The sequence below is a fragment of the Diceros bicornis genome, chromosome 11, assembly GCF_020826845.1.
Source record: "Diceros bicornis minor isolate mBicDic1 chromosome 11, mDicBic1.mat.cur, whole genome shotgun sequence".
Classification (NCBI taxonomy): domain Eukaryota; kingdom Metazoa; phylum Chordata; class Mammalia; order Perissodactyla; family Rhinocerotidae; genus Diceros; species Diceros bicornis.
The window spans coordinates 70,938,717-71,198,769 of NC_080750.1; the positions used below are offsets into that span (position 1 = coordinate 70,938,717).

The following is a 260,053-nucleotide window of genomic DNA, read 5'->3' on the forward strand; positions in this document are numbered from 1 at the left end:
CACCCCCATGGGTGATTAATTTTGGCTCCCCGAGCTAGAGGCTATATGGAGTTTTGGAGAGGGAAGCCGGGCTGGAGAAGCAAGATTGGGGGCGGAGCTGCTGGATGGGAAGGCTTTCTTCCTGCTTCCGCTCACCTGCACACAGGTAGACAACAAACAGGGAAAGCGGTTGGCTTGTAGTGGTCAGACTTACCCGGCTAGCCAGCAGGAAACAAGAAGATTGAGTGACTGAGTTCAAAACGTAGACAGGCCACTGTGCTTCTTGGAATGAATTTCTGGACTACAGTTTACCTTTTTGTGAGTCTTAAAGTTTTGATAGCCCCTAATTTTGAAAGCTAAGAATGACAGCCTCATTACTCAGTTGACGGGGCTTATGTATCCCTCCCACTGGCTTGAACCCTGTTATCTCCCCATTTTGGATATTATGTGAGGGGCTAGCCCTGGGTGGGATTGTGGAGAAGGAAAGGGAGGGGTATCATGACAGTGCACTGGGCTGGGAATTGAAGACATGGACTCGTTTCCAAGTCTGCCATCACCCCGACTTCTCCCCGTCAGAGCCCTCATCCGTGAAAAGGGAGAGGCTTCCATGGCCCTTAGGGCACTCACCTCCTGTGGGTCTCTAATTCGTGCTTCCGGAGCTCTCAGCGGCCCCCTGGTTCTGTGAGTCTCCCCTGCCTTCACTCCTCGAGAAGGTGATTGGTTTTCCCATCCCCCACCCCCCAAACTGTGCTTGACCTCTTATCTCCCCCAGCTGCCCAGGACTGGAGGACTCACAGTCCCACCTGCCCCTTCCCTCTCCTCTGCTGCGAAGTAAAGGGCTCTGGCCAGTCTGACCAGCTGACCCTGGGAGTACACGAAGGGGCAAGGCTGGGGAGATCCTCAGTGGATTCGGGAAACAAAGCCCGCACCCCCTTGTGGAGCCCCAAAGAATGACTTCAGGGAGAGGAACCATCGGCCAGGCCAGGCGAGAGGGCCTGTCAGTGAAGACGCCGCCCTGAGGTGTGGCACTGTCCTGCTCTCTGTCTGTGCTTTTAGCACTCATCTCCCCTTCTCCCGCTAAGACCTGGAGGAGTAACGGGCTCGGATAAGCAAAGGAGCCTGCGCCGTGATACCCACACCAACTATTGTCATGAGGGATTGTTTTCAACTTAAAGTCACCTTTAATAAGACCATAGTACATCAAGACCAGGTGCGTTTAAGAGTTTGGAATCCCGAGTTGGACTGTCCAAGTTCAAATCAAAGGCGTTCCACGGGCAGGTTCTGGGTACGCCGTGTGTTTCCTTCTGTGGTTGTTACAGTTTTTACACGAGGTGATAGATGGGACATTACAATGTTACATACACCCAAGTTATGAAACATAAGGACCCGAACAACTGTGAACCCCTTGCTCAACTTAATAATTATAACACGGCCAACACATGGCACGCCTGAAGCACCTTGTGTGTGACTCCCTCTCCCTCTCCGACCTCTCCACAGTGGGGCCCCTATGCTGCCCTTTGTGTTTGTCATTTCCTGGATGATTTCAAGTGCTTTATATCATATTGTGTGGGCATCACTAAATGATATACTGTCTAGGCTTGCTTGTTTTTAAGCTCTGAGAAATGGTATGATACTGTAAGCACATCATCTTGTTGGACCTGCTTTTCTCGGCTTTGCATTGCTAAGGTACAGCCACACTGATACATGTAGCGGTGGTTCCTGCGTCTTCACTGCAGGGTAACTTACTGGGCTACGGCATATTATTCTGCTGTCCAGCTCTTTACTCTTATGAAAACTGCTTCTTTGAATATTCTCGTGCTTGTCTTCAAGTGCACATGAGTAAATGCCTAGAACTGGCATTGCTGAGTTACAGGGCGTGTGCATGTTGGACTGGACAAGATCACACCTCAGGTTTTCCCAAGTGGCTCTAACACCAGCAGTGTAGATGAGTTCCAGTTGCTCCCATTCTCATCTCCACTTCGTGTTTCAGACTTACACTTTGGCCTCTCTGTTGGATGCATAATGGAATCTTGGTGGTAGTATTCTCTGTTTCTCTGGTTTCTCACAAGGCTGAGTGGGAATCTTCATGCTTTGGTACATTTGTCTTTCTTCTTCTGTGAGGTGCCCATTCATGGCCTATGCCCATTTTTTGGACACAGTCATTTTCTTATCACCAGTGATTTGTACAAGTTATTTATAATTCCAGAACTAATATTTTTCAGTTAATGAAAAAATATTATATATTTTGTATATTAATATATATTTTAAAAGTTATATATTTTCATATAGAAAAAATATTTCTAGCTTTTTCAGTTAAGAAAGGGAAGGGAAGGAGACAGTGGAGCAGAGCCCCCCCCACTAATAGGTGGAAAGGCCAGGAGACCGGGGCAGAAGTTCCAAAACAGGCATTGCATCATGCCCAGGGCCTCCCTTGGCCTGCAGGATGGAAACAGAGATGACGGCTCCAAGCCAGTAGCCTCTGAGTTTTCCTGCAGGTGGGTTTAGGTGGAATGCTCAGAGGACAGAGCTGGAGATCACTGGGAACAATGGACAGCTACTCTCTTCTAGTTCTGCTGCAGGAATGCCTGGGCAGGGCCCAAGGCTTAGCCTCTCCAGCGACAGACAACACCACTTACGGACTGGAGCCTTTGAGATCCCAGCGGGGAAGGCTGGGGTTGGGGGAGTGGGGGAGTGGACAGAGGGGCCAGCTGCGCCTGAGGGTAAATGGCCCAGGTATCAGGCTGCCCGGGCTGAGCAGCGTGGCGGCAGTCCGAGCTCAGCTGATCCGGCTCGGGGCCAAGCTTAGGCCCTAGACTCCTCCGGAGAACCGGGCAGATTCCTGGAAGAGCACGCCAGCCAGCGGAGCGGGCCTACTGCTCTTTCTGCAACCCCTGGAGAGCAAAGTTGTTTCAGGTGCAGGTAGGCGGGAGAAGGAGCCCGGTCGGTATCTACCTTCTGTCCCCTCCCCGCCCCCACCAAACTCGGCAGGAGGGGCCCGCGCCAGCCGCAGCGGGGAATTCCTGGCAGGGACGTGGGGGTTTATTCAAATGAATCTGGTGGGCAAAAGACAGCTCTCAAAACCAGCATACTTGGAACAATCTCGAGGGGCCGGCCCTGGCGGGGAGCACGTCTCAAGGCTCCATGGAAGCTGGAAGAGTGAAGGGTGGGGTGGGGTGGGGCGGGAGTGGTCTGCGGTAGCTCTGCCAGACTAGCCCGGAGCTCCTTTTCTTTCGGTCAACAATAAAATTCAGCATAGATTCATAGATTTGAAAATAATTGTCACCACAACCAAAGTTAAAGAGCCGGTTCACTTTTACCAGTGGTTAAATCAACTCCAGTCAACATTTATTGAACTAGTTAGGGCAGGCACTGGGCCAGGCCCTGACAACTGACTTTTACAATAAGAAATAAGACTGTAAGGGAAAAATATAATCTGACAAGCGGACCTTTTATATGTACTGCTGTAGAATTCTGGAAAACATATAAATCTCAGAGGAAAATTAGCAGGTGATTTAACATCAGAAAAGGTGTAAGCAAATTCTTTTGCTTTAATCTCTACAAACATAACTTATCACATGAAGGAAGGAACCATGTAGAGCAATTGAGTGTTTTCTTTTCATTGGCTATGGCTAAAAGGGAAAGTTAAATATAGGAGATTTGAGCAAATTAAAAAATATTGTTTTGGGGTCATAGCTATGGGGTGAGGTGCACCTAATGTAATCGAGTCGAAGCGCAAAGCTGTGATTTGAGACTTCTAAAGTATTAGGGATGTCACACAAAACTGTTAGAAGATTAGATTCCTTGGAATTTAGAGCTCTAGTTTTAAATATCCACAGAATTTGTTTTTTAAAAAAACTTGGTATTGGATATTCATTCAAACTTTCACTTTGAAGATAGCTAGGATAACAATCAAAATTGTCCTGATTAAACGAACTGACCCTCCTGTTTTTTCAGAATTATTAAGGAATTTGACGATTAAATGAATTCTTATTTCTCTTCACACTGGTAAGATAAATACACAGTTTTTTCAGTTTGTCCTTGTAAATGATCTTTTTTTTTTTTTCTCTTCCCCAAAGCTCCAGTAGATAGTTGTATGTCATAGCTGCACATCCTTCTAGTTGCTGTATGTGGGACACGAGAAGCGGTGTGTCGGTGCGCGCCCGGGATCCGAACCCGGGCCGCCAGTAGCGCAGCGCGCACACTTAACCGCTAAGCCACCGGGCCAGCCCAAGTCCTTGTAAATGTTCTAATGTAACAATTCAGCACTTAAAATCTGAAGGATTTTAATTTACTAGTAAATTTTTTTAGCAAATAAAAATAGCAAAGAACATGCAAATATAATTCATTAAAAGAGAAATAAATATGTAAACAAATATTTTTTAAAAGGCTTAACCTCACTTAGGTATTTTTAAAAAGTGAAAATTAGATCAATTTTTAATCTATCAAATAAGTAAGGATTTTTTAAAATGATAATACTCAACTCCCTCTGCTTGGTGGAAGTATAAATTAGTAAAACATTTGTGGAAAATTATCAGATGATGTATGTGAGGACCCACTCAGAGCCCCAGAGTTGGTATAACGATTATTTTAAGTTGAAGACATTTGAGATTCAACAGATGCAAAAAGAAGCCTTCTCAAAGGCTTCAGATAGAAGCTTCCCTTAGCTGACTAAAAGCAGCAATTTCTGGGAAATAAGTCTGCCATAAATTCTTTCTTCAGGGTGGATCTATTCCCAGAATAGATCAAATAAAACCTACCTCAGATCCCTTCTCTGGGGGATTTGTAAGGCCCTGAAGGAGACGGAAAGTCAACTCATACCTGTATACACAAACATCATCACAAACTTTCTTATCTCTTGTTTGTTCTGAAAATCCATTCGTCTTTCCTAAAGAAACCTATTAATCCTTCCCATAGAAGCCTTTTTCTCCTCCCTCCTTTTCCCCTACTAAGTTAGGTATATAAGCCTTTAACTTTAATCATTTAATGAGCCAGCTGCTTCATTTGTTGGCTCTCATGTGTATCTGAATAAACCTTTTTCCCCTGTTAATCCGTCTTTTGTCAGTTTAATTCACAGGCCCCAGTCACTAAAACTAAGAAGGTAGAGAAAAAGGGTTTTTTTTTTCCTCTCCATATATATTAAGAGGCTCAAAAGAATACATATACTTTGATCCAAGAAAATTCTAAGAACAAAATCTAAGGAAATAATCAGAAGTCAGGAAAAGGAAAGGTAGTAATAGTGGGGAAAAAATGAAGAAAAAAATAAACAAAGTGTCTTAGCCCATTTGGGCTGCTATAACAGAATACCATAAACTGGATGGCCTACAAACAACAGAAAAATATTTCTCACAGTTCTGGAGGCTGGGAAGTCCGAGATCAGCGTGCCAGCATATTCATTGTCTGGTGAGAGCCCGCTTCCTGGTTTATAGATAGCCATCGGCTCACTGTGTCCTCACTTAGTGAAAGGGGGAAGGGAGCTCTCCAGGGTCTCTTTTATAAGGGCACTAATCCCATTCATGGGGGCCCCACCCTTACGACCTAATCACCTCCCAAAGGCACCCCCCTCCCGATACCATCACACTGGGGGTTAGGTTTCAACATATGAGCTTGGGTGAAGACAAACAGTCTACAGCACTGAGTGCCATACAACAGAGGCCGTTTTAAATAAGCGGTGGCGTGTCCATAAGACGCAATGTGTGTGGCACACAGGATACATGATTGTTTATCAGTATGATCTCAATTTATAAAGAAAAATTCATACATGAGAAAAAAGATGGTAAAAAATCACAAAATGTAAAGTGGTTATTTCTAAATGTTGAAATTAAGGGTCTTAAAATTTTCTTTTTGTATATTTTAATATTTTCCAGATTTTAAAAATAGTAATACCTTTCAATGAGGAATGGAGGGATGAGAAGCACAAAAGGTAATTATTTACCAAAATAATAAACAAATCAATTAATTTGGGAGGAAGAAAGGAAGGAAACAAGGAAAGAAATGTTTTGCCAGGTCTTTTCTTTCAACTGTAAAATGTCACTAAAGCAATAAATTTGAGTGGATTTTTTTCTTAAGGTACAAACAGTATTTTAATTGTTTTATTGCATCTCAGAGGTCAGTGATAAAAGGAAATGCAATGTAACTCAAGTTGAAATGCAAAGTTGCAACTAGATATGTTAACCAATTGGTGCATGAAAGACAGTAATAAAGATATACATACACATATATGTATATATCCGGACAATATGTAAAGGATATAAGAAGTTAGGCAGGGAATTACTTATTGTAAATAGCTTTTAAACATGCTTTTCAAAGATAAGAAAACATAACAGGAAGTTAAGTAAAAGATATCCTCCATGGTTTCAACATCAGAGCAGTGATTATTTTCAGTTCTTCTATTTCCATGTTATACACTTTTTATTCATTTTTTGCTTTTTTTATTTATCAATCTTAAAAGATATCACATTTTTCTTTTCTTTCTTCTACGATTATGTTGTATGGTATCCATTATATTTTTAAACTTTTCATTGTAAATATTTGCAAACATACAAAAAAATTGAAAAAAAAATAGTGCAATGAACACATCTTCCCATTACCTAGACTTAACCATTGTTAATATTTTTCAGATATGCTTTTTTTTGGCCAAAACTTTTCAAAATAACTTGTAGACGTCATGACACTTTACTCCTAAATACTTTAACATGCATTTCCTCAAAAAGAACATTCTCCTGCATAACCACAAAACCATCATCACACTTGAGTAAATTAACAAAAATTCTCTAATGTCATCTACTACCCAGTTGATATTCCTATTTCCTGAATTGTCCCTAAATATCTTTTATAGCTATTTTCTTATTTATATGTTTTTAACAGTTGCCTAGTATTACTGTCAATGGATATACCCTGATGGAATTCACTGCTTCTCCTAGAGTTTACCTGCAATTATCAAATCATTTCTTTCTTTGCAAATTTATTCTTTCAACAAGGGTTTCTCAAGCACCCACTATGTTCCAGCAAAATGCAGGGTGCTGGAATTAGGGAGGTGAAAGTCATTTTCCTGCCTGTGTGTTGCTGGTGGTCAGTGGACAAGGCGCCTTTTTGCCTCCATTGGAACATTTCTAAATTAGCAGTAAGGGGGAAACTGAGTCACGTAGTGGGAGCTTGCATCTTGCTGTGTATATTATCATCAAAAAGTGTTCTTCTGATTATGCCATAGCAACATCAACAATGCTTCTGTCATGTACCCCAAACGAAAATGACAATATCCCCTCTGTTGGGATTGCTCTCTTTTTCTTCCCCACTATTTTTCTTTTTGGTATTTCATTGGGTATAAAATGATATTGCCTTTTCTTTCTTCCTTGATGAAGCATTTTCTTTCTTCCTTGATGAAGCAAAGTGGATTTTTCTTCCCAAATCCCTCAATGCCTCTATTTGGCTCTGCTTCCCTGGTCCTTTCCTTTGGTCCTTTTGTCCTGGCTTCCCCACCTCTGCAGCATTCCTGCCCCTGGAGAGAGGAGGCTTCACACAAGTTCTTACTGCCCCGTGTGCTGAGAGACAGTTGCTCACAGACTGGGACACCCGCTGGGCTGTCTGCAGCCCTTCCTGTCTCAATCTCAGCCTGTGGACAGTGTCTTAAGCTTCCACACCCTCCACCCAGGAGTCCCCTGGGGGTGGGGGGGCAGCCAGGCCTTTTCCTGCTGCAAGGGATGGGAAGAGACCAGAGACAAGAGGAAGGAAAGGAGCCACTCAGCCGGAAGGACACGTTTGAATTCAATCCTTCTCCAGCTGGTTCCACCTTTTTCTCCTAACCCACCATCTGCTAGACTCACAGAGCATCCACAGACCCTGTGTGATGGACGAGCTTTGCCTTACCCTACCTCTGCTTCTTCTCAGGGCTGTGTCCCTGCCTAGAATGCTTACCCACTCTCTCCTCCATCCTCGGTTTTCCCACCCCTCAAGGCCAAACTCAAGTTTTTAAATTTCCTCTCACTTCTGCACATAGCTCACACACCCTTGTCCAGCTCTCCTCAGCTGCCACCGCCGCCTGCTCTCTTCACCCCTCCCCCTCCTCACTCAGGCCCGCACTAGTTCTCCCAGCAGAGTCGCCTCCCCACTTCCCCAGGCGCTCTGGCTGACTCTGGCAGGAGTCATGTGATTGCTTTGGCGTGCATGACAAACTGCATCTTGGGGGGGAGCCCTCTACTAACGAGATTACAAGGGATGGGAGCAGAAACCCCACTGTCTCCTTCACAGTACAAAGTCAGGGCTCTTTTCCAGCCGTTCTGAGGGGCTGCCTCATCAGCATCTCCCAGCTGACTAGAGGAGTCCCTCTCAGCGTCCATGCTGCCCTTCTAAGGTAGAAAGAGTGTGGGGCCCACGGACAGGCCGGTTGAGAGCAGCATCCTAGGTGAGGGGCTGATCTGAGTGTGAAGGAGGCATGCAGCTCTGCTTCGAAATTTTGGAATGGGGTGTATCAGTGGGACCACTGTTTGGAGACGTGGGCTTGACTCTCAGGAGAGACGAGGCGCCAGAGATGTAGCTTTTGGGGTCAGCAGTATGGGGCAGAGGTTTAGACCCTGGAATCAGACCTCTACTTCTAGGGAGACAATAAGAGGCTTGAGGGAGAAAATGGTGATCCAGGAGGTAGCCCCACTGAAGAGGGGCAAATGGGGTGCTTAGTAGGTGAATCACTTCTGCTGTCGTTTCATCCACGGGCCTTCAACGTGGAGGGCACTCAGGGTGGCACCTGTCTGTGCACCTGGGCCATCTGACTGGGTCAGATGGCTCCCAGAAGCCCTTCCTCGCCCCCTGCTGGTCATGTGACAATTATTAACGCAGGAAAGAGAATTCCGGAGAGGGGCTCCATGGCCAGTTACAACCCTACTAACCACAGTTCACAGGCTGGGGCTCTTCCTCTCCTGGCCTGGCGGATTCTAGGCCTGCAGGGAACCTAAATTTCTCCCTGACCAGTGCTGCAGTGACTAAGGTATTTTCTTTTAGCAGGGCCTCAGGGGGAGGCAAATCAGAATTGTGAAAGGGGAAGGTGGCTGGGCCCACACTAGTTACAGGCAGACTGTCCAAGCCTGGAGCCCTCCGTAGCTTGACACCCTGGTGAGATCCATGGGCCACTGGAGTCTCGGCTCCCAAGCTGTGGACACCTGCTTGTCTGGTTTGCTCACCCGTGACGCTAAAAATCACAACGTGCAAGCAGGCCACCCTGCACCCCACAACTTGCCTCTGCCTTGTGACTGTGCTTAATATAGGTCAAATGAAAACAGCTCCCAAAATAGACCTTCTCTGAGAAGCAGCTGAGCCTGTGAAATGCTCCACAGAAAGGGAAAAGGTGTGGGTGACGCGGGAGCGTAGTTCTCCTCAGGTGTTATGTAACCTGGGCTTGAAAATCGGGGCCAGATTACTGCCGAGAAAAAGCGAATCTGCCCCTGTCCCCGCCTCCCCCTCCCAACGGTACATCAGCAAACTGGAAACAAGCTGGTTCTGCCCAGGGCGTCAAGGTCACCCCTCAAAGCATCCCTCTGGGGAGCTGGTCATGCATACCAAAGCGATCACATGACTCCCCCCGGAGCTGGCTGGGAGCCCCAGCGTGCGGAGGGGACTCCCCTGGGAGCGCTGGTGCACGGGGTGGGTTTCCTCTGACCCGGGTGGTAGGGTGTGGGAGGATGGAGATGTGGTGGGCTGCGGCGCTGAGGAGCGCAGGACAAGTCTGCCCGCCGAGGAGGCTGCCTCTGCTGTCCGTTCAGGGGGAGTGGAGCACAGGGAGAGGAGAAAACCTGCCGTGGGCCCTCCTCCTGCAGACGCAGCCCCTTCCCCCCTGTCTCCCGGGAGCCACCCCATGGCGGCCTCTTCCTCTGCCGTTTCCATCTCTGCCTCAGCCGGGAGGAGGGCTTTCTATAATGAAAGAGAGTTGCCTCCGCCAGTATGCATTTTTCCATTCACTCAGTGATGATTTAGCAAGGGCTGCCGATGAAGGGGGCGGTGGAGGATCAAGACTGCCCTGAAGAGACTTGAGAAGAGACAGGAAGTTGAAAAGCAGCTAGCCAGCCAGGGGAAGGAAGTGAGGGGTGTCGAGGAAGTACCTGACAGAGCAAACAAAATGTGTGCAAAGGCCCCGGACAAAGGGGAGAGCATGTCTCCATGAGAAAGCACAACTGCCGCAGAGTGACTGGATGACTGATTCAGAAAGGCACGAGAGATGAGGCTGACAGGGTAAAGGGATGCCAATCGGGAAGGGCCTGTGAGGAAGTGTGGCCTTCATCCTGACAGACTGGGGGGCTGCTAATGCAGGGGGCTCTCTGACACGGGAGCATGGTAGAAAAGCAGATTGTTGGGCCTCACCTCAGATGGAAACTCTGGAGGAGAGTCCTGCAGTCTGCATTTTAACAAGCCCTCCACGCGATTCGGATTCATGCTCAAGTCAGAACAGCTGAGTGAGAGGAGTGGCGGTTGCTTTGTGGAAGTGGAGACAGTGAGCAGCTGTGAAGGAAAGGAGAGAGTTGGGGTGATGGTTAGTGGGGGTGTGGGGTGATAGAGTGTCTTCAATCAGTTCCCTGGGAAACAGAGGCTGAGCCAGAGGTGTGCAGGCAGGAAGTTTACTGGGGAGAGTGGGGCAGTGTGACCCCGCGGAGGGAGAAATTGGGCTGTGAGGCAGGCAGGCATAAGCTTCTGCAGAGCTCCTGGGAGCTGTGGAGCTGGGATGGCCCTTCAGAGCTGTCCCACGTCAAGGCAAGGGGGTTGGGCCTTTACCCCACGTATCAATCATGCCTTTTTACTGTCTGTATTGTCTGATGTTTGACATCTGGAGCCCTGCTGATCCTAGAGAGACTGCCCCTCCCAGGGCTAGCTAATTCCTAGAGATAGAAAACAGCTCTGCTGTGAGAGTGACTTTCATCTGCAAACCAATCAGTCCAGAGCCCAGACCCCCACCTGCCTCCTTTGCTTGGCTCTTACACTCATGGCCACTATCCCCCTGCTCTAATCACCTGGTGTCTGGCACCAGACAACTAGGGACAGCCCCTATGCCCCGGAGCCTGTGAAACTATTCAAACCAGCCAATCCTAAAGCTGCTTACACTGCCTTCCTTTCCCATAGAAACCATAATAATGGTTCTCACCCACGTTTTCTCCTCTTCCTCTGCCCCCTGACTGACCCTGCTGCTTCCCCGTCTGGCCCTGCGTGGCTTGCTGTGTCTCCTGTTTCTAGGGAGCTGTGAGTATAAACTTCTTCCCTCATGACAGTCATTTCCATGTCTGTGTGTCTCACTACTCAAGCAACATAACTCAAGCAACCCCTGTAAATATTTTGACTTTTATTCATCCAGGCTTTTTACTTCATCTTCTTAAGGCCATAACTTCTATGTGATTTTTGGAATTCTTCTTTTCTTTTTATGACACTAATTCTATTAAATTTGAGAAATACGTAAAAGCAAAATCTATTTAAAAATCAACCATAATGTAATATCACACCCCAGGTATGCCACTATATAATGTTCATGTAAAAATGAGCATGAGATTATAGATATTGCTTTGGAACCTGCTCGTTTTGTGTAACTCTGTGCTGTTCTATGGATATCTCTGTGCCCCTTGGATCCACTCTATCTTTTTCTGTCCTGCTGTCTGTCCCGAGGCTGACTGTGGAGCAGCCTTGCCCTCTGGCTTCCAGAAGGGTCTGGTGAGAGGAAGCCCTGCATGAGATAAGAGGATGGAGGATAGTGAGGACAGAATATTTATCTCAGGCATCCTGCCTGTGGGGTGGGGTCGACTTGGGCTGCCTCTGGTCCCCTGTTAAAGGTCACTGCTCCTCTCTAGACAGCCTTCTCTGCAGGTTTCTTCTTCCAGGCTCCTTTAATAGCTTTCTCCCCCAGGGCTAAGACTGCGATGGGTCAAGGGAGGTGCCTAGGCTACAAAAATTTAAGAATGCACTCACTCTCACTTGCACAACCCTGAGGGTGAATGTGTCCTCAAATTTGCATCCTAGGTACCTCACTTATCTCACCCTAGTCCCCACCCTGCCCTCCCTGCATCCCTTAAGGCCTAGTGACATTTTGCTGTTACTAGCCCCAGATTATTTCACTGTCCCCTATGTTTCCTCCTACACCCCACCCTCACCTTTGTAAGTAGCCCCTTTATTAATCCCTCCTCAATTTATCCCAGTTTGACGGTGCCATCAAGTTCCTCTTGGGACCCTGACTACCATAATTGTGTACGTCTTTCTATGGCACTCAGTATATTTTACATTATTTTTAATAGTGTATTTTCTACATTTTAGTGGTGGTTTCCCTTGTATAAAATACTATCATTTTAAAAAATCTAATTCCCTTTTGTTAAACTTATATGGTTCCCAAATTATTACTATTATGAATAATACTGCAAATATGTGGGCATTTCCTTAAGGTAAATTCCTAGTAGAATTTCTGGGTTAAACTGTGTAAACATTCTTAAGGCTTTTAATATGCATTATGTATCAAAATGTACCTAGTTTCAATTTGTGTTCTTTGATTGCAAGTGAGCTGGAGTATTGTTTTAGTCATATTTTCATTTCTTCTTTTTGAATTGTTTGTGACCTTTGCTCATTTGTCAGTGGAATGATACTTTTTTTATATTGATTTATAATGGCTCTTTAAATATTAAGAATATTAATCTTTTGTCATCTGTTGTAAATATTATTTCTTAGTTTGTTGCTTGACTTTTATCTTGTTTATTGGCATTTAATAATTTTATGCTTGTTTCTGGGCATTCAAAAATTTCCAATTTTTGTCTCTTAAGAGACATCTATTTTTTGTTTTTTGTTTCTTTCTTTGCTTTTAATCTTAGTAAGGCCTTTCCCTCCCCAATATCATATAAATATTTTATATTATTTTTCTCATTCTTCAATAGTTTTGTATTTTACATTTAACTGTTTGAACTGTCTAGAATTAATTTTTATCTGAATAGTCAATTGTCCTAATCTCTGTACTTCCCTAATTTAAATCCCAATTTTATCATATATTAAATATTTACTATACTTGGATTTGTTCCTAAACTTTCAATTCTGTTTCACTGAGCTGTTTATTCTTGTGACAGAACCATAATGTTTTAACTATTGTAGCTTTATAGGAAAAATTAGATAGGACATGCGCTTCTCCCCTTTACAACCTGTTAGCTTTTTTTTGAAAATTTTTTGACTGTTCTGCTACATTGATTCTTCCAAATGAAGTATAGACTTATTTTGTAAACTTGCACTAAAAACTCAAGAATTTTTATTGGAATTACTTTATACCTATAAATTCATTTAAAGATAATTGATATTTTTAAAATATTAAACTATCCCTACTAGATATATAGGTATTTCTCCATTGATTCAATTTTTTTAATCAAGACTTCTTTAATATTAAATTTTTATAGTTTTCTCTATATATGTCTATGATTTAATGTAGATCTTATTTATTTCATTTAGAAAGAGCTTCCCATTTTATTTTTATTTTTTGTGTGTGTGTGAGGAAGATCAGCCCTGAGCTAACATCCGATGCCAATCCCCCTCTTTTTTTGCTGAGGAAGACTGGCCCTGGGCTAACATCCATGCCCATCTTCCTCTACTTTATAATGGGACGCCGCCACGGCATGGCTTGACAAGCGGTGCATCGGTGTGTGCCTGGGATCTGAACCTGTGAACCCCGGGCCGCTGAAGCAGAGCACGCACACTTAACCACTACGCCACTGGGCTGGCCCTGAGCTTCCCATTTTAAGTTGACTTAGATGTGGCTTCTTGTTGATTTTTAACTTTTTAAAAATGTATTTATTTAAATTGTGGTAAAATATCTATATGATAAAATTTACCTTTTTTTTTGCTGAGTAAGAGTCACCCTGAGCTAACATCTGTCGTCAATCTTCCTCTTTTTTTGCTTGAGGAAAATTAGTCCTGAGCTAACATCTGTGCCAGTCTTCCTCTATTTTGTATGTGGGTTGCTGCCACAGCATGGCTGACAAGTGGTGGATTCCAAACCAGTGAATCCAGGCCACCGAAGTGGAGCGCACAGAACTTTAACCCCCTCGGCCATGGGGCTGGCCTCCTAAAATTTACCATTTTAACTGTTTTTTAAATGTATAGTTCTGTGGCATTAAGTACATTCTCATTGTTGTGCAACCATCACCACCATCCATCTCCAGAACATTTTTCATCTTGCAAAACTGAAACTCTATATCTATTAAACACTAATTCCCCATTCTCCCCTCCCCTCAGCCCTTGTCAAACACCATCCTACTCTCTGTCTCAGTGAATTTGACTACATACTCTAAGTACCTTGTATGAGTGGAATCATACAGTATTTGTTCTTTTGTGATTGGCTTATTTCACTTAGCCTGTGTCAAATTTCACTAAGTTTCACGTAGCCGTCTTCAAAGGTCATCCATGTTGTAGCAGGTGTCAGAATTTCCTTCCTTTTTTAAGGCTGAGTAATAGTCTATCATATTATATATATATATATTCGTGTGTGTGTGTGAGGAAGATCAGCCCTGAGCTAACATCCATGCCAATCCTCCTCTTTTTGCTGAGGAAGACCGGCTCTGCGCCAACATCCACTGCTAATCCTCCTCCTTTTTCTCCCCCCAAAGCCCCAGTAGATAGTTGTTTGTCACAGCTGCACATCCTCCTGGTTGCTATATGTGGGACGCGGCCTCAGCATGGCCGGAGAAGCAGTGCGTCGGTGTGCGCCCGGGATCCGAACCCTGGCCTCCAGTAGCAGAGCGCGCGCACTTAACCGCTAAGCCACGGGACCGGCCCTATCATATTATATATTGTAATATATATATCATATTTTCTCCATCCATTCCTCTGTTGATGAACATTTGGGTTGCTTCCACCTTTTGGCTATTGTGAATAGTGCTGCTATGAACATGGGTGTACAAACATCTCTTTAACGTCCTGCTTTCAATTCTTTTGGGTATATACCCAGAAGTGGAATTGTTGGATCATATGGTAATTCTATTTTTAATTTTTTTAAGAACGCTCATACTGTTTTCCATAGGGGTTGCACCATTTTACCTTCCCACAAGCAGTGCTATAGGGTTCCAATTTCTCCACATCCTCACCAACACTTGTTATTTGCTGGGGGGTTTTTTGATAGAAGCCATTTTAATGGGTGTGAGGTGGTATCTCATTGTAGTTTTGATTTGCGTTTCTCTAATGAACTAGTGATGTTGGGTGTCTTTTCATGTGTTTATTGGCCATTTATGTATCTTCTTTGGAGAAATGTTTATTCAAGTACTTTGCTCATTTTTGAATTGGGTTGTTTGTTTTTTGTTGCTGTTGAGTTTTAGGAGTACTTATATTTTCTGGGTATTATCCTTTATCAGGTATGTGATTTGCAAATATTTTCTCCCACTCTGTGAGTTGTCGTTTTATTCTGTTGATAGTGTCCTTTGATGCACAAAAGTTTTTAATTTCCAGAAAGTCCAATTTGTCTATTTTTTCTTTAGTTGCCTGTGTCTTTGGTGTCATATCTAAGAAATCATTCTCAAATCCAGTGTCATAAAGAATTGTCCCTATGTTTTCTTCAAAGAGTTTTATAGTTTAGCTCTTACTTTTAGGTCTTTGATCTATTTTTAGTTACTTTTTGTGTATAGTGTTAGGTAAGAGTCCAACTATTCTTTTGCCTTTGGATATCCAGTTCTCTCAACACCATTTGTTGAAAAGACTGTCCTTTCCCTATTCAATGGTCTTAGTACCCTTGTTGAAAATAATTTGACCATATGTGCAAGGGTTTATTCATGTGCTCTCTATTCTATTCTATTGGTCTATATATCTGTCTTTATACCAATACCATACTGTTTTGATTACTGCAGCTGTATAGTAACTTTTGAAATCAGGAAGTGTGAGTCCTCCACCTTTGTTCTTCTTTTTCAAGATTGTTTTGGCTATTCAGGGTACCTTGATATTCCAAGTGAATCTTAGGATGGATTTTTCTGTTTTTGCAAAAATCATCATTGGGGTTTTGATAGAGATTGCATTGAATCTGTAGACTACTTTGGGCAGTGTTGACATCTTAGCAATATAAAGTCTTCCAATCCATGAACAAGGTATATCTTTCCATAAAGATATGTTTTTAATATTAAGAATAGACATTAGAGGGGCCGGCCCGGTGGCGCCAGCGGTTAAGTGCGCGCGCTCCACTGCGGCGGCCCACCCTGGGCCGCCGGTTCCGATCCCGGGTGCGCACCGACACACCACTTGTCAAGCCGTGCTGTGGAGGCGTCCCATATAAAGTGGAGGAAGATGGGCATGGATGTTAGCCCAGGCCCAGTCTTCCTCAACAGAAAGAGGAAGATTGGCAGATGTTAGCTCGGGGCCGATCTTCCTCACACACACAAAAAAAGAATAGACATTAGAAATTATCAAATGGTTTTTTTGGAATTGAGATAATCATTTTTAAAGGGATAATTACATGAATATATTTACTAATATTTAATCACCGCTACATTCCCGGGATAAAGCCAACTTGGTCACGGTCAACTATCTTTTGTCACATTGCTAGATTTGACTTGCTAGGATAGTTAGGATTTTTGCTTTTCTATTTGTGAGAAATGTTGGTAATTACTCTCTTTTGGACTTTGTTAGGTTTTGCTATCACACTTGTGCTTTGTAAAATGTATTGTGAAACTTCCTATATGTTTCTCTAATGGTGGACTTTTTTTTAAAGTGCCTCTCATTCTATATTACCACCTACTTCTCCTTTCTCACTTTTTGTAATAAACTTTTTTTTTATATTATTGAGGTATGACATATGTAGAGAAGAGTGAATAAATGGCACCAATCCCAAGTGTACAGCTCAATGAATTTCTACATTTGTAGATACTGGTACCACCAGCACCCAGAACAAGATGTAAATATTTCTAGCAGTCGAGAAGGTTCCTTCCCAGTCAATATCCAGCCCCCACCTGGAGTTAGCCACTGTCCTGAATTCTATCAATGGTGAACTTTTTTACATCATGAGAAATAACTCACCCATTAAGTTTTTGTAGCAAGTATGAATTTCACACAAGTTCAGAGATAAAGATATGTAGCTGTCTTCATTTCTCCAAAATGGATACTTAGGTCAAGACAGCCCATTTCTGCTGATGAGAGAAAATTTACTTATAAATTTTAGCCACTTTTGTATTAAAACATGTCAATTCAGAGTATAAACTGAAATCAATTCAGTATTCTCCCCTCCTTCCTTTCTTTTCCCCATGGTGATCTGAATTCTAGGAGGCTTACTCATCTTTAGAGCGTGAGGTGAGTTACTTGGTCCCCGTGCCACCTCCTGTCTTTGGTTCCTGTTGCCATGTGCTGGCATCTGCTGCAGACGTGCCCAGCCCAGTTCTAGCATCTGGTTGGCAGCAGGCCCATGAATACTGCACATCCTTGTCCCGATGACAGGACTCTCCAAGATTGTCTACCTGTCTACTCACTACTTCTATGGACCTGTAGAGCTTGGCTGCTTTCCCTCAGCTGCCCAGGGTGTAGGGAGCAAGTAAGGCTGCCATTCACCTAGATAATCCACTCAGCCGTTTTGATTTTACTACCCTTGTTCCATGTCCTCCAAGGCTTGCTGGGCCATGGAAAGCCAGCCTATGGGCCTCTCTGCTCTGGGACTCCTTTAAAACCACCCAAGGTTTCTCTCACCCTGTCCCTCGGTTTCAACCAGGAGAGAGCAGGTGCTGAGCGCTCTTCAGAGACTCTTTGTTTGATGTCACTCAATATCACCTTCAAATCTCCTTTCTTCCTGCCAGTTAGTTGCTCTCATTCATTTTGGGGTGAGAAAACTGTCCTTTTGTGATCAGAAGGTCTATGTCTTCATTGGTTTCATCTGTGACTGTTGATTTGTAAAGTCAAGGTTTTTTTAATACAAAATAAAATAAAAATAACTTCTTTGTCAAAAATCTGGCTCTTGAAAATCAAGCAGTTTTTGGTGGTCTCGCTCTGTCTCTCCAATAAAGTAAAACCTGCTTTGACACTCAAAGCTGAGTGGTGACTTTCTCGCTCCACTCTCCTGCCCTAGCCTGAAAGCAGTGAATGCCTTGGAGTGAAGGATGGACGATGAGCTGGTGGGCGAGTAGGAGAAGCCAGGAGTTACTTTTAATGAAACAATGCATCAGTTAATGTTAAATAAAATATCTTGCTATTTTAGAAATCATTTTCTCACAAAATTGCCTGGGTCTAGTACCTGTCCAAAAGGCAATTCTTTGATAACATTTTTAGTTTTATCATTGTTATTTGTCTGTGTTTTTTACTTTTTGTAAATTTGAACACTTTATATGTTCTGAAAAGCTATCAGTTTTATCACTGTTTTCAAATTGATTAGCATAGTGTTATACATGTTACTCATAATTTTAAAAATACCTTTGTATCTGTAATTATATCCCTTTCCTTACGCTACTGGTCATTTCTCTCCTGGACCTGCATCTGTCAGGTTCAGCTGCAGAAAATGAAGTCCTTCTAACTGGGGTAAGCAGAAAGGAAATCATGTCACCACTGTAATTAACTTACCAAATTGTTGGGAAGACTGAAGAAACAGACTTAAGGTTGCGCTCTCAAAGACAACTTTCAAAGACACATGTGGAATTAGGGAGTTCCTACCATGTACCCCCTTTCCCCCCCACCCCACCCTTTAGCACTTTGTAAAAATCATCTCAATGATGTCTCACAAAACCCTGTGAAGCAGGACAAAAACAAAGACCCTTGAGTCCTTGGTCTCCATGGTCACAAACAGGCCAAAAGGCAGGGGCCAGGACCTGACATTGCTTTCCAGGTGCGAGGTAACCGCGGGTCAAAGCAGAGTTGGGATGGACCACTAGCTCTTGGTGGTCATTGCAGACAAGTTCCTAAGACCTGAAGAGTTCAGGGTCAGCGGTAGCTAACAACATGAGCCAGAATTCTGGACTGAATCTGATCCTGAGATTGCTTTCTTGCTAAGAGAATCCTTAATTTAATTCTGCTCTAGAAAAATGAAAAATGGTCCCAAGATGTGGTTGGATGAGGCTGTGCCTGGGGTGGGGGATGAAGGGAAATTTTGCTATGGCAGGATACAAACAGGGCCGAGACCAAGGAAGTATGTATTAGTGGCCCTGCCACCTCCCCTAAGGAGTTCAAGGGGGGTGAACAATGGATTCCCAAACCGGGAAGCCCAGCAGGGTCCCAATCATCTTCCTGTGGAAGCCTGAGGACTGCTGCTGTGGCTTGGACCCTGAGGCTATCCAAGCCACGCGCATGTTTACCAGGCCCCACTAGCTGCTGGATAGTGTAGCCACCAGGTTTGTGTGATGATGGCCTCCCCCACTCTGGGGCCTATCCAGAAATGCATCCATAGCCTCAGAGCACTTATGTATTTCAAACTTGTAGCCTCTTGGATAAAAAAATTCCATGGTATAGAGTCAAGCTTCCTTGCTTTGACTTTTAAAATGAGCTGCTTCAAGCTTCAAGCTCTCTCACTCCACACTGTGTCTCAGTTTACCAGCATTTTAAGGAAGCGAACAAGTTCATGTTTACCTTCTCATACCCTCCTCCTCCCAGCCTTCACTTATCTAGGTTGCAGAAGACTAACTTCTTTAGCTTATCTTCATATTTAAAGTTCTTTCCAGGTCCTTATCGTACTTCATACATTATATTTCCAGGTGCCCCTTTTTCTAGGCCTTTGGAGCATCCTCATGTCTTTGATGATGGGCTGACACCCACACAACACCCCTGCTGGGAACAGTGTGGCTTCTTTGTGCCTGCGGGCAGTGGACAAAAAGAAAGAGCAGTGAGTGTACTTGCTCAGCTGAGCAGCCCAGGAGGGCTGGCCCTGACTGTCAGAGGTAGTCAGACGTATGAAGCCTAATGCAAGGATGAGTTTAAAAAACAACCCACAGCAAAACTTAAGCAGAAACAGGCTATTTGCATACTCTCAAAGTATTTCCTCCCAAATATTTAGTAATTACAAAAAGAAAAATAGTGAGTTTACAGTAGAGACTCCTGGCAGACACCACCTTAACCAGGCAATCAAGGTCAATATCACCGGTAATAGATCGACATCATACACCCCTTGATCTGACGCACTGCGAAGGTGGGTCACCTCTGAGGTATCCTTGCCAAGAATGCATGACCTCAATCCAATCATGAGAAAGCCCTCTCCAAAGTATCTGACTCGTATGTTTCAAAAATGTCAAAGTCATGAAAGACAAGGAAAAACTGAGTGTCTTAGTCTGTTCAGGCTGCTATAACAGGAGACCACAGACTGAGTGGCTTACAAACAACAGACATTAATTTCTCACAGTTCTGGAGGCTGGAAGTCCAAGATCAAGGTGCTGGCAGATTGGATGTCTGGTGAGAGCCGCTTCCTGGTTAATAATCAGCTCCTTCTTGCTGTGTCCTCACATGGTTGAAGGAGTGAGGGAGCTCTCTGGAGTCTCTTTTATAAAGGCACTAATCCCATTCATGAGGGCTCTGGCCTCATGACTTAATCACCTCCCAAAGGCCCTACCTCCTAATACACTGGGGATTAGGTTTCAACATATGACTTTTGGGAGGGAAACAGATATTCAGTCTATAGCACTGAGGAGCTGTAACAGACTGGTGCTAAGGAGACACGACAACTAAATACAATGTGGGATTCTGGACTGGATCCTGGAACAGAAAAGAGCATTAGTGGGGGCTGGCCCAGTGACATAGTGGTTAAGTTCGTGGGCTCTGCTTCAGTGGCCCGGGGTTCATGGGTTTGGAACCCCGGGCGCAGACCTACATACCACTTGTCAAGCCATGCTGTGGCAGCGACCCACATACAAAATAGAGGAAGACTGGCATAGATGTTAGCTCAGTGACAGTTTTCCTCAAGCAAAAAGAGGAGGATTGGCAACAGATGTTAGCTCAGGGCTACTCTTCCTCATGAAAAAAAAAAAAAAAGGGCATTAGTGGAAAAACTCATGAAATCCAAGTAAAATCTGTAGTTTAATTAATAGTATAGTACTAAGGCTAATTTCCTAGTTTTGATAATTGTTCTATGGTCATACAAGATATTAGTTGACATTAGGTGAAGCTGGGTGCGAGGTATACAGGATATTCTCTGTACTATTTTTGTAACTTCTCTGTAAGTATAAAATTAACTCAAAAAAAAACCTCCACAAACTCACAATGGTGGGTTGAGGGGCTGACCAAAGGTGAGCCCCAGCAGGATCCCAGATCCTTTCCCTGATGTTAGCCCCCATTTGGGAGTGCACCCTCGACAGCGATTAGAGTTTGAGCCCTTCATCAGCCTTGAGGAGGAAGCTCCAGGAGGTGGCATCCCTCCTTATCCTCAGTACCTGGCACAGAGTGGGCACCCAAACATTTGTTGAATGAATGAGATCCTGGTGTCCACAATGGAAGCAGAATTGGCCTCCACTATGAGAATCTTCAGAGATGCTGCAATTGTTAATGTTTGCAGGTTAGTCTGGTGTCTTGAGGAATCTGGGCATGGAGACTGAGCGGGATACAGTTGGTTTGGGGTGAATCTCCAGGCTACGCCATCTCTCTGGGCTCCTTTGAATGGATTGAGGTGCTCGTGCTCGTCTGAAAGAAATCGGAGCAACAGCAGAAGTACAGCCCCTGAGAAATTTGTACTCTCAGTCTCTTCCTGTGGTTTCCCTTCCTTTCTGCTAGCTTAATGGTCTTTTTCTAGTTTTATTTGTAGGAGCTCTGTATGAATTCTGGATGTGAGACTTTATTGGCTATGTGCATTGCAGTATTTTATATCTGGAGTCTCTTGATGAGAAAAAGATATTTTGTTTTAAATATAGTCAAATCTGTCAATCTTTTTTCATATAGTTTGTGTCTTTTCTGTCATATTTCCTTCCCTACCTTAAGTCATAAAGAAACTCTCCTGTATTTTCTTCTAAAGGTTTAAAAATTACTATTTTAATATTTCAATTTTTAATCCACCTGGAATTTGTTCTGTGTAAATTATGGTGTCATAATCTAATTTTACTTTTACATGTGGAAATTCAGTTGTCCTAGCACCATCTATTGGATAGTCTGTCCTTTCTCCATTGACTTTAAATGTCCCTTTTGTCATGTAAGGAAGTTTATATAAGCAAACAAAGATTGCTGTGTGTCTGCCATAGGGCACGCGCTTCCGGCTTTTCTGAGATTCTGCCCCTTTCATTGACTTGAGCTATTTTACAACTCCATAAATTGTAGATAACTATGTAGGTAACTAAAAATAATGCAGAGTAATGCTTGTCTACAGACACGTAAAAAAATTTTGTGTGGTGGAAGTTCAGTTGACTTCCCTCTCTCGCTCTGGAAGAAGCCAGTTTTGCCGCCACTTGTACATTTATTGCAATATTCCTGATCTATCAATGTGTCTATTCTTTAGATTGCCCTTTGAACTGGTTCTAAGATCTTACCAGTTCTCTCCTTAATAATGCGTTAAATAAAAATTTTAACGTCTTCACTTTATATCTGCATGAAAGTGATGATTTTACCTTTTTTGAAAATTATCCTTTAGCAGTCACATATTAAGGACATATAACTATAAGAAAACCAAAGGGAAACAATTATTAGGTAGCAATTATGCACTTAGATAAGCTCTTCCCATCTGAGCAGGTACAACAGGATCCAATTCACAAGGTGTAGACCCTTTTTTCAGGAGCAAAGTCCTGAGCACAGAGGCATGCATATGCATATGGCAGTGCTCAGGCTGGCCAGGGAGAAGAAAACAGAATACAAATTCTGATATGTATCATCAGTATTACAAGGAAACTTTCCAACATTGTGATGATGGTATAACCAACACTGAGATGATGGTATAACCAACACTGAGCATCTGGAATGAAGGCTCCTGACCCCACAGAGTAAAAGACATGAGCTTTCCAGAAGCTCCCATCTGTCCATTCATTCCTGAACAAATATTTACTGAGGGCCTACAAAGTGCAGCACTCAGTGCTGAAACACAATAAATAAAGAAGTAAAAGTCTCTCTGGTCTGGTTGAAACTAATTTCCTACCTCCAAAGGTGGAACTAACCCCACGGGCCCTACACAGAGAGATATGGTATGATAAGACATCAGGAAACGATGTGATGGCGAGATGCAATATGTTCACTAGATATGAGCACGTCAAAAAGCGAGTTGTAATGCTGCCTCCTGTCTTAGCCCGGATGAGAGCGAGGAGTTCCAGTTCTCCCCGTTGCAGGCAGGGGCACATAGTCACTGCTGGCAGAGAGAGGCTGGCATCCTTCCAGGCCACCCCATGCTCTCAAGGCAGTCATCTGTGAGGGCTCCAGTGGGTGTGGCAACTAGCTGTCCTGCAGAGAAGAACTTCCTTCAGGGGTCCCCTGGGGGAAGCCGTGGTGTCACCTGTTTATAATTCAAGGCCTGTAGGCTCTACTAATTTAGTAGACAATCTGGTGACCAAAGGAAGACAGCCTCATTAACAAGTGGCATTTTCCTGGGAAGCCGAAGCCCCTCAAAAGGAGGTTTTCCCAAGGGCCCCTGCCAGTACAAAGCCATAGTAGCTGCTATCAAGGAATATGCAACCTACTTGAGAAGGTGTCATAGGTCTGGAGGACCACTTGAGGAAAGCTTGAAGAAGGAAATGGGCATGAGGTGGGCTTGAAGAGAGGTCAGATTTGGAAGCAGGGTAAAAGAAGGTGGAGGGCATTCCCAAAGCAGGGGAGAGTGGAGTCCCTGGAACAGAGAGGGGAGTAAGCCAGAGGAGTCCCAGAGGCAGGGAAGTGGGGGAGCCTGACTGTCGGGGAATGTCATTTCTCCAGCTTGAGAATAGGTCCTGGGAAGAGGCTCCCCACAGTGGTGCTCTGTCCTGAGACAAAGCCGTCAGCATTGGGCCCCATGTGAGAGCACTCCTTCCCTGGCCAACAAGACATCCCCCTAAAGCCATTCATTTCAGAAGCTCTTCCCTCTCACACCTATCCAAAAATACCCAGGCTATATGTGCACGTGGGCTGGGCCCAGGCCGGCCTTTCAGGAAGGTCCCTTTCCTCCCAGCAGACTGCTTTCCTCTCCCTCAGGATCAACAAGGGAGGTCCCTGACCTGGAGGGGATCTTGAAAATGGGACACAGGGCTTGGCAGAGGGAGGTTAGGCAATGAAGTCGAACTCAGCCATATTCACAATGCTGCCTAGGGTCATCTGATAAACATCCAGAAACACCAAATCCCAGTCCTCAGAGTTGGAGAGGATGGGTCAGGAGCATGTGGAGGGAAAGAGCAGAGGCCTAGAGTCTGCATGGCTGGCTTCAAATCCAGCCCACCATTTACTAGCTGTGTGTCTTGGGCAAGGTCTCATACTCTCTGTGCCTCAGTTTCCTTGTCTGAAAAATGGGGATATCACTCCATATCTCATGAAGTATCTGTGAGGATAAAAACGGGTAACACATATAGGGAATATAGAAGAGCAGATGGCAAAGGCTCAGTTGAGATAATATCAGTTAATCCAGTGAGTTCTTGAATATTTACTGGCAGAATCATTCCCACCATCTCTGCCAGCTCCCCCCCCCCAAATATATTTGTAATCTCCTAAGCAGAGTCCTAATGTAGAAAGCAGAGCAATACTCATGGTGGGAGATTCCCCACCCCACCCCCCAAAAAAAGTTCCTGAAGCATCTCCAGAGAGCACAGGTTGAAAACCAGCACTCCAAATCCACCCTTGCCCCAAGAGTGGAATTGCTTCTGCAATGGCCCTGGCAGGGCACGTGGGACCTGTGTTTGAACATTTTGCTGATGGGTCCCTGCAGTTCCCCAGGTGGCCCAGCGGGGGTCCAGTCATCCCATCACTGGGACCTGGCCTTATGCTGGGCAGAACCCTGACACTGGGTGGCTCCATCCATCTCTCCTCCAGAGCCATGGAGGTTGAGGCTTCCCCCAACCCTTCTGCCTGCAACCACCTGGGGAAGCTTTGGGAAATAATTACACCCATAGATGCCACATATAAAATAAGACAATCCACCTGAGTTCCCAAAAGTATCCAACTTGATCTTAGCTAGTACTTTCCTGACAAAGCCCCCTCCCCAGGTAGGCATCCTAGACAAGACCCAGGAGAAGAGGAAAGTAAGAAGGCCCAGGAAGGCTGCCCTCATTTTTCCTCTGAGGTCTCAAACAACTTTCCTGGTGAAGAGCAAGAACCTGGCCTCACCCCACCTGCTGTTTCTTCCTTGGCTGATGTCCGCTTTGAAATGCGGGCCAGGCCTGTGGCGCTCCCAATGAGCACTTGCTGTCAGTTTTTCAGCCTTAATGACTTGGCTGCCTTCACTCCTCCCCCAGCAGCGCTATAGCACTCAGCCCTCAAACCAGACACTGCTCGTAAGGCATGGATGGGGCAGGGGCTTGTTGGAGAGGCGCTTTGGAGGCCCCAGCCCCGCGCGCTGGGCCAGGGGCAGGTGTGAGTGCAGGGTGGCTGATCTAAGGAGACTTTGCAGGGAAACAACTGGATGTCAGAACTCGGGGCTCAGGCAGGCTGGAAGGATTGGATGCATGAGTGATAGTCCCCCCCAAAGAGAAAAAGGATGAGTTCAGAGTAAGAAGCCTCTGAGACTCATTGCAAATCCCCCTCCGTTGTGAATTCTTCCTCAATTCTCTTCTCATTTCCTTCCAGTGCCCCTGGTATTTGGTCTATTTTATGATAGCCCTTATCACAGGCTGCCTGGTTTCACTGTGGGTTCAGTAAATACTCGTCTTTCTCATTAACCTGTGGAGGCAAACATTGTGTTGTATTTATCCTGGAGGAAATCCCCAGGGCTTAGAATACTTCGTTGCCCATGGTTGGACCCAGTGGATGTCTAAATTGAATTGGCAGAGACTCTAGTCACCTTTCCCCGAAGGGACCAGCTAAAGGTGTCTCCAGACGCAGTTTAGACCACTTTTTTTTTCTAACTGCACGTTGATATATTGGCACAGGTTGATGCATCCTTAGGGGTATGCAGTAAGTGGCCTGGTGAGGACCCCAGTCATGTCTGTCAACTGAATGAATTAATGAACAGAATGAGACATGGAAAAAAGTGTCAAAGAGGGAGGATCCAAAATATCCTGAGACCATTGCAGTTTGAGTGAACTGTGAGTCAGAGACAGACTTGTTGCAATAAAGGGATGTTTGTGTCAACAGGCCTTTGGACTGAAGCTAGGAAATGTAGTGGCCCAGGATATCCTGGGGTACTAAGAACACAGGCTTTGGATTCAGGCAGATTTGGATTGGGACCTGGTTCTTCCATTTACTAACTGTGTGACACCAAGCTGCAACCATAAAATGGGGATAATAGTGCCCAGTCATAGGGCTATGGGGAGGATTAAACAAGATAGTGCTGGTTACACACTCACACGCTTCTTAGCATGTGGTCAGTGCTCAGTCAATGGAAGCTATCACTGTCATCAGAATAGGCATGGTGGTCCAAGGCATCCAAGTGGAGCAGGGCACCCAGAGGCAGACAGCAGAGGAGGAAAAGACTGTCCATTTCCAGTCTTTCCTTTCTGCAGAGAGGCTCAGGAGTTAGCACAGGCATCCGAACTCTGTTACAACAGCTGCCTGTTACACCATCTGTTTGCCCTGCAGCTTCCTCTTGAGGATCTCCTGGGACATGGATCCAAGAAAGTTCCAAAGCCTCAATTTAGTATAGCAAGATATGGGGCTGATACTGGCAAAGCCGGGCAGATCTCATGGCCCTTCTGTAGACCTACAGCCCAAGGACTTCCTTATGTGGATTGTCTAGAAGAGACACTCTTACTGGACTGTCACCCGCTGGCATCTCATGAGCTGCCATCTTGCAGTTTTGATGGAACTTGTCTCTTTTTGTTCTCATCAGATTTAGGATGTTTCCTGGTTGAAGGGAGAAAAACTAGAAACAAATATACTACAAGTCAAGCAGGGTACTCCCTCTTCCCTCCTGATCTGCATGACAGCCCCATGATACATGTATTATTAGTCCCACTCTAAAGATGAGGAAGTGGGCCTAGACAGAGTAAGAAGCTTGACCAAGGTCGTAGGTCCACGATTCAGACCCAAAGCGCATGCTCTTCCTCTGAATGAGGAACCCTCTCTGCCTGGCTCTGCAGTCCATTCTTTCTTCCCATGGGCTCCTCAGGCCAGGAATGTTGGTGCTAGCATGAAGGGTCTCCACCATGACCTTATTAATCTCACAGAAGCCCAAACCGAGAATAGTTGGTAGGGCTTGTTGGAGAGACGATAAGTGCATTAGTCATCTCTCACTTAAGGAAGAATCAACCTCCCAACATGCCTTGGTTTCCCCACCTGTAGAATATTCTCTTACCTTCTGTCCAGCTCTTAGAGAGGTAAGGCTGAGTGACAAAGACAAAGGGGATATCCCATGCTGCCCCTGAGATTCTCTGATCCAGCCTAAGACAGGCATGCTGTCCCCACCCCCATCCCACTTGGTCACCTGTGCTCAGTGCTCCAGCAATTCCATTCTGCTCTAGTTCACCGACCCCCGGGGCCCTTATATGCCTCAGTGCCTTTGCACATGGGATACACTTCTCCTGTTCCTCTCTCAGAGCCTTCCCTGATCCTCACTCCTGTAAGATAATCATAACCTCTGTCTCGATTGTACTCGTGAGATTTTAATTTATCAAGGTGACCAAGTGATGACACAGGCAGGTCAACGTCATTGCAAGAAGAATTTACTACTTACAATTTCCAAGAGGAAGGGGCAGACCATGCCCCTTGATCAGGAGGCAGAAAGAATGAGGGGAATGCATGGCCCAGGGCCTTGACTGTGTTTTCCACGGGAAGGAAGGAGTAAGGCAGGTTAACAGCTGAACAAGTTTAGGATTGGGTAGTTGGAATAATGTCGGCAGCTCTGGGCTATAGGGATGCTCTCTAATTGTCTGGTACCTAGCCCTGGGGAGATTTAGAGCAGGGGAAATATTGGCTTTTTGGGTGAGACTTAGATCAAGGAGGTGGTTGGGGGTATAAACTTGAGATTGGTTGGCTTGTATATGAAAGATGTGTTTGAAGGCGAGTTGCTCACTATCTCTGGGAATTAGCCAGCCCTGGGAGGGGCAGTCTCTCCCCAGCCAGCAAGGATCCCAAGATGTCAAACCATCATAAAATGCATAAAAGGAAACACATGATTAATACATCCTCCTCTTTACCCCAGGGATGCTTCTCTGGCTGACCTCAGCCACCATTCACAATGCTTTTGTTGCTGTGTGTATTGATGGCTGTCTTCCTTGCTCAGCTGCGAGCTCACCAAGGGCAGGGTCTGCATCTCGTCCATCTTCGTGCCTTCGACATCTGGCAAGTGCCTGCCGCCAATCGATGTTTAATACAGTTATTCTCAGGCCTGGCTGCTCATTAGAATCCCATGAGAAGCACTTAAAAAATACTGATGTCTAGGCCTTACCCTTAGAGATTCTGACTTACTCATGTGGCGTGTATGAATTTCCACTGACTCCTTGAAATTCCTGGGAGGAATCTTCCAGAAGGAAACCAAGGGTGTGGTCCCAGATGTGGTCATTTAAAACACAGCAGGAAACTCGGGTCCTGAAAGCCAGGGACTTGCCCTGGGTCTGCCCGTTTGGGGACAACTGAGTCTAGGCAGACCTGGCAGACCCTGAGCTTGAACCAGCGTTGTTCTTCTGCATCCACGTGAGGCTCGGGGCCACATTCGCTGAGGAAGGGGCTCTTGCTCCACCCCGAGTCAGGTTCCCACTCCTGCCTCTCTCCTGTCGGTATCTGTGTGCCTCTTGCTCTATGTGGTCAAATGCTGTTCATCTCTCTCTGGGACCCTGGTCTCAATGGTTTCTCTCCCTGCCCCTCTGCAGCTTTGTCTGTGGGCATCTCTGGTGCCTCTTCTGCCTGCCTCACAGTGTATGCTGAAAGGTAGGAGAGACAGGAAAAGATTTGTCTCTGTGGTTTCTGTTCTTTTCTTTGGAATCCTTGGAAGGAGGAATGCCAGAAAGCCCACTCATTCTTCTTCTGCTCTTTTCTCCCACCCTACATATTAGCTCCTCCCTGGAACTATTCTGGAACTTTCCCCAACTGCCTCCCCAACGACCAACTGCTGCCTCCTTTCCTGCACTCTGGGAACCTCCCCCAACACTTTCACACTCTCAACACCGGCAGACCCTGATTACCTTAAGGGCCCAAACCGTGGGGCATCCTGCAAGGAGCTTGCTCCCCACCCTCTCCAGCCCAGAAACCTGCCAAGATTTCTCACCTCTCCGAAGCCACCACCCAAAGGCAACCACACTGCTCTTGGTAAGTAAGCTCCTACCCGTTGGTGTGAGACAGGGACTTTCCAGAAGGACAAACCAGAAAGAGACAGAGAGACAGAGAGAATGGGCACGCCTCAGGGATGGGAACTATGGCCTGGAGAATTTAAGGGAATTAGTGTTTAGGTGGGCTTTTCTGATTTCTTCACTCTAGTGTGATTTAAGGCTGTTATTCGTGGCATTTCTATGTGCTTGTCTCTGAGCATCAAACATTTCTCTAAGCTTCCCAGAAAGGGCACTTTGGCACATCTCTCACTACTAGAGTTCTGGCCTGGGGTTAGCGTTGCTGATTCCATTTCAGACGGGCCTTACTTCTAACACACAGGAAGTCTCTTTCCTTTGTGGGGTCCTGATTTCCTTTTCCATAGGAAGAAAAATCCCTATTTCCTCCCATCCTTAGACACGTGGGGAGAACCAGAGATTGGATCTGTGCGCGAAAGGAGGGGACGAGGTAAATACGCAGCTCTGGCAGCCTCCAAGTTCAATTCTTACCTCCACAAGGACAAACAAAATATTCAACCTTCTGACGATGACATAGCAGCAAATGAACCTGAAAAATGCCACCATTTCATAGTGCACCTGGGACTTTTCATTCTGTGGACAAAGTGATTCATTCATACATACAATATATGGCTGAAGAAATGGGCTTATTAGGTCAACGGTTGGTTGCTGAGACCAACAAGCAGGGGCTCCCAGAAAGGAGAATTTGTGTCCCTGGAGTGAAGAGGCCTAGGCCCCCAGCTTCTGGCTGGAGGTTTAACAGAGCCCTGGGATAAAAGGAGTGGGTGGGAAAGGGGCCAGGGCTGGCTCACCTCCCACACGCTCTCCTGGTCTCCTCGTTTTGGGGAAATGTATCCACTAGAGAGTGAGGCTCTGGCGCTTTCTCTGCTACCACCCCACACCCCGCCCCCATCACCACCACCAATTCCTGTATCTCCTGCTTGAGAAGTTAAAGGTCTACAGTTCAAAATATGATAGAAGGGAAGCAAGCATTTCTTAAAATAACAAAACTAGTTACATTTTGATACTTTTACATTCCAAGACAATTTCCAAATTGGTCATCTGATGTCAAAGGTGCATAAAGAGCAACAAATAGTATTAATAACTAAAAGATGGCCCAAGTGCATTTTGGGAGACTTTGGGGTTCTTTCTTGTTCTTTAAATATGAAGGATAACAGAAGGTCAGAATAGTCTGTGTACAACATATTGTTTTTAAATGTGTATGCTTGTTTGTTTAAGTATTGATTAAGCATCTACTATGATCAAAGTACTATGGAGAATGCAGAGACCATTGGGGCCCTCACAGGTGGAATATGCCCACAGAAATCTAGAACAGAAGGAGGGTTTCAGTGAACGCTGTCGAGGAGGAACAGACACTGCTCCGAAGCTCAAGTGAGACGCAAATTACATTAATCATGGTGGAGGTCTGATCTTTAGGAAGTCTATCTCCACCTCTCCCTCCCTTATTTCCTCCCTTCTTTAAGTGGTAATGGAGCAGCTGCTGTGTCCCAGACACTGTGCTAGGTGCCAGACACAGCAATTCACAGGACACAGTCCTTTCCCCATAAAGGTAACAGTCTAGTGGCAGATAAACACAAGTAAATGGCAAATAAACATGGCCTGATACATACTATCATGGTGGAAGTATTGCGGATACTGTTATGTAGATATGAGAGGATATCCAAGAAGGTTCCCTGAAGGAAGTAATGTTAAATTAGACCTGAAGGATGAGCAAAATTTAGCCACATGGGTCATGGAGCAGGAGAGGATGGCACTCCTTGCAGAGAGAACAGCTTGTGCAAAGGCCCTAGGGCGGGAGAGAGCATAGTCGACCAGGAGGATGGAGAGTAGTCTCCATAGGCTGATCAAGCTGTCTATGCAGTGAGCATGGATAAGGCCAGTGTTTCCAATGTGGGCTCCATAGAACATTAGTTCCTTGGATTTGTGTGTGTGTTAAAATATACATAACATAAAATTTACCATTTTAACTATTTTTAACTGTACAACTCAGTGGTATTAATTACACTCACAATATTGTGCAACTATCACCACTATGTATTTCCAAAACACTTACTACCCCAATAGAACATCTGTAAGCATTAAGCAATAACTCCCCATTCCCCCATTTCCCAGCCCCTGGAAACCACCATTCTGCTTTCTATGAATTTTTTTTCCCCTATAAAAGTCAATTTATTTTCCCTCCCTCTGTTTTGTATTTTCCCTTTTTGTCAGTAATGAGCAATTAACTGATTGGTAATCTGCTTGATTAAATAACATTAACAAGTCCGTAACACACCACATTTCAGAGTATAAAGCAAGAGGTTGAAAAATATTCCCTAACCCAAAGCAAATTAGGCAGCCCTCAAAATTTCACATTTTCCCCCTGGTTCGCTTACATAATTTAAAATATATATACAGAATGGCCTTAAATACTTTCTATGAATTTGACGACTCTACATACTTCATGTAAGTGGAGTGTCATGGTATTTGTCTTTTTGTGACTGGCTTATTTCGCTTAGCAAAATGTCTTCAGGGGTCATGTAGCAGGTGTCAGAAGTTCCTTCCTTTTTATGGCTGAATAATATTCCATTGTATCTATATACCACACTTTGTTTTTCCATTCGTCTGTTGATGGACACATGGATTGTTTTCACTTTTTGGCTTCAGTGAACACTGGCGTACAAGTATCTGTTCCAGTCCCTGCTTTCAATTCCCATGAGTGTGGATCTGGGAGCAGAATTGCTGGATCATATGATAATTCTATGTTTAGCTTTTTGAGGAACCACAAAACTATTTTTCACAGTGGCTGCACTGTTTTACATTCCCACCAGCAATATATGAGGCTTCCAATTTCTCCACATGCTCCGCAACACTTCTTATTTTCTCTGTGTGTGTGTGTTTAATAATAGCTATCCTAGTGGGTGTGAAGTGGTATCTCATTGTGGTTTTGATTTGCATTTCCCTAATGACTAATGTTGTTGAGCATTTTCTCATGTGTTATTGGCTTTGTATATCTTCTTTGGAGAAATGTCTATTCAAATATTGTGTACAATTTTTAAGTGGATTGTTTTGTTGTTGTTTAACTTTTAGGAGTTCTTTATATATTCTGGATATTAATTATTATCAGATATATTATTTACAAATATTTTCTCCCATTCTGCAGTTGTCTTTTCACTGTCTTGATATTATGCTTGGATGCAAAAAGTTTTTAATTTTGATGAAGTCCAACTTATCTATTTTTATTTTGTTGTCTGTGTTTTTGGTGTCGTATCCAAGAAGTCATTGCCAAAGCCTCTATTATGATGCTTTTCCCTTATGTTTTCTTCTAAGAGTTTTATAGTTTTAGCTTATACAGTTAGGTCTTTGATCCATTTTGAGTTAATTTTTGTATATATTGTGAGGTAAGTGTCCTACTTCATTCTTTTGCATGTGGCTGTCCTGTTGTCCCAGCTCCATTTATTGAGAAGACTGCCCTTTCCCCATACAAATGTCTTGGCACTTTTGTTGAAAATAATTTGACTATGTATGCAAGGGTTTGTTCCTGGGCTCTCTATTCTGTTCCATTTGTCTACATGTCTGTCTTTAAGCCAGGACCACACTGTTTTGATTACCACAGCTTTATAGTAATTTTTGAAATCAAGAACTGTAACCCCTCCAACTTTATTCTCCTTTTCAAGATTGTTTTGGTTATTTCAGGTCCCTTGAGATTTCATATGAATTTTAGGATGGATTTTTCTATTTCTTTGAAAAACGTCATTTGATAAGGATTGCATTGAATCTGTAAATAGCTTTGGGTAGTAATGACATCTTAACAACATTGCCTTCCAATCCATGAACACAGGGTTTCTTTTATTTATTCATGTCTTCTTTAATTTCTTTCAGCAACATTTTGTAGTTTTGTAAGTCTATCTTCTCCTTGGTTCAGTTAATTCCTAAGTATTTTATTCTTTTTGATGATATTGTAAATGGAATTGTTTTTCTAATTCCTGTTCAGATTGTTCATTGTTAATGTATACAAAGGCAACTGATTTTCCTGTGTTGAGTTTGTATCTTGCAACTTTGCTGAACACTTGTTAGCTCTGTTTGTTTGTTTGTTTGCTTGTTTGAATCATTAGGGTTTTCTACACATAAGATCATGTCATATGCAAAGATATTTTTACTTCTTCTTTTCCAATTTGCATTTTATTTCTTTTTCTTGCCTAATTGCTCTGGCTAGAACTTCCAGTACTATGTTAAATAGGAGTTGTGAAAGTGGGCATCCTTGTTTTCATGAGCTGAATTGTGTCCCCCCGCCAAACTCATATATTGAAGCTCTAACCCCCAGGACCTCAGAATGTGACTGTAGTTAGAGATGGAGCCTTTAAATAGCTGATTAAATTCAAACGAGGCCATTAGGATAGGCCCTAATCCAATCTGACTGGTGTCATAAGAAGAGGAAATTTGGATACACAGAGAGCCATCAGACATGCACATGCACAGATGGAAGGCCACATGAGGACACAGCAAGAAGGCGGTCATCTGCAAGCCAAGGAGAGAGGCCTCAGGAGAAACCAACCTTACTGACATCTTCATCTTGGACTTTTAGCCCCTGGAACTGAGAAAATAAATTTCTGTTATTTAAGCTATCCAGTCTGTGGTATTTTGCTATGGAAGCCCTAGCAAACTAGTATACTTGTCTTGTTCCTGATCTTTGGGGAAAATTTTTCAGTCTTTCACCATTGAGTATGATGTTAGCTGTGGGTATTCATATATGGCCTTTACTATGTTGAGGACGTTTCCTTCTCTTCCTAGTTTGTTAACTGTTTTTATCAAAAAAGTGTGTTGAATTTTGTCAGATGCTTTTTCTGCATCAACTGAGATGATCATGTGGACTTTTTTCTTTCATTCTGTTAATGTGGTGTATTACACTGATTGACGTTTGTATGTTGAGCCATTCCCACATTTCAGGAATAAATCTCATTTGGTCATGTTGTAAAATCCTTTTAATAGACTGTTAAATGCGGTCTGCTAAAATTCTTACATCAATATTCATAAAAGATATTGATCTGTAGTTTTCCTTTCTTGTGGTGTCTTTGGTTTTAGTATCAGGGTATTGTTGGCTTCATAAAAGGACTTAGAAAGTGTTCCCTCCACTTTAATTCTTTGGGAGAGTTTTTAGTAACACATTTTAATTTCCTTGTCATTTCCTTTTGTTGTATATTCTGTGGATATATTTTGTGGTTACCATTGGAATTGTATATAACATCCTAAAGTTGTAGCAATCTAATTTGAATTGACACCAATTTAACTTCAATTGCACAAAAAAGCTCTACTCTTGTACATCTTCCCTACTTTATATTATCGATGCCACAAATTACATTTTTATATCTCTGTACCCACTAACATAGGTTTACAATTACTTTTGTGCATTTGTCTTTTAAATCCTACATTTAAAAAAGTGGAGTTACAAACCAAAATTACAATAATACTGGCTTTTATGTTTGCCCACGTATTTACCCCACTTGAGATCTTCATACCTTTATTCAGCATCGAGTTACTGCCTGTTGTCCTTTAATTTCATCCTGAAAGACTCATTGGCATTTCTTGCAGAGAAGCTCTAGTGGTAATAAATTCCTTCAGTTTTATTTATCTGAGAATTTCTTAATTTCTGCCTAATTTTTTTTCAATTCACCCATTGCTCCCACCCCACCACCCACCACCTCTGGCAACCACCAATCTATTCTCCTGTGTCTATCAGCTTGGTTTTTTCCTTTAGTTTCCACATATAAGAGAGATCATATGGTATTTGTCTTTCTCTGTCTGACTTATTTCACTTAGCATAATGCCCTTGAGGCCCATACACGCAGTAGCAAATGACAAGATTTCATTCTTTTATATGGCTGAATAATATTTATATATATAAATATTACAATAATATAATATAATTTATATATTATATATAATATTAAGTATATAGTTATATATTTATATTTTATTATTATATTAATATTATATGATTAATATATAATCAATATATTATAATATAATAATATAGTGATTTATTATAATAATATAATATAATATATATATAAGTATAAATACCACATATATATATGTAAATATACCACATATATGTAAAAAATATATATATAAATATACCACAATTTCTTTCTTCATTCATCCATCAGTGGACTCTTAGGTTGTTTCCATATCTTGTCTATTGCAAATAATGCTGCAATGAACATGTAGGTGCACATACCTTTTCAAGTTAGTGTTTCTGTTTTGTTCAGATAAATACCCAGAAGTGGAATTGCTGGATCATATGGTAGCTCTATTTTTAATTTTTTGAGAAACTTCCATACTGTTTTTCATAGTGGCTGCACGAATTTATATTCCCACCAACAGTGCACAAGGGTTCCCTTTTCTCCACATCCTTGCCAACACTTGATATTTCCCCTTCATTTTTTGAAGGACAATTTTGCCAGGTATAGAATTCTCAGTTGACAGTTTTTTCTTCAAATATTTTAAATATATCCTAATGCCTTCTGGCCTCCAAGTTTTCTGCTGAAAAATCAGTTGATAATCTTATTGAGGATCCCTTGTACATGACAAATGCCTTCTCTCTTGCTGCTTTCAAGAGAGAAGGCATTTCTGTATTTGTATTTGTCTTTGTCTTTCAATAGTTTGATTATGTGTCTTGATATGGATCTCTTTTACTTTATCCTACCTAGAGTTTCTTGAGCTTCTTGTATTTGTAATTGTACTTCATAAAATCTGGGAAACTTGGGGCCATTATTTCTTCAAATAATCTCTCTATCTCTTTGTTCTCTTTTCTCCTGCAACTTTCATAATGCATATATTGGTCTACTTGATGTTGTCTCACAGGTCTCTTAGGCTCTGTTCAGTTTCCTCCATTCTTTTTTGCTTTCTGCTCCTCAGACTCAATCATTTTAATTTTCCTATATTAAAATTCACTGATTCTTTTTTATCACTGCTCAAATATGCTGTTGAATCCCTCTAGTAAATTTTTATTTTCAGTTATTTTATTTTTCAGCTCCAGAATTTCTGTTTTGTTCCTTTTTATAATTTCTATATCTTTGCTGATATTCTCATTCTGTTCATGTACTGCTTTCCTGATTTCCTTTAGTTCTTTGTCCATGTATTCCTTTAGCTCTTTGAGCATATTTAAGACAGTTATTTTAAAGTCTTTGTCTAAGTAGTCTGATGTCTGACTGGCTTATGTCAATTTATTTTATGTTTATGTCAATTTATTCTATTCTTTTGAATGGGCTATGTTTTCCTGTTCCTTAGGATTTTTGTTGTTGTTGTTGAAAATTGGGCATTTGAATAAAAACAACCACCTCTCCCAGTCTTTGCAGACTGGCTGTGTGCCAGGGAAGTCTTTCACTGATTAGCTGGGCATGCTCTGAGCCTAGGGAGCAGCCTAAGGTGAAAGCTTAAGGTCATTTCAGGTCTTTTCCAAGCATGTGTCTTGCCTGGATCTGAGTGAGGTTTTCTCAATTCCCCCATATATGCAGCTTCTTTTTTTTTTTTTTTTTTTTTTTTTTGTGAGGAGATCAGCCCTGAGCTAACATCTGCCAATCCTCCTCTTTTTTTGCTGAGGAAGACGGCCCTGGGCTAACATCTGTGCCCATCTTCCTCCACTTTATATGGGACGCCGCCACAGCATGGCTTGCCAAGCAGTGCGTCGGTGCGCGCCCGGGATCCGAACCAGCCAACCCCGGGCCGCCGCAGCGGAGCGCGCGCACTTAACCACTTGCGCCACCGGGCCGGCCCCTATGCAGCTTCTTTTGAATGTCTTAATTTCCCAAAGAGTTTCACCCTAGCTTCTCCTTGAGCCTTAGATTGTCTAACATATGTAACCATCCATAATCTTTTGCCCCAGATGCCTATGGGTCTGTAGTCCCCTGCAGCTTTCATGAGCAGTCTCCATCCCTTATCACGCTTGAGATCCAAGTTAGGCAAAACAGAGGCCGGTTCTTTAGGCAGTTCAAAGACAGGTTAGAACATTGCAAATAAGGTCTGCTCTACTCCCTATGGTTCAAGGGAGGAGACTGGTAACTGGACTGCAGTCTCCTCCAAACCAAGACTGAACTGTGCTGGGAAGGGAGTGGAGCAAGGGCAAGTGAAAATGCTGTCAAATTTCCTATCGTTGAGAAGGTAGCTTTGTCCTGAATGAGCATGTGCTTGGTTACCCTCAACCTTTGACTGTTTTCCAGAGCTCCTATAAGGTTAGCTCAGCCAGTTTTTGTTTCTTTTTGCTTTTGAAGTTTCCATGGTGGATTGAGAGCTTGGAGCTTCCCAGACATTTTGCTGATGTCACCTGGATTGTTTTTTTTAAACAGCTTTATTGAGATGCATTTCACATATTATACAATTCACCAAATTGTATGTGTAAACTTACACCAAATTTAAATGTGTAAAATTCAATGGTTTGTGATATATTTATAGATATGTTCAACCATCACCACAGTCAATTTTAGAACATTTCTATCACCTCCAAAAGAAACTCCATACCCTTTAGCTATCATCCCAATCCCTCCCATTCACCCACCAACCCCCTGGCCCTAAGCAACCACTAATCTTCTTTCTGTCCCTATATATTTGCCTGTTCTGGACATTTACTATAAATGGAATCATGCAATATGTGGTCTTTGTGACTGGCTTATTTCACTTAGTACAATGTTTTCCTTCACCCCACCCCCACCCTAAGGCACAGGGTACCAAGAAGATAACGGAAGTGGGGAGCAGCAAGGGTACACAGTGGAGGAGGCAGACCTTTGGACTCATTCAAAATTGGAGTTGACCCAACAGCCACAATGTGAGGATAAGGAGGAAGGAATTGAAGATGTTGGAAGCAAATGGTGGAAGCAAAGATTCACAGGACCTAGGCACCAGAGTGAAAGAAGACAGAATAGGTCATGAAAAAGGAGAGAGGTCAAGGGATTGGAGTTCAGAATGAGAAGAAAGAGTAGATACAGTGGGAGTAACAAAATAAGAGACTAGGAAGGAAAAGAATTGTTATCAAAATGGCTGCTTAAATTTAAGACTTTAGGCATGGAATGATTGTCAGCGATGACAGAGCCCAAGAAGTTACTATTGGAAAAGATTCTGGATGGAAGGGAGGAGAAGGTGTTGGAAGAGGTGTCCCCATGGATATGGATGTCACCCAGGGTTGATAGCAAAACTTGGAGCAGGGAAAAAGTCCCCATGCCAAGTAGCAATGTCTTCAGTGAGCAAGGAGTGCTAGGAAGGCAGGTGACACCAATTAGCACTGATTCAGCTGGAGTAAGCCTCAAGAAGTGTAGATTTTGACAAGAGGGCAGAGGAGTCATGATCTAGAAGCAACAGTTGGAAGTAGGGTGCCCAATCAACCTTACCTCCCAACCCTGAGATATGTGGGGGGCGGGGGGTGGGAGACTTAAAAAGACTGCAGGAGAAGCAGCTTCTCAAGGGGACAGGGAGATTCTGGTTATGGCAAGAAGTGGAGGGACCTACTTGATTATAAAGTTAAGAATGAAGGGGTTTCAGTGGGAAAAGCAAAGTCTTATCAGCAAATGTTGGATAGCTATATTCAAAAGAATGAAATTGAACCTTTATGTAATATCACATACAAAAATTAACTCACAATGGATCAAAGATCTAAATGTAAGAGCTAAGACTGCAAAACTCTTAGAAGAAAACATAGGGGAAAAGCTTCATGACGTTGGATTTGGCAATGATTTTTTGGACATGACACCAAAATCACAGACAACAAAAGAAAAAAACAGATAAGTTGGACTTCATCAAAATTAAAAAATTTTGTGCATCAAAGTACACTATTAAGAAAATAAAAAGATAACCCACACAATGGGAGAAAATATTTACAAATCAAATATCTGATAAGAGTCTACAATTCTGACACCAATTCCGATGTGTGTTTTTTCCCCACACCAAGCAATTCTCCAGTGCCAGCTGGGTATCCTACAATTCAATTCAGTTCTGACACTATCTGCCTGGAGATAGCATCAGATCCCACAGGTTAAGGGCTCAGTCCTACAAGACTGCCCCACTCTCCACTTCAGACACCAATTCTAAGCCTAGGTTATCATCTAGGCTTCTGTCCAACTGCTGTTGATCAGAGGTTTCAACGACCCCCTGCATGGGTTTGATTAATTTGTTAGAGTGGCTCACAGAACTCAGAGAAACGTTACTTACTAGATTGTCAGTTTATTACAAAAGACTATAACTCAGGAACGGCCAGATGGAAATGATGCCTAGAGCAAGGCATGTGGGAAGGGGCTTAGAGTTTCTGTGCTCTCTGAGCACACCACTCTCCCCAAATCTTCATGTGTTCGCCAACCTGGAAGCTCTTGGAACCCATCTTTTTGAGTTTTTATGGAGGCTTCACTACGTAGGCATGATTGATTAAATCATTGGCCACTGGCAATTGATAGAACCTGCAGCCCCTCTCCCTCTAAAGGTGTGGGGGGAGGACTGAAAATTCCAACCCTCCAATCACATGGTTGGTTCCCTTAGCAACCAGCCCCCCTCCCTAGTGTTTTCCAAAAGTCACCTCATTCACATAAACTTAGGTGTGGTTGAAGGGGTTTGTTATGAATATCAAGACACATTTATTGCTCTTTCATTTAGGAAATTCCAAGGGTTTTAGGAGCTCGGTGCCAGAAACAAGACAAAGACCAAATATATATATTTCTTAATTAAATCACAATATAACAGTGTCTAATATCGAGAATACACAAAGAACTGTTATAACTGAACAATAAAAATACAATCTAATTTTAAAATGGTCAAAGGATTTGAATAGACATTTCTCTAAAGTTAGAAGATATACAATAGCCAAAAACTTCATGAAAACAGGTTCTACATCATTAGTCATTAGGGAAATGCAAGTCAAAACCACAATGAGATACCATTTTATCTCCCTAGGATGGCCATAATAAAAAAGACAATAACAAGTGCTGGCGAGGATGTGGAGAAATTGGAGCCCTCATTGCTGGTAGGAATGTGAAATGAAACAGCCGCTTTGGAAAACAGACTGGCATTTCCTCAAATGTTACACATGGGATTACTATACAATTACCCAACAATTCTACTCCTGGGCATATACTGAAGAGAATTGAAAATACACGTTCACACAAAAACTTGTACACAAGTGTATATAACAGCTTTATTCATAACGGCCAAAAAGTGGAAATAACCCAAATATTCATCAACTGATGAATGGGTAAACAAAATGTGGTTTATCCATACAATGGAATATTATTCAGCCACAAGAAGAATGAAGCCTGCACTACAAGATTTGCTAAAAAAAAAAAAAAAAAAAACTACAAGGCTGCAGAAAAAATTGATATTAGTGGGAAACTTGCCTCTATCAGAAAGATCGCACGGCACTATAAATGGCAAATAAGTGGATAAATATACAAGCTATGTTTTTTTTCTACTTAAGTTTTGTGAAATACATTTGGCAAAAAAAAAGGAAAGAAGTACTGATACATGCTACAATGTGGATGAACTTTGAAAACATTATGCTAAGTGAAAGAAGCCAGGCACAAAAGGCCACAGACAGTACGATTCCATTTATATGAAATGTTCAGAATCGGCAAATCCGTGGAAACAGAAAGTAGATTAGTGGTTCCCAGGGCCTGGGGGAGGAAGGAGTGAAGAATAACTGCTAATGAGTTCTTTGGAGCCTATTTTGGGTGATGAAGATGCTCCGGAATTAGACAGTGATGATGGTGACACAATCTTGAGTGACTTTTGTACTAAAAACACTGAATTGTACACATTAAAACGGTAAATTTTACGGTATTGAATTATAACTCAATTAATTTTTTAAATGCAGAATGAAAGAAAGAGAATGAGGGGGGACTTATTCCCTGCAGTTCAGAGATTCCAGAGGGCATAGGTGGAAAGGATTAGGAGGGAGGAAAAGCGAGAGAGTCTGTGTCTGGATGGAGGAAGGAGGTGACACCTGGGCAGTGAAGGGCCGGGTGGTGTCAGGCATAGGAGGCCTGGAGGGATGGGGGTCAAGAGTTCCAGGAGCACTGGTCCAGCAGGTCCCAGAGGGTGGAGGGGCCGAGGCATCTCAGGAAGCCAACAGGCTTGGCTTGATTGATGGTGTTGGGAGGTAGTCCCAGCCCAGGTGACTGAAGGAAGAGAAGGGGGCTTCAGGGGCGGGCACTGAGAGATCTAGAGATGGGAGCTTCCAGGAGTGAGACAACTGAGCAAAACAGGGTGGCGATGGGGATGGGGAGCTTTTCCCCCTGGCTTGAACGTGGGTCCCAGATCTTGAACATCGAGTATGAAGCAAAATCCTACAAATCCCCAAGAGAAAGAGCAGGTTCGAAAATTCCAAGCACCTCTGCATTCTGTCGGATCTCTCTGTACCAAAACAAGCCAGAGAAGGTTAGATAAATAAGCAAAAGGGATCCAGGGCCTGGGGCCAGCCTGAGTGGTTAGTTTCCTACTGATGTTTACAGAGTTAGGAGCTGGTAAGTGAAGATAAGGACTATCAGAAATAGAAGTGCTAAGTTTGTTGGGCATTCAAACAAGCATTCATTAAGCATCTAGACACACCAGGGGCTGCACTTGGAATGCTAGACGCAGACTCGGTGCTGCCTCCAAGAAGCTTGTAGGCTGGGGGGAGGGCAGGCCGAGTGGGGACTATAAACAAAGCACTAAGTAAATAACTGCAGAAGTATTCATTACAAACATGCAGGAACAGGGAGGAAAGGAGTAAAGTGCTCTGACTGTGTATAACAGGGATCTGATGGAGCCTGGGGGTCAGAGCAAGTTTCTCTGAGGAAATGACACTTCAGCTATCCAGCAAGGTGGTGGGCCCTGGGGCAGGAAGGAGCCTGAAGGACTAGCTGGAGCTAACAGCTAACAGCGGGAGTGGTGGAGAATAGAGAGACTGGGCTAGAGAGGCAGGAAGAACCAGATGTGGGGGTGGGTGGGGCATTCCGGGCTTTATTCCAAGAACAAAGGGAATAGAGGGGAAGCAAGTGGGGGCAGAGGAGAGCCACAAGAGAGGACAGTAGAGCAGAGTGGTTAACAGCATGGAGCCGGACAGCCTGGGTTCAAATCTCAGGTCTGCCACTTACTTGTGACCAAGGTCCAGGTTAGCTAACCTCCCTGTGCCTCAGTCTCCCCCTCTGTAAAATGGGATAATAATGGTGCCTATTTCAGGGGATCGTCACGCGAATTCAATGATAAAAGCCTGGTGCAAACTGAGTAAGGAGGAATTGCTGACATGAGCGGGCTGAACAGGAGCAAGCCTGGACTCTCCCCCACCTCCAGACAGCCATTCATTGTGGGTGCTAAGGGCTGTTGGCACCCAGGAAAGTTCTGGCTTCTCTAGTGGCTGCCACTTTGAAGACAAGAGTCTCTTGGCCTTGGATGACCATTCTGGCAGCATTGTCCTCTGGCTCTGGCTGTCCCATGAGCTCCACGAAGACAGGGACCATGCTCACCCTATACCCCAGGGCTGGCTCAGGGCTGGCACACATGGGGGGTGCTCCATACCCTTTGGAAAAATGGATTTTGAATGAATGAACGCATGAACAGGTGGATCTGTGGAAGGATACTCACACTCTCCATGAATTAGTGAGCACTCCTTCTGTGCAGGCACCTACTAAGTGCCTCACATAACTCATTCCGTTTCCCTCTCACCACCGTCTTGTGAGGAGGCTGCTAGGAGACACTTTCCATAGGAGATATCTCGGGAGTGTGTTCTCTGTGGGGGACCCTGGTCATACTTCACGGAGACCAATTATTGAGAAATGCATTTAATTGGTAGCCCAAAAGAAGGGCTTTTTCCTGGAAGTTGGGATCCTGGAAGCAGGAATTCAACTGGAAAGCAAGCTATGCTGACTGTCGTTTCTCTAAAGATCTAGCCACAGACCCTCTATAGCAAGGGTCTCAGATCTCATCTTCCTGAGCAAGGCACAGGGCGATGGGTCGCTTCACCTGTTTTTGGAGGGAGAAGTGGTGCATCCTAGCAAGGCAGAGTGCCGCCCCCCCCCCCCCCCCCCCCCCGCAGCCTGGTGGAGCTCAGAGCAGCCTCCGACACACACCATTTCAGAGAGCACAGAGAGCGGATCAAGTGGAAAGGCTGTGGGAGACCTGCCTTTGGTCTTCCCCTGCCGCTTGGCTTCCAGCCAGAGTCCCACACACACCCTCCTGCAGGCCTGTTCCCCCAGGGAATGCTTGTGCTCTGAGTCCCTGCTGCAGGCTCACTGCAGCTCAGCCCCAGGCCACCCCTCCTTCCGGCACGGCACAGCGCTGGTGCCAGCTACCCCTGCCCCCAGCTACCCCTGCCCCGGCAGCTCTGCCAGCCGGCTCCTCCAGAGACTAGTATTTTGGGAGAGTGCTGAGTTCAGCACTGCTGCGAGGTGCAGTCCGCAGCATCCTTCTGTCCTCAGCCGGCCCTCCAGAGCGGCCCTGGGGGCCCGGGTGGCCCTCCCTACGTGCAGCAGTCCCTCCTACACGAGTCTCTATGTCCAACCACACCCACCACCCACCGGACAGCCCCGAGGCTGTCATGGCAGGTGGCGGAGGAACTGTGGGTGGGAGAAGCAGAGTTGTCCAAGGGGCATGGCCAGCCAAACCCCTACTTCTAGAAAAACAACTAAGGTCAGGCTCTCACAAGCACCCCCAGAACCTGCCCCCAGCCTAAAGCCTGGGGTCATCAGCTTCCCAGGCCTCAAAGCCAAAGGAGCAGGCTGGCCCTCAGCCAGCTGACCTCAGGGGGAGGGAGCGTGGGGGTGCAGGGCACACAGCAGTGCCGAGAGGTTACATAAGCACCTCTGTTTGCAGCCTGCTCTTTGCCCTGGCAACCAGGACTAGAGTGACAGCAAAGCCCTGCTCTGACGGAGGAGGGGCCTCAGCCAGGACTGCAAATCGAGTCCAGCTTGGAGTAGGCCCAGGTCCTCCCAAGGTGCTTGTGTCCGGGTGGCAGATTAGCTGCCGGAGCCCAGGCAGCTGCCCGCCCTTCTCTCTCTGCTTATCGGAGGTCTCTGTCCCACCAGGTGGGCCCCTGGGGTGGGGTGTGAGGGATGGAAAGTGTACCCCAGCAGAGGGCCCGTCAGCTCTGAAGGTTCCTTCTGTTCCAGGTGCCCATGGGCTGGAAAATGAGCCTGGCCATGGCAGCCCTGCTTCTGGGTCTTACGATGGTGGTGACAGAAGACGAGGAGGAAAACGACCCGTGCGTCTACGAGGCCCTGTCTGACAATGATGCTGTCCTCTGCAAGTAAGGCTGGCAGGACCCCACACAGCAACCGGGTGGGTGGAAACCAGAGAAGAGGTCTCAGGGAGGGGTGTTTCCAGAACCAAGGAGCACTGTCTCCTAAGGCAGCCTTTGTGGACAGGCAGAAAAGAAGGCAGCTCTGGAGACCACCTTGATGGAGGACGGCATTGGGGGAAGGACTTTGAGACGGGCTCCTGCCTTCCATAGGCAGTTCTCCCAAGATCAGGAGGCTCCCCCGGGGCCTCCAAACTTGAGGGCCCTGTGGTGCTGGCCTCACCCTCCCTGCTGGGACCCCAAGAGAGACCATCCCTCCCTACAGCCCGGAATGCTCCCTTCCCCCCAACAAAGTGGCCGTTGTAAAGAAATGTGGCAGTTGACAGAGGGAGTGTGATTGGACCCTCCGTGGGTGAGAGGTGCTGGTTTGCTTTTGGGTAATGAGGCCCCGGAAGTGTCGGGACAGGCAGGCCTTTTAGGGAGTGAGGTCACTGGACGTTGTCCAGAGCAGAAGCTGGGTTCGGAGGCTGGCCTCTTCCCTCCTCAGGGCACGAGCTTCTCCCCCTCTGCATCGAGGTCCAACCCCCTCCTCATGACTGTTGGTTAGAAAGGCCAGTCCTAATTGTCCTGGCCTCGTGGGTCATCCTGAGAGCTGCCCAGGCCACTTTGCTGCCAACCCCCTCTGCCAGTCTGGTGACCAAGGTGGCCGCATCCCGCTGAAGCCATCGGAAGTGAGGGGAGGAAGAACTCGCACGTCTTACTCCGTCTTCTTGCGTATATTTGAGTGCTACAGACACTACTTTCAGAAAGATAAATAAACGCTTTCCCTTAAAAAGTTAGGTAGTTGAATCCAAAAAATAAAATAAAATAAGTTTTGCTTCTATCACTACGTTTTTAAAACTCTAGCGAACAGTTCTGAGTGAGGTTTGTGTGGGCGCAGGAGGGAACGCGGCTGCGTCTCTCATGTGGGCGCCCGTCCTCCAGGTGCTCTGCTGAGTGGAACCTTCCGGGCTCAGGACGGCTTTTTACTCTGGTGGTAGAAGGTCAAGCCCCACGAGCTGAGAGGTCAGCTGGGCCAGGGCAAGGCAGGGGCAGGCCACGAGAAGGGCCCCTTATGGGGGCCCTCTGCGCTTCCCATGTTCACTGTGGGACACACAGAAAATGATCCTCTGTGTATGGTCACTGGAGGTGACCTGGGCCCAGCTGCCCTTGGCTCTGCCCTGCGGAGGTCCACATGCTGGCGCCCTGGTGGCCTGTCTCCGTGGCACACGTGGGAGCTCTGGGCACCTGTTACATGCTTTAGACTCCTGGACTTATTCCATTGTTATCAGGAACCCACCAAACAGGTCTTCTCATCCCCATCTTGCAGCTACCCACGGTGCTTACACAGCTGACAAGAGGCAGAGGGGCATTCAACCCCCCTTGTCTGGCGCTACACTCACGCTCTTCCCCCACCCACCTCCAGCTGCCGACCCTCCTCCAGGGCCTGGAGCTTCTCAAACTCCGGTAAAGGGGGGCTGTGTTAGTCCATTCTGGCTGCTATCACAAAATACCATAGACAGGGGGCTTACAAACCATAGACATTTATCTCTCACAGCTCTGGAGGTTGGGAAGTCCAAGATCAAGGTGCCGCCAGATTCTGTGGCTGGTGAGAACCTGCCATAGAACCTTCCTGGTTCATAGATGGCTGTCTTCTCGCCGTGTCCTCACACAGTGGAAGGGGTGAGAGAGCTCTCTGGGGACTCTTTTAAGCACAGTAATCCCAGTCATGAGGGCTCCACCCTCATGACCTAGGCACCTCCCAGTGGCCCCACCTCCTAATCCCAGCACACTGGGGCTAGGATTTCAACATATGACTTTTGGGGGACACAAACATTTAGTCCATTGCAGGAGCCATTCTCAGGACTCCATAGATTACACCTAGACCCCCCAGTTTGAGAAGCATGGACTTACAACACTAGGGTTGTATGCTAGGACAATGTCTTTTGATTGTAAACCATCATTGCAAAAGGGAAGCTTTGTCTTTATTACTGCTGAAGATTTTTGTTTGTAAAAGACCATCACTGAATGAGAACACCTCATGGACATATCAGACCCCCAAGGAGAGATCAGTACCCCCTGCACTGGGTCCCTCCCCAGGATCCCTGCTCAGCTCAGGCTTCTGACCTTGCCAAGAGAACCCCCAGAGAAGCCACTCCTCTCATGGGCATTTAAAGTCTAATAGAGAATTCTTGTAGTTAGGACTCAATGCCTAAAAATGTTAATCCATAAAGGAGAAATTTTATGTACAGTGACAAGCAGTGGGAAATATTGTTGAGAGAAAAGCTCTTCCAGAATAATACCTCACCTACTCCTGAGAGAAGCCAGACTAGACTGACAACAGCACTGAGAGTCAGAACCCCTGGCTCAAGATCAGAATCAAGAGAACCACAGTCGTCCAACCTGAAGCCAAGGAGTGAATCCACTCAGCAACCCTCTCCCTGCTGCCCTGCACAAGGGCCCTGGTGGCCTCTCCTGGTGACCAGGAGCTGCGCCCCCAAGCCCTGTCCTTTGTGCTGACAAGCTCATCCTCCAGCGAGGGCCTCCTTGTCTCAAGGCAGAGGCTGACTTTCTTTAACTCACCCCTTTCTTCCTAGTTTTGCCCCAGGTGCTGCATAGAACAAGTCTAGTTTCTCTTCCTCTTGATGGTTGTTCAAATGTTTGAAGACAGATGTCACCCCCCCACACACACACACCTTCGCTTGAAGCTCTTTCTAATCTGGGCATCCACCTCCATCCTTCATGGCTCCTCGGGGGCCTTGGTTCTGGGCCTCTGGGCCTCACCTTCAGGAAGGGTTGGTTGGAGACAGACCTGTTGCTCTTTCTAAGCATGGCGCCCCACACTTTCACACTGAGAACCACACAATAGAGGGTGGGGGTGCCCCCCGAGTCTCCTCATACCTCTGTGAAGGCAGCCTCATCTCCATGGGCCCTTTTGTCACCCTCTCTTTCAGGCAGCTGGAATTCTGAGCCCTTTCCACAGGTACAGCTGGGGAGCTATTTTTCTCTGATCCAATTCTTACAATGCTGAAGGGACTTAAGTGAGCATCTAGTCAAATGGCAGCCTGGAGAAACCAAGTGACTCACCCGGGAAGCCGTGTGGCACGGGGAAAGAGCAGACGGCCTCTGTAGCAGTCCTCTGCTGCTGCACAGCAAATCGCCCTGAAACTGAGCAGCTGCACACACTTGTCTTGCAGTCTGTCTCGGCATGGCTCAGCTGGGCGTCTCGGGCTCAGGGTCTCTCAGGAAGTCGCAGTCAACCTATTGGCTGGGGCTGCTGTCTCATCTGGAGTATGGACTGGTCTGGGGAGGGCTGCCCGGCTTCTGAGCTTACTCATGTGGCTGTTGGCAGGCCTTAGTCCCTTGCCTCATGGCCTCACCGTGGGGCCGTTCACAGCACAGCAGCTGGTGTCCCCAGAGTAAGGATCCGAGAGGGAGAGCGTGTGAGAGGGCCTCAAGCAGAAGCCAGTCTTCCTATAACCTAATCTTGGAAGTGACCTCCATCACCTTGGCCAGATTCTCTCTGTTAGAAGTGAGCCACTCAATACAGGAGACAGGGATCACTGGGCATCTCAGACACTGCCTACCACACCACATCCCTCTTCTCCGCTCAGTTCACCAACTGTGAGACCCTGGGCTGCTTCCTTGACTTTCTCTGGGCCTCAGTTTACTCACCTGGGAGAGGAGAATAATGATAACAGCTGCTTCGAGGAATTGTGGTATGAAAGAAATAGTATGCATGTGATGCACCTGATCTGTTGGGGGGCCCGGTAAATGCCATCCCCCCTGTCCATTACGCAATGTTAGATCACGGCCACGCTGGGACCAGAGCCTCTGCTCCTTTCTCCTGTCTCTCTCGGGTGCCCCTTGTCCTGTCATGAAGTCCAGGAAATGCCCAAAATCTCGGGATGGAGATTAGAATGTGTCCTGTGTGAGGTACACCTGAACAGGAAAGGCAGTCAGGAAGATGACACAATTCAGTTTTCTGAACTTGAATGCAAGTTTTAAAATGTGTTCTGACTAAATTTAATTTCTTTTTTTTTAATTCATTTTATTTTTTTAATTTTTTTTTTGAGGAAGATTGGCAACAGATGCCAATCTTTTTTTCTTTTTTCTACTCAAAGCCCCAATAGATAGTAGTATATCCTAGTTGTAGGTCCTTCTAGTTCTTCTCTGTGGGACACCGCATCAGCATGGCCTGATGAGTGGTGAGTAGGTCTGCTCCAGGGATCCAAACCGGCAAACCCCAGGCTGCTGAAGTTGAACGCACAAACTTAACCACCATGCTACCCAGCTGGCCCTTAAATTTAATTTCTGATTCACTTCATCTTGGGCTTGTCCAGATCTTCATTTGGGCCGATTTGATTGTCTGAATTGTTAGTTATCAGCTTTGCATCATACGCGAATCTAATAAATTTGCCTGCCATGTCCTTTTCTAAGCCTTTGACAAAACTGCTCAACAGGACGGAGGCCCACGCGTGCCCTTGGCACCTCCGCTATGTGGAGCAACATGTGGGCTTCCAACGCTAGGCTGGCAGTGCCCTGTGGGTGTGACGGGGGTTGGGGCATGGACCTGATTGCGGTCCCCTGACATGTACCCTGCCAGGGCCTTCTCTGTGGCTTTAGGCCCACTCTCCAAATGGCAGCTGGGTGATTTTGCTTAACTGTTTTAACATTTGCAGCCATTCTGCTGGGATAAAAAGAGGAGACCTATTCATTCCCCCCGGGAAGGCCCCCTGGCCCTCAGTTTCCCTCCTCTATGCCCCTCGCTCTTTCCCCGTTCTGTGCTGTGTGCTGAATCTCCATCTCTCTGCCAGTGGAGGGTCCCCTCTCTCGGCCTCATCCGACTAGCTGTAGCGGCAGGGGGTTGTGGCAGAAACAAACCGAACAGTCCTTAAAACGCTGCTGTGAAGAGAAATGAAAACCTATCCTCCAAAACTTCTTCACTAGTTATTAAAACCATGCCATCCAAAAGGAATTACTGTAAACCTGCGAAGAGTTCAGAGAAACAAGCCAGCTGGTGGGTCAGCTCCTGGCTTCGGGGAACTGCCCTGCCTCAGTTGGCCCGAATCCTGGCACTGGGGCTGCAGGCCTGCGGAGGCGTCCTGTGTCTGCGGGTGTCGCAGGCTCCAGCTGCCTCTGCCCAAGGCGGGACCTCAGGAGCCGTGGGAAGGGAATGTGGGGCTCCCACCAGGAAGCTGTCCTTGCCCCCCTCCCGGGTCCCAACCCTGAGAGCTCCCTTCCAGATCTGCTCCCTCTAATTACGTTCTCATGGGGTCCCCTTCAGACAGCCCTGCAGCAGGGAACCGCAGGCAGCTCTGGGTGACCCCTGGCAGCGTATGGAGCTGCTCACCCACACTGGGATTTTTGGAAAGGCTGAGGACCCTCTCCTTGCTCAGTGAGCCATCCTACCCAAATGAACCCTACAGAGACCTTGGATCTTGGTGATAAAAAATGACAGATGGGCAGGGAGGAAGGGCAGGTAAAAATAAAAAGAAAGAAAAAGTTGGCACAAAGATTATTTTATATGTCTGTTAGAAAGCCTGGCTTACATCCCTGAGTTTCACATCCAGACGAGCCCTGAAGGCTGACCCTGGTGAAGTTGTAGGACCAGCCCGATTCTCAGAACACCCGTGTGCAGGCTCTTCTCAAAAAGTGGATAAACGGATGCATCCTACAGTTTAGTGACCAGACGTTTCATGCCCTGAGAGAGATTTGCATTTTGAAAGCACAATGAACGGTAGTTGGAGAGCCTACAGTATGGGCAGTACTTAACCCAAAGAAGTGGATTATTTAACTTCTGGTGGGATTTTCAGGCATGGAGAGGATCTCAGTTGTTTAGGGGAGAGAGAAGTCTGTGCCCACTATGCTAACTTGCTAAACCTTTCTTTCCATAGTAAGAACATTCCTGAAAAGCAGTGTGTTAATATTATTCTTATAAACCCAATCCTACTTGAAAGACACTGACCAGACCTGCCGAAGTATGTGTAATCCTTCTCAGAAGTAAATACAGACAATAGTCAAGGCTTTCTGACACTGACGACATGCCAGGCTCTGCAGTGAACATGGATCACTTACTTTCTTCCTCACACCAACCCTATAAGTAGATACTATCAGTGTCCGCATTTTTCAGGTGAAGAAACTGAGGCACCAAGAGGTCAAGTAACTCTTAGGTCACACAACTAGTCAGTGGCAGCTCTAGCACTCAATCCCACTGGACTTAACATGCCCGACAGTGAACCCCAGGCTCCCCCAAAATCCTGACATGGGCTGACCACTTCCCTCTCTCTGCAGGGGCCTTGAGGTTTTCTACCCAGAGTTGGGGAATGTTGGCTGCATGTTTGTTCCTGTCTGCAACAACTATAGACAGAAGATCACCTCCTGGACCGAGCCCATCGTCAAGTTCCCTGGGGCCATGGAGGTGAGTGAGCAGGGCCCGCCTGCTGGGGGCGAGTTGTGGGCTGAGGTTACTCAGCTAGGGGTCTTAAAGCTGCGTGCAGAGCAGTCTGGGTTGGGTCTGGTGATACCAGATGGCTGTTGCCATGAGCATGTACCCTCCTTAGAACAGCCGCATGGCCTTGGAGGAGGTTGGGCTGGGTGGGAGAGCTGCAGATGGGAGCTTTGGCCAGGCTCAAGGGCCTCTCTGCCGGGCCTTTCCCTGCCCCTGCACCCCTGAGGCCCAGAGCCTGCCTCCTCAGTCTACGTGGAGACCACCTGGTGTGTGCTTCAGAGTCGGCAGAGAAAAGGGGAAGAGAAGGCGTTGTGGGGAACCCTTTCTCCGGTACAGGGTGGCTGGGCTTGCACAATGACCTTCTGAGTGGGGCAGAGCTCGTTTGTAATGGGCAGCGCTTGTCACGTAGGTTAAACAAGTAGAGGTCAGTGTGTCTCGGCTCTTGGTCATCGCGATATGAAACCCACTCAAAAGTTCGCCCAAAGTTGTCTAAAATACAAGATTGAAGCATAAGAATTGGAAATAACTATTCCTTTTACTGAGGAATGATTAGTACCAAATTGTTCTGGAAGTTTCCCTTGGTCTGAGGATGTAGTAAGCCTGGGGAAGGGCCGTGGAAGTGGGAAGTGGGGCTGCTGCTGCTGCTGCCCGCAGTGGCCAGGCCACGTCCTGGGGGAGCTGCTCCAGTGTTCTGGTCACTGTTTCTTTCTTCCTTGACTCCTGGGCCATACTGAGCCCCCTAAGCATCGGGGGTGGAGGGCGATCCTCGCTTTCTGCTGTGTTTTAGTAGTAGTGGCCAGTGTCAGCCTACACACGAGGATGGTGATGTGTCCAGGACTCAGGTCACTAATGGGTGGAGACGGAAGGGTCGTGGTCAGGATGTGACCACATGCACATGGAAACCAGCCTTCTGGTCTCCTCTGTGCATTGTGACAGGGAGAGGCCACAGTGGGCTCTTCCCCTCTGTCGTTCCTGCCTAGGGGCTGTCACTACTGCCACTGGTCAGGCCTGAGGGCTATCGGCACAGGCACAGCAAGATACTGAGTTCAGAGGTGGGGGATTGCACAGGTTTCTCTTCTCTTTCTTTCTTGCACTGTTTTTCACTATCAGGAAACAAATAGACTGCGATGTGTCTCACAATTTGTGAGACTGAGGACATGGAACTTTGAGAGGCTATGGTTTCTGCAACCGTGGCAAATGTCCTTTCCTCCGGGAGGCCGAGAAAGCAAGTAATGAGGAGACCTTCTGGGTCTCCTCTCCCTCAACCCTCCCAAGCCTCATGCACGTGCACGCGCATGCAAGCACACACGTCAGCCCTTCTCTCTGGAGACCCTTGGCCCAGGTCACACGCGTGGACAGGTGGGAGGAGCAGAGAAAGTGTGGGTCACTGTGATTCTAACTCTTGGGACAGGAGGTGGAGGGCCGCAGAAGCAGGGCAGGAACGCAGTCCGTAGGGAAGAGTACATGCCACCCCATGGGACGAGACTCTTGACTTCACCATTAATTCACTCGTCCTTGGGTTTGTCACATATGGAGTGAGGAGGTTGGACCAGATGCTCTCACAGCCCAGTGACTGTCCCAAGACGGATTCTCAACCAAGGGCTCCGTCCCACGTGAAATTGTAGCACATGTCCACTAGATGGCAGTGTAGACTTCTGTGAGTACCTGGTGTCCTTGGAGGGGACAAGTTAGAAGGAAGTTTGACAAGTCTTTGCATTTGATTCAGTTTAGTTGATAATGATTGTCCTGGGGTATGGACACGTAACGCAGAACAGATATCACCCCCTCCGGACCCTGAAATCTCCCATCCTGTCTGAGCCGAGAGGTGGGGTGGGGAGAAAACCTGGAGACTCATGAAGGACACAGAGCTGTGGCCAAGAAAGCCAAGGAGGGTAGAGATTTTGCAAAGTAAGATTTGGTCACAGTGGTGGAAAGAAAGAAAGAAAAAGTAGTATTCTGCTACTATAGAACTAGTTTATGGAAATTTGACCTCTGAGAAGGCAGATTCAGTTACAATTATCAAAAGCCACCATTCATCGGGTGATACCCACTTAACGCTTGACTTTATGCTCAGTAGTATTCATGTGTCATTTTATTTAATGCTCTCATCAAGTCCCCAAGTTAAGTATTTCTTTAGTCAAAACTGTTGTGGAAGTGACAAGAGGCAACTCAAACTGACTCGTGCTGAAAAAGAGGGAAGGCATTATTGGTTCACAAACTGAAAACTGCAGGAGTATCTTCAGGCATGGCTGGATCCAGGTGCTCACACAATGTCACCCAGAATCTAGCTATCTGCCCCTTTTCTCTACCTTTTTCAATGCTGATTTTTATGTGTAAATAGACCCCTTTGGGTGACAAAGAGACCCCATCAGCTTCAGATTTATGTTTTACTAGTTTATCAATCCCAGTGGGAATAGATTGACCCTTTCCAACCATTAAAAGTCCCAAGATTTGTCCTGCTTGGATCACATGCCCATCCCTGAACCAAACAGTGGCCCTGGGCAGCCCCACTTAATCTACAAGAGCAGAAAGCAGCAGAGGGTGGTTCCCCTAAAGGAGACTCAAGGTGCTGGTTACCAGAGGGGGAAAGAATGTTGGGTAGGAAAAGCAGGAGAAGGTCCTCTGGAAGGAAGTAATCGGACCAAGCGCAGGGCTGCAAAGTGGCGGGGCCAGGGTTTAAACCCCGGTCGGTCAACTCCAAAGGTTTGACCCCTGGACCACTGGCAAGGGCTCTCCGGGGGACCTGGGGTGCTGGCACGGCTTGGGAGGCCTTGCTGAGGGCAGGCTCTCCGAGGACACGAAGCACAGTGGGTGCTCAGGCAGGTGGTTGCGAAGAGGTGAAGACAGGCTGGGGTGGTGAGAAATGAGGGGGTGGCCAGAGCTTCCCTTGAGGGCTAAGAGGAACAAACCACTGTAGAGAGCAGCTGGTGAAGGCGGAGGGGAAGGGGTGCTCTCTGGAACAGGGTCCCTCAGAAGTGGGCAGGGAGCTGAATCCTGGTGACAGAGAAGAGGATGGAGGCATTTCCTCTGGGCCCAGGGCCTGACGGAAAAGGGCAAGAGGTTGGTAACTGGCTCTGTGGGGACAGCGCCTTGCTTCAAAAGCAATTAGAGGGATGCCACCAAAGCAGCATTGCCAGTGGACATACCCAGGGAAGCCCCCCACACAAGCCCCACGGCCCTGGAAGGAGGGGGCAGTGGGCGTGGGGCAGTGCCTCCTGCCCACCAGAGGTCTTCCTGCCTGCATGTCTGTGCTGAGGCCACTTCCCCCTATTCGGACCCTGCACTCCGGGACACCCTGCTCCCACCAAAACGTTTCCTCCTCCAAGAAGCCTTCCCTGACTGCCTCCCTCTGGGCCCCACCCCCATCCTTGGCTGATCTCTTCTTTCTCTGAGATTTTAAAATATCCCCTACCCTCCAAACCAGGCATTTATTTCCTTCTGTCTTGTATTGTGGTTGCTTATTCATATCTCTCACAGCTTCAACCAATTTCTAAGCTCTGGGAGAGCAAGGCCGCGTGTTGTGTTTCTCTGAACCACCCATAGCCCCTAGCAACATTGCAGACCCTATGTTGGCTGTCTGGGCGACTGGGTGGATGAATGAATGAATGAATGAATGGCAGGTGGAAGGACGCCCCTGGAGTGTGAGCTATGAGATGGGTGAGCCCAGCGGTTTGCCCTTTAAGCTGCTGAGTGTCTTGGGTCATCTGAAGGAAAGGTGCGGAGCTTAGTGGGCCCCAGGCCAGCACTAGTCTCTCCTCCACCCAGGCTGGTGGGTGTGAGCTGGAGGGGGGCAGGGGGAAGCAGAGAGATCAAGAGAAAGCCAGGTGGGCTCCCGGAAGGCAAAGTAGTGCAGGAGAATATGGGCGGTCCCTGTGCCAGCAGCCCGGAGAGCTGGGAGAGGCATAAGCTTTCTCCCCTGCCGCTTTGACAAACACAAAGAGGCAAACGTCTTAAAATGCATCCCTGCTCAAACCAACGAAAGCTGCAAGGCCCCCCAGAAGCCTCTTGACTGTGGCTCCTCCTTCACCTTCAATTTAGCCAACCGGGATCCTTTCGAAGTGGAGAGATTGCCTTTAAATGGGGAATGTGCATTGCACCAGAGGGAAGGATCAAGACTGCAGCATTCTGTCCTGCTGGCCCTCGACTTTCCCGTCAGGCTCAGCTCCTGCCCTGTTTCTCCTCCCTAGAAAGCAGGGGACCTGAGTGTTCTCCTACCAGGCTGGGTAGGCATGTCCCCATGCCACCCCGGGCCTACAGCACCTGTGTTGCTGCCTTCTGGGGCCGCCTCCTTGCCCTCATCAGCCCAAGGGTGGAGACACAAGTTTCGACACAAATTTTATAGAGGCCGGGAGATCTGGGGACAACACGTGAGGTCGAGTCACAGACTCTCCTCGCTGATCGAGACCTAGGAGCTCACCAGCCCAACTCCCATCCTTTTCTCCACACACAGCACAGAAGAATGAGGGCGCTGTGGCCACAAAATGATTAGCCGAGACAGGACACAGGGCTCCAGACCCCAGGGTAATTCTGGCTGGAGCAGCCCCTGGTGGGTGGGGCAGACTCGCTCACTGGGGAAAGACGGGGTGAGAGGCAGGCACTCCCTGCCCAGGGGAGCAAGTGTGCATGCGGGCGGCCAAGCGCAGGCCCACCTGCTCCGGGACGGCAGCCAGCACACGATTTGGTGTTAGGGATGCCAAGTGATTCACTTAACAAATATTTATTGAACACACAGTCACCATGTCAGTGCTGGAAATTCAAAGATAAAAGGTGCCATCACAGAGCTCCCACTCTAGGTGGGGAGACAGACAGGTGGACGGCAAAGGTGGAGACGCAGGGTGTCAGTGGTGCTCTAAGGCCTCCAGGAGGAGGTGACCCTCAGCTGAACTGCGGAAGGTGAATAGGCAGGGCATAGATGGGGGAGCCAGGATGGGCTCAGGAGGGGGCATGGCCACATGGGGAGGGGCCACAGAAGCTTTGTGGGCACTGGTGTGGAGTCTGGATTTTATCTTTTTGTTTGTTTTTGTTTTGTGTTGTTTTGTTGTTTTGTTTTGATTTTTGAGGAAGATTGGCCCTGCCCTAACGTCTGTTGCCAATCTTCCTCTTTTTCTTTTTTCTCCCCAAGGCCCCAGTACATAGTTGTATGTCATAGTTGTAGAGCTGTAGCTCTTCTATGTGGGCTGCCACCTCAACATGGCTTGGTGAGCGGTGAGTAGGTCCACGCCCAGAATCTGAACCGGGGACCCCAGAGCCACTGAAGCGGAGCGCGTGAACTTAACCGCTGTGCCACCTGGCGGGCCCCTGGATTTTATTTTGAAGCCAGGCTGGGGTGTGTGGGCACCATTTGATTTTCAGGCTGGTGAACATGATCAGATTTGCAGTTCGGGAAGGTCACTCAGGCAGCGCTGGTGGAAGAATGGTGAGGTGGAAGGCAGGAGGGCACCGTGCTGGAGCAGCAGAGGTGAGGGCATGAACGACAGGCATGGGCCTGAAAGACATAAAGGAGGCTGACTCCACAGGGCTTGGTGACTGTGGAGGGGCAGGGACGGCAGGGGAGGGGAGAGTCGGTGAGACCCTGGGTCTCTGTGATGGGCAGGTGGGTGGGAGAGTAAAACTGAGCATGTAATTTATCTGCCAAAACAAGATGATTTTGAGAGCAAAGGGGGTGCTCTTAATAATTATCAGGCCGGCAGGTGGGATTGGGCACTGTCCCTAATAATGGTGCTTTCACCAAGTAAGGGACACAGAGAAGTACTAGATCTGCAGGGACGACAGACAGGGGCAGCAGCTTCTGCAGACACGGAATTTGAGGACCCTGCGTGCACCCAGAGGCAGCCGCCCAGTAAGCAGGTCTAGGGCCTGATGCTGAGAAGAGAAGGCAGGGCTGGAGGCCCAGATTTGGGTCCTCAGCATCTGGGGGTGGGGACGGGGATCTTCGAGGTGACAGAGCTCACTTGGGGTGAGGACATCGAGTGGTCAACAGCAGCCAGCCTGCAGAGGTCAGGTCAGACAGGCAATGGAGTGGCTGCTGCGGGGCCAGGCTGGGGAAGAGCCGTCGGATTTGGGAGATTGCCCGGCACTGCTCTTGAGGGACGGAGAGAAAAGTCAGGACAGTGGGCTGTGGGCAGAAGGTAAAGTCAAGACACAGTAAGGAGTCTACTGGTGGGATCCACCGATGCGCCAGTGATGGTTTAGGGAAGAATTAATGACATGCGACCGTCACCCAGTGCCTGGCACATGATGTGACGGAGCTTAATAAATGGTATCACTTGTTATCATGATAAGAGATTGGTTTGTAGTCTGAAGAGTACAAGGCACAGACGATGGGTTTGGGCTTCGGGAGGCCCTGGGAGGCCCGTGTGTGACTGAGGCCCAGAGGCAGGAGTCAGTGAGGTTGTAACAGAGAGGCGGCCAGGTGGAGCGGGTGAGGAGAGTGCCCAGCGCCCGGACGAGTCCGCGTGCGTGGAGGAGAACCTGCTCACATGTCATTTTATCCTTTGTCCCTGAGCAAAGTCGCTAAAATCACTGGACTGTGTTCCACCCCAGCCCAGGCCACTCAGCCAGCTCTTATGGGGGCGCCTCTGGCCACACCGGGACCGGTAGAAGAGAAGCGGTGCTCGTCACCAAGCGGACAGCAACACTTGCAGTCCGATTTTCAGGTTGCAAACAAACTTCCCATGCAGGCTTTCACAGGATCCTTCTAGCAACGTTGGGAGATGGGCAGAGTAGGGATGACCCCCACAACTGCAGGCGAGGGACATGGCCCAAGGTCACACTTGCCAAAGCTGGGGGGTGGAAGAAGCAGCCGCAGACAGCCAGCTTCCTGCCTGCCGGCCCCCGCTCTGTCCCCTGTGCAGTTCCGTCTCTCGAACCCACCCAGATTCCTGGAACACAGCCCCTGAGGTCCGTGCAGACTCGAGCTACCACGCACTCACCCATTCATGAGTCCACTCCCTAGAGCAATCCTGACGGAGCTGTCCCCTCTGCCCCTCTCTGGACACTGTTGCAGGAGCCAAGGGCACAAACAGAAACCCCACAACCCCAGGCATCTCCTAATGGTAAGAATGTTCATTGTTGTCATTGTTAAAAGAATGAACTGGGAGGTGCTTCTCTTGCTCCTGGGCAGCTTCATTAGGAAGCTTCTCAGCCTTGATCTTCACTCCCAGTCCTCTTGATCCCCTCACCCTTCCTGTCATTATACTGACTGCTCTGGTCAGACCTGAGCCGGACCCTTGGGAACTGGTTATTAAGGCGCCTGCTCCCAGTCCACAGCGATGCTCCCAAAGCACAGGCCAACACGGGGTCTGCTCCATAATTGAGCATCTGATGTCGGCTGAAAGCCTCCAGTCAAGTGCTGGGGAAACAGGTTCCAGATGTGTTTCAGATCAAATAATGTTTCTTTGAAAAAACCGTGTGGGCTGCTCCACTGAGGGGGCATATGGGGCCTGAAAGGAGAGTGCAGTGGGTTTGCATCCTGGTTGGAAAAAGAAAGGTCATTCACAAGCGTCTGAGTGGGGCTCTGCGCGGGTTTGGGATCTGTTCACAGCGGCCTGTTGGGAGTATGAGCAGAGGCTTCCTGGATTTTAAAATAGCTGCCCAGCCTTTGTCGGAGCCAGTTAGAGGAACGAACACATGCCTTTTGTGTGCTGCAGTGACTTGTTGCTGCTCTCACTGGAGAGAGAAGGGGGGACCTACAGAGGCGTTCAGAGAAAGGTTTTACATGAGTAATAATGTCCCTGGTTATTTGTTAACACTTGCAGACTTGGGGGTGGAGGGGAGGAGAGGGGGAGGTGGGAGACCTGCTGCTGGGACAAGGGGCCCACTGCAGTCTGACAGCCCTCCCGGTGGGCACAGGCCAAGAACAGTGTGGGGTAGCTGCTGGGGGGCCGGTGGGGGCCATTGCCATGCCGTCGAACTTTGAGGGCATCTCTCTCTCTACCAGTGCACCCCGGGTGCCCGACAGTGCGTGGTTCTATCTTAGAGCCCGTCTGGCCCTAACCACGGCAACGTGGGGCAGGCGGGCAGTGGGGGGAATGGTGTCTGTGTTTACAGATGCGGAAACAGCAGCTCAAGGGAGATTATGTATCTATTTAGCTTTTAATACACTTTATTTTTCAGAGCAGTTTTAGGTTCACAGCAAAACTGAGCAGAAGTACACAGATTTCTCTATCCCGCTTCCCACCCCCAACAAGCCTCCCTCACTACCAGCATCCCCACGGAGCTGTGCCTGTGCTACAAGTGACGAGCCTGCATTGACACGTCATAATCACCCAGAGTCCGTAGTTTACATGAGGGTTCCCTCGTGGCTCACCCGCTCTAGGGGTCTGGACAGATGTGTGGTGACACGTGTCCATCATTACGCAATCATACAGAGTGGTTGCCCTGCCCTGAACATCCTCCGTGCTCCTCTACTCACCTTTCCCTCCCTGCTAACCCCTGGCAACCACTGATCTTTTTATTGTCTGTATAGTTTTGCCTTTTCCGGAATGTGCTATGTTGGAATCACACAGTTTGTAGCCTTTGTAGATTAATAGAGAGCCTGGACTACTGGCTGGGCCTCCGCCTCCAGTTCCAGCCTCTTCCTCACTGTACAAGGGTCTGGTAACGCTGTCCGTCTTTGCCCAAGCCAGTAGCCAGTTGTCCTTGGCTTAGCTTCCCTTCTGGGAATTGTATTTCCCTTAACTGGACGTTTCTCCCAAGATTTTGGAGGGGACAGGATCCACCTCCTCCTGCCCCTGGTGTCGGCTTCGGTATTCTCACCATTGGTTTTCTTGTCTGTCTCTCCAACTAGACGTAGACTCCCTGAGGGCAGAGACCTTTGTGTACTTGGGAGAGGGCAGGAAAGCACGCAGTTCCTTGCAGTGAGACTCACGCTCGATATGGAGCTAAGTGCGGGGTGGGGTTGTCCCTTGGTAACAGGACTGTAAGGGTTGCAGTTTTCAAAGCACCTTCCGTGTCAGGACAGCCCTTATCTCAGATCAGTCCTGAGAGGTGGGCCAGGCTGGTGCCCACACTGGGGAAGCCGAGGCCAGGGTCCCCAGGGGAAGGCAGATGCTGGCCTCAGAGCCAGCGCCTGTCTGCTTGTTGCCCCGCACCTCCTGTGAGTCTCCTCACACCTTGTGGACACGAGTTTGCTCCAACACACAGATGTGTGAAGTGGAGTGATGAGACCAGAGCTCAGATGCCCTGGCTCCTGTGCCGTGCTCTTTCCTGTGCCCCTCCATCCCTGTGGTCCCCAAGCGTTTAGTACATGGTGCCGTTTACTGGCTGTTTCCACGTGGCCAGACTCTGTGCTGAGTGCTCTAGTAACATCGTCCCACTTCAGCCTTACAGCGGCCACCTAGTGGGTATGACCACCTTCATTTTACAGATCAGGAAACTGAGGCAAAGAAAGACTCCAGAGCTCATGAGCAACAGAGCCAGGATTTGAACCCAGGTCTGTGTGGGCGCTAGAGGGCAACCTGCAGGGTACCCCAAATGGCCTGAACTGTTTCCCAACTGCCCCCTCAGCCACTGAGCTCCAGTCCCAGGGTAGAAGCCAGCCCCTAACCCAACATGGGGAAAGAGAGGTTAGTGGAGTTCCCCTTGCTCCGTCCCTTCCCTTTACAAATGGGCCCGGCAATATCAAGCGACTTAGCAAAGGGAGAGATGGGCAGGGTGGGGCATGCAGGAGTATGCACAAATCAGAGACCCTCGATTTCTTCCCCATCCGCAGTCTGCACCACTAACCCTAGGTAGAGTCAGTGTAAGGCATCCAACGTTCTAATTCCCAGGCCTGAGTTCTTCCCGTCGCATGGGGAAAGCACAGGGCCTGTGCCGGTGGCTCAGAACCCTGCAGCATAGAGGAGCAGACCTTCTCCAGGCCAAGGCAGACAGGCCCCTATGGGCCGGGAAGGGAGGAGGGCCAGGCTCTGCTTAGCGCTAGGCGTAGATCCCCTCCTGCTGTTTCCTGGGGCTGCAATTGCAAGAGTTGACACCAGGGGGAGATAGGCGACCGTCATCCTGCCTCAGGCAACGAGAGCCGGCATGGTAGCCCGGCAAGCTGGCGCAGGAAGGCATTGCCTGGGGCCTTTGGACAGTGGAGACCTATCCAATAAGGAAGAAACGGAGGTCCCTGACTCAGGTCAAGCGTGCACACCTCTGCACCCCTCATCCCATCTCTCCCTTTGCAAATTGGTTGTGGAAATGCCCTTCTATTCAAATACAAGTATCCCTGGACTGGAATTCCTTAAACCAGGGGCCACTAACAGGAAAAGCCCTCAAGGGCCAGGCTTCTAATTAGGTGGGTGAAACAGCCAGTCGGAAGAGAAGAAGTGCGGAGGCAGGCCTGCTTGCACTGAGAATACCCCTCACATCCCACCTGGCATTAAATAGATTTTTAGAAGTTGGCCTGGTGGCATAGTGGTTAAGTTCGATGTGCTCTGCTTCGGTTGTCTGGGCTTCGCCGGTTCAGATCCCGGGCGCAGACATACACACCGACTGGAGAGGATGTTAGCTCAGGGACAATATTCCTCATCAAAAAAAAAAAAAAAAAGATTTTTAAAATTGGGCTAGTGGTCCTCTGTTCATCCCCAGTTTCCCCCGACCTGCAGACTTCCTGCATATTATTAGTCTAGTGGGAATGGGAATTGCTGGTCTCAGAGCCACCTCCATCGGTGTAGAGCGTGTGGACCCTCAGGGGTTAGCATGAGAAGTGCTGGGGCCCTGGCTTCACACAGACTTTGTCTTACATCCCAGTCTGCTGGTTGTAACTCTGTGACCTTGGGCAAGTTACTTCTTTGAAGATTCCTTTTCCTCACCTTAAAATGGGTATAATATCCATTTCCAGGTAAGATCCAGTGGTCAATTCTCAATCCTAATCTTTCTTGACCCATCAGCAGCATCTGACCCAGCTGGTCACTTCCTCCTCCTACATACATTTTTTCACCTGGCTTCCGGGACCCCCACTCTCTGGATTGGCCTTCGCCCTTTCTGGTTCTTCACTTCTAGTCTCCTTTACTGGTTGCTCCTCCTCTCCCCAGCCTCTTCATGTAGGATATCCCAGGCCTCGGTGTTTGGTCTTCTCATCTTTATCTACACTGTCTCCCTTGGTGGTCCCATCAGTGTGGTGACTTTAAATGTCATCTATATGATGTCCCACTCGTGTGGCCACTGGGGTATCTGATAGATCCTTCAAAGGCAGCAAGTCCAACCCCGAGTGGCCCGTCTCCACAATCTCCCAAACCTGCTGCATCTGCTGTCTTTCCCCAGCTTGGCGAAGAGCAGCTCCAGCCTTCCACTGTGTTGGCTGAACACCCTGGAGTCAGCAGTAGCTGCTGTTTCTCTCCCACCGCCTGTCCAGTCCACCAGGAAACCCTCTTGGCTTTGCTTTCAAAATATGTGCAGAAGCTGACCGCTTCTCCTCTCCTCCACTGCTAGCACCCTGGCAGGGCCACCGTCTCTCTACCTGGACTATTGCAATAGCCTCCTAACTGGTCTCCTAACTGGTCCCAGAAGCCAGGTGAAAAAATGTATGTAGGAGGAGGAAGTGCCCAGCTGGGTCAGATGCTGCTGATGGGTCAAGAAAGATTAGGATTGAGAATCCTTGTCCCAAACACCCAGCAAATTCCCAACACAGCAGCTGGAGTGAGCCTTCAGATCTGCAGGTCAGATCAGTTCACTCTTCTGCTCAAGATCCACCAGAGTAAGAGCCAAAGTGCTCGTGATGGCTTATAAGACCCCATGTAACCTGGCCCATGTCACCTCTCTGACCTCAACTCCTACCATTCTGTGCCTTGCTCACCCGGCTTCCTGCCCTCCTTTCTGTTTCCTGGCCGCACCAGGCATGCTCCAGGGCCTTGGCAAGAGCGGGTCCCTCTCCCTGGGTCACTCCCCCCTCATTTCTCCATGGCTCACATCCTCACCTCCTTCAAATCTCTGCTTAAATGTCGTCTTCTCAAGGTGGCCAGCCTTGGAGCTCCTGAGCCCCCTTATCCCTCTGTACTTCTTTCCATTTTATTTATTACCTTCTAACCTACATATAATTTCATTTATTGTGTTTGTTTGTTTTGTCTATTCCCACCCCCACCCCACAGCTGGGATATAAGCTCCCTGAGGGCAGGAATCTTTGGTTTATTCGCTGGTGTATCCCAAGCACTAGAACAGTCTCTGCAACATAGTAGGGGTATTTGTGAATGAAGATTATTGGATGAAGGTTACAAGAGATCACGTACATGTGGCATCAGTGCCAACACAGGAGGCATTCAGTAAATGATGATGATGGTGATGGTCCACACCCAGGTGAGCTGTGCAGCCTGCAACGTGACGGCCGAGGCAAGGCAACGGCTAGAGGATATGGGATTCCAGATAGAAGGGGGGTAGATAAAGGGTGTGTGTGTGTGTGTGTTAGAGATTTAAGAGAAAATGACGGCGAGGGGGAGATGGAAAGGAAATATTTTATCCCCGGTTGGAGAGGACTAGATCTACAAGGCTGGACAGGGGACCCTGCAGATGGCAGACACTCAGTAAACCTGAGGAATGAACAAACTGACCCTTCGTCTTGTCAGTGCATGCAGAGCTGACTTCAGAAACTGAGCAAGCAGCTTCAGCAAATGGTTTTGGGGGCTGGACTGAAGTCAGGACGATGGAAGGCAGTAATCTCCTGAGGCTGGGCAGACGGGGCAGTCTGCAGCGGTGTCTTCCTGGATGATGGCCGAGGTAACCACCCCCTGCTCAGGATCACACCATCCCACCTGGAACTCCCTGACTCTCGGGCCCCCTGGAGGTTGGATTGAAGAGAAGACCCACATCTCTGGGGAGCTAATGTCCCAGTTATCTCTTCCCCTATTCCCTCTTCATGAAAACCTATATTCGGTGACATGCGATGCCAGCAAAACTGCCTCCAGCTCTTCATCTTGCAAATAGATTGATGGTTAATTTCAGGTTTGGGATCCAATCCCTTGATTTCTAATGTGCTAAGTCAGAAGCTGCTCACCAGCTCTCCATATATCTGGTGCTCTCCATCCTCCACCTCACCTATCTCAAATGGGAAACAAAGCCACGTGAGATGTACTTTTTTCAGTCTGTAATCGTGGAACAGCAATTTCCTCCTCCTTGTTCATTTCTTCCATTCACTAGCAAAAACCCAGTGCTTGCCAGGCTGAGATCTCTTGAAAGGCAGGAGCAGCAGACAGGTCAATTCCTGCATCTCCCTGGCAACCATCTCTGACCTGGCCCCGTGGACTTGAGCCTCAGGACCATTAGAAAAATGAATGCAGAACCCCATCTGTACATGAAATCCAGGCGGTTTAGAGCAGTCAACGTAAACCCAAAACCACAGCCATAAAATAACTAGAAAAGAAGCATACAGGTAAATATTTATCTGATCTCAGGGTGGAGAAGGCATAAAAACCAAGGGACAAAGTCATGAAGGAAAAGAAGGATAGATGTGAGTTACAACAATATTTGAAACGTCTGCACTTTAAAAAAAAATGCCATAAACAGAATAAAAATCCAATGACAAACTGAGAGAACATATGTGCCAGAAATATGGCAAAGGAGTATTATCTTTATGCATAAAGAGCTCTTATAAATCAATAAGGAAAAGAGGAATTCTCCATAGAAAAAGAGCAAAGGATGTTAGTAGGTGATTCTAGGAAGAAGAAAGTTTATTAAAAATGTGGGAGGAAAGCTTCAATTCAAAGAAATGTAATTTTTAAAAATGGTAAGGACTTCATTTAAAACCAACCAAATTTGTAGTTTGGGTTTTTTGGGTTTCTTTAAAGGAGAGTATACATTACACGTAGAAGTACAAATTGCTCCAAGCTTTCCAGAGGGTAATTTGATAATGTGGATTAAAATCGTTAGCATGTTCCTTGTGTTTGAACACTAATTTTAGTTCTACGGACTTATTCTAATCTGATTACTTAAGCAGAGACAGACACACAAATTTATGTAAAAGGATGTTCATTATAGTGTTATTTAAAATAGCGAAAGGAAAAAAAGAAAACCACCTAAATGTTCAACAATAGATTGGTTAAATAGACTATGTTCTATCCAGATGAAAAAGTATGGTGTAGCCATTAAAAATCATGTTCTCAAAGAACATTTAAGGCTATTGGAAAGTCTTACAATATATTTTTAAGTGAAAGAAACCAAATGATAAAACAGTAATTTCGCTATAGTCCCAATTTTCAAAAATTATATCTTTTTATGCATGCAAAAAAAAAAAAACTAGACAAATGGAGAATACATCAAAATGTTAACATTGGATGGCCTCAAATGGTGGGATTAAGGGTGATTTTAATTTTCTCCCTTACACTTCTCTGTAATTTCCATATGTTCTCCAGTGAACATGTATTACTTTAATAATAAGGAAAAATGCTATTTGGGGAGAAAAAACCTGAATGCGAAGAGGAAAAGGCTTCAGCTACCCAAATGGTCTGAGTGCTGTTGCTGTGGAAACTTAACTTTGAATTGCCCAACTTTTTGTGAATGACTTCCCTGCTCTGCGGGGTTAGTGCTGGGGCTGGATTCGGCATCATCCGGGCGTGGGCTTGTGTCCAGGGGGGTGGTAAATCTGAGGGGCCCTGCCCCAAGCAAAGGTCCACAAGAAGGGCCCTGGGTTTCACCCTGGCTCCCTCTCCCCTTCCAGGCTGGAGTGGCCTGGCGTCCCGTGGGGGATGCTGGGGCAAAAGCTGCCCTGTGTGCAGATCAATGGGGAGCTAAGAGGAAGCCCACTGCTTCTCTGAATAGGGCTCCCTCAGTGCCTCTGCAGAGTACTCAATGGATCGCACTAATCAGCCTTGCCCCATTCTCAGCCTGGCATCTAAAGACGGGGTCCCAGCAGTGGTGTGGGGAGATAGGACAAGCGGCTTTACTTTTATTTTTGTGTCAATGATAAAGATGGGGATGCCACTGAGTCCCATGGACAGTTCCCTTAAGTGGGGCATTTAAATGAAGTCTCAATCCCAGCTTGAGCCTTGACCATTTGCTCTGTCTCACCTTCCTTCTCTTTGCCACCCAGAGAGCAATCCCTGCTTTGAAGGGGGGTCATGGATGAAGCACTAGCCCCGAGAACTTTCTGGAAGCTGGGAGGCTGGGTACCCTGAGTGCAAAGGCACTTTCATATGCCTATTCTGGGAACACGAATCTCTTACTGCCATTTGTGAATCCTGCTCTGAGCTCTAGGGTGTGGAGAACTGGTTGATTTATAGATGGAGGCAGCCACAAGTTGGAATTTTAAAAAGCAATGTGTCCTTTGAGCAGGAGCCCGGGCTGGGGGCTTTGCAGGCTGTCGCTTTGTCCCGGGGACCAGATGGAACTTGTTTTTCTGTTCACTTGGGGGTTTAACCCTTCATGCACTCCCTTCCCTACAGCCCCATTCAGGAATCACTTGCCTTTGGGGCGAGGAGTCAGCCATGAGAAAGAATCCACACATTTGAGCCTCAACGACATTTATTGGAAATGCCTCATCTTTTCAATCCTCTGCCTTTGCCGGATTATGTTGTTTTATTTAACACACACTGACATGTGCCAGGCACTGTTCTAAGTGCTTTAGAAATATAAACCCATTTACTCTTCACAATCATTATTATCCCCATTTTACAGATGACTAAACTGAGGCACAGATAGGGTAAGCAACATGCCCAAGGTCACACAGCTGCTGAGTGATGAAGCCAGGATTAGAAGCCCAGCTGTCTGGTTTAATCAGAATCACGGCTGCCTCTCAGATAGCAGGTCAATGAATCCCGCTCTTAACAGTTCCGAGCTCCTGAGTGATTCTTCCCACTTAAGCTATGAGAGCGTAACTCACCGTCCACCTGAGATGGAATTAAGTCCTAGGCGTGTGTGCCTGAAATATCACTGCCATCCGGGGTCTGTCTCACCTGATACAGTGTTTCCATCAGGCCCATCAAGCTGTGAAACTCTTATTTATAAGATCCATGCAATGTCACAAGAAAGATTCAAGGTCCAGGGCCCACGCCCACTCCACCCACAGCACGTGGGACCCCAGGGCCACCCGGTGGAATCTGGGGTCCCTGAGTCTGGAACTTCTGTTCTACTGGAAAAGCTTTGTGTCACATACTGCTTCCCTCCAGCAGGGGTTCTGGGGTCTGCCTTTTAGCAAGCTCTCTTGCCTATTTACGAGCAGAACCCACAGGTCTCTTTGAACCTTTGTGAAATAACGCTTCCCAGGCAGAAGGAGCTATTCCTGACCCTAGGGAAGTCAGCACGGTTCTTTGTCCCCTTTCTACAGAGGCAGGAGCTAGACAGAGACCGCAGCTTGACACTCACCAGGACCTGGGGCTGGCAACAGTGCAGCGGCTGGAGTCAGTGTCCAGGGCACCCAGGCTGTGTGGTGAGGGGCTGTAGCCTGGGAGAGGCTAATAAGGCACCAGACCCTAAATGAGGCAGAATGGGTTTTGTCACATCCTCATCAGGGGGGTCACACGTGCACACGGAAACACTCTGCCTAATGCCATGGGGTCATAGGGCACCCGGGGAACTTGGGGTAGTCTATTAAGGAAATGACATGGGGCTTGGAGTCAGGAAGTAGGTTTTTTTTTTTTTTTTTTTTTTTTGGTGAGGAATATCAGCCCTGAACTAACATCTGCCAATCCTCCTCTTTTTGCTGAGGAAGACTGGTCCTGGGCTAACCTCCGTGCCCATCTTCCTCTACTTTATATAGGATGCCGCCACAGCATGGCTTGCCAAGCGGTGCCTCGGTGCGCGCCCGGGATCCAAATCGGCGAACGCCGGGCCACCGCAGCAGAGCGCGCAAACTTAGCCTCTTGCGCCACTGGGCCGGCCCCAGGAAGCAGGTTTTTAATAAAAATGGCAGCACAATAATACCACACAAGAGTGAGCTGTTCTTTCTAAGCTGTCTTCTGGATAATTGAACCTTGCTCATTTATGTACTCAAACTTCTTATTTTAATCATGTTATGTATGTGTTGTATTAAATCTATTTAATCTAAAACAGATTACATACGACCTTCCCTTCTTAAACAGTCTAATGAACATAATTTAGCCTCTGTTAAATGCCTGCATGTCATCATTGTGAACCTCTGTCACAGGATGGTGCCATTGCTACATATGAACACTTCTCCCCCTGGCGACAGGAGTTTCTGAGTTGGGTTCTCACGGGGTCTGTCAGTGCGCTCCTATGGCTAAAGGCCGTGCCCCTATGGGCAGATCTGGCCTAGCCCTGAAGGGAGTAACCCCTGGTCATCAGTCATCTGGGGCTGGGAATGAGAACTTTGGAGGCTGCCTCAGTTGCTCTATGGTGTTTTCTCCCACAACACATCTGACACCAAATGTGCGGGTTTTTTCCACACCAACAACCGGTTCTGCAACGCTTGGTTTGCCAACGTGGGTCTTACAATTCAATTCATTTCTCACGCTAACCACCCAAACTTAGTATCAGACTCCATAGGCTAAGGGCTCAGTCCTACAAGACCATCCCCCACTTCAGACGCCAGTCACAAGTATTGGGTGCCCAGGGTACACACACCTCTCTCCAACTCTCCAAAAAGTCAGGGGTCCCCACTACACCCCTCTTTCAGGTTCAGTAATTTGCTAGGATAGCTCATAGAACTCAGGAAAACAGTTTACTTACTATTCCCAGTTTATTATAAAGGATACAACTCAAGGAACAGCCAAATGGAAGAGATGCACAGGGCAAGGTACAAGGGTGCTGCACAGAGCTTCCACGCCCTCCCCGGGGCACCACCTTCCCAGCACCTCGATGTGTTCACCAACCCAGGAGCTCTCCAAACCCCATCTCTAAGGGGTTTTTAGGGAGTTTCTATTACATGGGCACGGTTGATTACATCATTGGCCACTGGTGGTTAGCTCAATCTCCAGCCTCTCTCCCCTTCGTGGAGGTCTGGTGGTGGGAATGAGAGTTCCAACCCTCTAATCATGCCGTGGTCTTTCTGGGACCAGTCCCCATCCCGAAGCTATCTAGAGGCCCCTAGCCACCAATCAACTCATTAGCATACAAAAGACCCTCATCACTATGGAGATTCCCAGGTTTAGGAGCTGTGTGCCAGGAACCGAGGACAACACCAAATATATATCTGTTATTGTGCCACGGTTGTGTTGGACAGTATAGAGAGTGGGTGGGTGGTATTGCAGTGACTTCGGCTATGTGAAGGCAGGCTGGACCAGGAGGGGCAACATCCCTCTCCAGGGGTAACAAGCTGCAGATTAACAGGACACACTCCCTACAAGGACATAGGTAGCTCCAAGAGGGCAGAGAGTTGGTCAACTTTACAACAGAAAGCCCTGGGCCTAGGACTGTGCTGGCACATGGCAGGTGCCTGATCAATATTTACTGATTATGTACATGTTAAGCAAATGGCTATTTTACACCAGATCATCTGGTTTCACATTATTCTCTTCATCAGCTTCCCTTGTGCTGTCTCTGAGTGTTCACTGAATTCAAGATGTGCCTCTCATTTCACAGTGGTACTGAGAACAAGAACCTGGGTTCTGTGTCTGTGCTCTGCTCTCGCTGCAAACGTGGAGCCGTGCCTAGGCAGGGGCTCAGAAGGAGGAGAATGGATCTCAGGGACCAGGAGTCAGAGCTGCTCGAGATCCAGCTGTCCCACCCCCCCCCCCCAACGTGGAGATGCTTTTTCTGGAGCCAGGTCTACCTTGGGAAATACGTTTTATTTTATTTTCATAAGGAAGGCAGAATTTTTTTCAACCACTCACAAGTGATATCTGTAGGAATCAAAGAAATTGGTAGGGTTATTTGCTTCTACACAAAACCACCCAACACTGCTAAAATTATTTTAAAAATTTATTTTCCTTCTGTCATCTGTCATTTCTTGCTACTGTCAAAGATGGTTAGGATCCTTATGTCCTTTCTAATCTGTGGCAGGATGGGAAAGCTGATCACCAATATATCAGAATTCTTTCTAAACTAAGAGTCAATAGGCTCAAAATGTGGAGTGAGTCCAGTGCCCAAGTCTTAGCCTTCGAGCCCCGGGACGTATAGAAGACGGCTCTGTGTGCATTCTCGAAGGTGGGGCCAGGAAAGCGGCACGAGAACGTCCGAGCGTGGGCCGCAGAGGTCTGGACAGACAGATTTCAATTCAGATTCCCGGGCTGTATCTAAGGGGCTTAGCTGGTCTCTCAAGCTCTGAGCCTCGCTTCCTTCATCTGGAAAGTGGATAATAATGTCTACTTTGAGAGGATGAAAGGAGAACATGTGCTTGAAGGAACCCATGTCAGTGCAGAGAGCTTTTCCACAGGAGGTGCTCACTGCACATCACTTCCCATCCTCCCTCCACCCTTTCAGACGCCCAGCTGTGCCCTGGACAGTAGGGGTGCAGGAGTGGCCTCCGGATAAGTCGTTTTTACCGCATCTTACATTTAGAGAGCCTGTTATGTGTTTCACATTCATTATCCTTGTCTCACAACGGTCCCGTGGGGTTGGTGCTTTCCGTGTCACGGTCCGCACTTTGCAGATGAGAAAGCTGAGGCAATGAGAAGTTAAGGATCCTGCCCAGGGTCACAGGCAGGTGGTGATAGAGACTAGACCAGAAGCCAGGTCTCCCGACCGTCTTTTCATGTTCTCTCTGCACCACGTTCCTTCTGTTGTCACTCGCCTGACAACCATAGGTGAGAAGGTTAATAACCTCTTCACGTTCTTGATTTCCTTTTGGGCAACCCAAGCTAATAAGACCTTCCTGGCCAGGCCATAGCTGTCCCAGGGTTGTTAGGTGGCTCAAGAGACACGAGACCCATGAAAGCTCTCTGAAAAATTAAGAGCAGTGCACACGTGAATTCTGCCATTTTTCTGCAATATTTTAATCCCTTTCTAATAACACTGAGATGCCTGACACCTGTGCTCCCTCTGTCCCCCTCCTGGCTAGGGAGAAAGCAACCAGAACCAGAGCTGCTTTTCTGAGAGGAAAGGCGCCACTAGCCGAGGTGCCGCTCGGCAGACACCCAAGTCACGCGTGAGTGGCAGGTGCCAGGAGCTCAGCATCAGGCCCTAAGCAGCAGGGCACACCCAGAGAGCCTTCCAGAATACAAAGTTAACAAACGTAATTTTTTACCACCTGCAAAAGCGAGTTCCTCGTCATGCTCAGGTATTTCAGAATGAATGATTTTGAAGGCCCAGCTATGTGGTCATGTAAGTACTTCAGGCCCCTCAGACAGAGAAATGGGCTCCCTGCTCTCTCTGCCATTCCATGGCCACGGCTCCCCAGAAAAGAGTGGCACTTGCCCGAAGGGCTTTGGGATGGGGAAGGGCAAGGGAGGGGTAACGATGGCGAATGGCCCACAGCCCTCGGCTCCCCAGGTCTGTGTCCAGCTTGCTTAGGGTAGCCTTTCCCCTCCAGAGAGCAGGGCTGGATAAGAGTTGACTCATGTGTCAGGCGCTGTCCTCGGTTCTTTACGAATCGCCATCCTTTAATCTTGCCGACAATGCTATGCAGTAGGTGCTATCATTATCCCCATTGTGCAGATGAGGAAATGGGTGCAGCTTGCCCCGTGAGCGAGCTTCGGAGCTGGCCTTCAAACCCAGGTGACGTGGCTCTGGAGGCTGTGCATTAACCACACGCTACCCTGCTTGTCTGGGACAGGAATGTCATCACCCGGCCACATGTCCTTGGAAACACCTGCAGCAGGACTAGCAGAGGGAGGCTTGGCTTCAGCTTCCCTGTCTAGTCTAGTTTCTGTGGGGAGGCCCGGCCCTCTCTGCCTTCCGAGCTCCTCCCCTCCAGGGGTAAGGGAGCCTCCTCAGGGCTCAGCCCCTCAAAATTCACCCCTTTCCCACCACACAGGGCTCTCCCGCCTGCCCTGCCCCTCGTCCTGGCTGGTGTATTTCAATCACAAATTTTCTCTTACGAGCAATGTCTCATATACCTCAGACCTTCAAGGAAGAGTAACTCCAAAGGAGAAAGGTGGCAAAGAGGAACTAACAGACATCCCAGGGGCCCACTCCAGCTTCCTCCTGGGAAGGCAGAGCATGAGGGGAGAACACCTAATTCTCCTGGGCAAGAACATCGATGGTTGTCTTTCAAAACTTCCCCTAGACCAGAGGTTAGAGCACTTTGGTTGAGATCCTTCACATTAGATTGAGCTGTGTGATGACTGGGGGGATAGAGTCACCATGTTCCGAGATGGTGTCTGTCTGCTTAGGCTGCTGTTAACAGATACCATAGACTGGGTGGCTTCAACAACAGACATTTATTCTCACAGTTCTGGAGGCTGAGAAGTCCAAGATCAAGGTGCCAGGTGATTCAGTTTCTGGTGAGGACTCTCTTCTTGTCTTCTTTTAGAGACAGCTGCCTTCTTGCTGTGTCCTCACAGCAAGCAAGCTCTCTGATGTCTCTTCTTATAAGGGCACTAATCCCATCCTGGGGGCCCCACCGTCATGACCTCGTCTAACCGTGATTACCTCCCAAAGGCCCCACTCCAAATACTATCACATTGGGGGTCAGGGCTTCAACATACGAATTTTGAGTGGACACGTTTAGTCCATAGCATAGCAAATGAGAAGGACTGAAGGCAGAGTAAGTTTTGGGGATGGGAGCAAGGATCTGGACATGCTGGGTTTGAGGTATTATCAGGCAGCCAGGGAGAGATGTTAGAGAGTTTTCTATATAAGAGTTTGATGTTCAAAGGAGAGGTCCAGGCTGGAGATAGAAATAGATTTGAAACTTGCTTCTTCAAACCAAGTTTTCTCAACTATAAAATGAGATTAATAATACCCATCTCATAGGGTTGTTGTAAGATTTGAATAAGAAAAACAAAATACTTGGTGATATTTTTATGCATACTAAAACAAGAGAGCTAATTCTTGAGAGTTAAATGGCAGAGACCAGCCTGGCTAAAATCATGACATAGAGAGTTTGTCTTTGGTACCTCGACCCTCCACATTCATGTCCTTTCCCACATCTCTTTTCCCCCGAGACGTGACAGCAAACTCTTTCTTCTCCACCACCACCCCCATCTACGTCTGTCCTTCTGAAATACGTCACGTCATAGTGTCGTAATTGATAGCAGCTGAAAACGTTATCTGCCCCAAGGCACTTGGCATGCTAAGAGACTGAACAGTCTTAAATTAAACGAAGAAGGAGAAGGAAAAGGGAAAGAGAAGAAGGAGGAGATGGAGGAAAAAAAGGGCCATATTTTTTTCAGTTAGCAGAAAAAAATATAGAATTTACTCAATTATAAGTTTTTTCCCATACTTTTCTTAAGTCTTTCTTGAATCATTTCCTTTCCGTATCAATATCTACATTAAGCTTTAGTATATTTATTCAGTATATATATAAATATATATTTTTTGGTATATTTAGTATATTTGGATATTTGATTTAGCTATATGTATTTATATCTATATCTCTCTCTATATATAGATCTATATATATATATACACACATATATATGTACCTCATCTATATAAATACCATCATGTACTATGCATCAATATAAATTTAGAACTTTTGTGCTAAAGAAAAGAGACCCTAATTGTGGAGTTTTAGGCATCAGATATCAGGTGGTGAGACGGTTGATGCATGTGACACCTCTGAAATTCTGCCCCATCATAAATTGTCACCTCCTAACCTCTGTGTAATGCTGGTTCTACCAATGAGCAAATTAGGTTGGGAGAGTCTTAATAATTGCTGAGCCTCAGCTTGAACAATCATAGAGAGCTCAAGCACAGGCGGGGAGAATGAGAAATGAAACAGGTGATGTGGTTCTCTAGGTATCCAGAACTGGAAAAATCTTACTAGACAAAATGTCAGGAAAGTCAGTGTAGGAATGCACCTGAGTCAGCCCAAGAAACCCAGGGGGAGGAACGGAAGGAAACTGATCATTTGGATGATGAAGGGAGATCAAGGGAGACTCAGCTGAGACTGAGGGTACTCTCAGCAAGCAGGACAGAACCTTGGTAATATCCCCACTGAACAGTGCAGCCATCAGGTAAATAAGCCATTAGGGTGAGAATTGATAGGTAAGCAGAGGCAAAATTCCTGATTATGAATGGGCGTTAGCCCTGACCTATGCCTTTCTTTAGTTCAGACTTTCATCATACCACACTTAGGCTCTGACAATCATTTTCTAAATTCAACTCCCTGTCTCTTCTCCCAGGTTAGTACATCTTCCTCCTCTGGGCTCCCATATCACCCTATATTCTAAGGGCATTTATCTCAGTCTATGTCAGGATGTGGTGTTTTAGAAACATGTCTCATCTCCTCAACTACATTACTAGCAGCTTTAAGACAACTTGCCTACACCACACATCAGACCTGCCCCAGGGCAGAGGGAGCCCTAGATAGGCAGTAATTGGGAGCTCAGGAAGACAGGCTCGCATGAAGAAATCTGCCCATGAGAGGCAGGGCCCATGCCACTAGGCTGGGGTCAGGGGTAGGTCTCATACCCTAGGAGGCAATCTCACAAAAAAGGCAGAACCTCCATCAAGGAAAACGAGACAGGTTACTGAAATGGGAACTTAGGATGAGCTTATCAGCAAATTGGACATAGCAGATGAAAGAATTGGTGAACTTGAAGACAGATCGATAGAAATTATCTAAACACCACAAAGAGAAAAAAGAAGGGTAAGGGGCAGAACAGAGCATCAAAGAATTGTGGGACAACAGACAATGGTCTAACATACGTATAGTTGCGTCCCAGAAAGAGAAGAAAGACAACAGGGCAGAAGAAAGGTTTGAAGAGATATTGGCCAAGAATTTTTCAAAAGTAATGAAAGGCAACAAACCACAAATCCAAGAAGCTGTAATCAGGATTTTTTTAAAAACCACCTAGAAATATCATGGTCAAACTGCTGGGAACCAAACAGAAAGAGAAACTCTGAAAATAACCAAAAGAAAGAAAATATTCTGGTATCCCTCACCAAAGTATTTCTAAATACTGATGAAGGAAATATGCTCTCAGGGACAGAGATAGGGAGTCCATGAGGGGCTGAATATGTTAACTACTCCAATATTTCTATAGCTCTCTAGGTATTTAGACTCTTTCCTTTATATTACGGCAAGGAATATCTGCCATCTCCACTTCACTTAGTATAGGATGCCAGTGAGTTCTGACGTCATCAGATAACCCACTGAGCAAACAGAACCACACCCAGACGATCTAGCTAGCACTTTGGATCTAGAATTCATATTGATCAATCTGGCCCAATCTAAAGTTATCATCTTTCCATTCTGATCCAGCACCTTACTATATAGTCCCACATGTATTTCTCATATCTCTGCCAATAAATAGAAGAAAATGAATGGCAATTATTTTTTACAGAAGTCTACTGTTTCAGGATCAGACTTTGTATTTGTCTCCGTATTGCGTGCTGAAATCTGACTCTAGAATAGGTTGGGAGCAACAAAGGGTGGTAAGTGTGGGCATTAAGGAGAACAGATATTCTCTTGCAAGGCAAGTTCAGCCTTATTAGGGAGAAGGGGCAGCTTCTGCTGGAAAGGGAGGCTCAGTGGTGTCTGAGGTTCAGCCATCCAAACCATGCATCCCACAGGGTCCCAATCTTTCCCAGTCAATGATCTCTCCCATAAGAGACCTGATGAGACTGTGAACTTAACTTAGAGTTTAATTCAGCACACTGCAGAGTCAGATTCCATTTCTGATTTCAGTTTTGTTGGCCCTGAAGCTATAGGCTACTTGAAGGTACCCCAGAGCTCACTGATGTAGCATTCTGTTTTGTTTTGTTTTGTTGAGCTGCTTTCAGGATAATCAAAAATATTCCCTGGTCTTCTGATCATGCCTGGAGCCAAGAATTTAAACTCCAAGCTTGTAACTTTTTTTCTTTAATCTTTCCACTTTAGGAAGAAGAAGACATCTTCCTCCACTGTCTTTGTAGCCGTCATACCTAACATAATCAACTATCATGCAACTCTGCCAGGCAACGTCTTATCCTTAACAGGCACTTCATTCTAGGCAAGCACACTTGATAAGTGAGAATCTCTTGCTAGTGCACATCATGGGCTACCAATGTCACATTTCTATGGTAACCCGCTCCTCCATCTCCATCACTGATTTTGAGCAATTTGGTATGGTGTGCTCTGGTGTAGTTTTCTTCATGTTTCTTTTGCCTAGCATTTCTTTTGTTGGGCTTTTTGGATCTGTGGGTTTATCGTTTTCATCAAATTTGGAAATTTTTCAAGCATTATTTCTTCTAATATTTTTTCTGCCCCCCCCTTCAGGGACTCGACTTACATCTATATATTTAGCTACTTGAAGATGTCCCACAGCTCACTGATGTGCCATTCTGGATTTTTCCCCAAGTCTTTCTTTTCTCTGTGTTTCATTTTGGATAGTTTCTATTGCTGTCTTCAAGTTCACTGATATGCTATTCTGTGTGGCTAATCTGTTAAATCCATGCAGTGTATTTTTCATCTCAGACATTGCATTTTTTAGCTCTTCAAATTCAATTTGGATTTTTAAAAAATATATTCCATCTCTCTTGGGATATTTAAGCATCCCTATCTTCTTGAACATTTGGAATGTAGCTACAATAACTTTTAATATCTTTGTCTACTACTTCTATCCTCTGTGTCATTTCTAGATCTGTTTCTGTTAATTGATTTTTGTCCCCATTATGGTTTCTATTTTTCTGCTTCTTTGCATACCTGGTCATTATTTTTAGGTGCCAGACATTGTGAATTTTTACGTTGGTGGGTGTGATATATTTTTATATTCCTGTAAATATTCTTGAGCTTTGTTCTGAGATGTAGTTAGTTTCATTGAAAACAGTCTGATCCTTTTAAACTTTTAAACTTTGTAGGATGGGCCAGAGGAGCCTTTTTCTAGGGCCTCACCTTGTTGTGTGAGGGCATCTCATTGGTGAAGTCTAATTTGCATTCAGAACCCTAACTACAAGGGAATCTGGGAAATGTAGTTTTTAGCATCCAACTTCTACAGTTCAGGATGGAACACTTGCAGGAGGTTGAAGAGGATGCTGCATGACAAACACTGTGTGGTAAAAAAAGAGCATGATTCAGGAATGGAATGAATGTGGGAAGTTGGACCAAAATGCAGAGAACCATGATTTATCAGGAGAAAGCCGGATTCTTTTTTCACCTTGTGTCCTGTTAATGGTCTCCTCGTATGGAGTTTATAATCTGACACATGCTCATTGTGGTGATGAAGAAGTCCCCAGGCTAGAGACAATGGGATCTTGACGTGAGGAGGTGTCCCAGAGACGGAGGAGGGCTATGGACCTTCACCGTGAAGTAGTCCCCAAGTCCTCAGCTGGTGACAGCACAAGCAGGGACCACCGTGTACAGTCACATCCGTCAGCAAAAGGAATTAGGCTGACAGCTTTATTGATAATTTCCTGGTTTCATCTCTGAGCAGTGACATTGGGAGTCAGCAGCCCGATGTACGTACCAAGCTTGACTGATTAGGGATTGGAAAGGACAGAAAGCAGACCCTGAGGCAGAACGAACACGCAGCAGGCATGTTCCTGCTGATATGCTCAGCTGTATAGAGCAAAGCCCCGTGTTATATGGGGTTCATTAGTAGTCTGGAGACCCTGGAGACACTTTGGGGAGGCCACAACCCCCTATGTTATTTGCAAATTTACTTCCACAAAGTGTTTTCTGGAGGCCATACTTTTTTTTTTTTCATTCTCTTTGGGGCTCTCTGACTTTAAAATGTTAAGAATCTCTGAAGTGATTGCCTTTTAAAATTATTGTTATTTTTTTTTTTTTTGGGCCTTTGCAAAGCAAATTGTTTCAGTGGTTTTTGAAACTATGTCACAATAGTGTATTAATGTCACAATGATATATTATCATGCCCATTTTCAAGCTATGAAAACTGAAGCCCAAGAAATTTGAATTTGTTCTAATTCCAAATTAAATTGGCACTTGAGCCATCAGTTAGCCTAGAATCTTCTGGGTTCCTCAGCCTTCACTTAACCCATTGAAGTGAAGCTATCTGCCAGCGTATCATCTCTAATTTGATCACCCACTGCCTATCAAGACCAATTTTAGAAGCAGAACACAGACTTCCTATCCCAGTTTTGCTTACTGTAAGTCAGGGAAAACAAAAGGATCACCTTTATTTGCCAAGGACATATAAAGCAAGGGAAGACTAGAATGAGTAGCCTGAGTCGAGGAAGACTTCTTGGAAGAGATGAGCCTTTAAGCCACTTGATGTTTACTTGGTACTGTCATGAAGAAAGGGCAGAAGGTTCGAGGTGAAGGCATGGAGCAGAGCTCAGAGGCTGAAGAGAGAAGGAAACTAACATTTCTTGAGCACACACTCTATACCTGAATCCCATCTAATCATCACAGTCCTAGGAGGCTGAGATATTACTGTCTCCAGTTTATCTATCAGGAAACTGAGGCTCAGAGAGGTCAGTAGCTTGTCCAAGGTAACACATTTGTGAAGCATGATAAAAACAAACAAAAACCTTCCTGAATGGAGAAAAAAATGTATACAAAACTTCATAAATTTAATCCAGAAAATGTAGACCCTGTTTACATGTACCTATTTTATTTTTGTTAATGTTCCTGCCACTCTTTGGCAAAATGTTACCTCCTAAATTTTGGAGTTTTAGATTGGTGTTTTGTTGCTATAGTCATAGTGATAGTAAAGATAATATGAAAAAAATCTGCATTAAAACATAACCTAGAACGCTTACCTTGCACTGTGTACAAAAGTTAACTCAAAATGGATCAAAGACCTAAGCATAAGAGCTAAAACTATAAAACTCTTAGAAGAAAACATAGGGGAAAAGCTTAATATCATTGGATTTGGTGATGATTTCTTGGATAAGACACCGAAAGCACAGGCAACAAAAGAAAAAATATATAAATTGGACTATATCAAAAACTGAAACATTAATATGTCAAAGGACACAGCCAACAGAGTAAAAAGGCAACCTACAGAATGAGAAAATAGTTGCAAATCATATAACTGATAAGAGGTTAATATCCAGAATATATAAAGAACTCCTACAACTCGATAACAACAATAAAAAACACTCAATTTAAAAAATGGAATTAGGATGGCTACTATTTAAAAAAAAAACAGAAAATAACAAGTGTTAGCAAGGATGTGGAGAAATTGGAACACTTGTGCATTGTTGATGGGAATGTAAAATGGTACAGCTGCTATAGAAAACAGTATAGTGGTTCCTCAAAAATTAAAAAATAGAATTGCTAACATGATCCACCAATTTCACTTCTGGGCATATATCCAAAATAACGGTAAGCAGTATATCAAAGAGATATTTGTACACTCAGCTTGGTAGCAGCATTATTCACAACAACCAAAAGATAGAAACAACCCAAGTGTCCACTGACAACTGAATGGATAAACAAAATGTGCTATATCCATACAATGGAATACTACTGTTCAGCCCTAAAAACGAAAGCAATTCTGACACACACTGCAACATGAATGAACCTTGAGGACATTATGCTGAGTGAAATAAGCCAGTCACAAAAAGACAAATACTGTATGATTCAACTTATAAGAGTTATCTAGAGTAGTCAAATTCATAGAGATAGAAAGCAGAATAGTGGTTGCCAGGAGCTAGGTGATGAGAGACAGGGAGTTGTTGTTTAACGGGTATGGAGTTTCAGTTTTGCAAAATGGAAGGAGTTCTGGAGATTGGTTGCACAGTAATGTGAATGTACTAACAATACTAAACTGTACACTTAAAATGGATAAGATGGTAAATTTTATGTTATATATATTTTACCACAATTAAAAAAAAAACCTATACATGTCATTTAAAAGTAATTCAGAAAAGACATTATTTAGAAAATTATTTCAAATATTTTACCATTAAATAGGCTGATTACTAAATTTTCATTTCTTATAAGTTGGCGTCGTTAAGCATGATTCTTTGTCCCTCCACTTTCTCCTTTCTTGGTTTCTTAAGATATGAAAGAAGCTAGGATATATGGTGGAAAGAAGGTGAATAAGGGTCAAAATATCTAATTATAATCCCTGCTTTGCCCCTCCTCTGCTGTGCCCCCTCCTAACTGGACTTCACTAAAGGCCTGAGACTGCTCTCTAAATAATTCCAGCAATTGCTTCCATAACCCTGAATTCTACACAAGGAACACCCCAGGGTGTGCTAGACGTAAACCATGCCTCACCATACTGTCATCCCCAAACCCAGACTCCTTGTTCCCCAAACAGCTTTACCCTCTGGCTGGTAAGTGATTCGTGCCAGACCAAGAGGCCAAAATGAGCATTTCCTGCGTTTGTCCCCTGGGTTTCACTGGAGGGAGGTGAGGTGTGAGAGAAAGCAGGTGGGGTATCTTGGAAAGCAGGAGGAGCCAGGCTCCATCCCTGCCACCCAGCCTCTGCCCTGCCTTCTTCTTTTTTTTTTTTTTTTGTGAGGAAGATCAGCCCTGAGCTAACATCCATGCTGATCCTCCTTTTGCTGAGGAAGACCGGCTCTGAGCTAACATCTATCACCAATCCTCCTCCTCTGTTTTCCTCAAAGCCCCAGTAGATAGTCGTATGTCATAGTTGCACATCCTTCTAGTTGCTGTATGTGGGATGTGGCCTCAGCATGGCCGGAGAAGCGGCACATCGGTGCGCGCCCGGGATCCGAACCCGGGCTGCCAGTAGTGGAGTGCACGCACTTAACCGCTAAGCCACAGGGCCGGCCCCTGCCCTGCCTTCTTTCTACTGTATGATCTATATAATTTGCCTCATAAGTATTGTCTGCTTCATAAGTATTCATTCATTCATTTGGCAAGTGCACACTGAATAAATACAAAAGGGAGCTGGCCCTTTTAAAACATCTTGTGCCCAGCTCTTTATATGTATTATCCCATTTAATAAGTTGGGTAGGTTTTGAAGAAAGAGCCTCATTCCCATCCCCAGTGAGGAAGCTGAGGCTCAAGGCAGGAAAGTGCCTTGCCTAAGATGAAGTGTGCTTGTCAGTCAGTGGTGGAGTCAGGATTCAAACCCACGCTATCCAGGTCCAAATTCTGCTCTTTCCGTTACACTGCACTGCTTCCTGTTATCTGCCGGGCAGCCTCCAAACGTGGCGGTCTCAAGGCATTCACTGTCCAGTGGATGAGGCACTGTGAGGTGGCGAGTGGAACCACAAAGGTGTGCCCATAGTGTCCGGAAGCAGAGAGGAAGGAAGCGGGGAACTGGAAAGATAGAGCTAATGATACCTTCCCTGTGTGAAGATCAGGAAATGGACCGGATTACTTCTTGGGCCTCTTTTCCAGCTCTGAGATTTGTGACTTTTTGTCTTGAGGATGCTCATGGTCTAGAGAATTGCTACCCAAAGGATGGCCCGTGGGCTCACAGCATTGGCATCCCCTGGCAGCTTGTTAGAAGTGCACGGTCTCAGACCTCATTCAGACCAACTGAATTGGCATCTACATCTTAGCAAAATTCCCAGACTCTACAGCACTCGTTGCTGCAGCTTCTCTGCTGGATGTTCTCTCACCCTTCACCCTTCAGCCCCTAGATGTTCTAGAGCACGATTGCTGCTGGGTCCCCAAGCCGGGAGGCTACATCTTCTCCATCCTCATTTACTTCTAGGGCCTTGCATCTCCCCGCCTGTTGAGGGTAGTGTGTCTCCTCACTCCTCCTGAGGAGCATGAGGTCTTCCAGGCAACATCTGGTAGGGCTCAGCAGCTTGCTCAGGGACCTCAATCTTGCTTGGCTCAACCAAAAATAAATTGGAAAAGAAAATTGAACATTGCATCAATTTGGAGCAAGTTTATAAATTCTGCAGCTAAGCAATACCAATAGAAAATGATAGATGGCTGCGGAGCAGGGTGTCCCTGCAGTGATGTATAGTCACATTAGCTGAAATACCGTATTACATGATTCTGCTTTATTACCAGTGTTGGTGGCAGACAGAAAAACAGATTACACTTGAGTTCAAATCGATAGGAACTTTATTTACTGGCCTTTTAAAAACATATTTCTGCACTTTATAAAAACATACGGTAGATGCTATTGATAGAGCTTGTCTGCTTGTTAAAAAGCAATTTGCCCAAAACGAGGCTTTTAAACTGTAATTTACGGCATTACGTTTTACCTCCCTTTTTCAGGGTTCTGTTTGCCTGGCTGTGCTTTGACGACTTCCTTAGACTTCTCTTGCTTTTAATTTTCTCTCCTACTTATCATCTCCCTAAACTCTGAGCTCCCCACGGTCTTAGAGCAGGAAAGAGAAAGGAATGGCATCTTCTCTCAATAGCAGCTAGGGTCTCTCCCCAAAGCCGGCCCTCCTATCCTCAGCCCCTTCTGTTGTTCTGGTTTTTGAGGGAGCTCCTGTGGGTTCAGATGGCCTAGCTCTCCCTCCTGCTGTTTCTCACTCCCATGGACCCTCCTTTGCTCTCCCTCCTCCCTCTGAGAAAGGCACTTCTCTCCCCCAAGCCCTGATTTCAATCATCCTGTGTGATAGGAATATTATCCCCACTTTATAGCTGTGCAAACTCAGGCTCAAAGAAGTCAAACTCAGATCTTCTGGCTCTAAGTCAAATCGAGTTGTTTTTGAGGCTAGATGTCCTTGGCAGGAAGCAGGTGCTATGGGAATGCAGAAGAAGGTTAACACATAAGTTGGGCTATCCAAGATCCTGCCGGGGAGACAAAACAAAGGTACTTGTCAATAAACCATGGGAGGCAGTTATCAATTGCCTAGTGACTGATGCTCATGGGAGCTTAAGGAAGAGCAGGACAGGTGGGCAGAAGACAGGGAAGGCTTCTGGAGGAGTGAGGACTTGAGCTTGACCATGGGGGATGGCTGGAGTTGGCCCAGGTCAGCCAGAAGAGGCGGGAGACGAGAGCATCCGGCAGCTGAACCAGGTGAAGGAACATGTGCAACCAAAGCTGAGCCCAGCACATTCCCGACCAGGAAAAGAGTAGGCCTGGCTGTGTGCTGGAGAGAAATGAGAAATTAGCCAGATGGGCACGAAGGGCATGGCGGTGGAGGACCCCGACACCAGGCAGAGAGTTGAGAGTAGGAACAGCAAAAGGGAGGCATCGTATGTTCCTAGGCACAGGAATAGCATGGAAATAATGGTTTAGGAAGATTTATTCCAAAGTGATGTGTGAGATCCTGGTTGGAAACATGGGGACTCAGAGAAAGTGCCTGCAGCTGTGCCAGTGGTCCAGCGCAAACCAGCATGGCCCTGCTGAGAAGGGCTCCAGGTGGGCCGGCTGGGGTGGGCAGACCTGGCGGCTGCCTCATTCCAAGCCCCAGCCTCAGAGCAGGGGCCAAAATCGCTGGTTCTCCTGCAGCTCATCCTTTTAGAAAATGTACTGCGTGGGAAAGACAACTGAACGTAAAGGAGAAGAAAGCGATTAAACTGAGAGCACTAACTCCCTTTTTATTGTTGTCGTTGTTATTATGAAATTTTTTGTTACCAGTCATATGAGGACCATCGTGAAAAGTCAGTCTCCCGCTCAGTTCTCCGCCTCTGAAGCGACCACTGTTACCAATCTTTGTGTGTGCGCCCATCCTCTAGAAATATTTTAGAGATTTTTCTTTTAAGAAAATAAAATATAAAGTGTTATAGTCAGAGAACAATATAAAACTTCATTTGGTAAAGTATTATAAAAATATATTAGGAGTTTCCTTAGGGCCCAGCAACTTGGGAGAATTACAAAGAAATATAAGCCACACGGAGTAAAATAAGGAAAGACAAGTCACAGTTAGACTAACAATCCCCCCAGCTTTACTCCCCCCGACTTGAGCAGCACCCCTTTGCGGGTGGTCCCTGGCCCTGGCCTTCCACCAGGGGTGGTCCCTGGCCCCCTCTACCTCCCCACAGACCCCACCACAGCTGACAGCACTGCTAACTCTGCCCCTGCCTGAGGAGCTCCCCGCTCTGCTCCAGTGTGCCCAGTGCTGTGCTGTGGCCCCGAGGACCCTCCGGAGGCTCTCAGCCAGGTGGCCCCATCTCAGATTGCTGTCACTGTTCGCGTTGCTGCTGGGTGAGGAATGAGGGATTTGGATGACTGGTCCAGAGTGGTCAGCGCCCCTGCCCAGCCACTGCTCTGGGGCAGGCAGGCTGTGTGGGGGCTGCAGCCTCGCTGAGGACTGCCACGTGGCAGGGCCCTGCATAGCTCAGAATAGAAAGGGGTCGCACCTCTCCCTGCCCCCGTGTCCTGGCCTTGACCTGAGACCCCAGACTTCAGAGGTGCTGAATGCCTTGTACACATGATTCCATTGAACCCTTACTCCATTGAACTCCATGAAATTCCATTGAACTCCATGAAGTAGGCATTGTTTCCAGCCACGTTTTAAAGATGAGAAAGTCTAGACTCAGGAGATTTAAGAAACCCTTAAGGTCCTCCAGCTGCCAACAGATAGAGTGATCGGATGCTGTGAAACTGAGGGCCGGATTCAAATAGCTATGGGCGGCATTAAGTGGACTTCTGATGGCCAGCCTGGGTTTAGAAGTTGTCTTTTGCCTATTCCAGAAATGTAGCAACTTGCAGGCAGAGAAGGGGAAGATGTGGCCACATCATTAATCAGGAACCTCTAATGGTTCCCAAGCAGCTGAGCACCGTGTCGAAGCTCACGGTCATGGCTGCTTCTAATCACGTCTCTCTTGTCTATCTGTGAAGTGCCAAAGCAGACAGTGCTGCCACCTAACTGAGAGTTAATCTGCAGCAGAGTCAGGATTTATCTAGTAAGGGGTTTGTTATTGAAGAAATGATTGATAAATGAGTGAGTGAGTAAATCGAAAAATGAATATAAGTTCCCTCCTTAACCTGTAAATTCATGTTTAGTATGCTTAACGATCACAGAAGAGAAGCGAGCCTGACTTCTAAGAAGGGATAGATAAATCAACTGTTTATGCAGTGTGTGACTAGAAAGTAGTGAGACAGATTCTTGGAGTGACCCATAAGCTGGCACAAAAGGCGACTCCCAAACACAGGGGTTCCCACACTCATGCATCTTGGTGATGTGCCTGGGACACGGGGCTGGCTTCCCCAGAGGACCCCAGGGAAGACCACTAAGGAGTATTCACTGGGATGCATGAGTCCTGACTTCATTCAGAAAATCACCGGTGACCTTTGCCAGAGCAGCTTCAATAGCAGCAATACTGCAGAAGCCAGAGGATGGAGATAATGCCTGTGGGCTATCTTTCGTGTCCTTCTAAGCTGGGCATCTTCAGAGTACTTTTTTTCTTTACCCTAGGACTCATTCAGCTCCTTTGCTTCAGCAAAAAGGCAAGTGTCAGCCTCCTGGAAGAAAAGAGCGGGATTGCAGTTGTGTCATGTGCCTGGGGCTGGGGAGGTGAACAAACGGGGGCTGGCAACCAGCGTAACAGCTTCGCGCTCGTCTTGCGGAAAAGACCAGTGCCGGCCTGGTTTTTGTGTTTGCTCTCTGAGGAAAAGGGAGGATGCTGGAGTTAGCCAGACCTGGGTTTGAATTCTGGTTTAGCCCTGTACTGTCTGTACGACCTTGAGCAGTTCACCTAAACTCACTAAACCCCAGTTTCCTCATCTGTAAAAGGGAAAAATAAGAGAAATTGCTGCACAGGATTGTTGGAAAGACGAAATGAGATGATTTGTGTAAAGTACTCAGCATTCATAGGCTCTCAATAAATAAGGGCAATCGTATTGACCAGACCAAGCAAGGATGATGCACACCTCCCAGAGCCATGGAGTATCTATTTTCGCTATTATCTCAGTCTCCACTCGTATTGCCAAATGCACCCCCACGTGCACAGAGAGATAATAGCCCATTCTCACTCCCGAGAAGTGAACACTTTGTTGGCGAGAGTACAGTAAACTCTGTGTTAGATGTAATCTGATAATTACCTGAAAGTTAATGCCATTGTGACTCAGGACAGAGATGCACCGCAGAGTGGGGCTTTCTGGAAGAGGTAAGCCTGGCCACACCTTGAAGGGTGCATTGGACTTGCAGGAGCAGAGAGAAAAGGGGAAGGCTTTTCAGGCAGGGCAGGGGGAATAGGACAAGCCAAGACACAGAGGCAAAAATTCATATTGGACAGTGCAGGAAAATCAAAGAGAGGACATTGGGAGAGTGTGGAGATGGTGTGGAATTGAGCTGGTCATGTGAAGGCTGGCGACAAGTGAGAAACATGCTCAGAGGAGAGAAAAAGGAAGTCAGAAAGCACCCGAGGCTTTGGCGGATGTCCAAGTCAAGGGGACAGATGCTGACCTCGGGATGGACGCTGACCTTCTCCCTTCTCCCTCTGCTGGCATTCTCGACAGTTGTGAACTGAGCGAATCTCAGGGATTGGCTCTTCCTTGATTGGCCTCCCTCCCGGAGCCTCAGTCATGTTGTATACTTGCTTCCCCCCATAGCCAGTGCACCCGCATCCCACTGGGATCAGAGGACGCATGTCCTGACATTGTAACAGGCTCCGCCGAGAAGGAAATGCTGTCATCCGTGGTAGTGACAGCAGGCTCTAGGCCCTGCCAGGTAGTTTTACCGACTTCCTAGTCCTCCTTGTCTTGTTAATTGGGAGAGCCTACCTCACAGATCTGGGCAATGCATCTCAGGGAGCAGCTCTTCAACCTTCATAACTGCTTCTAACTAGGTGGGAGAACCAGGGGCATTTCGTACACGTTTTGAGATCTGTGTGTGCGCCCTCTCTGCAGTGTGGGAGCAAGAGGAACCGCCAGCAAAGGGAAACAGTGGGACATTTTCCACATGTCTCTTCAATTGCCTCCAAGCTTGCTAACTCCTCAGCATTTGAACCAAGACATGTCTACTCAATCTCCTTCCCCCGCTCCCTCCTCAGAATCAGGGAAGTGTGTCCAGCTGTCAGGGAGCATTTGCCCTTCAATGTAAATATTTGTGAACACCAGACCTGAAAACTGGTGAAATCAGCTAATGTGGAGTTTTCCCCCTTTTTGTATTTCCCGTAAAAGGTATACAGTAATCAAAGTTTAAGCCGCCCGAGATGAAATAATTGCTTAACAATCATATACGAGGAAATGATTCAACAAATGACAACGAGGCCCCGTGATACACAGCACAGATGCATTCAGTGTACCATATTATAATGTGCTAATACAAGATTGACAGCACAATAATAGGAGTGAGCAGCAATTCAGCCTATAATTCCAATCCAAATGTGTGGCTGTCCACAGAACTCACATCCTAGCAGGCTGCAAAATTAGAGGCAACAGCGTGCAAGGTTCAGGACGACTCATTAGCAGGTTGGCAGAGTGTTTCAGGAGCAAATTTGTCTGTCGAAGGAACTAATTTTGTGCCATCTTCAACTCAACTTTTTTTTTTAAGTGTGCAGATTCAATCTCCCCTGGAGAGGAATGCAGGGTTGGGAGTTTGAGATCTGAACGTAGCCCTTGGAGCACGGTGAAGTCGCTGGTCAGCTTTTGAGCAGCCAGTGTTGGGCGAGTGATCTAGGTGTGTTAAGGGGTGTCCTGGAGAGCAGACAGTGGTGACTCTTTAGACCAGTCTCAATGCAAAAGGGTGAAGGGACTCCCCGCTGGCTCTTAGCGGCTGTTCCCACATCAGAAAGGGTTTGGATCAAGGGTATAATTAAGGGTGTGATAAGGATCCTACCAGATCCTGAATTTCTGAACCTCTAAATAAGCATCACAATCCCTCCTTTGTACAGACACCTCCATTGTTTTAAGGGTGCCTGGGATTTGTCTGAATCAGGTGTGGTGAGACACACAGACATGGAAATGACTGTCATGAGGAAGAAGTTTATACTCACAGATCCCTAGAAGTAGGAGGCATGGTGGACCATGCAGGGCCACATGGGGAAGCACCAGGGTCATTCAGGGGGCAGAGGAGGGGGGAAAACATGGGCAGGAGCCTTCATTGTGGTTTCCAAGGAAAGGACGGGTGAGGCAGGGCAAGCAGGTTTAGGACTGGCTGGTTTGAATAATTTCAGTGGGCCCTCAGGCAGAGGGGCTGTCCCCCGTCATCTGGTACCTGGCCCTGAGGTGATTAGGGCAGGGGGATAGTGGCTGAAGTGTGGGAGCCATAAAGGAGGTGGTTGGGGGTAAGGACTCCAGACTGGTTGGTTAGTACATGAAAGGCATGCTCGGCTAGCAGGAATCAGGTAGCCTGGGAGGGGCCATCCCCCCAGGGTCAGTGAGACCCCAAGGAGTCAAAGCATTGGAATACAGAATGAAAAGACATGATTAACACACTTTCATAGCCCCCACCACCAGCTGCCTTCCCTTTCCTGAAGGTTTGAGGCCTCCCCCTGTCCCTTGCCCCAGACCCCTGGTGAAAACAGGGCATGGTGACATCACCATCTGCACGTGACAGAGAGCCACGTGTATTGTATTCCCCAACACCACTGCAATCCTACAGCTGGGGGTCAGGAAGGGAAGGCTTCCACCACCCTTCGACTGGGGGAGCCATTGCCAAGCTTCTCCCCATCTCTCCTCACTCAGGGGCCCCCTGGGTGTAGACAACACTGGCCACCTCACCGGAGTCATCTGAGAGTGTGACTCAGAAATCCCACGCCTCTCAATCCCACCATTAACAGGTTACTATGGGGAGAAGCAACAGGAAAGCTAAGGAGATGGTGGGGGGGAGGGGTCTCTAACCCTCGCATAAACCAGTGATGGCCACAACACCAGAGAAGCTGCCTAAGTCTCCTCAGCCCTCCTCATTCATTCATCCTGTGGAGCTGAGACTCTCCCAGTGATGATGATGATGATGACGATGACGACAGGAATTCAGCACCTGCAGGGTGGCCAGGCCTCTGCATGTATTACTTTGTTGAATTCTTACAACCCTAGGATGGAGTGGTCACTCTCAGCAGCATTTTACAGCTAGGGAAACTGAGGCTTAGAGAGTTAAGTCACTTGCTGGCAGTCACACAAGCAGTGAGTGACAGAGCCAGGGCTCAAGCTCTGAGCTTCATTCCTACTCTACTCTGCTGCCTCCCTCTGTCATGGGCAGGACCATCCAAAAAGGATTTGATGGAGCATGTCCCAAGCAGCAACTGATATTAATTTCAGGAGGGGTAACTCCAAAGATGGAGAATGAACCCCAAAGGAAAGGTGTTGCCCAATGGGGAGCATTCTGCTTGGAACTTAAGGGCTTTCACTTATTCCTTCTTTCAACAAATATTTTGATGCTTGGCATGGCTCCAGGCACTGAGGATGCACACCCGTGAATGAGACGGTCAGGGCTCCTGCACTCAGGGAGCCTCAGGCTGGTGGAGGAAGGAGCACAGATGAGAGAAAGTGAATGAAAAATACAATAGCTGTAGAGAGCACTAGTCTGACAGGCTCTGGCCCTTTCTCCAGCTCTGCGTCCCTGACGGCTCAAGGAACTACCAACTGGGTCCCAACAGGTCAACAGAAAACCACTCTTAGTACTGAAAACAGAGGGGATTTAATGCAGGGCACTGGTTATGCAGATGATAAGAGGTTGAAGAAGCCAAAGGGAGGATGGGAGGCAACCCAAAAAGTAGCAACAGCAGGAAGCCACTACCACCCCCAGGCTGGAGGGACAGAGGGAGGATCTGGAGCTACCAGAGTAAGGGGCTGGGGTATCCCCGGGTATGCTGGAGCCCCGTGGAGCCTCAGAGACACAGACAAGGCTGGAGACACTGTCCAGGTCCAAGAAGGAGGGGTCGATATGTCCTAGCTTCTCCCCCATCTTGCCCTCTAATCTCCTGCCAGTGCTTCTCAATGACCCAATCCAGACTAAATCCAAATGATATGGGAAGTCTAGACACTCAGCCTGCAGGGGTCAATCCGCACGCCCCCCAACCCCATACAAAGCAGAGCAGGAAGGGCAAGGCGTGGACCTGAGTGAGAGAGCAAGCGGGCCCAGGCCTCACACCTCCCCTTCCCTGTGGGAATCCGTCATGGTCTCAGGGCCTATGTAATTTCTTGGTGGGGCAGGGGAACCTCTTGCTTTGAACAGAGTCTGGGGCTGGAGCTCCTGCCCACGGGAGTTCTATTGGGCCCATTCCCTCTCTCACCGTCTACCTTGGGCACCCCACACCCCATCTCTGCACGGCCCACTGGAGACTGCAGAATGGGGAGACAGACCTCTTCCAGTCCCCAGTCTCTCTGAGACACGACAAGAAGGGAGGAAGGGCAAGTGGGGAGAGCCCCCTGGCCCTGAGTGTGAAAAGCAGAGGTAGGGACAAGGGCCTAGGCCATCCTGAGATGTCTCCTAGAGCTGGCAGGCACCTGCTGTGTGGCAGGCACCGAGAGTGCTCTTAAAGGGCCTCAGTATCAGGAACAAACAAATAACACAGAAACTCTCGTGACAGAGAAGTCAGCCCAAGTGTAAAGCAGAATACAGCAGCCTTAGGAGCGGTTTGACAGTTTTTCCCTTTAAACTGCAGGGTGGCCATCCATAGCCCCTATCAGCACGCTCCTTCCAGAATAATAACACCTCACATTTGTGTAGCCATGTAAGTTCACACGTCACTCGACCCTCACAAAACCCTGCAGATTAGATGGGCAGGGACAGTAAACGAAGTGACCAAGGTCACTCTGGCGCTCACTGACAGGCGGAGCCAGACTTAGGGCTTCTCTCTCCTCAGCTGAGTCTTCCCTGAGGCCCGCAGGCCCATGCTCCTTCTCTGTCATCTCCTCCCCATTATCTGCTGTCTTCTGGGCGCAGGCCCCGGAGTCCTGAGGGAGGACCGCAGCCACGTTGCCAGCTGGCCACAGTCTCCCCCTCAGCCTCCCCTTCTCAGGCCCAAGTTTGGGTCCAGCTATTCTGATCTGCAGCCAAACTCAAGCGCATACAGCAATCTGAACAATATTTTCAGCTGCAGGAACAAAAAAATGGTGTTTAGCACCCCCTTTTGTACAAAGGCAACATGCCCCTCTGTGTGACACAGAATTTTATCATATTTTATGATAAGACAAACATACCAGAAAATATTTTCTTCTGTGGGGGAGGATGACGAGATTTTGGTAATTAAAACTTCCATCGATCAATGCTTAGATCTCAGAGATAATTGCATTGCTGCTGCAGATGTGTTGAATCATACAGTTCTGTTTTCAAGCAGGTGTGTACCCTAAGGCCGGGAATCACGGCTCCCCTGGCGTGAAGTACCCCTGTGCTGCGTTCCCTGTCCTCCTCAAACCGCGTGAGGCAGCAGCAGAACACGTGGGTGGTAGTCCTGGGCCTGCCCCAAATTAGCTGTGTGGGATTGAGTACATGGCTTAACCTCTCTAGACCTCAGTTTTCTCTTCTGTAAACTGAAGAGTTGGAACTCGATAATCTCAAGGTTCTTTCCACCTCTTTCCCTGCTGCCTGGAGCATCTCTCCCCACTGGGTTTTAACCTCATCTCTGCTGCTAACTGATTCATGTGTTCATGACACACTTATTGAGTGCTTTGGATGTGCCAGGCCCAGTGCTAGGCTTAAAAGTAGAAGGATGCCTCAGGCCCGGTCCTGCCTCTGCGGAGCTCCCAGTCTGGTTGGCTGCACAGCCCAGAGCAGACACATCACAGGAAAATGCGTTGAGCACCTTCCCAGAGCTCCACACTCTCGTTGTGGGCCTGCCTGCTTTGTGGCACCAGCAACTGTAGTCAAGTCACGATGGAACACTAGCTGTAGTCAAGCATTCCCCATGGGGAAGGGCCCGTCCTCTCTTTCTGCCCCAACAGATGGAGTCCCCAGAGGAGATTTGGGAACAAGAACCATAGCTTGTAGCTCTTGCTCTCACCCATTGTTGTCTGATAAGAAACCAGACCAACATCATTCTAAATGCCCCTTACAGCCTCTAGGTTCCACCCATGTGGCTTGACTGTGATGACTACAGTTAAAGACAGAATACTTTGAAAAGAAGCATATTTTTCCCTCGGCTTCCAGCACAGCCTGGAGTTCAGTTTGCTGCTCTGGTCCATGAGCTCTGAGCCTCCTCTGATGAAGCTGGGGATGCACCCTGTTAGCTCCTGCTCCACTTGGGGCTGGCTGAGAGTGAAGAGCCCCTGTGAGCAGCCCAGAAAAGGGAGGCGGGAGACCCTCTTCCTGGCTGGCTCCGACTCCACGAGCGCCAAGCGCTCTCCCATCTACTCTGCGATCAGAATTGAGCAAGCAGACAACTTAGAGCCTCCGCGGCTGGCAGTGATCTCACTAATTTGACGTGTCAGGTAAACTGACGAGCAGAAATGTGCAAAAGTGCGACCCAGAGACGGGAGCCTTCTGTGGCTCCCCCCAGTTCTGCCACCTCTCAGAGCCCTCTCTCTGAACATCCACGACCCTCCAGTCTCTCCCAGTTTCCATATGGATTTGACCTGCTGTATGGGTTTTAAATAGAGGCCCCCAAATCCCATCTTACTACTGTATTCTCTAATGTAGTCCATTCCAGGGTCTTGGTCCCTTCCTCCCTCACCACCCTCACCCCCACCTCACCCCTCCCAGGAGCTGCTTGTGCAGTCAGCCTCCTGTACCTGTGACGGGTTAGCCTGCACTCAGCCTGCAGTAGCTCTGGAGACTTCAAGAGTTTACTTCCTCAGCCAGGTCTTGTTTGGAGGGTAGTGTGGGAGGAGATGGGGGGCTGGGGACAAAGGTCAAGCATGAACCTCTTTGATTGTACTGCCTTCTTCCTGCCTCCCAGATACTACTGAGATGGTGACCGAGCCCGTGCATGTGTGCAATGGATGAATGGATGGATGGATGGATGGATGGATGGATGGATGGATGGATGGATGAAGATCCCCCTCTGTAGAGGCGTGGGGAAGCTGTCCTCTCACCCTGTATCTTTCTGCCTCTCCCCCACTCCATGCATCCTACACTGCAGGTGTCTCTGAGACAATGTTTATGTAAGCAGCTCATGTTCTGTGGGGCAACGTCAAGAAGCTGTTGTCAATTTGAGGGAAGCCCCCAGCTGCTCGGATGTGCGGTCGTCCCCGCAGGTTTCATAACAGGACTGGGAGGCGGGGTGGGTGGGCTCCCTGGACCTAAGTGCACTGGGCTGGCCGGGGAGCCTCCCTGCTGCTGCCCCGAAGTACGTCTGCAGGCTGTCAGCCTCTGGGCTTCCCGGGCACCAGGTGTGGAGCCTGCGCCCTCTCCTCTGTTCCCAGTCTGGCTTCCTGGCAGTTTGGCCATGGGGGCTGGCCATGCGCAGGAATGCAGGACCTGGATTGTGTTGGTCATTTAAGTAGGGGCAAAGAAACTTGACCTCTTGAGGGCACGGTTGTCCCCAGGACAACCAACTCACCCAGCAGGCTCAGATGAGCTCCGTGTGGTCCCTCAGGTTTTGATTCTCAGTCAGGAAAAGTAGCTCTTGTATCGTATGCTCGTTATACACTAGCAGTCCCTTTATTCTAAGGTCCCCATACATCCAAGGACAGGGAGGGTGTGAATAATGTTTTTGAGCTGCCAAAACAGTTGAAAGTGCCTCAGAACCCTTACCCCTGAGGCTGAGGGGCTCAGTGTAAGGATTCCCACTCAGCACAGAGGTGTCACAGAGCCTTGTCCCTGCTCAGCTGTTTTCTGTTAGGAGAGCCCGGATTGGGGAGAAAAAAAAATCCAAAATACGACGTCCATTTGACATAAGGGCAGAATTGAGATAGCTAATGTTAATGGAGGGCTCCTTGGTTCCAGACACATGCTATGTAACTTACCTGTAGGTCCTCACAAGGACTGTGTGAAGGAGGTACTATTTCTTTTTTTTTTATAATTTTATTTATTTATATTTTTATCCCCAAAGCCCCAGTAGATAGTTGTATGTCATAGCTGCACATCCTTCTAGTTGCTGTATGTGGGACGCGGCCTCAGCATGGCCGGAGAAGCGGTGCGTCGGTGCGCGCCTGGGATCCGAACCCGGGCCGCCAGCAGCGGAGCGCACGCACTTAATCGCTAAGCCATGGGGCCGGCCCCGAGGAGGTACTATTTCTATCCCCATTAAAGATAAGCGAGGTTAAGTAACTGGCCCAGGTCACAGGGGCTGAAGGAGAAGATCCGTCAAAACTCAGCCTTCGTTTCTACTCTTAACATCACAGAAATTTGCTTATATTTTCTTGAGGACCAAACCAGGTATTGGCTTTGCTCCGCGAAAGTTGATGTCCCACCCAAGAAGTAGCTTTGTTTAAATAGTGGAGGAAACAACTCCTAGCTCATTCATTAACTTCTAATTTGTACACTTCAAGTGCTACTTAGTTACACAACCCCAGCACTGTAAACACACTGCCGTCAGTGAAGTGTGCGTGTGGATTGCCCCAGGGCTGTGAGCTGAGGGAGAGCTGGGACGTGTCACCACTGTATGGATACTTTCATCACTGGATAGTGACCTCCTTCCTGAGTTTCTGGTTTTTCAAGTGGTCCCAAGTAATCTCATGCAGATCCTTCCCTGGACTGGGGCCCAAAGACAAACCCTGAGAAGCTGAAGAACGAGCTAGATACTGTGCTCTGGGTAATTCGTTAATTCAATGCTTCTGCAAACACCAGCTGAACTTCACCATGGACACTGTGTACCTGTGATGCAGAAAGTCATAAAACAGAGTCTATGCCCTAGAGGAACTTGGCAGAAAGAGGCAGTAGACGCATTACTATAGGATGTACAGGATGTATAAGGAGCTGCATGATACTAAAAGAAGTGGCTACAGAAGAAGAGGACATTTGAGCTGAATCTTGAAAGCCAAGAAGACCAAGTCTAGAAAGGTCGGAAAGCACGTTCCAGGTGGAGGGAAGGCTAAACACAATGACAAGAAGATCTGGAGAGCCCAGGGTGTATTTTGAAGCACAGCTTGAGACAGTGAGAATGGGATGGGGGGGTGGTGGTGGTGAGCAGAATAGGTGGGCTGGGGCTGGCCTTCAAGGGCCTTGGGGCTTTGGGGCTGGAACTGGATCACCTAGCCCCTAATCATTGCCAGCTTCAGCCCTCTCAGACAGCAGGGGAGCAAGTCCAGACTGACTGTGAGTGGCTTCAGGTACTGGGTGACAGTCAAGAAAGTGCCGAAGTGTGTAAGCAATTTCCTCTTAAAAAAAATTGGCTCACATTTAGGATTATTACTAAAATAATACCCTATATGATTTCCTGACTAGGAAGAGAAAAGGGTGGAGTCAGCTTTTGTGGGCAGGGAACTGTGCTTAATAGCCAGGGCCCTCCCTCAGGGCTCAGGTGAGTTTGAGAATCATCTGGCACACAAGTCTCGCTGGTAAAAAGGCTGCACACAGCTGGCTCCGTGGGATAAATTCATTATTTCACTAACAAGGTTGACTTCCAAGGTGGTGAAGGGAAAGATTTAGAGGTTGTGGGTAATCTGAATGGGGAAGCAGCCACAGACCCCACCTAGAAAACAAAATGGGAGGTAGACCACCAAAACTTCCATTTCTTAGAGCCCTGATGAACAGCGAAAATTACTTGCCCCTGGGAAAAAAAAATAATAAATTCTACATTATCATTTCAATGGCACCTCACATAAATACCAAAGAATCAGAAAAGCTGGTGCCTCGTGTTGCTCCCAGAATCTCAGAAATGGTATCTTTCAGTTATCGGATTTTATTTCCTTGCAGCATTACATTTTATACATATTTATTCATGCAGAACAGAAGCGCAGCGTTATTGAGGCTGCCATGGGAGTGGAAGAAAAGCTGTTATACATAAGAATGCACTGCATTTACATTGTCGCACTTTGCAACAATTGAACTATACGCAACTGTTTTTTTTTTTAATAATAAAAAAACTCTGGCTTGCATTTAATGTGCTGATTTTTTTTCTTTCTTACTCGTAAATTTTCATGTCACAGAAAGGTGAAAGGGGGAGGGGTCAAGATCCTTGAAGACGCAGAGGGTTGGGGAGGCAAGAGGCAGCCTTCATGGGAAGAGGTAGGGGATCCAGAGCAAGTTTATAACTATTTCTTTTTTTTAACAGATGCAGTTAACTGAACTGCAAAAACATTCATCTTCTGATTTAATAACTCATTCTCCCTGCGTGGAGTTGGGGTATTATAGTGCTGGATATTGCTTTTCAGGCTTTTGAGTGTCAATGATGAATCCCCATCTTCTAATAAAATACATTTTCATAGTAATTGAAATAATTTCTTGCCTCTTCATTTTCTCAAGTACTTAAAAAGGGGCTTCTGGCTTCTTTTCCTTTCCTGTCCTGACCTTATTTTCTTTTAATTGAAATTCCTTCAGCTCCTGAGATGCACAGCATCCATGCTTCTGGCATCTGTGTTCTGGTGGCCTGTATGCTTCCCCCACAGTCGCAGCCACAAGATAGGCTCCAAACTCACAGAGCTGGTTAGGAGGACTGAGACATCAAGATCCGGAATTCTTGGCTGGGTTTGGCTTTTCACCTCCATTTGCTTAGCAAGCTGAGCTGTCCCCAGGGAGGGGGACAAATGTGGTAATCAGGCAGCTGGGGGGAGCCCAGAGAGGAGCAGGGAAGGGCCCCCACCCTACAATCCTGGAGCTCACACATCAGGCAGACCCATAAGCCTCCCCTAACACCCCCAAGTTCTCAAGATCTGAGACTGCCCCACCCCACTCCACATGCCCCCCTCAGTCTGCAGGTGACCTCATCCCTGGGAATTAAAATGAACATCAATGTGTTAAGGACAGCATTACTTTCTCAAGAATAAAATTTGGGAGGGGGTAATGTGGGCAATGATGGTGTTGCACTAAGTGTAATATATTTAATCTGCAGCTCTGTTAGCAGGGTTACTTTAAATGCTATATTGGTGAACTTAAATGGGAAAATGTAAAGTTGTCTCCTAAGTCATCTTTTCTTTTCATCCTTTCCTCTGTGGCTGACGATGAAGAGAAAGAAGGAAAATATAACTAAGATTGTAATGGGTTTAAGAAGAACAACGGAGGCACGGCCTCTCTGGGAGCTTACCAGCTTTGGAAGATTTTCCCGCCCTTTCTCTTTATAGCCACCCAGGGAAGGATGGTTTCGGTGAAACCCTGCTCAGTTTCAGCCGTAATTTAACTTTGCCTACAGGAATTCTCCCCTTTCTGTGTCTAATTGTTCCTAATCTAGTAGAAAGAACTTGGAAGTCAGGAATCAGGATTGGAAATCAGTCTTGGCCAGGAAATCGAAGCAGCTGTTGAGTGAAAGCTCAGGGAGACGGAAGCTTTGGAGGTGCTGTCTTCCTCCACAGTAAGGGAAATAATACTTTTCTGCTTCTTTGTTTTCCAAGGCATTTTAAAAAAGACTTTTGACTTCTTTCCTTTTCCCCTGTCCTAAAGGAAATCTCACACATGGCCCTGGCATGTCCCAGGCAGCAGGTTTTTTGTGTGGACATACGTTTTCAACTCCTTTGGGTAAATACCAAGGAGCACAATTGATGGATTGTATGGTAGGGGTATGTTTAGTTCTATAAGAAACTGCCAAACTGTCTTCCAGAGTGGCTGTGCCATTTTGCATTCTCACCAGCAATGAATGAGAGTTCCTGTTGCTCCACATCCTCACCTGCATTTGATATTGTCAGTGTTCTAGATTTTGGCCATTCTAATAGGTGCGTGGTGGTATCTCGTTGTTTAATTTGCAATTCTGTAATGATATATGATGTTGAGCATCTTTTCATATGCTTATTTGCCATGTGTATATCTTCTTTGGTGAGGTGTCTCTTCAGGTCTTTTGCCCATCTTTAACTGGGTTGTTTGTTTTCTTATGGTTGACTTTTAAGAGTGCTCTGTATATTTTGAATACCAGTCCTTTATCAGATATGCCTTTTGCAAAGATTTTTTCCTGGTCTGTGACTTGTCTTCTCATTCTCTTGACTCCATTCAATTTAGTTCCCTCTTCCTGTATGTCCAGCAGACCCACAGCTCCTTATCTCCCTGCAAGAGCTGCGAAGAAGCCAGACTAGCTGTGAAGGGGCATGGCTTCCTGGGGCACTGTGTGGGCCTGTACCACCATTCACTTCAAACCAACACAAGTTTATTCATGCCTTAAACACTTCCATCGGGCCAGGCACTCTTGGAAGTCCCGGGGCTGCATCAGTGAACAGAACAGGCAGAGCTCTGAGTCCTGTGGAGCTCACCTCTGGGAGGGAAGCCTTGTAGGAAAAAATAAACATAGAGACACACACTGAAAAATGTACATAAGCATATTATGTAGCTTTCTAGAAGTAAGTCCAGTGTGAAAAAATTGAGCAGAACAAGGGAGCTTGGAGGTGCTGGCATGGGGGAGGTTTGCCATCTAGAAAGGGTGGTAGGGTGGGCTTCATGGAGAAAGGGACATTTAAGCAAAGAAGATGCCAGAGGGAAGAGAGATCAGGCAGAGGGACCAGCCAGTGCGAAGGCCACGAGGCAGGGATGTGCCTGGTGTGCCTGAGGAGCTGCAAGGAGGCCAACGTGGCTGGAGTGGAGTAGAGGGGCAATCAGGAGAGGACTTCCTGATGATTCAATGTGGGGGTGAGAGGAAAGAGAATCATAGATGACACCAAGATTTTTGACCTGAACCACTGGAAGGATTCAATGAACTGAGATGGGGAAGAGCAGGTTTCCAGGTGGGGGGTGGGGGGCAGCAGTTGGGAGTTCCGTATTGTGCTGTTGGACATCTTGGTGGAGACATCAGGTAGGCTGTTGGGTAGATGGATTTGGAATTCAGGGGAGTTTGTGTATAAGACTCTGGGCTGAGTGCTGTGGGGATAGAAAGAAGAATACAACCCAATTCCCTCACCCCCTCTGTCCAGGAAGCACTGGGCAGTTGGAGGAGCACAGGAGGGCAATGTAGAAAACAGACGCTCCCACTGAAAGGCAGCTCCTTCGGGCCTCCCGTGAGGCTGAAGGCAGCTGAAGGAATGCAACCCCCAACACCGTGACTGCTCCCTTCGAGGAAGTGGTGCTTTCCCTTCTCCAGCAGCAGGAAATCAGACTTCAGATGTTTGACGGTTATCACAGGGCTCCTGACAGTCCCATTCACCAACACGGCAGGGATCAGAAGAGAAGGAAGCCTGGGCGAGAGGGGGCCCACAGGTTGCAGGGACAGTCGCTTTAGCTCCCCGCACTCCCTTGGCTCTGCCCCCAGCCACCTGTCAAGCAGCCAGATCAACCTGGGACCAGGCCAGGCTGGGCTGGGCCCTGCTGTCTCTGGTCTGTGCACACACAGAGCTAGCTGTTTGAGGAGAGGAGAGCTATGACTATGGGCTCACCACATATTAGACCAATATTAAGCCAAATCCCTAATATCGGTAACCCGGGTTCCAGGGTTAACATGCCAGCTGTGGCCCTCACCCTGAAATACAGTCAACTGCCCAAGCAAGAGCCTTGTTTTCACATTAAACATCCCTGATTCTCTCTTCTTCAAGTGGCAGATGGTGAATTTCATGCAATGACGTGAGCAAAGGCCCCTCTATTTCCAGCCTGGAACTTGGAATCTGCGGAGAAGCTGCATCTCTGCATCCTGTGCACTGAAGCTGCAGCTCCCGGGGTGGGGTCCAGAGGGTCGGGGTGTGTCTGAGAGGGCTGGGCTGGGAGGGGAAGAGCGGTGAACTGGCCTTTGTCCCAGGTTTTCCAGCAGGGAAAGGGGAACCAGAGCACTTTGGGAAGCCCTGGCTGGATGTGGAGGACAAGACCTGCCATCCACAACCTGAAAATCTAGTGCTTTAATAAGCGCAGGCTGATATTAGAACTGGTGTGCCCAGGGACCTCAGAGAGATGGGCAGCATGGCGCAAGTGGAGGGTTATTGATGGAATGTCTTGGCAGGCTCGGATCTGAGCGAGAGTAAAACTGAGTTATGAAACGGGACCAGATTAATGAAAATGTGCATGGAAGAGCCCATCCTCGATGATTTCCACTCAGCACCGTGGCACCTTCTGACCCAAATATGTTGACAGAACCCCATGTCCTATACCCAGCCTTTTTACCTCCAGAGACAGAAAAAGATTTACAACACAATAATAACCTTCAGGAATCCCAGCCCACTCCTGGACTGCTCTCATAGATCCCCCAGGGAATTAACCCCTCAGGGAAGGCTTTAGGATAATCTTAGGGGTTTGGAATTCTCTATTTGAGGGGCTTCCCGCGAAAGGCGAAATGCGCAATTGAGGCCTTATCTTACTCTTTTCTCTCCTCACTCCCATCACACAGACAGACTTCCCTACAGTGTCTTCAACTGGCCTCTGTTCTCCTGCCATGCCTTTGCACCCCTGGGGTACACAGTTCTCTCCCCTGAGAGCCCTTTCCAGCCTTCCCACTTGACTAACTCCTCTTCTTCCATTAAGGCAAACTCCAGCATCACCACCCTTTGGAAGCTTTGCATTCAAGCTGTACTTTAATAACATTTTTTGCTTTTTTCTTATTATAAAATTCATGTTCAGTGCAGAAAATATGGAGCTTATTAAAAAATGAAGAAAACAAAAATCACCCATCATTTTGACATATATTCTTCTGGTTTTTTTCAGTGTGTTTGTATGTATTCTAATTGGGAGCAACTGTATAAACTGTTTTGTGATCTGTTCCCTCCCCCCACTTAAGGCTATATAGTTAAGCGAAAAAAGGGGGCCGTTTAAAGTAGAGGTTATGTGTGGGTGGGCTCTGGAGTCAGGCCGTCTGGGTTCAAATCCTGGCAGCACCACTACAGTCCTGAGACCCCAGAAAGTTACTGTATCTGTGTCAGTGTTTAGAATAGTGCGGTTTACACCGAATTTTAATCTATAATTTTGTTTTCTCTCTTTCTCACTCAACTGTGAGTTCTTTGAGGTCAGAGTGACTCTTGTTCATCTCTCTGTCCTCAGCATCTTGCTCGTATATAATGAACATCCCCAAAATGTTAAATGCGTTAAAGACTCTAAGGATTAAGGCCTAGACCCAGGAAGCAGAGAAAAGTTCCTCAAATATAGGACCAGAGATTTGCGTTCGTGGGCTTACTTCTTACCTGTCTTAGTATTAGCTAAAGCGGGACAATAAGTTTTCTGAGGCTCCCATCTCATCATTTGTCAAATGGAAACGCCGGGGTGATTGTGAGACAAGCAAGCCGATTTCGTGGACCTGCTCAGCAAACCGTAAAACTTTGCAGTGAGGTTATTATTTTCTAATTTCACGTGGCTCCTCTCCGGCTCCGATGGGAACAGGCCTGGAGCCGATGCCTTCAGCTCGGGAGAGAAACGAGCCGGAGGACGGCTGTGCGCGGCGGCGGCTCAGGGCTCCGCGGCCCCGGCCACCACCGCAGGCGCCGGGCCCAGCCTGGGGCGCTCGTCCCGAGTCGGAGGTGGCGGTCTTGGGGCGCGGAGCCAGGAGAGCAGGGGGGCGCCGGCCGCCGCGCAGGGTGCCCCCCCCACCCCGGTCCTGGGCCGGGTCCGAGCCGAGGGGGCCTCTCGGGGCGCCGCCGCCGCTCGTGCCCTATTAGGAGCCGCCCTGCTCCTTCACCGGGGCCCATCCTTCCGCCCCCAGATCCGGTGGGGGAATCCTGTCCCCTTTCCTCCAGGATCCGGGCGGGGAGGTGGGGAGGTAGCTAGAACTGAGTCTTCCTTTGCCTCCTACTCTCCGGCAGAACCTGCTTGGTTTCTGAGCAGGATGGGGCGGGGGCGGGGGCGGGGGCGGGGGGCCGCGTGCGCCCGGGCGGAGGGAATTCCTTCCCCGGCGGGCGGCGGCGGCGGCGGCACCGCAGCAGCGCCTTCCCTTTTTTTAGCTCTTCCCGGAGGCTCCTTCCCCGCGCGGCCGGGGGGTGGCGGCGCGCGGCACCTCGCGGCGGGGGACACCGTCGCCCCGCCCCGCCCGGCCGCGGAGGATGGGAGGGCGGGAGGCGAGGGTCCCGCCGCCGCCCGTGGGTGGGCAGCCGGGAGACTCGCTGGAGGGAGACCCGGGGTGATTCCCATCCGCCCGCAGCTCTTCCAGGGCTGCCCTGAGCAGGGAGTTGTTTTGTCATTTTGAAAAAACACCTTCCCCCGCCCCCCAGGCTGTTTCAGAAATGGCATTGAGTCAGACCTGAGTCACAGGAGAACGTGGGCCCCCTGCCCCCTCCCCCTGCGGTTCTTCCTCGTCCCGCCCCCAGTCCCGCTCTCTCCGGCACCCCGCAGCGGGGCCCACCCCCGGCGACGCGGCCTCAGACTCCGCGGGGGCCCCTGCTTGCCTCCTCTCTCCCTGTGATACCCGCCGCGCCACCCCACCCCCCTGTTGCTGCGAAGACAGCTCATCAGGGACAGCAATCCCGTCCTCAGACCGTAAAAAGGCCACAGTCTGTCCCCTGCCTCCGGGTACAGGCCACCTGCCCCTGACCTTCCGAAACAGATGGTGCGTGCTGGGGGTCAGGTAGAGCGGCGCTCCGCGGTGGCCGCAGTGTCTCCCGTGGTAGTTTACCGTAGTGCATACTACCCGCTAGGACCCGGTCAGCTTCTCCCACCTCTGGCTACCTGTTTTCTCCCCCTTCCACCCTTTCCTGAGCTCTCTGCCGAGAAGGTGCTACACGACTCTATTTTTAGTCCTAACAAGCTGCCTGCCAGAGCCGCTTCCATCTGCACCGCTCAGAGCCCTTTACAAATGCTAATGAAAGGAAGCTGCTGCCTCCAGAGTAACTAAGATTCTTCTTGCTGGCGCCTCCCCGTCCCCCAAGCTCCCTCAGTGGGGAAACTGAGTCATGGAATCAGGGTATGGAGATGTGATCAACCCGGGGTCAGAACCCCAGATTTCCTATGGCCCATTGGTGGTTCTGCCTTTGCCGGTGCCTTTCGACTCCTCTTACTTCACTGTTTGTGCCAGGTCCTGGATTAAGCTCAGAGGCCAGACAGTGACCTGTCTGGACCTCAGTGATCTGAGGTCCAGTGGGAAAGGTGAGCGTAGAAACCCATGATTACAATACAATCAGGTGGCCCCACAGAGCCTTTCCTGCGGAGAACAGTATATGAGCCCAGAAGCCTCACCCAGCCTGGCAGGGAGGGAGGGAGAGTGTTAGTGCTGTTAGTGTCCTATTTTATAATCAGGTGAGACTTCCTGGAGGAGATGACACCTGAGCTAAGTCTATAATTGAGAACTGGAGTTAATCAAGCGAAAGGCAGGTGGCGTTCTGTGGATACAGGATGGAGAAAGAAGCAGTGTGGAGTTGCCGTGTGCCAAGGTGGGAGGTGAGGCTGGAGAGGATCTCGGTGTAAGCGGGGAAAGGACCTGGTTAGACTGGAGCCTGGAATACATCACTCTGGTAGCTGAGAGGAGGGTGAGTTTGATGGGATAAGAGTGGAAGCCAGGAGACCCATTAGAGAGGATAAAGGCTTCCACCAGGCGCTGGGGAGAGGACCGGGTGCGTTTGAGAAACGATTGAGAGTTACTTAACTGGACATCCAGGGTGACACAATCTTTTTTTCCTGTGCCCACTGTTAGGCTGGCAGGGTAGACATCTCCCTGCACTTCAGCCAGACTTCTTCACCCAGGTGGTTCTCTTCCCTTTTGAGCTGGAGCCTGGAACTCCAGGAGGGCAGGACCTACCCTCTGTCTCTGCCATGACAACTGGCAGCCATGCACAGTCTGTGTTTCCAAATGCTGGTTGAGTGAATGGTGCTGCCATCAGATAAATGAAGAGGGGTGGGAAATACTCTCAGCAACTGCAGGTAGAAAAGGCCGTAGGCATGCAGGACCCTAACCACTGCTCATCATCATCAAAGCTAAAGCCCCCACGCACACCTCTACAGAAAGCCAACCCTCCCTCCGTGGATTTCACCGTGAATCAGAAAATGCTGCCAGCTGCAATGAATGCAGCTTCAGAAGCTGTAGAAAACCTCCTTACCAGTTTCAGGGCCCTGCTTTCCAACCAAAAAATCGTGGAGCTGTGCTTGGAACACCTGAAATGTGTTTCTATTGGAGCAGGTCGTGCAGAAGATGGGCATGTGTAATGGCCCTTGGGATGCACAGAGAGGAGAGTGGCACGGAGGGACTCTCCCACGTTCAGCAGTTTTGTATGTTGGAGTGGCAGGAATCCGAGGAGGTAGGCCTTTGCTTTCAAATTCTCCACATTGTCTGTGTTGTGCTGGGAGATTCCCACTGCTACCTTGCACTGCCAGTGGCTTCCTCTGGTCGCCTTCCCGATGTTCAATCCCAGCAGGTCTGCCGTGGCAGTGAAAGGTCAGCATGCTAGTTAGAAGGGTGGGCTCCAGTCTCAGCTCAGATTCCATCTCCGCCACGCTATGAGCTGTGTGACCTTAGCAAAGTTAAGTGACTCATTCAGCCTCGTGAAACATCAGTTTCCTCATCTGTAGATTGGGTGTATATTAGAGTTATTGTGAAGTTTGAATGAGTTAATGCCTGTTTAAGCACTTAGAACAGTGTTTGGTACATGGTAAGCCCTCAATAAATATTAATTAATATCGCCAGAGTCCTTTGTCCTATATTTGTTATAGCTGTACTTCCAGCTCCTCTACCAGCTGATCAACAGACACTAATGTTTTGGGATCCCGTGATTTGGGGATCCCGTGAAGTCTTTCCTCTGTCCCTTCCTTTATTTTAAGCCCTGGATACTTAGGAAGAGAACCATTGACACTGCAGTCGCTGAATCACTCTTCTGGGGACAAGAAAATATACTTTGTCAAGAAAAGACCCATTTTTGATTGAAGATGAGATACTCATATAGAGAATTGACTAGGATATAGAATCATAGAATGTTGGAGCTGCAAGACATCTTAGAGGTACTAATTCAAGCTGGCATTTTTCGGAGACCCAGAGAGATTGCATTACCCGTGTATCTAGTGGAAGACGGAGGGCAGGAACCCAGGTCTCCTACCCCCGGTTTCTCCTGATCTGATTGTCACTGCTCGGCTGCTCTGGGCTCTTCTCTGGCCCCACACCATCAGGCCATCTGAGTCCTTTTGGTCTTTGCTTTCCCCTCTCCCATCTCTACTTCTGGTCAAGCTCCTCTTGCCTAGTCCAAAACCATGCTAGTGGTCTGTCTCTGTATCAGTCGGGGTTCAACCAGAGAGACAGACACAGTAGGAGATACATAGTAGGGGATTTATTGCAAGGAACTGGCTTATGAGATTGCAGGGGCCAGCCAGGCAAGCCCACAGACTGTCAGGAAGGGCAGGCTGGAAACTCTTGAGCAGGCCTGACGCTGCAGTCCACGGGCGGAACTTCTTCCAGGAAAATTCAGCTGAGTGCCTCAGGCCCACTCAGATTATCGCCCGTAATCTCCTTTACTTAAAGTCAACTGATTGTGCACATTAATTGCAATTACAAAGTACCTTCAGAGAAACACCAATGTTTGATTGAATAACTGGATTCTGTAGCCCAGCCAAGTTGAAACATAGAACTGACCACCACAAGCCCCTGGTCATCTCACTGCGCCTCCTCCTGCCAGCCTGTTTGACACACTCCTAGCAAAGGAATCTTCCAAAAGTTCCGCCTTGCCCTCCTTTTCAAAGTTTTCCACGGCGGTCCATGCGTTACAAAAGAAAGCCGAGCTTGCCAACTGTCCATTCTAGTCAAACCAGTCTCCTTGTTCTCTGAACAAGAACCATCTCTATAGCTTTCCCTCATCCTGTCGCTTCCCACTGCCCAAGCCCCACCCCTCCCTTCAAGGCCACTCTGTGAAGTTCCTGCCGCAAAGCTCCCCCACCGCTGCCCCTCATGACCACTGCAGCGCCCTTGGTTCCATCCCTCCCTCCTGCGCCCCAGGCATTCATTCTCTGCATCCCTCACTTGCTGCTTAGCCAAACAAGCAAGAGAGATTAATTCAGGCTTGGTGGGGAGCGGGGACAGAATCGCTGTTAATGCTCCTCCATCCCCCAAACCAGCCAGTTTGCTGGTCAAACCCTAACAAATTGCTCTTAAGATCTTCTTACTAAAGTAGAAGATTGGGTCTAGGTTATTATAAATGGCAACTGAAACAACTTTCTCTCCGTTTCTTTTCATTGCCCCTGCCCACCACCTCCACCCCACACCTTTCTGTCAAGAGAAGTTCCTAGTTCTTGATATCTCTTTTTTTGTGTGTGTGTGAGGAAGATTAGCCCTGAGCTAACATCCATGCCAATCCTCCTGTTTTTGCTGAGGAAGACTGGCCCTGGGCTAACATCTGTGCCCATCTTCCTCCACTTTATATGGGATGCCACCACAGCATGGCCTGACAAGTGGTGCATCGGTGTGCGCCCGGGATCCAAACCCCGGGCCGCCAGCAGCAGAGCTCGCACACTTAACCACTACACCACGGAGCCAGTCCCCTTGATATCTCTTTTTAATCAAGTTGACATCACTTGGACCTAAGGAAATTCAGAATCCAGAGGGGATGCAAGACACTGAAGGAGCCAAAACAGAAGACAGATCCCTGACATCAGAGAGGCCCCCTTCTAATGTTTCAAAGAGATTCTCCAGTGAGTTCTGTTAAATGTAATCTACATCAAATCTTGCCAAAGCAGGATGTCCATATCAGAACAGCATAGTATGAAGGGTTTGTCTGCCAGGGTTTGCAGGCAAATTTCTGGCAACTCTTGCATCACTTAATTTCCTTTAGGATATGGGCCTCTGTGTGCCTCAGTTTCATCATTTGTAAAATGTGGATAATAATAGCTATTTATTTATCCTAGATAAAACCTATCTTGTGGGTTTGTTGTGAGGATTCATTTAGTCTATGGAAAGCACTTAGAAAGCCTGGAACATGGAAAGACCCCAGTACATCTTAGCTACTACTGTTCTTAGCTATTACAGGGCAAATCGAGCCTCCAAGTCTCTCTCTGCACATGCGGACACTGGGAGGCTAAGGTGAGATACCTTTATAAAGTCCCCCCTCCACCACCAGGGGCTGGGAATATCACCTGTGGCACCTGGATCAGGAAACAGCTCTGGCAATGAGGTGGGCACTGCCTTGTAGCTTGTTGTGTCACTAGTCAGTCACTTAGAAGTCAAGAAGCCCTGCATTCTAAGGGGTGCAAATTTAACTCTATTTGAACAAATATTTATTGATCATTTCTTATGTTCAATATATTGTGCTGGGTACTGGGGATGCTGAGATAAGATGTGGCCAGGTCCTCGGGCGCTTACCAGGGAGACGACTAATATGGAAACCTTCAAGTAGACCTCAAGGCAGCATGGTGTGTCGCCAACGTGAGGGCTGTGATGGAGTCATTCCTGAGCAATGTGCCAGCGAGCTGGGATGGGAGGGAGAATGAGGGAGAGGCTGTGGCTACTCATCCTTGTGTCCCTGCCTAGCACAGTGCCTGGTACAGAACAGATGCTCAAAAGATCTTTGTGAATGACCAGCTATAACTGAGGGTCTTGAGGAAAGCTTCATGAAGTGGATACCCTGGGTTTTAAGCTTTGAAGACAGAGTCAGATTTGGAGAGGTCAAAAAAAAGGTGGGAATGGATAAACAAAATGTGGTCTATCCACACAATGGGATATTATTTAGCCTTAAAAAGGAAGGAAACTCTAACCCATGCTACAACATGAATGAACCTTGAGGACATTACGCCAGTCACAAAACGGCAAATACTGTATGATTCCACTTACAACAGGCACCTAGAGTAGTCAAATTCTTAGAGACAGAAAGTAGAATGGTGGTTGCCAGGGCCTTGGGGGGAATGGGGAGTTGTTTAATGGGTACAGAGTTCCAGTTTTGCAAGATGAAAAACATTCTGGAGACTGGTTGCACATCAATGTGAACATTACTGAACTGTACACTTAAAAATGGTTAAGATGGGGGCCGGCTCCGTGGCTTAGCGGTTGGATGTGCATGCTCTGCCGCTGGCAGCCCAGGTTCGGATCCCGGGCGCGCACCGACACACCACTTCTCCGGCCATGCTGAGGCCGCGTCCCACATACAGCAACTAGAAGGATGTGCAGCTATGACATACAACTATCTACTGGGGCTTTGGGGAAAAAAAGGAGGAGGATTGGCAATAGATGTTAGCTCAGAGCCGGTCTTCCTCAGCAAAAAGAGGAGGATTGGCATGGATGTTAGCTCAGGGCTGATCTTCCTCACAAAAATAAATAAATAAATAAAAATGGTGAAGATGGTAATTTTACATTATGAGTATTCCAGCACAATTTTTAAAAAAAAGAAAAGATGGGGAAGGAAGCTGCAAGAACAAAGGTGTTAGGGAAGGGAAAGAGGCAGAGTGTAGGATGTGTCCAAGGAAGGGACGATTGACTGGTAGGGTCAGAACTTAAAGTACAGGGAGGGAGGGACATAGTAGGAGATGAGGCCAGATGGAGGCCAAATGGGCCTTGAACGCCGTGCCAAGGAGTGTGGAGTTTAAAATTTGGGCTTTGATTTCATGTATAGCTAAGGTGGGTCTTCTAATATTCTCTTCATCCTTGGCTCTATAGAATCGTCATAGGCACTCTGCGAGCCAGCGTGCCAAGCTGTTATCCCAGTTCTACGCCAGCCCAACCTCTTCTGCTAAGCAGACCCCCAGGTTCACCTCACCTGAGCCAGAGATAGCCCATTGCAGCCAGGTGCCCCTGGGTGCTTCCTTTGCTGCCTTTGGTTTGACCTGACCCTCCCTGGAGTGTTCAAGCTCCAGCTGCACTCATGGAAACTAAGGAGATCCCAGCCTGATTAGCCCGACTTCTTTGCAGCTGAATATTCGTAAGCAACCTCAGTGCTGCAAGCTCCGCTCTTGGCAAATGACCGGCTCTGCATCAGAAGCTACTTGAATTCCCACCCCCCAGTCCCCCGTTCCGCCCCCGCCCCATCTTCCTCCCCGGGTGCAGGCTCCATGGGGGAGTGCCGTGGCCAATGATAGGGTTCCCTGGTAAGGGCTGCCTTATTTTGCTTCATAGGCTGGGCTCCTCTCCGTCTAAGACAAAAGGCTTACTTGTTGAAAGTAGAAATGAGTTGGTCTATGACATTTTGGAGTTCAGTTTGTTTTATTTTTTAAGTGTATGGGTGTCATGCAATGCTGACTTCTGGATGGAGCTGTGAACCAGGTGGCCACAAGACAGACCTCTCAATGTAGCTCTGTTATTTATTTAACATGAGATTTTTAAGCTTCAGTTATCTTCTCTAAGTCTCAGTTTTATCATCTCTAAAATGAGTGTAATAATCCCTTTCTTGCTTTCTAAGGATATCGAGAAGATGAGTGGAGTAGAGATGATAGCATCCTTTGAAATCTGAATAACAGGATGAATACGTAATGCTATGCATTCTCCAGGAATGTTGGAACTAACCATTCATCAGTGAGGGGATCTGTTGTACACCCCTTATCTCTACGTTTACCAAAATGAAAACAGAAGGAGAAAATTCTTGTTCTGGGTTGAGGAGAAGCCTTAACCTGAGTGGCCCTTCATTAAAGCCAGGCTAGCTCCCTTCTTGGGCCACAGTGCTGAAGCCCCTTGAACTCCTTTGATGCCCGTCTGTTTTGCTGCCAAACATCTGGGAAAGGAACTTGATAAGAAGAAATGAGGAAATCTGAACAATTCCTTTCACCATTTCCACACCCACACCATCCCACTTTGACTAGCTGTTTCTATTGTTTCAGCTGAAACTACACCTTTTCACTGGGACATGGAGAGGACGCCTCCTTAGTTATAATAGCACCAAGAACAAAATGCCTCAACCCTGGTCACCTCCAACAATTCTACCACATGGCCCCACATTCTAGAAAATAGTGGAGAAGATGTTTGGGATAACAACAAAAAGTTTGCCCCATCCTTGGTCCATTAAACATGGCCTATGCACCATGCACCATGGGGCAGCTAAAAGTCAGGCCATGGACAACCCCGATTTCAGGTATTTCTCGCAGACAGCTCTCCTCTTGCACCTCCATCACTTCCTGTTCATCTCCATGGCTCTCTGTTCCCTGACTCAATATGTTGCCTTAAACATGTACAAAATGAGACAGGTTGAGAGAGAAGCTCATTAGAAATACTTCAGTATTTGATATTGGTTACTAGCTTTCAGTTTGGTAACCCACTACCCCTCCCTCTTTGGTTCTGGACTCTGCATCCCACTGGAATCAACTCTATAAGCTCCCCCAACTTAGGATTCTCCTGTGGCTTTGGATAAAAGATTTATCACGTCAGTCTTGGGCTCAAGGACCCTACCAACCAGGCCAGCTCCTGGCCCATCATCTGGGCTTCTAATTCTGGTTCTGCTATTTATTTGCTATGAAATCTTGCTCACTGCATGGAAGCCAAGATACGCTGAGCATCTACTCATGGCCCTGACCATGAGTGTTTCTGCCATAAGTGATCAGGAGCAAGAGGCAGAGAAAAGGGTGTGGCCTTTGATATGCAATGGGAGTTTCATGTGGTATCGAGGCTATAAATTGGGAATTCCTTCTGACCGAATCAGGGCATTAAACCAAACAGTGTGCGTGTGTGTGTGCATATACCACTTAGGGTACTTTATTTTTTTTTTTTCTTTTTTTATTTATTTATTTTTTTCCCCCAAGCCCCAGTAGATAGTTGTATGTCATAGATGCACATTCTTCTAGTTGCTATACGTGGGACACGGCCTCAGCATGGCCGGAGAAGCAGTGTGTCGGTGCGCGCCCAGGATCCGAACCCGGGCCACCAGCAGCAGAGCGTACGCACTTAACCACTAAGCCACGGGGCCGGCCCAGGGTACTTTAAAAGTAGCCCAAATGTTCACTATAAAATTTTGGCCTATGCAGATTTTCTAAAAAGGAAGAAAGGAAGGAGGGAAGTAAGGGAGGAAGGGAGGGAAGAAGGAAGGAAGGAATTCAACACCCTTACTCCCACGCTAAAAGATGACTAGTAGTAATAATATCTTGGTATAAATTCCTCTAAACTTTTATATCTATAAATTGTATCTTTATATACTGGTTTATAATTTAATTTTTTCACATCATTGTACATCTAATCATGCCATCAAATACTCCCTATCATTTTTGATGGCTGAATGGTATGCCATGGGATTATGACTCTACCAGACTTCGTTTCCCCAATTCCCCTTTGTTGGATATTGGGTTATTTCTGGGGCTTTTTTTCCTTCACTATTATAAATAATCTGGCGTCAGGAAAACTTATACCTAAATCTTTGACTATCTTTTTAATTTCTTAGGATAAAATCCTAGAAGAAGAATTATTGGGTCAAATTATTGTGCCCACCCCCCCCCACCTCAAGGGGCTTTTTTCTGAAGTAGAGAGATTGTACATTTTTGCATGGTCTAATCTATCACTATTTTTCCTTTCTGATTTCTATTTTGATACCATTATTAGGAAGGCCTTCCCCACTCACTAGAGCATTCTTCCTCCTTTAATTTAACTCTGAATTCTAGGAACATAATACTTCCAGCTGTTTTGTCTCCAGAACCCTGGACTTCACCACCTCTAAAAGACCCACGGGGGAAAAGGGGGTAGAATACAGGAAATGAAGATCTGAGCACAGACTCCACATCTGACAGGCTCTCTGAGGGCTGGGAAAGGACTTTACATCTATTCCGGTCTCCTGGTGACAGGCTGACGAGTCCAGACTCTGCTTGAATATCCCTAGTTGTCTCACCTGGGAATTTGACCTCTTTTTCAAGTCTTTAGAACAGTTCCCTGGGTTCAGAATAATGTCAGCATCCTCCTATGTGTCCCTCTCCCAGGAGCTCTCAGTGCCGCCAAACCATGCAGCCTGTGCTCAACCTGTCCACTCTGTGCAGGGGCAGAGGTCACCCCCAGCAATTACAGGGGGAGAGAGAGGGGAAGGGTTGATATCCCCACCTTGATGAGGGCGGGGCTCCACCATCAGCAACGGGGACACTGACTGCAAGGCTATGTGCCGTTCACGCCCAGGCCATGACACCTCTGCCAGCATTGGAAAATGCCTTTCTTTCCCGGGTGTGTGTGTGTGCAAGCACACGTGTACATGCTAACTCACACAAGCTTGCCCACACACATTGTAACCTTGCTCTTCTGCTACTTAATTCTAAGTGGGAAGAACTGTCCCTAATTTTGAAGGGGGGAGGGAGAGGGAAGCAAATAAAACCTTCAGTAGAAATAGTAAGAAAAAGATGTGCATTGAGCATGTGCAGAATAATTTTTCTTCTGCATGCTTTATTAAAGAATTATATGACATAATTACACCTTATAATGTCTTTACACGTATTTATGATAATTACGTCAATGCACATTTGATGTTCTATAATTACAGTAAATACACAACAATCCTGACAAACCGCTTGATCAAGAATTCAGACTCCCTACATGAAGATGGGAGAAAATACATTAACTCTTCTGCTTCCTGATGGCCTCGCACCTGATTATTCCCCCCAGCTTTTCCAGCCAGTTTCGGAGGTTCTTTTTGTCCCCGAGTGTCATCAAGGCACAACTACATTTACGTCTACCAGGGATGTTTCTGACACTCGTCCCTAGAGCAACTCCACTTGTGTTTATCATAGTTTGCCCTACAACACCATTGTGTATGCTGATTGTGTAGGAGGAGTGGGTGCCAGGCCCTGAAAGAGCCCCAGAGGCAGGTAGGTAGTAAACATGTGTTTGGCAAGTCCCCAGTGAAGAGAACTGTCCTGGGAGATGTGGGGAAATGCAAAGACAGTCGCCCATCAGGATCCATGTCCTGTGGAAACCGGAGCCTCGTGGGCAGAAACAGCAGTGAGGATGAATTCCACAGAAGCCGTCCTAACCCTTACCCAATAGGCGACTGTTGATCTCTGAGCCACTCTGTAACAGTCCATTCCCGCAGGGCAGGCCCACGTCTGATTCTCTAGCACCTGGAGTCATGCACCAGGATTTTCATGGTGAGGCTCTGAAAACACCTGTCTGTGTATGGCACTGATGCACTGATTATGTTGGATGGATAATTTTCTTCTCTTACTTAAATATCGTCTCTGGATTCTGGTGTTGGGGAATTTTTTTCTTGCTAACCGGGACCCGTGGCCAGTTTATCAAAAACAATTAGTAATTGGCACAATTGTTGTCTCAACCAAGAAGCGTCTGCTGTGATCTGTTCATCTGTGGGTCCCAATCCCTCCTAAATCTGGAGGAAGTGTTTCTTTACCTTTACCTGACGAGATAAGAGCCATCCAGATAAGAACCATCCACAAATTCAGACCATCATTCATTTAGCCCAGAGAAAGAGCACCAGCCTCCTGGAGGCAATAGAAGAAGCCGAGTCCAGGATTTGGACTCCAAATCCCCAAACACACGTAACAACGGCTCACCCTACTGGGTTTCCTCCAGTGGCAGGCATTTACTGTGAGGCAAGTCATAGAGTTGAAAGAACACAGGGCTAGAGGAGGGCAACCCCCTCTGGGGAGAAAGATACCTTCCCACCTACTTCAGGGGCCTTGAACTAATAGATGTTAAGGAGTGTGAAAAGATAAAAGCTTTAAATAAATGTAAGGAATTTGCAGGAAACTCTTTCAGGTACCCAGCGTTGACCTCCTCTAGTATGGAAGCAGGAATAACACTTCCATTTGCATCCACGGATTTCATCTACCTCTGTCACCTGGAGAAACTAATTATCAATGGAACAGGTGGTCTTGAAGGGAAATTTCACTGATCCCCACAGGTGGAAGAAAGAAATCTGTTACGCTGGTTCAGACCAGTGTGGGAGAGGACTGAAATGAGGACTAATGATTCAAAAAAGTGGCAAACTTATTGACTAATATAATTCTTAGTCATGAAGTCTCCATGTTCTGTACATACTGAAATCAAAGCAATTACAGATTTAAATGAAGCTGGAATCCTTAGTGCAGAAAATGCTTGTTTTAGCCCAAGATAGGGACTAAGGTGAGTGACCCGTGACTCCGCCAGTAATGACAGCAGCTCGCAGCCTGCCAGCATCTCGGGATGGTAATTACTGCGGGCTGAGAGAGGGATCTCACTGCGCTAATGATGCCCTGCTCCTTTTTTTGAAGCCGCACTCCACTTTTGACGTAGCACCAGGATTGCAAAGGGATGCAGCACAGTAGAAATGAACACATTAACAAGTGCATCTTAGCGTTTTGCATTTTTCAAAAATGTTGCCATCATCTTTTAGTCTTCTTTCTTTTTTAATTGTTAATTGCTTAAGACCTGGTAAATTTAGGCAGATGCCTCATCCATGCATTTAAACATGTGAGCAAGTGAAATGGAAACAGATGTAGCATTTTCTTTATTATTTTTTTCCTTCTCAGTGAGGACTTTGCATGGCCAGGAACCATAATTCGTATTTTCTTCACACTCACAAAAGACTCTGCTGGAACCAACTTTGTGTTGGGAAACAGATTTTTCTAGGCTCTTTCTCGTTGGGCGTTGTTGTGGTGTGTTTTTAACTGCTGTTCATTTACCAACTACTAGAAAAGGTGGGCTTAGAGGGAAAGTAGACCAAGGCTTGCTCCTTTTCACGTGGGTTTGGGAAAGAAATTGGGAGGTTTGTGCTCCTCTGAAGGTCTTTGAAGGTGAGAAGGAGCAGGAACCCACAAGATTCATTCATGTAATCAGAGCAAGGCCATTTCACAAAAGCAATTTCTTGTATCCAAACAACAGGTAGGGAGGAAAAAAGAAAGAAAGAAACTCAGCTCTTCTACTTTCCATGGGTTGATGCTTTGGAGGTGGAGGGCAGGAGTTTGAAATTAAATATTCGGAAGAGAAATCAGCAAGAGACAAAATCTCCAGCACGAGATGTCCATTAAGTCTCAGTGATGGAATTGCCAATAGAGTCTGTTTCAGCACCGCCCCCGCTTCCCTCGCCTCGTCCCCCACAGCATTTGGAAGTTCAATAACTTCCCCAGGGGGATTGTGCTCTCTTCTCTTCAGATCTGTATAGTCCTTGGCTGCTGAGCTACCAACTACAGTCCCTAGGGATTGAAAATTAATTTCTTTCTCTGCCCCACGCGGCTGATCCCAGCTGGCCCCTGGCTCAGCCTGGAGCCAGGGTCAGATGCGAGAGACCACCACATGCCTGGAGTAAATGACCAGGGCCGTGGGCCCGGAAGGCTTCTAACAATGCGGAAATGGCATTTTCCACTTAACTCAATTGCAGCGCACCTGGCTGTCTCTGGGCATCAGGATTCAATTATCGGGGCCAAGGCATGTTCTCCCTCCCCCCCCCCCGGTCCTCACCTGTGCTTTCTGGAAGCTGTGTAGTGTCCTCTTTTTCTGGTAGCTATGGGTGATGGGATTCCAACAAGCAAGCAAGAGAGAGAATTTTTCTGCTCATTGTCAGCCTCAGAACTAACTCTGATGTGCAGTGGCTGGCGCTGCGGAAGAGCACTGGAGTGTTCTGGCTGTGTGGCTTCGGCAAGTCACTTAACCTTCCTGAGCGTCAGTTTCCTCCTCTGTACTATCATTAAGTCATACCAGATGATCTCGTCTCAGCATCTGGTTCTAAATTCCCAAGGAGTACATTTCACTTGGGGTCCCAAAGCACTTCCTTGACAGGAGTGTGTTCATTCTCAAAAATTAATTCAAAGAAACTGTAATACAAAGTCATGAATAAGGAGCATTTGGTGAACTGGTGCAGCTAGAACTCAAGCCAGATGTTGGGGCTTCCAGCCCAGGGTCTTCTGCATCCCCTTCTTCAGGAAGCCCAGTGGTCTCCATAGAGCTCTGCATGTTAGAACTTACTAGAGCCACCTTGCAGGCCAGACATGGCTGGGAGGGAGGAAATGGAGACTGTCACCTAGGGCATTCTTCTGGCATTGTCCCCAGGAGTTGCCTTCCCAGGTCCCCAGCCTTTCACTCTTCAGCTGGTGAAGCTGTCAATGGAAACAGGATCCAACTGTTGCTGATTCAATGAGGTTTGCCCAAATGCTGTTTCCTAAGAACTGTTGGATGCCCAAGATGCCTTCTGAGTCTGTTTTCTTTCTCCAACAAGCCCTTTCTTTTCCTGGAAGTGGGACATGGCATGAAGCCGGTGGAATCTGAACCCAAGTCTATTCCAACTCCTTTCTAAACTTGGATCCCACTGCAATGAGAGGATTTGAGAACCCAGCAGAGGCCCCTTTCTCCTACCCCTTCTCAAGGGTCCTGGGAAGCTGTGGCTGCTAGTGAGCCCTGAATGCATGCAGTAACCTCCGTGCTTATGAGCTAGGCATCCTTCCATACCTCAGTGTATCATGTCGTCATCAAACCACATTGGGAGGAAGGTATTAGCACCTGCATTATGCAAATGAAGAACTAAGACTAGAAGGAGTGAATGGCAGACTCCGTATTCAGACCTAGTCCCATAGCCCTTGTTCTTTTTAACATCACACACACACACACACACACACACTAGAGGAAGATATGCTCCTTTTTTAGACCAAGGAGAACCCCTCCTACATGGCACAGCTTTGAGTCACTTTGTTAGAAAGGCAGCCCCAAGCCCCAGTCCAAATCATAGCTTTTGCTTTGCCATTGCTTATCTTACTGGCTATTTGAACACAACTTTCTTCTCTGGCTGCATAGTTCTCCCAGTGGACTGGCTCCCTCCAGTGAGGAGGCCCTGGCTTTGCTCCTTTCTTCATATGCTTCCGTCTCTTCACACTGCTGGGCCGTCTCCTTTGTCTTTTTATTCTAATTCAAAATGCTAGCCAACGTGAACTAGCCCCATCATTCATTGATGTGTACAGTCACCATCATTTTCTATAGCTCCCATCCACCCCGACCCTAAACAGGGCAGGCTTTGGAGTAAGAAGAGCAATAACCCCAGCTTTGTCACTCACCAGCCCATGTCCTTGCGCCCACCACTTATCCTTTCTGAGCTACAGATCTCTTTACCTTAAACAAGGGAAAATAATAATACCTTTTTCTCTCACAGGGTTTCTGAGGGATCCAATGAGTCAATATATGTGGATATATTTGAATTATAAAGCACCAAGTCAGACAAGTCCCTCTGTGCCCACTCCCCCACTGTGCCCACTCCCCCACTATGCCCACCCTAATGCACTCTATTTCTTTCCATCCAGCATCTATCAAATGGCCACATATGGCATCTCCTTCTCAGAATATGCTGAGGTCCTCTCTCCCAGCCCCACCCACAAACTAGTTGCATTCCACAGCAACTGAAGACAGACTAAAGCCACAGACACATGAACAGCTCAGCTTGGCTCCATGTGAAAGAAATCAGAAATTGGGTTTTGACATCTTTTTTTTTTTTTTACATAAAAAGTAGACGTGAAGAGTGAAGGATTGTAGTAACACCCCAGGCCAAGTAACACATTCAAGACAGCATGGCAGATGACACACAGAATGTCAGAGAGCGTGACAGCAGCACTAGGGACACGAATAGCATAATGCCACACATCAGCGTTGCCAGCACAGCCAGTATAACTTGGCAGTGGGCATGGAAATGCTGTCTGGGTCAGAAGATGCCAAGAAGAGCTGGTGTGTCATCATTAGCACAAGCAGCACTCAGATTCAACCAAGGCTGCTAATACCAACTTGTACATCTCCCACCCATGTTGCTGCTCTCGCACTGACCTCAGGCTAATAGCTTTTCTCTCCCCTGCCCGTACAGTGGGGTTTCCACCATCACCTCTACACTGTCAAGCTCCTTGAGAGCAAGCACCATGTCTTCAATGGCTTTGGTCTCCACCAGGACAGCAATAAGTCTTGCAGATAGGAGGCACTTAATATCTATTAACCAATCAATAGCCAGTATGTATTTTTACTCAATGCCTCAACTTCTCCACTTGTAAAACAGGAGAATAATTCCAATCCTCTTCTAAAGGATGGATAAGCAACTGTGATATCCATGGAGAATGTTGAAGCCATCTATTAGAACCGCCTTGTGTTCATCTTCATTTCTGATCATGACCTTACCCATCCATTCCTGCTTGAAGCCAGCATGGTCCCAAGCACTGACTGGGAATTAAGATACTAGTGCTTTCCAGCTCTCTGCTGGTGGACTGTATCAGGGTGAAAGGGAGGGAGAGATCTCTGACTCTCTGGAGTGACATGGCCAGAGCTTCTAAGAAGAGATCAGTGATGAGACAGTACACTTCTGTCTTTAATGAATAGTTTTTCAAAGGGAAACTATTCCACTCCCTCACAGTCCCGCCATTTTGCCAAACCCCTTGTTTCTTGGTGACACTCATCTTTTCTTCCCTAAAAACACAGCCAAGGAAAGGAAATTTCTCCTTCCTTCTACCTGTCATTGCTACTACCACAAACCTAGTGTCCGCACCTTTGGAACCCCATCTCCTTCTTTCCACTTGCCTATTTTCCTCTGGCTACCAGGCATTCGAGATTGATCTATTTCTCATGGCTCCAAGTGGAATTTGACTGTGTGCATGGAAACAGCCAGGCAGAGCTGACAGCACTGTCAGACAGTGAGCACAGCTCTTGACATACGTTCATGGGTGTGAGTGCACACGCACACACACGCACCACTTTCTCTGAGCCCCCACAGGATTCCCTCTCCATCCCCACTTTGGCTGGTCCCACCTGCTCATCCTGCCCTGGTCCAGCCCCCTCCCCCATCACGCCACCCACCCACCCATGTTCCACTCCAGGCATGCAGACAGCCCTCCTCGCCTTCCCACTCCTCACAAATCCAGGACCGGGAGCCGGCAGAGCTCACTCTGTTGGATAATGAGTTGAGAACTCACAGCCCCTCGTCTCTCTCTGGCTGGTGACTGACACAAATGGAATTCATCTTTAATCATCTGTTAACTCGTTGTCTATTATAGCTCTTTAATAGCACCATAGATATTCTTAATGAAGCATGATTTAAGGTATTTACAGCACAGGGACCGACAGACATCACTCACAGTGTGCAGGTAATGAGGCATAAAACGGCTTTTGAATACCCCCCAAAAGAGAAAGCAACGGGGAGAGAGAGAGAGAGAAAGAGCTTTAGCACTGGGGCAAAGAAGAAAAATTAAAATCCTTGTGTTGTAAGGTTTGTTTTAACGTGTTTAGGCATATAAAGTCATTTTAGCTCTTTCGAGGCGTTTGGCTCACAGAGTTCGGCAGTTACCCCTGCTGAGAGTGGAAGGCTCAGGTCTCGAGTTCCCATCTCAGACCCCGGCATCTCTCCAGCGCCTTTCAGGGCTCTAGGGGTGGGGCTGAGCGGGGCTGCTCGGGGCCGGAGTGTTCCTCCACATGGAATGCAGGCCATCCTCTGGTTTCCTCCACTTACCCAGTGTTTCCTGACAGTGTTCTGGGGGCATCACTGTGTTAGAAGGAACAGCGGTGGGATGGGTGGTGGCCATTCCCATGGGGAAGGAGATGGGGGCTGGCGTCGCCTTCCCACCCCGCTGACATGCTGCCTGGGGCTGGTACCTCTGCTCTTGCACTTACTTAAAAGTGAAACCCAAGGGAAGCCGAGGCCTAGGCTACCACCTCATCCAACCCTTCCTTTCACCAGTGAGGAGACCTAAAGTTATCTAGCTAGTTCGTGGCCAAACCAGAACTAAAACTGGTGTCTCCTCTCCCTCAGGGATGGATGCTCCTCTTACTGCACAGCAGCACTGTTGTTCCTGCCAGACAGACTCCATAAAACCTTTACAATAACGAGGATTTAAAGGGACCAGAGAGGTGGGGGTGGGGTGGGGGGCTCTTTCCCAAGGATAGGCTTTAAAGACAGAGATCTCCAAAGCAAAAGAGACCCTTAAAGGGTGGTGTGCCAGGGCATGGCAGGATAGAAACTACAAGATCTGGTTTCCCTAGCATGGGCCTTGGAGCAGACTTCCCAACATCCCCCCTTCCTTTCTCTCTACCTCAGCAGGATGGGCCCAACCCACCTTCCCTGGAGTCAAGGAATGTTGGAAAGAAAACTCCATGACTTAAGGGATGTGAACAGAGATGAGCACCACTCACAGGGGTGGAAGCAGTGTCACTTGTGTCTGGAGGCCCGATACACTAAGAATCCCTTCTGTAGGTTGCCTCCGCTACTTTCCGTCGTCGCCCGCACACGCTGTCTGTACTCAGCCTGAGCCTAAGGCCAGGGCTGAGCAAACACTCTGTCTTCCGTGTCCTTTGCAGTAAATCTCCTTTCTGCAACTGACCGGTGTGGTCGATACCGGCGGGGAACAGGAGCCCCAGGCCCTGTGTGTTTCCCTCTCAGGAAGGAGTGCAGTTGGGATGCTCTGGAATTGGTGCCACGCCTCTTAGCTGGCTTTGCTGGGTGTAGACCTAGGCTCTCTGCCACTCCAGCCTTCTCCCCTCCAAGAGAAAGAGGGCTGTGAGAATCACAGCGAGGTGACTTTGGTTACCTCTGGTTCAGCAGCCAAATGAGAAGCTGGGCCTGGGGTGGGGTGGGGAACAGGATGAGATTTCTCAGGAGGCCATAAGGATGCCCATGCCGGCTTGATGAAGGTTACCAGATTCTCTCTCAATCCACGGTTCAGCGTTTTTAAAAGCAGTAGCCCCTAACTAGCAAGAGCCCCATTGCACCTTTTCCACTCTGGAGAAGGCGGCACAGAGAGGAGAAGGGACTGGCTCTGGTCACGTGGGATCAGGACTCAGTCCCAGCGCTTCCCAGGCTATTGCCCCTCCTGCTAAACCAATCTGCATCCTGAGAATGCTGCCTCTTCCCGCACCTCTGAGGGGCCAGTGACTATGGGAGGGTGACATTCTGAGGACACAGAGAGGAGAAGGGGGTCCCCAGTGTCCATCCAAGTGTAGAGGACATGTAGGAGAAGGGCATGAGCTAACTCAAAGGGCATTCCTCCTAGAGTTTCTACCACTTTTCGACATGCTCCATCCAATCCCAGCCTCCGCCGTCCAAGCAAGAATAGAAGAGCAGGGAGCCTGTACGTCCCAGGCCTTGTTGACCATGTCATTCATTCACGTCATTGATTCATACATTCATTCCACACATGGCCAGACATTGTGCCAAGTCCTGAGGATAACTGAGCAGCTTGCCCAGAGGAGCCATGGTCTGGTCAGAAGACAGATTCCTAAAGAAATGACGTCTGGGATGGGGTGGGGGGAGGGAGAGGTGCCTTAAGTGGCATGAGGGAAGAAGAAACCTGGTGGAATAACCATGATATTCAGGGTGGATTCTCAACCTTAAGGATGGCAAAGCTTTTCCCCCAGTAGGCCACAGAGCTGGATAAGAAGGGACCAGCCTTCTAATACCCGTAGACTTGTAGAAAGGCGGGATTGGAGGAGGCCCAACAGCTTCCCCTTCAACATCCCCACCATGCGATGGCAAACTTGCTCTTCCCCCCGACCCCACTCCCACTCCCAAGTAGCCTATTCCATGTCTGCTCAACACGACTCCTAGAAAGTTCTCCTTCAGGTCGAGTTGAAATCCGTCCCTCTGTCCCTTTTACCAAGGAGCCTGCTTCTCCCCTTCAAGAAAAAGAAGGCTTGTGTGGGGAATTCATGAGGCCCAGTCCGGGAGTGGAATTCCCTCTGCACTGCTCCTCACTCCTGGATGCTGGTCATTTTGGCTCCTCGTCTCACCCGCATATGACTCTGACTTCCACTGCCCCTCTGGCTACTGAGCCCTGGTTCAAAGTGCTGAGGACAGAATAGGGTTGGCCCAGCCCAGCGCTTCTTGTGCAAGAGCATACACTGGCTGGTTTATGGATTGCCTGCCCAGGTCAGGTGCCCACCACGGTCCAGCCAACTAAAGAGCAAGAGCTGAGAGCAGAGAGGGCCTCAGGATCAGGCTACAGACACAGCAGCCTCCTGTGAGTGGGTTAGGGGCACACCTCTAAAACCCCTCGTCCAGAAAGGACTACTCTCTCTGAACACCCCGGAGCCAGCGTTATCCCCATCAGAGCTAATTTTCTAAATAGAAAAGAAAAGACAAAGTAGAATACAGTTAAGTGGAAAGGGAGAAAAAAGCATGTGAAACTTTATTGGGATACTTGAAATTTTCTGACAAGATAAAGCCTTGTGATTTGAGATTTCCTTGTGGCATGGCCTCGTCATAATTTATAGTAACTTCCTTTTCTCTCAGCTGAACAATGCCAGTTTATAACTGTGGAGAATTTCTGGGGCCTCATCTTGGTTTTTCTTCTGTAATTATTTCGGGGACAATATGAGCAATAAAGTTAATGGTTTCTGTAGGGTTTTTTGTCCCCCAATCACGTCAGTAAGGACGCTGCCAGGAATCAGCAACTTTGTGCTTTCTAAGGAGGATTTAAGATAACTTGTTCTGAACGTGGAGAAGCCGAGGCCCCCAAGAGTGAAGTAATTGTTAGAAATGTCACTTCAACATGGCAGTGGGAGAGATGAGACGAGTGGAGAGGCACAGCCGGGCCCAGGGCTCCTATGAGTGTCTTTTTTTTTCCTTTCATAATATCATCCTCACCCTTGATTCAGAATTCAGGCTCTTTAAGCTTCCCAGAGAACTCAGGAGTGGCCCTTGTCATAAGCTAAAGTCATTACTTAAAAATGTTTCTGAAAAACACATGTGTCCAGGGGGTGAGGCCATGAAAAAGAGAAGGCTGCCGTTCAACCCCAAAACATCCACTTGAGACCAAACCCATTAAGGCCTATTTTTTTCTCTTTTCTAGGTGATTCTGTTCATGGATTAGCCATACAGCAGGTCATTGAGCAACACCAGGTGTGCCCCAGGTTCACCTGGGCTGATTTCTCTTGTTTTATTTCCTGCCATTAAGAAATGTTTTTAGCAAAGCATGTGTGTGACACTCAGATGGAGCAACTAGTTGCCTAGGAAACCGTCCGTTCTACACATGTTCCTCTTCCTGATATCACTTGGATCTAGCTGCCTCAATTGGCCTTCTCAGTTGGCTTTCCTTTGACAACCCCTTCCACCCCATTATTATGCCAGCTAAGTAGCCCCTAACCAGGACCAGCTACATGGTTTGTGGGGCCCAGTGCAAAATGAAAATGCAGGACCCCTAGTTGAAAGAGACTTTCAAGATGGCAACAGCAGAGCATTAAAGCAAGCGCTGCCCTTCTAATGCTGCATTGCTGCAGGCCCATGAAGCCAGCCCTGCTTCCACCAGCAGGAGGAATGGCCTGCACACAAATCCTATGGCGCTGTAGGGCTATTGGGATCCTGGCCTGGGGGCAGGGACGTGCTCCTTCCACTTTATCAGAATAGCTTTCCAAAGCTCCACATGCGCCAACCTCAGGTTTTTGAGGCTCTCCCTGTTGACCACCGAAAGGCAGGGCTCATATCATTGTAGGAACCAGGAATTACTTTTTGTAAACCATAATCACTCTGCTCAGAATGCATGCATACTATTTCTTACATCCTTCAGCCTAAAAGAGCATCAGAATTGGCACCCTGGGAGCAGACAAACCCTAGTCTGTCCAGTTGTGACTGCTGCCTCTGGCCACCACCCCCAGAGAATTTTAATGGCCTCACCTCTCCTCTCTGCTATCAGGCCTTCAGGATCTCCTCCTAAAAGTCACAATCTACCCAAGAAGCCATTGTCAATCTATAGCCCACAGGTTTCTCCAAATCTTTTAAAGAGCGATTTGTATTTTCCACCTGTCTCACATCTTGGGTAATTAGCGGATTAGTTTTCCACCCACTGTGTACGTTAGCATTTCCTTTTATCTGTACAAACTGCTTCCTTTTCAAGTGTCAAGAGTTCCCTCTAGTTCTGCTTTCCAGGATTTGAGGACGAAGACTGTGTTTGAACATTTGTACTCTTGGTTATTTGAACTACTTTGGGCATTCCTTAATCTGCTTCTGTCCTCATCTGGCCTCTTCCTTTTCCTCTCCCATTCCTTGTGTTTGACGATTTTAGTGCCCCCTTTACGTAGCACTCAAAACTGAAGATGGCTCTCCACTCAAGCATGTGATGGTTCTATGCAAATGCAGTGCACTAATTTATGCACACTTTCTTCCAGTTAAGCCTTACTTGTGTTTTGTTGTCCTTCCGGGTCACAGCAGCCCCTTGGACTGGTGTCTGTAGGGAATAGCCTGTAGCAACTTGGACATCCTTTTCTGAGTTGTGCTCCCAGAAGTACCCAGGATTCTTTCTGCCAGCACATGGCCTGGCAAGGGCCTGCCCGGAGCTCCACGCCCCAGATGTCTGCTCTCACACAGCCTCTCAGCTCAGCCAGGATTTCTCCCCTCCCCGGCCGGTGGCATTTCCACCTGCCAAAGGATTCCCCAGATCATCTGATTACCTGGAGGCTTCATTGCTTCCTTCTTCTCCTGTACAGTTTACATAAAGGTGTAGAATAAAAGGCCTAGAATTGAGCCCCAGAAGAATTTAATCTAGAAGCAAACGGAGAAAGAGATCCATTTGTTGCTGTCTGCGCTGTTCCCTATTGATGAGAGAATGTTTGGCACCAAAGGTTCTTAATTTTGAAAGTAATCTCGTCAAAAGCTTTTGAAAACTACATACAACTTCCCTTCCCACTAATTTATTTACCCCCTCAAAGAACTGTAACAGATTAAGGAGGCATGATTGCACTTTCCTCTCTCACAAAGGGCACAGAACAGAGCGCGTAAGAGCCCCAGCTTCCAAATCATACAGAACGGGCCTTGATTTTTGCCTTTGCCACTTACTAATAATGTGCCCTTGGGCAAGTTACTCAATTTCCCCCAGCCTGTTTTCTCATCTTTAAGATGGGAATGATAGTGCTGACCTCATATGTTGGTTGTGGAATTAAATGAGGCAAGGGATGTGAAATAGTTGGCATATAATGTAATTTGTTGTTATATGCTGTTGAGTGGATTCCTACTCCTGGGGACCCCTGTAGAGCAGAGCAGAACCCTGCCTGGTCTTTTTGCACCATCCTCCCATCTTCTGCGCTGTGTCAAACAACGCTCCACTGCTATTCATAGGGTTTTCATGGTCATTTTTTTCAGAAGTGGGTGGCCAGGTCCTTCTCCCTAGTCTGTCTTAGTCTGGAAGCTCCACTGAAACCTGTCCACCGTGGGTGATCCTGCTGGTATTTGAAATACTGGTGGCACAGCTTTCAACATCACAGCAACAGGCAGCCACCTCAGTATAACTGACAGATGGGTGGTGTGGTTGCCCAACCAGGAAACAAACCCAGGCCTCCCTGGTGAGAGCTCCAAATCATAACCACTAAACCACCAGGGCTGTATAGTATAATATAATAAGGCTCGATTAATGAGAGCTATTATTTGTTTGATAATCTCGTATTACTGATTACCTCTTTTTGAACATCCAGGTTTCACTTTTTATGGAAAGGCATTTACTTGGTGGTAAACTGCTTGGCTATTAGTACCATTAGTTATACATTTTATTGATGCATTCAGCATGCACATTTATTGTACATCTTATGTATATAGAGGACCCTAAAAGCCAGCCGCCAGTCCCAGGCCTGGAAGAGCTCACAAGGCAGGGGTGGAAGCAAACACACCAAAAACTAATATCATGTAACTAGTCTTTAACACAGACATTCTCTCAAGGAACTGATTCCCATTCTTTCCAGTCAAGTCTTTGGCCAAAGGAGAAAATGTGAATTTTCCCAGGATAACTCTGAAAATTTGTCAACGGGTAGGAATAGCTCAAAACCCTTCCCTTCCAATTTCTTTTTACTCTATTATATTAAAAGAACCAGGTTCTTTTGGGACCCCCAGCCAACTGTGCCACATTTTCATCCACACCTGTGTATTTTGAAAATTCTTAGATAAAAGTCCCCAGTCTCTGTGATTCACTGAATCTAGGTTAAAGTAGATCTAGAACATCCTAATCAGTCTTGAAGTTAGTTTGAAGTGGGAAAATATTCGATGCCTGAAAAATGCTTTGCACTGTGATCATCATCAGACGACAGTCCCTCTGACTCTCTACCTGAGCCTTTCCAGAATTTTTTTTAATCATTTTATGTGTTTGGAGCATAGTATAGAGTCCACACACAAAAAAATTTTTCCCCAAAAATGTCTTAGTTGCAGCTTATCAGTCACATTCTGTGGGTTTCTTTCAAATGAAAATACTTTCTTGAAATTAGATGAAGACTTAGAAATCACATGGCCGTATTCCCTTAATTTGTTTCCTTCTTTCCTCATCAGATTCACTCCCAAAACAGCTCAGCAGTGCCTTACTCCTGGACCAGGGAATGGGGGTCTGGCAAGGGGGTAAGACCACCATTTTCAGCCTCATAGGATGAGATGTGACACTCGGTGTTGGGCCCTCACGTGGATAAGCTGGGTAGTGGGAGAGAAGGCCCCAGAACAAAGACCCATCAGGTTGTTGTACTCATCGTTATGCCTTGTTTAGCACCCCATGAAAAGACGGAAACCGCACACACTACACTTATAACTCGGAGAGCTTCAAATCCATAAGTATTTGTTTTGTGCTCTTAAAAGTTACTGTGTTTCACACACCAAGTCTTAATCATCCTTTATCATTCTCTTAACCCTCCACCAGAAGAAGTCTTAGTATTTTGTAATAACCCATTCCTTCTGCTAAAGGCCCTTTAGGACAGGAGGGATTCTGTATGTGGAGAAACAGGGAGAACCAGTCATGTAGCTCAAACCTCCACCTGCCCACCAACATTCTCGATTCCCTAGCATTTCCTCCAGGCCTGGACGCCACCCAGCTGCCTCCAGCAGGATACACCCTGCCAGCTAACCACCTCTGTCTCTGCCTAAGGGCCCAGCTCTCCCCAGCACCTCCTCCTTGGGCAGTGCAACCAAGGAGCTGCCTGCCTCAACTGAGGCCGACTCCCCTGGTGACCACACCACCTCCAAAAGGCTGAGCCACCAGCCCAGCCACTCACCCCCACCTGGCTGCACTGGGTCACCCTGAACAAGTGGAAAAACGCCACCTTTGCAGGCCGGAATCCGAAAGAAATTGGAAACCTGCTGTTAGCTCCATTCCCACTCTCTTCTCATGTTTGCTGTTATTTTTTAACACTTTTTTTTTTCTCATAAAAGCACTATCCTCTTCCCCAGAGCTTGCCTGTAGCGAAGGCATGGTCTGTACAACTGCAATTATTTCAGAGAACAGATGGAGTGAGGAGCAGAAAGTCTGTTAATAGTAATAGAAATGCTACATGTTAACCTGGGCAGCACATGATGACAGTCCCATGACTACCCGTTCTGTTCCCACCAGCTGGGCCCCAAAGTAGGAATGAGATATTCACCAACACAGCCGTCAGCCACTAGCCACCTAAAGTTAGAACTCAAATTTCTTCACACTGGGGGCCTTGGCGACTGCGGCGGCTTGGGCCGGGAGCAGAGGAGGCCGGGCCACAGCCATAGCAGAATTGCCCCAGCTCTGGTTCAACTGCCAAGGCTTCCTGGGTCAGCTGGGGCGCAGTCTGGCTTTTGGCAAACGCTGAACTTGCTGGCCCTAGCTGGGAGCCGGCACCTTCCGTGGGGCTCACAGCAGGAGGCGCTAGGTCTGCTGAGCTGCTTTACGCTTCTTGGGAGGCAGTGGAGGAGCGAGAGGCCTGGCTCGCGGCTTCAGATCCCCCTGGCCGAGGCCTAGAGAGATGAAGGCAGAGGCTCCACAGCGAGAGACGCAGTGTCGGGCCAGCAATACAATGAGCTTGTCCAGCTCTGGGACCAGAAATCTCTTTCCCCTTCTAGAACATGAGAAAAAAGATCTTATCCTGACAGAGGAAATGGGTAAATTTATTTCAATAAATATTTCTTAAGCACCTACTGTGTGCAAGAAAATATGCTAGGCACCTCAGGAACAACAAAGAAATAATGGTCCCTACCTTCAAAAAACTCAATCTAAGAGGGAACGAGAGAAGCCCATGTATAAGCGGATACATAGCAGCCTGTGATAAATGCCCCAGCGAAGGTGCAAACAAAACACTATTGGGGTTCAGAGAGTAAGGACATCTCACTTGCCTCTAGGGTCTCAGAAGGCATCTTCATAGAGGAAGTGGGAAACATTTGAGATGTGTCCTGAAGAATAGGAAGGATTTTCTGACGGGCAGAGAGACCAGTACAAATAAAGGCACAAAAGTAGAGAAGCAAGAACCACGTCGGAGACCAGGAACATTCCCAGTTGCGTGGGCACACGGGGGGCCATGGTAGGACCAGCCGGCAGGCGGACAAAGAGTCAGCTATAGAAGGCCTCAAATGCCAGGTTCCAAAGTTTATATTTAAGTTATAAACCTGTGGCGAGCTATTTCTTAGACAGATTATTGGGTAGTTGTGTGCTTGTAAGAGCCAATTCTGCGCTTCTCTTTCCAGCTCCGCATCCTGTGACCTCACGTTGGTAGCTTGGATGGACCATGGTGTGAACAGTTACCCATGGAAATGAACAATCACTGCAAAGCAGGGCTTGTTTTTGTTTGGTTTTTCATTTTTTGTTTGTTTGTTTTCCAGAGGACTGGTTTACCAAGACACCACTAGATTACTCTAGTAGAACCAGCCCCAGACGAGTAGGAAGGGAAGTGGAGAGGTAAGAAGGCCAGTTAGAAGACAGTCAAGGGGCCGGCCCTGTGGCTTAGCGGTTAAGTGCGCACGCTCTGCTGCTGGCGGCCCGTGTTCGGATCCCGGGCGCGCACCGATGCACCGCTTCTCCGGCCATGCTGAGGCGGCGTCCCACATACAGCAGCTAGACGGATGTGCAGCTATAACATACGACTATCTACTGGGGCTTTGGGGAAAAAAAGGAGGAGGATTAGCAATAGATATTAGCTCAGAGCCGGTCTTTCTCAGCAAAAAGAAGAGGATTAGCATGGATGTTAGCTCAGGGCTGATCTTCCTCACAAAAAAGAAAATAAAAAAATAAAAAAAAAGAAGACAGTTGAAATACTAGAGGCGAGAGCTGGTTCAGACCTCACCCACGGGTGTTCAGAGAGAATGAGGAAAATGAGAAGAATTCCAGAGAGACCCTAAGCTTGGAAATCAAAAAGCATTGGGCATGGTTGGAGAGCGAAGAGTCAAAGATGACTCACATTTTGAATTTGGTAGCTGACAAAATAGTAGTGTCATTCATAGAAATAGGGGAGTCAGAGGAGGATGGAGAGTGGGGAAGACGTGCATGTAGCTTTGGAGATGGAGGTATTTGTCCGATAACTAATTAGATTAGAGAAATGACCCACACACCATGTTGCTTACGAGCTCTTCTCTTCCTCTCCCTTCCTTCAGTTTCCTCTGCCCACTCCTTCCCTCCAGTACGGATAATATCGCAGTTCATCACTCACATGCAGTGATTTCTGCTGCCTGCTTGGCTGTCCACAAGGCTTCGAAATTTAAATAAGTCCCTCTGCTTTATCAAGACAGAAAAGTTGCAGTGGACCTGAGGGACAGAGTGCAGGCTGTGGGGAGGGAGTAGAGTACAGTGAACTCATCAGGATTTGAACTCACCCCTCGGCCGTCCGCGCCCCATTGGCACGCAGCCAGAACCCTGTGAGCCAGGCGAGAGTGTTCCTTCCCTAGCCATCTTGAGCAGGCAGGTGCTATGGAGGGACCACCATCCCCAGAGGACTGGGCAGCACAGTGGCAGAAGGCACTTGATTCAGAGATGCTGGGACATGTTGCCAACAAGTACATCTTTGTAGTATGTATGTTTTAAATTACACAAGTGTCCAGAGACCTAGGTGTGGAGGCATTTGCAACGTGTAAACAAATACTGTATTGTTGTGAATAAGAGTCAACCCCAAATCTGTCCCTCTGTCTCTGGCCCTGTGCCTGCCCTCCTGTTCAGGAAGAAGAGGGTGGAACTGGGTGACAAGGGACATGGTTTTAAATCTCAGGGAAGCCGTTCACTTGTTCACAATGACAGGCATTTATTGATCAATTAACATGTGCTGGGAACTATTCTGAGCCACTAATTAACTCAATGTGGGTAACAATCTAAGAGAAATGCACTGTGATTATTATTATCTCTATTTTATAGATAATGGACCTGAGGCCCAGAGAGTTTTAGCAACTTGCCCACGGCTGCACGGCAGCCGAGTAGGATTCACATCACTAGAGTATATTGCCTCGGACAGATCCTCTAATCCTTCTGAGCCTCAATTTGTCCATCTATGGATTCAGCACAATAGTCTCTACTTAGAGGATTTTCCCTGCAGTGGCCCCTTGCTCCCAAGAATGTGACTCTGGCCACGCCAAATTATGGCCTTTACTGACTCGGACCTGTGTCACCTGCAACCCAACATTCAGCCTTTGCCAAATCACCCTTTATTCTTCCTCGTGGACTACCCGCTTCTATAAAGACGTACCTCCCCACCCCCACACCTTCTGCACAGAAACGTTGGTCCCTCCCCTGTGGTCCCACAGCCCTTTGCGATTGTCTCTATCCCAGCGTGTCACATTGTACTGTTATTGTCTGCCTCCCTCATTTGCTTGTGAACCATTCAAGGGCATCTTTGTACAGATGGACATAGGCTGTAGCCCCAGGGAGCTGAACTAGTTGAATAAATGGGGACCTTCAACCTGAACAAAGGTGGTTGTGAGGCTGTGGTAACTGCCCTCGAATGTCCAGGGTGGGCCAGGTACAAAAAGGACTTGTTCTACACAGTTCCAGAAGAAAGAACAGGACAAAATGTGAGTTTTAAGGGGCAGTTTTTGGTTCCGTGAGATGTAGTTCTTTCTAGCAATCTGAGCTGTACTTGAATGAATCACATCCCCAGGGAGCGAGGGACACTCACCGCTGGGAGCGCCACGGGGACACTGGACGGTTGCTGGCTAGGTTTGCTGTAAAGGACACTCGGCCCCCATCTCTTCCAATTTTCTGGGTTCTGTATTCTGTCCCATTCCCAGGTAAACTTAGTCCCCCTGGGGACAGGAAAAGAGAGCGTTAGAGGGAAGCAAGGCCTGCGTGTGTGGTATATGTGCTGTCTCTGCATGCACGAGTGTTCCAGGCTGGACTAGAGAGGCAGAGGGAGGAGCTCAGGCCACTGGAGACAGGCCATTGGAGGAAGTCTCCTGGCCATCAAGGTAACTGCTACTCCAGAGACCAGTGGGAACAAACACCAAGGCCATTTGTTCACAATAACAAACTTGACCTGTGGATATTGCTTCACAGTCTTAAAAATACTTTCACACTTTTAACTCATCTTAACAGGGTTAGAATAACCCTGTTGTGTGAGACACATATTATCGCCATTTTGCAGATCATTAACCACACCTTGGTAACAGTAAATAACTTACCCCCAAACACACAGCCTATACGTGGAGCAATGGACTAGAATCCAGGTCTTCTATCATTTACTTGGGTAATCTTTTCACAACATCGGGATGCCTTTCTGAAGATCAGCCTCTGACACTCAACTTGCCAAAACTAGCACAGGAAACGATGTGTGGTAGGAATGTGTTTGGATATGAGGAAGAAAAATCCCTACCACAGGAACTTAGGGCGTTGATTTGTTTTATACAACAAGTCTAGGAGCTGGCAATCCCAGGCAGATTCAGCAGCTCAAGGACCCAGGTTCTTTCCATATTTCTGCTTCACCATCCTTAGCACAAAGGCCTTCAACGTCATGCTTGTCCCCTCTTGGTCATAGGATGGCTGCTACACAGCCAACATCACATCTACGTTCCAAGCAGGAAGAAGGGGAATGAGTAAAGGGACAAAAGACAACAAGGGTTTTCTCCTAGTGAGCCTTTGCCTTTTATTCAGGAAGAAAACCCTTCCCAGGGACTTTCTCCTACATCTTCTTGACCAGAACGTGGCCTCCCCTTGATGTAGGAGAGGCTGGGAAATCTAGTATTGTAGCTTTCTGGCCTCTATAGCAGAGGAAGATGAGGAAGAAGGATAGCTGATCCCCAGTGACCACACAACACCTTTTCCCAAATGTGTCAAATTGTGACATGAGCCCCAGCTCCTGGGTTGAGGTACCTCTGTCCACAAAGCCCAGGAGGTGTCTTCGTCAGCAGCTGTGGAGAGAAAGGCTGTCCTTCTGGATGTCAGCCTGAAATGTGAGTCGGTCCTCGGGGATGAAAGGCTTTAGGCTTAAGGGGCAACACCCGGACTGTATCCTGGCGGGACCATCAGCCCTGGTGAGGAACAGCTGTTACACTCAACCTCCCCCAGGAAGAAGGCTCTTAACTAGATTTCCCATACAGAACTTTGTGGGGGAGGTTCAAACACAACCAACCCACTATAGGCTAAATTTGTATTCCAACCAACATCATAATGAACAGTGGGAACGGAGGGTGACTTGTGTTTGTGACTTCAGCTTCTCGATTTGGTGCTCGAGCACCTTAATCTTCAGGGCTCTAGGCACAAGGGACCCCAGGTCAGGGGAAGCCTGTCCCCTTTATGTAGAGAGTGCACTAAGCAAAAGAGAAAAAACTTGGATTTTGGTCACTGGTGGATTTGGTCAGGGACTTTGGGGAACCAGACTTTAGGATGGTAGTTCTTGCCCCTAACTCTACATTAGTGTCACCTGCGAAACCGCCAAATCCACACCCATGCCTAGGCCCCACTCCAGACCCCTTAAGTCAAGGGAGCTTTGAGGAGCTCCCCTGGTGATTCTAATATTCAGGCAGGGGGAGAACTACTGCCTTGGAGAAGATGGCTCTCCACTCCACCATGAAACTCAACCTTATCAGGTCAGCTCAATCTCCCATTTAAGGACAAGTGAGTGCTGTAGGCAACAAGCCACATCCATAATCACATGAGAAAATGAGAGAAATGCAGTGCTAGACACTCCCCAGGTTCCTGTGGTCTCCAAATGGGCTTGATGGATATCTGAGTCACAAGGAGTCAAGGGCCCTGTTTTAAAATGGGCCTGGGATTTGTTTTAAATGGGTGTGGTAAGACACACAGACAGAAATGATAGTCATGCTTACAGATCCTTAGAAACAGCAGTCATGGCACACCACCCCGGGGCACACAGCGAAGCACCAGGGTCTGGCAGAAGGCAAAGGGAGTGAGGAGAATGTGTGGGTGAGAATCTTACGTGATTTTCATTGGGAAAAAAATGGGCAAGAGAGGATAAGCAGGGTAGACAGGTTTAGGATTGGCTACTTTGAATAATTGCGGTGGGCCCTGGGGCATAGGGGCTGCTCCTAGTTGTCTGGTACCTGGCCCTAGGGTAATCAGGTCAGAGGGATAGTGGCCCAGCCCAATGAAGGAGGTGGTGTGGGGTATGGGCTCTGGATTGGTAGGCTTGCATTTGAAGAGCGTGCTTTCAGGTGAGTGTTTACCTTCTCTAGGAATTGGCTAGCCCTGGGAGGGTCAGTCTTCCCAGGGTCAATGAGGCCCCAGATGTCAAAGCATCAGAAAATAAAAGACGTAATTAATATAGGCCTCACCTTCTCAGTACTTCTAGGATGGGGGACTATCTACTGAAATCCTTTTGTATTCTGTCCAAAGAATGCTTTTCATTCCTCCTCTCTGGGAAAGGCACACAGAATCCTCAAATGGCAAGGTGGAGGGAGAAGGCCTCGGAGACTTTTGAGTGCACCTCCATGTCAGGGGAGCCCCTCTGCCCAGGCATCTCTGCCTTACAGAGGGGTGGCACACTGGTCTGCCTCTGGGAACGACCACTCTTGTGCCATGCTGACCCATCCCTCACATGAATCAGCCTAATAGATCCCACTGTCCATCACTGTGCGCATTTAGGTCCACTCTTCACCCCACCACCTGCAGGAATTCTCTCTCTAAGACCAGTCTCTGACCATGTCACCCCTACACCCCCATTTACAAACCTCCCAGGCATATACAACATTGTCCGTCTCCCCCATCAATGTTGCTGGCCTCCTCCACTGCCCCCTCCAGTTCCCCACCCCTCAGCCTTGGGAACTCTGTGCTCCTGACACAAAACAACTTGCTGCTCCCTTTTGTATCTCTGTGGCTTTGCACATGCTGTTTCCTTTGCTTGGCATGGCCTTCCCTCCTGGGCAAACTTCCATTCATCAGGACCCAGCTCAGAGACAACATCCTCTGTGAGGCCTTATTTCATCAGCCCAGGCAGAGTTAATCAGCTCCTCAGGTTTGCTCCTGCAGCACCCGCAGTATGCCTGAGAGCACAGAGAGCACTTGGATTATTTGCGTGTACCTCCAGCTCCCTGTTAGACCTCTCTCTCCTCCATGGCAGAGGCCATGTCTCTCTCATCTTTTACCCTCAGCCCCTCTCATGGTGCTTAGTATATGATAAGGGCTCAGTCAATGCTTGTTGAATGAATGAATGAATGAATGAACAAGTGAACCATCTGGGGCAGGTGCAATGTTTCTTTCATTTATTCATTAAAAATATTTATTGAGTGTCTACTGTGCTCTATAGGGGATATAATGGCGAGCAGACACCATCCCTGCTTTCGAGGAGGTTATAGCCTTGTGGGAGACACAGACATTAATTAAAAACTATGCCTTCAGGAAAAAAAGAAATATGCCAATGAACGTATAATTGATTGTAAACTGAGGTGAGTGTCTGAGGGAGAGAAATGTGAGAATGTTTAACAAAGGAACTTAACCTAGAACAGGGGTCAGGGGACACCTGAAACTGACCCCTGAAGTGAGTTCTGAAGTATGAATAGGAGTTTACTAGATGGGGGAGTGGAGGGTGGGGGGTGGGAGTGAGGAAGCATTCCAGACACAAAGAAAACATATGCAAAAGCCGTGAGGTGGAAGGGAGCAGGGCAACCTCTAGAAACGGCAAGGCCCCTGCGAGTGGAGTGAGTGCAAGGGGCCAGTGCACAAGATGATAAGGAGAGGTAGGCAGGGGCCAGATTATTCAAGGCCTCATAGAGCACATTCAGGACCATGGAAAGCCAGTGAAGGATTTTAAGCAGCAGGATAACACGATCTTATTTGTGTTTTGAAAAAATATTCTGGATCAGGCTGGGAGTCAATTGATTAGGGGGTCAAAGCAGACATGAAGAAACCAGTTAGGAAGCTGTTACAGTACACAAGAAAAAGATGATGGCAGCTTGGGCTGACATGGTGGTAGTGAAGATGAGGGGAAACCAGTGGATTTGAGAGATGTTTGGGAGGCAGAATTGACAAGACTTGGTGGGTATTGGAAGTGGAGAGCAAAAGGGATGATCATAAAAAAGATGACTCCTGAGTTTCTGGTTTGCAATACCAGATGGAGGGTGCCTTCATTCATGGAAATAGGAAACTCGGGAAGACCAGGCAATGTTGTTGGGATGATTAGCATGAAGGGAAACAGCCAAGGGGAGACGTGAAGTGGGTTGTTAGGCATGGGAGCTCAGAGTGTTATGGGTTAAAGAAATAAATGTGGCTCTGGGTTGATACTCCTGAGGAGATTAGAGTGATAAAGGAGAGCCTAGGATCCAGCCCTGAGGAAAACGAACCTTGAGAAAGACTAATGGCATGGAATCACAGAAATCAAAGGAAGAAGGCATTTTAATAAAAAAACAGTGGCCCACCTTAGCAAGTGCAGCTGAGAGAGATGCCAACTATGATGAGGATTGGAAAGTGTCCATTGGATTTGGTGACATGGAGGTAGTGACACTAGCAAGGGCTATAGCAGAAGTGATGAGGGCAGAGCAGGCTAAAGAGTAAGTGGAAAGTGAAGAAAGGGAGATGTGGAGTTTGCCTGTGAAGCGAGCAGGAGGTGAGGGTGGAGGATAGCTGAGGAGGCTATGGAGCCAAGGAAGGCATTTTTTTTTTAAAGATGACATAGACTTGATCATTTTTTAATGAAGAGGAGGAATAGGAGAATGGAATATTGGGGAGAGAGAAAGTATTCAGGAAAGAGATGGAGGGCAGAGGGTCCAAAGGTGGAGGAAATTATCTCATCCCTCTTGGGGGCTTAGGCCATTCAACTTTTCTAATATAACAGGAAGGGAGAAGAAGAGGTTGAGTGTAGATACACTTAAGGTTTGCAGGTTTTGGGGCAGACCTTGAAGAACTTGCCATACGATGACTTCAGATTTCTCTGAGAAGTTATCGCCGAGAAAGTTATCTGCCAAGGGATGGTTAGGGGGAGTTGGGGAGGCTGGAGGTTTAAGAACATCAGAGAGGGTTTGAAATTTTGGAAAGCCATTATCAAGAGTGGGAGATTAAATTGACTTGAGGAATGCAGAGCAGTATTGAGGGCTCATAATGATGCTGGTGATCAAAAGCTATGGCGAAACCAACCTGCCATGTGATATGACTTCTCCCGGAGTGCTCACTGCTCAGTTCACACACCGAAGTAAAAGAAAGTTGGGTTTACCCAGCTTTGGGGTTTTTGAAGGAAATATGTTTAGATGATAGACTGACAAAAGAATTCAGGTTCGGCAATTTGGGACACAAGTGAAGAAAGGAGGGAGCTGATGGGCTGGGAGAAAGAACAGTTACCAATGGTCTGGAGGTCAAAGATTCGTCCTGGTAGGCATAGTTGAAGAAGCAAGCTGGACAGAGAAGAGGTTGTGGCCAGATTTTTGAAGGTGGAGCAGTTTGGGGAGATGACAGTTTCAGGGTGTGACTGTGGGAGTTGATGGTTGAGATAGAGAAAGAGAAGATTGCCTGAGCTGTGAAGATGCAGGAACCAGAGAGGCTATGGCACTGGATGGGTGTTCCACATATTTGCTGAAGTCACCAAGATGACAGCAGGACTTAGGAAAGAGAGGAAGGCTGCCAATGAGCAAGTGCCAATGTCTTTGATGAATGAGCAGGAGCAACCAGAGGGCCATAGGTGATAGCAACCAGGACAGAAAGAGGATGTATGGTTGAATGGCCTAAGCCACAAAGAAGGACATGGCAGCAGGAAGCAATGACTCCTCCCGGGCTCCTGACCCTGGGGTTTATGGGACATGAGAGAACACATACCAGCACTTGAGAGGAAGGGGCTCAAGGGGAAGAGGCTCTTCCGGGGGAGAGCCAGGCAAGGAAGTGGACCGAACAATTTATGGAGAGATAGAGGATGGAGGGGAGATGGCTTGTTATCCACTGGCATTTCCAGAGGACAGAGTGGAAGTGTTTGGAGGTGGATAAGGAATAGAGGACTGGCTCAGAGGCAAAGAAGAAAAAAGCATTTAGGGCATAATGGTGTGGTAGAGGACCAATGGCAGGGAAGGAGGTGGGGGGGCTTTGACCGAAGAAAACCACGATGGGAGACAGGGGAGACTGGGGCTCAACAGTCTCTCTGAAGGTGGCTAGTGGGGCAGTGGACAGAAGCCTTGGCTCCCTGGGCCTGGGGAGTCAGTGTCAGTGGGTGCTCTCTGCTCACCTGGGTTGCAGTGGCTATCCCTGAAGTTGACATTTCCCTACCAGAATAATCAGTGCCATGGTGAGCGACAGTAAGTAGACAACCTCATGCACAGATGGTAGTGGAGGGCAGAAGCCAGAGAGTCAAGGATGAGGTAAATCCAGCCCTGATGACTGTTCAGAGTAGTGTTCCAAGCCAAGAGCCCCTTCCTCCACCTTCTTCCTTTCCATTCTCCCCACTGCTCCCATTTTCCCTAACTCCTAGTTGAGACACACCTGTTAAAATTCCTCCTGGAATAATAAGAAGATAGATTAAAAAGGGGCAAAAGATTCACACAGACATTTCACCAAGATCTACAAATAGTCAATAAGGACATGAAAAGATGCTCAACGTCACTAGTCGTTAGGGAAATGTAAATTAAAAACACAATGAGATGCCACTTTCCACCTGCTAGAGTGGCTACAATCAAAAAGACAGACAATAACAAGTGATGGTAAGGATGTGGAGAAATTGGAACCTTCACACTCTGATGGGATTGCAAAATGGTGCAACAACTTTGGAAAAACAGTTTGGCAGTTTCTTAATATGTTAAACATAAATTTACCATGTGACCCAGCTATTCCACTCTAGCTGTCTTCCCAAGAGAACTGAAAATGTATGTCCGCACAAAGACTTGTAGCAAATGTTCATAGCAGCATGATTCATAATAGCAAAAAGTAGAAACAGCCCAAATGTTCATCAACTGGATAAACAAAATCCATACAAATATCCATATGATGGAATACTATTTGGCAATTAAAAGAGATGAAGTCCTGATACATGCTACAACATGGTTGAACTCAAAAACATTATGCTGAATGACAGAAGCTAGGCACAAAAGACCACATATTATGTGATTCTGTTTATATGAAATCTTCAGGGAAGGCAAAAAGGAGAGTGTAGAGACAGAAAGCAGATTGGTGTTTGCCTAGAGCTGGGGAAGGGAACAGGGACAGATTGCAAATGGGCACAAGGTTTCTTTTCAGGGTAATGAAAATGTCCTAAATGTAGATTATGGTGATGGTTGCACAGCTCTGTTAATTTACTAAAAATCATTGAAATATATGCTTAAAAGGGGTGAAATATGTGGTATGGAAATTATACTTCAATATAACTGTTTAAAAAAATTCATCCAGAAAATTCCAGATCTAATTCTACTTCTGTGTTGTCATCATCATCTCAAAGCACTGGGGTTTGTAACGTGGCTTCCTTGCCTGGCTCCCACCCTGTGCTACGAGCCAAGAGCCCTGATCTGGCAGCTGCCCTGCACCTGGCTGCCGGCCAGACATGGAGCGAGGACTCCCCGAGCTCTCCCTGCCCCAAAGGAACAAGGCCATCCCTCTTTACCACTCGGCATCAGGGAGAGACACTGGAGACTGACATCTCCAAGGTAACACCATGTGATTACTATACATTTCAATTTATTTCATAATTTTGGTTTATTTTTAGCAGATGATATATGTTCACATGGCTCAAAAATCGAAATAATAGAACAGGCATATAGGAGAGCTCTCCATCCCCCTCTGTCCCAACTACCCATATCACCACCACCACACATCCTCTATTCAGCTTTTTTTTTTTTAAGTATCCTTCCAGAGTTTGTTTATACAAATACAAACCAATGTAAAGAAATATCTTATTTTCTCTTTCTTATATAACAACAAGGTACTAGAAACACTGTTCTGTACCTTGCTTTTTTCACTTAATTCATCCTGGAGAGCTTTTCCTATCAAACCTTAGAGATCGTTGTTTTTACAGCTATGAAGCATTCCATTGTGAGTATGTATCCAATCCCCAACTGATGGACACGAGTTATTTCCAACTTTTGCATTATGGACAGGGCTGAAATGAATACCTTATATACAAATCATTTCATAAATGTGCAGATATCTTCAAGGGGAAAAATCACAGAAATGGGATAGCTGAGTCTAAAGGTAAACTGCCCCCATTTTGCATTCCTACAACAACGTCTGAAGCTTCCTCACAGCCTTGCCAACAGAGAGTGCTGTCAGGCTCCGGGATTTGTAAAATGTTTGACAAGGACATTGATTCCATCCTGCTTTCTTCAAGCAAAATTACTTTCTTTTTTTTATTTTTAAATTTTATTTTATTGTGGTAATAACGAGATCTACTCTCTTAGATTTTAAAGTGTACAATACAATATTATTAACTACAGGCACAGCGTTGTACAGCAGATCTCTAGAACTTATTCATCTTGCATAATTCAAACTCTGTAGCCGTTGAACAGCAGCTCCTCATTTCTCCCTCCCCTGTACCCCTGGCAACCACCATTCTACTCTCTGCTTCTATGAGTTTGACTATTTTAGATACCTCATGTAAGTGAAATCATACAGTTTTTGTTCTTCTGTGACTGGCTTATTTCACTTAGCATAATGTCCATGTCGTTGCAAATGACCAAATTTCTTTTTTTAAGGATGAATAATATTCCATTGTAGGTATATACTACGTTATCTTTAGCCATTCATCCATTGATGGACAATTAGGTTTGCTTCCACATCTTGGCTATTGTGAATAATGCTGTAATGAACATGGGAGTGCAGATATGTCTTCGAGATCCTGATTTCAATTCTTTTAGATAAATACCCAGAAGTAGGATTGATGGATCATATAAGCAGGATTACTTTCACATTATATCTAGACAGTTCAGGACCCACTGAATGGATGTTAGAACCTGAAGGAAAGTAGACCATCTAGCTCAGTCACCTCCTTTTCTAGGAACAAGCCAGAGAGGAGAAAGACTTAGCTAAGATTCCCAGTCCACAGTGCAATGAGCATTCATGGCTACCTATTGCATGCCCGCCATTTACTAGGTCTGTGTGATACCCCCAAAGAAGTATAAAATGGCCTCTGTCTCAGGCAAGAAGACATGTGGCAAGTACAAAAATCTCCAGAGATGAATCCATTATTGGAAGTGTTGACTGCATGCCTTGCTCTCGGCTGTGCCTAGAGAATGGGCCACCGCGGTCAGACATTAGTGTCACGTACCAGGAGACTGGCTGATCTCCTCTACCCCCACCCTAGCCAGCTGTCTGCTCCAAGGACCTGCAGAGAATAAGTAGCAGCCTGGGTCAGACTTCAAGGAGTCTAGCTAAGAGCCAAGCTCTTGAACAGCCTGTTTCCCAGTTTATCTGGTGTACACCACCCCCACCTCTGCCAGATATTTGCTAGGGAGCTTCTGTTAGCAATCAGGGTCTTTGAAAGGACTGGGAACCAGCTCCCAGATTGCATTGAGAGAGAAGGTGCAAGACCATAGCCACTGAAGCCTTCTCCTTCCTGCCGAGTTTTTGAAGAGGTCTGCTATGGGGTTGCATAGCAGGGAGGGCATCTGGGGTAAACCTCAGGATGTAACCACCTCAGAGAGCACCATGCAGCAGGGACTCACCCACAAAGACCAATCTCCTGGTTCACCAGTAAAGAAGCAGACACCAGTGCAGGAGAGCTGCAGGTGGGTGTGGGGAGGAGCAGTGACAGGAGGTGGGAAGGAAGAGAGGCCTGCCATTCCCCTGAGTATTGTTTGACCAGGAGAAGAATGAGAGTTTGGGGACTTCTTACAGTGGCTTTTTTTAAAGTACAAATGTTTTTTTTTTAAGTGTAAAAGCAATGCATTTTATTGAAGAAACTTTGGAAAATGCAGAAAAGCTTGAAGAAGAAAATAGTTCATAATTACCCATCATTTAGAGATAATCAGTCAACAATTCATTTCCTATCTTCCTAGTTCTGTTTCTGTGGAGAGGTATATATGCATGATATATGTCTTTGGTCTTCTCTTTTGGTTCACAAAGACAATGAGATCAGATATTATATAAGATTTCGTAATCTACCCGTTGTTTCTACATCCCTTAAAAACTTGGGATAAAGGTTAAAAAAAAGTATGTCAATTTTATAGACAAAAATGGGATTTTATTTATAATTTGCATATCTGATTATGAGTGAAACTGAACATTTGTTCATATGTTTGTTGATCATTTGTATTTCTTATTTTATGAATTGCCTGCTCACGTCATTTATCTATTTTTCCATTGGGTTATTACTCTTTTTCTTATAGATTTTAAAAATACTTTATATATTAAGAATATTAACCCTTTATCATAGATCTCGTAACTATTTTCTCCCAGCTTATTCTTTGAATTTTATTTTGCTTTCTTTTTTTGTCATATAAAAGTTTCTTTTTGTGTGTGTGTGAGGACGATCAGCCCTGAGCTAACATCCATGTTAATCCTCCTCTTTTTGCTGAGGAAGACTGGCTCTGAGCTAACATCTATTGCCAATCCTCCTCCTTTTTTTTTTTTGTCCCCAAAGCCCCAGTAGATAGTTGTATGTCATAGCTGCACATCCTTCCAGTTGCTGTATGTAGGACACGGCCTCAGCATGGCCGGAGAAGCGGTGCGTCGGTGTGCTCCCCATCGGAACCCGGGCGGCTAGTAGCAGAGCACGCGCACTTAACCACTAGGCCACGGGGTCGGCCCTAAAAGTTTCAAAATTATATCTAGTTAAATATATCAATCTTTTCCTTCATGCCATTTACTGTTAGTTTGCTGTGTACTCTTCCAGATATTTTCTATGCATATGCAAATATATCTATAAATATATATATAGTTAGATACATAAAGTTTTCCTGCACATTTTAGATGACACCGTACACACTATTCTGCAACTTACTTATTTTGCTTACTAGTGTGTTGTGGATATTTTCCCATATTAAAATATAAAGATCTAACTCTAACAAAGTATTCCATTATACGAATTTACTGTAAGTTTTTTAAATCAGTTTTTAAAGATTTTTTTTTTCATTTTTACACTTAAATCTGGAAGTTTTTGGTGTATGAGAGAAATAGACTGAAGTTTACTTATTCAGCTTGGTGAGCCAGTTGTCTCAATAGCACTTATAAAATAATCTACCCTTTCCTCGCTGATCTGAAATAACTTTGTCATATATTAAATATCATATATTTAATGATGATGTGATCATATATTAAATATACTTTTATGTTAAGAATGTGATTTTCTCTCTAGATTCTCTATTTTGCTTCCTTTACTTACTAATTCCCTACTCAACTCCACATTGTTCTAATTATTGTGGCTTTATAGTACATTTTAATATCTACAAAACCAATACCATCCCGCTATTTCATCTTTTTCAATATTGCCTTGGCTAATTCTTTTTTTTTTCCTGCTTTTATTCTGAGCTTTAGAATCATTCCATGAAGTTCCCAAAACAACATCTATTTAGGATTTTGATTGGAATTGTGTTAAATTAACTAATTAATTAAGGGATTATTGACATATTTGCAAATGATTATTTCAATTTAAAAGCACAGTATGTCTCTCTCCATCTATTCAAGTTTTCTTTTTATGTACATCAGTAATGTTTTGGTTTCTTTGTATAAGTCTTGGATTTTTCTTCAAGTTTATTCCTAGATATTTTATATTTTTTATTACAATTGTAAATGGTATTTTAAAAGTGTACTTTCTGACTATTAGAGTCTGTAGGAAAGTAGTGATTTTGTGTGCGTTTTCACTTTACGGAACATTAGTCTAGTTTCCAGGTGATTCTTTTGAATTTCTTATGGAAGCAATCGTGTCATTTGCAAAAAAACTAATAAAAAGACAGAAAGAGGATAGATGGTTTTATTTCTTCTTTTACAGTATTTATACTTTGTTTCTTTTTGTTTTCGCATTGCTTTGGCTAGGACCAATTCTTGGATGCATCAATTAGACAATTTTTCTCTCCGGGATTCCATTGAGATCACACACACACACACACACACGCTCTTTAGGACATAATCCTACTTTCCCCCTAATATTTTCATCTGTTTATCCTTTTCTTCTGAGTTCTTAGAGATATCCTTGGGCTTTACCTTCAAATTCTCTAATTTAATTTCTTATAGCATCTAATAAGTGGTTTACTGCTTCTTTTGGATTTTAACATTCAACAAACAGTATTTTTATCTCTAACCACTCGTCTTTGAAAGGTTGCCAGTGATCTCCCAGTTGTCTTGGTGAATGCTGCTTTGTGATCCTCTCCCTTGAGGGCTCTGTTGTACTGACCCTATCCCCACTTTCCTTGAACCCTTTTTTCTCTTGGCGTCCAATGACACTATGCTCCCTGATTATCCTCCTAACCCCCTTCTCCTCAGTCTCTCCTCTCCCCACCCCTCTGAGTTCCCGGCGTTCTTCTGTTCTCATTCTAAAATTCTCCCCAGCAATCTCATCCATCCTCATGTCCACTACACGCATGTCAAGTCTTTTTTTTTTTTTAATTGTGGTAACATTGGTTTATAACATTATTTAAATTTCAGGTGTACATCGTTATACTTCTATTTCTGCGTAGATTACACCATGTTCACCACCCAAATACTAATTACAATCCATCACCACACACATGTGCCTAATCACCCCTTTCACCCTCCTCCCTCCCCACTTCCCCTCTGGTAACCACCAATCCAATCTCTGTCTCTATGTGTTTGTTGTTGTTTTTATCTTCTACTTATGAGTGAGATCATACGGTATTTGACCTTCTCCCTCTGACTTATTTCACTTTGCATAATACCCTCAATGTCCATCCATGTTGTCACAAATGGCTGGATTTCATCATTTCTTATGCCACATGCCAAGTCTTGAGAGTGCTCCAGCCTCATAGTTCTATTCCAAGGACGTCTCTTCTGGCATGTTTCAACACCAAACTCGCTGTCTCCCAAATTTGTTACTCCTGGTATTTATGCTACCATAGTCCACCTAGTTGCCCAAGATAGAATCTCATAGTCATCCTGGACATCTCCCTCTCCCGCATCTTCCCTGTCCCATTACCTCATGCTGGTGATTCTAGGTACGAATGCCTCTCCTTTCTCTCTATCTCTATTACTCCTACTTGAATTTTCAAGCCCTCGTGATCCCTCTTCACAGTACCCCAGTTGTCTTTTTTTCTCCTCTGCCTTTAGTCTTTTACTCTTCCTCATCTTGCGTCTTCCCAAAGCCACATTTTTTTTTAGTGGGCATTCACACTAGTTTTGTTTTTTGGTTTTTTTTGAGGAAGATTGGCCCTGTGCTGACATCTGTTGCCAATCTTCCTCTTTTTCTTTTTTCTCCCAAAAGCCCCAGTACATAGCCATGCATCATAGTTGTAGAGTTGTATCTCTTTGACATGGGACCCCACCTCAGCATGGCTCAATGAGCGGTGAGCAGGTCTGCGGCAGGATCCGAACCAGCGAACCCCCGGGCTGCCAAAGCGGAATGTGCGAACTTAACTGCTACGCCGCCGGGCCAGCCCTCCAAAGCCACATTTAATCATGCCAGTTGTCTATTCAAACAATTTCCACGGGTCCTGTTGCAAAACAAATTATAAATGACTTAGGACATGTAAGGCTTTCTATTATCAGGACTCAGTAACCTTTCAGCTTTGTCACCCAACATTCCTTTCTAGATGCCCTATCTCCCAGTACACCAAGATTCTCGCCATTCCCCAGACACCTCATACCTTTGCACACACCCTTCCCTTTGCCTCTAGAGTCCTTTACCTGACCCTTTGCCTGCTCATCCTTCAAAATCAAGCTGGAAAGACAACTCTATGAAGCCTTTCTAGGCTCCCTCCTCTGTCCTCCTTTAGTGCGTGACAAATGCTCCTCTGCTCAGGCACTTCACATGTTGTGCTACAGTTATGTCTGTCTGTCTCTTCCTCCAGATCCAGAGGAGGCCCAGGACTCTTCTGCATTTATCTTACTTCTTATCCTCTCACTCCCTTCTCTTCCATCATACTCACCAGTCTAAGTCCCTACCCAAGGTAAACTCAACAGCCACTTCTTCCACATCTGCACTTGAACAGTTAAAAAGCACACAACTGTAGAATGCAATATTACCTAGTAACCTTACTACATACCTATGATATATGCAGTTTCTCACTTTCCAAAATGACGGTTTCACACCTTCTTCTCTGTCCCCAGACTTCCCATATAATCCCTCTTCCCCTGATGACCTTGCTTCTAATTCGTTGAGAAAAATAGAAGGAATCAGAAGACAATGTTGTCATTCCTCACCCCCACATCTTCCAATTCCCTTGCATCTGAATCTGTGTCCTCTGCACCTACCAAAGCCTGGGCCCCCCACTTTTGATCTGGATCCTGTCCCCTCCCATCTCCCCAGAATCATTCCTCTTGCAATGATCCCCTTGCTCCTCTCTGCCTTCTATACCTCCGTTTCCACTGGATTATTTCCATTCACTGCAAACATGCCTGACTGTCATCCATCTCTTAAAAAATCATAATAAAAAAAGATCTTGGGGCAAGCCCAGTGGCGCAAGTGGTTAAGTGCGCACGCTCTGCTGCAGTGGCCTGGGGTTCGCAGGTTCAGATCCCGGGCACGCACTGACGCACCTCTTGTTAAGCCATGCTATGGCGGCGTCCCACATAAAGTAGCAGAAGATGGCCACGGATGTTAGCTCAGGGCCAACCTTCCTCAAGAAAAAAAAGGGGGGGGGCGAGGATTGGCAGCAGGTGTTAGCTCAGGGCTAGTCCTCCTCACAAAACAAAACAAAACAAAACAAAACAAAAAGATCTCTTGACTCTTCCTTCCCATCTAGTAACAGCCACTCCATGTCTCAGCTGTCCTTCACACTCAAATTTCTTTTTTTTATCATCTTCACCTATTCTGATCAAATATTAGTCCTTTCTACTCCACTGAAGCTGGTCTTGCCAAGATAACAGTGATCTCCAAGTTGTCAAATCACATTGTCACGTGTGTGTCCTCATCTTGCTCTACGTTTCAGCAGCATTCATCATGGTTGACCACTTCCTCCACCTTGGAACACTTTCCGCCCCAGCTTTCATGATACCTACTCTTCAGGAGTCCCCCCACCTCCCTGGTTTCACAGTCTCCTTTGCCAGATTCTCCTCTCTCTCAGTGTTAGCGTGTTCTAGAGTTCAGTCATGACACCTTTTTTCTTCTTCATGTCTAATCTCTCCATGAATAATCTCATTATTCTATGGATTTAAGGATTCTATGGATATGTCAGCAACTCCAAAATTCATATGTCCAGTCCTGACCTCTCCTCTAAACTCCTGTCTCTGACTGGTATATTTGATTGCCTTCTAAGAGGCATTTCAAACTTAACATGTGTAAAACAGAGCTCTCAATAACCCCCTTCAAACATTCTCCTCTCCAGTCTTCTCTACGTAGTTAAATGGCACCATTCATCCAGCTGCTCAAGCCAAAAACCCAGGAGTCATCCTCGGCTTCTTTTTCCCACCCCCTCGTCACTGCCCTACTGTCCAGTCCATCAGCAAATCACATTGATTCTACCTAAAAATACTTCCCCAATCCATCTACTTGTTTCTATCTCCATTGCTGCTATTCTAGTCCAAGAAGCCATCATCCTTCACTTTACCACTGCAATAGCTTCCTAACTGGCCTCCCGGCTTCCACTTCTGCCTCCTGCTGACCATTCATTCTCCACCCAGCCACCAAAACAACCTTTTAAAAACACAAATCAGAGCATATCGCTCTCCTGGCTAAAGCCCTGTAGTGGTTCTGCATTGCACTTAGAATAAAACCCCACTCTTCACCAAGGCCTACAAAGCCTTCTGTGGTCTAGCCCTCACCCACCCCTCCAACCCTGCCATGTCCCTTCTCCCCCTTGCTTGCCGCTGGCCACATGGCATTCTTTCTGTTCCTCAAACCCTCGCTTTCTCCCACCTGTTTCTTCTTCTCAGAATGTTTCTCCCTCTCACCCCACCCTATTTTGCTTTAATCCTAGCACTAATCACAACTTGACCTTTCCTTGTTTTTTGCGTGTTTTTTAAAATCTGTGTCTCTTACGTAGAATAAAAGCTTCCTGAAAGCATGGGTCACACCGTCCCATGCTCTGTTGGGTCCCTAGCATCTAGAAGAGTTTCTGACACATAGTAGGTATTCAGTAAGTGCTTGTCGAAGGAATGAATGAATCCTAGTACTGCTTGCAGTTGACACAGTTCCTAACAGAGAGGAAGCTCTTGTGCAGTTGCTGAATGAATGGCTAAGTCTGTCTGACTCCACCGTGAGCGTCCTGAGAACAGAAGCCCTGTTTCCGGTTTCCTTGTTTCCTCCAGAGCACCAAGCACGATGCTTGGGACTTCTGGGTGCTTAGTAAATAGGCTTGTTTGACTTCTTCTTCTTTATAAAGGGAAAGCCAAGCTATCGAGCTGACTACTTAATAGACTTCATTTCTCTGAGAATAAACGTGTGACACAAGAGGAATGTCATGAGAACCAGGGTGAATTGGGTAGGAAGCTATGGGGTTGGTCAGCCATTCTCAGCTGGAATTGAGGTGAAAGGAGAGTCTGCACCTTTTCGTTTTCCAGAATTCTAGATGCTACATTTCCTTTTGGTGAATGTGTTACAGGGCGCAACCTACATGCTGGTGATGGTGGATCCAGATGCCCCCAGCAGGTCTTCTCCCAAAGCCCAATTCTGGAGACATTGGCTGGTGACAGACATCAAGGTAAGCAGGCCAGGAGGCGCTTTCTGATTTATTTGGGATTATAGCTGGAAGATTATCATTCTGTGCGGTTCTCAGCTCTCCATAAGGAGGGTTGAGGACTCTGATGAGCGAGGACTTCTGTGTCAGATCACCTGCAGCACCCAGCTGTCACAGCCCCTCCCAAAATTTCTGACAATTTCAAAAAATGTCCCAGAACCAGTGGTACACAGGTAAATGAGCTCTCAGGATAAAGGGTGGGAGGGGGAAAGCCCCAATTTGTAGTGTTTGCTGATTTCTTTAGTGTAAATATTCCCACCATGGCCAATTTCAAGCTACTGAGGATTTAATGACTGACTCAAAAAATTTCTGAAAATTTAACCATTGGCTCCAGCACACCACTGCCAGGGGCCTGGATTTGGGGCACCGGGTGATTTTGTGCCAGGTGGCAGAACTGGCCAGGGAGCCTGCAGAAGCTCCTCCTCCAGGTAGGCTGGGGGGCATGGAGGAGACATGGCAATTCCTTTTCTTTGTACAGAAACAAGTGGCCTCCCCTCATTTTTGCCCCTTTGTCCTCACCATAATTGTGAAGGAGCCTGGCTCACCCTATGCAAAGTAGGGTGAGGAATACAAATCTGGTGGATTGTTAATGGGCGTTATGTGAACAAAAAGAGAAAGGCTCTACTGTCAGACAAGATTTGGAGACTCTGGGTTAAACTGTGTTAATCCCATTCCTCACTGAAGGGCTTTTTAGAGCTTTTAATATCCTCACATGCACTATATAATAAGCATTTATTTTCCAATCTCATTTGACTATTGAGTCTTTTGTTCTCGAGTGCCTGGCAGCGCACTTCGGGAAAATCCACACTAGCTTCAGGCAGCTGTGCCTAGAAAGCCTGCGGATGGCCTTTGCATGGAGTGCGCAAAGGCATGCACCCCATAACATAGTGGGAACCCAAAGTAGGAAGGCTAAGTTTGGATCAAGGCTTGGCTCGTTCCCAACTGAACAGTCTCCATCAAGTCTCTTGGAACCCTCTGGGCATTTCGTCTTTCTTTGTAAGATGGGAAGCGTGTTACCTTCTCTATGTGGTTGTTGTAATGATCCAATGAGAGAGCATACCAAGAGCACTTTGTGAAACATAGAGAATACCACAGACACAAGGAGTTTGTGTTTTTCCTTCTAAAGCAATGGGGCAGAGGAAGGGGTATCAGTCTGAACTAGCTACTGACTCTCCTGAGCAAGGCAGGGGCTCTCAGCCACCGGAGTGCACGTGTGGGGGAGTTAAGGGGGCAACCAACCCCCGCCCAGTGACCACAGGCCCTTCACAGGATGCTCAGGTGGATAGCCCATCCTTAGAGGCAGCCCCGGCTGCGGCCTTGGGAGGGGCTCCCTCCAGGGAGACCTCCAGCAGCAGCTTCTCTGACGGGAAGGTGTCTGAGCCGGGCTCCTGCGGGCAAGCAGAGGCATTGCTCCAACATTTGTCTCACCAAACGCCCCTCGGCTGCTGAAGAGCCTTGGAAACACCATAAACATGCAGAGGGGCAGGGCCGGCCCGTGGCTTAGCGGTTAAGTGCGCGCGCTCCGCTGCTGGCGGCCCGGGTTCGGATCCCGGGCGCGCACCGACGCGCCGCTTCTCTGGCCGTGCTGAGGCCGCGTCCCGCATGCAGCAACTAGAAGGATGTGCAGCTATGACATACAACTATCTACTGGGGCTTTAAGGGGAAAAAAATAAATAAAATCTTTAAAAAAAAAAAAGAAAAACATGCAGAGGGGCAGACCTGGGGGAGGTTCGTGCCACCAGGACAGGGAGGGGAAAGATTCTGGATCCTGCTCCAATCTAGAGCATTGTCGTTTCATGTATTTGGGACACCCGGGAGGGGTGAAACTCTCGAGAGCAGTATTGCTCTGGATGTCACATCTACAGTCCACCCCACACACACAGGGCTTTCCATAAGAGGGATCTGCTGGGCAATTCTGAGGCCAGATTTCAGAAGCTGTTGAGAGTGGGAAAATTTCGGGGTGGAAGGGGCTTTGGGACCATGAGGCTGCCTCTCTTCCACACCCAAAGTCCCCCCAGCCCTGCCTCCTCCCCTCACCTCAACGTGCACTCAAGACAGTTCTCCCACACAAGCCTTGCAGTGCAACCCTGGGTCCAGCCTCAGCATCCCAGCTTAGAAGCAGAGCAGGTGGCAGGTGGCAGTTGACAAGGCTGCTAAGCCACAGAGTTTACCAGGGCCACCTGCCTGTGTGCGCCCTCAGCCTGCCTGCTCCGGCTGGAGGAGGCTTGAGTTTCAGCCGCATTTTCACCCACTTTCCCTGATCCGCGGGTCCAGCAGGAAGCAGCAGCTCTCCTCAGCTATATCCACTTGGCCTGCCCACCAGCCCTCAAATTCTGCCAGCTGCAAAGCCAGTATACAAACCAGGCCCACTTAGGTCTCAGGCTGTGGCCCTTGGCCAGAGGAAGAGAGGGCTGCAGTCAAACCCAGAAGCACTTCTTCCTCTGTGTTGGTGTCAGTGCTGCTGAGGGGGTCTCAAACATTAGAGTACGTCTGAATCAGCCAGCAAGCTTGTTAGGATGCAGGTCCCCGGGCACAACCTCAGTCAGTCGGAGAGAACACAGCACCCACGTTTGACAAGCATGCAGGAGGAGGTGAGCAGCTTGAAGGAGGACGGAAGAGTTCAGCGTCGGAATGCCTTGGTCGTTGTTAATATCACCCATTTGTGGAACAATTTTCAAGTGAAAATCACTTTTAAAACTTCCTTTTGATCCTCACCATCACTTTGTGAAATGGGCATTGTCCCCATTTTATAGACAGGGAAAGCAAGACCTGGAGAGGTTGAACAATGGGTCTCTCAGCTAATGGGTTATAGGGGTGGGTCTTTAATCCAGGCCCCCCAACTCCAAACTGCACACCCTTCCTGCCATACTGTGTGGTCTGGGTTCACACTATCCCTGTCCCACCAGCTCCACTGTGGCAAGGGGCAGGCCCCACACCCTGTCTGTCAGATGGGAGACAGTCTCTGTGGTTCCCCTGCCACGCCAGGGCTCTCAGTCCCGTCACCTTTTATGGGTAGATGTTTCCAGGAACCTCCCCAGGGAATGCTATCATGGTAAATAAAATACACCTGGTAAGCAGTTTGAACCCCATAAAAGTAAACCCTGCATATTATCATCACCCTCAGCAGTAAGGCCTGCCATACCATAAAGTCACTGCAGACATGGACCGACAGTGGCCCTGAGACTCGCTATGACCACAGAGGCAAACTCGGTGGAACCTAGGTTGACCTTGGTATTAGGGGCCCAGGCCTAGTCGGGTGGTGAGCTGGGCCATGGCTCTGGGAGCCCCTCAGTTGGGACAATTTTTAGACTGTCTGTCCAGGTTGAAACAGGACAGCAATCAGTTCTTAGGAATATAGGAACCACCCGCAGTCCCCCAAAGAGAGGATGGCAGGGTCTGGGAGAGAGTAGGATAAAACTCTGGTCCTTAAATAAACACTAGGACCTAGAGAGAAGTCCCTCAGTAGGGGCCAGCCATTCATGGTTCCCTTTGTTTGTTTAACTCAGCACATGTGGATTGACCATTATTTGCTATGGCATAGTGTTCACGGGCAAGGAGTCTGGAGCCAGACTGCTGTGGTTTGAATCTGAATCCACCAGTATTAGCTGTGTGATTTCTAGGGGAAAGTTGTTCAACCTGTGTCTCAATATGCTCACTGGTAAAGTGGTGACTCCAAGAGCCCCTTTCTCACAGTCTGGTACGAAGCTCAAGCAAGTTGTTTTACGGAAAGTGCTCAGAACAGTACTCAGAACGCATAATAAGCTCCATATAACTGATAGCTGTGATGTTATCATTATTGCTCGAAGTCAGGCACCGCCAGCACTGGGGTCACAAACACAAACGAAGTAGGAGAAGTCTGCCCTCCAAGAGCTTCTACTCAGTGAGGCAGAGGAAGAGGCTGCAGCACGGGGTGGGATGACAAGGGCACCCGGGGCTCGCTCAGGGCGGGACTTCCTACAGCCGTGGGTTCCCATCAGCTCAGGGACACAACGAGACTTCAGTCCCCAAAACCTGGCCAGCCCAGGGCAGGCAGGGACTGATACATAAAGCACGCTGTCCTTCTCCGCCCCTCTATGAAAATCTCTCGTTGAGCAAAAGAGATGCTAGCAGAGAGTTGACACATAACTTCTTTCCCCCCTCCCCGGTGCCACGTCCTCAGCTTTTCCTTTAAGATGTTTTTCAGTTCTGATTCAATCTAATAATCTTCATGCTAAAGCCTAATTAAGCTATCAATTAATTTGCATCATTCATTTCAGAAGAAACGCTTATTGGTTCATCTTCTATTTGTCTCTGAAATCAGTGCTCAGGGCTTTTCACGCAGATATTTTCATTAGACTTTTTATTGTTAATGGGAATATTGAACACAAGAAGATGGTATATTAATACTTTCCACAAAGAATATCATGACTGGTGACAAAGAACACTAAGAACAATTAAGGAGAAAAGAGTACCTTTCTCCTTCCAAAAAAGAAAATCTTCCTAGAAACTGTCAATGATTCAAGCGTTTGCCCTGAATATCTTTTTTGTTTTAAGAGAGAAAAGGAAATGGCAAGTTCTTGCTTCCTCAGTGCCCTCAGCCTTTGGCAGCTATAGGTGCAACTGACTCTGGTTGAATTAAAAGGCCCTCTAAGGGTTCACTGTCCTGTCAACTTTCCTATAGGCCTCAATTTTTCCATAATGAGAGATGCTTTTTTTAAAGGACCTCTAAGTATGTTAGGGGAATAAAATAATTGGGACACCCAGTAAACAGGGCTAGGATCACAGCCCCTCGCGACCCGTTATACGGTCAGCACGTGTCAGGACACTTCCGTTTGAATCATCAGTCCCACTACTGAGTGATCTCAGGCTGGTCACTTGACTTCTCTGATATTGCAGCTCCTTGTCTGTAAAACTGACACAAATCCTTACTCGTCAGGGTTGAGACAAGGAAAAAGAAAATTACATTTGCAAAGAGGAGAAGACTCCCTAGAGAGAGACACTATGCAAAGTGGCAAATTTATCCTTGTTCCTAATCAATCCAGCAGCAGATCCTGTAGAAATTTAAATATACATATATACATACATATGTATGTATTTATTCTGATATATGTATCGATATTATATATGTTGTATAATATATGTATTCTGATTTTCTACATGTCCCGAAGCAAGCTAATGATAATAAACAGAAGAAGAATAAACAACCTTTATCAGGAACACAAGTTCAGATGAAGAGGGCAAACCAAGGAAAGGATTAATCTGTTGATTTCTTTCTTCAGAGCTGTATTTTAGTTTTTCTACTCCCGCTTGTCTGTGCACGCTTTGCCCTGTACTCCGAGGGTCCATTTTAAGTGATAAACACCTGCAAGGCTTGGCTTATGCTCCGCAAGAGATCTGCGGGCCATAAAGGGCATTGGGCGATGGGGACAATGCAGAGGGGCCCTGGTTATAGAGCAGACATCACGTGGCCACCCTGAAGGGGAGGGGAAAGAGCCTGCACTTCTGGGTCAGATGAACCAGGGGAGGCTCCAGGCTCTGCCACCTCCAGATGGGAATCTCCGAGACTCAGTTTCTCATCTTTAGAATGGGCATGATAATAATATCTGTTTCCCAGTGTTCAATGAGATTAAGGCTCCTGACACAGAACAAAATAGTAGGACCTCACTAAGTGAGATCCTCTCCCTACCACCCCCAACTTTGAGATCTGACCACAGCAGCTACTTACAATTTAGCGACTCCCCTTACGCTGTTGGATTCATATTTTGCAAGGTGACAATTCTGGACGATGCCCCAACACACGAACCATGAGGTCAAAGCAGCTCTCCCTGTTGCCCTTGAGTCTGGAGGGATCCAGGACCAGCCTGGAGGACCTGACCTGACCTGGCTTGTTGGGTAGAGAGAGTAGTTGGGGGAGGGGCTAGTCCCATCATTCAGCCCTTGGGAGGTGCCCTGTGACCCTCTGGACCAGACCAGGTCCCCCTGGAGTCGTCCTAGACCACAGCCGGGGTGAGGGGCTAGGCTGCAGGGACAGTCAGGCCTACGGTGCCTCCCTCATCAGGGCTGCCTTTGTCCTCAACACTTTCACTTTTATTTTCAGCACAACCCAGCACCCTCACCATTTCCTTATCACTCGCAGTCCCCACTTTGCTGTCGTTGTCCCACCCCAGAGATGCAGTCGCTCCCATTCAAAATAATTTAAATAAAATGTTGCTACAAAGTGGAATATTATCTTTTGATGAATGTTTTTAAAGCCCTTTAGGTTTTCATGGTAATTTGCGGTGTAAAATTATTTGGAGATAAGAGCCAAATTAGCTCTTGTATGCTGAGGTCGCTGTGTCCTGTTATCCATGTGAGCAGTGGTTAAATATAATCAGCCCTCAGACTAATGCAGCATAATTGTTCATTTGAAATAGCTTTTTTTTACTCCATTCAATGAGTCATTAAAATATTCAAGGGATAATACAGTGAATTGGAAATGAATTTATCATATTATCCCATACATACTGTAGTGCTTCAGGTAACTAAGGAGAAAGCAGGAGAGTGAGAGAGAACATGAATATAATGTGTACATGCAGGAAGGGGGCCAGGATATACAGGAATGTGGTAAACAAAGCTTTGTAGGTGGTTTATGGAAAGTATGTAGAAAGAGGCTGACCGGGAGGGGTGAAAAAGAAAGAAAACGCTGTTCTTCAAAGAGCGTTCTCTCTCTCTCTCTCTCTCTCTCTCTCTCCACTCTGAGAATCTGTGCTCCACCACAGCTCCGCTGTTAACTTATTTTTATCAAATATGTTTATATCAGAAAGTCGTTATGGAAACCAATTCTGCCATCCAGGAGAATTCCTGGATCAGGCAGAAAACTCTCCCTTTCTCTCTCTCCCTGTCTCTCTGTCTCACACACACACACACACACACACACACACACACACACACACACACGCCTGTAGATGCCCCAAAGGGAACAGCACTGTCTTTCTCAGCCAATTCTGAACTCGGCTCTGATCGGGCAGAGTGTGGCGCCCCTCATGGCCAGCGCTGTAAGGTGGATGAGAGTAGGACCAAGAGTCCAAACCCACCGGCCCAAACATCAGGAGCCTGGGCCCGCCACTGTCCGCTGGGCCTCTGTCCCCACCGCAGAGCACGTGTGCTTAGGAAGAGACAAAGGGGGTCCGGGGGCAGCATATTCGAAACAGGGGTCCTTCCTTGATCCCAGGAAGTTCCATTAGTGTGTATTGTTTACACCACACCTGGAATGACGTCTTCTGTTCTGGCCACACTATCTTAAGAAGGATAGTGAGCAGCATAAGGAAAGCAGCCGGAACAGCAAAGCTCTGTAGAAACCATGGCAGGTGAGCGGGAGCTGAAAGAGGTGGGGTGGTAGCCTGCTGGAACGATGGAGGGAAGACATGAGAACTGCCTCTAAGGATGTCCTTAAAAATTTGAAGAAATCGAATCAGAAAACAGGGGAGAACCTGCTGTGCTCCACTGGGCAGGATTAGAACCAATGGGTGAAATTTACATGGAAGTAAATTCTGGCTCCATATAAGAAAGAACTTTCTAAGAATTTGAACTGCCTACGAACTGAGCATACACTCCACAGAAGAGGGAGCTGCCCATCACTGAAAGGACTTATTCGTGAGTGATCCAGGGAATCTCCACCTGTAAGATGTGCCCCTGGGCGTCTTCAAACAACGTTCCTGTCTGCCTTATTCCTCTCCTGCCTAGACACACTCTTCTTATAGCTTATGTCCATGTAACATATAACAACAACAATGATAATTGAAAAAGGAAGAATAAAAAGGAGAAAAAAGAGAGGGAAGAGGAGGAAAGAAAACAAGAGAAAACAGTTGTGCACTTAGGATGCAGTGCAGGACACTGTGCTTTCATGAACACCTGGTCTAGTCCTCACAAAAGCCCAAAGAGGAAGGTAATAGAGACAAGAAAAGTAAGGCCTGGAGGGGTTAAGCAACTTGCCCAAGAGCTCATAGTTAGTGAGTGGCTGACTGGGTTTGACCCCAGAGCCCACACACAGAGTCCTGAGGCCAGATTACCACTCCACAGGTTAGGTAGATTCGAACCCCCCTACCCACGTGACAGCTCATGTTGGGGCCAGGTGTGGATGCACAGAGGCAGCGGTGCTGGGGTGAGCAGTGTGGGGTGAGGATCCTGCCGCTTGCCCTCAGCCTCCATTCTTGGCCACAGCCACCTCAGTCATAACACAGCCCTGATGCTGGGCCTGAGAGGGCAGCATAGACCTGGGAGGTAGATTCTCCAGCTTACTGTAAGCAAATTATTTACCTCCCTGAGTCTGTCCCCTCATCTGTAAAAGAGGACGCTAGCATCAGCCTCCCAAGAATGTTGTGAGGACTCAATGAGCTATAATGTGTAAAGTGCCCAGCACCTGGCACTCAGTAGGTGCTCCATATTTGCTGGTTCTCTGCTCCTTCCATCTGCTATCACCCTCAAGCCTCCACAGGAAGTTTAGAAAGTTGAGCCTTTGATGGTCAGGAGCGTATGTCACTCTCAAGAGGTAGGACAGGGCCTGGTCAGGAGAACAAGCTACCCACATGGTTACCACTTAAAAGACCTTAAGTGAAGGGGCCAGCCTGGTGGCATAGTGGTTGGGTTCACACACTCCACTTCGGCAGCCCAGGGTTCGCAGGTTTGGATCCCGGACGGGGACCTACACACACCACTCATCAAGCCATGCTGTGGCAGTGTCCTACATACAAAAAATAGAGGAAGATTGGCACAGATGTTAGCTCAGAGACAATCTTCCTCACCAAAAAAAAAAAAAAGACCTTAAGTGAGAAAGCTACCGCAGGCAGAGGACTTAATGGGGAGGTGTTGGGACCAACCACTTTACCTGCACTGTGCCCAGCACTGTGGCTATTAAAATATAATGATGGAAGGATAGATGATTGAGAGATGATTGATAAATAGATAGATAGATAGATAGATAGATAGATAGACAGATAGAAAGAGATTTTTGATAAATGAATGTTAGATGAATTTAAAATGTGTTTTTTCTGCTACCCAATTGGAAAGACAAGGCCAACATACAGGAAACAGAGAGAACTCATGGGGTACAGCGTCAGCTCTAACTGGGCCCTTTAAGACTCAAACAGCTGTGAGAATTTGGAGCATCCTTCCCTTTGTGGTGAGGCAACTCCTTCAAGGTTCAGCTCAAATGTCACTCCCACTGAAAGGCTCACTCTGACGCCCCCAGACTGAGTTAATCAGTCCTGCCCTGTGCTCCTACCACACTCAGTCAAACCTCTATTAGTGCTCTCATCACATGGGTTTGTTATTGTTTATGAATCCCTTTTCCCGATTAGACCATGAGTTCCTGGAGAGCAGAAGTATATGTTATTCTTATTATATCCCCAGCACTTAGCACAGTGCCCAGAACCTAGAAGGCCCCTAGTTAATGTTGAATGAATGAAGGCATGAAGGCATGAGTGGATAAAAGAATGAAGGAAGGAATAGATGGATGGATAGTGGTTGGGTAGATGGATAGAGGGAGAGATGGGGTGACATCACTCTGATGACGTCACAGTGGAGATAGGAGTTGCACTGGGTCTTGAATTATGAGCAGACCTGGAAAAGTCAGAGGATACAAGAGACTGAATTCCAAGAAGGGAATGGAATAACTAAAAGCTCAGATGTTTGAACGGGGTAGAAAAAGAATCATAAACATAGAATTAGAAGTCAAGACGGCTGAGTTAATTAAGACCTTTGTCATCTTTCTCTAGATTGTTATCGCGAAAGTCTACTAACTGGTCCCACTCCTATAATCTCGCCCCTTACACAAGCATCTATCTTTCCTTCTTGGAATGATTGTTCAAAAATCAAAATATGATCATGTTACTTCCCTATTTGAATCCCTTCAGTGACTCCTCAGTCTATCAGGACAGAGTCTCATCTGGTCAGCACGTTATTCAAGGCCTTTGAGGAGCTGGCCCTGCCTAACCGCCCCCCCCACCCCCAGTGCTCCTGCTGAACTGCTTGTGGTGTCTCAAACCTTCAGCGTGTCTCAGGCCTCTGTGGACCATTACTTGCTCTGTCCCTTCTACCGAGAAAGCCTTTCTGCAATCTGCAAACACTTATTGCTTTACATGAGTTAAGATCTCTAGATGAATTACACCTTCAAGGTCCGGAAAGGGCTTAGATTTACAATCACAAAGTCATTTCCGGAAAAATGTAAAGTCCCAAATTTATGCTGGTGAGTGTAATATTAATCCACATCAAAATTCAATAACAATTTAATAACTAGATGGTCGAGACAACGCAGAAAACAGTGAACACTGCGAGTCAGCATAGGTTCACTGAAAACAAGTCACACCTGACCACTCAGGTTTCTTTGTTGGTAAATGCATTGGTCCAGTAGACCAAGAGAATGCTGTGAGTAAGCACAGTACAGTTTGATTGATCAAGGCATTAGACCAAGGCAATCCTGGTAATCTTGTGAGCAAGGGGGAGAAATATGGCTTCAATGACTATTGTGTTAGGTAGCTTTGTGTCTTGTTAACAAATCATTCCTGAAGAATGTAGACTAATGAATTAGTGTCAGCCTTAAGGGTGTCCACGATGACATGCCACAGGATTCTTGCATAGGCCCCACCTTGTTAGTATCGTTACAGATAGCATGCCCACCAAATCTGTAAGTCATACAAAGTTTCAAGGAATTGCCAATATGATGGGTGACACAAGGTGGTTAATTTTGGCAAATTGGAAGGATGGGCCTGCATCGAAAAAATTAAATTTAATAGGGCTTAATCTAAAGTTCTATATGTAGGTTTCAAATCAATTGCACAAGTACAGAATGGAGAAGATCTGGCATAGCGGGAGTACATGAGCGGAAAAGATCAGGGGAGTTTTAGTTAATTTTTAAGCTAGTAATAGAATGTCAAACCATAAAGCAACAGTTAAGAAAGTTAGTATAACTTAGGTCACATCAATAGAAGTAGAGACTTTTAGATCATTGAAGATTATAATTCCCCCTTTTCTGCATTGGTCAGAGACCTCTGTTCATTCATACATTCCCTCTTTCATTCATTCAGCGTGTGTTCAGCACATCTTAGCAATGGGTTTCATTCAAGTCCTGCAGATCAAAAGTTTATTAAGTCAAATCCCTTCCACTGAGGAACTCCCTGCCTGGTGAGGGGAGCAGTGAAGTAAATCAAAGACTACAGTACAGAGTGGGGAGTGTTAGGATGGAGTTAAGTCTCGTGGGAGAAGAGAAGGTGGGCAAGAGGGAAGGCTCCACAGAGGAGGTGACCCCTGAGCAGGGTAAAAATTCACCAGGTGAACAAGGGAGGAAAGGGCATCTAGGCAGATGGAAGAGCAGGAGCAAAGTTCCTGGGACAGGGGCGGGCCGGGTGTGTTCCAGGAGCAGACAGTAGGCCTGTGCGGCTGGAGCAGGGTGGTTAGGGGAAGTGACAAGGAGACGAGCTCAGTGAGGGCAGCAAGGGAGGCTATGGAGGACAGAGGTTTGTAACCCTGTCAGCTGGCTGGTTAGAATCCCCTGGGAGACGCGCCCAGACCAGCTAAATGAGACTCTCTGGGAGTGGACCCCAGGCAGCACCGTTGTTAAGATTCCCCAGGTGACGCAAATGTGCATCTGGGCCGCCGGGGGGGGGGGGGGGGGGCGGGGGGGGGTGGAGGAATGGAATTGCTACTCACTGGGTATAGTTTCAGTTATGCAAGATGGTTAAGTTCTCGAGCTCTCCTACATCAATACTATAGCGTACACTTAAAATTTTGTCAAGAGGGTAGATCTCATGTTAGTGTTCTTACGACAATAAAAAAGTAAATAAATAAAAGACAGAAAAAAATGTACGTCTGGGACTGAGAACCACTGCTGAGGGCCTTGTGTCCAGGCCTGGGCAAGGAGCTTGGCATATAGGCTCTTGGAGGACTTTAAACAGGAGGATAAAAGCTGCTTTGTGTTTTGAAAAGATCACTCTGACTACTGGGTAGGGTGGCAGCAGGGCAGCCCCAAGAGGCCATCTTGCTCCTCTGGGAGGGGAGGGTGGATCGCACCAAGGCGGGAGCAGTGGACACGGAGAGGACAGCTTCAGGTTTATTTTGAGGTTAAGAGCCGACAGGACTTGCCGATGGATTAGACGTAGAGGGTGAAGGGTGGTCTAAGGATGGCTACTAGGTTTGGGGCCATGCACTTAGGGAACACGAGAGGGTGGGCAGGTTGGGGTGCAGGGTGGGATCCAAAGTTCTGTGTGAGATATGTTAATCCTGATGTGCTCTTTAGATCTCAAGAGGAGGTTTCAGGCGGGAGATTGAAATCGTCCGTAAGTCAGGAGAGAGGCCAAGAGGAGAGGCCTGACTTTGGGACACATGGGGGCATCTACAGCCTTGGGGCTGAGGGGCAGCCATGAGAGTCTGTCTGTTGAGGGGAGGGTGAGTGAGTGGTCTCTGGGGATGTTCAAGAAGAAGCCTGTGGCGGGAAATGGGCGAGGGCTTGGCGCCTCCAGCTCTCGGCTGCTGGGCTTTGACAAGTGAGCCTGCCAGCAGCCTGCCCGGAGCAGAGCTCGCGCTGGGAGCAGAGCGAGGAGAGGCAGTGAGGCTGGGGTGTGGAGGCGCTTGGAAGCTGTGGGGAGGCCGTGCTGTTTAGCAGGAGACCGCGTGATCCTTGGGAAAGATCTCGGGACCAGGATGCGAGACTGGTGAGCTAGGCCGCGTGTGAGCTGGGGGATGCTGCTCCAGGGTCTGCCCCTCCAGGGTCTCCGTTTTCTCACCTGCAACACGAGGCAGGTAGGTAGGCTGGGGCGATAGCGACCAGCACTGAGAATCTACAGCTCCGTACTTGACCCTCTAGGCAGCAGTCTTCGACCTTTCTTTCTGCCGAAAGGTTGTTCAGACGCACAACACACTCCCCGGGGCCTATGGAGACATAAAACAAGCCCCACGTTCCGAGCAATTCCCTGGGCGCTTGCTCACTTGCTCTCCAGTGAACAAAGCGTTTCGGAGCGCCAGAGAGAGTGGCATTGTTAGAGGAGAATGTGGAAGCTGCTCCCATTTATTCTAAAAGGTGATCACTCACTGGGGCTTTATTATCAGCAGCACCTGCCTTGGAACCTACTTCCCTAGTGATCTGCGACCTGCAGTTGGGACTAGTGTCAGGTTGGTGTTGTAAACCTCAGCCCCAGACCTCAGAGGACCAGAGTGGGCCGGTGAGCCGGCGAGGCCTGGACAGCTCTGGTTTAGGAGAGTCAGCCGGCAGCTTGCTGCAGCGACTGAAGGAGGACAGCCCCATGGCAGGAGGCATGCTGGGCGTGGCTGCAGAAATCCAGGCATGCCAGGGAGAGCAACAGAGTGGCAGTGAGGTGGGGAGGAAGGCCCAGGTTCTTCCTAGTGCTCTCCTGCCAGCCTCAGCCCAGAAAGACACTGTGGAATCAATTGGTGTGGAGAGATCAGAGGCCAAGGGGCGGAAGAAAGCGACCTCCCTCCCCACAGTGGGCTTTGTTGCTTCCCAGAGAGATGAGAGGAGGAAACCACAGTCCAGAGTGCTCAGGAAGAATCTGGGACTCTGCTCCAGTGTGGGGGCGGGTCCACAGGGAGGGACTTAAATAGGGTGGAAGGACAGGTGCCCAGAGCTCCTTGGGCTGCTGGCCTGTCAAGCCCTTGGCTAAGAATTAGCTTTTTCCTTTCAAAGAGGGTGGAAGTCACTGTTTTCTTGTCTCAATTGATGAACAGATTCTGGGTGGCAGGAGTCACCATAGAAACAGGTGCTATCTTAAGCAAATGAGCCTTATTAACCTTAAGAGTGGTGGAGTTTTCACAAGATTGCACATATAGGGTAGGAGGGAGAGCAGGGTTTGGTGGGGGGAGGACCGCGGTGGCTGGGGAGCCATGCTGTGGTGGCTCTGGGTGTGGATGCGTGTGTGCGTGTGCACGTGTGTGCATATGTGCATGTGTGTAGATGCATGTCTGCACATGCTTTTGCAAAACTGTTTCCCAGGGAGTGAGCTCATATTCTGCCTTTTCCCTAAGAAATACACTCGTCCCTAAAAGAAACCTCCGTCTACTTGGGGAATGGCCTCCAGGCAGCAGAGGTCGAGAGCCCTGCCTCCTCCCCGAGCTTTCTCCACCACAGTGTCCAGTCTCTGTGTCTCTTGCACGTCAGGAACAGGCGCCTCCCGGAGCACCCAGCCCCAGTAGGAGGGCCCTCTGCGGCAGGAGGTGGCGCGCACAGTGACAGAAGCAGGAAAATGACATCGAGTGGACCTGGTCCGTTTGGCTGCCCTGTGATTCTGAACCAATGACCCGCCTCCGTGAGCCCCAGTCTGTAAAAGGCAAAAACACCACCACCTCACAGAGCTGATGCGAGACTCAAATGAGATGATGTATGTCGATGCAGAGTGTCCTCAAGCCAGCCCCCTGTGACCGGCCCCCTTCTTGGGGTGAGGAAGCGGTGTCTCCTCTCAAGCACAGCTGTGACCTCACAAAGATTTTCCAAAGCTGAGGTTAATCTTTCCCCAGCATCGTCTCATCATACATGTTTCCACTCGTACCTGCTGGGCTAGGTCCTGGGGGAGGTATAGGGGATGTTAGGACAAACAGCCTGCCCTCAGAGAGGTTCCATCATTTGGGGAGGCGGGGGAAGAGTTTAAAACTAAGGACCACCACCAGGAGGTACTGCAAGCGGCAGAGAGAAGAGCTACAGCAGCTCAAAGGGAATGGGGAGGAGGGAGCGGAAGAGGAGGGGCGGGCCGGGCTTTGAAGGCCGGGAGGCCTGGGGTGGGCAGGGAGGAGATCCAAGCAAAGGGGGCATAGATTCATGTCTTGAGGCAAAGTCAGCCAAATTCTGGACTGTTCCTACGTTACGAAAGGTAAATAAGAATTGGCACTCTCCCACAGGATCCGGGAGTTGTGCATATTGGCTCCAAGAAGCACGTCTGCTGCCCTCTGCAGCCCCACCTTGGGCAGGACACTTGCCCACCCGAGTCCAGAGAATAAACCTGAACTCGCATCCCAGGTGTTCTGAGGAGCAGCCCCGTGAGGCCCCGCCATGTACACCCTGCAGCCTGAGGTGCCGTTTGCCCCAGGAGACAAGATGGAGCAGCCTGCCCAGGGACTATGCCAGGGAGGGCACAGCACGGGGACCTCTATTTTCCTTTGCATGAGGAGTAAAAGGTCTCAACACAGCCTGAAGCTGGGACAGGGTTGGCAGCAGGGCTGAGGGACTGCTCTGCTCCCTGCTTCATAGATTTCTAGATCTCCAGAACTGGGAGGGCCCTAAGATTGATGTGGTCCTACTCCTCCATTTTACAGATGAAGAAACTGAGCCCTCAGGGCATCTAAGCTTATTGGTGCAGAGTGTAAACCAGAATTGAGGGGTCCCAACTTCCCCTTCACTGCCCCAAGCCTGCTGAATGAGAGAAGCCACCGCCTGGCACGTGCCTAGCGCCTAGCGGGCCTGAAGCAGTCACTGGGTGATTCACCAAGTCTCCAGGGGAGGAGAAAAGGAATGTTTACCCTGGGCTGCTCAGCTCTCCCCTCCTCTCCCTTTCAAATTCAAAGTCTGGCATTCTGTGAGCTTCACCTGGCCCCAGCCAAGGACTGCAATGTTAGAGATTCTGGGAAAGTTCTCCCCATCCACTCATCCCTCCCCGCCCCGAACTCTCCTCCTCATTGGCTTTAGAGGTGCCTGAAATTCCTTAATAGCAGGGAAAGCACCATAGCCCAACTGAAGGCCAGGCTGAAAGGGTTGCTTCCCGGGGGAGAGGTGGTGACTTAAGCCCCCAACTCCAAGTGGCAGTAAACAATATTGGAATTCTGGCTGGGCCGCTCAGAGGAGAGCAAAGCAGGAGGGCACTGGGCAGTAACGGAAAGTGAGATATGGAGGAGAGGGGAGAGTTGTGGGAAAGGAGGGGGTCTGAACCTAGCTATGTCTCCCCCAGAGTCCGTGCTCCTTCCTCTACACCAGCTGCTCCAGAACACGCAGGCTGTTCGCCTTCCTCGTGCTTTGGGTGTACCAGGATTTAATTTATAGAAGTGAGTCAGAGACGACGTGGAGAGACCAATGCCATTGAAAGAAGTTTTATTCCTCACAGTTCCCTAGAAAAGGGGGCATGCCACGCCACACCATGCCACACAGGGCCACATGGGGAGCACCAGGATGGGTCAGGAGGCAGAAGAAGCGAGAGGTGGGCATGGCCCAGGGCCTTTACAGCGGTTTCTACGGGACGGGATGGACGAGGCAGGGTAGGCAATGTTGAGCAATTTTAGGATTGGAGAGTTTGAATAATGTCGGCGGGCTCTGGGCTATGGATTGGTCTCTAGTTGCCTGATCCCTGGCCCTGGGGGGATTAGCACAGGGGATTATTGGCTTGGTGTGTGACAGTTAGATATAGGAGGTGGTTGGGGGTCTTTGCATTGGTTGGTTTGTATAGGAAAGGTGCACTCACAGGAGAGCTATTTGCTAGCTCTAGGAATTAGCTAGCCCTGGGAGGGCAGTCTCTCCAGGATTAGCAAGCCCTCAGGATGTCAAAGCATCATAAAATACAGAAAATAAAAAACATGATTAATACACCTGGAACCCCCTTCTCTCCGAAAGCTGCTCTTTTTAAAAAATTCTGCTCAAAATCCACCTTGTTGAGCATGCCTTCCTTGTGACTCCACGACCCCTCCCCTTCCTCAGTCTCCCATTTAGTGCTTAGTCCCTGCCGCATGATGCAGCAGTGGGCTCCACGCTGCCACTTTTCCTAGTTGTCCTGGGGCACCCGCCCTAGTGTCCCAGCCCCTGGGGAAGACTGCTCTCCCTCCCCCTGCCCTGGTGCACATCAGGCCCTCTACCCAGAGCACAGCCGTTCTCAGCATCAGCCCTCCCCGGCCCCCATCCCGGCCAGGGTACTCTCCCTGACCCCCTCACCTTTCATGCTTTCATCTCTTGGCCAGGCTGTCACAATACACTGCAGTGTCCCACCCATGGACAACAGCAGGACCCTCTTCCCCTGCTCCTTCTGACCACACGGACCCCGCAGCAGTCTGCCAACTGTCTCCTCCAGCAAACACACACCCTCCACTCACTGGCCACCCACCATGGACCGCCACTTCTGCGCACAACCGATGACTTACTCCCACCCCCAAACCTCTTGTCTTGCCATCCCCCTACCTGAAGTATCCTCTCCCTTCTTCTCTCCCAAATCAAAGCCTCCCCAATTTCCAAACGCTGCCTAAAGCCCACCACATCACCTTCAGAATGACACAGACTCCTGCCAACCAGCTCACTGACTTTGAGTTGAATCAGTCACCTCCCTGGGCCTTGGTGCCCTCCCAGGTAAAACGAAGAGTAGGCCTGCATGGTCCCCTAGGCCCCTTTCAGCTCTAAACATCTGGGGTGCTGACATTCTCTACAGAGCTGTTCCCGGTATGCGGCAAGTATTCCTTCTCTGGCAGCATGTAGGCAAAGACTAGGGCTCTTATGCCTGGCATGTCCTCTCCACAGAGCCAGCCAGAGCTCCGCCCAGAGGAAGCCTCCTCAGCTGCTGATTATTGACCAAACTGTCCAATTATAATAGCAAAGAGACAGTTCCGTTCAACTCAGCTATGATTTGCTGAGCACCCCTTCTGAGTTCAGTGCTCTGCTGGGCACTGTGGGGGCTCTAAAAGGATAGAATTAGACTCCTGCCCTCAAGAAACTCAAAACTCAGTGGGGAAATGAACTACACATACACACACACACACACACACACACATATATATGCCATTTGAGAATTGCCAAGGGAACTGGATGAATCTATAGATTAAAGAGCCAACTTGAGACACTGCTTTGAATCTTTCCTTTGGATTTGCCAACACTCGACTCTAAATATCGGACCGTGTGCCAGTGGGAAGCCACCCATAAAAGCTGACTGTCCACCGCAGTGTGGCCACTGTGCTGGGAGTGCTGGGCTTGGAGATCATGCCTTTGGGATTTGACCATTCTCTTCCAACTTTAAATATTCCCACCTTGTTCTCTTAACGAGAGAAATGCTCAGAAATTCCCATGTTTCAGCCTACAAACTACACCTCCTACAATGTCTTCGACACTTAGAATCACAAAAAAAATCTTATCAGGGCGTGTGTTGATTTTTGGTTCAAAAATATGGTAAATCCATTTATATTTTATACTAATGAACAGTGTAAAATATTGATAAACAAACTACCCAATAAATGTGAAAACTTTCAATAAAAAAGCTTTCATGGGGGCCGGCCCAGTGGTGCAAGCGGTTAAGCGTGCGCACTCCGCTGCGGCGGCCCGGGGTTCGCTGGTTCGGATCCCGGGCGCGCACCGACGCACTGCTTGGCAAGCCATGCTGTGGCGGCGTCCCATATAAAGTGGAGGAAGATGGGCACAGATGTTAGCCCAGGGCCGTCTTCCTCAGCAAAAAAAGAGGAGGATTGGCGGATGTTAGCACAGGGCTGATCTCCTCACAAAAAAAAAAAAAAGCTTTCATGAAGAATATCAAAGTCTTTAATATATGGAGAGATATCATAAGTTCATAAATCAATGTTTCTCAGATTTTCACATGTATTCCTTGTTCATAAGAAAGAGATTTTTATTAAAACTTGACAAAATGATTTTTATTGGAACTTAAGGTTACTTCTAGATATTAATACGTTGTAAAACTACATTAAAAAGTATGGTACTGGTGAGAGAAGACACAGATATATCATTGAAGCAGAAGAGAAAGATCTAAAACAGATTAAAATACTCAGCATAGGATAAAGGAGTCATTTCAAATCTGAAGAGAAAGGATTGATTATTCCATAAATAGTTTGGGGATGACTGACTAATCATTTGAAAAAAAATAATAATGTTGAAACTCTTTCTCATACCATAATCAAAATAAATTCTAAATGGATTAAATATTTAAATTTAACAATTTAATTTAAAATTTTAATTTGAAATTAAACCATAAAAGAGCCAAAGAAAATATACGTTAATATTCTCTGATCTCAAGATAGAAAAAGAACTTTTAACACATATTTGCAAAGGCAGAAGTGAAATGATTAACTGATTTGATCTTATAAAACCTTCAAATTTCCATAGATCATGTAAAGTGCTTAGGACAATGCCTGGCATAGAGTAGGCAGTCAGGAAATGTTAGCTGTTATCAATTTATATTTTAATAAATAGAAAAGTTGGTAAAGGACATGAAATTCTTTAAAAAGAAATACAACATAAACATGAAAAATGAAAATCTACACTGCTAGTCAGAAATGCAAACGAAAACAAGAAATCATCACCACCTCTCCCTGTCCCACACCGCCCATGGATGTTAAAGTGGCAATGTTTGGGTTTGGTTCTTTAAAAATAATAATAATAATAACATCCAGTGTCCTATCATATAGTGCTGATGGGAGTGTAAATTGTTAAAAACCCTTTTGCAGGGTTATTTGGCAGAATGTATCAAACATCAAACACCTTTAAAATGTATGTAGCTTTTGACCCAACAATCTCCTTCTAGAAATTTATGCTAAGGAAATTATAATGGATGTGAGCAGCAATTTATCTACAACTCTACTCATCACAGTGTTGCTTAAAATAGTGAAAAATTAGAAACAATCTATTTGTCCAACAAGAGATGATTGGCAAATAAATTATGGTCTGTGGAATATTATACAGCCATTAAAATGACTGAAGATGAATATGTAAGGAAGGACATCAATAAAATACTTGTGCTATATTGTTATGTGAAAAGAAAAAGCAAGTTAATAATAATTATATAGAGCATGACCCATTTTGTTGCACTGGAAAATATGCATGGGGAGAGGAAACTGGGAAACGTATGCACCAAAATAGTCATAGTAGTAGTTAGGTCAGGGTAGTAGAGTTATGAGTGATTTCTATATTCTTTTTTGGTCTTAGCTATTTTTCCAAATTCTCTATAATGTGTATTGATTCATAATCAGACTTTAAAATGCTATTTAAAAAATTAAATTGCAGGGCAAGAAAATATAATCATCACAGCTATGGGGAATATGAAAAGAGTTAGGTAAGGCCCCCATTCCAAGGAGTCTGTGGTTTCTTTTGGGAGCTTTTAAGTGTCACCTCCACTGCAGAGCCCTGAGAGCTGCCTGCCCCCACCCTCCACTGCCCTGCCCCCATAGCACACTATGCACACCTCTGTCATGCACCTGGCACTCGTCATTACAGGTTTTCCTGCCTGTGCCCCTACTGGGCTGTGAGTTCCTTACTGGCACCACGGTTCTTCATCTGTGTGTCCCCAGAGCACAGGGCCAGGCACCGAGTAGAAATTCCCTGTTCTTTGAAAGAGCAATATAAGCTCAGAACAAAAATGGTACCTATTGGGGCCAGCCAGGTGGCGTAGTGGTTAACTTCCCGCGACCCGGTTCGGCGGCCCGGGGTTCACAGGTTCCGATCCCTAGCGCAGACCTACTCACCGCTTATCAAGCCATGCTGAGGCAGCGTCCCACATATAAAGTAGAGGAAGATGGGCACGGAAGTTAGCCCAGGGCCAATCTTCCTTAGCAAAAAGAGGAGGATTGGCAATGGATGTTAGCTCAGGGCTAATGTTCCTCACCACAAAAAAAAGATACCCATCAACGTAAGGCAGGACATGTTCAGTGCCTCATAAGTTGCACAGACAGTAGGATAAGCTCATAAGAGGGAGACATGGGTTATGATGACAATAGGCAGGGAAGGCTTCCTGGAGGAGGAAGACGTTGAAAAATACCTGGAAGCATGGATAGGATATGGCAGGCCCCTCCCACCCCCAGCTCTTTCATCTCCACCTCAAAAGCACCTGGAAGTATTCTACTGGGGCATGGCCTTGCAGCCCCAGGGCCGGGGGACGTCACCTATGGCAGGGAAGCTGCTGTTTCACCCGAACAGCTGTCTCTCCTGTATTAAGGGAACACTGATCTATTGACCTATCTTACTAGCTCCCTTGACGGCTGTCGATACAGATTTCTGCACGTTTGTTGGGAACCTTGTATTAAGACTCCAGTGGATTTCAGTGTCAGCCGCCTAATGCAGGGGCTTTATCTCACTTGTTCAGTGCTTTCCCCCCAGAGCCTAGGACAGTGTTTAATGAATACGAAGTGCAAATTAAATGTTTGCTGAATAAATTAAATATGATAACTCAAATATTGGCTTACAGGAGTCTGTGCTGTATTACACATACATGTGATGAATATATATACATACACACACACACTTCTGTAGCTGCCTTGTGAATATGCGTTATCTGTTTGTACATAAGACAAGTAATGATCCCTAAAACAAATGTGCACATGTGCACGCACACACACGCACACAGTTTGGGAAAATATCAAAAGGAGAAGCCCACAGCTTTCTCAAGAGTCAATTGCATTCTTTGAGAATAGGATTCCGATAAAATAGAATTTGGATGGTTTCACGGATAAATTTGCCTTTCTAAAAGCTCCCAAATTAAAATTTGAGAGAGGCTTGAGCGTGAAGACAGGATGGCGATGACTAGATATGAATTTGCTTTATTTGTCAGGCCCAGAAACCCTCTCCACCCCTGTAGGCTGCGGAAAGGAAGCTTCAGGTGAGGAGAGGAGACAAGGTGGGAGGCGCTGAGCCTGCCTGTGCCTGGCTGCCTCCAGCCTCCTCCTGCCCCACAGCCTGAGGTTCTCCAGGAGCCCACGGGCAGTGCAGCCTCTTCCTCTGCCACTCCCAGCTGCCCATGGATGTCAGCTTTCTGTGTGTGTGTGCAATGGGGAGGTGGGTCGTCTGCATGAAACAGCACCACAGGTTAATGAAGCCTGTGACATTACCCAGAGAGCTGTCTACTCTTCCGGGCCTTGGGCCAACCAAAGGGCGCTGGCTGCACCCCCTCACCTCCCCCCGGTGAAAAAGTGACTGCTGTCATATTGTTCCAGCATCTTAAGCCCTGGGGGATCATTGCATGTCCCAGTCACTCACAGATCCCAGAGCCTCATGCTAAAGACTGTATTTAAGGGTAATGTAAACAGTTTGATCTTTAAAGTACCCTGGATGCATAATATCTATACATAGTTCTTGAATTTTTATTCTAAAAACAATTAGCCAAAAAGCCCTTTTTATATGATATTTGCAACTACTCTGACAGTAACAGCAATTAAACCCCGTCTGTTTGCTGAGAAAGGAGCCAACTCTCCATTTCTCCAGAAGCCTGTAAAATGTACAAATTCAGAACTAGAAAACGAAGTCTTCAAAGCTAGCCACAAAACCCTTCGAGGTCAGGCCCCAGCCCAGCTGTTACATCCCCCCTCAACCCCACGTGAGCCCACCATTCCACTAGGCCGCAGCAACCTCAAAATATTCCTGGTGTTTTTCCCACAGCTAAGCCTTTGCCGTGCGTGCTTGCCTTCCCCTTCTCTCTGACCCCGCCCATACTTCAAGGCCCCATTCAGACTGCCCTAGATTTACGAAGCCTCCCTCCTCTACCTCAGGCTCCGGTATCTGCCCCTTTCGAGGTGCCTCCACGTGCCTTGTGGGGCAGTGAGTTCTGTAGGTCTCTGCTCCCCTTCTGGACTGTGACCTCCTTAAGGGCAAAACAGCTCTGGCTCAGTGCCTGCATATGTGAGGAATAAATGAATGAACGAGTGAGTAAATGAATGAATGAATGAATGAGTCATTAAACAGCCGGCACAGCTGAAGGCTAGCAGAAGAAGGCTTCCTGGTGTATATGGAATGAAGACTGTGGTGTTGGGGCTGAGAGTTAAAGATGAGGGTGTGGGGTGGGCAAACTTTAATCTAGACTTAAACCACAATTCTCGCCCCTAAACGTCAAGGTGCCTCTCACCGAAAGCCATCTTGAATTTCCACTGTACGCTTTCCTCATAGGGGAAATGTTTCTAAGTTCTTCTCACCCATTTTTTGCTTTCATTCGACAAACATTTTTTGAGTGGCTACTCTGTGCCCCTCTGTTCTAGGCACTTCAGCTGCATCAGTGCACAAAACAAAGACCCCTCCCTCACGGAGCTTACTTTCTAGAGGAGGGAGACAAGGAAGCAGCGGTAAGCGTCACAAAGAAGTAAACAATCTGGCATACTAGAAGGCATTAAGTACCAATGGGGGAATACAGCACAGGATTGCGGGGTGAGGGGGATGAGCAGTTTGCAGAATTAAAACTGTGCTCAGGGAGGGCTCATTGAGAAGATGAGATTCAAATGAAGACTGGGAGGAGGTGAGGGAACAAGGCAGGCAGAAATCTGGGACGGGAGCCCTCCAGGGAGAGGGACCAGCCAATGCAAAGAGCCTGGGGCAGATGTACACCTGCTGCGTCTGAGGAAGAGCTGGGAGGCCGGTGTGGCTGCAGGGGAGGTGGGGAGTGAGTGAAGAAGCGTGGGTGAGGAGGTCTGGGAAGTGAGACGACCAGATGAGGCAGGGCTTGGTGAGGGCTCAGGCTTGAACTCTGCGTATCTAGAGGCACTGGGGCATGTGAGCAGAGGAGGAGGATCCCTCTGGCTGCTTCGGGCAAGGGGTAGGAGCAGGGAGACCTGTTAGGAGGCTATTGCAATAGTCCAGGCAAGAGATGATAGAGTGGCCACAGTGGTCAGCTGGCCATAGGGCCAGAGAAGAGGCCAGCCCTGACCCCCTCTCTCCTGCACGAGAAAGAGGGCTGCAGTGTTACCACATGAGCATGGACCACAGGGCATCTGCAGCCATCTCCCCAGAGTTCAGCTCAGTGGCAATGCAGGGCTGCAGTTGGCCCAGGGACAGTCTTGCAGCACTGAGCTGCACAAGCCTCCTGGCATGAAGGGCATCCGGGAGCCCGCAGCCCCACCTCAGAGTGCCTGGGAATGCAGTCACCTTGTAAATGGCAGGGTCTCTCTGGAGGGGCCATGTGGTGGCATAAACTGGAGGTTGTTCTAGGCCTGGCCCCGGGGCCCCATCCCGACTGGTAACTGTCCTAGACGTCCCGCTAAGCTCGAATTTCTTTATCTGGAAAGTGAGGGGGTTGAGCCCCATGATCTCTAGGGTGAATTCCACTTCTAAAATTCTATAATTTCAGAATTTCTCCACTTCCTTGACTCAGTGACAGCCTATTTCCATCCTAATGACTTAAAAATTCACATGAACACTCAGTGTATGTCTGTCTTTCCGTTTAGTTTTTCAGTTACATTATTCCAGATAATACTCTACTTGCTTGCCAAGAGAAGAAAAAAATGACATTAATTAAAGATTTGGTCTGTGTCCTAATCAAAAATTTTAAAAATGAATGTATCATACTGTACATTCTGTAACGTAGCCTGCCTTTTTACTTAGCAATATATCATTAACATTTTCCCATGTCAACACATATTCTTCCAAACCATGATTTTTAGTGCAGAAGTAGTTTACCATATGGATGTACTATAATTTACTCAGCCGATCCCTCGCTATTGGACATTAGGTTGTATCTATTTTTTTATATTATTACCAATGCTACAATGAACAAAGTTGTGAATACCCAGTCTTCATTCACGTCTGTAGTGACTTTCTTAGAATAAATTCTCAAAGGTCAAAGGTTTCACACATTCGATGGCTTCTTGGTAGATATTACTACAATGCCACCCAGGATTTAGAATTTCTATCAATGTGGAATCCTACCAATAGCATATGAATAACCACCAGGACAATCAAATTTTAGAGTTGAAACGAGACCTGGCAACGCTGTGGTCCAGCCCTTCCTCTTCCAGGTGAGGAAACTGAGGACGGGGGAGGCACGGGACTAGATATGTGAGAGACTTTGAACACAGCTGGGAAGAGCCGGATGCTGTTTGTGACCCCCCCCCTACAACCTCAGTCCCCACTACCAGAACGCAGGGGCTCCCAGAGCCCCCAACCCCAGCCACAGCCACCCTACCTCTCACCTGCCTTGTCCAGCCCGCTGCTTCTCAGAGCAGGCTGCGTGAGCACTTCCTCCTTCTTCACTTCCCGCTCATCTGCCCCACTGAAACTCCCCTCCCCTGAGCCTCTCCCTGCCACATCTGGTGGAGACTTGTCAGTTCTTATCACAGGGGCATCTCTGTGACCATCAGATGACATCTCCCATTTTGAAACGTGCTTCTTTGGCTACTGTGATTTTTCTCCCAGCTTCCCAGGCTCTCCTGGCACCATTTCCCATTAGGCTTTCCCAAGAGGAGCTCATCCTTTCCCATGATTCCAGCACACCCCTTTGCTACTTCCTGAGCTCCACACCTGGGTGCCTATTACCTGTGTATCTCTCTGGATGCTCTGCAAGCCCATTCTCATTTCATTCAAAAAGAAACCTATCTCCCCCCCTCCACTCTGCCCCCCTGCCCTGACCCCTCCTCCTCTGTAGCATCACGACCACCCCAGGCAGAAATCCTTAACTCACCCTGGAGCCTCCCTTCTCCCCCACTTCCCCTATTCGTCCATCCAGCCACCACTTCGTGCCTTCTGGATCTCTGGAGCCCACCCTCTCCGTTGCAGGCCCTCACCCAGCTCTGGTCTGGAGCAAGGCAGTGGCTTCCTCACTATCACCTGCTTCCAGTCTCCATGCTCCCCAGCCTGTCCTCCAGGTCAGCACTGGAGAATCTTCCTGAGAGTGGCTGCTCTCATCAGACCACTCCCCCACTTAACCCCTACCTGCTTCCCACAGAGTTAAACCCACATACTTGGTGTGGGTTTTAGGGCCCTCCCTGACCCGCCCGGCCTCCTCTCCAGCCTCATTTCTCACCAGTCCCCATGTGGCCCCCATGCCCACCCCAGCAATAACAGACCTCCTGGGCTCCTCCTTAGCAGATCATCTTCTCTTCCCAGCCCTCACCCAACCCCCTGGCCTGCCTAGACCAGCTTTTTTTTTTTTTTTTTTTTGCTAAGGAGGATTAGCCCTGAGCTAACATCTGTTGCCAATATTGCTCATTTTTTGCTTGACGAAGATTAGCCCTGAGCTAACATCCATGCCAGTCTTCCTCTACTTTATATATGGGATGCCACCACATAGTGGCTGATGAGTGGTGTAGGTCCACGCCAGGGATCCGAACCCGTGAACCCGGGCCACCAAAGCGGAACGCACCAAACTTAATCACTACGCCACAGGGCCGGCCCCCTGCCTAGACCATCTTTTAAGTCTGAGCTCAAACATCTCTCCCTTCTCAAGGCCTTCCTGGTCTACCTCCTTTTAGGCAGCACTGAGCCCTCCCATCTGGGAACTGCCATGGCTCACATGTTCCTCCGTCGTGGACCTGAGCACAGGGGTGCAAGCAGATGCAGAAGTAGTAGCAGTAGATTTTATTTCTCCAACTTCCCAACTAGACTCAAGTACCTGAGAGTAGAGGCTGTGGTTGATCCTCCTTATCCCCACTGTGTTTGTTGATTGAATAGCAATGCGGAGAAGAGCAAATATTGTTGTTACTAGTTAACCCTCTTTTCTCTCTGCCATCACCAGCCAACCGGGAATCTGTACAAAGAGTAATTTTTGACTGAAAGGAGAGGACATGAGTACTATGGAAACAAAAGTGACCTGGCGAAATGCTGCCATCCCCTCTCCTTCCATGTCTGCCGACTCCCAGACCTGGAGAACATCCGCCAGACAAGATCATTTGAGACTTTAAGACCCTGTGTAACTCTAGCCCTTCTGATCACGTCTCCAATACAAACTCTGCACGCCGACCTAATTGAGTCATCTGAAAACAGAGCCCATGTTTCAACTCCCTCATGTATTCCACACCTCTAGGATAGGCCCCCACCCCACCCGTGCAAAGCCTGCCCCTGCCAAGACAGACATCTGGGAAGTGTTCCTGGAGGACTACCTGAATTAGAGAGGACCAGCCTTCTTCCATTTGTCCGACTCCCTGGGCATCGATCATCCACTTTCTCTATCAGCTCTCTTTCCCACGACCACAGAGCCTTGTAAGGAGTGTGAGCTCTGATGAGTAATCTTTGATCAGTCGGTTGAAGATCTGGCTGTCAGAGGGACTGAAGAGAAAGAGATTGTTTCCTCTCTGCCCCCTCGAGGGGCTGTGGCAACTCTTAAAAACCATGAATAGATGGATTTTCGAAGTCCAGAAATATATGTAGCCTCTTCCCATAGGTCCCAACCTGATTCTAAGGAAAACACACCCCAGAGTACCATACTGTATCAGAACACCATACTGTATCAGAACACCCTTTCCCTGCTGTCACGAGTCCAGAACACTCCAGAATGGACACACCCCAGAGTACCGTACTGTATCAGAGCACGCTTTCCCTGCTGTCATGAATCCAGAACCCTCCAGAATGGACGATTTGGCGGCTCTCTTGTTAGGAGACGAAAAGGTGGATAAAGTGGGTAGGCGGGTTGTATCAGTCTCCAGTCTGCGTGGGCCCTGTGTAAACACACAGGGTCTCGCGTCAGCCTCACGGCAGCACCGTAGACAAGCAGGGCACTGTCTGACAGGTGAGGAAGCTGTGGTTCAGAGAAGTTAGTTACCTTATCCAGGGTCGCATCGCCAGTAAGGAGCAGAGCCTAGATTTAAACTCAGCACCAGATCAGTCGAGCAGCAGCAAGCCCAGGAAGCCCCACTCCACGCCTGCCTGGCCGTCCTGTCACTGCCCCCTCTGCTGGCTCTGTACCGGCCTACCCAAGGCCGGACAGACTTGGTAGACATTAGCTCATCGGTGCCTCAGAGCACCTGTGTGGTGGCTATCGTTCCCATTTTAGAGGAGGATGCAGGCTCAGAGAGGATACATAATTTTCCCAGGTTACACAGCTGACAAGTGGCCAAGCTAGGTCCATCTGAGTCTTGAGCACCGCTGATCCACCCCGCCTCCCTAACTGGGCTGTCCTCTCACTTCCCTCCCCATCCTTGCCTTTTACAGTCTTACCCCATCCCGGGGATGTGGCCTTCTCCGAAACGCAACACTGGGGGATGCTGGGGATCTTGATATGGCCATGGTTCTGTCCTGGGCGTGGGGCAGCAGGTGCCGAGGAGAGATCTGGGCCAGGCACCCATAGGTGCCCCAGAAGGACAGGGACTATAAGGTGAGAACATGGCAGTTCCATTTCTTGAGGCCTGGTGTCCTTGGTGGTGGACACTTGAGGGCCAGTGGTTTTTGCCTCAAAAAAAGAGAGTAGTCGAGACACTGCGGAAGCTGGCCCTTGCTTGTATCGTCCCACAGTTTGCAGGAAATGCAGAGAGATATTCCCTAAGTACAGCTGACGCCACGGGGAGGCCGGGACCCCGTGGTCTGTGCTAAGCTGTTCTGTTGTCCAAAAGCAGAGCCAAATGGGGTGACAGAGTGTTCTGGGCACACTGGGGCCCTGAGGGAGCAGGCCCAGCCTCAGCTCACTCATATGAGCCTGCAGGGCCTGTTCCCCTGGCCCAGGCAGTGTCTCCAGCACCCCTAAAAGGTGGTGGAGCCCCAGGAGCTCAGGGCATCTCTGATGGTCCTCCCCTCCTGCTCCCTGCCTTTCTCCTGGTTCATCGCTGTTGACAGAGGATTATGTAACCTCCAAGGAGGGGAGGCCTGGAGTTCTCCCCAACACAGCGAGTGAATCGTTCTTGCTGCCGTCATTTTCTCGGCAGGAATCAGCCTCATGCAGACTGGAGTTAGGGGCTTTTCCTGGATGCTTCTGTTTCATTTAACATGCAAGGGCTAATAACTTGTCACAATTCAATAAGGCGGTGGTTACAAACACCCGGGTGGCTGCTTATTTAAATGCAGGTTTGTTAATTAGCTTCTCTTAACAAGGCTGCGCTAAATCAGGCTCCTGGCTGACGGCACCCAAGCCTGGCAGGTCTCCCAGGACGGGAGGTCAGCGACGGGGTCCCGTCCAGTGGCTGGCAGCAGGGCCAGAATTCAAGGCTAGGAGGCCAGTCCCAGCCTCACACTGCCACAGTTTCCTTAAAAACAAGGCATTGGTGACAAGTCTTAAAAACAACTGCAGGAGAGCCCCCTCTGTCTCTTGCTGCCATCCTGGTGCCCTTTCCTGCCCTGGAGTCTTGAACCTGTCCTGCCTCCCAGTGTGTGGGCTGTTTCTTGTTGCCCTTCTACCAGCACCCGCCTCTTCCACGGAGACTTCCTTTCCATGTTCCTTCAGCCCTCTCTGGCACCTTCTCTCCTTACGTATCACTAGGTACTAAGGTTGGTAGTGAGGGTGCCGGTGATGGGGACAGAAGAAAATCAACAAAGATGGAGCGCCCGCTGCATGAGGGTCCAGGCAGGGCACTTAACATGCACCATCTCTGTAATCCTCACAGCGGCCCAGAGCTGAGGTGTCCTTGGCCTCCTGGGGCCTGGAGAGGTTTTGTAGCCTTCCCAAGGTCACGCAGCAGAGAGACCGCTCTGGGCCTCTCTACTCCTGGGGCACAAGTAGCGCTTGCACAACAGGTGTATTAAGTGAGTGCTACTCATTCCACCATCCTGATCTCTCCTCTGAGATCTCGTGGAGCACAGTGACCCTGGTGGAATCCTGGAATCTGACTCCACCCGAGCCTGCAGGCCCCCCTCCCCACCCCGGGCATCTGACCAGCAGCCACAAGAAAGTAGCTGCGAGCCCACAGGGGCAGCACAGGCTCGGAGGCCCGGCCCCTCATGAGTCCCTCCAGGGCAGCCCTGGGCGCCACAGTCTAGTGAGGAAGCCTGGCAAGGGCCAAGGCCAGAGGGAGCCGGCCATGCAGAAGCCCCAGGAGGCATGCTTCTGTAGACTCCCGCCCCTCCCAACTCTCCTCAGAGGGAAAGAGGATTGAAAGCACGAAGAGGATTGCTAGGCATCATTTGCTTAGTCTCAGGAGAGGACTGAGAAAAGATCTAAATATAGAAAGGAAATCAGAGTGAGGTTTTTATAGGGGAGCCCTGAGAAGCCTCAGGTTGCCCAGCCTTTCCCGAGAGAAGCAGGAGACCCAGCCCACACCCCTGAACCCAAACTTCAGTGAGTCCTTCTCTGCAGAGAGGCCAGATGTGCCTGTACATGAATCCAGAGCCCGTCCAGTGCCCTCTGGCTGAGGTTGGACCTGGGGTCTGAGCAGAAGGCTGGGGACACAGGGGACGGGGGTCTTGCCCGTGACCCTGGCAAAGGCGAGCACCAGACCCTGGGAGCCAATGACTAGGATACCGGCACTGCAATGCGAATGCAGGGCGTGTTGCGCGTGGGGGCTCTCACTCTCAGGAGCACCCTAAGACGTGCTGCTTCCAAAGCTGCGCCAGCCTCTGATCACAGGGAGAGTCCTGCTCCTTGGCAGGATCACAGGCCCCAGTCTAATGAAAGCGATGGGTCTCTCCCTAGAGAAATGCACATGCGAGCATACACGAATGCATACAATTTTGCAATTCCTGGTTGTTTACGGACTACTTGAAACCTGTTCGTGAATGCCAGGTTAAGATCTCCTGCTTGAAGAAGACATTCTAAGAGACTTTTCTCCTAATTAGAACTCCAGTGTGCCCAGATAAGATTTTCTATACGTGTTCCATGGACCCTGCCTAAAAATTGAAGCTCTCTAAAACTCTGATGGATGGTTTGGGCATCCCTCGGTTTTTCAAGGAATTGCACAATGCTTAGCACATAGTGGGTGCTCTACAGACACATGTTGAATGAATGAGTGAAAGGTTCCTACGTGCTCTGTGATTTTGTGCCACCCTGTTTTGTTTTATTTTGTTTTGTGAGGAAGACTGGCTCTGAGCTAACATCCATTGCCAATCCTCCTCTTTTTGCTAAGGAAGATTGGCTCTGAGCTAAGATCTGTGCCCCTCTTCCTCTACTTTATATGGAACGCTGCCACAGCATGGCTTGATGAGTGGTATGTCTGTCTGCGCCTGGGATCCGAACCTGTGAACCCCGGGCCGCCGAAGCAGCGCGAACTTAACCAGTGTGCCACAGGGTCAGCCCCTATCACCCTGTTTTTATAGCTCACAGGATCACCCTTAATTTGTGGTATCAAACCCACTGATCGGGTGCCTTGTGCCATCAGGGTCTTTGAAAGTGGAGTGTGGGAAGGCATCTCAGGCCTAGGCTTCTGGGTCCTCTGCCCAGTGTCTCCAGCACCCACCCCAAGAGACCTCCCCACCTCACCCTGACTCCCACCCTAAGTGTGTTCCCAGGCAACTGGGCATCTGCATCCAGTCAAGGCTGACATGGGCAATCACGAGGGAGCCAGAGAGGGACTAAGAAGAAGACCTCATCCCAAATCCTCCCCCCTACCTCCTCCCACCCACCAGAAGACATTGAGAGTAAGGAGGGGACCCAGGCCCGCAGGCCCTGTTTGTAGGGTGTTTCCTGGGCCCGGCTGAGACAGGCCCGGCTCTGCCACCTCCCCCCAGGAGAGGAGTGAGGAGAGCCTTCCGTGTCTGAAGTCCTATATGGGCACCTCCAGACATCAGCCGAGAACCCCGAGCCTGAGCTAGGGCTCAAGGTCTAGAATAGGGGCTTACGCCAGGGAGCCAGACTGTTCCGTCGCCCAGATTTCTCCGGGCAGCTGGGCCACATGACAGTGCCAACTGAGGCGGGGAGTGGCTGTGTGGGAGGCCCGGGTACAGGGGGAGGGAACTCCTACCCCCGCCCAGGCCTTGGATCATTTGAAAGGCAAATGTACTGGGTTGCCTAGGGAACGGAAGAAAAAGGACTTCCCTAGCACCCTAGCACCGGTGACTAGTAAGGGATGGAGATGGAGCTGTGATGCTGAGAAAATTGTTTCCAAAAAAAAGTAAAAAGCGGTGACTAAGCAGCCCTGGTTATGTAAAGTGATCCCTGAGGAAGTGTGGGGAAAAGCCTGGAACCCACCCCCGTGTCCCTCCTCCCCACTCCAGCCCGGATCCTGCTGCCTTGGGAGTTTCCACCAGCCCCGCCCCTCCCCTCCTCCCCAGAGCTCCCTCCTCATCCACGCACAGGACCTCCAGGAGGGGCAGCCCCGCCCCAACAGGACGCTCACTGCCAGCGGCAACCAAATGGGGTGCCTTCCTTGTCCCAAAGGGGACCCCTTGTGACAGTTCTTGGACCTCTGCTCAGAACAGGGCCCCCAGGGTCAGCTCGACAGGGCAAAGGGTCATTTGCCATCCCAGAACCGGAGGCTGTTCCATTCCAAAGACAAAGAGTTCCAGATTTGAACCCCGACACTGCTGGTTGCCAACTGTGAGCTTGGGCGAGTTATGGAGCCTCTTTGAGCCGGTTTCCTTGCTGTGGATAGGAGATAACGTCTACCCCAGAGGCTGCTGGTGTTCCAGGCACAGGGCTGACACATGGCAGGCACTCGACATGTGTTAGTTTCCTTTCCTCTTAGCCAGAGGAACCCTAGAGACCCTCCGGTCCTTTGGTGAAAGGGAAAGTCTGAGGCTGATCATTAGACTCACTTGAGATCCAAGGAGTCTAAGCATCACTGTCCACGTTCTTCCAGCTGATGAAGGGCCACTGATCCAGGCACCTTATCTGCCTGGTGAGTTGTGGCAGGGTGAGTCTATGACTTCAGGCCTCATAATTTCCACCGCAGGGATTCTCCCAATTCCCAGGACTCTACCTCTGGCTGCCTAAAGGGCATCCTCTTGAGAGCAGCCCAGGAGAGCAGTAGACCTCAAAGCATCAATGAGATGTGGCACAGGCAGAAACACAAACACCTGCGGCTCCTCCATTCTCTTGACTGTGCATCCTTGGGGAGAGAAGGGACCTGATTGCTCTGGACAAATGGGTTTCAAGGCACGAGCTACTCTGGGCCTCAAAAAGTTATAGAAAGGGCCTGGGAAACAAGGGCCTCTGTCACCAGTGAAAGTGACCAGGCCTGAGTGAGGAAGGAAACTGATCACCTGCCACAGGATACCTGGGAAGACACCCCACTTTTAACTACACCCAGCCGACTACTGTGCCAGCCTCTCTCTCAGGAGAGTTTGCATGTGCAATCGAAACCCCCTGGGCTGTACTTTAAGCCCTGTTTCCTCTCAGTTGTCCTCCTAGGAAAATAAAAATAGCTAATCACCTTCTGTATGCTTATACTTCAACAGCCCAAACTATGAAGAAAAACATCACGTACGGATCGAGGCCTGAAACCTACCATTTTCCCAGAAGTCTGAGGGACTGAGAGAACCTTGTTCCTTTTTAATCACAATCCCCACATTTCTTGACCCTTAAAAGCGTCCCCTGGGTAGTCAGGACAGAGTTGCCATGCCTCTGGAGCAGCCAGATTGGCTCGGAAGCAGAGACCAAGGAGAAGAGCAGAGAGCCCTCGGCAGAGGCTCTGGCCGCCTCTGATCCCGTGCTGCCCTCCCTGCCCACTGCCCACTGGCAGATCCTGCTCCACTCTGCCCCATGCTGTGCTCACGCCCTAAACTCAGGTTCAAATCCACCTTCTCCCAAGCCCAGTGAGGCATACTGAAGGTTTCCTTCTGGGATCCTCAGCGCTCCTTCCATTTCCTGTTGAATTTCAACTCAGTCTCTCCTCTTGGAGAGCAAACCTTCCTTGCTCTTCCTAGTGCTAAGCACGATGCTAAACCCGCAGTAAGTGATGGATAGGTATTTGCTGGGTGAATGAACTCGTCCCCTCAGTGGGGAGGCGGGGGGGGCCACGGTGCAGCCTGGGCTTTTCAATCTCCCATATAATGGGGGTAGGGACACTTGTGGCTGGTGCCCTAGATGATCTAAGACCCTTACAGCTCTTGGCCCAGTGTCTCTGAGACAACATAAAAACACACTAGAGTCAGAGTCAAAGACATATATGCATCTAGCCTGATCACCTCTTGGTGAGGTGACCCCTGGCAAGTCACTTACCTCTCTGTGCCTCAGATGCTTTATCTGTACATTGAGGCCAACACCCGCGACCTCAGGGTTGTGGGGAGAATGAGCACCTGGGACATCCGCGGTCCTCAGGAAACATTAGGGGAGTCCAAATATGGGGCACTTTGGACCTCACAGAGGTGTAGGGTTCTCCTGTGCAGAGTCTGGGTCCCCGTGGGTTTCCTATCTTGGGATCTCAAACTCTCCTCTGGCCCGCATGGCCTGCACAGGGAGCCAGGCAGCTGACTTGGTGAGGAAACCCTGGTCCTCACTTCCCCCGCATCCCCCGCCCACCTTCCCACCAACTCCTCCCCAGAGGCTCGTAATTGGTGTTGTGAGGATTAGTCACTGTGCCAGTGCAAGGCTGCCTCCCCCACAGCCCAGGCCCCCCACACAGGCAGACTGGCTGAATGCTTAATTGGAGTTCCTCACACCTCCGAGGACAGCCTTCCACAAGATGACAAGGACTCAGAGCCCCCACTGCAGAGGGCTGCTAACGATGGGCCAAGGACTTTGCTTTCCCCAAAAAGGCACCCTCCAGATGGCCTCAGCAGAGCAGGGAGAGAAGCCTGGGAACCTGTCTCCATGCCCAGCACCCAGACAAGAAAGGACATCCAGAACCTTCTCCTAACAGGCTTGCTGGGAAGATCTCCACTCAGGCCTGCTCATCTCAGTAGAAAGGGTGGCCCCAGCCCAGCTCCATCAGCAGAAGCCTCTTTCCCCTCCCAGAAGCACAGGAGAGGGAAGTGGGGACCACAGGAAGGCAGGGAGAAGTCACTTGGGTGGAGCCACTCCTACTACGTGCAGGGTACCAGGTGAGGGCTGGAGGAGGCCAAGGGACCTGCGCATGTTCATGCCGTGCCCGCCATCCTGCTCACGTGCTCCTATGTGCCCCCATGACCGCTCTAAAGAAGACTGAGAGAGGCATCTTAGAGGCAGCAGGACACCAGCTCCCTGGTTTGGCTGTCCCAGAAGAGTTGGCGGTTGTTGGGTCGGAGGAGTGAGGTCACTCGTCACCTTCTCAGTGCTGAGCTGGATGAGAGGGACACTCACCACAGAGCTCAGATGAGCTCAGGACAGCAGGAGAGCCCAGGTTCAGACAGCACTCGGCTTCAGGGGTGCAGGGGGCAGACCCCACCCCATTCCAGAGGCAGAAGGCAACCTGAGAGAGGAAGGGGACAGTGGCGGCTGCTGCCCTGGGAGCACTGCTATCTGAGGGTCCACCTTTGTGGGACTCTGTCCCCTCCCTGGGGGACTGTCCCATCCTGAGATAGAAGGGGATGGGAATGCGAGGAATCAGAGTGTGGTGATGGCCCTGGGAATGAGGGAGCCAGGCTGTAATTTCTTTTAGGGCCTGGGAAAGCCAGAAAGTGAAAAGAAACCTTCTCCCACACGCCCGCAGCCTCCCAGCCTTGCGCATGTAGTCGGATTCCCTCAGCCTCCTACAAGGTTATCCTCAGTGCAGGGAAAGGGCCTCATGGTTAGGTTCTCTACCCCTCTCAAGGGGAAAGCTGGGACTCAGAACAGCTCTGCCACTCACAGTATTTCCCCACACCGCACGCCAGTCACCAGTCACACCCCAGCTCTGGGTGTGCCGGGAGTGCCGAGTGCCATGCAGGGTGAGTGAGGAGAGGAGCCTGGCACCCTCGGGGCCAGGCAGGCTGGGAGGCAGGGCTTGAGCTCCCGGTCTTTTTCCTGCTGTTTTCGGGGGAACCTGTCCAGCGCCTTCAGGGCCTGCCTCTCGCCCGAGGATCCCCACTCTCCTCCCAGCCCCTCTTCCACCCCAGGCTAAGCCCACGTGAGCGCTGGCTCAGGTAGCTCTCACAGCCTAGAGGGATCCCGTCCATGGTCTCATCCTCCCCAATCTAAAGTAAACCCCACCTGTGTCTTAGGGCTCACTCCGTCCCAGAGCCCACGAAACCACAGCTGTCCTGATGGGCTCCCTGCAGCAACAGCCATTCTCTAAGTGCCTCGTGTGGCCCCCAGCTGGCGAGTTCCTCCTGAGGACAGGGCCCTGTCCTGCCCCTCTCTCAGCTCTCTCACGAGGTTGGCTCAGGGAAACACTTTAGTGATTGGCTGCATGCACTGTTCTAGACCCAAGGCCCAGACCAGAGGGGAAGTGGAAGGAATGAAGAGAATCAGAGAATGAGGAAGGAGGCAAGCCTGCCCTATTGAACTGCCTTCCCAGCCTTTCGCTTGTTTTCTCGGCCCACACTACTTGTCTGCACAAGTGCCTCCTTTGCAGCCCCCTCCCCTCCAGACCTCAGCTTGTGCCGCCCCCACCCCCACCCTTCCCCTGTCTCCACCCAAACCTGCCCTCTTTGGGATCCATCACAAGCCATCTCAGTTTCCCCCACCCCCCTGGAGCCATGTCCCCATGCCATCCTTCAAGGAGGCCTGGTTACCGACTTGAGGCCATATTGGCCACCACCTTGGGTACCTGGATCAGAAAAATGCCCTGCCAACCCCTCTCCATCTCCCATTCCATAACCTGTTACTAAGCTCCTTACATCCACAAGTGATTGTGTCATGACCAGCTGGGAAACAGACGGAGGAATCAGTGTTTGCAGATAGGGAGAGAAATAGCACCAAGAAAAGATAAGTAAAAATGCAGAGAGGCCTGGACGGATGAAGAAAACAGTGGTGGAGGAGGGTGGGAGAGGATGGAGTGGCCGTCTACGGGAAAGGCCAGTGGTTTGAAGGCTAAAAGCAAGGCAGCTGGCGTGCCCAGGAGGGCTAGCAGACTGGTTAGCCTAGCTGCTGTTCAAAGGGTCTCACGTGTGGGGCGCCCGTGGAAAGCCCTCGAAAACCACATAATGTTGCTGTTGAAAGACTGTGTTTACCAGCTTTGACATGGATTGCTCTTTGTACCGTGGAGAACTGTCATGCTTTTTACCAAATCCCGTCTATAAGTAAGAAGGGATAAAGGGATGGTGAAAGGTTTGCAATGGCTTCTGGAGGCCCATGTACCCCCAAAATGCCTTGGTATGGTCCTTTCGCCCCACGTGTGAGCCCCAGTATCAGCATTTCAAGATTCTGTTCTTCAGAGAAACCTCTGCCCCTTGCTGAGGCTTTCTAAGTGCTACGCTGGCATGGGAGTGAAGAAGAAGAGGGTCCAAGTGGTCTCCAGGCCCTGCGGAGGTGACAGTGTCTGCCCTGGGCAGCCCCGGCCACAGACCCACCTCCCTTTCCAGTTGGAGACGCCCTTGTACATGCGTACGGACCCCTATTTCAGGGGTGAGCCCAGACAACCCTGGCTGTTCCTGGTGGGGACAGACGGGCCAGAGAAGCTCACTGCCAGCGCCTCCAGAACGGGAACCGCCCCCCCCAGAGCCAAGGAGCTGGGCAAGCCTCCCTGCCCACTCAGAGATTCCGGAAGCCCTTCAAGTCTGGAGAACCCGCCTCCCCAACCTCTCTCTGCTTCCTCTGTCTGTCTCCTTCTCCGACTCCTGTGAGTGCACAGGAGGGCTGAGGGAAGCCCCGTGAGCCTGTGATGAACGGAGCTAATTTCTGGTTTGCTGGTATGCCGCAGAGACGCTGCCTCCGTTCCCCTCCTTCCCAGCAAACCCTCTCCCACACACAGACAAATAGGCTGCATATTTAATTGGAATTCCTCACACCTACAGGGTAAAGCCTTGTCAGTAGAAATAGAGCCCACAGCCAGCTGGCTTCCCCCATTCCACCCACCTTGTCTCTTAAAAAGAAATCCCCCCCCCATACGTGAACACCCACCCACAGGCCCTCGCGCATCCCTCCCAGCATGGTTGTAAAGGAGGGATTTGTTGGCAGTGATGCTCCTTTCCTGGGCTGCTACAGCTGGGCCCACCCGGCAGAGACCACCCGGAGGCTTCTCCCTGGCAGACGGGCTGTGACTGCTTTCTCGTCGCCCACCTGGGGAACCCCCTGACCAAAGCTCTTGGGGCTCTGGGGTCCCTGAAGGGTGCTGGGAGGCACTGGCTGCTTAGCTATCAGAGATCAGGTGATGTGGAGAAGGAAGGAGAGGAGAGCCATAAAATCCTAGAACATTCCCCTAGAAGAGACCTGGGAGCCCACCTCTCTTGGTACAAGTGGGAAAACTTGCACACGGCTAACTTATGGCAGAGCTAGGCTAATCCTGGTTCTGCGTTCCAAGGACGCTGGTTTGCCCCTCATTCTGTGGCATCTCTCCCCATTCAGGGAAGGGGGTGGCACACGGGGACTGGTAGGACTGAGGAAGAGGGACTCCTGAGGAGGAGCAGGTGAGGACTGGAGGGCACAGAAGGGCAGGCCACCGAGATGGGGGTGAAACAGACCAAGGAGTCCTTATGGGGGAAAGTCAGCTTGATTTGTTTCCCATATGGCAACAGAGAAAGAGGTCTGGGTGAGGAGGCTGGAGCAACAAAAGGTAACGGCGGTGACAGGCCTGGGGAGGCGGCACCCTTAGCACGGCCTCAGGGACGCCCCGCCTGAGCTCTGCCCAGGAACCACAGCTGGCCGTCCTGGGGGGACAAATGGGCCGGGGAAGCTCACTGCCAGCCCCACCAGAACGGGAACCCCTCCAAGCCTCACACTGTAACCTCGGCATTCAGAGTCAGCACCTCAGTGGGTTTGTGGAGACTTGGTCACCGGTGGGTGGTTTATCTCTTGCCACCCTCTCCCTGTGGGGCCTCCTTCCTCTCTGGCTAACACTTCTCGTCACATTGAGCCTGGCACAGGGCTGCACCAAACCTGTGTGTCAGTGAGTAGACAGCTGCCTATGGGGCTCTGAGGAGCACTATGACATCCTCGTTCTCCCCCACAAAATATCATCTCAGTTTGCCTGAAAGTTCACTATTAGTGACTCATTTCTTTGGGTTAAACATAGCCCTCTGTTTTTGCACACAGCTGCTCTAAGAAAGGGTAACTAACTCATTGAGTTCTTAACATCCCAGCATGAATGGGGATATAGATGAGATCTAGGAGGCTGAGAGGAAAGCAGGAAGTAGAAGTAGAAAAGGAGACACAAAGGAGGAAGGGAAGCTATTGGAAGGGAAGAAGAGACCAAAGAAAGGGGCAGCAAGAAGCAGCTCTCTTGACCTTGAGTGCGGCTGTTCACAACCATCGCTGTTCCAGAGTGAAGTAAAGAAACCCCTTTGTTTAGGTACAGCACTCTGTGATGTACAAAGCTCGATCCTCACAACTCTTTGAAGCCAGAAAGAGGGAGGTCATTGTGCCCATTTTTACAGTTGAAGAGACTGAGGCTCTTGCAATCTGGACGACTTGCCATCTAGTCTGTGAGTGGGAGAGTCAGGACTCTCTACTTTACCCCCTGTGTACAGAAGCTGTTAGGGTGCCCTCACAGGCTCACCTTCTCCCCAGCTTACCCACAGTCCTCTGGTCAGAACAGGAAAGGTCCCCGTAGAGAAGCAAGAATGAAAACCAGGCCAGGAAGGGTGCAAGGGGACAGGGTGAATGCAAGGGAGCAGTGGGAGCAGCAAGCATACTGCGTGTCCTGAAGCTTCCACTGAGACTTGGCATGGAGAGGGATATGGATGGAGGGCAGAGCCCCCCACTCACTCACTGGTAACAACGAGTCTGATGCCAACATCACAACATCCCACAGGTCCTTCTGTTGGCAGCCAGACTCCCCAGGCACCCACACGGGGGCCGGGAAGGCTTTGCTGGCCTTGGGTTTGAGGAGGAGGCTGGTTCTGGACAGAGTGGGGTAGGCTAGACCCAGGAAGGTCACCAGGCAGACAGTGAGGGAAGCAGGAAGAGACTCCAGGAGCCCTGCTGAGAAATCCTACAGGCTTCCAGGCCCAGCTTTTCCCACTTCCCTCCTATCCCTTCTTCTGTTCCTGCCTCTTTCTTCCCTCGTGTCACAGTTCTGTCTTCAAGCTTTCCACTCTGCAGGAAGTGGTCTGTCCACCATATTGAAATTGTCCCCTATGTCTCCCTCTTAATGAGCCAGGTTAAATATGCTGTAATCAGAGTAATAATACACCTGGGCTGGTTCTCCAGAGAACTGCCTTTTGTACTGCAATAGGACATTAATAGCAATTATTCTGCTTTGTAATTGGAGCTTTAAATACTAATTCAAACAGCCAGAGGAAAACCAATTAGTGCTAATTTATCTCTATGTGTTTTCCAGAGCTGGTGTCTGTCACACTGTGAAGAAATAGGTTGGTAATTAGTACAGTTGAGTGGTAGATAGAAGTAATTATCAGATTCTTTCATTTTTCTTAGGGAAAAAAATGGGTAGGGGGTAGGGAAGGCCAAGATAGGTTCTGTAAGTCTTTGTTCCCTTGAAGTTTAAAGGGAAGGCCCACAATAGCTCTGCGATCCCAGCCCTCAGCACCCCAGCCGTACAGGTGTGTCTGAGAGACAGCGGGCTCTGATGGAGGCTGCTCTGAAGGCCTTCACAGGGGCTCTCCAGCTAATAGGCTCACAGAAGTACCACCAGCACCATTACAGGAAGCAGAGCATGTCCTATTTGTCCGGGAAAAGGTTTATAAGCCCCAAACAGCTGACCACAAGGCCAAGCAGACAGCAGGACTGGGTCACAGGCCTGCCTCTCGGTCTCCAGCTGTGTGGCCTGAGCGAAGGTGCCGAACCCCTCGGAACATCCGTTTCCCCATTTGTAAAATGGATGTAATAATACCTACCTCACAGTGGGGTTGTAAGGATTGAATTAAATAAAATCATGTATACAATGTGCCTAGAAGCCAATAATAATAGGTATGAGTTACTGAGTGCTTACAATTTGCCTGGGACTCTTCTAGATGACTTTGTATGTGTTATCTCCAACCCTCCAAAGCCGTAGGCTGATTCACTGTGTTTGTTTATTTCCCTTTCCCTCTCCCATCCATACCTCTCACCAGCCGTACGGCTCAGGAGAAGTTATTAATTTCACAAAGTCTCAATTTCCTCATCTATGTAATGGGGGTCATAATAGGACCTCCCTTACAGAGTTTTGGTGAAGATTAAAGGAGACGACGATTATAAAAGCTCTTAGCACAGTGGCAATCAGGGAGCAGGGGCTCCATCACCATTATCAATATTATTATTTCATTGCATGTGGTTTTGTTGTAATCTATACAAATCCTCCATTGAAAGAGGTAGCTATGGTACTGTAAACACCTGTTATTTCTAATCCACAGGGATTCCTCAGATGCTCGATATGCACTCACTGCTCTAGGGAGCTGCTCTCTCCATTAGAAAGGTGGCTAGCACACGCTGAGCAACAGAAGATAGATAATCGTGACATTTCACAGAGATTCGCAGTCTACAAAATGCTGTCACAAAAAGCCTTTTCACAAGTGAGTGGGTTGAGAATTATTTAAATCCCCATTTTACAGATGGGAAATGAGGCTCAGAGACTTTTTAAACTTTTAAGCGACTTGTTCAAGAAAGTGGTAAAATCAGAACCCAGACCCAGGCTTTTCACTGCAAAACCTGCCTAGGCGCTCACTAAATGCTTGTTGATGGATGGATATACGATATCACCTAAACCGCCGACCGGGAGCTCATCCTCCTGCGTGAGGAGCAAGGCTGCTCAAGGAGAGGTGGGGCGGAGGCCCAGAAATCTGCAGAGGAGAGATGGGCAGTGGCAGAGCTGGACAGCGGCAGAGCTGGACAGCTTCGCTCAGCCTAGGCAAGGCTCCTTAACATGTTGAACTAGTAGGTGACAGTGAAAAACTGGGAGACAGCATCTAATAATATGGGTGAAGATCTGGCAACTCGGGCCATCTCCTGTTCTCACAGAGCCCACCTCATACACACAGTAGACCTACCTGGACCCTGTAGGCATATGAGGTGTGTCCCCCCAGGCCAGGCTCCAAGAATGGGCAGTATAAGGGTAGAGAAGGGGAAGATGGTGTAGCCACCTCCTACAGTTATTTACTGCTCCCACAGAAGGGGCAGTCAGGGGCCAAGGTGCAGCCTGCACTTTGCCCATCAGCCACTCACCCAGTCTAGGAGCTTCCTCCACCCAAAGGAAGGAGAGCCTTCTTTCTGATCACACAAAGCCGCCCTCAATATGCTTGCCAAGCTGTGGGTGTCCGCCCAGAGGGACTCCTGTTTCCTAGGGGCTAGGAGCTGCCCCAGATTCGACATGTCTTAGAGACAAAGTTTGAGAAGTTGAGACTGGCCAAGATGGCAGAGTGCACAAGGGGGAGTCAGAGAGACTGAGGGGAGGAGAGTGTAGACGAGGTGATGGCGGCAAGAATGGGAAGACAAGGAAAGAAAGGAAAGGGTGTAGGTATGCAAGCATGGCAAGGGACTGACTAGGTGTGGATCCAAATAATAATGACTGGGGGAATGACGGGTAATTTTAATTTTCTTCTTTTGGTTATTTGTATTTTCTAAATTTTCTATACTGAGCATATTTCTTTTTTATACTAAGAAAAACAATGAAACTCATTTTTAAAAAAGGAAGGGACATATGCTAGAGACATTTTGAGGGAAGAACTGACAGAATTTGATAAGTGACTAGAAAAGGGTGATGAAGGAAAAAGAGGAGTTAAAAATAACTCCACAGTTTCGAGACTGGCTGATAGGGAAAGTGACAGAGAAAGAGAAGTCAGGTGGGGAGTCAGACAGCGGGGAAATGATCCCATCAGTTTCAGACTGTGAAGCCAGCCGAGCTGCGGCCTTGGAGGGCGTTCACGCCGCACGAGAGGAAGAGCGGCCCAGAAAGGAGGACTGAGGCACGGAGCGGGGAGGGCGGTGCTCGCAGGCTGCAGGGCAGCCCTGAGTGGAGAACAGAACTTGGGCTATCCTGAAGGAAATTGTCACTCCAGAGCTGCAGACCTTCCTGTCTCGGCAGGGGCTCTAGAAGACAGGCCCCAAGACAAGACTGGAGTAGACCACCCAAATGGCCTTCCTGGGCTGGGAATTGGGCTTCTTGGTTGTACGAGGAGGCTGGGCCTGAGGGAGGCCACAACGGACGGGCTTAATACATGACAGAGAGCTGGGCGGGGAGTGGAGGTTGTTGGGCCTGAGGCCCTGCAGGCTGAGGCGGCAGAAGACAGAACACACCCGCTGGGAATTCCCAAGGGTCCCAGTGTCATTGGTGATGGCAATAAAGATGGAAGGTTGGGGAACTCATCTCTGGAGGAACAGGAGCCATTTCTCACATTGAGAAGGGTCTGCCTGAATCTTACCTCCCAGCCAACCCCTTGGCCCCCAATTGCCCATAAAAGCATTGTCAGTGCCCAGAAACCCATTCAGCCTGCTCCTGACTTGACTGGTCTACAGGGGCTTTGGACCTGCTGGAGCCTCAGAGACCAAGTGTCCCAGGCCACACAAGCACCCAGGACTGGAAAAGGCTATTCCCTCTGACCTCTGGAACCATCTGCCTTATATCTGCTTGTAACACAGCCAAGGGTGAGTCTCCTGAGGCTCTGAGTGAAAAGTTGCATCCTGACTAGGGCAGTCCAGCCAGCCAGCTGCAAACCCATTGCCCCTTCCATTCAGGTCACCTCTCTCCTCCTCCCCATGCCACCCTGCCCCCCACCCCCTGTGCCAGCCCTCCAGCACCTCACTGAACCACCATTGCCTTAAAAGACTCCACACTGACTGAGCCTGAGGCCCCACCCGAGGCTGCGTCACTGTTTCCTTAGCAACCGAAGGGGTGGGTGAAAAGTAACACACAAAGCAAATAAAATGTGTTTGCTTTCTGAGGTGACTCTCCTCAGCACCATGGGGCCACAGATGGCCTTTCTCCTCCTTTCACCAAGGCTGCTCTGGGGGGCTCCTGTGAGAGCCCCCCAAACCTCAGGCAAGGAGCACTTCACAACAGGCCTCCGTAACACGCGTGCTCTCACTCTGCTAGGAGCTGTCCTGCCAGGAGAAATGAGATTATCTGGTGAGGGCCCAGCCTCTGCACATACATACTGGGCGCTAATGAGACTGAGATAGCCCCGAAAAATCATCAGCCGGGGTGTCGCTCTGAGGAGCACAGAGCCACCCAGGAGAGCGCACAGCCAGCCACGGCCTTGGGAAAAGGCCCAACGTGACCCCAGTGCTCCGGGGCTTCTACACTCAACATCCTCTCCCAAGGCCCTCAGACACCCGGGAACTTCCAATGGGCGCTCTCAGAAACCCTGATAGGCGTGTCCCCAAGACTCCAAAGTGCTTCTCAAATCATCATTTTATTAAGTTATAAATATATACGTCAAAAAACAGATCTTAAGTGTAAAACGTCACAGTTTTCACCTATTGTCTTCGTCTGATCGGGCTGCTGTAACACAATACCGTGGACTGGGGGTGCTGATGAACAAGTCCGAGATAAGGCCGGGTTCTGGTGAGGGCCTTCCTCTGGGTTATGGACGTCGACTTCTCCAATTGTGCTCCGTGGAGGAGAGCAGGGAGGAGGGGAAGCAGCTCTCCCGCAACTCCCATCAGGGCACTAATCCCAGCATGAGAGTCCCACCCTCACAGCCTCATCTAGTCCTAATTACCTCCCAAAGGCCCCACCTCCTAATACATTAGGGGGCAGAGTTTCAACATGTGCATTTTGGGGGGACACAAACATTCAACCCATAACACCATGTAACCATCACCAAGATCAAAACATGGAATATTTCCAATGCCTCAAAAGGCTCCCCCATGCCTCTTCCCAGCCAATATTGCCACCCCGAAGGTGACAGTATTGTGACTGCTGCCATCATCAGTAAGGCCTGTAGTGAGCTTCGTGTGGATGGAACTGTGTGGTGGCTGCTCCTTTGTATCTGGCTGCTTGCATGGCATTCTATCTTGAGAGTCGCCCCATTGTTGCAGAAGGCAGCACTTCCTTCTTTTCTCTCACTCTGCCGTGTACCTAAGTGCTTCTAAATTTCTCAAGGGCCTTCACGTTCATGTTCTTCTCCAAGTCAGTGACTTGCAACTGTTATTCCATCAGGCCACGTGTGACCGCAGACATCCGTGCCCAGGCGAGGCCAGGTTGTGCTCAATTCCAGGGTGCACCCTTTCTATCCCACTGGAGGAATTGCACAGGAATGCGAGCGGGTATGACGGCATGATGGGGACAACCCTGAATTCCCTCTAATTTACAGAGAAAGGGCAGATTATTCAAAAACTGCGGCACTTTATTATTTGTAACGTATTTGTTTGTGACATCTCACAACTGCTGGTAGGACACCAGCATGTCACAGCTTTTAGGCTGAGAACTGCTAGTCTAGGTGATGTGATTTCGGAAGTAAAGGAAGGCCATTTCCTGCCCCCAAAAATATCTCTTTCCTCCACCCCACTGCTTCCCCTGAAGTTTCACCCCAGTCAGTTTATCGTGCTCTCTCAAGCAGCCACAGTGTCCTCTTTTAAATTGCAGACCCTCCTGAGGGGAGAGAATCCATTCAGCCCACAGGACCTCAGCGTGGCTTATTGGGGAACCGGAAACTCCCACGTGCTGATGGTTGACTGCACACCTTGCGCAGTGTGGGACACATTTCCCACTCTTCCTCTCTCCATCCCCACAATGAGGTCGTGAGGATGGTATTGTTATCCCCATTTTGCAAATGAGGAAACTGAGGCATGGGGAGAGTCAATAATTAGCCTCAAGCCATACAACCGTCAAGTTACAGAAGCAATCATTCAAACCCAGTTTAGACTCCTCCAAAGCCCATGTTGAGACCTAGCTGGGTGGGAGGGAAGTATTAGGCATTTGTGAACAAGGAGAGGGAAAGGCACGATGCTGTGCTGAGGAGAAAAGTGACACCCAGCCATAAAGCAGAGGTTTGAGGCAAAAGAGAGCACACACTGGATTCCATATCCTCGGGGTGCTGCCGCCCAGAGACGGTGGCAGGCGCACCATGGGGGCAGTCTGTCTACTGCCAGCACCAACCCCTCCTCCATTCTTGGGGACCACCAAGACCAGGTACAGCGATGTGTCACAGGTACCCAGTCACATCCTACAGAGAGCACAGACATTCCTGTCTCTGAAGGGCCAGTTTCTTCATGGCCCTCTTGGGATGCAGAAAAATGCCCATTTGGAAACTTTATGGAGTGTTAACTCCATGCCAAGAACCCTGTATGCATTATTTGAGTCTCTACAGCAACTCTGTGGAATGGGTATTCTGAGGCCCCTTTTGGAAATGAGAAAGCAGTGCTCAGAGAGCTAAGTAAATCGCCACGAGGCTGCCAGCTCCGTGAGGGCAGCAACCATATCCGTACTGGGCGCCACGTATTTACAGCCAGCATCCACCACCGTGCTGGGGTTTACTGGGTGCTATGCCCTATCGGTCACTCAGAGCTGTATGGCGAGGTCTGCCTGACCCAGAAGAGCACGTCCTCACCCCTAGAGGGCCTCACTGCCAGAGCACTGGCAGAGACTCCAGCGTGAGGGTAAGGAAGCCCCAACCCTGAGGAAGGAGGCGTGGGTTTTAGAAGGAAGAGGTGTATGTAATGGGTCCATCAAGTGACGCCAAGGCACAGGCTGCCGTATCTGTTGTTGTGAGGCACAATCTCTTCCTCAAAAATAGCACCTGCACCCCCATAATTCCACCATCATGTTTACTCCCTTGAGTCTTAAATGTTGAGAGTCACAGTTGCACAATTCACCACACCCACTCTGTGCCAGGCACTGTGTTGGGCTGTAAGATAAAAAATGCATAAAACTCAATGGTGTCCTCAGGATCTAGAAAAGGAGAGGTGCAAAGCCCCTGATTGCCAGGGGCTGTGGAGAGAGCCCACCCCAGGTGTGGGGCCACCAACTGTGAGAACACCATCTCAGAACAGTGCCTGGCAGGAGCGTTGATTAGATACGCATGTACCTACATGCACGCGGACCAGGGAGCTTGCACGTGATCCTGAAGTCAATGAGGAATCTTGTGGAAGGGTTTTAGCAGGAGAGTGACAAAGTCAAGTTTACTTTCTAGTATAGTAACTTTGGCAGCATTAGTGATGGGAGGGATGAGAGAGTGGAGGCAGGGGACCCCTCGGAAGCGCTTGCAGTAGTCCAGGCGTAGGCTCACATGGGACTACATTAGTCCCTGAGAGGAGATGTTCCTAAGAAAGAACAGAGAGAACCCAGTGGCTTCTAGATGCGAAGGGGTATAAAGAGTGGCAACGCTCAGCTAGGTCCCCAGCAGAGCCAGCTACGTGATTTGCAGAACCCAGTTCAACCTGGAAATGTGGGGCCCTGCCTGGGGTGGAGGTAGTTAGTCTTCCCTTCCCACAGGCCCACCACCCCAACTCATGGCGAGGGGCATCCCCCAAGGATTGCAACCTCCACACCAAGACATGCTCAGTACCTGGATTAGGGGTGTGCAAGGGGCTCTGCTGAGCACCCACTGAATGCTGCCCACTGGGGCCAGGGGTGGCCACCGTTTTTCCCGCCCCAAGACACCATGGGATGAGTTCCCAACCTCCACTCTGCACCTCTACCTAGGCTCCCTCTGAGCGCAGAGGGTGGCAGCAGTCACAGAGTAGGTGGCGAGGTGGCAGGAAGCAGGACCACTCATCAGCCAAGGCCCCAAGTCCCCAGCACATGCTCCACTATCCCATCAGACTTCACTTACAAGACACAAACTGAAAGATGAAGTTACTAGAAATTTGAAAACAATGACCACAGAGAATTAAATCCCAAACGTGGGGCCCCTCAGAGCACAAGGCCCTGTGCGCTATGCTGGTCACACACCCATGAAGTCAGCCTGGGCCCTGGACATACTGGGTAGACAGTGGGACTGTCAACCAACAGTGCGTTCTGGAGGATTCACATGCCACCAGTGAGGACCCTAGCATATCAAGTAATCCCTCCACAGAGAATAACCTGGACTTGAGGAAAGACTGCAGTAGAAGGTGGGAGTCAGCACTGGAGGATCAGGTGTGTCCAGGGGAAGTAGACAGATACAGAGGCAGCCTCCTCAATTTACCCAGGCTGGAGGGGCTATGGGTATGCAGCTGTGGGGGGTGGAGTGGGGGCATGCACACACATATGAGATTGGGGAGCTTTGATAAAAAAACATACCTGGGCCCCCTCCACCCAATGGAATCCCAATCTCGAGTGATGAGACCCCAGGGTGTGTTTGGGTAACAGACACAAGGTGCGCCCTGGGTTGAAGCTCAGATATGCTGCTGTTTCTCCTTCATCCCTGGTATATTTCTTTGGTTGATTTCACGTTAAGAAAAATGGGCCAGAAAAAGTTAAGTGGCGAGCATGCAAAGAAACCGATGAGCATTTCCCTTGCAGAAGAGAAGCTCTGAAGACAAATTGTTAGTTCTCTAGAGCGTAAACTCCCTGAGACCAGGGAGCAGGTCTTCATGTCTCTCTCTACTCCTGGCACTATGTACCTGGCATGCAGGGGTCATCTAGTGAAAGCCGAGCGATAAATCAATGAAATAATTGAAAGCAGTCATGTAGGAGAAAAATCAGTCTTATTCCGTGGGGCCCAGGCTGAACTACAACCATGGCAGTGATTCCCAGGAGATAGATGAACTTCCTCACAATAATAGCCAACCTTAGTTAGCTTAGTAGGCTGGGCACTGCTTGACATGGATCACTTCGTCTCATCCCCATCAAACCCTGAGAGGCACGCACCTGTATTATTCCCATTTTACAGATGAGGAGGAAACAGAAGCAAAGAAATGCTTCATCACTCATCCAAGGTCCTAGAGCTGGGAGGTGGCAGTGCAGGACTTGAACCAGGCTCTGGTGTGCATTGCTCTTGAACACTTGCTTGTAACCGTGAGAGCTATACAATGACGGTCTGACTGCTATGGGAGGGGGTGACTGACCTACCCATCCCTGGAGGAGCCAGAGCCAAGAATGAGTAGGTCTTGGTTAGGGGCACTGGGAAGGATATTCAAGCAGCAACTGGAGGGACGGACCTGATGACTGTCCAGACTTCTTCCAGCTCTCAGGGAAGATAACTCTATGTCTCCATCCACTCCAGCTGCTATCACAACTGCCATAGACGGAGTGCTTAAAAAACAGATATTGATTTCTCAGCATTCTGGAAGCTGGGAAGTCTCAGATTCAGGTGCCAGCAGACCCAGTGCCTGGTGAGGGCTGCCTTCTTATATCCTCACACAGCCAAGAGACAGAGAGAGGAAGCCAGCTCTCTCTTGTTGCTTCTTACGAGGGCACTAATCCCATCACGAGGGCTCTACCCTCATCACCTAATGGCCTCCCAAAGGCCCTACCTCCTAACACCAACACACTGGGGTTAGGGTTTCAACATATGAATTTGGAGGACACCAGCCTTCAGTCCATAGTACTCTGTCATCTTGTTCCTTTGCCCTGATCATTCTTCGGAAGGAAGAATCACTTGGAGTTACGCTGTTTGAAGTAGAGAGAATGCTGGCCTAGGAGTCAGAATCTCGAGTTTCAGCCTTACCTGCAGGCAGCTCTGTGATAGTAGGTCAGTTTCAAAGCCCCTCTGGGCAGAGGTTCTTCAGCCATAAAACAAAGAGGATAGCAAATCTCTAATCCCTTCAACTCAAAGATCCCACAGTTGTTTGGTGTGGGGGAGGCAAAGGAAGACCACAGTAGGGAGGTGGGCCCGCACCTTGCTGCTTGCACAAACGTAATTCTGCCTTTCTGGGGCCCTGCAGTCCCTTCTGCCTTTAGAGGCATGATAATTGGAGGCCTGAGCAAGAAGAACCAGCTGGGTCAATATCAGGCCATCCAGCCCCATGGAACTTGGTGTTTTCCTCCCTTGCGGACTGAGAACCTGAGAATCTAGGGCATCTCAAAATTGATCTTGCTTTTTCTCAACCATGGGTAAGGACTGCTGTCAGAAACACCCAAAAAAAAACTGATGGAGCAGAATCCTGGCTACATCTGTAGACAGGCATTTTGAAGGGCCACCCTGCATTTTTGCTAGAATGCTCCCTGCCACATGGCTTTCCACCCCTCTGTGGCTTTTATAGATGTATATTTATATACATATAAATATCTCTTTCCCTGAGGGACAGTGAAGTTCAGCCAAGTGGGAATTCAGTGCGATGCAGTAGAATTTGTTACGAAGGAGTTTCACTGAGGTGGGGAGCAGAGACTGTGTATTCAGGACATCACTTGGTTAATAAAAAATTGCACAACTCCCAGGAACACATGAGATTTCCTTTCTTTTTCTTTTTTCTTTCCTTTAAATTAACGAAGAGTGTGCTGTTTCCCCCATTTTTGCCAATTTAAATTGCAACTTTTTTTTTGAGACAGTAAGCAAACTAACAGTAGGGGTTAAATAATTTGTTAAAGGGTTGGGGAGGAGTTGGGGTTAGGAAAAGGGGGTTGGGGGGACTGGAATCTGCCAGTAGCAGCAATAAATGCAGAGTTATGCCTCGGGCATAATATATCAAAGAAAATATAATGCATCCAGCTTAAAACTAATGATTGCCATATAATTAGATGAGAAGCATTGTGCTATAAATGTGTATTCTTTAGCTTGCTGTGATTTTACTGTAAAAAAAGAGAGAGCAAGAAAGAAGGAGACAGAAAAACACAGAGCCCAGCAACATACTATAAAAAGAACCTTCTGTTGACTTCTCTGCTGTTTAGTATTCCTTGGCTGTTCTCCCCTGGGAGTGTGTAATTAGTACTTTATGAAGAGTACATTTAAAGCGGCTTAATATTCACCTCATTCAATCTGAAACAATGTGATCCATGCTTAGACAAATCAGTGCTCCTTGCTGACATAATCTGTCAGAACATTACCTCTGAAAAGACCTTTCAAGAGGTTTGGATGTTAATTAGTTGTCTATCATGTATAAACAGAGCCGTGAGCAGAAGGGGCTCCGACAGGCCAGAGGGATACGTTGGGAAATGCATTCTGTATGAACGCCGCCTGCAGGGGGGTCTTCTCGCTCTCCCTGCCTCCCCCCTACACGCCCGCCTCCCCCATGTCAGCAGCCACACGGGCTTTGGACCTCCTCTGGGCGAGAAAAGAGCTTTCCGGTTGGCTTCAAGGGGCACTGCCGGCCCCTAGAGGGGACTGTGAAGGCTGAAGGAGGTCCCCCACACCCCACCGCCACGCCTGCCCCTGAGGCCTGGCACCTCCCCAGCACAGGGCCACCTGCACAGCGTAGTGGGAAGCATGACCTCACAGGCCCACCTGGGCTTGCTGGGAGGCTCCAGGCTTTGCGGCCTGCCTGGATCCCACCTCCTGTGGGTGGAGGGGGCTGTGAGGAGATGGAGAAGCCCAAGTTCTGATGCACATCTCCCCGCTCACCTGAAAGCTCTCCTCCTCTGGGAAGCCAGTCCACTGTGAACTGAGCTGCACCGTGCGAGAGAGGACCAATCCACGCCGGAATTCACGCACACACAACCCCGGACTCACAGAATGCCAACCAGGTTCAGAACCCACAGGGCACGTAGTGCAGGCCCTGCCTCCAGGATAAACCTTTGCCAAAGTGCGTCCTGCAAGGACCAGGGTCAAGGCTCTGCCTATGAAAGCTGTCTACAGATTCAAACTAGCTGTCCTTTACTCTGGACTTAGAATGTCTGCGTGTGAAGGCTTTCCTAGCATGCTGAAGATGCTTACTGAGGAGTGGGTCAAGACGTCATTCTGTTGTTCTTGCCAGGCTCGTGATCCAGGATGGCAACAGAAACCTCCTTCCCTGACAAGGGTCAAGTGCCCCTCACCCACTCAGCTGTCTCCCCTACCGGTCTTCCTTTCCCCTCTCCCAGGCACCCCACCTTCTTTCAGTGGCCTCAGCCCCCACAGCCTTTTTATTCAACATCCATTCCATCAGCATCCACTACGTGCCTACTGTGTGCATTGCACTGTGCTACGTTCTAGGGCCACGAAGACGAGTGAGTCATGGTCTTGGCTCATGAGGCATTTACAGACCCGTAAACTTACCATTACGGTTTGGGGTAATTATAAGTAATGTAAGGGAGGCAATATAAGTTCGTAGTTAGAGGAAGGGCACTGGAGTCAAACTGCCCAATTCAGATCCCAGCCTTACCGCTTGACAGCTGGGTGACCTTGGGCAGGTTATTTAGCTGATCTGAGCCTCAGTTTCCTTGTCTGTAAAATGGGGGTAAGAATATCCACCTCATCAGTCTGTGACTGTGGAATAAGAGAATGCAGCGAAGCACCCTGTGCAAGGCTTAGGGTGTAAGAAGTGCTGACCTCATGTTTGTCCTTTAAAATGGCACAACAGGAGGAGCCCAATCAAACGCCGGAAGGTAAAAAAGGGAGGGACTAACCGTGCCTAGGTACTCATGGAAGGCTTCCTAGAGGAGGTGACACTTGAGCTGTGTTTTAAAGGCCTAAGTAGAAGTTTACGAGGTAAACAAGTGATAGAAGGCTTGTTTCTAAAAAGAGGAATAGCACATTACAGGTGGATGTGGGCGCAGAAATGAGCAGGGTGTGTGGGATATGAAGACACGGCCCTTGTGCTCCATGTCACGCTGCTAATTACAGCCAGGGAGGTTGGTCCCAGGTAAGCTCCTCAGAACCAACCACGGGATGGCACAGGTACACAGAAGGCAGTGCTCCTGCTTCCATGGCTGGGTGACGATAGAGTTCTAACAGATGAGGAACTACCCACTTCTCCCTGTGTTTCTCAAAAGGAAGAGTCAAGATCTCAAACGCCCCCGGCCTGGGTATCCACAGGCAGAGCTAGGCTCACAGAGAGATAGCGGGACATCAGAGGAAGCAGGACCACACTGGCTCTGGTCAGGTCTCACTGGCTCCAATCCCTGGGGCCATGAGCCATAGCCCCTCGCCATGGCAGGGAAGATGGGCATGCAGCCCCCAGCACGGCCCTGGGACGCAAAAGGCTCTCAGCACATCGCCGCTGCCCTTGTTAATGAAGAGAGCTTGCTCTGGTCCACACTTTTCTCAGAACTGCTGTCCTCTAGTTTTTCACTTGACAAGAAGCCAAAACTCAAGACGACCAGGTAGTCCCCAGTGTTCTCTCGGCAAAGTGCTGGGCCTTTCTGGGCCTTGGTCTATGTGGGGTCTCTTCTAGCCCTGCAGACCCCCAGACCCCGCTCCTGCCCAAAACAAAGCCGGTGAGGGGGCCAAGGTCTCCAACCCCCACAATCAGCCCCTCGAGACACCCTCAGGCCTTCCTTTCCTCATGAAGCCTCGGGCCTCTCCCCTCCAAGGCAAGGCCTCAGTCACCTTATGAAATATCCCAGACGCTAGGACAGTGCTGTCCACCCCAGCACACAAGGACCAGGCGGGCGGCCTCTCTCCTGGAAGAGTGATAACGGTGTCAGCTCCCATTTATAGGGCACCTGCCACAGGGTAGCACTCTGTGTCTAGGACTCTCACAACAGCCCTCCAGAGGAGGCATTACTACAGCCAGGAGGCCAACAATTAAGCCAGGTCTGAGAGAGGTTGAATGAGTGGTCCAAAGGCAGACAGCTACCCTGGGGTTCTAGGCCTTTTCTATTTCCAAACTCTCCTCCCTCCGCCTTTACCCCAGACCAGAGGCAGCAGACTACAGCCCTTGGGCCAGACTGGCCTGTTTTTGTAGGGTCTGTGAGCTAAGACTGGTTCCTACATTTGTGAAGAGTTGTAAGAAAAGAAACAAAGAACATGTGACCAAAATCATATGTGGCCACCAAGCCTCAAATATTTACCCCCTGGGCCTTTGCAGAAAATGAGCCAACCCCACTAGAGCCTATGGGGCGGCCCAGGGACCATTCGATTCAGTATCAGACCTTGGGCACTAGAGATACCGAGTGAAGAAGCCAGGTAGGGAAGACGGACATCTGACTAGGACCATCCTGCTCTGGGACCCATAGCTCAAAACCACTTTTAAAGAGGTTTTTAGTAGAGATGAAATCAGGCTAAAGGGAACATCATAGTTTCTCTGTGTGCAGGCTTTATAGTTTATGATGAAATATTTCACACACAATGTTTATTTCATATAGTTAGTATCCCCATTTTTTGAGTGAAAAATGAAAAAACTGAGAGGTGAAGTGATTACGTTAGGAGCCTCTGGTGAATATCCTCCCTAGGTCCCATCACCTCAAGGCCAATGTTCTTTCCACCACACCATGGCCGCCTCTGAGCCCCAGGGCATCCGGGAAGGGAATCTGGGGAGCAGAGAGCCGATGCCCAGCTACAGGCAACAAGCCACGAGGGTGGTGATGGTTAGCCCCAGTCGCCTCCCTCTTTTCATACAGATTGAATTTATATGCATCTGAGATTTCCTTTTTCAACACAAGCCCAACTATCTTGGAGCTGTTTCAGCCTCTGAGTCGCCCCTCAAGAAGAGTACCCCAATTTACTGTATCTCGGGTGTGATTCTAGCCCACATCCATCAAGCTAAATAACTGCCCTAGAGGGCAGGGGTGCCTGATTTCCAGTCTCAGCTCTCCCTCCAGCTGGCTGTGTGACCTAGGGCAGGCCACCATGCCTCTCTGTGCTTCCCTTTCCTCCCTGGGAAATGGAGTCAACGATCACTCCCCTCCCTCCTTAGCCCACATGGGACGCTGAGAGTGAATGAGATCATGTCTGCGTGCTCCTTGGCAGAAGGAAGCAGCAGGAGTACAAGGTAGTATTATTTTCTGGGTCTAGTTGGGCAGTTGCCATGATGTTGCTGAGATGTATAAGCATTTCAAAGGCCTCGGGAACTGGTCCGAGGAATGCCATGGGAAAGCAGTGTGTCTGAACCACCTTGGGCTTCCAAATCACGGAGGTGTGATTTCAAGGCCCAGGCTCAGCCACTTACCAGCTTTGGCAAACTACCCAATCACTTTCAACCTCAGTTTCCTCACCTGTGAAATGGGAATAATCCCAACCACAGAGGGTTGTTTGGTTAAGGATTAAATGAAACAATCCCTGGCTCTCATGATTATGAATGCTGTGGGCCTTGTCAGGACGCCTCTTTGTGCTTCTCCACGAACTGTCTTCACATAAATGTAAATGCCCCCACCCAAGTCTCCCTTGGGACGGCCCACTGCAGTAAGGATGGGCTGAGCTCACCAAGCACCTCCTTCTGGAAAAGGAAAGCCAGGACTGAGGCAGTGAGCACGGGCCCTTCCCCGGCATCACCCAGGCAGCCTGCAGGGCTGGGGTCCAGGGCCAGGGACCGGGTGAGGTCATGTGTTCCCTGGAGCCCGTTCCCCTTGTGAAGCAGAGGCGAGAGGCCCCTGAGTTACGAACCCAGCAGTCCCAACCTTGGCAAGCCGAAATTCCCAGCCTGGCCGGCTGTCCGGGACAGCAGGCCATAGCTCCCTCCTCCCTCAGCAGGTGCAAAATGAAGGGTCTCTGGCAAATGGCTCTTGGGGATGGACATAAATGGGCTCTCTCCCTGGCCTCTTTTTGTAGGGCAGGAAGGGACACAAAGGAGGGGATTGGACGCACGTGAAAAAGGTCTAAGGGAGGATTGGTGAGGTTGTGGGCAGTGGGTGAGGGTGGCGGGCGAGGCCAGCTGGGAAGCTGAGAGATCCATCCAGCAGAGGGTGTGAGAGCCAGTCACAAACGGGCCGAGGCCTCATGCAGCTAACAGCCGTGCTGCCGAGATAATCTGGCCGAGAAGAGAGGTCTGAATTAGTCACCAGTTCTGACAAGGAGTTAAATCAGTTACATAATAGCCTCCCTTGCTCTCCACTGGCTCTCCTGAGCTGGGCTGTCTTGGGCCAAGGGTCTGGGGCAGGAAGGGTCACGTTCTGGGAGCGGAGGGGCTAAGGTTCCGCACAAGCCCTCCCCAGGTCTGCTCCAGCCCTGCGAGGCCAGAAGGAGGCGCCAGCTGTTCACCTCCTGTCTGAGTGTGTGCCACCAACCTCCACAACAGTCCTACACTAGCCTTGCAGCCCGAGGACTCAGACATCAGCGGTGAAAACGCCCCAGACCAGGAGTTAGTATGTCTCTCAGCTCACGGCAGCTCAGGAGCTCTCTGAGAACTCCCGGGCCCACCTCCCCTGCTGAATCTATTATAAGACATCACTATAATCATTGTTATCACTGAGCATTTAGTGAGCACCTTTTGTTGTGGTCCTGTTCAAGGCACAGTAGGGGCTACACAGATGAATAAGACAGATGAACAGCAGCAGAAGTAGCTTGGAGAGATGATGTCTTTTCTCCAGAGAGGAGAGCACTTTCCCGTAGAGGAACTCTAGGTAACTGGCCCCATTTCCTGCCAGGGGTCAGATTTAATTCCTATGTAAGGGCTGGAGAAACCAGCCACGACCTGAGAGGTGCCCAGGACAGTGCAGGCTTCTTGTGGCCAGACTTTCTTGTGAAGGCTCATCCGCTGCACACGGCTGAATGAAGAACAATAAATGTCTAACAATACTAATAATGGCTGATGGTGATGATGATGATGATGATGATGAAAATAATGTTAGTGGGCCAGCCCCGTGGCTTAGCGGTTAAGTGCTCGCACTCCACCACTGGCGGCCCAGGTTTGGATCCCGGGCACGCATCGAGGCACCGCTTCTCCGGCCATGCTGAGGCCGCACCCCACATACAGCAACCAGAAGGATGTGCAACTATGACATACAACTATCTACTGGGGCTTTGGGGGAAAAAAAAAAGAAAGAAAGAAAATAATGTTAGAGAAGAGTGTACGTGGCTCGTTTGGGCCCCAAGCCCCTGGGACTTCAATCCTTCCTTCCTCCCTATTGGCCCTTCTGGGGTTACACTCACTAGAAATAGAAAACAGGAGTAGAAGCTTGAGAAACATTTAAGAATCATTCACGCGGACCTTCCGACTCCAAGCAGAACTTGACTAACTCATCCAGGAAGAGCCACGGCTGCAGCAAAGGGGGAAGACAGGAGTCAGTGAGTGTGGCCGGGGCCTCCTGGGCCCTTCCTCCCTGTCCCAAGCCTACGGTAAGGGAAAGGCCCCAGCCCAGGTTCTCAGGGGACAGCGTAAAACAGAAGGGCCACATTCTCTCCTCATTATCCGACCAGATTTATGCCAATTAAGAACTGGAAGAGATCTAGGAGGTCATCTGGTCCGGCCTTCCCATTGTACAGGTGAAAACACTGAGGCCCAGAAAGGAGAAATGACTCACCCACAGCCGGACAGCAGAGCTAAAATTCAAACTCCCATCTCCTTTCATTACACTTTGCAAACCAGACAGAGAGAGGTGATGGAGGGGTTGGATGTGGGGGAACTGTCAGCCTTCCCTACTTGCAGAGGCCCACGTGACCCATAATTCCTCCTGCTCTGGCTCGATACCAGGCAGGTCACGCTTTGCACAGGGGGAGGAGCAACTGCCCCAAGGAGGACATGCAAATTGCCGTGATGCCAAGTCAGTGTGTACAGTTTCTAGAACAATGAGCCTTTCCTCTCTGCTCGGCTCCCTAGAAAAGAGCTAAAAGAGTAAGCTATCCTCAGGCCTGCAGGCAAATTCCTGATGAGAAGTCTGATCCAACTTCTATCTCCCAAAGATCTCTCCTGGTGTCTACTTGGGATGAGCTTTCCCAGCAATATTTAAAGTCAATTAGAGAAAATTGAGGGATTAAATAGGAAACCTTGTGTCAGTTTAGACCACAAAATCATTCACTCATTCAACAAACTTCTACAGAGTGTCTACTCTGTGAGGATTCAATGATGGAGATAGGGTCTCTGATCTTAGTATACCCACAGTCCAGTAGGTAGGAAAGAAAAGGAGCAGATACATCAGGGACTTTAACCCTACAATGGAAGACATTTGCACAGCACCAGGAGGGAAGGCCATCTGGAGTGGGGAGGTGAGGGGTCATGCAGCTTCACAGAGGAGGAGACACCAGACCCGGGCACTCAGGAGCCCCCGCAAAGCCAGGAGCCCGTCCTGAGAAGATGCGATTTGATCCATTTGCTTTTCTTGTTTGCTTTGCCCTTTGTCCCTCCTCTCCTCCAGAGTGCAGAGACATTCTGTTTTTCATGTGAATGTACCCTCTCAGCAACCCCTAGCTCCAGCCTCTGTCTTCAGACTTTCCTTTCCCATCATTTTCCCTGTTTGGGAACCAAACCCAGCCCACACCCAGTTGAACGGGTAGACTCAGCATAGAAGTTGTGGGGAGGGGCCCACCAGCCTCACCCGGACAGATGTGCTCTGTTCCACACACAGCTGTCAGGGCAGCCCATCTGCACTCACTTCCTGCCTCCCAGCTCCAGCCCCTCACTCCTCCCACGCTGGGCGGGGAAGTCTGGTCCAAAAGCCAATGTTGAGACCCTCCAGCAGCACAGCAAAGCCCATAGCTCTGGACCCTGGCTCCTGCCCTGCACCGTCCTCCACAAGGAATGGCGGCCTGGGAAGGACTCCAGCAAGGTGGCCACTCTGGAGGGCTCTGCCTTGGAGTTCAACCTCAGCCTCTTGGCAGCTGCAAAAGCTGCCTAGCTATCAAGTTCTCCCAGCATGGTTTGTCCACATAAAGCACACTGAGAATATCGCTGATCTGGTTTCATTATTTTGTCAAAACTAAGAAGTCTGTTTTGCTCTGGCTAGGTGTCTCCAAGGGAAGAAAAAATTATTTTCAAAAAGAGTTTGATGTGAAAAGATGTCCCAGCTAGAAGTCCATCCCGGTGCCCTTGAATCGTCGACTCCTTGTCAAAGTCCACATGGCACCCACAGTTTTGATGCTGGGAGGTGGGAGGAAATGAGAAATCACCCAAGGAAGTGACTTCTCTGGAAACCTGCATGTTTCTGGGATGTTCACAGCTCCCTCCTGGCTGCTGAGCAGGGCATGCCCATCCTCTGGGACTATAGGGATGGTGCAGGCAGCTCCGGGGCTCCCATGGGCTGAACACTTCTTAAGGGCAAGAACTGTAGCCCTTTAGCCCCCAGCCCTGCCTCTCTACATAGTAGGCACTCAATAAGAGTATGCTGAACTGGGCTGCCAGGGCCACATGCCTGTGTCAAACAGGCAAGTGGGGAATCTGATTAGCCCTCTCAGTTTGCTCTTAGAAAACTCAAATTGGGTAATCAGAAGAAAAGAGAGATGTAGGAGCCATATGTCTCCATGATGGAGAATGGGGATAGAGAATATTGGAGGAATGGGAAATCTGACTGTAAAATTAACAGATATCCCCTACTCAAGCCTTTTCTCCAATCCTATGTCCGCAGGCATTGGGAGTTAGGCAGAAAGATGATAAATTCTTCTCTTTTCCTGGAAACAGATATGTCTTAGGAGTGTGTACGGACCCCAGCATCCTACATCCCCTGAACAGTGGGATTGCCTGAGTGGGAACTGGCTTCTCCAGGCAGAAATGAGCCCCCAGAACAAGGCTGGTGCCAAGAACAAGAGCAAAGAGCTAAACCTAGACTTTCCAGGTGCACGAGGGGATTGCCTTCCTTGACTGTGGTTTTTCAACAAGGGGAAATTCCAATTCACCCCACTCTTCCCACCACATCCACAGACACACACAGCCTTTGTATGTGACTTTAGGTGAGGGGCAGTGCTGGTCTTTCTGCCAGGCTGGAAATCCATTAACCATGGGTGTTGATTCAGGTTTTTTAAATTGCTCCCTTAAGACAAGCTGCCTCAGGGTGACCAGACAACCATTGACTTAGGTTACTTTATTTTCAAAGTGTTTTGCTAAGTATCTAAGAAAGAAAATTTCTTCCACGAAGACATTCATGTCATCATTTTTCCACTTTGCAAATCTGGCCACCGTAACTGATGGAGTCCCTGAGATTCAGGTCCCAGCCTGAAAACTGATCTCCCGATAAGTCTGAGCCTAATGTAACAGAAAGAGAAGATGGGTGAGTAGATGACTGGTAACAAGAGGGGTGGATGACAGCCAGGCAGGAAGGCAGGCTGATAAGCCAGCAGTAGGCAAAGAGGCAAAGAGCCCCGTCCATATTCAGGGCCTTTGAGGCAGGCTGCTTGGCAAAGAGAGGCTCTCTTTTGTTTTAAGAGTGGTAATTTACGCTCCTGTGGTTTCAGACAAGAGCAACCCAAAGTTTTGTTTAAATACAAACATATAGACACACACACACACCGCCTCCTCCTCCAAGGCAAGGCTCCTTTCTACCATCTCACCAATGATTTGGGGCCTCTCACCCTGCTACAGATTTAAGAGAAAGGGAAAGTCCATATTCCCACATTCCCCTGGATTCTTCCACTAGTTCATCATGAGAGGGAAACCCTAGGATCACACAGATATTCCAGGGTATCAGACCCCAGTTCTCCAAGGCAACCGGGGCTTGGAGGGAGAGGACAGAGCTTCATTCTGACCACCCCAAAAGAGCTGCAAATTGTCTTGTGGGCCCTCAGAGACCCCCAGGTCTACACGGGCGTAACAGCATCTCGGGGCTTCTGAGTTGAAGACCCAGCCTTAGCTCAAGGTGGCCTCCCTCGCCCACCCCAACCCTACCTAGAAGCAGGGGGCTTGGCCTTGGACCCCCTGCAGCACGACTCACTGTGACGGATTTCACAACCCAGCACTGAGTTTTACTACAAGTTTCAGACAAAGAAGGTGTGTCGGAGCCGAGAGCATGCTTCTGCCCGCTGCGTGGGCGTCAGGTTCAATACCTTCTTGTCAACACTTGAATGTGTTGAACACCACTCACAAGGGCATTCTTTAAGAAACCTATTAACTTAATTACCCAGGCAATATTTTTTTTCTCTTTCCCCCATCCATGCATCTCATATAAAAATTTGGCTTTCTTCCTTTCTGAGATACTTTTGATGTAACTCCTCTCCCCTCGGCACGATACCATCTTGTTTGTTTCTCTAACAGTTAGTCAAGGTGGCTGCACCACATAGACTGACACCTTTGCTCAGGTCTCAGCACTGAGGGAATCCAAGAGAGAGCAAAGTGTGACCCTAGGGATGGAGGAGTGGGTCATCCAGCATCATCCTTTCTAACCGCCCAGCAGGAGTGGAAATCTAGAGGATGAGAGCAGTGAAGGGATAAAGCAAGCTCCCACAGGGTATGCCCCTCCTTCCTACAGAAGGTGAGAGATGTCACCCATAGATGCAGGTCAATCAACAGGCGTTTATTAAATACCAGCCATGTGCTCAGAACCATCCACCTGGATTTTGGAAGAAGAGAAAATTCTGCCCAAATAAATTTTTCCAAATTCTTGTCCCAGGCATATCCAAGCCCCTTGGAAAATGAAAAGTTAATTTCCTATAACTTATCTCACACTGGGAATCAGGAGGACTGGGTTCTAGACTCACCTATAAGTGGTCCTGTGGATGCTGGGGACCTGAATTAGTTCCTGGGTAAAATGCAGAGGGTGGACTTTGCTAAAGGATCTCCAAACTCCCTTTCAGCACTCACCATCCATGGCCCATCTGCGCTGCCACAACTACCTGCAGCTACCCACATGTGTGGGGACTCTGCTCAAAGGAAGGGAAGGAGTGGCTGTGTTCAAACAGAGAGGCAAACCAGGACCATCTCGGAGAGTTGATCCATCCGCCATGTTTGGTCTCTGTGCCCTGGGTGGTGAGGGCCCTGTCTAGGGAGGGAGGAGATGGGTAGAGGCAGGGGCTGAGGCAGGCATGGCTTCCAGCTCTAGCAGGAAGGCAACTGTGCTCCTAGGGCTGACATTACACAGAGGGGACCTCTTGCCCTCAACTCTAAGGCAGGAAAAGCTACACAGAGGCCCACAGAGACATGTAGGGGAGGTGCCAACCAGCCAGACCTCAGGCTCCCATTCATTGTATTGTGGGAAATCTGGGCTGCCAGCTATGATAAAGGAGGAACACACCCCATGACTTACTTGCCAAAACCATGTATAACCAAAAAGCAATTTTCAGACCTTTCCAACCATCCCCAGTCTCTTTCCTATTCCCAAGGAAGTGAAAACACTGGAGCAAATTCAGAAACTCCAAAAGAGCTCTGTGGGATACCCCCTTCTGTACCCACACCCATCTCGATCCTCTGATCCCAGATTGTCATTTCCCCGGGCCCAATAGTGGGATCCCCCAAACTCTCAGTGGACCAGTGTAGGTCCACAGAGCCAAGAGGAATTGATATGGTGAGTCCTCTGTGTGGAATGACAGAGTCAGAAGGTACCCAACAGGTCCTCTGGTCCAACTCCCTGCCTCTAGGCAGGTCTGCTTCTAAATCACTCAAGACTTGAGTGGCCTCTCTGTTCTCCTGGGGTGTATAGTGATGGCAGACAAAGGCCTCATCTGCAGTCAGAGCCTCATAGCTTCCCAATCAGGGAGGGCTCTCTTTTCCCAGGAAGCTCTTGCTTGTGGGGGAACCCCAAGACTACCCAAAGGTGTTCTCACCCACCTCTCTGACTCAAGGATGATTGAAGCCTGGTGATCTCTGGTTCACACCCCCATTCTTCACTTAACCCCAGTGACACCTCCATCTGGGTGCAGTCTAGTGCAGAAGAGTGTCGGAGAGGGGGAGTAGAGCCAGTGGAGGCCAAGGGTTCAACCCTAAGCACCTGAAGCTTGGAAAATTGGGATCACAAGCCCTCAGTGCCCTCTCCCCCAAGGCATCTAGCATGCAGTTCTGCTCTGATGCAACTCTCCGCCAAGCAGGTTCTGTGACCCAGGACCCCCGAGGCTTAGGCACCTTCTGGGAAGAAGAGAAGTCATCGTCTTCTCTCTGCACTGAGGCCATGTCCCATCACATCCTGGCTGGTGGGCTTCTCTCCCCTGCCCCCAGAGGCCTCCTCTCAATGGTCCCTCCCACCTCTGCCACAGGCTTGGAGCCTCCATCACATCCAGGACTAAGAGCAGTCTCTCTCCGGGGATCTCCCCCTTCCCTCCAGATGTGGGGGATCTGCTGCAACAGAGGCTTGGAGGGAGGGCAAAGCAGCAAAGGCTAATTCATCTTCCTTCCACACACCTCATCACTCAGTGTGTGCACACGTGTGTGTGTGCACACATGTGTCCCAGTTGTTCAAGCTGACTAGATTCTAAGCATTGCCAAGGACAAGTCTAGGCCAAGCTCCTCCTCCTCCCTCCCCCCACGCTGGGAGAGACGTCCCCTCCAACGCCAGGGCCAACGGGGGGCGGGGGTGGGAAGCTCTGTGAGAGAGTGTGCATGCGGCCTGGGGCTCCTGCTTCACAGTGCCTGTGCTTACACACACTCACACATTCCCTGAGAAAGCCCCTGGGCCCTCTGTGGGAAGGCTTTCCGGGAGACTTTTATGGCAAAAGAGGAAGTCTAGGGCATTGTTGGAATAGGCCGGGAGTTGCCGGGAGTTGGAATTGCCAGGGAGCAGCAGGCAAACGCCTGCCAGGAGTGGAGTCAGGCTTCAACCTTCCCCTAACTATGGAGCCTTTAACCCTTTTCCCAGTCTCAGGCTCTCAGTTAGGCAGGGTCAGACTGATAGGCAAGATCCCCTGGGGTCTCATTGCTGTCCCTCATAGCGCCCGCCCCTGCATGTGCACACACATGCATAGGGACACACACACGCATGCACATACACACATGCATGTGCACATACACACACACACACACAGACTGCCTGCCTTGCTGCTCACACTGACTCACCCAGATCTGATCACAGCAGGCTCCGGCCCAAACAAGCACAGAACTCAGAGCTGAAAGGAATCCTTAAGATTTGGGCACCTTCCCTAAGAAATTACCCTCATTATTTTACAGTAGATGCCACTGAGGCTCACAGACCCAGTGCCCAAAGACACCCAGCTCCAAGCCCAGAACCCAGGCCTCCGTGGATTCTCACAGGTGGCACAGTGGGAAACTGAGCACGGGAGGGCAGCTGGATCCACACAAAGGCACTTGAGGGAGGGACAGGGCCTGGACGAGGGTGGGGGATGCCTCTGGGTACCTCCTGGGAGTCCAGCACTTGGTATCATTTACCACTCTCATGTCCAAGTCAATAGCCACTAGCCACATGTGCCTATTTTAATTAAAATTAATTAAAAATTAATAAAGTGTTTAAAAATTCAGTTCCTCAGCAGCACTAGCTACATTTGAAGTGTTCAATAGCCACATAAGGCTAGCAGCTACTGTATAGGACAGCGCAGATCTAGAACATTCCCATCACACAGAGTGTTGTATTGGATGGATAGTGCCAATCCAGAGGAGGCCAACTGGGGGATCAGAGGGTCTGAAGAAATCTGTTTCCTGACAGAGGGCTAAGGTCCCCTGTGAAGGAAGGAGAGGAGAAGGGAGAGGATGAGGGAGAGATGGAGAGGTGGGCAGAAGAGAGGAGTGAGGAGGAAGAGACTGCAGAGAGGAGAGAGAGCGGAGGAGGAAGACGCTGGAGCAAGAGACAAGGGGAAGGAGGGGAAGAGGAATCCTCTAGCTTTCCCCATGGTGGAGATCTGACCAACTGCTCCTATGCCGGGGGGAACTGACACTCCCCCACACTCCACTCCAGCAGGGCCCGAGAACAGGATCACAGATCCTACAGCGGGGGGACAGCAGATAGGGCATCTGGTGATTCTCCAGACCTAAAAAAGAGCCCAACCTGTCCCCAAATTGATCAGCTCTTGTGCCCAGGGCACTCTCCATCCCCCAGGGTGACTTACCACACCTGAGCTCCTGGATTCAGAGAGTCCCCTGCCCCTTCCACTGCAAGGGCACATCTCACAGGGATGGCCCTGAGGCTCTTTCACAGTTCACTGCAGCAAAAATGTTCCTTGGAAAAAAGAAGAAAGGAAGAAAAGAAGGAAGGAAGGAAGGAAGCAAGCAAGCTGGATCTAGTGAAATAAAAATGCTTCTCCTGCCACAAGTTGGGTGCATTTTTCAAGCCAGGGGACAACACCTCTACTCAATTCCTTAGACACATAATCCATTTTGTCGCTCTCTCCCACGTTCTTCTAAGTGAACATTTGAGACACATTATGGAGCTGGGTAAAGAGCATCACGTCTGAAATCAGCAACACCTGGGCTTAATTCCAGTTCTGCCACCTAACGCCCTGGACAATCGCTGCCCCCCCACCCCGAGCCTTGGTTTCCTGCCTTGTGGGGCGTTGGGATGATCAAGTGCACCAATGGATGTGAAACACATGGACGAGGCAGGCACTCAGTGTGTGTCAGTCCATCCCCTTCTGCCTCGGATACTTACCGCGTGTCTTCGCCCTGCCATGCCAGCAGGAGATGGAAACGTACAGGGACAAGATCTTCTGGAGGAGCTCACGGTCAGAGGAGAGGCAGAAGAGCAGGCAGCTGCAGTTATAGGCCAGCCAAGCCGAGGAGCGCTCTGAGGAGAGCTCTCAGCCTCCACGGGTAACACCGCTAGCCACAGGGCCGGGCCCTCCCCAAGTCACCTGGCCACCCCATGGCCCTCCAGTCTCACTGCCCCATCAGGTTGCTGATGCCTCTGCAGGACCCAAGACTGGTGGAGTGTTGACTCATCACAGCCTGTACCCCTCTCAGCACCCCCACAGGGGCACTCAGGGGCCCCTAAGTCAGGAGGGCCCTGGAGAAAGTGGCCTGTCCCTGTCCAAAAAGCTTCCCACCCCCAGGCCTGGGCATAATCTAGGAGAGGTCTAGGAAGACCTAGACTGGTCTATCAGCCCAATTTGAGCACATCCAGGGTCACCTGAGAAATTCCAGCACAGGGGAAAGAAATCATCTCTTCTCTTCAGAACTGATTTCCTTAACATAGCCCGCTTTGTTATGAAGTGTAGGCAAAAGAGCATCGGACTCTGAGTCAGAGTCTTAGATCATGGGCCAGGACACCTGAATTCCATTCCCAGATCCGCGCCAATTGGGACTCCAATCTCAGCAAGTCACTTAACCTCTCAAGGGCTTGTGTTCCCCACCTGTAAATTGGGGGTGATAATCTCTGCCCTTTCTGCCTCCTTGTGAAGGAGGATTAAAGGATACCACAACACAAAAATGCCTGAAACACCCCAAGAGTGGAGAGTGCCCGACACGCGCCTAAGACGGTGGTTGTTACTCTCTAATAACCACGACGCCACCTCCCTCCCAGTGACTGACCTTACCTCCTTGCTCCCCCCTCTCCCAAAACGAGGATTTAAGACCTGTGCCTCCCTAAATGTTCCTTCCATCCCATGGTGCCCACCACTGAGGGGCTCCGTGTGATCCGAGGGCTGTGTTTTCTCTGCCCCATGTTGTAAGGGGGCTGTTGTCGCCAAGGGGAGAGGATGAGAACATGGGAGGTTGGTTGGGGCACAGGAACCTGCATTCTTGGTCTCCTCTGCCCTCTACTGACCCCAATTATCTGCAGATGGCCCAGAGGCAGGGCTGGACCAGTGCCGGACTGGGAACACTGAGGCTGACTCATTAATGAGTTTCTTGCCACTGGCAAACCCTGTCATGGTGACTCGTGGCTCCTGTCCAGACTCTGACCACAAGACCACAGTTAGGCAGTTCCAGAACTCTGAGGAAAACAAATCGGACTGTCCTTCCATCTTTGGGGTCTTGTGGGGGCTCTGATTCTGCCCATCCCCCCTCCCTCAGATGCTACCAGTCACCAGGACCCCGGGCCACCCCCCAGGGGCTCATCCATGGCAAGTGGATTGTTTATTTCCACTACACATTTTATCCCAAGTGATTTCATGTTCCCCTGACCAATTTCTGCAGTCAAACTGCAGAGGGCAGGACTCAAAAGAACAACTTGAGTCTCTCATTGAGCTAATCCTGGGAACACAGAGGCAAGTATCTCTTTAAAGATACTCCCTGCATAGCAGGTCACACTGGCCTGCAGCCACAACACCCCAGGCTGTGATCTCACTAAGCTCCAGGAAGCCAAACAGGGTCAGGCTTGGCCAGTCCCTGAGCGGGAGACCGCCCAAGCAAAACACAGGTGCTGGTGATTCAGCAGGCCCAGCCCCTCCCTCCTCGGGTCTGGCTCTTCTCAGGTGTTGGAATTGACACTGAGATGATCGGTGAGCTCCTATAGATACCTGGGCAGAGGAAAAGGGCGTGGTGCAGCCAGCGGGTGCTAAGTGCTCTTTCTTTGCCACCACGTGTTCTAAGTGTTCTAAGTGTCGACACTGTTCTCAAGAATCAGGGTGTATATGCTTGTCCCTCCCCATCCCCTGCCCACTTCCTAAGGCTGGTAGAGTCAGCCGACCTAACTTGCTCAGGGTTTTTCAGCCAGATAAGGGATGGAGGAGGGAAAGGCAGCCTTCAGAGGGGCCTCAGGCTCAGGAACGAATTGGCCCCCACCCCAAACTGCCAGATCTTTGGCTGCCCCCAGGCTCCGGGCCCTAGCCCCAGGATGGTCCCTTCTGGTTTGGGAACGGGTGAGGATGAAAGGGGTCCATTAAATGAAGGCGGTCATTAGCCTGTTTTATGAGCACACAGATAGTCATTACACCCCAACCCTGTTATTAGAGGCTGCTGCTGAGCTCCGGGACCCTTCTTTATTGCTGTGGAAACTGAGGGAGTTTCTCCCCCAAAAGGAGCTCTGCTTCTGCTTCCTGGCGGGGGTCCTGCCCGGGAGGTCAGTAGCCTCCCCTCCAGGCCTGACTCTCACTCCCTCCGTGCTCCTCCACCCCAATCCTCCCTCCCCCAGCAGCCAGGCAGCCCAAGGGGAGGGGCAAGCAGCTCAAGGAGGAGGTGCAAAGGGCATGCGGCTTCTTGGGGATGAGGAGGCCCTGAAGGAGCCCGTGCCCGGTAGTTGGAGTCTGGAATAGGGGCCTCCCTTACTCTGCCAGGCACCACTCTCAGGTGGAGAGCCAGGTCTACTTCCCCCAGGAAGCCCTCCCTGCCCCCAGACTAGGCCCCCTGTACATCCTCTTCTTAGCCCTCATCATGTCTGTAGTTACCTCTTTACTCTCACATCCCCACCAGACTACCCCCACACCGGCCAGCGCTGGGCACCCAGCAAAGCTCCGTAATTGTGTGCTGTGTTGACATTAGCCAGGAGCCAGGGCAGGTGAATTGGGAGGGAAAGAGGGGCTCTCCCCAGCCCCAGCTCCTCTCTCTCTGCGTTTTCCCAGAGTGTGAAGGATCCAATGGCCTGGCTGCTTTCTCAAGGCCATGGTCAGCAAGTAACTGAAAAACAAACCATCTGCCATTGTCTGGACAGTGCCCCTAAATTTAATCCCTTCACACAAATCACACTGAGCAGCTAGTTGGGTCTCTCCTTGCAATCTGCCTCCTTCCAGTAGGAGAAAACCCAGTGACAGAGTCCAGCAGGGGCAAGCCCACTCCTCCAGGGCCAGCCCCTCGTGCATGACAAGACTGCAGGCGCAGGGGGCAGAGGAGGGGCGGGGGCTTGCCCTCTTCCCCATTAGGGCAGGAAGTGCCAGTGGTAATAGGTTGGCGCCCACCCCGCTGGTGCGGGCCGTCGAGGCTGAATGGAGCGTGGCCAGACCCCACAGAGAGGAACAGGGCTCCAGAGCTAGCAGATTAATCAGCTGTCGTCTGCATTCATTAAAGGCCCCTGGCTTGTGCACTGCTGCCTAAGATGCCAGGGCAATTAACTGCTTGCAACAAAAAGTTCTGGGAAGAAGTTTGTCTCAGCTCCCTGTGGCCTGGCCTAGGGCTTGGCCTGGCCTCCTAGAATCCCAGACTCCTAGGGTAGAAGGCCTCTGAGGCCTAGCCCCATGGGTGGGGATCGGAAGGAGGCAGGCTGAGCCCCAGACCCAGAAGCCTGGGGAGTCAGCAGCTGTGGAGGCCACCTGACCCCCTTTGGGCTTCTTCTCTGCTGTCACCCCGTCGTTGCCTTTCCCCCCATCTCCTCGTGGCCCTGGGCACTGTCACCTGGAATTGCTGGGCCCTCCTAAAGGTTGTGCAAAGACTCATTTCAACACAATCTGAGACTGATAATGTTCCCCACAGGGCTGGAAGCCAAGTCCCACAACTGCCCCAAGCCCAGCTCTCCACCTGCCAGGGAGGAAAGTGGACACCTGTCCCAGAGGCAGCCGGGGTCTGCTGCATGCAAACCTCCCCACCAGCCTATGGGGCTCAGCTGAGTGGCCCTTAACAGACGACCCCCCCCATAAAGGGGCAGCATGGTGACCCAGGTGCGGCTGGCCTTGCCGGAGAGGGCGCTAGAGCTCCCTTCCTCTCCCCAGGGTCATGTCAGTCCATAGCATTCCAGAGACAACAGGACCAGCCGTGAGGGCAGGGTGGAGTTTACCAAGCTTAGTCTCGGTGGTCTTTCCATTGTAACTGCCAAGCTCCCCAGATTGGCATTTGCCTGCCAGGCACTGTAAAAGGTGACAGAACAGAGTAAGAGCAAACCCTGGCCCTGGCTGACAACTGTGTGGCCCTGGACCCCGGCAGGCCCCGTGGGTCACATTCACTGTTCTCTTGGCCTAGACAAACGAGGCTGGCTTGACACAGGCAACAGGGGCCCAAAGGCCCAGCACACGGTCCTGGTGTGGCCGAGGAGCGTGGGGCACACTGGCCGCCTGTGGGGGCTGGCAGCTTTGCTTGGGCGTCTCTGAGGAGACAAAACTGAGGAAGTCCCTGGGCTGCCAGCCTCCTGCTGGGGCCAGGGCCCTAGAGCACATCCTGACCCACAAACCTGGGCCGCCTCACACACCCTCCTCTGGTCTACAGCCTACAAGGAAGAGCAAGGCTCTCTTGCCTCCTCCTTCCCCCGAGGTCCCTAAACACCTGGGAATAAACATTCCCCTCCTCAATTAGGGTCGGGATTGAGGAGCATAATAGGGGAAGAAGGCACCAATGGGCGTGTCAAACACCCCCTGGAGCACCCATCAAACAGTGCACCCAGGTGTGGCCACCAGGTCCCCCACCAGCGAGATGGGCCGCTTTGCCAACTCCAGAAACTCAGAGGCTCAGAGCAGCGAGTGATGCCATAAGTCACTCACCCCCCGGGGCTGCTGTGTGCGGCTCCAAGGGAGGACGCAAACAGCAGGCCCGGAGTCTCCTGGTCCCGGCTGAGCCCCAATCCTCCAGTCTACCCACCTCCTCTGATTGCCCAGGGGCCCAATCAGGCTGGAGAGTCTGCCTTGAGAGCTGAGGCCACCTCAAGACCTAAAGGTCAGCCAGGTCATGCCCCAGGAAGGGTGATCCCAAGGAGGCTCCAGAGCCTGGAAGAGACTGGAAAGGAGACACCATCAGGGAGAAGAGCTCAAATGCTCCCATCATTGCTGCCACCACAAGTCTACTGAGGAGTCCCCTGTCTGTCTAGAGACCCCAGGCCCTGAGAGCAGGACTCTGAGGCAGTGCCTCTCAGACTTGAACGTATATGCGTCACCTCAGGTCCTTGTTAAAACAGATTCTAATTCACTCTGTCTGGGGTGGAGCCCGAGGTTTTGCATTTCTGACAAGTTCCTGGGTGATGCTGCTGCTGCTGCTGGTCTGAATGGCACGGGGCTAGGGGACCGGGGCCAAGTTCACTGTGAGTCCCTCTGAAAAGAGCAAGATGTGATCTGAATGAAACTCAGACTATTTCTGCTTGTCGTCACACCTCCTAATGAGCACAGCGTTTCCCAGAGCCTCCACATCTTGCCAGCATTTTTCTTGCTCAAAATTTCTGATCCCCAAGCTATCTTCCAGAAAGTCCCTCTCTCCTTCCTTCCTTCTGTCATTCCCTCTTTTCTTCCTTCTCACAAGGCAGCCCTGGGCCTGGGCCGTTTGGAGGGGAAGGAGAGAGGAGGCCCAAAAGTACCGATTATGCTTTGTCTTCCCATGAGAGCCGAGTATGGAAACCTAAAATAGAGCAAAGGAGGGGGACAAAGCAGAGAACAGAGCCCGGGAGCCCGAATCCCGCCGCTGCTACCAGCTTCCCCCCAGGAGGCCACGGGGGCACATGGCTGATGGGATCCCCGTCCCCACTCCATGCCCCATCCCCCACCCACCCCCCCAGCCTTTGTGGCCCGGGTTCTCTAGGTCTACCAGCATCTCGTAGACCGTAACCTGGGGAGGGCAGAGCAGCCGAGAGACAGGTGGCCATTTCCTGGTTGGCAGTGGAGGCCAGGACAGGACAGGGTGGGGGGCTGAGGGGCACCTCTTAGGCAAAGAGAGAGGAGATGGAAGGACTATAGGGCAGGAGCCAGGTGCTCTGAGAAGCTCCACAGCAGTTGGTGAAGGTGGTCCCTACTCCGTAGAACCGGGGGGAGCCCCCATGCAGCTCTCACAGCCACCCCAGGGAGCAGTCCAGACACCAGTGCCCCCTGACCATTCATAAGCCCTGAGGTGCTACTCCTCAGGCCGGGTGGGTGGTAGGGGGCTGCTGGGCTCCCTATCCAGCTGGAGTCGGGAAGCAAAGTCTGGTCAGGTCGCTTCCTCCCCTGGTCCTCCTGCCCTCCCCTCCTGGAGTGGCAGCCCCCAGCCAGAAAGACTGGATGCTGGAGAGGAGAGGTGGGGAGCGGTAAGAGCCAGGCCTGAGGAGATGGCCCTGCAGCTCCCTCCCTCCAGCTGGGTTACAGTTTCCTGAGCCCTGCTTGTTTGGGGGATTAACTGTTCCCGTTTCCTAATTGCTACAGGGAGAGGGGAGCAGGCCAACCTGCAGCCTCCTACTAGAGCGCTGGGAAGGCGGGCGGGGTCGGGGACAGATGCCCCCACTGCTACTGACTACCTCTCCCACCACAGCTCCCCTCCTTCCGACTCCCACTGGCACGCAGACTCTTGCAGGGTGACAGAGAACAGCTCAGTTCTTACTCACAGACCTCAGTCCTAACCAATCTCCTTGTCCTGGGCTCCTGCCAGGGACCCGGAGATTCCCACACCAGCTTTTCCCAATTCCATCATCCAAGCTTCAGCCTCACCACCAGCCCCCTTCCCAGATGCCCCCTCACCCTGGCTCTCCCTCCACGTTCAGCCCCTGACGTACCCACGTGTATGGGTAGGGGAGGCTGCGGGGGAGAGGGAGTGTGTGTGAGCATGTGTCTACGTGTGAGCGTTTGAGTGTGTATGGTGTCTGTGTGAGTGTGTGAATGTGTATATATGTGAGTGTGTGAGTGTGTATGTGTATGTGAGTGCATGTTGTGTGAGCATGTGTGGTAAGTGTCTGTGTGTAAGTGTGCATGTGTGTGAGAGCATATGTGAGTATATATGTGTGTGAGAACATGTATGATTATGTGCGCATAAGTGTGTACACGTGGGGCTATGTGTGAGTGTGTATGTGTGTGAATTGAGTGTGCATGTGAGTAAGCACGTGTGTATGACTGTGTGAACATGTGTATATGTGACTGTGTGTGTACGTGTGGGGGTTTGTGTGAGCGTGTATGTGTGTGTGAGTGTGCATGTGAGTAAGCATATTGTGTTTGTATGTGAGCATGTGTGTGTGACTTGTGGACGTGTATATGTGAGTGTGTGATGGCATGTGTGACCGTGTGTGCATAAGTGTGTGTGAGGGCTGTGAGTGTGTGAACATGTATGAGTGTGAGGGTGACCCATTGCTCTCCCCTTCTCCAGCTCTCACCCCTGCCGTCCCACCCGTGGGGCCCTCTCAGCCCAAGCTGCAGGCCTCTTAGTCTCCCTCCCTTCCTCTCCCATCAAGCACCAGCCCCTCCCAGCTCCAGCTTCTCCTATCTCACCCGCTGCCAGTCCCAGTCCCTCCCACCAGTTTTGGAAAAGTCTTGCCGCTGTTTTGCTTCCCTTGCTCCCATCACCAAGCAGTTTCTGGCCAAGTTTCCACCTGACAGCAGTGCCAGCGGCATCCTGCTTCCTCCCTCACCCAGGATCCTGTCTGACTGTGGCTGGAACCCCATCTGTGCCCCCTCCTCCTTGGACAGCTCTCTCTCCTGACCCTCCTCTGTGTCAGCCTGTGTCACTCTCTCTGTTGCTGTGTCTCTCTCTGTATGTGAGTGTGTGTGTCTCCATGTGATGGGGGAAGAGAAAGGAGCAAGGAGAGAGAGAAGGAAGGCGGCCAGGCTCAGATGGTGTCATTAAGAGATATTAATGCCTCTCATCAAGGCATATTAATAAACATTATGTGCCACGCACTCTGCACACCGCGGGTGAGTGCAGACCCAGCAGATTCACAGCTGAGTGATCTCCAAGCCCATGGCACAGCCATTAGCCTCACGAGGTTGACCCTGCCAGGAGACTTCCTGGGCCTGTCACAGCAAGAGAGAGCTCGAAAGGTAGGTTCCAAGGGCGGTCAGAGGGAGGCAGTGTCCCCATCCCCATCCCTGGCCCCAGCTCAGCCCCCACCTCCCCACCCCACCCCTGCCGTGTCCACTCCCTGGGCAGCCACTTCGTCCGCTGAGCCCAGGGAAGGGGAACCATAATGACCTATACATTTGGACGGCACTGCAGGACTTTATTCCATTTCCTAACTTCATCCGCACAACAACTCTGTGAGGAAACCAGGGCAGGTATCACTATCATTGCCACTTTATAGGTAGGAAACTGAAACGCTGAGAAATTAAGTGTCTTGCTCAAAGTCATGTAGCTAATTGGTAACGACATTGGACAGAAGCCCAGGTTGCCCTTTCAAATGGCTGTGTTACCAGCTCAGTCACTAATCGTGTGGAGCCGCTTCTAACTGGATGGCACAATTTCCCTAGTTCTCGCGGCTGCCAGAAATCAGACCATGAAGCACCACTCCTCCAGCAGGGCAGCGGGCCTCTGCCCTCCAAGGAGGGGGTATCCTGGCCGCTGCACCTTAGCAGGAAATGTCCTGGAAGGCAGGGACCAGAGTATGCTAACTTCTGTAAAGAATGCCTGCCTGGTGGAATGCCCACTGCGTTGTAGGCGCCCCGTGGTTCCCCTTTCTTTACAGAGTGACCGCTACTACCTAAATATTCAGTTATTGGCTCCTCCAGAGCTTTGAGCAGGTGGAAGGCCGAACGGCTCGTTCTTTCTGTTTGTCATTCAGCATCACAGTCTGGCGCTGTAGCAGGGTGCAAAATTAGTTATTCACTGTGACAACCATAATGGTGTTAAAATTTCATAAGGTATTCTCCATGTGTGTGTTTAAGAAGACAAGAACTAGTGTTTTAAGGAGATCACTATCGAAAATAGTTAAGAGAAAAGGAGTTGGGGTGCTAAAAATACAAGATTCAAGAGATCAGGGAAAATGTACTTATGAAGAATACCCAATTCCCTACATGATTCCAGATAAATGAGGCATTCTAGCAACCTGCTGTTGATACTGAAAGCTGCGGCTTTTGTTCCGCATACCTAGAAATGGCGGCCTTTAGTCTACACTGACACTGATGCATAGTAACTATGTTTAGCTATCAACTCATGGTGCTTGCTCTCAACCTACCTTAATATTTCTTCTCCATTTCTAAGTGGAACACGTTTAATAAGACCATACATTGTGTCCTTTATTCCTTTTCCCTTCCCCCGCAACGCTAGCCTGGAGCTACGTCCAGAGAATGGGTGATTGTGGTAGGCGAGGGTAGAAGAGGGCTGGGCTCACCATCTCCTGAGGTTCACATCAGTCTCTGATCTTCAGGGGCTAAAAGTAACCCAGGCAAGTTTCCCCAAACGGGAATTCAGATGGGCATCCAGCTAACCCAGACCTCCACAGAGGACCAGAGGCTTGAAGCTGGCACTTGTGTGACAAGAAGCTTTGGGACCCAAATGCAAAGAAGGGACCACAGTGTTCTCAGGGCAGTTATCTCTATGCAGAATGATCCAGGAGACTCTTCTTTTCTGTAGGTTGTTTTTTCCTGTGTTTTAAAATTTTCCTACAGTGAACATATAGTACTTTAATGACCTGAAACAAAATGTTACAGTTTGTAAAGGGAGGTGTTTGGCTTTCAGGGGTCCCAGACTCACCTGCTCTGAGTGAGGCCACGATGACGGGTTCGGCTCCATCCAGCTCTGACTGCCACACAGGCAGTGTCCCAAAGCCTGGCCCCACCCAGATTCTTTCTTGATCAGAGAAGCAGCTCCACTAGCCCTCTCTGATGACCCTCCTGGGACACAGTTGCTGAGCATTTGGAAAACAGAAAAAGTCTTGCGGGGGGGTCTGTGGACCCAAAGTTTAGGCTGCTGATATCTTTGATTCTCAGAAATCAGAAGCATTGCCCGCCTTTCAAGTCAAACCCCAGCCTACATTTCCAGCCTTATCTTGAGCTTCTTCCAGACACAGCTGCTCTTTTCATATCTTGTTTACATATTCATACATTGCTTATGCAGTTACCTCAACTTAAGCTGCCCTTCCCCTCCCTTATCTTGTCCACTGGAAAACTGAAAAACTCCTACATATACTTCAAGGCCCAGATAGAGTATAGCCTCCGCTCAATAGCTTTCCCTGATCGCTACCCCCAAGCAATTACAACTTCCTTCCTCTATGCTCCTTCAGCATTTCCTGTAGACTTAAACTATTTAGGCCTGTAATAAAGTTATTTCTTTGTTAATTTATCTGCCCCACTAGACCGTGAGTTCCTCAATACCATAAAATGTGTCTTATTCATATTTCTATCTCCAACACAGGGCTTCTCATTCATTGATTCATTTATATACCCATCTCCCCAGCCATCATGTCTTGGGGCCAACTCGATCTAGATACTATCACATACACACAGGTGCAAGACAGCATGACTTCTTTGGGAACCACAGGGCCAAGAGCAAAGGGCTTGGACAGCCCGTACTCTTTAAGCCACAGACAACCCTGACCTTGACCTTGGCCTTGGGAAATCTTGCCTCTCAACCTAGTGTCATGGAGAGTGGTGAAGCCCTGAGTGAAGCCACTCCCATCTTGGTAACCACTTATTCCAAGAAGCAGATCATTCCTCCTCAGCCGCATCCCACCAGCCCATTTTGGCATCTGGACACCCAAGGAAGTAACTGACTCCAGATCTGAACCCAAACTAGGAATCAAAATCCAAAGGTCGTGTTGTCTGTCGGGGCCAAGACACCAGCATGTGCTGGCCATCCGTTGGCATATCCTAAAGACGACATTCACTGTGCAGCCCCCACTGCCTATGAGGATGCCAGGAAGAGGCCTATCAGGTCTTTGATGTTGACACTTCTTGAGGGAAACTGGTGCACAGAATAACTGGCCATCCTACACCCTGGAGTCTAGAAGCTCAGCTCCCAAGAGGGCTCAGATCTGTGCCTCCTTTTCATCACTTCCCACGGACTCCATTCCACCCACCTCAGTGACCAGTCCTCCTTTCTCCGGCCCCAGGGCAAAAAAAGCAGGCTATAGGATTAATTGATTGTAGCCTTTCCTTTGGAGTAGGCACCAGTGTCTGGGGCTGGGTCCTCTCTGGGCTGGTGTTAGGCAGCCTGGCAGCTGCTGCCCCTGGGTATCTCAGAGCCTGGGAGCTGTCAATGCCTTCCACTTACTTACCCCTTATTAATTGCAGAATACACAGATTGCTGGGTAGCACTTTACAGTCTTGTGCCTTTTCCTGGATCCTTTGCCACTTGGCAGCTTGCAGGCAGCTGTGCAAAACAGCAAGGAGCTTTCTCGTTTGGTGCCAGTGTCAGAGAGCCTAGAACTCTGCTCCTGTGTTCCCTTTTCTTCCATTTCCTCCAGGTACTCTGTTTGGCTCATCTTTCCCTCCGCCTTCCCTTATCTCCACGACACCTTTCAGTACCTCACTTTTCTTTTATTTTTTTTTTTTTTGTGAGGAAGATCAGCCCTGAGCTAACATCCATGCTAATCCTCCTCTTTTTGCTGAGGAAGACCGGCTCTGAGCTAGCATCTATTGCCAATCCTCCTCCTTTTTTTTTTTTCTTCCTCAAAGCCCCCCCAGTAGATAGTTGTATTTCATAGTTGCACATCCTTCTAGTTGCTGCACGTGGGACACGGCCTCAGCATGGCCGGAGAAGCGGTGCGTCGGTGCGTGCCCAGGATCCGAACCTGGGCTGCCAGCAGCGGAGCGCGCGCACTTAACCGCCAAGCCACAGGGTGGCCCAGTACCTCACTTTTCAAGTTCAGGATTATTCTGATGACCTCCCCCCACACCCAGAGATCAAAAAGTGAAACTTCCCACCCTGCCTGGGGTTTGTAGCCAGGCAGGAGAAGTGATTGAAGCCTCCTGTCCAGATGGAAGAGGTGGGTGCAGAGATTAAATCATCTCCTGCGCGTGCACGAGGAAATGTGCGGCTGACTCTCTGCTCTGGGGATGAGCAAGCCCAAGTACCTGGGGCCTTCACAGACGCCCAGGTGGGCAAGCAGTTGCCTGTAGGTAATTGAAAGGGAATGAGGAAAGTGGACTGGCCTCCCTGCGGGGACCAGTGCTGAGCCAGGCCCCTTCTCCCCACCACCTCACAGACCTCACAACCCAAATCTGGCCGCCAGGCCTCAAAGAGCCTTTACCTAAGGGGTTCCCCAGGCAGGAGGAGGGGTGTTTCTGGACCCTCGATTTTCAGGAAATGTGGCTGTCTGGCTGTCCTCCTGGGGATAAGAAACAAAAGAGAGAAGTGACTTTCATCTTAGTTGGCTCATCTGTTTGGTGTTCTCCAAGGGCTTAATGTATCAGGGACTAATTCCTTCAGGGAACTCTGTGGCCCGGCCCAGGAGGGCAGAAGGATCCAGGTCTAGACAGTAGCGGTGCGGGCCATCAGAAGTGTGGGACAGAGAGGCAGGAGTACAGGCTTCTAGTCCTGGCATTGAGGTCAACTACTCTGACACCTTAGACAAAGCCTTTACTCATCTCTCCACTCATTCCACAAGTGTCTGTTGGACCCTTACTGTCTTAGCTTGGGTTCCTCCAGAAGCAGAGCTTGAGATAAGGATTCTAATGCAAGGAGTTTATTTTCAAGGGGACACAAGGGAGCACCAGTAAGGGAGTGGATAAGACAAGAAAAAGTAGGCACTCAATCAAAGTTCATGAGCAAACAAGTTCCACTGTGGTACCTGGAGCCTGTATGAAATACCCTGCTCCTTCATCCTCCAAGAGCCAGGGAGCGGAGGATTTATGCACGGTTTCCCATCGGCCATTGATTAACAGCTGTTGCCAGGGGATGTTAACACCCCAGTAGGTCTGCCCTACTGCAAAGGTGCTAAAGCAGGCTCTGGAGGCCAGCAGCTGCTCTGGGCCAGGAGAAGCAGGTTGAAGAGGAGCTGGTGAGCACCCAACTGACAAGGGCCAGGGGAGGGGCCAGGGCATTGACAATACCTGCTACCCAACTATGTGCAAAGCATCTTCAGGGCTACACAGACGGGCAGGATGCAGTCCCTGCCCTTGAGAAGCTGGACTTCTCTGGGTTTCTTTCTGGTCAAATGGAGAGACAGATCTCTGTCCTTCCCATGCAAGGGCTGCAGTGAGATCCACCGGTCAGACAGCGCCCTGGAGAATAAGTGCTAAAAACTTGTTACAAATGTAAGATAATAGTGGGGGGGCAGCCTCCCAGCTTCCAGCATTGTGCTTTTTACTTGACCTGAGATAAGGCAGTCAGAACAGTCTGGTAAGACAGTCTGCAGCACCCTAGTCCAAGAGTGGGATCGCTAGGACTCTTGGTGGAGCCCCAACTTTTCTTAAGCATCTCACATGCCAGTTCCAAACTAGCTTGACAGAGAAGCAGTGGGTTCTGAGGTAGGAGAGAGCTGAAAAGGAAATCTCATGTTCTATAAACTCAGAAATTCCTCCAAAGTGTCCTAGAGTCAAACTCCTTTTCTGCAATTAGAATAATGTGTGCCATTTCCTATGCCAGGCAGTCATGCACACACCCCACAAGCACACACGTGCAGCCATATACACATGGATGCACTCATGCACACGCACACATTGGGGGCCAACTTCTAAGAAAAGGGGAGACTATTCTTATATCCTGAGCATTTAAGGGGTGCTACTGAGTAATTTTCCACCCCCTCCTCCCCTCCCCTTGCTGGGAGGGTCATGGGTATCAGACCCCATTTCCAGAGGATGCTGATAAGGAAAAGAATTACCTTCCCAAGGCCCTCTGGTCCCTGACCCTTAGAAGGGCCCAGGACATCCTCCCAAGCACACCAGCCAAATACCTCGGGTGCTCCTGTCCTGATGTCCTGAACAGCCCATCCTGGGCTTTTCATTGTTCTTGAGGATTAGAAACTAGACTATTTCCATGCTGTTTGTAATTTCTGTAGTTATTTCCTTTTTTTAATCTTAGCCTTTAGACAAGTTCCTTTTGAAAATGTCAACCTGTCTTAGCTATAGTAAGGGAAAGGAAGTTTTGTCTGTGCCCCAGGCCCATCTCAAAGAGAAGCAGCATACCCGGGGGCTGGGGAGGTAGAGGAGGCCGGGAGAGGCAGGGCAAGGTGAGGAAGCCAAGGTGTGAGGGAGCTCTCAGCAGCCCCTCGCCGCCTGCGGGCTCTCCTTCCAAAGCTCCTCTCTGCTCAGACTTGACAGGTGTAGGTCCGTTCCTCAAATGCTGGGCTCATTGCCCACTCTGAGGGTACTTCCCTCAGTCCAGTCTCCCTGGGAAGTGCCCAGAACAAAAGATTTCCCCCTCTCCCCTCTGGAAATGTCCCTGAATCTCATCTATCCCCAGAGATTTCCAGCTTTCTAAGGTGATCTCAGGCTAAATGTGATACTCCCATCCACGGAGACGTTTCAGGCAAGCTCAAGTTTTCCTATGGGGTGAGGGGGGTGGTAACCATCTCCACCATAGCCCCAGCCCTCCGGGTAATATCTGTGTATTTTAATAATGGCTTTCCAAAAAACATGCCTCCTAGAGTAGTGATGGGCTGTCATGATGTCATAGGGAAAGCACAGGAGCATGGCAGGTCAAAGGCCTGAGACCTTGAGAAAGCAGGTCTCGAAGGTCAAAGGGTCTAAGGCTCCTTCCTCCTGGAACATTCTGGAATTCTCCCACTCACTGCTTGTGTGGCTCTGGGCTAGTAGTTTGACCTCTTTGGGCCCTCAATTTTCTCACCCTTTGAATTTGGTTTCCTAAGGCCCCTCCTAGGTATTGATTCTATGGTAAAAATTTTAGGCCCCCAAGGACAGAGCAATGAGGGAAGGTTTATGGCCAAAGTGAACTTAGCCCTTCCTCAACCCAATGCAAAGAAATACCAGCCATGCTGACCACATGCTCTGCAGGGGCCCCTCTGCCACCTGGACCTTCCTTAGAGCCTCCATTCCCTGCTCTTCCAGCAAGGACCAGTGCCTGTCACTATGACAAACTCAAGAGAGACCCTAAAGACTCTAAAGGCCATCAGTGCCCTCTACTCACGCCCTCCGCCCTCAGCTGCCTCAGCTGAGCTCAGGGGCAGAGGCTGGGAAGGAAGCAGAAGGGCCGCTGGCTTTATTCAATGAATCCAAGGGTTTGCGTCTGTCTTTGCCAAGCCGGCCCCAGTTGATGAGCAGACACTCCCCAGAGTGAAAGGGAGGAGAAGGAGAGCCTTCCTGCCCTGATCAAGGCTGCAAATCAGACTTTCCACAATGCTCTGCACAAACTAACTCCCTGACCTTACTGGCCCCAGCCTCCACCCCCTACTTCCCTGCACTCACATAGATGGAGAGAGGCCTGTTTATCACTCTGGGTGGGACCTAAGCCTGTGGGGAATTGAAAAGAAACAGCCAACTTAGGTTGCTATTGTTTTGTTTAAACAAACCACTGGCTGGGCTGACTTGGAAGGAATGAGGGGGAGGCTGGCAGCGCAGAGCAGACTGGGCTGGGATAGGCCGGGCCTCCCTGGGCTCAGCCCCTGATCTCTCAATCTTGCTCGAGTGGCCAGAGAGCTATTTTGAGAGAGTGGCCCGCTAGGCCTTGGGCCCTCACCTCGTCTCCTGGGAGAGATGGATGTCGAGGGGAGGGGCCTCCATTCCCTTGTCCCCTTCCCCCTATCCTGGCGCCCAAGCATCTCAGCCCCTGGCCACATCTGGGCCTCCTGCCAGGCCTGGATAGGCGAGGCCTGATACTGGGGGGTCGGGGGACTGTGGTAAGAGAGGGCAAGGCAGACCCAGAGTGTGCTGAATTTGAAGGCTGTCTGTATGCTGCTGAGCAGACAAGAAGGGGCAAGGGAGGGTGAAGGGATGTCAAAGCACAGAGATCTCACCTGTTTGGGGTGAAGAAAACAAAGCGGGAAGGGCTCCCAAGGTGGTGGGCTCCATCCCTCTGCAGTGTCCCGCCCCCTCTCCCAACCAAAGGTAACCTGGACAACAGTATGTCCTCCACCTGCGGGAGAGGGATGTTCTGGCAAAGGAAGCCCAAAGTGGGAACAGTCTGTTGGCAAGCTGCAACCTAAAGGGGAGAAGAGCAGGGGGGCTCTGGAATGCGGGTGTGGCTTTTGTTTTATAAAAAGTAAACCACACTAGGGGTTGGGTCACCCAGCTGACCCTGAGATTCTCCACAGAGAACTGAGATGAAATCTCATGCTCCCCCCAACACCCTCACCCTCACCACGATCTCCCCATCTGCCCACCACCACCCTGAGCCCCTCTGCGAGGGGAGATGAAAGGGCTGCACCGGGAAGGGCTCAGTGGAAAGGTGGCCAGGGCACAGTTAGGTGTTGGCAGAACCAATGAAGAGCCACGCTAATCACCATCATTAAGGCTATAAAACCCCACACCTAGGGGCCGCAGGGCTCCCTGGCATGGCCCAGGGGCCTGAGCTGTGGCACAGACCCAGGGGCCCGACTCCAGTCCCTTTCATCTGAGCATCTCCCAGTCCTGCACAAACAATAATTAGCACCCACCCCCAGGATGGCCTCATTATCCCACAGACACTGAGCAGAGGGGAAAAGGGAGGAGAAGGAAGAGAAGGTGGGAGACCGAGGCTATCCCAGTGGCCAAAGACTCTGCTGCTTGTTGTGCGCTGAGTCCCATCGAGTCTAGGGAACAAGCTGCCTCAGAATCAGGTAGTCCGGCCTCCTCCTGCCGTTGCTTGCCCTTCTGGTTGCTCAGACAGCCATTGGCTAATATTCTGAAGGCCCCAAAGAAAGCCCAAGAAGATGTGCTGGCTTAGCAAGCCTCTGAGGGTTGTCAGCTGCTGCCTTATATCTGACCAGTCCCGGCAGGCTGAGAGTTGTGTCCTGTGCCCAGTCGGGGGGTGTAGATGGTGAGAGTGGGGCAGCCCATTGGGAAGTGTCCTCTCCCTCTCCAGAGGTCAGGGGGTCCATCCCTTGCCAGCAGGCCACCCTCAGCAATGTCTGTGTCTGTCATCTCTCCCCGGATCCCCTGAGGCACAGCCTGTTCTGGCAACATCTCCCATACATCTTCCTCCTCTTCCATCCTACTCCCTTAGAGAGAGAAAGAACTTAGCAGAACCCACTCAGACTGAAACATGACGGTGTGGCCTCTGCTGCCCTACAAGTAACCCACACCCATGCCTGTCTCTTATTTCAGGGCATTGACCTAAAGAAAGGGAAGATTCAGGGCCAGGAGCTAACAGGTGAGTAAGCCCCTCCAGCGCCCCTGCCCCAGCCAGGGCGACGATGATGATCCCAAAATCATAGTAACACAGCTTGATGTGGGTGCTTCACAGTGTGCAAAAGTTTACTCGCACACTCAGATTTAATCTTCACAACTGCCTTTTAAGTCGCTGCCATCAATACCTCCATCTTAAAGAGAATGAAACTGAGGCACGGCCCCACCTGCCCCATGTCACACAACTAGTAAGGGATGGAGCCAGCATCAAAATGCATGGATCTGACCAGACCATTCTCCTGGCGAGGATTGGTGGGGTCACTCCCTTCCCTCTGCCCTTCTCCCTCCTTTCCCCCGTCCCCAGCCCACAATGTGGTTGCATGTGGCTGCATAGACCTCATTGTTCTCTGATGCCCTCCTCTTCCCACCCCTATCCTCACCACCAGCTCCCCTCCTCCCCTCCCTCTCAGATCCCCTGATCTGAGCATCCCCTCCACGCAACTTGAAGGGAATGGTCTGGTGGTGAGCTGGCCTCTGGCAAAGGGCTGAGCAAAAAGACCAACCAGGCCTCATAGTTCTGTGAAGCAACACAGGCTCGGGCACCAGATAGGCCTGGATTCAAATCCCAGCTCCACCACTTACTATCGGCCTGATTCAACCTCTCAGAGCCTCAGTTTCCTCATCCAGGAAATGGCAATAATATCCCCTTACTCAAGTCGTGTGAGGATTAAGGTGATGTCAGAAGGGAAAGCACTCAGCTAGGCCTGGCCCAGAGAAGTGGCTCGACATGTGTGTACCCCTTCCCTGCCTCCTCATGCCTCTCATCTCTACTTTTGGAGGGCGATTCTTCAGGAAATCTTCCTAGTGAAAGGGATTCAGTCTCCATCTCCCATGCGGATAAGTTCCCAGTTGCATAGAACCAGTGAGTCCCAAATTCAGCCTTATCCACACAGAATCACGGTCACCAGTCTTTGGCAACGTGGAACATACCCACCCTCAAGTGCGCTCGGCAACCCTCGCACCCACCAGCCTTGCTGAAAGCTGGCCTGGCCACATCTGCCCTCCACACACAGTGCATAAAGAGACACTCCGAAACCCACCTATGCTCAGAAGTCTTTCTCAGCATTGGCATTTGTGAAAAAACACTGACTTACCCGCATTTACACACACACCAACAGAAACCCTCCAAAACTGCCTCAGAACACACGCTACTGGCTCTTCCAACACCTACACCTTCCCCAGTGTAGACCCCAAGTCACACAAACTCACACGTCTCCTGGCACACCCTGCACTGTTCTCATTCTGAGCAAGCATGCACACACACACACACACACACACCTGATCTGCAATCCAAAAACTCCAGGAGAGATGAATAGTCAGGAATTCCCCTGGCTGTGAGCACACTGGAGGCCCCAGTAGCCGGAAGCACACCATAAGGAACACTTCCAACAGCTCCAAATAGCAAGTGGCTCTTGTCTAATGATCAGGAGAAGGAGATGGTCATAAAGGACCAGTACTCCTTTTCACCAGCATCCTCACTGCAAACACTCCGTCCCGCCCATCCCCGGAAGATTCTTGGCTCCTTGGAAGGGGAGATGAAGAGAGCAAAGGGGAGGAGGAAGAGGCACAGCACTCTTGGAAGGAGGCCCAGCTGGAACGGCCCAGGGGCCCGCATAGACTCGGAGGAAGGATGAGCGATATCTTCACCCCATGTTTCCCCCAGAAAAGATTTGCCTCCTGCACCAAGAGTGAAAGGGAAGGAGATGGGCCTTCTCCTCCGGAAGAGCCTGAGTGGGCTCCCAGTGCCCCGAGCACCCAGATCCTACAGCTTCCATGATCAAACCTTTGAACCGAGTCCCACCCACCCCTATAACCACTTCCAGATCCTCCGGATCCAGCCAAGAAATTGGTTTCTTTGGGGATTGAGTTCATAAGGAAATGCTGAAAAAATAAATAAAAGTCCGCTGCCAAACACACTCACAGAGGAAGACAGGTTTCTTGTAAGACAGGAAATCCATGAGGAAAGCCTAAAGCAAAAAGAGGGCAACACCAACCCCCACTGGCCCAGAAAGGCCAGGAGACCCGCCAGCACCCAAGACCTTCAACCAGTCTGCCCCTCCTCTTCCCCCCACCACCCAAAATAGTGTGCTTCTTAAATGAAGCTGCTGAAGGTGAGATCCAGCCAAAGATCAATCCTAATGTCTTGCAATGGGTGAGCTCCCAGCTGGGACCCCAGGGGGATCAGCGGGTACCATGAAAGGCATGAATGATTCTCTTTTCCTCCTGCCCAGAGCAGCCAGGAGCTCCTGGGTACTGTAGGATGTGGAGCCCACCTCTCTCCTTTTTCTACCCATAGCCTACCAGCCTCCCTCCCCACCAGCACAAAGTGGCTTCCATCGCTACCAGTTCTTCATCTATCTTCAGGAAGAAAAGACCATCTCTCTCCTTCCCAAAGAAAACAAAACCAGAGGTAAGGCCTTCCCATCCTTCCACCCGAGTGAATTCTAGGGTGGAAGTGGATGCTTCATGCATTAATGGCGAAGTTGGGACCTTGACCCCTACCCATGAGCCTTGGAGGCTGGGGTCAAAGGGTGGTGTTTCTTGGGAATAAACTAGAATGAGTGTCCTAAAGGACATGTTGGCCTCAGATGTGGTCTCTCCCTAGAAGTAAGTCCCATGGACCAAGATGGTGGCTTTAGTTGGGAGGGTGGGTTCCAAAAGGAGTAACTGGAGCCAGGGAGAGAAGCATCTCCCCCAGCAGCTTTGAATGGCATGTGCAGACAGCTACCTTACAGCACCTCTGCAGGTAATTGTACCCTATAATTGAGTCTGATCTGGGCAAGAGGGCCCTGGAATGCCACCCTGCTGGTCTGTCTTCATTGGTCGTTAATTGACGTCTGCCCGGTGCCATCTCAGTGGTGGGGCAAAGACTTCCCCAGCCATGCCCCCTCAACTAGCTTCTCTGAGCAACCCTCCTGGCATTCTGGAGGAGACCCACTCCCCATAGCTCCCTAATGGTTAACCCAGCCTGCTTGACCTCAGTCCTCCCCCCAACCTGAGCTGGGGAGCGGGAAAAGACATAGACACCTGGCCACTGGCAATGCCATAGGTGACTCACCTGACCCTGTGTGAGCCACGCCCCCCTCTCTGAGCCTTAGATTTCTCTTCAGGAAAATGTGAAATAAAGTAACCCCTGTGCACTCTGTCACCTGCCCCATTTTAGGGAAGGGAAGATAATGTGGAACACACAAATGCCAACTGGAGAGTGCAAAAAGCACATTCCCCAGTCTGGCAGGAGGGTGAGTAGGTGGGTAAGTGTCATCAGCCATTTCCTCTCAACCAGTGGCCCTGATCAACCTCCACCCACTGGGAAGCCAGTGAAGGTATTGTTATCAGCCTGCTGCCCGAGGCCCCAGAGGAGAGGAGCATGGAGCCCAGAAAGGCACGGGTTGAGCGATGGAGGCCTTCAGATGGGCTGAGCAGAGGTCACCAATCACAGAAGGCTCTAGGCCACGCTGGAAGCAGAGTTGGTGCAACCTTTCCACTGATGGACCCTCCTCAAGTGCCCTCAGCACCTTGCCAATCTGTAAATCTGTTTAAACCGCTTTGCCAAAGACACACTTTCAAGTTTGGACACAAAGAGAGAAGGAAAAGAAAAATATATCTTGCCCAGGCCAAGATCAATTTCTCCAGTTGCCTGAGTCCCCATCCCACCTAAGACATCATGAAGCCCCTTCCACCAGTGCAGGCACTGTGATTTCTGGGGGCTGGGAACTAGCACCTCAGCCTACCATGTACCCCCGCACATGGGAGTCTCATAAAGTAAGACAGTGCCTCTGAGTCCCACCTGAGACAGCAGGTCACAATGCCTGCGCCCTGGTGGGATAATGCTCAGACAGTCCCTTGAAGGAGCCTCCTGCAGGATCAAGTGCTTTCTGAGGGCGGGAAGGAGGAGGAAGGAGGGAGCATTAGGCACCAGGAGGAGCAGTGAAAGGGGCAAGGGAGGAAATGAGGCATGTGCACCAAAGACGCTTCCCACCCCTGCCATGGCTGGGGCCCTCAGGTGTGATCCCTGCTCATCCTCCAGAAAACACAGTGGCCTATGTGTGCTTCCTATGATATTGGTAGCAGGCAAGGAAGTTGGAAACCTATTGGACCTGAAACCCATTATTAGTCCCTTTGGATCTTTGCCAAAACCACAGTGTGTTGTGCACCACCCCACCACCTACCTTCCATCTACGTGAACACTTAGAGACTGGACTTGCATCTGGGCAGAGTCCCTTTGGTTTCCATGCTGTTTTTTTGTTTGCCACCAGAAATGGACGGGGGCGGGGCGGGGGGTGGAAAATGATCCTCCCAGAAGAGAGCTCCGGGCAGGGTACCGGTCCCACCACGTGACACCTTCCCCATGCCTAGCTCTGTGCTAGGGGCTTTGGAGAGGACCTGATCCATGGCCCAGGGAATGTTCCCTGCCCTCAAGGGGCTTACACTCTATTGTGGAAACACTTAAATAACAAGGCAGAGCATCTTAAAAGTAAGCACTTAATTGAGTGTTTCTCGCTGTGAGGACAGTTGGACATTGAGATCATGTGGACTTATGGATAGTCCCTTCTTAGTATCCCCTTCTCTCCAGAACAACACACCCTCTTCAGCCAGGAAGAGTGCACAGTATTTACCGCAGGGTGAGGAAATCTGGATTTCCAGTGTCTAGCTAGTGATTTGACTTTTGGGCAAATCAACTAACCTGTCTGAGCCTCAGTTTCCTCATCTAGACAAAGAGGGGGTGGAGCTGGACCACCTACAAATCTACATGGCCTTGAGGCCACATGAAGAAGGTGGGGCGTGGGCTGGGCCCTGGAGAAGGACGAGGTCTGAATCCTTGAGTGAAGGAGAGAGGAAGCCCTGGGCTAGGAAACCACAGATGCAAAGATTTAAAAAATAGTGAGAAGGAGCACCCCTTGTGAGGGGGCAGTGAAGGTGATGAAGGGAGAAAAGAAGAAGGTTGTGGAGGTTCTGGAAGGCCCGGCAGAGGTATGACTTTGGCGGGTACCATGGAGAGCCATTAGATAGCACCCACGGGAGAAATAACACACAAAAGCCACTCTTTAGAGGTGACTAAGCTGGAGTGGTGGGCAGAACCGACCAGAGCAAGAGGACGGGGGGCATGGAGGTGTGTGGCGTGGATGAACCCAGAGGTGACTGCAAAAGCAGAAGTGGCCCTTGCACAATGTCAGAACTCCAAAGGCCTGGCGCTCTCTGAAGCACCTGCACAGTGCTTAGGGGCCTCACGGAGCCCGGGGAAGGGCCAGCCCTCAAAAGGCCAGGGCATGGAGCCCTGCCCGTGAACACAGGCTCTGGACTTACTTTGGTCTAGTTTTCTTTCCATGGGAAGATATCACGGAGGGAGGGGGGAGTCCTGGTGGTGTAACCAGCCGCTTGTGCCCCTGGATGAACGGGGAGGAGCAGCTTCCAGAGACTGGAGGAGAAAGGTCAGTATGCAGGAGCCAGGTAGAGGGGCATATCCATAGAGGACAGTTAACTTGACCCAGTCTTTTGCGATCACTTCTCTCCCTGGGACTTAGGTGTGAATGACAGGTTTAGGATGAGAAGCGAGCATGAGATTATTCTAGTTGAGCTTGTATGACGATTGGGGGACAGGGGAGATTTGCTCAGAGCCAGGGCTGACACCCTTTCTGGGGTTCCTCTTTGTTCTGTGACCCCAGGAAATATACATGGGGTCAGCCAGTGGGAGATCTTGACATCCAAACTCTCTACGCATCTTCCTCACAGCAGCCTTGGATGCGACATCTAGACTCCTACATTCTAGAGGAACCAACTGAAGGCGTTGAGGGGACACGTCTGAAGAGGGGCCGCACACGCGGTGCTCGTTCGCACCTCGCATGGTGCGCCCTTCCGTAACACAGACTGCCAGAATGCCCAGCAACTCCTGCTTTTTTATTTACGTCAGCCTGCCCACCACTCTCACCCAACAACTGATTTGCCTCTGCCTGCCAATCTGGGCATACCATTTCCCCCTTCCCCTATACCTGGAGCATCTCACTCAACTTCAGAACGCCAGTCCTGCTGACCGCCTCCATGATGCTTTTTAGAATCACCCCATAGGGCTGTCTTCCCCCAGTCCCCGCTCCCTGCCCTCTCCTGCCTGCGTCTCTCTCTTCACACGCTTACATCACATTCTGTTGCTTTTATCTCTTTTTTATTAGTCATCTTTCGCTTGCATGGGCCCTACTTCCACCATGAGACTAAAAATTCCTTGAGGGAAGATCTCGCCTCTGTCTTGTGTTTCCTTTTTACCACCTGTCCCTGTGCTCAGCCCACTGTGGATTTTCAATCACTGAATGTGTTTGTGCATGGGACACACCCACATATGCACATTCACAAGCCACTCACATACACACACATGGATCTGCACATTCTCACACCCCCACCTTCACAAACACACCTCATCGTCAACTTCCTTAACACCTGAAAAGGCAGCCACGTCCATGAGTACCGTGCCCACAAATGACAATTTCGGCATCCACATCCTCTCTGTCCCAACGGTGGGCAGGCAGGGCCATTTACATCTCTTACATGCCACTTATATGTCCAGCCTCTCCAGCCTGCCCTGCCCCTCGCCCAATGGCCAGACCTTGTGGGGGAGGCAAGACAGTGGCCATCGCTCCCCCTGGGCCACTGAAGAAACTGAGGCCTGGAACAGTGAGTGGCTTGGTTGATCAAGGGTCCGCAGTGAACAGCAAATTAACTTTCTTCTGGCTTCTGGGGCAAGGCTCTTTGCACCTATCACCAACTCACCCACATTCCCTCTCCCCCAGCCCAGACCACCAGGCTTCTGGACCCTGGTGGAGACAGAGAGGAAGCAAGTCCATCCTGCTGCCCTGGGCATCCTTGGCCAGCAGCAGCAGCCACCAGAGGCAGCGTGCCCACATGCCCCTTCCCTGGAGAAAGCTGTGGCTGAGCACTGTGTGGAGACTAAAACTCCCGGGGAGCTGTGGTCTGCGCCATGCCACACCTCAGCCCCCTCGCCCAGAGGTGTCAAGGGCTGGCCTCATGGCCTCATGCTCAGGGAAATCCCCTATCTGCCCTACAAGATGACGCGCCAAGCTTGCTCCAGAAGCCTCTCCAAGGCTGAGAGCCCAGGATGGTGCTGCAGCGCGAGGGGAGCTAAGGGGTCACGCTAGGCTCGGGTCACCGCCTCACTGGGGCAGACTTGGTGGCCTGTGGAGAGACTGCTCCTTGCAAAACAGGCTGGGGGGGAAGGGAAGGGTCCTTGGGTTCTGAACTAGGCAGCCATAACCCACTCCCCAGCACCACAGGCACCTGAATTCAGCAGCTCCTGGGTGAGCCACCCACCCACAGGGGTCAGAGAGGAGGGACAGGCAGAGACTTGCCACACAGTGGGGTTTAAGTCTTGTTTGTGGCATCTAAAGGCCTGCGGGGCACCATGGGTGATTGAGACAAGGGGCATTGTGGGGAAATGTTTGAAAGCATGGGCCAAGGGCATGAAGGCAGCAAAGCTCCACACAGCATCAACAGTAGGAGGCGTTGATGTGGCAGGGCCAAGGCTGGGAGGAAATCCACCAGACCTGGTGACAGTAAGGGTAGAGCACATGGTGGAGGCAAAGGTGGAGGGAAGGGGCCCTGCCTGGAGACCAGCCCCAAACACGCACACAGACAGACATAGACATACCCAGCCCACTACAAAACAGCCCCTACTCCCCACCCCCGCCATGACCTCCCATGGTGGTTCACCTGGCCAGGCCCCAGAACTCCTGGGGCCCAGCCCCTGAGTCACTGTGTGGGCTTGTGTCAGGCAGCCCTCTTCTGCCTCCAAAGGGCCCCACTCACCTGGCAGAGTGGTTAGGACTGGAGGCCTGGCAGCGCCCCAGGTAGGACCATCCTGGGCAATTCTCAGACAGGTACCCTGGCTAGGAACTGCTTACAATCTGCACAGGCCCCAGGCCACCCTCTTCAAGAAGCATGCCCCAGTCAAGGCAACATCAACCATCCAAAGCAATATTGGACAGATCATTGGGAAACCACAGATAATCCCCAAATTTCACCCAAAACTCCAGCCAACTATCCCCACCACCAAATACTGAAATTGATAATCGGGAGCTTAAATTGACGTTTTCAAGTCTCCCCTCCTCTCACTCCCTTCCTCACCCCCACCCGCAGCCACAGGACAGAAGGAGGAGGCCTGGAGGTCCACTTGCTGGATAATTAGAAGTTGCACTTCCACTCTCCAATTCTCCTCGGTTCTCCTCTCCAGAGCAGACGGGGTAACTCCTCCCCACCTTGGGAACGCCCCCTCACTTCCCTGCTCTCCCTCCCCCGCCAAAGTCAAAGTGGTCCCCTCTGCCCCGAGCCCCTCAAGCCAGCAGGATCAGCCACTCAGCAGATATTCTCCAGGAGTAATTGGATGTGATGGAACGAGGGCTTTTCAGCTCCTGAGTGGAAGTCTCTTGATGTCATTTAATGGCACAAAAAATAAAAGGCTCAGGCCTCCCGCCTACCACCGCCAGGATATCATTAATCTCAGCAAAAAGGCATCAGCGCTTCTATCACTGCACCAGCCCCGCGCAGAGCCAGACAAATTACAGACCGGAGCCCGCACGCGGTGGGGCGGTTATTAGGCTGGCGTTCAATTTTTGTTTTTTTTTCAGGGCCCTGTCCCCTGACAAGACACAGTGGTGCCCCTGCCTAGGGGGATATTAGGGGGAGGCCAGGGGACAGGGTGGCCATCTTGGTGAGATGCAGCTGACCCACTTGGGGGACAGGGCCACTTCGAGCCAGGCACCCCGGGGCCCAGCAGAGGCTCAGGAGGCAGCTCAGAGGAGGCAGCCTCAAAGCTTAGAGCCCCGCCCTCTGTTCTCCAGCCCACCTGGAGGGGGGCCTCCCTCCCAGTGGGTGCTTTCTGACCCCCCACTCCCCAGGCGGAGAGGGAAACACTTGAGCACCCACTGAGGACCAAATGACAAGTCAGGTGGGAAATGTCCCCAGGCCAGGGCAAGGACATGCAGGGAACCCTGTCCTGCACTGTTGGGAAGTCTTAAGAGTGGGCCTGCTGGAGAGAATGGGGCCTCCTCCTCCAGGGGCTACAAAGTGTGCTGCCAAGGCCTAGCTTGTTATTAGCCCAGTGCTAACTGCCTTATATATAAACGCGTGGAGGGCAGGAGTAGGGCCTGGATAAAGCAACTCCTCCCCAAGCCTGGCAGTCCCCAGGAGGCGGCTGTCAGTGTTGGGAGTCCCTGGTCCCAAAGGTCTGAGATTCCCCTCAGCTCAGAGCCTCCACATCCTAGCAGGGGCACTGTCTACCTCATTCTCCTGAGTCCTACAAGGGGGTGGGGAAGCAGACTAGATGGAGCATCACTTTCTCTGTCTCTTGGATGCCTGTCTAACCCTAATAGGTCCAACAGGGCTGTCCATCCCGTGTGATGAACCACTCTCAAACAGTGGTAAGCCAGCCCCACAGATCTAGGAAGCTTGGGGTAGAGAGAGTGACTGTCAAGACCTGCGCTGGGGCTGTTCCCAAACATTCCCACCATTGCAGTCCCGGGAACTCAAACTCAGAGGAGGAGTCTCTGAAAACTTGGAGCCTCTCTTCCAGTTGTTGAAGACAGGGGTCATCCACCCTACCACCACCACCCAGTGTCACGTGGAGATCAGGCACACAGTGGTGGCTCAGAAACCCCTGATGGCTTTAGATAAGGTTACCTAACTCTCTCCATGGCCCACATCTGGAACATCTCTAACATCTAACATCTCCCACTGCTAACATCTTCCCTATCAGCATCAACCAGTGAGTGAGAGAATGGCCTCTAGGCATGGCCACTGTGTATGGTTTTACAGGATGAGAACAGTGCCCCCTACAGTTGTGCAGGGACCCACCTGCACATCATATGCAGCAGCCCCACCCTGAGGAGACCTGGCCTCTGTGTTCCAACCACTGGGTGGCTCAGGAGACAGGCGTCACACACCATCCTCTTTCCTCCCTCCAGCAGAGGCCTCTTGCCACAGAGGCCTTTGAAGCGCATTCATCACCCCTGCCCTCTTCCCAGGAAGGCCCCAGGGTACGAGGGGAGTGGCCCCAGCACAGACAGCAGCACCACCCTCTTCCTGCATGGCAGTGCCTCCCTGCAGATCAGGGGACCAAGCAGTGCCATACAGGATGGGGCTTTCCTCCACGCGGTGACCACGGAAGCCACAGCCTCCTAGCTCCTCATCTCTCCCCACACACCCCTGAGGGCCTGACTCACCCCTCTTCCTTCTAGAACTTGCACAGGGTCAGTTCCTCTTGCCCTCTGTGGCAGGAAACGGGGGTGTAAGGAGTCCTGGCCAAGCCAAGGGAGGAGGCAGCAGGAGGCTAGCAGCCGGCGGCATTGTGCCCGCTCTCCTGGTTTGAGAAGCTGCCCAAGAGGCCCAAGAACCACAGGGTTGTTGGGAAGGGACGGGAAGGAGCTGTGAGGTCCCCGGGGCACTCTAAGCTCAACTGACGGAAGTCTTCTGAGCTAGGGGAGGGCTAACTGCTGTGAGAGGGGAGCAAGGTCTCCCTCAGGGCGCAGGGGATTTCTTTCCACCACCTTGCCCTGATCTCGTGATGAGTTTCAATTCCTTCCTTGCCACCAGAGTTCCTTCCTGCCCTACTCAGCGGGGGAAGGCTCCCTTGTCCCCATGCCTACCACACACCAGTCACCCATGAGCCCTTTCCCTGGAGTGCACATGCACACGCGTGCATGCACACATACAAGCATACACACATGCACACACTCCCAGGGTCATGAGACCACAATTCTTTTCCAGCCAGCCAGGCTCCTGGCTGCAGAGGCCATGGCCAGGCACAGCACCTCCTCCCTCCTGCCCCTCCTAGTGGAAGACCCCCAGGAGTCAATCACACACCTCTCAACCCAGCAGCAACCTACCGAACAGGAGAGGCTCTCTCCGTGCCCGGCAGCCCTTCCCCCAGGAGAACTCCTGAAACTCCCGTTTTCCAGCCCTCGCCCTCACAGGTCCAATCTGAATGTAGTCACCGAGCCAGATAGGCTCCGAGGGAACCTGAAGAGGCCCTTTCCTCCCTCCCCACCCCTAAGAAGCTTCTTCACCAGAACCTGGTCTTGTGCCCCCACCAGGCGCACCATCTGTGCAGTAGCCCCTTGTGAGGATTAATGAGAATGTGGCGTTCCTAGAACTGTGCTGGCACATAGGAAGCACTATATAGGTGTGTTATTGCTATTGTTATTATTTGCATTATCATTATTATTGTTTTGCTTCTTTAGATTAAAAATTGTCTTCTCCTTGAGAACATCTTTGAAATGCAAACAGCCCCTATGGGAAGGGATGATAGAGTAAGAATACTTCAACGGACTTGCATTCTTCATTGTTAAGAAGGGTGGTGGGTGCAGACAGAGGACCACAGTCGGGTAAATGGGTGGCTCTGAGAGGAATTCTAGGCTGCCAGCCCTTGCCTTGTTCCCTCTGTGTGTCAGAGATTATTGTTCTCCATCAGTCCAGGGCATTTCAGCTACTGCCTAGCCCTGCTCCAAGGCAAGGTCTTCCCGGAGCACTTTCTCCACCCAGGGAAAGTTGAAAAAAAATACAGGATGCCCAATTAAATTTGAATTTCATACAAAGAAGGAATAATTTTTTAATATAAGTATGCTCCATGCAATATGTGAGACGTACTTAGACTAACAAATTGTTGTTTATCTGAAGTTCAAATTGAACTGGGCATCCTATATTTTATCTGGCAGCCATCCGCCGAGGGTGCCTGAGGCCCGGGGTTTGGGAAACAAGAGTGTGGGAATGTGCTTCTGACCTCTTCCCTCAGCCTCTCCCCAGTGCCCGGGGCTGTGCCCTCCTTGCCCTGCTGCTAGGCCTGTTCATACTTGCCCCAGAAGATGCCCCTCCTCCCACGCCCCTCTGTTTTCTCCCCTTCAGGAAGGTGCCCTCTGACCTGGGCACCGACTGGGCTTCTCCAGGCCCCAGCTTGGGGACACCTCGCCCACACTCTGTTCCCTTCCGGGAACCAGGTGCTCAGGGGCAGGGAGCCCTGGTCATATGCCCTGCCCCTCAACTTCTGCCACAGCCCAGGAAGGAACGCTGTTGCATGGATTTCTGAGGAGATGGAGTCCTGGGGAAGAGATTGAAAGAATGACACAGACACTTCTGCCAATCTCAGCCCCAGCTGCTGGGGTGAGCAGGCGTGAAGAAAAGAAGCATGGGGTCAGGAGAGCTTGCAGGAAAAGAGGGGTGTGTGGAGGAAGTGGGCAACCCACCTGATGGGCATTTCCTTTCTGCATGTGAATGAGAAGGCAGAGTTATGCTAAATAAAGGGTACTGGGGAAGGAGACATAATGCAGTCTTGGACTCAGTCCAGACTCCTAGTCCCCATTGTCTTCTGAGGAGCAGTCCCTTCCCAAACACTATGCTGACATCCAGGGGCTGCCCCTGCAGACAGGAGCCAGAAGGCACCCCAGGCACTCTGTCCCCTCAGCCCAGTGGCCGAGGTCATCACCTGCTGTCTCCACTCCCTGTCACCTCTACCAGCTCTGAAGTCCACGGTTCTCGCTCACTGCCTCCCTGTGGTCTGTCTGTCCTTCCAGGTTCTTGGAAAATGGACAGATTTCTGAACCGCTTCCACCTGAGCGAACCTGAAGCAAGCACCCAGTTCATGACCCAAAATTACCAGGACTCGCCAATTCTCCAGGCTCCTGGAGGAGGAAGCAGTGAGCCCAAGGACAAACCCAAGCCTACGTAACTGCCCTCCAGACCTCAGGCTTCACCCGGCAGGTGTGTGTCCCCATTGCCACAACCGATGGTCTGGTATGGAACCCCTTCTCTTCCAAATTAAAAACAAATCCTCCAGGGCTTACTGGTGGGATATTTTGTTTCCTAACCTGTCCTTCAAAAACCAAGAAGAGGAAATCAATGGAGATCCAGCACCGGGCTGGGGCTTTCCTGTAAATGCAAGTGGTGGAGGAGTGGGGTGGGAGAGACAGACAGGCAGAGGTGGCGATCCCTACCCCTGAACTGTCACTGAGGCACCATGTGACCTTGAGCAAAGCACTTATCCTCTCTAAAGTTCTGCTTCCTCAGTGGTGACACTGAGGTAGGAAGAAGAGGTGGCGGCAGCTGAGTTATCATCCTGGTCCTTTCCAGCCCCAACATCCAACACTATTCATCCAATAAATATTGTCGGCACCTGACGTGTGCCTGCTCTTCTGCTTGGTGCTGGGGAGACGTGTGTGAACAGGGCAGACAAAACATGAGGCTTGCTTCACGGAGCTTACAGTCGGTAGTGGAGGGAGAGATTCATCAGACAACCACAAGCAAATTACAACAAATGTGACAGCTGCTGAGGGTGTAGAGGGGACCTGTTTTGTTATGGAGGAGGGGTGGTGAAGGCTCAGGCAAGGCCTTTCAGAGGACGGGATGTTTAACTCCAGGGCTGAAAAGTGCGGTAGGGATTAACTGTGAGTGGGGACAGGGGTAGACTGTCATGAGCATGCCAAAGAGAGGGAACAATGCTTCTGAGCTCCCATGGCTGGCAGGGACATGGGTGGCATCTTCCAGGAAATGAAAGGCCAATAGCGTGGCCACCTGGACAGATGGGCAAAGACCAGAACATGCCAGGCCTTGCAACCATGTTCAAGTTTTGATGGTACCCTGAAAGCAGTGGAAAATCACTGAATAGTAAGTAGATTGGAGGGGGAGGAGGGGGAGGAGGGGCACAATCTGATTTATGCTTTTAAAAAGCTATGAAGAAACTCCTTGGTGTCTGCAAGGAAAGGTTTTTCGGCATCTAACTCCCCTTAACGTCCTCTGGGTGTCTCCTGGCTCTCCCACCCAAGGACCCCTTGGAGGGACCTCCTTGCTACAGTCTCATTCTCTGGCTAAACCCCAGCTCCTCAACTCCTCCACCCCAACACCAGTCCTCTCAGCCCCCCACCCCCTCAACATGCCCCTCCACTCAGTTTCCCTCCAAGAGTTAATAACCCCTCTCTCCTTGGCTAGAATATAGCAATTGTGGTGACTCCTGTGTGCACAGTGCCTTGAGATCCCAGATGCAAGGGGCAGGCTGCAGCTGGGCATGGGGTAGTACCTTCTGAGAGCCATGCCCCTCAGTAGCTGGAAGACAGGGGGCCTGGCCAACCCCTCAGCCCAGCTGAGCACATTCTTAACTAGTAAGAAGATTTTAATGGTGGGGCTCTGAAGAACAAAATGAGATGGGAGACTGAGTTTGTGAATGGGAGGGAATTGGACGATGCTTCTCCACTGCATTGATAGGTTCAGCTCCCTACCCAGGTGATGGACACCAGATTCTTGTTCTCTAGAAGGGCCTTTGATGCCAGCCCAGGCAGTAGGAACTCCTCACTCCCTCCTACCCCACCAGGCACGCTTGTCAGCAGAGCTAACAGAAGAAGCAAAAAGGAAGTGTCCGTTTGCAGTGTCATGGAAGGTAGCCTCAGAAGAGAAGTTCTGCGTGTGTGTGAGCCTCACACTCCCCCCAGCCCCCACCTCCCCAGGCCCGGAGTGTAATTGGCAGCTCCGTTTGTGCCCAAGGCTGGGATAAATAGCAGGTCAGCTTCCTAGAGCAGCCCCAAATTGAGACACATCCTCCCCTCTTCTGCTTTTAATTCCTTGTGGCTAGCATGTTTATTTTGGGTGAGGAAAAAAAATCGGATGTTTATCCTTCGAGGAAATTATCGGCTTGCTTTCCTTCCTTGTTTCCCCCTCCTTTCTTTTCCCCTGGTGTTTTGGGCTTTTAGTTCAGCCACAGAAGAGACCCCCACCCTCCTGCCCAAAACGTGAAAAAAGAACAAAGCTGGCCCAGGCTCTAGGCTGAAGCCAGTCCCTGGAAGCCACAGAGAAGGAGGTCCCAGTGGCAAGGAGGGGAGCCCTGAAGGCCAGGGAGACCCTGGGGAAACCCACCCGAGGCTCGGCTCACTGTCTGTAGAAGACTCTGGGCCTCTTGCCCCTTTTCTTCTCTCTGCCTCCACCAGGGAGAAACCAGATGAGCATGTGGATCACTTCGAGATCTCTAATGAAGCAGCTGAGACAAATGTAAGGGAGCATCAGTGACCCTTCTACAGGGATGAGGAGAACTGATGGTATTATTATCACTGTCATCATCACACACCAGTTGCTTAGCACTGTCTGCGCACCAGGCCCCGTGCCACATGCCCCACACGTGGAGTCTCGTCTAATGCGTTCCTGCGGGGCCTCATACAGAGTCTCGCACATGGTCACAACAACCTGAAAATGTAGGTGTTATTATTTTCATTTTACAGATGAGGAAACTGATATTCCAATAAGTTAAGGAACCCACTCCCTGTTTCATAACTAGTAACGATGGAATTTGGTGTTAACTCAAGCCTTCTCACTCTTAGGACTCAACGGTAGTCTGGTTTTACTCTCTAGGCTACATAAAATAAAGGCCAGACCTTCTAGCATTTATTCAGAAGCCGGGTGGGCTGAGAAGAAGGCTGGAAGTTCCAGAAGAATTTAAAGGGAGTCTCCCCCAAGCGTCTTCCCTTCCCTCAGCTTCAGCTACTCAAGACCAAGTGTGATTTGTGGGGACGGCCACCTCCTGGACACTCACAGCAATGGCCTGGCCCAGCTCAAGGCCATTACCATCCCCAGCACCCAACTTGCCCAAGGCAACTGCCCCAACAATTTACCACCCTCAATCCACGGAATCACCCCTCTCTGTCCTGAACCTCAACCTCGCCTGAGTGATAACTGGTCTTAGGGAAGGAAGAGAGGTGCAAAAGGAGAGATAGCCATATAGAAAGACTTCCTGCTGCTGCTGACGGTGGTGGTGGCAGTCATGGTGGTGCTCATGGTGGTGGTGGTGGTGGTGCTGCTGCTGCTGTTGCTCATGCTGGTGCTCATGGTGGTGGTGGTGGTGGCAGTGGTGGTGCTCATGGCAGTGGTGGTGGTGGTGGTGGTGGTGGTGGTGGCAGTGGCAGTGGTGATGGTGTTCATGGTGGTAGTGGTGGTGGTACTGGTGGTGGTGGTGGTGCTCATGGCGGTGGTGGCAGTGACAGTGGTGGTAGTGGTGCTCATGGTGGTGGTGGTACTGGTGGTGGTGGTGGTGGTGCTCATGGTGGTGGTGGCGGTGGGTCCAGGAGTTAGGCTGAGCAGCCATAGGATAGGAAGAAAGCCTGGGAGATGCATTAGATCATGTAATTTAAAAAGCACAACTTTTCTAACTTAGCAGACCTAAATTCACATAGAATCTCTACCACTTGAGAACCCTGTGACCTTAGACAACTTACTCAACTGTTCTGGACCTGTGTTTCAACCGCAAGAAACAGTATAATGAAAATAGTGCCTTCCTTATAGATCTGTTGCAATGGTTAAAGGAGATAGCACAGAAGGCACCCAGGGACAATGCCTGGCATACAGGCTGTTCAGTAAATGCGAGTTTTCCTCTCCATCTCTGCCTCCACCTCACCTGCTCTGCTCCCCACCTCAGCTGGAGCAAGTAGTAAGGCTTAGGGTAATGGAAAGAGCCACCCTCTGCAGATGAGAGTCCTTCCCAAGAGGCCCATCTGAGTCCCGGCAGCCCCGGGGAAAAGGCAGACTGCCAAGGGATGCTCAAGCCCCAGCCCAGCATCCCCTCCGAAGCTCAGCAAACAATGGGAGCTTGGATCAGGAAAAACAACCTGGTTCCTTAGCAACTAACAAGCATTTCCCCGTAAAGACAAAGACCCTTCAGTCAGAATGCTCCTTCCCTCTCCCCTCCAGCTGTCTGATCTGCTTTGCAGGAGTGGGGCAAGGGGCTGCCCACCCCCCAGGAGGTCTAAGGGGCTTTTACCCCACCCTCCCAGCCGTCCTGATGTTACCTGTAATTATCCCACAGCATCTTTCATCCTAGTGTTAATTAACTTGCCCATTTACCCCCAGGAGCTGCTGGGAGACATAGGAGGTGCGCATACACACACACACACACACACACACACACACACACGCATGCCCACACACCCAACATACACAAATGTCCATATTTTCCCTTCAGAGACCCTCACTCCATTTTAGGGACCAGGAAACTAAGGTTAGAGAGAGGAGCCAATTCCTTGAGGGTTTCCATCTGCCTCCTCAATACTTGGAAGAAGAAACAGGAGCTGAAAAGGCTGGTTCAGGAGAGGGCAGGACAGGGTCCCTGAGTATCCTGGGGGATGAGGGACCAGGAAGGAGAAAAGCTTTTCAAAAGGACTGAGGACGGCTGTGCTAGGAGAGGGGTCTTGGTGCCACCAAATGCAAGCCGTCTTATTTAACACAGAGAGGACGTTTCAAAGGGAAGAAAGGAAATATTTCAATAGACAAGGAAAGGAAGAGGAAGAGTCAGAAAGAGGATATAGAAAAGAAAGACACGGCCGTCTGGTCTGCTGTAGCTGAAAGAACCACTAACTGGGAGTCAAGACCTAATTTCAGTACCAGTGCTACCATTCACTGCTGTGTGAGCCTGGGCAAGTCAGCTGTCCTCTCTGGGCCTCAGTTTCCTTATGTATAAAACAGTTTGGGATGGGTGGTCTCTGAGGCCTCCTCTAGCGGAATGGTGTGCAACTCTATGTGATTATTTTGGGGAATGGTAGAGAAAGCTAATACCACTGTCCCTATGGCCAGGGGATGACTGGAAGCCACTAGAACACGGTAGAATGAGCATTCTTGAGATTAAGAATGAAAAGATCCAAGTGCATTTAGCTGCAGGAGCCGGAAAACCCTACGAGGAGGCCCAGATTAAAGAGGAGTTTGCAGATATGGGGAGGGGAAGTCCCTGGGATTTCAGGAAAACCCATTCCCAGAAGCAACAGCCAACGACAGAGCTCTTCCTCCCCAGATCCAGGCCAGAGGACACTCCTTCAGGGACCCTAGTGGAGGGAGGACGGAGGAGAACACAGGCCCTGTGTCTGCACTCGGGCCCAGAGGGTAGAAATGTCCCTCAGGATCCCCTGACGTGCTCTGAACGAGGGCAGGACACAGAAGCACTGCCTTTATTCCTCATGAGCTGGGGTCCACCCCACTGGCACAGTCAGCTGGGCAGGGAGCAGGGGGCTCAGAGGAAAGAGGCCGAGCCTGGCAGAAAGGCAGGCGCAGCAGGACCCTGAGCTCCACCTTTCATTTCCATTCTTGTGAAGCAAGCAGACAGTGGCTGAGTGGGCTTGCTCTAGGGCCTAGGCCAGAGGGCAAGCCTGAGCAGTGCCCTACACTCCCACACCACACCGACACCCACACTCACTCACACACACTCACATAGTCTCACACACCCACGTACTCAGACATGGCACATGCACTCACACGCACTTTCACACAGCCATACTCACACTCACACATCCTCATTCACAGAGCCTCACACACTCAAACACTCCGTCCCCAGAGGGGATGGAGCAGCCTGTAGCTGGGAAAGGGGCTTGAGGAGAGAGCCTGACAGGCTGGGAGGGTCCTGAAGAAAGGCATGGGTGAGAACAAATCTGGCTGGTCCCTAGCCAGTGGTCCCACAGGTACACACTCACACCCACCCACCTGTCTTCCTCCCCCCACACCCTGAGCACCAGACACTGCCCATCGGCACATATACAAACAAGTGTGCACACATACACCTCTACTATACGCATCCTGCATGCACATACTGTAAATACACCAGCCCACACAAAATCACATGATGTATGCACCCGCTAGACACTCCGGGGTTTCGACTCTGCCAAGCACTTTCTAGACATCCATACGAGCTGTGTTTACACGCATTGTTCAGCCTGGGCAGTCTCAAACATAGGATTTACATGCACACGCAGGCTCCACATATGCACACCCACTTCATTCACAACCTGCATACACACCATCGTCACGGACAAGCTACCCTTTGGAATAGACTAAGGACCAGACAAGGCCTAACCCCAGCTCTCACTTTGCAGTCTCCTGATGCAGCAGGTGGATTTTTGGTGGCAGCTGTGAAGGTTGTATGTGAGTGTGTGTGTGTGTGTGTGTGTGTGTGTGTGTGTGTATGTGTGTGTGTGTGTCTGGTTTGGAGGAGGTTGAGGGGTAAGGAGAGGTTCTGGCAGAAGAGCGGAACCAGGCCTTCCCCTGAAGTCCACAAGGAAGGCACCCAGACACACACCCCTCCTCCCAGCGGCCCTACTGCTGGGCCCTAGCCTGCTGCCAGGCCAGGGAAAGGAGAAGCTAAAAGTGGCCAGTCTGAATTGCTAAATTGGTCCCCAGTGGAGAAGGGGAAACGCGTCAGTTCCCTGGGGAAGTGGCTGAGCCCAGGGTGGCCACAGGCCCCTGGGCTTCTACTCCAATGGAAAAAAAAGTTGCTCAAATAGATCTGACGCTTTGTTTTCGAACCCAAAATACCCTGTGGCGACTGCCGGAAGTGTGACCGCGGGAGGGAAGTGGGGCAAGAGGGGAGAGTTAGTTCAAGTTTCCATTGCGGCAAGTTTTTCTTTCGTTTGGGGTCTAGAAGCAGCTCTCCTGCCATCCAAGAGAGGGTTTGTGCAAGAGGGGAGTGCGGCTCTGAGATTGGGGCTGGGGTACCCACAGCCACAGCTACCCTTGGCCAGCTGCCATGCCTTCCCCAGAGGCCTCTGAAAACGACCGTGTCCTCACACACTGTCAGAATTTTCTCTCAGGCCACCTGGTGGCAGGAGGGAAAGCCGAGTGACCGAGGAAGAGGGACTGATGCCAGGGGCAAAGGGCCAAATCACAGGTGACTTTGCCTTCAGAGACCTCACTTTCCTTAGTGGACTTGGATGTCATTTTTTAAACAAAGATCTCTTTTACACAGAATTTTTCAAAGAGCATCCAATGAATTAGCTGGACTACAGCCCAGACTCACATATTCCCACTCAGTACTTTAATGTCATTGGCACTAATGCCAGCTCCAAAATGCAAGGATTGGGAAAGGATTACCACATAAAACAAGATCTCAGCATGCACTCCCTCACCCTCTCTCCCCTGTGCTAGTTTATTGTTCCTATGTCACTTATCATCAGCTCACACATATTCACTTACTGCCCATCCCCACCCTGAACACTCATTAGACCTCCAGTCTGCCCACAGCAAGACCTCAACTGCTTGCATCCCCGATGCCTGACACACAGTAGGTGCACAGGAGACAACTGTCTTGTAAGCACTCAGGAGGAGGGGCCGTCATCCAACAGTTCTATGGCCTCCTGGGGACCTGTTAATTCAAAAATGCTGAGGCCTGCTGTGCACCAGACACTAGCGCCTGGTGGGAGAGGAGGGACCTGGACGGAGGTGAAGGAGAATACAATACAAAATCAAAAGTGGTCCTGCCCTTCTGGAACCTCTGGGGCTGGGGGTGGGAGGCAGACATTTATCTAAGGATTACCCATATAAATGTAAAAACGTAAGTGGGACCGTGGCAACCTAGGAGGAAGAGGGTATGGGAGGAAAGGTATCTGAGTGATTGGTAACTGAACCGAAGGATGAATGCCCTCAAGGATATCGCGGTCCAAGAGAGGACGCAAAGCGAGGTGCGGGGCGCGGTGGTCGCGGCATGGCGATCAGGGCCGCGCAGGCCGGCGGCTCCTGGCCCCTGGCCCCCAGACGCCCGGGGATTCGAACTGGTGGCTGGGAGGCCGAGGGGCGCCGCCCGCGGCCGGGGCCTGTGAACCCGGGCTGCAGTTCAGAGGCGGCGGTGAGCCCTCGGTCCCTGGGTGATATTTACCGGCTTTTAATGACGGCAGGGTAATTACCCTAATGAAAAACTCCCTCCGGGCTCCGAGCAGCTAGACTGCGATGAGGAAACCGGGAGGCATTTCGGAGCCGCCGGTGACTCACGCTGAGTGTGCCGCGAGCCCGCCTGCCACTGGGCGCGAGGGACCGAGTCCCCTTGGCTGCTCGGCGCTCCACTCCTGCGCTGAGCCTGGAGCGCGGGAGCAAAGGCCCTGCACAACGCCGATCAGCCTGGGCCTGGCCGACTCTTGTTGGCCAAGCCCCCGACAAACCCAATTCACCACGGCCGCCCTCTGCCAAGCTCGCGGCTGAGACTTCTTTCTCCGCCCCTGCGCAGGTCTCCGGCGCCCCCTCCCCACTCGTGACCTTGTCTCCCCAGCCGCCTGAGTTTGGAAGGGGGCCACGCTCTGGTGTGCTCAAGGCACACCTGAAGATCCCGGGCTCTGCTGGGCTTTGCATCCACTCTCGTAAGCACTCTGACATCCCCTTTCTCCGCCAGCGCCTCAGTTTCCCGGACTGAGTAGCAGGATTCTCCACACCACCCCCCACCCTGCCCCCGGGTGGCCGGAGTATAAATTACAGTTTGTTACTGGCTTTGAAGATGAAAAATGCCAAGGATCATTACCACTCAATTAACGGGGCTATTACCACTTGAATTTATGCCTGATTAATCCCACTGCGCCCCAACCTGGGATCTATGTTGCCTTGCACTCCCCAAACTCCTCCTTTCTCCTGGATTTCACACCCAGAGTTAGCCTCCTTTCCTGTTCCTGCTAATAGCATAGGGAAGGGGGCCTGGTAGAGTGTCTGGCACATTCATTCTTCAACAAATATTTGTGGAGCACCCCTGTGAGCCAGGGTCTAGCTGGGGGTATGGCAGTGAGGGTCACAGAAGCCCTTGACTTCCTGCAGCCTACATTCTAATAGGTGCCCAAACATCTGATGGGATCTAGCATGTCCAGGCTCAGCATGGTCTCCCTTCTCTCCCTCTAGGATTCCTCATTCATCCATGCCACAAACCATAACCAGGCCTCCACCAGGCACTCTGAGGGAAAAGTCCCAGAAGACAATGCTATGGGTTCTAGTTTCAGAGAGGAAAAAAATAAAGTTAACGTGAAAATGAGGCGAAGAATCACAGCTCCTTGCACAGAATACCCCCTGCCCGTCTCTCCCCTCCCCTCCCCTTCTCCAACCTCCCCTCTGCTCCCCTCTTCACTTATGGGTCTTAGCCCCTTCTTAAGGCCTGATCAAGCCCCCCTCCCCCCATCAGGCCTGCCCCTGCCCTGAGCAAGTCCCTGCTCCAAGCCTGCAGTGGTCCTTCCCCCTCTGAACTCTGCCTGCACCCACTTTGAGACACTCATAACGTCTTGTGTGTGATGGCTTCTATCAGAGCCTCATCCCTCACTTCCCTTTAAGCTGCCTGCTTCCGACACACAGCAGGAACCCAGGCTCACATTTGATTCCCTCCACAGAGAGTGCACACAACCGACCGTGCTTATTAGAGAGCTAGGTCCCAGATCTCAGAACCCCCTCCATGAAATAGGATTTTGGTGGGCAAGGGGCCCCCATCCTGTGCAGTGGGGGGTGGAAATGAAAGGACCAGGTGGGAAGGGTGAAGTGGATCCAGCTGCTCCTTAAATTGACCATGTTCCAGAATCACCAATGTGGACTCTTGAATTGGGTCAGCAACCTCTTATGGAGCACCTGCTGGGGCAGGCATAGGGCTGCTGGGGAGACAAAGGGGAATAGGACCTCGTCCCTGCCCTCTGGGAGCCAGGGTACCATCTCTTGTCATCCAGTAACTTTCTTGGTGATCTTGGGCCAAATAATTCTGAATGGCCCAAATAATTCTGCAGTATCTGAGAGAGAAATATCATGCCTCTTCTCCTTGCCCATCTTCCCTGAGCCCTGGCAGGGAAGCTCATGCCATCACTCAGGCACATATGCAGACTTCCAGTGGGTTCCAGCTGGCCAGTATTATTCTCCCAGCCCTCAGGGTGACAGGATGGGGCTGGGGGCAGCATCTGTCCTTTACCCCAGCGGCTGTAAAAAGAGTTTCATTTTCCAGGAGAGCTATGGCATGACAAAGGTTGGGAAGCCCTGCCTAAGCCATGTGGTGAAGAAGACGCTAATACACCCTAGGAGCTCAAATACTGGGCCCAAGAGTCATTAACTGCTTTTCCCTAGATTTCAGATTTTCGATTGCATAGAACAGCAAAGAAGAACCCAAAAGTCTGCCCCTACTCCTCACCTTGATGGATAAGGCAAAGGGCCTGCTTGTTTTAGGCTGAGGAGGATCCAGAGATTGGGACCTGATAAGAGACAAGGATCTAGAAACCACAGCTCTCTCTGGTTTCACAGAGGTTTTTCTTATAGGGTGGGGAGGAGAGGAACCTGCCAGCCTCTTGGATCCAGCACCTGTCCCATGGGTGAAGCCTGCACCCAGCGAGAGGCTGGTTGTGTGGAGAGCAATGGGGAGAACCTGCTGTCATCTCTTTTCTTTCATCTCTCTCTCCCTCCTTTTCTCTCTCTTACTCCCTCTTTGCTCCCCCTGACTGCCTCCACTACTGTCCCCCCAACACTCATACCTTCTGGTTCACTTCAGATGACAAAGTTCCTCTTTCCAAAAAGGTTCACCCCCAAGAGTCCTTTCTGCAGAGACACCATCCCTCCCAGCTGAGATGGGGGCTGTCCCACAGTGGCCCCAGGGGCAATGACAGGCCCTCTAAGCACATGACTCCACTTACCGTCCATGAACCCCTGAGCTAAGACAGCAAAGTCCCCATTACAAGCCTTCATCCCTTTGACCCATTCCTCCTCCTCCCTGGGGATCCCAGTCCAAGCCCTACAGAACCCCAAACTTGATTAGGAACGCTAACATGTCTCCTCCCAACCCTTTCTGCAATGGAATCCAAAACTCCTGGAATAACAGAGCTGGGAGAAATTTAGAGGTAGGTTATCCAGTCCAGCCCCTACCAGAAGCCCAGGAACAAGAGGACCAGGCCCAAAGTTACGTAGATAATTCATGGCAGAACTCAGAACTCCTGATTCCCAGGCCAGGGCTTGTACTTTCCATTTCCCCATTCAGCAGATTTTTTCCAAGTCTCACCTTCTATCTAAGACCTTCCTTCTCTCCCTGCCCCAGCCCAGCCCAGCCCTAAACTCTCATCCTCTGCACCTCCCTGTGGCAGTTACTCACTGCCTTGGACTTGTGTCTGAGGAGGGGGTCTCCAGGACCACTTTGGGCCCCCTCCCAGCAAATGGTACTTTCTAACAAGACTTTCTCCCTTTGGTCACCAGACTCTCCCCAAAATTGCTTGAAGCATGGTCAAAAACACCCTCATTCAACGTGATTATATATGAGTTAGAATTTGGGCACAAGTAAATGTTTAAAATGGAAGTGTACGAATGGCTTGGAGTGGAGTCTGCGGCCTCTGAGACACTCCAGGGTCGTGGAACCCGGCCTCAGAGCGGTGCGGTTGCCATTCCGCCTACCGGGAGCCCTGGCAGAAATGTGGACCTCCCTGAGTGCTATACCCCACAACTCCCCTGGGGGGTGCTCCTCCCCTACCCCCATGCTGGGTCCCAGGGGTGCTGAGAAGCAACATTCCAGCCAGACTTCCTTGTACTCATTGCCTTCTCCACAGGTTTTATACCTATCCTTCCTCTTACCCACATCTGCCGTCTCATTTCTTTCCCCTGACAGCCCTAATAGGGACAAGAGGTAGAATGAAGAGCAGTAGCTTTGAAGTCACAAGGCCCTGAGTTCAAATCTCAGCTCAGCCAGTTCCTGGCCGGGTATCCTCCAACTAACTACTCAGACTTCTTCCAATGCCTTAGATCCTTCATTTAAGAAGGAAAAAAAACAATGTTGAGGGGCAGCTCTAAAAGCTTCCTTGCAGGATTGTTGTAAAGAATGAAGAAATGATGTATGTCCACCAGGCCCTCTCACCTATCTTCTGTGGGTACAGGAGCTCTGTGGGCCTGAAGCCTCTGGGAACCCCCACATGATGCTCAGCTCCAGCTCCTAACCAGGAGCACCAACCTCAAAAGTTGTCATGGCTGTCAACAATCTTCCCCTTCCAGAAGCTTCTAGGCAAACCCATCCAGATTCAGAGCTGGCTGTCATTACCAAAGAAATGGCCATGACCGCTAGAACGCCAGGGAGGGCTGGGCAGGGAGATTCCACCAATGACTTGTCCATCTCCTGTGAACGTCCTGTGGGGCACCCCAAAATGGAAAGCAATTAACTGAATACTCTGGAGAGAACTGTCATTCAGGAGCAAGCCCAGCAAGATGGGCCCTATACATGGGTGCCCGGTGTGATCTGAGGAGCCCCAGACACTCTCTGCACACAAAACCTCCCCTTCCTTGTCACTGGGCCTGATATCCCACAATCAGACCTCATTCCACCAGCGTCTTTGAGCACCTACCATTTTCCAGGCGTCATGCTAAGCACTGGGCTTGATTCCTTTGGGTTATATATTATCCTCTCTAAGCATTTTCTTTTAAAATGCAAATACTCTCTGAGAAAGGCAATGCATTAAATTGCTAACACCCCAGTTTGAATTAATTGGAGGGGGTTTCTTTCCTGTAAGACAGCAGAGGACTGGATAGCTTTAGCAAAAGGGGAACTCAAGTCCAGAGGGCAGAAGCGACTGTAGAACTTAGGAGCAAGACAGAGCATCAACCTAGCCTTCTTCTGTGGTGGATTTCTACGGCTGCACCTCCTCCTTCCTTTGTCCTTTCACCAAGACGACACAACTCTTTGCCCCACAAGCAGCAGCAGTCCCCGTAAGTGCAGCTGGGAGGCTAGCCACGTTCCATAAGAGACAGCAGCCAGGGGCTGGGCAGCCTTGGCTCTGCTGCAGAAGGGCCGGGCCTGCTTTTCACAGTCTCCAGGGTGAGGACGCCCTGAACCAGTGCCTGCTCGCTCCCCAACAAGTCCGGTGCTTGGAGTTCAGGTAATTAGGCACTTGGCAATCTCACCTGAGCCCGCCAATAAAACTGAGACAATCACCCTCAGCCCCTGTTCAGGAGGGAGAGAGGCAAGGAGGAAGCAGAGAAAAACTTTTTTTTCTGTGCTGAATTCAAGACTTGGCAACCAGCGGGAGAATGCTATTAGTCTATAAGCAGCCACTCCAAACACCCAACCCCCACTCCATACCCAGGGTCATCCCCTCCCACCACAGAATGCTGGCCTCCATCTGCCACCATCATCCAGGGTGACGGGGGATGCCTGTGTGGGCCGCAACCTGAACAGGAGCCAGGCAGTGAGGACCTATGCTTCCAGAGACAGGCTCTCCCCAGCCTGGCTCCTTCCACAGCAGAGGAGGGAAGGAAGGACACCAGAGTCTGGCCCCACCTCACCCCAGGAACCACAGCCACCCTCCAAAAGAGTCTAGAAGGATGCTCCAGAGTGTTAAAGAGTGACCGACTTCTTTGCACCCTGCCTTATGTCACCACCAGCTATTGAGGGCTCAGTCTTTGTCTGGGCTCCTGCAGAGTGAGGACCATTCCTTAACCATCTCCATGTTGATGCAGCACCCAGTAGGTACCTGGCACACAAATAGGCCTTTCCTTTTCCCCCTAAATAATAAACATTAATACTTCTTGTATCTGATCACACTGATAGATGGAGTTCCATACCTGGCCCTATTTACTCCGTCTATCACCTACACTCACGCCTAAGACACACAGGGGAAAGGGCTTTTCTGTCACATGGTAGGGTGGGGAGAATATAGTTTAACCATAAGAACTGCCACTTACTGAGTGCTTGCTAGAGATCTAGCGTTCGTACTCTATGAGGATTACCTAATTTAATTCTTCTTAAGGGATAGGTACTATTATTACCCCAATTTACAGAGAAGGAAACCAAGGCTAAGAAAGAAATTCAGAAATTTGCCCAAGGTCACACAGAAGCTTTAATAGATACTTATTTAACTGAACTGAAGGCTCCCATTCTATGTCAAGAACTAGTAGGAAGGAGGGGGAAGGCATCTTGCCCCAAAAGATTCCTACCCGATCTCACCAACGTGTAAGCAGGCCACGGAGCAGGCCGGCAAGCCCTGCTACTTGCTCTTCTCCTTGGGTGCAGCAAGTCCAGCTAGCCTCAAAGGGGCCGTTTCTGGACTGGGTACACTCCTCCACCGTCTCTGGGACCCTGGAAGCATTCAAGGAACCCAAATGTTCCCCCTGCCTCTGCCTTTCCTAACGCGGCCTCCTATCGAACAGAAACGGAGGTTCCAGCTCCTCACTCTCCTCCTCTCCCGGGGAGAGGTCTCCACAGGTGGGGAGGGGGTGCATCATGGGAGGGTCCTCCGGAGTTAAGTTGAGCGGCCTGGAGGTCTCTCACTTCCTTCGCGCCACCCCCGCAGGCTGAGCCGTGCCTCGCGCGGGGAAACATGGGCACTGCAATCAATATTGGGGCCTGCAGCTCGCCCAAGACCGCGGACCTCGCGGCGTCCTCTGGCCCCAGGCAGAAACCCACGGAGACCCCCGCCACCTCCGGATGCCCGCGCAGCAGGAAGCGCCGCAGAGGGTCCAGGACTGGGACTAGAGCGGCCGGAGCTCGCTGGTCGCCGCCCTCCCCGCCTCTCCCCTGCTGCCACTCTCCTTCGGCCAAAGGCCGGAGCCGCTGGCTAATTTTTCACGCCCCCCAGACCGCCTCCCTAGGTGACGCTACAGCCTGTGCGGTTCCTTTAAAGGCTGCAGGTTCCGTTCTTCTTTCCTTTTCCACTGGATGCCAAAATATGCAAATCCGGGGACCGGAATCAGCAGCCAAATCGAGAAGGAGAAGGGGCGCGGCCGGCACGTCACCGGATCCGCTCCTTGTATGGCTCTTCCCGGCTTGGCCCGCCGCCCCGCGACCCTCCCAGCAGCCGCCAGGGCCCCTCCCGCGCCCAGCCGGGCTCACACAGCCGCCCACGTCCCCGAGCGGGCCGCTCGTCCCCCCCAAGGGAGGGAGCCGGGGGTGGGAGGCGCTGCATGCCCTGATTCCGGCCGGAGCCGGGGACCGCTGCAGAGCGCTCCCTCCCCGCGCCGCGCGGGCGGAGAAGAGCCCGGGGGCGCAGTGCCTCCCCTGTATAGGTGTAGGGAGCCTGGCGGGAGCGCCTGCAGGGGCGGGGGAGAGGGGGCTCGCGGGAGGCGGGAATCCCTCCTTTCTTAAGAACCGGAGAAGACCCGGGAAGGCCGAGGCCTCCCACCCCAGTTCTCCACCGAGTGAAGTGAAGAGGAGGAGAGCGAGGTTGTCATCCACCCCCACCACGATGTGCAGCTTGGGAGTTCCTCCCACACGTCCCCGGCCCGCGTGGCCCTCCCACGGCGTGAGGCCCGGGGATCCTCTTGTCCTCCTTGTCAACACTCCCACTCCCCCTGAGAAATGCACGTTCCCCCAACCCCGACTCCCCAGCAGGAGGACGCGGGATTCACCGCGCCCACTCGGCCACCGAGGAGGGAATCCTCCCACACCAAGCCAGTGTGATTCGGGGTCGCTCCCCCACGCTCCCGTTCTCTCCTCCCCCTCTCCCGCGGCCCGGCCACGCGCGCTCCAGAAGCAGGCCTCGGGGAACGTATCAGCCGCCCCCGGGATCTGCTGCCGCTCCGGGAGGTGACAGCGCTCCGAGTCGGCTAACAGGCTGCCCTTGGACTGCAAGGCGCCGGCTGGCAGCAATAGGGACAGCCCTGTGGCAGGCGAGGGGGAGGGGAGAGACTAGGGGAGGCCGCCCTGGTGGCTCAGAGACTGTGGGTTCGGCGTGCTCCTGCTGCAACTCAGTGGCGGGCCCTTCGCAGGCAGCAATAGACAGCGACTGCACCCGTGCCTGCTGGGCCTTCCTGCCATCCCGTGGCCAAAGGGGGTGCTTAGGGAATTTACTGGGGATTTGGTGCACGTGTTTCCTATCCCCTCAACTTCATTCCTTCTTCTTCACCACCAAAACCGCACATCCTCGACCCCAAAAGTGCAGGGTTCTCGCCTCCCGCGCAACCGCTCTGCAGCTGCGAATCTCCCCGCCACTGCGCTCAGCCGGAGTCAGCGCAGGGTCAGGGGCCCAGAGAGCGGCAAGGGTGTGGGCGGCGAATCAGCTTGAGGGCCGCACGGAAGTTCTCGAGATACTGGATCAAGGATCCCTGACACGCTCAAAGGGACGCGCTCCCTTTCTCCCAGTCTCAGACAGGGTCCTGGACGTGAGAAGGGCGGCGGGAGCAAGGTCCCATCGCACACCTTCGGGTTCCCCAGAAGATCCCAGGCTGCAAAGAGACTTGGCCAGCCGTTTTCTTTCTTGCTGCTGGTGGTGGTGGAGGCCACTTGCAAACAACCGCACCCCACCACCCCCCCGCTCTACAAGCGCACTCTCCTAGTGCAGACCTCAAATAACTGGCGGTTATTGCTTTCTCAACCCCGCGCTGTGCGCTTTACGCTTTGCGTTCACTGCATCCCTCTTTCCTCTTTCCTCTCGAATTTTCCTTCTTTCTTCTGTTCTATTTCTCTCTTTCTCTCTTTTTTTTAAGATCCGCGAGCAGTGCGGGCGCCGCACGTTGGCTGCGGCCCGCTTCCTGCTTTCTAATGTTCCATTGTGAGGAGCTTCCATTGTGACGTCGCGCCCCTTCGGCTGGGCTTTGTCTGTCCATATATGGGCAGCTACGTCACGGAGCTTTCCCGGGGCTCAGATAAATAGGCTGGTGGAGTTCCCTGGCTGGGAGCTTTTGGGCAGCAGTGAGCTTGCTAGGAAGCGGCGGGGCTGGTGGTGGTGGTAGCAGCGGCAGCGGCAGCGGCAGAGGCGGCGGCGGCGGCGGCAGTGGCGGCGGTGGCGGTGGCGGCTCGGGGGCCGGGGGGGCTGCGGACGCGCGTCTGTTTGTGAGATCAATACTGAGGCCGCGTCCGACTCCTGGGGCCGAGATCCCCCCTAGCCCAGCCCCCCACCCCACCCCCCGCACACGCCCCCACCCCCCACCCCACGACCCGGCCTCACACGGCACCAGCTGAGGCACCCAAGAGGATTACCCCCTTTGCCCTCTCTCCCACCAACCCCCCAAAAAGAGAAAATTCCCTCCCCTGGCCCACCCCTTCCCCTCTTCCCTCCCCCCTCCCCCAGAACTTTCCCTCTCGCATGCTTTTCCCCTGCACCACGGATCGCCTCTCGGATGCCGCTTGCCTGGAAGCTGCGTTAGGAGAGAGCGGCGGCGGCGGCGGCGGCGGCGGCGGCAGCTCGGGAGTGCTATGACCGGCAAACTCGCCGAGAAGCTGCCGGTGACCATGAGCAGTTTGCTAAACCAACTGCCTGACAATCTGTACCCCGAGGAGATCCCTAGCGCGCTCAACCTCTTCTCTGGCAGCAGCGACTCGGTAGCCCATTACAATCAGATGGCTACAGGTAAGGGCGGCGGGGAGGCGGCGAGGCAGAGAGGAAGGAAAGGGAGAGAGGAAGAGGAGGAGGGAACGAGCTAGCGATGGATGGATGGATGGATGGATGGATGGATGGATGGATGGATGGATGGATGGATGGATGGAGGGAGGGAGGGATGGATGGATGGAGGGAGGGATGGATGGACGGATGGAGAGATGGGGGCCGCGCTGGGAATTTTCCGGGGGGCGAGCTGCTTTTCCCACCCACTCCTCCCGCCCTCCCCGATCGGGAAGGCTCTGTTTGGCGACGCCACGGTAGAGGCTTCGGTCCTCCCGGGTGGGGGCAGCCGCCGACCTGAGGGAGGTAGGTGCGAGCGGCTCTGGGGTTCTCCACTTAGGGGGCGCGATCGCCGGGCTGTGCGCAAGGCGTAGTGCTGTCGCCCCCTTTCCCGGGAGGAGCCCAGCGTCCCTTTCACCCGCGCTCTCCCCCCTTACTCTCTCAGCCTCCCACCCGGGATGGAGCCATGTGCGGCGTGGAGTCCCCGCGGTGGGAGAGGTACTGCGACGCTGCCTTTCCGGGGCGTTCAGCAAAGCCACAGGGGTGTGGGGGTGGCGGGGAGAGGGAGGGGGCCCGCCCGCGCGGGAGCTGCCTCGGGGGGAGCGATCCCCCGGCCAAGGAGCTTGGGAGGAGCGGCCACTCCCGCCATGGAGACACGGGCTGATTTTCCGCCGCCCTCCCTCGTTAGCTGAGGCTGGGCTTTCCCCCTCCAGCAAGAGCCGAAAGCTCCTTCAGGCCCGGAGGAGGCTGGGGCCCGGGGAGGCGGCGGGAGAGCTCCCTTTTCCGGCAGCACTCCTCTATGCGCCGAGGACACAGCGTCGGAGCACTCCGGGTCAGCGACCCGGGCGCAGTGCGCATGAGGGGCTTCGTAGGGGCAGGAAAGGTGCGGCGTCCCGGGGCGGACAAGGCTAGGGGAAGAGGCCGAGTTGTGTGCGCTAGAGAGCGAGAGCCCGGGACGCTCCGGGTCTGAAACTACCTGTAGCTGCAGCTACCTGCCCGCCCCATCTCGGGAACAACAATGCTTCTCGCGCGCGCGCCTGCGTGTGTGTGGTACGTGAGTGTGTGCGCGGCGTGTGCGATGTGTGTGCAGCAGCCACTCCACACCCCGATCCGTAGTATTTTGCTGTATCCAGGTTGCGCCCGAGAGCGCGGCACCGCCCTCTTTGCGCCGGGCACAGCCTTCCTCCTACCCCATGCGCTGCGCACTCCACCCGGCCGCACCCTCCACACCTGGGCAAGGACCTGGGCGTCTGGGCCCAGGAGCCGGCTCGGCTTCACTCACCCTTCCCCTCTCTCCCCCGCTCTCCGCAGAGAATGTGATGGACATCGGTCTGACCAACGAGAAGCCCAATCCGGAACTCTCTTATTCGGGCTCCTTCCAGCCAGCCCCCGGCAACAAGACCGTGACCTACTTGGGAAAGTTCGCCTT

At 49.5% G+C, this 260,053-nt stretch overlaps 2 protein-coding genes across 2 annotated transcripts in view; both read left to right on the forward strand.

The window, feature by feature from the left end:
- Positions 1–44,311: 44,311 nt before the first annotated feature.
- On the forward strand, positions 44,312–241,280 carry PEBP4 (phosphatidylethanolamine binding protein 4). Its single transcript, XM_058549832.1, has 6 exons — positions 44,312–44,442; positions 50,767–50,893; positions 146,896–146,994; positions 228,482–228,527; positions 230,859–230,972; positions 241,126–241,280. The coding sequence occupies exons 1-6, from the start codon at positions 44,312–44,314 to the stop codon at positions 241,278–241,280; spliced, it is 672 nt and encodes a 223-aa protein (XP_058405815.1).
- A 16,785-nt stretch (positions 241,281–258,065) lies between these two features.
- EGR3 (early growth response 3) overlaps positions 258,066–260,053 on the forward strand; it is a 6,224-nt gene continuing 4,236 nt past the window's right edge. Inside the window, exons 1-2 of the mRNA XM_058550532.1 lie at positions 258,066–258,594; positions 259,936–260,053. The exon at positions 259,936–260,053 is cut by the window's right edge and continues 4,236 nt beyond it. Coding sequence (XP_058406515.1) covers positions 258,441–258,594; positions 259,936–260,053 — 272 coding nt within the window. The 5' untranslated portion in view covers positions 258,066–258,440. The remainder of the gene's footprint in view (positions 258,595–259,935) is intronic.

What these genes read in the sequence shown, in the direction of transcription:
- PEBP4 (XM_058549832.1), top strand. Translation starts at nt 44,312, where the DNA reads ATGGGCTGGAAAATGAGCCTGGCCATGGCAGCCCTGCTTCTGGGTCTT. An exon ending in AATGATGCTGTCCTCTGCAA is followed by an intron (nt 44,443 to 50,766) that starts GTAAGGCTGGCA and finishes CTCTCTCTGCAG; the next exon opens with GGGCCTTGAGGTTTTCTACC. An exon ending in GGCTGGTGACAGACATCAAG is followed by an intron (nt 146,995 to 228,481) that starts GTAAGCAGGCCA and finishes CTCTTATTTCAG; the next exon opens with GGCATTGACCTAAAGAAAGG.